Below are 287413 nucleotides of genomic sequence, written 5' to 3'. Positions count from 1 at the left end.
GAGGCACTGCTGAAAAATGAGCAAGTATGCACGGTCATATTTTTGAATGAATAAACATTAGGGAAACCTTCTGAGACACCATATCACACATGCCTTTCCTAGTTTTCCTGTTTCCCAAAACTGCACAACTATTGCAAACTTTTTGTTTAGAATTTATCTTATTTGAAAAACACATTTACAAGTATTTCATAATCAAACCTGCATTTTTATGTATTATGAGGCGGATATTTACTCTCATTTAAAATCTGTTTTGGTCTTCACCAACTCGAGGGAGATATCTGTCTATTTAGTAAATAAAAGTCCCACTACGTTCACCAGCTAGTTGCTAACTTTTTCTGTCAGCAGTGTGGTGCTTGACAGGTAGTATGGAGTGCTTTTAGAGCTTTTTTGATGAAAACAGCTGCCTGCTTCTTCGAGAGGCAAGGTTGATGAGAGCGATGAGAATGAACCAAAACGGTAAAGTTTTGCTTTTGCTTTTGTTAAGACCAACTACAGAGCTGGGCGATAGTTCACAGTGGGTTCTTCACTTCAAGCAACACCTTTCATATATATATTTGTCATGTGATCCATAGTTAATATAAAAATATTGATTATTAGATATGCCCGATACTAAAGATCTGTGTCAGAGAGAGATCCACACATATTTGAATGGATCGGTATCAGCTAAAATGAAGCCATAATAATTGTATCTTTCTTTACTGTACTCTACTGTTGCTACACTGCTCTCCTGTACAGCTGTCTCTAGACAGCCACGCCTTTACAGTGCAGTAATTTGCTCGCACATCAGTGAAAAGTGTGTGAATGTTATGGTACTTGTCTGCACCAGCGTCAGTAACTCTGAGTACTGACACCCACTTTGGCAAAATAACATTATACAAATAATGAAGTTAATTATGATGAATTCTCATAAGCAAAGAGCAGCATACAAAACAAACAAGTAGCAGCTACAATTGCGAGTGGTCTGAGTGTTTTTGTAGTCCCTACAACTCCAACAAAGTGTTTTGTGTTCCCTCCAGCTGAGTCTCGTCCGTTTCAGGAGGTGCATTGTTCCAGTTAAACTTTCATTAGTGTTAATATCTTGAGCTTATCAATGCAATAGCTTGGAATCAGGAACGAGCATGCCATGCAAATAAGGTGTGCCACTACCAATGTAAAGTGCATAAAGTATTGTGAAGATGTTGCACTGTAAGTTCAACCATTAAACTCAAGTATGGAAATTGCTTTTGATCATTCTTTTTGGAGGTGTCAACATGGTGACTAGAAAGTGATGGGGAAAACAGGAATATCTTTACAAACTACAAAAACAACACAAAGTAAGCCCTCGAAATGCCAATAACTACCTCTCAAACAGTATAAAGTAGGGATGCAAAACTAAACCATAAGAAAACAAAACGAATCATAAAAAAAAAAGAACCATTCAATACACAAAAGTTGAGCTGTAATTTTTCGGTTGTTAGGTTGTGTGCATGCAGGATTCTCCCTTCCCTTTCCTCTAACAGAAGCTAAGAGGCAAGAACACAATGTGGAGATCAGTGGGGAGATAGCATGTTCGAGGATGCACCATCATCTTTGAAGTTAGGTTTAAATAGGCTGAGTAACAATTTTGCTTTTGAAAAAAAAAGTATTGATTTAGTGTATTATAAAATCACTGGAAGAAAGAAAAATGTAATTATTGCAAATGATAAAATCTAGAGAGAACATTGGTAATTATTGTTTTTCTTCTCTCTAATGTGCAAAATAACCCGAACTGGAACTGAAAACAAAACCATGACCCAAAACCACATTACAAACCAAACTGTGGGCTTGTTGAACCACTTCACCCCTAGTATGGAGGCAGCAGGTCTACTTATAGATTGTTTTTTATCCCAAGGGTGTTACTGTGTGATACTGTGTCCACAGTTATAGCTCATGTTAGCTGGTTGGGAGTCTTTAGAGGTGTGTGTTGACAGAGAAATATTTTCTAATTAATGCATGAGTTATCTTAATTATGACCTCATTAGCACACCTGATTATGTTTAATATATCATGGTGATTATAGCGGGACATGCTGTTTTGCTTATCAAGGCAGTGGGAGAGCTAAGAAAGAGACAGAAAGCCGGGGACACAGAGGACAAGGCTCTGCAGGGTTTTTTATCCCATGCTAGCAGGGTTAACAGTGTGCAGTGTGCAGAGTCCATTCGCTTCACTCAAATTAAACTAGAATTAAGGCCTTACGGTCATATGCCTCTTCCAACCAGTCAAAGTTGGAGTTTACATCCATGTCTGTCCAAACTCATATAATACATGTAGTGAAGACTTGGATGGAATTTAATAAAAGGAATTAAGTGTATTTTGGGGTAAAATGGAAGTCATTTCTATTGACATTTATGATTCCAGTAAGTCATTTCCTGTGAGAAACATAATGTCTTCACTTAGAGACTCTTTTTACAGAGGAGTTCAGAGGACTGATGGAAAGCTTCATTACATAATGCAACAACAATCACCGAAAGCTCAAAATCTGCAAAACCAGTGAGCTTGTGTGGGTTACCAGAGGAACAGCAGGCCCGCTGCCCTGGTAGTCATCCAGGGAGAGGAAGGGAGGAGTTGTAGGCTCAAAGAAGGACCTAGGGGTCCATAACAATAAAATAAAAAATAAAAAAATGAACTGGACCCACAACACTATAGCCCTCCTCAGGAAGGGGCAGAGCAGACTGTTATTCATGAGGAGACTCAGATCCTTCGGTGTGTGGAACGGGCTCTTGCCAATCTTCTATCAGTCTGTAGTAGCCAGTGCTTTGTTCTTCACAGTGGTGTGCTGGGGGGGGGGTGGCATCAAGGCTTGAAGGTCGGTACTCTCTTTACAAGCTGTTAAGGAAGGCCAGCTAGGTGATCAGGCTAGAACAGGACAGTGTGGACATAGAGGCAGAGCAACACAATCAAAGCCATCTCGGAGAGCCCTTCTTGCCCCTCAACATCAACGAACTGACGCAGACTGGCAGCTCATTGCACAGAGAAGGATGCAGCATGAGATCAAAGCCAGGGAGTTGTTTATCTGAGTAGAGGGTCTAAGGATAGACGCTGTTTGTACAGATTGTGTTTTTTTGATTTGCGATGCAGGGATATAGAAATAAAATTGATCGGACTTGCCTTTATTAAGCATTGTTGCTCTTGTTCTGTTGTTTATTTCTATTAGTCTGTAAGTTTATAGAGATAAACAAAAAACAGACAGATTCCTTTTTTATTTATTTGCATAATAAAACAAAGCCGCAGAAGCACACAAAAAAATCATAAGAAAAGAAGCAAGTTGTTCAAGTGAGATTTTGAAAAAAGACCCTAGAGGCCTGTTTCTTCACGGTGAAGGATGCCAACAAGAATCTATGTGTTTGTGTGCAAAAAGATATTATTTAATGTGGGACCTCTTTAAATGACAATACATTGCTTTAAACAGCAAAGAGAACACGTGAGCTTTTCAAGACACCAGTCTGTTCCTTCCAAAGCTTTTGCAAATCCCTGTTGGAAATTAGTTTTATAAATGTGACAATGCTACAGTTAAGGTTTGGCTATGTTTAGGCACAAAAACAACTTGGTCAGGTTGTTTTTCCCGGGAGGAAAGTCGCATTGTAACTTACCTATTATGCACCCTGAAGGAAATAAAAGGGGGGGAATAATCACTGAGAACTGAATGGTCATCCCATAATGTTATTGTCTGACAGGTAAGCTTTCCACATCACATTTTAAGAATAATCTATTTAACAGAGCGAAGCGCTAATGCAGTATTATACAGTGTTCACTCTGAAAGGTTCAGTCCCACCCCTTAACTACCTATTGATCTTATCTGTGCAATTTACCATTGCCTCCCTTACCTCCAGGAGGAAAAGCAATACAGCCTCATCGTACACACAGACACACAACAACACGCAGACATTTACACACATGTACATATACACTCACTGTGGGTGTGATAACGGGGGAAGTGTGTGTGTGTGTGTGTGTGTGTGTGTGTGTGTGTGTGTGTGTGTGTGTGTGTGTGTGTGTGTGTGTGTGTGTGTGTGTGTGTGTGTGTGTGTGTGTCTGTGTGTGTGTGTGTGTGTGTGTGTGTGTGTGTGTGTGTGTGTGTGTGTGTTTGGGGGGAGGGGGGTCACACTCGAATACATGACTAATAGACTGTTGACATAGATAAATGACTTTTTAAGTAACAGAAAATTGCTCTGTATTCCATTGGCTGAACAGTAGTTTCCTCTCTTCTCTCTATCGGTCTTCCGCCTTTCCTTCCCTTGTCCTCCACTCATTCGTTCTCCACACTCACGCCCTCTTTGCCCTCTATACCTTTGCACCACTGAGTCCCTTCTCCTCTGACAGTTCTCTAATTCGTGCCCCAATATTCTCCCCTGGGGGTTTTTTTCAACCCGTTTCCAAAGCAACAAGTAGCAAAGGTTTTTTTTTTGTTTTCTTGTTCTTCTTTTTACATGTGAAGGAGGACACAGAGAGGATCCGGGAGTGCACAATAGTGGAATTATGCAAATTAATCTACCTAGTGACAATGGATTAGAGCACGCTCTCTCACAGCTGACAGAACGGGTTTAGAATGAGCTCTGAGAGTCACTTTAAATGATTCTAGTCTCACAAATCAGATTCACATTCACACTAAGATTTCTGTGTCCACCTTTTGCCTTTCTCCAGCCTGGGTGTTTGAATAGCTGCTGTATCTGTATGGCATGCAAATAGACCTGACATCTCAATACATTGTAATACATGCAACAGTTAAAAGAAAGCAGACAGAACATTTGCATGGAATAAGAAGTCGTTATCATCACATGTTGATGTATCTGCAACAGAGACATCTCCATATGCACGTTTATATGTGTGAAGGTGTGACAAATTTGGTTTTGATGAGTGGATACAACCTGTTTTTCACACAACACACACACCTGTGCTACTCCCACGTGTTACTACTGTTTCAAACATTTACACCTTATTCTATGTATGACATCTAGATAGTATTAAGATACATATTTTTTTCATACCACGTGGAATCATCCTTGCATTTTAAATATATAGACTTGTCAATCTGACACCCTTTTTTCAAAGCTAATTCAAAAGTGTTACTCTTTGTTATCAAAATGACACGCTCTGCAGAATCAATAACAATTCCAGCAATTATTCTTTTATTTCGAAATATGTCTTTGTCAAAAACACGCCACAGAGCCCTGCTACCAATTTTCGATCAAGTTGCTAATCACACATAGTGTTGTGTCTGTTTAATTGCAACATGTATTCCAGGTGATATGTAAAAATTATGTTAGCGTTTTCATTAAAGCATGAACATTGGTACACTTACTCACCCATAACGGAATTATGTTTTTTGCATCATATCTCCTGAACCAAACATGATAACACAGAGTAGGTGATGTCTACCCCTATGTTTCCATGGTCAAGGATTACAACGATACAATTAGACAACATCATAGACTGTTCAGGTGAATAGTCAATGGTGAATGAAGTGCTGTGAGAAGGAAATTAAAGTATCTTAGAACCTAGGCAAGACTTTATAATGCTACTTTATATACTGTATTACAGAAGTCTGGATATACAGGGCTGTTTCTTGCTATTTGCTGACTATGCGGTTGCATAGGGCCCCCATAGCTCAAGGGGGCCTCCATTTCCCCCTCTTTTTATTAATTTACTTTTAGAAATTAAAATGTGTAAGCTGCTCGGGTCAAATTGAGATGTTGATTGAATTTGAATCAATCAGAAAGATGCATTAACAAGTTAAATGCACGCATCTGGACCACCTGAGAGGGTATGGAAACAAAATAGGAGGTGTGGTAATGAACAAAGCAAAAAGGCTGCAATACACAAAACACTCCTTTGTTGTTCAGTTAAACACCATTAAACAAAAGCATACAGGCAAAAGTAAAATAGCCTGAGTGTTGACTTTTGTTCCTCTGTGCTGTGGATACACTCAAAAGATCAATTTTCCCTATGTAACTAAGTTCTTTTGTTTGATCTTACTGACTTGTTGTTGGATACACTCAAACTGAAGTGTCCTGTGCATGTTCATGCTCTCCTGTCGTTTTTTGTGCAGAACATGCATGCACGTTCACTTTTTTGTGTATTTGTATCTTGTGAGGAGCTTTGAAGCGTTTTTTTTGTGTGTGTCATGACGCAGCGCATGCTGCATGCCTTGAGGTGTATATGCTCATGGAATATAAAAACAAACAAGATTAGTGCCCTTTCTTATGTGATGAATTTTCCCCTTAGGATTATTAAAGTATTTCTGATTCTGATTCTGATGAAGCAATTTTTTCATGCACGTACGGAGGGAGACTGCTGCTTTGTTGACTGAAAAATAGAGATACATGGGCTCTGATACTACAGAGAGAGTGTGTGTGTGTGTGTGTGTGTGTGTGTGTGTGTGTATGTGTGTGTGTGTGTGTGTGTGTGTGTGTGTGTGTGTGTGTGTGTGTGTGTGTGTGTGTGTGTGTGTGTGTGTGTGTGTGTGTGTGTGTGTGTGTGTGTGTGTGTGTGTGTGTGTGTGTAAGAGAATGAGGAAGAAAGGGGAATAAGTCGAAGCTATAGGAGGAAGGGAGGGACTCAGCGCTTGTACTTTGCACTGCATCTGGCTATAAGGATACCACCCCCCACGATGATGGTCTAAAGGGGATCAGATTTCATAACAGCCTAATAACAACCTCCAAGGGGTCCCTGCAAGAGCTGCCATCATTTTTACCTTGACAATCCAGCCCCTGTCAACAGCCATCAACCCCTCCACCGACTGATATTGACAATAAAACAGGAGGCAGGATCAGCGGGTTAGTGTGAATGTGTGCACATGTGCATGTAAGTTTGCGTGTTGGTGAAAAGGTCCAACAGTTGGCACTCGTTTCAGTCCCACCACCCAGAGAAGAGCTTGTTGTGCACCTGGTAGGTATAGTATACTCTCACACTGCGGGATAAAGACCGATTTCAAGAAAGCATGGAGAGGAATACAAAGAGGCAGGCTCGCAGAAAGAAAAATGCATAATGATCCCCGTTGTCACAGCCATGACTTTTGGACAGCTATGGTTACTCGCAGTGTGCTGCAGAGGAGATGGAGAATTGTAAGCCTTGTCATGCATCATAAATGAAATACCATATGGGATGTAGCTCTCACATGCAGAGGAGAATAGGAAATTTGTGCACCCCATAAAGAAGAATGTATTGCCTTTTATGAGGCAGCGAAGGACATATTGTGTGGCAGGCCTCATAAACATTCACATGTTTCTCTTATGAGTTTTTCTGGAATTTGAGGGAAGGCTGTACAGAATGAGAAAAGAGGATTAAGAGGCAGATAAGCAAAGACACTATTTACATTGAAATGCCTATACTTCCTTGAGAAGGGAGAGGATGAGGAGAAGAAGTCAAAAAATGGAAATAGATGAGATTGAGATGATGTGATCTGGGATCTGAATGTGAATGGAAAAGAGGTTGAAGGTGCAGGCAAAAATAATCATTTATAGGATATTTATGCTGATAGATACAACATCAGCATGCATACAATTTCACTCACCCCTGCCCCAGAAGGGCTCTTCAGTGGCAATCTCATAGCTGCCCTTTTTTCCCCTTCTAATATTTGCCGCAGAGGTATCAAACAAAAAGTGGCTCTTGCGAGTATGGAGGAGATTTCATCTTGCTGTCTCTGGTGGAATTGTTAAAGCAGACAGTGTCTATAGATCTTTGGGGGGGTCACAGCATTCAGAAACCTCCATTTGTTGGTGCGCTCATCCCCTTGGTAACAATAAAGGACAATCGGTGTGTGTGAATCAGCTTGTGGCAAGGATCTGGACCCCTGCTCCTCAGGGTGAAGACCCTATCATCATCTTTGCTTGCTGCACAGCTCAGTTGAGGCAGCAGCAAAGCTTAAGACATCATGCCCAGATTTGGCAGTGCTTACTTTCAGTATATATGGCTATTTCTTTGTCCTCTCCCTGTGACTTAGCCACATCGGCAGTGAGACTGATCAATAGATCACACCAACAAGAAGCCTTGAGGCCAATTAGGACAGGCAAGTTGGTGTCAGGCTGAGCCTTGTCTGCCCACAGGAACAATGGATAAGGTATAAAAAAAATTAAAAGTAGATAGATATTACTGCATGTGTGCGTGTGCATGTGTTCTCTGGACTTACTGATTTACGTTAAATGATCATCAGCCCATCCAAGAGACATTCTAGCACATCTTAAGCTCTTGACCGCTCCCCATTTTCAGTAAATGCCTCCTTCACTATTGGGTGTGCTCCAACATACCAAACAGAGCAGAGAGATGTGATGAAGGGCAGCTGATAAAATGTCATTGTCCTGCTTCCATGCACAATACTTTAGCGCCCTCTGTTGGTGTGTTAGATTACAACATGTTTTTAAAATATACATATCACATTATTAGACTTTTTCATGCATCACAGTTGATGCAAATTATCTAATGTGCATATTTTTTAACCAGCACATGAGAGAAAACAATTGCCCTGGACCTTACAGTAGCATATACGTTTACTTTGCCCTCGCCTTTAGCAAAAAATGACTCCTAGTCTGCACAATTTTGAAATACAATTTATCTGTGTCCGATACCTATCTTGGAATAATCATTAAGGTGAATTAATTAAGTTTTATGTGGTGAAAGGGCGAGGTGTGTTGAGGGTTCATAGAGGGTGTGATACAATCCAATTAATTCAGTATTGGTTTGCAAAAGACTTCTGGCCAAACGATAACTGGAAACCTCTCTCTCTCTCTCTCTCTCTCTCTCTCTCTCTCTCTCTCTCTCTCTCTCTCTCTCTCTCTCTCTCTCTCTCTCTCTCTCTCTCTCTCTCTCTCTCTCTCTCTCTCTCTCTCACACACACACACACACACACACACACTCACACACAAAAACCCTCCTTCACTTTCTCTATGACAATCAAGTTAATTAAAGTCGTTGAACAATCAGGTACTCAGAGTAAAGACAGAATTAGTCACCCTCAGGCTGAGCACTTTAAATCTTAATCAGACATACACTAATTAAACTTCATTTCAGCAATATAGGTTGAAAAAAGTATTAGTATTTTGTATTCGATCCTTGAGTATGAGGTAGTACGCACTTCTCACACCAATGTGCTTGTGATTCTTGTATGTTTGCATGCAGTATGGTTGGTTAAAGTAATTGTGTTATTGACTGTGTCGTGTATACACAAGAGCCCAGCCCTTGTTTACTTATAAGGACGCCCAAACGGAATCTGCGATTCAGATGAGAGATTTCAGATTGTAAACCAAAACAATCTTTGTAAGCTTAAATGAATATTGTCCATAACATTTAAAGGGGGGAAAAAAACCTTCAGTTAAATTTTGCAGATTTGTGTAAACATCTACAAGATGTTTTAAATGTAACGTATTCCAAAAAAGCCACCTTGACATAATTTACTTCACAAACTTGTATTAGTTTGTGAGGACTTAGGCTAAGTTGTGAGGTATACTGCGACACCAGATGGCAAAAGTAAGCTAAAAAAAACGAAATCTGCCAAGAGAAATTAGGCTTCTAGCTTGTTTGTCAAAGCTTGACTAACCAGTTGTGTCATAACAAATCCTGCTCTGGGCGAAAAAGACTTTGGAGCTGCTGCTTTGGCATCTCAACTGCTATGCATGTCAGTTCAAGCCAGGAAGAGCAATCCAGACATTCCCAACCTGAGGGACTCCAAACTAGGAATTCAGTTCATGAATACAGACCCAAGGCTCCACTATGAAACTCACTCATTTGTTCCATTTTTCCACGGACTGAAAAAGTTGGACTATGGATGCCAGAAGCTGTCGCAAGAATGAGAATTTTTCTACCTCTTAATGCTTTCATGAACTACCCACTTCACTCAGAAAATTGGGAGCAGCAGAACTGGCATGGTGAAAAGGTTTGTAAAAGGAAGTGATAGAAATGTACAGCTCCATCAGTCAGAAATAAATTCACCTTGTATGTGACCTCACTTCCTGGAGGGTGTCCGTCCTACAACAGACATTGCCTGTGGTTATCAGGTGCCTTCCCTCCCCGCTCTTATCAGGGTTGTAAAGCTTTACGGCATTGAAGTCCAGGGGGTATAAGCTTCACCACACCTTAGATGCATGGTCTCTTTTGTTTTCTGGATACTTTAAAAGCAGTGATTCGAAATGAGTCAAAATAAAGATCAGGACTGACATTTGGAACTTGATCAGGTAAGTTTCATCACTAACATTTCTACCACATCAGTCTTTATCACTATATAAGTACAAGTGCATTTACCTTCTTATGGGTGCTTAGAGCATACTTACAGTTTTATGGTTTACGATAATGTAGTATTTTTTTGCGTATGCTGATCAAAGGTTGTGCCATCAAAGTTAAGCATTCTCAAAACTAGAAGTCTGTCTGTAACTGTTTTTTCTTTTTGGTTTGTCAGACTGTCTCTGAGTCCATTAGGCGTGTGCAGGCAAGAACACAAAGAGAAATACGTTGCCAGCAGGGAAAGCGACTGCAAGGTAATCATTGACGGAGAAAAACTGTGGACATTTCTGCTCGGCCAGCACTCCGAAAGGGCGGACTGCATACCCATGCATGAATGTCAGGATATCATCTTAAAACAATTCACTTACTGTAAATGCCTGTCAATCAACACTCTGACAAAGAATTAAGTGAATTTCTGTTATTGCCATGTAAGCACTCTCAATCTCAATGACTTTCATTCCACACGTGGTACTTTCCATTTAGCTGGAGATGTGTTTATTACATGAACAAACAAATATGTCACACCATCAAGTTAAACTGAGTGTACTGAATCAACACAGAGGGTCCAAATCAGTGGGTTTTTGCTTTAGAGCTCCCCTCACTGGTAACAGAAAGCACCTTTGTCTGCTCAGGCAGGGTATACAGTGAGGAGGCATACACAAACACACACACACACACACACACACACACACATACCTCCACTGCAATTGACTACCCTATTGTTTCTCATTCTTCACAGGTCAAAAGGGATTTTCTGTGAAAGCTGCACGTCCGACCACACAGTAATCATGTATAAGCCAACAAAAGGTGAGTTACCCGCAGATAATGCTCCTCCTGCTCCTCCTGCTCAAATAAGCTCCATTTTCACTTTCAGTTTCACTTCGGTAATGAATATTATCATCCACTGAATGTAAATGCTTATAATGTCTGCATCAGGGACGTGTATGTCCCCGGCCTCTGTCTCTTTAACTGTCTGAATTCATTAGAAATATTATCATCACTATATCAGTGGCAAGGCAGATTTATTTGTACTTTTGTCTAGAATTTGTGGTTTAACATAATTAATTTGTTGTTAGTTTGACTCTTATAGCACTTAGTGTTTTCTTCTGGAAATGTACGCGCTCATTAACACTCACTGTCGGCTGTGAACATTTCCCTCTAATGAGCTGACCTTGTCATGTTACTGCAAGTGCCGTTTAAGTTTAGTACAGAATTACTGAGCTGAAATAAGAAAAACCTGTTTGCCTTTAATAAAGAACATCCCAGTAATTATTAGTCATTTGAGCATGTCTACTGGAAATCCAGTTCTCAGTGATTCTTTGAATGGCTGTGTGAAATATCCTTCAACTTTAGGTCGCTTGTTACATTTTTGCCCGCATAAAACTATCAGCTAAGTTAAGATGAGTATAAAATAAAATGTAAAATGAGTTATCCATGGTGTTTTTGTAAAACTTCATCTCCTTTCAGATGATATCCACGCATATGCGCTGTCTAAGACCCTGACAAAGGTTTCGTCACCTGCAACTGTAGGACTCTACTCTTCATGTCAGAATCGGATTAACATGATCCTCAAACAAATGGAAGGTATGTATACTCTATCCGCCTGCATGTGATCTCTTTAATAAACCACTTAAAGCACAGTCACTGTGTTTACAGCCTGTGAGAAGAAACTAGGATGTTATATGGTCGTGAAAATTCATATATTTGCACTAAACATAAAAACAAACAACTTCCAATAATCTGCATGCTTACTGACACTCTCTGTTTTCAGTGTTCACTCCACAATATACACTGTAAACGTGACTGGTGAAACAATGGTCTGTAACTGCACATGCTAAAAAAAAAATCTATGGCAGCTCAATATCTACAACATCACAAATGTCACTAACTTGGCCGCTGCAGAAAATCACGGACTTCTTGGCATATGAATGAGCTGTGCATCCCCTCAGAGATTCTTCCTGCTTCACAACTGACTGACTGAAAAGTGGATGTTGTATTTCCAGTCTACAGGCATCTGTAGAGGGGCATAATACTTCTTAATACTGTGAGCATTCAAAAATAATTAGGACCCCTTCACTTTTTTCACATTCAGACCCTTAAAGGAGCTTTACTTGATATTGAGAACATCAGTATAGCAGCAAACAAGGATTTGCTATTTGAAAAGATATAGTGGAGAAATGGCTTCCTGAGTAGCCTGTGTGTTGTAATCTTTTCTTTTTCTCTGAGAAGAATACATCGTTGAACAAGAGACGCGCACACAAAAAAATCACAACCTATCAGGAGACATCAGAATTCAACAAATTTGTACACACCTGGTAAAGGAAATAGGTGAGGGCAAACATGAAAATACAGGTTTTCATTTATAGAGAAGTGACATTGAACAGACTGAATGGAGCATGTGCAGCTCTAGTGGAGGACTCCAATAAAAAAGAGAAGCGTAAGGTTGTTTCTTTGTGTTACCCAGAGGGTCTTGGTCTTGCAGTATAGGGTTGCTGTAATGATTTTTTTTATTATTATTATTATTAGCTTGTATTGCACAAGGCCGATAAGACTTGATGTTCACGGATCATTGTACAAACAATAATAAAGCTTTGAAATGTTGCAAGACAGATTAAAAAAAAACTTTTGTTATTCACTGATTCCATATTAGATTTTCTTGTTATGCTTCTTCCCTTAACTTGAACAATTGAAAAAAATACTCTGGAACATGTTTTAGGTTCATCAAGGCTAGGGCATTTTCTAAGGGCATTAAGTGAGAGCCAAACAGGTCAAATTCCCCACCGTACTGCTATAACATTCTCCAATATTCTAGTAACCATCCACTTTACATCCAAGACACAACATTTTTACCTGTCTTGATGCCTCCCTGTCTTTATTTTACCAAAACCGGCTGAATGTAAATATCATCAATGTTTTGTTTTGTCTCTTCAGTGTACATGGAGCGAGAAACTTCAAGGATTGAGCAGGAATATGAAGGAAGATACAGGCCACGCTCAGTTGCACCTTCATTTAGTGGCTTTCTAGCACTGATTGGCCGAATGCTCTTCTACAGGCCCATTTGGACTGAGGAGAACCAGCAGCACCATAACATCCGATTTGTTTATGTAAATTTTAGTGCCTGGCATTTTGCAGGTAGTGACCTGCTTTGGGCCGGGCTAGCCATACGGCTGTTTCACACCATGCAGATGAACTTCGGGAAATTACAGATTGTACTCTACCGTTGCGCTCAACATGATGAAGAAGAGGAAGTCAAGCAGAAGGTTTGTGAATTCTCTTCACTTTTCTCAATTATTAAACAAAGAGTCTACAGCTATGCTAGTGTCTCTATATAGCTGTACCTGGCTGTAGCTATGCTTTGAACTTAAGGCATAACATTCCCCCAATGACAATGTTTACATGTGTTGTTGTACTCACCTTACTGAACGCAAGTCTGCACCTCTCAGTCCACAATCAGCTCAAGGTTCAACTTCTGTGCTTGTCCATTCTCAAAGTGTTATATATCCAGTCCAAAGTGGTGACCCAAATAACAAACTGGCAACTGACTTTGCCAGCTCTATGAAAAGGTGGCTTAAAACAAGGCATAACTTGCTTCTTGTTTGCTCTGTTTTGTTGTTTATTTCAGAGAGTGGAGGATGGTCCTAACCATTGGAGGTCTAAAAAGGTTTGCTGCTGCCCTCTGTGGTTTCTCGTCCTGTCCATTATTGTGGTACCAATAATCGTCCTGGTATGCGTGTTAACTATTGACCTACCCAAACCTGAAGTGATACAAGGCGGGGCGGTGAATGGAACAAACAGCAAGATGGGTATGCTGGAGGGCCTGTTCATCGCTTCCTTAGGAGTCCCTGCAGCAAGCGCATTGAGGTTTGCCTTTATGATGGGAAAGAACCTCATCTTCAGTCAGGATCTGAACATCAAGAAGGGCATGGACAATAATCGGGTCAGCAACCAGATGGGCTTCATGAACGAAGTGAGGAAGGAAATGTGGTTTCTTTCTCAATTCATCCAGTTCATGGAAGTGTTTGAGAAGAGGAGGATCCGAGTGGTATTGAAAATCACCAACCTGGACCGTTGCTCCCCAAAGAAAATTGTTGCAGTGTTGGATGCCATCAACATTCTGCTTTCAGATGAGGAAAGTCCATATATTTCCATACTGGCTGTCAACCCAGCTGTTCTTGTGGAGAAAGTGAACTTTGCAGATGGCTGTTTCAGCATAGAGGACAGAGCTTATGCGCTGTTGAACCGCATCGTGACTCTGGCTTTCACCGTACCGCCACTTTGCGATGATTCAAAGCGCAGTTTATTTTACAACCTTATTAGTAATTCAAAAAACTCGGAGGACATTGGCGTGAGTGAAGATGCACGTAGAACTGGGGGGCTCGAAAAGACTTCTTCCTCAATCTCAGTGGAGATTGCATTTGGAAAAGGAGAGTCATATCCACTGATGGATAAAACTTCAGCAGCACTGGATGTAAAGGAGGAGGAAGTAGAGACGTTGGTCAGGAGCATGCTGACCAGCAATAAAAGGAATCTAAACAAGTACATGTTAGAGGATATCATGTCTATGAGGAGGGCGATCAATTCCATTCGAGTTACTGTGATAATAATGAAGGCCTTGAAGAAAGAGCTTCCTCAAGCAGAATACGTTGCAGCATGGGTGGTCTTGGCCAATCAGTGGCCCTGTCGTCTTAGCTGGATCATCCAGTGTGTGGAAGACGCCCAGCAGAGAGCTGATATTGATCGTAGCAATGTGGCCAACACTGATGATTCAAAGACCTTGTGGAAAGTCTTTAGCGAATCCAGGGCAGAGCTGTATGTGATGAGTGCACAGATCAAGGACCTCCTCGAGCAGGATGGAGATCCTGAAATGTTTGAAAGATTTCTCACAGTAGATTTCCAATTCACCGTAAAAGACTTGAAGACATTTGAAGAGGTGACAGTGAACCTGGATCATTCGATTGGGAAGGAGCTGGCTCACATAAGAGGGACATCCAGGCTAAAGGATACTGGTTGGATGAGGAATCTGGCTCCTCTGCCAATCACAACTATCCTCAATATGGATACAGATGGTGTATGTAAAGAGGTGGGAAACTTCATTCTAATCTTTACGATTTCAGTCCTGGTTGATTGGCAACACCTAGTGATACTAGAAAGTGCAGATTGACCTCTTGCGCAAGCAGCTACTTTATCAAAAATACAACAAAAGAACAAGTGGTACATCTGTTTAAAGTGCAAATTTATCTTTATTTAATGATGTCAGTCGAGAATTGGCCTTTTTCCATCATGCCATGAGCAAGCACAATCTGATTTTCACATGGCACGAGTAGTTTGATGTGTGCAGCCAGTAGCCTACAGCTCATGATGGCTGCACGTTGTTCCATCACTCCCTGCACTCTTTAAAACTGCTCTGCTATCAAAACATGCAGTAAATAGGCATTTGTACAGCATTTCTAATGACCCATTAATGTCAGTGCTATCCTTTGTGACAAATACATTGCATTTCCTTTTACTGCTTCACAATTAAATCTTTCCCATGTGTCACCAGTTGAATGCTTTTAATGTGTAGCCGCAGAAGATAGAAATGTCCGGTTACAGTTATACAGCTGCAGATGCAGAGTTAGATGAGCGAGCAGTAAACAGTGAGGCTGTTATCACTTAGAATAGTAATGCTGAATTGCATGCCACATAATTTCCTGTACAGTAAATACCTTGTGCGTAGGTAGTGTTATTTAATCTTAATCGAGCACAGGAATGGTGGGCTCTCAAAGAAAATTACTCTAGAAAAAGGTATATACTGAATGTAAATACATTGAATCACTTTTTCAGAAAAATGTCGACCATAAATAGTGTATGAAAAACAAGGTTTCATGTGCCTTTGTTACTGAAAAAAATATTGTAATTAGTGTTTATTCACACCACACAATGGTGCAAACGCAAACTAGAGCAAATGCGGAGCAGTGTATTGACTGAGGAGTGTGACTTCACTAATGCAGTGCTAAAAAGGACATATAATGAGACCAAACAAAAAAGAGAGGTTAGACGTGTACTTAGCTCTGTGATCAACACATCTTAACCAAAGAATATGAAGGCACACTGCTTTGCAAAAATTAAAAAGCCTTCAATAAATGGTCTTAGCTCTTACTTGTTTAATTACCGGTCTGATTCAGGGAATGTAAAAACAAGTGACAGCTCACAGGTATATGAAAGCTGCGAGGCAATTAGGATCAGTTGCCAGGCTATCAGGGTGGCACTGGATAATTGCACACAGGTGCAGTCAAGAAAGTAACTGTGTACATAATTAGGTCAATTATAACAAGACACCAATATATTTAAGGTTAGAAAATAAATAGATAAGTAATCCTGAACATCAAATATTTGCAAACATACATAACCTGACAAAAATGACATAACTGTTTGGATGTTTAGATCAATTCAGTCATATCTGGGAGAATTAGGAACTAAAATCATATTACTCCTCTGTGTTTATAATGCTTAAATATTCTTCTTTTTCCTAGTTGGAGAGGATGGGATTCTCCAGTACGTACATTGATATCGTGAGAAGCAATAACCTCAGCGGTTCAGCTCTGATCTTTGGAGATGCAGATGACCTAAAAGAACTTCTAGGTATGACCTTTGGTGAATGGGCAACTTTTAGACTCCACTTCCTAGGTTTACCAGCCAATCTTCAATCACAGTACAAGAACATGGCAGTGACACCTTCTCATCCTAAGAACCAGGTGTTGGGATTCCCCCTGCATGCTTCCCATCAGTACTCATCTAATCTCAGTCTGGCTCACAGCTAAATCCAATCTGTGTCCAGTAAGAAAACGATATCCCTGAAATTATGATCTGCACGTGTAACAGTTATTAACAGTCTGTACAGTAACAATGCATAACTTGTGCAGTGTTTGGGAGTTTATTTAAGTGTGATAAAACTGCATGTTCTTTGTTTAGCTAGGAGTGTGACAGCATTGATAGCTGTAGTTTTACCTAGAAGTACAATCATGTATAAATGAACCACAGTTGACATGATTGTACATTTGTGTTTTTCATGGATCATATTTGCCTATATCTGAAAGGTATTTTTCACAATATATACTTGTCATGTCACAGGAGGAAAAGCATATTTATGATGACTGAATATAATTTAGTAGCTTCGGGTTTCGAGTCCCTGTATTGTGCATGTTGGCTCACTGTCACTCTGTAATGGCTTCACTGTGACACTTTCATAAATGGAGCCCTTGTTTATGTCACTAATAACACCTGTACTTTTCCTGCTATGACAAGTCAGTATGTCTGCCGTGAAAAGGCCTATTATGAGACAACACTGTTGTTTTCACTGTCACTGTTATAGAAGGTGGAAAACAGAAAAGGATCAGGAGGGTAAAAAAGCTGTGAAACATGACACACATATACTTGTTTTTAAATTGATTTCCCACACTATTAAAATATATAATTACAGATTATATTATTGACCTCATTGTTTTGTAAAATAAACGCAAGATGATCTTTTTCAGTCTTCCTTTTACTCTATCACACAAAAGTGTGCATGTCACATAAAGATATGCACCTTTGGGGTGTATTTCATCCAGGATTCAGGTTTTAGTCCACTGAGGGCTAACAGGAGGCTCCTTCATGAACAAAATTGCAACTTTATCGAAGGTTCTAGGGTATTTTTTGTTGCATTTATTGTTATAGGTTTTCACTGTAACATTATTCTGGAATGAGTGAATGTTTATAACAAGGTGTGTGTTCTTAAATCTTAACTCGAAGTAACATAATATTAACTGGAAGTTTAGGTTGTGGAAATTCCTTTGATGCAGAGGCAAGGTAGCACTGCATCCATTTCAGAGTTTGAACAGGCTTTAACGGTATACTTAGAATTTCATTAATGAAATTCACTGTTTGATAAGTATTATTAATACTGTATGTGCTGCAGTAATGCCCCATTTCATTCAACAAAATAAATGTTAACTCTTACAAAATAAATGTATATGCAAGTGTCCCATATTAAAAAATGCTCATCTAATTTGTGTTGTTCTTGAGCAGCACATCTCACTTTTTCTAAAAACATCAGCCAGTTTACAAACAGCCCCAGCAGCATGCTGACTCAATGATATTTTCTACATCAAAGTGTTCTCATGTGAAATAATCAGCTGACGCTTCATTTGAATTCCTTTGAACCATTTCCCCTTGGAAAGTTGAAACGGTAATTTGGCTAAAAATATGAGGCTAACCAACTTGAGGCATTTACAGTACAAACAATAACATTTTACTACCGTACATACTGAAAGTATACACTACATCCTGAAGGTCTTAACAGGTTATTTCAAAAGATGATTTTGTAGTCTTATCACAATAGCACCCTCTGACCTCAAATTTCCTGCCAACTCACTGTGGATGTTTCAAAACATTGGGATGTCTAAAGTCATGGAGTTCATTTCCAGGCTGATGATAAAAAAAAAAATGACAGAAGGCACCACGTCATCACTATTTGATATTTATTATATCAACCATTTCCAGTGGATTCATTAAAAATGAATGGTTTGTATCTGAGCCCTGTTCCCAGTGATTTCATTTTTCTTGAAACGTCATTTATTTTTTCATGTTAGCAGGAGGAGACATCAGTACAATATCCTAAATAACATAGTGTTTGCTTTGCAATGATTCCAACTGAGGTATGAAAGCTTAAATGGCGAAAAGGCTGGTAAAATTCTGCTTTCAGTGGACCCTTTGTCTTATTAAGACAGATATACTAAGGCATAACTGTATTATAACTGCATATTTAGTCACATTTGAAAACTTTAAGACGCATGGTTCGTATATTCAAGGCACACGTGTAATTCAATATAATGTCAAATAATTATTTCAAATGAAAGAACATTTTTGACATAAACACCACGTCTATGAGGGAAAAACTAATTTGGACAATTTGGGAATGTTTAAAATTAATAAAATGTTTAAAAAAAAAACAAGCAAAGGCAAGAAAAACAGACATGTGCTAACAGGCACCTTTATGTTAACACCACAGTGATATACATTTATATTTTTAAATGGATATTGATGTACTGGTATAATGCTGGGTCCTTGTGATGCTGCAGATCACCTGGATATCTGACCATCACAGACAATTTACGAACACTTCCAGGTTGTCTGGCCAGAAGCAGCTCACTTGCGTGCTAAGGACTCAGCCAGCTTCTTGAGCCTTTTCTTCAGCTCCAGAGGAAACTTCTCATAACACTTTTTACAAACAGGTTTCATGTCAAACTCCACAAACTTGTTTCTGCAAAGAAGGAAAGAAAGACAATATCAATATTCAATCTAATGACTTGTCTCTCACCAACATTAACCTTTTCGATTTCCCTTACAGCTGCAATATGTTTTATCTAAATATCATCACCGCAGGGTAATAATTTGAAGTCAGAATCTCCTCATTTTAAATAATAATTATGTTACAGCCATACTTTTAGGAGATAACATTCAATCTCCTGATCTGGAATTATCTTGGAAACTGTTGAAACTATCATTCTGCTTTAACCTTAAGGGCAAGGTAGTAATAATTTATTTAATTCAAAAAATAAATAAATAAAGCTCAATGGAAGCTTGAGTTTCTCATAAGTCAAGCTGGAACAATTATTTGACTAAGTGATTAGTCGAGAAGATTAATTGTTTAACTCTATTTTCAAGCACAAATGCCAAGATCACAGTGGTCCTGAGAGCTCAACGTACTGCAACTTAAGAAAACATGCAAGTAGCCAAAACACAAGCAAACAGAGAAAACATCTGCACAAATTTGACAGAATATCGTTGGGTTCTAGACTGTTTATTGAACAAAAAACAAATTTGAAGAAGTCACCTTGGTCTCAATCAAGCAGGTTAATTGCAAACAAAAATAACTGTTAGTTGCAGCAGACATCAATTGAGCCAAACTTGCAACAACTGCAGGGTGTTTTTTTTCTTTAAATAAATGAAGAAATAACGATATCATGCCATACTGTCAAACAAGGAACACCACCGAAAGAGAGGAAGGCAGAGATAGCACCAACCAACGGACGGAGTGGTGAGTTGTAAAGAATAACACTACAGACAGACAGCAGGTTTTTTCTTGCGGTCTTTGGCATCACGCTCACGTCGGGCCAGGCGGCGTTTCAGCTCCTCCGGCATGCTCTCATAGCAGTGTCTGCACACCGGCTTCAAGTCAATTTCAACAAACTTATCTCTGAGTTACCACAGAAGTGAAGGGGAAGCATGTAAGAGGAAAAATTGGATGAAAAAGGGGAAAATGAGCCAAACAGGGAAGAGTTGTAGTAAGGGAGTGAAATAGGCAACGACAAGTGTTAAGACTGACACTAAAGTGGGTGTTTAGTAGGAGTGGGAAAACAACAATCAGCTGATAATATTGTACTATGCATGATTATAATCATAGTACATCATACATCACTTACTTGAGAGTGAGCTTTGTGTTGCAGGTGGAGCATGAGAAACAACTGACACACCAGGCCTTGTTGAGGGCAGACACCACTAAGGGGGTCACGGGAGAATAAAGGAAATTATGAACTGTTCTATGATCAAGCAACATTTTATGAAAGGTTCTACACTGAATATATGCTTTATTATTAGCTCTATTGATACTCACCATCTCCTTCAATCACACGGTTGCAGTGATAGCACACATCACCAAAGAGCTTGATAACAGAGAAATAAGGAGATTAGGTTTTTATACAGCAAACATCGCTAACATTATGATGTCTGCCATCCTCCATTGCTGTTAGTTTACTTTACTTTTGTTTCTTACCTGGTTATAATGAGTCTCACAGTACGCCAATCCCTTCCTCTCATAATGCCGATGACCGAGGAAAGGCTTCTCACATTTGGCACACACAAAATGCTGTAAACAAAAACAAATGTTGTTGAGGGAGAGGGGGGGAACTCCTAATGAAGGCATGTGAAACTAACTAGAGGAGCAGGTGCCAACACAACATAAATATTACATGAATATCTGACTGTGAAGGGTTTTTAAAAGTTATAGACTTGACCTATGGAGACTTATTACTGTTTTAATGCGTTAGTGATGTTTTTGTTTTGAATCAAATTTTGCCCCCAGTGCTGTGAAGAAACCACTGTAGTTTCTACATTGTTCCCCCAGTGTTTTAAAACAATTCTACTGTTCTAATGCCTGCCAGAAAAAAAGTTCATGAAGTAGTTAGATACAAAATTAATTTCAGCTAATGACTGTCTTTAGCATGAAATTGACTGCAAGACACTATTGATAGTCTTGAGCTTTGTGAACAGTATGAAATTCAGCAGCCTCCAGACAGAGGAACACACAACTTAATCTCGCCTCAGGAGAAATTATCTTTTTTAAAAGTACTCACATTTCTCCTACTGCCTCAAATTAGCTCATTAACAGTGGTTTGGCACTAAAGAGGTTTAATGAATTTATATGCATGATTAATGGTAATTAAATGTGAAATTCATTATATGCTTTCATTCTGCTTCTGCGTGAAGGCATTACATGTAATATCAACTACAAAAAGGTGGTCAGCATGACATTTGTTCACTATTATAAACCTCAGTCAGAAGTCTTTTTGCAGCTTATTCATATTAGTTCAGCTTGTAATGTGCAGAACAATTTTACAGAAACACTTGTCCTCAATTTACGTTTTGTGTGAATAAATGCCATGTGATTTTGAGACTTACTCTTAATTATTGAATTGGTTTTTGTTTTTAAAAGGCCCATTTTGTGTACTTCTCTATTGAAATTTGGACCCATGAAGTTGGCAACTCAATGGTATAAGTTAAACTTTCCTGTCGCTACATTTTTCCTCACAAATACCAAATGATGAACGCAGTAAATCTGGTGATGATTTTTTTCTTAAGAAAACTCCGGAAGGCCTAGCTCTCTTTGGAGGAGAAAACACCTAAAGTAAACTGGAATATCTCAAAACAACAACATGCTATATATTACTTTTAAAATACATAGTCTCATTCTTGTTGCCTAACCTCCACATGCCACTGCTTGCCCATGGCATTGACAACACGCCCTTCAATGGGTCTCCTACATGCACCACAGATTGGTACACCCATCTTATCGTGGCAAGGCAAACAGAAGAGCTCTCCCTTCAGTTCCCTGGCTTCGGCTGTCAATTCCTTCCTGTGGACAGAGAAACACATTAAAGAGAGAGGAACACAGGCTTTGAACCCACTGTAATAGATCATTTTTCATGAGGTCCTGAAATATATTCTGAAGCGTGTGCATCTGCGGTGGGGTGAAGTGCATAGACTGACCCACAGTTGTTGCAGTTGAAGTGGTCTGGGTGATAGGGGTCATTCTTAAAGATCAGTGGCTGCTCTTCAATAATGGCATGGCACTTCTGGCAGATATACTTGCCCAGACCACGAGCTTTCTCACGGTTATGGCACGGACGGCATAGGTGCCTGAGGTAAATGGAGGAGAACTTTTATGGGCGTCAAGAAATTATAATGTTTTGACAGACTGTCAAAGCTGCTCAAAATTCCATTATTGTTAGAAAAGTTGATAGTCAGTAGCTTGACATGTGTGTAACCAACTGTTTTACAGGCTGTCACAGCATTATATTAAGACTGTAATAAGATGGGATGCTTACCTGCCAGCATTTTTGACAAACCCCACGTCTGCAAGAACAGCCTGGCAAATGTCACAGCAGAAGCAGTCAGGGTGCCAACTATTGTTCATGGCCTTAATAACACGACCAATGATGAACTCCCCTGAGGGAAACCCATGAGTGAGAGATCAGTTTGAGGCAAGTCCACATTTGACTTTTCATATGTGTTAAGACTCGATGCTATTTTTCCAGGTACTGTACAGTAGTTCCTAATGAGCACCCCATTATGGAGTCCTGGTGCTACTACAATGCACTGCAGTGCACTACAGTGCATCCTATAGTGTTCTCAAAGTAACACTTTAATGTTGAATGCATTTTAATTGTCCATTTAATTTAATTGGAGCATGTCTGTCTCTCCCAGGACACAGTCAAGCAGTATTTTAATTAAGCTTACGTAGCACTAAAATGCATCTTGGGTAATCTAAACACAAGAGGGCAGTTCTAAACAAAAATATAAACTTAAAGATCAGTAAGGAAACATTGGGATCAAGCTCTCAAACTACATATGAAGGTCAGGGATGTTTACATCCATATATGTACCGCAGTACAATGGTTTCCAAACTGTGTCGGGGTAAATGATGAGGGCTGCATGCTTTGGTATACACTGCTTGGTAAGCAAGGAGCAGTTTGTGAAAGGTCTGTCAAATAAACATTGAGCAGAAAACAATCTAAAAGCAAAAGGGGAACAACATAAAGGATTTGGGAACTACTGACGTGTATGAACACAGTGACGACATTAAATGAATGTTTAATTAACTGTGTTTATGTCATGGCAAACCTCCAACACATGCACATACTGATACACATACAAACAACTAGTCAAGCCATATTGTTCAGTGCAAATGTATTTTTTTTTCTGTCCATCTTCAGTCCCCACAATTTAAATCAAATGTGAGCAGGGAAGTCAGGTTTTCAAAAATAATCACTTAAGGCCCGCCTGTGCATTTGGGTCCATTTCAACTAAATTTAGAATACGGAATACTACATCTGGACAGGCCCTAAAAATGAATGAGCCCCTATAACACTCACCACACTGATGACAGCAAGGAGCAAAGAGCATCTGGAAGTCATGTTCACAATATTTTCTTCCTTCAAACTGTGAAGAGAAGAGAAACATTCAAAAGATTCTTCATATAAAAGAGTACCAGACAATTCATAACCACACATGCAGCACATGAAGTACGGCTCATTGTTGGGTTTATTCGTGAAATGATTGACTGTGATTATTTGAGTGCACTACCTCATAGAAGAGTCCCTCTGGGAACTGCTGGAAACACTGGGCACACACAAAGCACTGCTCATGGTACAGCTCTCCATTACTGTTGACAATCTTCTCAGTCGGAGCAAAGCCGCTCTTACATCTCTCACAGGCCGCACTGGCCAGGGCATTAGCAATGCTGATGCATGAGACAAGAAAAGACACATTAGAACATTACTTCCCCAGAGTGAAATGTTGGGCTGACAAATAACTGGGATGCAAGGCTGCTAGTGTTTATCATTTCCCACATAACACCAACTGCTGTGCTTGTTTCAGCAGCTGTCACCATGGATAGTAGGAAATAATATGTGAATCAGTCAGGGGAATTCACTAACACTGTTATTCACTGCAATCGCATAATTTGGTAAAGGAATAGAGGTACTAAACCTAGAGCTGACATGCAGCTTCCTCTCTCTCTTTCTAGCTTTCTCTCACACGGATATATTTTTTTCACAAACCAGTTTTCTGTCAGTAGTTCAGTCAACTTCAAAGTTTACAGACACTTGTTTAAAATGGCTTTTGTCTCAAGTTTGTAATTTAGTTTTTTTAAATCTTTTTAAATGTATTTCCATTGGTATTTATTTTTTGCTTGTTCATATTACAGTTTTGGTCTTATTTTAACAATTTTATAATGTGAACAACTTTGTGCCTGTCTGTAAAAGGTGCTGTATCATTAAACGTATTAATATTATAAATGTAGCCCAAGCGAACGTAATTAACTGCAATGTTAGTTTATAATTTCCACCAGTAATGGCATGGCATGGTGTCTTTAAAACACAATCGCTCATGGTCACCTGAACATTAGGGTTACAACAAAAAAACATTGAACTGCTAATGGTAACTAAGTTAGCCCCAATGTGGGTAAGAATCATTTATATATATATATATATTTTTTTTTTTATTTTTTTTTATTAGGGACATTGCACACAACACACAACAACCAAGCTTTAAGTCAGCCAGTGGCTAGTTTACATCTGTAGTCCCCGGCCAGATATTCAAAAGGCAACCTAAAATTGCAGAGATTGAATGCATGTATAGAAAAAAGAAAAAAAAATGAAACAAAAAAAAACATAGAAAAAACGAACGGACAGACAAGAGTCAAATTGATAATAAATAAACACCCAGCAGTACATACATAAGACATTATACCCTGTGGACGTTATAAAGTTATGCAGCAGATTAAAACAGGACAAACAAACCTACATATAACACATTTAAAGCAGCATAAAGCACAAACACGCAGCCCCAATCAATAAGAAGTACACTTAAATTTCACCAAACATTAGTTAACTAGCTATAACGTAGCAACAGTGGGTGAACCAACTTTTAAAGGTTACCCTGAACAATGTATTGATAATTACATTTTTAATGGTGCCTTAAAAAGGGGTTCATCTATTCTAGCGTAGCGGTTATTCACGTTGGTAAGCTAATATAACGTCAGCTTTAGCTCGCTGGCTAAAGTTGTATGTGTGCTAACATTAGCTACCAAAGCTAATGAAACAGCTATGGTCTTACCTGCCCGTCATTCCAGCCACCGCCAGCATCACCTCCTAGCACGAAAGTTTTTAGAAAGGCTAATAAAACTGGCAATTGTTGATGTGCTAATTAATTCACACAAAGTTTGGGAGGTGAAAGCAGAGGCGTCTTCGTGCGCCGCGTCGTACCCTCCCTGCAGAGGCTTCCGCTCAGGCCACACACTTAGGGGAGTGTCCATGACAACAAGCTGCCCTGATCAGTACGGATTGTTAATAGCCTTGATGTACTAGATTTAATAATTTCTATTTTTGAATACTAAAATATATCAAAACGTTTAAAACATTTTATTAAATTAAATAAATATGCAATAATATATATATATATATATATATATATATATATATATTTGATAGAATTTATTTTGAGAATTAAATTGTACTTTGTAAGATACTTGTCAAGTTAAAAAAAAAAAATTGGTTGAATTTGTAAAAAAGAAAACAATAATAAAGATATTAAAAGAGGAAGCTGTGAAATTACTAACAAGGAATTAGGTAGAAGGGGTGGGATTAAATTAAATGTTTTCAGAAATGTCAAAAAAGAAAGAAAAAAAAGAAAAATGTAGTATTTGTTATTCGTGTATCTCTATGCTTTTTATTTGTGTCAAATTATTATTTTCTGTATGACCCTTTCTTTTTTCTTTTTCACATGTTTAAAATAAGATTTAAATCAAATGAAGCAGGACAAAAATCTCAGGTGGGCATATACCTAAAATATAGCTTATACTGTATACATGAGTACATAGGCTACCATTTAAAAATCAATGTTCCTTATTTATTAGTCATCCATTCATCCAGACTGCTGATGGATTAAAACGGACCTTTTTACCAAAAGAACACATTTCTGATATGTGCATTTAAATCTAGTCTAGTCTTAAAATCACATATGCTAGATACATATTCTTATGTTTTTGTTGTTGTTTTTGTTGTAGATCAATACAGACTCTAGACTACAAACCAAATATTACATAATGTTTTTATTAATTGTGAAAGATATTTTTATTTAAATGTCTGCCCAATATGTAAACACACACGTGTATTATCATATACCGTATAGTATATGTATGTTTACGTATAGCCATATATCAGACTTTCATATGGGTGGCCGTGTCAGTCAGTTATTATAGCTTAAAAACTGTTTTCATTATGAATAATGTTGACACCTTAAGTTCCAACTTTAGCTTAAATTTAAGTTACAACTTGAGATCTTTGGCTACTTATCATTATTTATGGAGGTTAAATTGATTCATACACATCTCTCTCACACACAAACACACACACCCCCCCCCACACACACACACACACACAAACACACACGCACACACACACACACACACACACACTCAATCTGTCTCTCAAGAACACACATACCGGTACATACACAATTGTTTTGCTGTTAATTTAGAGGCCTCCAACAGTCAAAGGTATGACTTGTCAAAGTAACAGGTATGTCAAACATGCACAATTTCGTCACACTCACTGCCCCGACAAGCCTAATTTAGTGAAGTAATTGCCTGATATAGTGCATCACATGAATGTTACATTCCTGTAAACCCAATATCAAGACTAGGGAGATGTCAGTCAAGGCCGATCATTATTAAGAGGTCTAATTAATCAAAACAAGTGTAGGGGATAAACTGCTCAGGATACAGTATAAATGAGCCAAAGTCATGCCTCTTTTCCACCTAGCATCTTAACCACTTACCTTTGCTGACAAAACTACTAAACTCCCACTATTTCCTTCAAAATTTCAATTAACATTCATATATAGTTTCTAAAACCGAATTAATATTTTGACATTAAATACAAGAATGTTCCTCTGAGCATTTCTGTACACACAAGCTGGATATCTGACGATCTACATAAATCGTACAAAACTGCATTTCAAATCATGGAGGAACAATGTGGCTGTATTTAAGAGATACTAGCCATCTGACTTATCAGCTCTTAACCAAAGTGCCACCCACACTTTTCCATTTTCAAGAAACATCACTTATCGTTATAATGTTGGTAGAGCAGGAGACAGCACTCAAGTTATGTCTTCTATCTGATTTCCCCTATTGAAGCTATTATTTGAATGTGTCCTCTCTTCCTTGTGCTTATTTTTATGTCCTTGTGTTTACTGTCGTTTATATACATTATTTGGAAGCACTCGGCTTGGAGGTGAGTGCAGTATAAACAACATTTACATGGTATTGTATTAGACTCTATTCTTTTTCTTTGTAATGATCCAATTGTCTCACAGGGATGTTTGAAGTTTAATTTAACCCTTGTGACTGGTTTCAAATTAAAATGAAATGGCTCACAGTTTATCCCGTGTAGGGGTGTATTTTTCTACTTAGTAACATCAGTAATAATATACATATAATATTTTCCACTGTAAACACAAAGCATCTGTACAGATATTTGGCAGTGTTTCATTAAAACAAATGTACAACTATGTCCCATTGAGGACAGAGGATAATAGTTCTGCAGGGGGCACACAAATGAGTTAGAAATTATAGAGAAAAATAAAGAATCTCAAGAAAAACATAACTTTCATAACAAAGGATCCGACAAAAGCAACCTCACTCTTACCAAGTCTAGAAAAAACATTGATGAATCGTTGATTGTGAATAGTTTTTATATCCTCAAACAAAACTGTACCTCGGCAGCAATTCAAACAAACATGTAAATCATTACATTTTCACAGTTTTATATTTGTAAATTTTATCAGGGCATCGCTCACACAATGAGATGATTTAAAGGCAAATACTCAAACATTATGTCCACTTAACAACAATAATTAAGGGTTAACTGTTAACGAAAATAGTGAGGGTGTGCAGACATAATATATTTATATTATATTTATTCATTATATTACTTGACTGTTTTACTGAATGCTATAAATACAAAACTTCTTAGAACAGATCAAACAGATCAAACTCAGCTCAGCTGTCTTCAGACCTGTATTGTCTTAAAAAAACAAAAAAAAGATAATTGTGCAACACAAGCATGTGCAAGTGGTTTGGTTTGTCCCTTAAGCTTACAAGAATGATTTGTGTGTGTCATCTGGCAACGATCAAATAATCCCACTTGCCAATTTAATTTCCTGGAACTAATATATTTGTACCCCGCCTCACGCCCGATGTCGGCTGGGATCGGCTCCAGCCCCCCGCGACCCCGATAGGGACAAGCGGTTGAAGATGAGTGAGTGAGTAATATATTTGTGAGAATAGAAAGCAACACCATAAAAAGCATGCTAATTAACAAGGCAACTCATAGAACTGACAGATTTATTAACAACTACCAAAATTTACAATCATTTGGCTGCAAAATCGGTTAATGTCATGCCATAATGACATTGCAATTCATCTTGATAAACTTGGATACTTAATTAGAGTAAAAGTACATTGTAGGAGTCAGTAAATGTACAGAAATATGTCTGCAATTAAAATACCACCCTCCCATTTGGTTTGCAAAATAATTTTTTTTATATAATTTCAATTTGGTCAGACCAGCAAAAACATAGCTAGTGTACATTAAAAATATGTTTGAACATCTCTTTCTCTCTCTATCTATGTATAAAATATGGTGTATGCAGACTAAGATAATTATGACTTGAGTCACTGAAGAGCAGAGTGCAATCTTCACGAATAGCTGTCCTTAGAAACAGGGAGATGGAACTTGATTTAGCTATGTGCATATCAAATCAGAAAAGCACTCTATTTTTCTAAATGAGATACAGTAACTCAGAAACAGTCAAATACATTCAATACAGTCACAACAATAGATGACACATGGAGAACAAGACCAAACAAAAAGAAAATATGTACTGAATTTAACATTTAATGCTTAAGTGCCATGGCCTACCTGGCCATAGTCTTGTGATCAACCATCCAGTCTATAACAAGCTTCACATTTAGGGTGACTTTCCCTTCATGACGAAATGTTCTGTATGGCGTACGTGGTAATCATCCCAATCTAATGTGTGTACTGTAAACTTTTCCATCACATGTAAAGATTGTTAACTACCACACTGCCTATTTTCAAAGACAATTGGCTTTCAGTGTAGTGATGACAACGTTGTACGTATCTCTATCGGTTACTTTACCAAAATTAAACCTAAGTCTTAAAGACCTTAAAATGATTTGCACTTATGGCCAGTTATATGACAAAATGTTTATGTATCTGCTTGCGTATAATGCAGTTAAGACAGGCTGTGTACATGAACCCTCACAATTTTCTGTTCATTCCCAATAATTCCCAGATAGTCCTGTTAATACCCACAGAAAACCAATTGCAGGGTGTTATACCTCAAGAAAGAGCTCAGAGAACAAGGTGCTAAATGCTATGAGTGACAACAATACATATACACTTAAAATTGTATGCAAATAACCACATGGCATAGTTGAAAACAACATTTCATAACATCAAAATTCAAAGTGATGTAATTTCTTCATGTACTCAGGGAGAAAAACACAGACTCAGACATACGGTGTCTGGGAAAGGGCCAGGAGAAAGATGAGGGGCATCTCCAAAAAACATAGTCCTCAGAGATAAACAAACATGGACACTTAAATCTCCCTGAGATCTACCAGGTAGGCATCATGTCTGGGAACCAGACGCGACCCAAATGCTTTGACACCTCCCAGTGGATATCATCCAGCCCATAGCGGTGATCTGGAACCAGAACCTCCTCCATGATGGATAGCTGTGTCAGTCTGTCTCCACACATCTTGACAAACTCCACAAAGGCGCTGCAGGACACTTCGCACTCTCCCAAGCCTATGGCTGACAGCTGCGTGCAGCGTTGGGCAATGCGGATCAACTCCTCATCAAGCGGCCGCAGCCCATTGGCACAAACGGCCAGCTCGACCAGACGCGGGCAGTGGAGCCCGACACGGCCCAGCACATCTTTACTGACGGAGCGGCCAAAGTATAGATGCGTAACCGGAATTTCATCGCGGAAGAAAGGGCTGAACTCGTCCTCATAGAGGAAGAAGTACATGACCAGATTTAATTTAGGAGAGTGGCACACCATGGCGTCCCAGCTGCTCTTCTTAATGGTGTGGAACTGTTGGCCTGGGTTCTCGCTTACCACGTCAATGCGAAGGTGCTCGAGGTGAACGTGCTTCTCGGAGGAGAGGGCGATGAGAAGTTCATCACTCAGCAAATGGTAGTTGAGCGCCAGTTCTCTCAGGCCATGGCAATGATCAGCCACACACAGGATGCCTGGGATAAAGAAAAAAATGTAATTAGGAGACTACAGTTCTATATAGCCTGTTAAAGGCTGAGCACGGAAAAAAATGAAGCAATGCCGGCCAACGCTGTTCTATCTGCCCATAGTTTCCCCTTCCATCTATATTTATGTATTCCAAGTCAATTCTGCCCAATTAACACCTTGACTACCTTACTTCGGCCATCCCCTCTCAAATTGGTATCCTTCTGTTAAAAACATCACAGGGGGGAGCCGGTGTTCCAGAGATGTAAAAAAGTGGTAGACCAATGTCGCTACGTCATCTATAAATGTCGCTGATCAATCGAAATTTGAACAATGTTTAGTCAGTCATTACTAATCATTACCATCCATAACAGCCATCATTATTTCATATTGTCAGTACCTGCAGGTGAAACGTGAGGACAACTGCTCATTTTCAAAAGTTTGAGGGTGTCACTGTTATTGGCCACCAGGACTTTCAGGGAGGGGTCATCTACAGGTGTGTCATCGATCTTCAGGGAGGACAAGGATTTGGAGTTGACAAAGACCACCGTCAGCGCTGAGATGAAGTGAGACTGAACGAAAGAAAGACAACAGAAGCACTTGGTCATGCCTTTATCCTTGGTAGCTCTTGGGGATGCGCGATATCGCCATGTCATCGGTATCGGCCGAGAGTGGCTTTAAAATTACACATCTGTATCGGCTATCAAGATTTTTGTAACTTCTTCTTCTGAAGGACCGCACGGTTGTTGCCAACTTGGCCTTTGTTTGTGGTGTGATCGATTTACCTACAGTCTTGTATTTTAGGTTAATTTAAATAATAAAGGTTGATGATTGATCATGTAATCATTTGTATTATTAGAAAAACAAAACTTTTAAAGTCTGGATAGTCTGGAAGTGTTTTGCCTAGAGAATGCATACATTTTGAAAATATAACTAGGGTACCATTTTACGTCTGAAATTGGCTAGTGGGCCATTACAGTAAGAGCAGGCATAATGATATGTTAATTCATCTACATGATAGAGTTGATGTTCTCTGCAATTAGGTAGGGAAAAAATAAGTGCATATCAATATTGTGCATCCCTAGTAGCTTGAAATGCTAGTTTTATTTTATTTAACATGCAGACGTAGCCAGCAACTGCCATCTTGTTCCAATATACATTTATACATTCATAATTGTCTACCATATCAGCCTTGTCTGGGTGTACATCTTTGTGCATGTGCTTGTAAACCATAACATACAAAACTCCACACTCAAGTCCATTATCTTGCTGAGGCATACCTTGGGCAGCTCCATGAAGCTGGGCCTGGCTGCAGAGATGAGCCCCAATGTTTTCAAAGAACAGTTCACAAGCTGTGAGAGGATGTCACATGCTGCCTCTGCAGACTCTCTGCTGCTATCCACCTGATGGCACAGAGAGAGGAATAAAAACCCCAGAGACGCTTTAACTTGAAGAGAACATGAGAATGTACTCTACTACACACATTCTCTTCATCATTTTAACCACAATAAACCATCACCAGTCCATACCTTAAAGCTGACATACTGCAGGTGATTGGAGTGCCTTTTGATTATCTGTTTGATGAGCTCTGGGTGTGTGGCCTTCAGGTAGGAGCTGGCTGGCTGATTCAACTCAAACTCAAAGCACCGCCACAGCTCTGGCATGTGAAAAGCCTGGTTCCAGCCCCGACACACCTGTAGGGACATAAATGTTTTTTTATTTGTTTTTTATTTAAGATTAAGGAGCATTCCTGAGTTATCCAAAACAGACTTTTTTCTCATCTTTATAAAAAAATAACACAGACTCTTGAAATAAGCATTATTTTCCACAATAGGGTTTGTGGACAAAAGTGCTTTTTTGTATCTCTAGCCAAGACAAAGTATGACTCACAGGAGAGATCAGAAACCATTAGTTTACCCTGAGGCAATCGGCCTTCACCCTGGCACAAATGTCAGGAGTACAAGACTAGTTGGGATAGAAAAACACCAGGTGTGAGAGTTTGTTTGTTTATCACGCTGATTTTTCTTTGGGGAACCCACTTGAGGGCAGTGGAAACAAGCTATGTCTGTTTGCTGTTTGGTGATGAGCAGGCAGTGTACACCTCTCTCCCGTGTTAAAAATCAACTTCATGAGAGTGGTGAGAGTGAACCACGACACTAAAGTTGCATGGCGGGACAGTTAAACACCGATCTGAATACTGCTATAAAGCTTTGTACAACCGTGAGGAGCTGCAGATTATGTGTGTCCATCACTACAAGTGGGACCTTTCACACTGCTGCACTGTTTTCTTGTTGTCATTTGATACATTATTGTTACAAAATTATTAATTATAGCTGCTTTAGCAATAATTAAAAGCATGAATAATTCTATGATTAAGTTAGAAGTACACTTTATAATGATAATCTAATGTTCTGAACTCTTAATCTTACATATTTTGTATCAATAATTTCACGGTCGGTGCATCTGTTAAATCTGGTGTCATGTAGTCACTTAGCGTTTGATATCAATAATTCAGTAGGAAGTACTGAGACTAACTAAAGCAGTAAGACGTATTAACGAAGCATCTGTGTAAATCCTAACTATCCACACAAACATACAGAAAGAGAAAAGTCACAAGACCTGTCATGAGAATCTGCCTCCACAAATGCTTCACTCAGCTGAGAGTATGAAATGAAGTAAAGAGGTGACTAAAAATAAAAATATATCATGGGGACCTGAGAAGCATACGCCCTATCCAGGAGAGGCAGGTACTGGAAGATTTGGAGCAGGATCTCCTGAGGCATAAACCCCCAGTGGGCTCCCTCTTCCTCCAAATCTTTCTCCCTCCTCTGCTTGCGTGAACGTTTAAGAGTCTGCTGAGAGCCGCTGCTGGTGCCACCTCCGTCCTCCTGTTCATTTCCTTTCAGACCTCGTTTCATCCTGGGTAAACAGAAGAACAGAATCCAGATGCCGGGTCGGGTAAATCGCTAAATGATTAATTCCAGAGTACAAGTTGCAAATGAGGGTTACTGATTGATTTCAACATTACCATACATGGAAAATTGATATAAGATGGCCCTCTGATTATTGTGGTGTTTGTTATATATGTAGATGCAAGACCAGGGTCTAAAAATAAGCTTTTTCCTCTTACATGCCACTGTGGCAGGCCACTGAGCATTTCTACCAAACACTAAATGTTATTTTTTTGTCTGCCACTTTTGAAAGTTATTGAAGAACGCTTCAGAATTGTAAACATTGCGGCAGTGGTACCAGACAGTAGAAATATTGAATACATCATGTAACCGTTATCGCAGACTATTTTTAAATAAGGAATTGCTTTTTTAAAGATAAAATTTTTTCATATGAGGAAAACCTATCTTCCATGGGGTTATCTGACATGAATCTGACAACAATTACCCTGCATATGGCAGGTGGCAGGTACTAATTTCATTCCTTGGCCAAGACCGACCTGACACTAGTGACTAACGAGCTAAATTGTACAACATTAATATATTTCCTGTCTAAACGAGGGTTCTTTAAGATTGTTTAGGCCAAAGACCCCTTAGCTGAAAAAGATGAAGCAGGGGCCCCTACTACAAATAATGCATTTAAATTGAGTTGCATATGAAATTGGGTCTAACAGCTGGGGCTCCCTAAAGCCTATACACACAGCTTTATATGGTGCATTCAATACTAAGATTTTACAATGATGCTTAATAACATACTCATATAGTTATACATAATATGTTAATGTTCATTTGGAAGGCACATTGAGTCCTACAGCTCAGTTGTATCTGTGTATGGCTACCTTAGAGGCTACCTGACCTGTAAGCCAGTAGTAAGTCTATCATCAAAGTTGTGTAAATGTATTTATTATTTTTTCACAAATGTATCTTTTGCCAATAATATGCACATTTTCATTTAGGGGGACCTGCAGTAACTCTGAGGACCCCCTGTTGAAAATCTCTGGTCTTATGAGAACGAAAACATTGTAAACAACTACACGCCCCCCTCTGCCTCAAACAACATCACCACGGCCCAACAGCCTGCAAACATAAGCTAAAAGTTGGCTTAATCTGTCTTTTGTTGCACATTAACATCGAGATATTGTTTATATTAAACGTTAATGACGAGACGGCTGTTTAGTTTTATGTTACAGAACACAAACAAGTCAAACCAACCGAGAGAGTTAGCCTAAATGTTAGCCGAACCGACGGTTGCATCTTGCTAACTAATTTTAGCAGTTGAATTTAATAGAAAGTTTTAAAAAAAATAATAAAGTCTATAGTTAAACACATAGGCTACTAGCTTCTCAGCAGTTGTCCTCTTACCTGGCTTTCACCTCCGTCGGGTGTTTGACTGAAAAAAGGCGATCACTTTAACGTCAAACACATTGGACCATAGGACAGCACGGTGTGTCCGGGAGCTTAACGTTAAAAAGCAACAATTTTTTCAAAAGTTGTTTTGTTTTTCCGTTGCCTGACCTAATTTAGCTCCACAACTCTGCTTCAGTAGTTTGCCTGTCAGCTAAAGATGGGGTTTGTGTTGCTGCGTCGGTCTGCAGTTATAGGGAGCCGCCGACAGGGGGAGTCATTTCACTCAGCCGGAGGTTTTCATGCATGTTTTATGATGGAGGTTTTCTTTATTGCAGCCGCTATCTTGCATTGTGTGGAGGCCTAAACATGACGTAAGTCTCAATAAATAAATGCATAAATGAATACAGGAATACATTAATAAATGAAAGAAACACATGAATAAATGGGACCTCCTAGACTCATTAACATGTGGACACAAATACAGGAATAAATAATTGTAGTATTATTAGTAGTATTAGTAATAGTAATATTAATATCATTAATTTCTGTATTTATTCATTTATTTATACATTTAATCAATGCATTTATTTATTTATACATTTATTTCTGTATACATTTATTTATGCATCATTTATTGAGACTTAAGTCATGTTTAGTCCTCCATAGCATTGCGGCTACCCTCTGGAACAAGCCAGTTCACATTTGTTTACATAAGGTGCTTCCCCTAGATAGATAGATAGATTTGGTTGTCATTGCATGTTATATGAAACTTTGTAATAGCAATCCCGTTTTCCAGCATTAAAAAGATAAAAATGAATAGGATATTAAATATATACACAGGCACCAGTGCACACACGTGCAAGACCAAGCAGATATCACCTATATTCATGTCAACATACACATATGTACCCATAAAGATTCCTGCAGCCTGTTTAGTGTCCCACTTTCATTCTGGTCAAATTTGCCTGTTCCCTTTTTATCTCCTGCTCCCAGTAATGTTGCCAGTCCTGGTTTATTTCCCTTGATTCGTCGATCTTCCATTACTTTCAGGCATGGCAGTTAATGCTGCTCTTCCTGCTGGCATTTCACTTCCAAAGGTTTTTATGTTTGTCTCCTTCTGAAACTGCCTTTCATCGCTATCACTTTGACCATAATTGCGTTATTTATTTATTTTTGGAGAGCTAAGGTATAAGTCCCTAAAGCATGCTACTTTTATCATTCTTGCTTGGCTGAAACAGCTGTTTTCTGTCCATATTCAACTAGACAGAGGCTAGTAACTCGCCCTCTTCAAGGTAGACAGTGCACTTGTCAGCCAGTCATTATAGACGGTTCATTTCATTGGTATTTCTGAAAAGCTTCGGTGCATAGAAGTTAAATCACCCTTTATAAAAATTTGATTTCTAGTTGTTAGTGTAAAACTGAAAGCACATGGGAAAGGCTGACAGGGCTTTGGCTCTTTATAAACTGATAAAATTAATTTCTTACCTTATAAATCAAACAAAAGTATTTTAAAACAGGCATTATTAACCAGCTTGCAGTTTTCTTCTTATCCTTTATTGGCACATTGCTACACCTAATGGTATAATATTATATAATATAATATATTTATAGTTATCAGGTGTTCTCCCGCCTTTAGTCTGAGAGTTATACTTTGTTTCCTGTCATAAAAACATACACATTTCCATTACTGCCATTTGAATCATGTTCCTCCATATGCTGGTGTTGAAGGGCCTCCTCTATTTAGCGATGTGTACAATATCACATAATACAAAAAATACAGGCAGCTGCTCACTATAGGACTGCTGTACAGCATCACAAGTGATCATTAACTCCACAGGGTACAATATCCAAAGGTTTTTTTAGGTTTTTTGTCTCATCTTCCTTTCTTATCTCTCTCTCTCTCTCTCTCTGTCTCTTTTCCACGCACGCACACTTGTTGACACAGCTTGATAGGTTAGAAAGAGTGTGATCTGATATAACTGTGTACACAGTGTAAGGGACAGAGTTGCGTAAATATCACAAAACTAGTCTATGTACCACTTGTTCAAATATTACAGAACAAATATTAATGTATAAAGAGTCCCATGGCATTTAGCCTGTAAAAAGAAGTTACCATTGACAAGCAGGTGAGTTTGCTCTATCCTTCTGGTGTTTCATGGGGACTTCAGTAGAGCAGTGATCCCTATCCATCTTTTCCAACATGCTGCTGTTGCTGCGTTGGTTTTGGCCTGTCCTTTTTCTACATCTATCGAGCCTCAGAGGGGTGGAGGCCCAGTTTCCACGTCCCTGTACAATACCAGAGGCTCTGCAGACCCGCATGTGTTGCCCCCTCTGGAATGGCTCTCCTTGTGGGTTTAGCTCTGGGAGAGGAGTCTGTGCACCACATCCTGCAAGAGACCTCCCAAAACCAGTGGATTTCAGGGTGAGCTGGCCTCGCGCCTTCTATGATTCAGTGTGTACGTGCTGGGGAAACTATGATGGATTTGACTGTGGTGAGTGCCTCCCGGGCTGGAGAGGACCTCAGTGTCTGCAAAGGCACCACTTGGAGAGGAAAGAGATAACAGATTTAAATGATTCTGAGAGGAAGGCCTTTTTCTCAAGCTTGCACCAGGCGAAACAGAGCCCCAGCAGCCGGTATATGATCCTTACAAGCAATGACACAACAGTGGACGGGAACTATGCATTTCACAACACAAGTGTCTATGATCTGTATGTATGGATGCATTACTATTCAGCTAAGAGCTACACTGGTTCTGAAAATAATGCTGCACACCGGGGCCCTGCTTTTATCTTCTGGCACCGAGTGTTTCTACTATTTATTGAGAGAGAAATCAGGGAGCTCACTGGGAACCAAGATTTTTACATCCCATATTGGGACTGGACCAGAACTGACCACTGCAACATCTGCACCAACCAGTATTTTGGAGCAGTTGGCCAAGATGGTCGTATTGACAGTGCTTCCCTGTTCTCAAAGTGGCAGGTGAGATATTCTTCTCATTCTTTTCCAAACGCCCGTGCTTTGTCTCCTTCTAACTCTTGTCATCCTCTTTCTTTTCTCCACAGACCATATGCCCATTTCAGGAAAGTCTCGGCATAATCTGCATCCACTCTGATGCGTCCGATCCTGCACGTCTGATCCGCAATCCTGGAAAGGATCCAATGTACAAAACACTGCCAACCGCTGAGGATGTTGAAGACACAATGGCAACTTCACTTTTTGACACCCCTCCATTCAACACAACATCTAGGGAAAGCTTCAGGAACAACCTTGAAGGTATATTTAATTACCCAATACGGAGGCGGTTCTAGAATCTGTTGCGATCATAGGCAAAAATTCACAGGGGGCCCCTTGAACCAGTGTTCATCACCATTATATCATAAATATATTTTAAAAATGCACATTTAAGTTATTTCAAAGTGCGTTATTTTCAAATAAATATTAAAAATGTTCTCAAACCTATTTCAAACATATTAATATGAAGAACAATAGAAAACAGAATAAAACCAGAACAATGAAAACATAGGTGGGGCCCCCTTAGACAGGTCAGATTTTCCTACTATCATTGCAAACTTTGCATATTGTCACTTCTGTAGTTTAAAATTTGTCATTCGGGGCCCCCCTAGTGGCCAGGGTGCCCCAATCAGTTGCTTGCATGGCCTGCTGGCATGCAGTGCCACTGCTAATATGTACCTTATATGTCTTATTTGGAATCTCAGCCACCAGAATTTCAACCAGCTGTAAAAAAAAATAATAAAAAAAAGGAAGATTTAAAATAAGCGAAAATAGGGCCAGGAAACTATGGTAACATGTGTTCATCTGTTCTCCCAGGTTTCGAGATCCCCAAAGATTTCCGACATCTAAATGCCTCTATGCACAACCTGGTCCACAGATACCTCAACGGCACCATGTCTTTGGTGCCCACTGCTGCCAATGACCCCATATTCATGCTACATCACAGCTTCATAGACAAGTAGGTCATGTCATTTTAAACCTTGATTAAAATTCTCATTAAAGAATAGATTCACATTTTTTTTAAAGTTTAAAGTTGATCTAAAACAGTAGTGGCATGCCTGCGTGTTACCCACAAAAATATCCCTTCATAAACACATTTTACTTAAGTAATCGGGGAGAAAATCCTTGCTCTTTGCAAAAAAAAACACATTATAAAGTTCAGCTGAAGGTGACAAATACTGTGGGTATTTTCCAATGTTGCAATGTCTTTGTATGTGATTTCCTCTTGTTGCACATTTTGTATCCTTGGTGAGCTATGGCAGAAGGACAGTAATTCTAATAAAAAAAATAATGATGATAATTATCACTAATTAATGTCACTAGGGAAGAAATCGACTTGATTTTGTCCAACTTGGACTGCTAAAGCCTCAGGGTTGAACTTTGTAATGTATTTTAACACAAAACGAGGACTGTGGATTTTGTCCCCCATTACACTTACATTGAAATCTCTTCATGGGACATAATATAAAATAGAAAAATGTGCAATAGAATATATAAATATATATATAAGAAATACATAAAAATATATGTGTTTTTAACGGAGAAGAGCTGTACAGTTTTGTGCAGGGAGGCATTTCTTCACAGCCAGCATGTACAGGAGGAATGATTGTGAGACAACAAAAAGTGAACTTATTCTTTGATCGACAAGTCAAAAACAATTTTGGGTGTCCACCTCAAAATCACAGTGCTATTTAGTTCACTACCTTCTGTTTATTAATAACAATGGTTTATTCTATACTATCCTCTGTGCTGTGTAAATGGGTGTCAGGCTTCTCGAGAGGTGGTTGCAGGACCACGGTAATGCGACCTACCCTGACAGTGACCAGGTCCATCCAGCGCAGAGAGCACAGGCCTACATGGCCCCCTTCTTCCCTCTACGCTTCAACAACTACTACTGGGGCAGGGACACCCACAGCCTGGGTTACAGCTACAAGGAACACAGCCTCCTTCGCTCTGGAGCCGGGAACAGCGTAGCCAGACATACTGAAGGTAGTGAGGATTTTAGAACCAATGTACCATGTACTATCTATCATGGGGCTGGACGTTAAAAACATATCCCTCATTATTAGGGTTTCTAGAAGAATCTACAGCCAGTGGGGTCCAGTGGCAGTGGCCTGTTCTGGGGGTATTTAGTGTTGTATTGCTCTGTGTCAGTGTTGGAGCCGCTATTAAATACAAAGGTAAGAATTATTTTTAATTCATTTGTGTTATTTGAGAAAGATTGTGATGACGCTATACATTATAGAGAGGTATATATTTGTCTAATCACATTTTATCTATTAAGACAAAATATGGAAAACACAAGACAGTGAGACAGAAGTGAAACAGGCAGAGGTGAGCAAACACATTTTAACATTATAACTATTTCACATTTCTCACACCGGTGGAGATTAAACAAATTATGACTTACTCAAATGCCTTTGTCTTTGAATGCAGTTTGACTGCAGGTCCAACTCTCTGTATGCAGTCTGGATTAAAGAAAGGAACAGGAATATTGACAAAACATCAGAAGCTGATGTTGCCTCTTGTGCGGCTCATTCACAAGATGCATCAGAGAGCATGGAGTCAGCGGTAAATATGGAAATACACCTTTAGATCCCTTAAAGGGATGGAGAACAATTCAGATGCACAGATAAAGCAAAGCCTGAAGACAGCGATTCTATATCAGCACATCATCAGACTCAGATGAGCTGGTGTTGTATATTTTGTTATTAATCTGGTGATTTATTTTATTGATTATTCAGTCAGTTGTTCAGAAATTACACTCAGTTGCCAGAGGGCTGCAAGATCAAATATAAATGTTTATTATAAAAAACAGAACATGTACATTAAATTAATTGTATCTATCTGCTGATAGACAACTCTTTTTCCATTGGAAACATCAAGATGACACTGCATTTTCACAAGAAATACATATCACAATAAAGTTGCAGAACCTAATTTATCACAACACACGCTGTCTCTGTCAAACCTGAGACAGAATATGAGAAAAAAAGACAAATTATATTTTATTGATACAAATGCCCTGCTGTTAATACATTTGACTATGGGAACTTTAACAAAGTCTATTGCATTACTTATTGTAATCGTAACAAAGTTTATTGTCTGAATTTTTCATACATTTCAGTCATTTCAAGCTGTTAAACTATTATTGATATAACTGTATTTCCAAGGGGTTTGAGAAAACAGTGTTCTTGTGCACACATGTACTTTCAAAGTGTCCAATAGAGTTTTCTTGTGAACAAACAAAGAATTTGTTTACAGTGTGTTCATTTAATTAGCTAGACATAATGTGTGTATACTTGAGGTCCAACATGTTTAATGCGCTTTTCTTCCACAGAAAAACATTTGCGAAACAATTTTTCTTCAAATTTTTAAACCTGTTACATGCATGTTTAGCTTGCAGTCTTCTTCTTCAGCGTCCAACAGTACCGTCAGATTTGTGTGATTCTTCTTGTGTTAACTCCTACTTGAAATTCAAGGCCATTTTTTTGTGAGTTAATTGACCAGACGTGGTTGATGCCAAATCATCATGATCATAAGGCTGCACAGCGGAGGAATTTAAATTCCGTGGTAGAGGAGATCATATTTTGGAACATTTTGAGGATCTATGGGACTCTGGACAATCATCTTCCCACGCATGGCTCCTCTGTATATGACCTCAATCAGATCCTTGAAATCCTGTTTGGTTTTGAAGCTGCCAACAAACTTGGTGTGATCTGGGGAGCTGAGAAAGAAAACAAGGTCAATCAGACTCTTTTTTTCTCAGGTGGATTGGTCAATGTGGTACACGTGCAAAGCCAGCTCTCAAATAAAAATATTCGTTGCTTGCTTTTGGGTATTGGACTTTGGACGTTTGGCCGGAAGGAACTGTAATGGCCTTTTTAAACCATTACAACATTTTATAGACCATATAATAGTTAATTACTTGTAGAGCTGTATCAATTGCTCAATTAACATTGATAATATTTATTTATAGAGCACCTTTCATTTAAGAAAATGCAGCTCAAAATGCTTTACGTCAAAAACATAAAAATGAGAAGACAACCATGAAGAACAGCGCATATAAAAGTAAAATAATAAATAAACAAAGGAACTGAAGTGACGAACAACCAATAGTAGAAGCATACAATTATTGAGCAAATCATTTAATAAAATGCCATAAAAGGAATAAAATGTATATAAAATGGTGGGATTGGGTGTTTAAGACATGCTGTGCAATGTGCAACATGCAATGTTTAAAAATGGCTAGGTCAAAAATGTGTTTTTAACAGCTTTTTAAAAATGAATCGATTAGTCAATCAACAGAAGATTACTCTGCAACTATTTTGATAATCGATTAACAATTTAAGTAATTTTCTAAGCAAAAATGCAACTAATTAAAAGCATCTTTATAGAGATTGAATAACTAATAACTTTGAAGGTGTCAATGAGCTCTAAAAAATTGGGATGATTGATTATTTTTGTCATTCTTTGACGACCAAACGAAAATAATCAGCATGTAAACTGATGAAGAAACATTTGGAAAATCGGAGCTATCATAAGACAATTACAACCTCAGTAACCATGGTTTCCTCACCCATAATCCACTTTCATGTGTTGTCCGTTGAAGAAGAAAACAGTGGAGGGGATGTAACTAATGTCAAAGTATCTTGTGTAGATAGGAGCTTTATCCACATCAACGATGTAAACGGACGCCATGTTGCTCAGGTCATGGGCGGTTTTTGACAGCTGTGATGGACAGAAATGGACAATTTAGCAAAGGTAAAATTGATAAATATTTGCATTAACGTTAATGATACCGACTTACAATCTCATCGAGCTGCAGACAAACCGAGTCTTCGTCTCTCCCAAACCTCAAGACTACCACTTTTTCTGCTACACATTTGATCACTTCGTCTATGTCCTTTTTGCAATTTAATTTGGGCAAAAACAAACTCATTTTCGAGGCTAAAAAGGCTAGCTTCCGTTATTGTGCTAACAGGAGGAAATTGCGTCATTATCGCAGTACGACACTTAAAAAAATCCGCCTAGAAACTACATATTGACTGTTTTTTTTGTTTTTTTGTTTTGTTTATTTATTGAAAATGGATTAATTTAAAATCATGTCAATAAAGCTCCTCAACATAGATACAAGGTACACTGGATAAAAAGGATAACTTAAGTTATGTAAATAAATAGATTAAAAAAAATTAACAAATGAAAGCGAATAGAAAACAATAATAAGTGAAAATAAATAAATACCACTAATAATAATAAATCTAAATACTTTTGTAGTTGCTAGGGGTACGAATTTAACGTTAGTGTAAAAATTATTGTGTGGTTATTCATATTTATATCGTCATGGAGAGGAGTCAAAGCTAAAAATAAATAATAATAAATAAATAAAATTGCATTGGTTTAAATATGTTGTTATGGACATTTTATAGCAGAAAAAACTTCTAGGACCAGACAAGCTGTGGTGTTGCATGTCGTGGCGTTTCACTACGACCCATTTCAGTGTGACACCGTTCAAACAACGTGACCTTCTTATGGATCAGTATGGACCCTCTCCTAATATTTGACGAGCAAGTAAATACAACTTCAGGGATGTTAAGGAGATAAATGCGGATGTCACTTGTTACGGTGAAAAACACGGAGAGAACCGCCTCGACGACACTTTTTGTTTCGTTTAAGTTGCATTGACAGTCCTGCAGTGGCCGTCTACGTTTTCCTCGTTTTAGTATTTAAGACGCAGCTGCAGTTTGATATATTTTATCGCATTATGTCACGGCTCCTCGCTAACCAGGGTTTGTACGAACTCTGGAAATTCACTCATTTTGTGACATCCAGTGTTACCAAGAGGAAAGTCGTGCGTTTTCTCCCGGTCCGCAGCGCGGGTCATCACCGACCACACGTCCCTACTCGTCACTTAAATACGGGGTTCCAAGTGTGGAAAGACGCCCTCCAGCCAGCACAGGATAAACCCGAGGATATACAGACCCTGGATCTGGACAAATGGAAATCTGTAATGAGAGCCCAAGCAGCATCAGAAGAGAAACAACAAGTAAATGATGAAGAGGAAGCAAGTGATGATGATGATGACGATGGTGATGATGACGAAAGCCTCAAAGCACCAGTTGGGGATTTAAAGGACAGTTCTTCACTGGAGGCAACTCGGGATCTGGTTGCAATGTGGCGGCTAGCTGGGAGGTCTGTACCTGAAGAGATGACGGATGAACAGCTTCAGGCACTGGCGGAGCTCACCACCAAGTCCTCCAGGAAAAAGTACCTGAAGTTCCTGTCCATCAAGGAGGGCCACAGAATGGCCCGTAAGAGGAAGCAGCAGCAGAAGAAGGCAGAGAGGGAAGCCTCGATGGAGCAGAAAGGAGGACAGGGAAGTGATGCAGAGGAAGAGAGAGGGCCTGAGCTTAAAAACACATTGGTCGGCCAGTTGTGGAGCCGCACCATGGACAAGCACTTTGCCTGGAACTGTGCCCAGGCCATGCAGTTCGGTCAGCCACTGGTGTTTGACATGAGCTATGAGTCCAACATGACCAGGCAGGAGTTGAAGAACGCAGTGTCCCAGTTGTTGGAGGTGGAAGGGTTTAACAGGCGTGCCACTGAGCCCTTCCACCTTCACTTTTGCAACCTGCAGGCAGACGGGGCATTCCAGAAGGAGCTGATCCAACGGTACGGGGAAGAGAGCTGGGAACGCCTGTTCATCACTGGCTCTGACAAACGGCATGTGGATCTGTTCCCCCGCGAACAGCTCGTGTACCTCACTGCGGACTCCCCCAATGTCCTCCGCACGTTTGACCACTCCAAGGTCTACATCATCGGAGCTCTTGTGGACAAGAGCATCCAATCAGGCTTGTCGTTGGCCAACGCCAAGCGTCTCAATCTGGCCACAGCCCGTCTACCGCTGGATGAGTACCTCCACTGGGAGATGGGAGGCAAAAATTTGACTCTGGACCAGATGATGCGCATCATGCTCACTATCAAGGAGACAGGGAAATGGGAGGAGGCGTTGAAGTCGGTGCCTCAGAGGAAGTATGATGGCTTCCATAAACAGATACAGAACATGATCACCAATAAAAGAGTCACAAATCATGGACAAAGACAGAATGGCAACATGCCAATAAAATCTGGAGAAACAAATAGTGATTGGACATTTAAAACTGAGGGCCAACGTCTTTACAGGTCCCATAATGAGCCTGGTTTCAGTGGTAGAGACAGAGTTGCTGGACTGCCCAGTGACAGAGAAAACAAAACAGCCGCCGCTAGAGTACGGACATCATTTAAGAGCAACATGGAGAGAAGAAAAGATCCAGGCAAAGGCAAGATGTGGTGGGATAAGGAGTGAAGTCAACTAAAATGTAACTTGGGATAATAAGGACATGTCTGTTTACATGCTTTATCTGAGGAAATGTCTAAACTGGTGGTGAATAAAATGTTGTATTAAGTCACTGGTGTTTCCAATACAGGGTTATAAACATTTTAAAAAATAAGGTAGAAACTACTGGTTTTTATTTTGGTCTGACATAGTAAACGAAGCTGTATAAATATTTTTTTTAACATCAATGCCAACTTTTCCATACAGATAAACCAAATCACACAGATGGTTTTAGAAAATTGCAGAAAGGCATGTACAATAGATTACTCATTGTTTCATAATATCTTCAAAAAAAATAAATAAGGAATTGCAAAAATCATCACCCAAAATGACATGATTCAATGAAAATAAATCAAATTTCAAATGTTAATTGGATTTTTTTTTTTTATATATATCTGTTTTCTTTGTAACACCACAAAAGTCAAACTCTTTGCAAATAACTGGACCTGTGTGTTTGTACAATAATAGTCTATTATAGTACTGTCAAGTCACTTACAAAATGTTCATTGTATATTATTACACCTCTGCAGCATGCATTACAGAAAATATAGTAATACAATGTTTTTTTTAAAAAAATATGATAGCACCAACATACCAAGGAATTGGGCGTCTGCACTTATTTTTGTTATTGTACAGGTACAGTGCATGTGTGACTGTGCAATTAGCTCATAAGCCATTTGTTGAATTGGCGTTTCCACAACCGGCTGCCCTGTCAAGCCCCAGGCTCACACGTATGCATTACAGTCTGAACACTGACGTATTATCATTGTTAAATATCCCTCACTACACCATGTTACACAGACTCATCTTGACCAGCAATAAATAACACTTTCCATAATTTAAACTCGGGTGCAATGGCTCTGAAATGCATTTTCATCACTTTCACATCATGATACCTGAACAAACGACTTATTTTCTAATTTTTCAAGTTAAAGAGAGCAAAATAAACAGCAGGTTCATAAAATAATATAATTTAAAAAAACATCTGAAATTGTGAAAATCCAACAATCAATGCGTCAATGGAAAGCAAAGGACCCATACTGATACAGAAAAAGGTCTAGTGGAGCAGCAAACTTTTGGTGACAGAAGATGTCACTTAACACAAAGCAGCAATATCCGCCAGAGTACACTCAAGTTCAGACCTACATCATTTGCTGCATTGTTGTCAGGTGGGGACCTAGAGCTGCTCTCTGACCCCTACAGCACCAGGATATCTCCAGTGCAGCGCTCACAACAGTTAAAAGTAATGTTCTCATAGCGGGTGTATGGGTGAAACCTGCCGATGCTCTTCTTACTGCTGAGAAAGTTTGAGGGGGTGGAGTCACCGAGCGGGGGGTCTGACTTGTTTTCTGAACAGGAAATTGGATCCAAAATCTTCAGTACCTAAGATTGAAAACGTAAAACATTTGTGAAGTTCTTGATTTCACGACAAATGGTAGAAAACGATCCAATTTGTACAAGGATGTGGTGCTTGTACCTTCTCCGCCATCTTCTCAGCGGGAGTGCTGCAAAGCTGCTCAGCTGTTGCACTGCTGCCCTTCGTCACGCTGCTGCTCTTGGCGTTGCCCAGCAGGTGGGAGTTGATGGCGTCTGCTAGCTTGTGATTGGCTGCTGCCATCTCTCCTGTGCTGAGGGGCTGTGCACTGGGGTAGTACGTCTGCTGTCTGCCCCACTGCAGGGACACCAGGAGCTGCTCCAGAGATCTGAGAACAGAAAAGTGAGCAACGTCAGCAGATCAACATCTGTGCTAACAAAATATTGCAGGTGCACAAACTTTTGAAGGGCCTTTACCTTTGGCCCTTCAATTGTACCGGACTGGCAGCCAACGACCACTGGCATACACACTCTAGTATCAGTGGCTCAGCTGTGAATTTTGAACCTTTTGAACCTTCAAAGTGTTTTTTTGAATATATATTTGACTTGGCTAAAATGTAATGTTCACACAGCTGTGTCTGAATGGACCAGTCCCAGCCTGGTCAGATGTGTACATGAACTGATGAAGCCTCTTGGATGAGAGGTGAAACGTCTTCCTAGACAAACAACCAGTCCAGTTGTTTTTGACTGAAAATGCTTTGAGGATAACGACGACCTGGACGAATGAAAACATTCACAGGCTGTCTGAATGTTTTGTACCAAAGCTCAGAAAATTTAAATATATGTCACGATATGAGATTGTGTTATCACAATCATTGTCAGAGGAAATATCACATTTTCACGATTATTAAATCAGGCAATCTATTATTTGACACTATGGAAGGAAAAAGGCACAAAAAACACACATAAAACATGTCAGCCTCCTTCATACTGTAAATAGAGGGATCCACACATATTCATAGAACTGGAGTTCCATAAATGGTAACTGATATATATCCCTGCAAGATTAAGAAATTAAACAGTAACATGTGGTGACTATGGCCAAATTGAAACTGTTTTGCTCTAGCTTAGTAGCGTTACATATGTCAGTTTAGTTGGGTTTTTTTTACCTTGACTTGAGCATAAAGGGGTGGTCTATTATCTCAAAGATGTTGGAACATATTTAAAGTGTGGGACCCTTTGTAGTCACCTTTAGACGGTGCACACTGCAAATTGGATATGATCTTCTACAACTGTAGATATCCAAAATGCTTCCACACTACCAATTTAAGGCGCCGTTTTGGCAGATATAAGGCTGAAAGGTCAGAGTGTCACGATGACTAACACACAAAAACAAACCAGTGTGCACACACATTTGTTAGGTGACCCAAGAGAGGACGTTTCACTTAATTGTGTAATTATCTATATACTGTATGTTACCTGTGAGTGAGCACCATGTCGTTGGAGAACTCCTCTCTCTCTAACAGCAGGTCCTGAATTGCTCCTTGTGCCTCTCTGGTCTGTCTCTGCAGAGCTGCTCTGGCATTCGTCAGCTCCTCTGCCATGACTCTGAGGAGAAACATTGATGCAAGTGTTTATTCAACATGATAATATTAATTAATGATGTTGATGTCATCTCTTATTGATCCTTGTACAAGAAGAATCTTGTTTAATTTGATTTGTCCTCCTCATCAATGTTGAAATGTCCTTGACAGATGCATAAAAGTATGAGAGGAGAAAAGCTGCTAGTGCCCTGAAATAAGACGCCCCGATCCCTTTGCTTTTAATGCCCAACCTTTTCTATTTTTAACAGAATTATTGTGGCCAGTACATACCTGCTGGCCAGAAACTTGCTCCTCCAAACGTCACACTGGATACTCATTCGCTCCAGCTGCTCTGCCGTGTGGGCCAGACACCGGCCTAGAGTCTCATTCTCCAGAATCAGCTGGTTCTTCTCCCGTGACAGACGCTCAAAGTGGTACTGAAGGTCATCACCCAACGACGCCACCAGCAGTTTCTTCAGTTCACGGTTTACCTGGCACACGGAATTATAAAAAGTTACTTATGTAAATCATAAATAAGTCACAGAGTGTGGTCTTTACCTACTCTGTAAAGTGTCCTGAGCCAACTTTTGTTATGATTTGGCAATGTAAATAAAATTGAATTGAATTAAAATTACCAAATTCCATTTATAGCTGAAGACGTGCATGAGGAAATAAGCTTTTTCCTTTATATTCATTTAAAAGCACTGCATTAGTGAGAAATTTGAATAAAAAAATACAGCGGTCTCATTTACAGTCAATCCACTCAAAGGGGCAATAAGGAATACACGGTATTAACTATTAGGAGTTATCTGGACAAAATTATAAATTTGAGAAATTTTACACGACACATTGAAATACACTGATAATGTTACAGATCATTGTACTGTTCCACCTATCCATACTTCTGGCTTTTTTATACAAAAGCAATAAACTTGTGCAAAGCCTAGTACATATTATATGTATCTTAACGTATTTCTGATTCTGATTCTGACTAATAAATAAAATAAATCTGCTTCATTTGGGGCCTTACCTCTGTCTGCACACGGAGCTGATTGGAAAGGCCTTCCTTGTCCTGCAGCAGCCTTCGTTCAGAGTTTTGCAACTTCACCAGCTGTCCTCTCCAGTCCTCCACCACTGGCAGCGGGGGAGAGCCCTGCTCCCCAGACAGTTGACCAGCTTCACCTTTGCCCTCAGCAGGTCCTGTACGGGTGCGCCGGCTAATAGCAGCACGGGGGACAATGATCCTCACAGCCTCCACCTCTGTGCAGGACTCTCGACTCACCTTGCCCAGGTGGAGCACTCCGAGAGGCTCAGGGGCTGCAGGGGGAGCAGGATGGGTAGATTTGGGGCTATGATTTGGGCTAGCCACCTTCAGGAGAGGAACTGCAGATGGACCTGGAGGTAGTGTATCTGTGTTTACCTCCAGGATGGCTTGCGGTTTTTCAGTTTCCATGCCATCGCCAGCGCCTCGGATAGGCACACGGGCAGAACCTGGAGAAATAAATGAAGCCATGTTTACACTTTGAACTTAAACTAGTCCTGAGTCAGATGCTGGCTGCTCTAAATACAGGTGTGGACGTTCCGATAACACACTGTGTGTACTGCAAATCAAAACTTCAAGGTGTCAAAAAGATGCCACGGTATAGCCAACACAATCCCTCTCTGGCAGCATTAACAGTTGGGAGTTGAACTTTTCGGTACCCGCCAAAATGTGTCTATTGTACCAAGCGCTAAAAAAAAATATTTTGTTTACCCTTTGATCAGGTAAGTCAAAAATGGTCTACACATGTTCCAGGTTTAGACCATTTTATCCATGCAACTTATAGCACAGCTGTTTGTTAAACATTGGAGAAGTTTGGCTTCTTTTGTTACACGAAAAATAGGATTTGTTTATGATCATTTGACAAAACTATGGTTTTGGTATTGGCAGAGAAACATTGGCAAACCAAAGCATTTAAATACCAGCCACAGCTGTTTGGATGAGGGCAGTTGTTATTTTTCTGTCTTTAGCAGCAGTAATAAAATCTGAATACACAAGTGATGCTTTATGTTCAAGGTATTCTTTTGCATTTGTAATGATACACAATCTGAATGGGTCAGGCCAACCATGTAAGCTGAATAAGAAGGAAACAGTTCCCTTACCTTACCTTAATTCAAATTACGTGTAATGTGGCTGCTAAGAGACAGAGTGAAAACATAATATGCATAAACAATAAATACCTCTCACAGCAGCAGCAGTCATGGTGGAGTCGGCGTTAGTTGAGAAGGAAGTCTGTAATTCAGTTGAAACCCAGGTGACTCTATGACAGTAAACAAAAGGGAAAGTAGTGTTGTTAACATATATAGCTTTAAGTGTTTTGTGATAGCGATCAAAGCCGGCCGCTGGACAAAGGTCAGGGTTAACAGACTGTGTTTAAGTAGCTAACTTTGCTAGTGAGCTCACTGGCTAAAGTTAGCGGTTTGCCGAGCAGCGTTGACGGAAAGGAGCAGTTAATTTACGTTAAAGTGACTTATATCAAAATAGCTGCTGGTTACCATATACTGTATTTGCTACACGGCCTGTAGCTATTCGGACAAACTGTTAGATAACATACCGGGTAACAATGGAGCCAGGAAACCTCCTCGATTAATTCGGTGTTAGCGGCCGAAAGCTGTTTATTTTCTCACCGGACCGGACACAGTTGGCCGCTGACGAGTCATCAGGGTGTAATTCGCCCTGTGTTAAATAGTTCAGGCAACACTTCCTGCCAAGTAACACGCCATTTTTTCAAAATAAAGCCACGGGGAGTTCACTATTCAGCACTGGGCGCGTTTTGATTCATAACGTCGTTAGTCTAACCTTCACCCGTATAGACTCTGTAACATGGGCATTTTGTCGAAGCAGCAGCGTTAGACAAGCACGCCTGACAGGCTGAATCCAGGGAATATTTACCTCCTCAGAGTGGCCCGTCCGCCGCATGGTCCCGTCCCCTCCACCGGCCTGTTACTGTGTTGTTCTTACAGCAGCAGCTAACTGAGAAACTGTGAGGTGGAAACTATTGAACATGTTTTTGTAGATTGTTTTCATGTTACTTCTTTTAGGTTTGATACACAGAATAACCTGTATAAAATGTACCAACAAGAAAGATGGATTTATTACTAATTTTCAACAATCCTGCTATGAAAACAAAAACAAAACAAACAGTGGATTGTCAACTTACTAATTCTGCAGGGAAAATGTCATAACTATAAAACTAAATTCCCCAAATCTTGGCCAAATTTGATTCCCTTCAAAATTGAATTTCGTAATTCGCGTCAATCCAAATTATTAATAATAAGAAATTTACTTATACCGCTGATATATTACAAGGTTGTTTTTTAAAGAAATGTAACAATATAGCCCACTTTTTAATTTAATTTCTTTGTATGTATTTAGTCTTGCTTTAATTATTGTTTTATTCTACGCCTTTTTATTTTATTGTGTATCTAAGTACTCTTGCGTATGTTAAGTCTAATAATGAAGGATAATTGACTGCCTTATAAATCTTTTCTTTGTCGAGTACGATGCCAAATTGTTCTACTGTGTTTGAACTATATTTGTGAAAATATGCAAATAAAGTTTAAAAAAACAAATTCTCAACAATCCCAATTATTCGGCGAATGACACAGTATTTATTTGATCATTGTCATTGTATATATTATATATATATTGAATGTTTTTAAATAAAGATCAGCTGGTGGTGTAACGTCTGAATATGACACGACCCGGAACCTTCATGCGTTAGTCATTATTGGTCTACGGACAAAAAATAGTGTTACAACAAATGTTGAAAAGTGCCGTCGTAGTGCAGTCCCTTCTTCGGTAATTTCGGAGTTAATATGAGGAAATTATAACATTAGTAAAGCGAAGATAATTCTTCGGTTTTTGGTTTTCTCAGAAACGTTTAATTTGTAGTTATCATGGGAGTGCACGGACTCTGGAGGCTGCTGGAGAGCACAGGGAAACCCACCAACCCCGAGACTCTGGAGGGAAAGATCCTTGCTGTTGGTATCCTGGTTTTTGTTGTGATCAGATACATACATCTGTTTTTTATCTCCCGTAGAAGGTCCCGTCAGTTTTCCTTCATGCCTTTATTTGTCATATGCACAAACAATTACAGCAGCAGTCGCTGGTAACGACATTATTGAGTCTCGGGCTCCATTAACAATGCAACATAAAAGGGAAAGGTATATGAGAAACACAAGTGAAGAGAGCCTGTGAATGTTCTCATTTGTCCAGGTCATCGTTGTCCCTAAAGCAATTTCAGTCAAAAGCAACTGGACAAATAACCAAGTCCAGTTGCTTTTGACTGAAATTGCTTTGGGGACAAGTATAGAGAGCAACCTGAGACCTAAAATAGAAAAAAAAAGTAGTGTAAAGACATACACCAGATTAAAACTTAAGTAAAGAGAAAGGTGAATGAATTTAAAGAAATAATAAAAAACAAAATAGAATACTGGACATGAAATAATATTAGAAAAAAAAATATAATACTTATAACAACAAATTACATAGAATACTGGACATGAAATAATTAAAATAAAATAAAAATATAACAATAATAATAATAACTGTAAATTACATAGAAATTTGGACATGAAATAATTAAATAAAAATAGAAGACATGCACGTGTTGGGTTAATTGATGACTCTAAAATTGCCTGTGGGTGTGAATGTTTGTCTGTCTCTGTTTGTCTGTATGTGCCCTGCGATAGACTGGCGTCCTGTCCAGGGTGTACCCCGCCTCACGCCCGATGTCAGCTGGGATCGGCTCCAGCCCCCTGCAACCCCGACTGGGACAAGCGGCTGAAGATGAATGAATGATGATTAAAATATAATACATATAATAATAATAATAATAATAACAACTGTAAATCAAATAGGATGCTTGACATGAAATAATTAAAATAAAATAACAATATAATAATTATTTTGATAATACTAATAACTAAATTAAATAGAATACTGTACACGGAATATCAAAATATGAAATAAGAATATTTATACGCAATATGTAAGGATGTAAATGAGTCATGAGTGGTTACGTTATAAAAAGATGCAGCATAAACTGGTGTAAAATGTAAACAGACATTATTATGTTAACTGTTATAAAGTGGCATAGTGATGAGATAAGTAGCTCAGGAGTTCAGCTTGTTGCTGGGGGTGATGGGGGTCTTTAATCGTCCGGTTGGTCTTCTTCCTGCACCGCAAAGTGGTGTATAGGTCCTCCATGGATGGCAGCTCCGTCCTAGTGATGTTCTGGGCAGATGTATTGATGTAACTGACTGTCCTCTGTCAAAGCCACAGCATTAACCTTAACCAGACACCTCCAGACATCAGCATATGGCTGAACCAGGCAGTGAAGGGGGTGAGGGACCGTGAAGGCAACAGTGTCCAGAACGCCCACCTCCTCACTCTCTTCAACCGTATCTGTAAGCTGCTCTTCTTCCGCATCAAGCCAGTCTTTGTGTTTGATGGGGATGCACCACTGCTGAAGAAACAGACTCTGGTACGTGCAGTGCTTTACTGAAGAACCACATTTAGCTGTCTGTGTAAATTATTTTAGATCTTCTTCTAAATGGATGGGATTCTCACTTATTACTCTGTGGTCTGACACGGCTGTGGCTCTCCTGCAGGCTCTGAGGAGGCAGAGGAAAGAGGAGTTGAGCCGGGAGTCCAAACAGACCAATGAGAAACTCCTCAAGACGTTCCTGAAGAGACAAGCTATCAAAGCTGCACTTGGAGACCGCAGGTAAGAGACAGGGGCGGTGTGAAGGTGGAGGCATGGTAAAAGGAAACACAGCTGTTTCTCTTCTCTCGCCCTCTCTTCTCAGCCACTGTCTGAATAAATTATTTATTTAAAAATAACTGAATGATGAAAACGGTCTACTCTCCTTTTTATCTTTTCACAGTACGGAGACTCTTCCCAGCCTCTCCACTGTACGGAGAGATGAGGTGGACGACATGTATGTTCTACCAGCCCTGCCAGCTGCAGAGGAGAAGGACAAAAGCAGGTCAGAGGCCTGGGAAAGTTTACTATTCACCGCTAGTTTAAGGCTGCAATTAAAAGTTAGTCATTTTTGGATTAATCTTCCGATTATTCTCTAATAATTAATCAAGCGATCAATCGTTTGGTCAAAAAAAATATCAGAAAATAGTGAAAATTGTCCATTTCAGTTGCTCAAAGTCGATGATGATGTCTTTAAATGTTTGTTTTGTCAGTCCACCACCCAAAGATATTCAGTTTAATATTATATAAAACAGGATGTAGGCTGAAGACGACATTTCCTGCCATTATGGCATTGAAGCAATTACTTTAACAAATAATACTGGTATCATCATTTTTTTATGTTTCACTCTTGCAGTTCAGAGGAGGAGGAAGAGAAAGAGTCGGAGGAGATGGATGACGGTTATCACATGTATCAGGTAAAATTATTGCGTCCACAAGTGCATCAAATTCTGTAGCATCACCACCCACCAAAAGATATAGCTTTAAACGGTTGTGTTTGAGCGAATATTGATGGTATTTTGGTTTGGTTGTTGTTTGGAACCTTGTCTGGTTTTGGCTGTGTTACAATGAAGTGTTTTCGCTGAGTGAGAATAACAGTGAAGGCCTCTGTTTGGTCATCATATTTTCTTGTTTGTTTTATAAAACTCAAATTGTCATGTCCATGTCCGTTGGTAGGCTATCCCCCAGCCTTTCTTTGTAAGAACGCCCTGATTGGTCATTGAAATTTGAATCCAGATTTCTCACTGTGTCTCAGGGAGAATTGTATGAAGACCCCAACTCAGTGGATATCAACTCAGAGGAATTTGCCAGCCTGCCTCCAGAAATGAAACATGAGATACTCAAAGACATGAAAGAGTTCTCAAAAAGACGCCGGACGATGTACCAAAAACCCCCAGAGGTACTCTGACTGACACACACACACACACACACACACACACACACACACACACACACACACACACACACACACACACACACACACACACACACACACACACACACACACACTGACACACACACACACACACACACAGTCACAAACACACACAGTCACCCAAGTCCTTCTCTTCAACACGGACTCCTCTTAACTTTCTCTCAGCGTTCAGGAGACTTTTCACAGTACCAACTGGCCGGTCTGCTGCAGAGGAACCATCTGAACCAGCGACTGCACGGTGTGGAGAAAGAGATGAGCCAGCGAAGCGCCGGCAGCGCTCCACAGCTCTACCAACAGGATGGGGACAAGCAGAGTCACAGCGTAGAGTCAAACCGACTGGTTTCAGAAGACTATTCCCACTATATCCTAATTAAAGGTGAGGGCAGGTATGATCCTTTTTTGCTTACTCAAAGGACAGGTTTCCTGTATTTTATAGGAAAAGTTTCAGTTGTCAGATTGATAATAGAGTTTTCTAATCGGTCACAACAAACTGCTCACAACTGTATTATTACACAGCAGGGCTGGACAATTAATCACATTTTATTTTCAATGACGATTTTGGCTTCCAACAATTATGAAAACAATATCATCAAGAACGATTATTGTGCTGCATCCACTTATAAATAAATCACACCCCTGAGTCGCTGAGTTACTGACGGAAATATCTTGAATATAATTGACCATATATATATATCATTTATTTTTGATGTATTATTTTTATATATTGAATATATGTTTAGTAGTTTTCAGTAGCTTGTGGAAGTGCACTAACGTTACAACATAGTTGATCTTCTTTATTTTCTATCCAATTTATTTTTATTTATTATTTTTACATTATTTATTCAACTATATTTTCATATATTATTTATTTATTTAGCTAGTGCATTGTTACATTATTGTTTTTAATAGTTTTTCCAGTTTAATTATATTTCAATTTCCAGAAAATCCACTTTTCTTTTCAATAAATGACAAAATGTTTCCAAAGTTAGTGATAACTCCTGTTAAATAATAGTGTTCTCAATATTGACCAAAATAACTCATTATGATTCACAGTGTGATAGATGACTCATCTCATGAGTATTTTAAATCTCTGCAAAAAATATATAAATCTGCAGCTTACTGGAACGTAGAAAATGCATCTATAACCTTCTGATGTGTTTAAGACGGGGGTTGTTGTAAAGTAAATTATATGAGGAACGGGCCTTTAACAAGGTTCCAGTGGAAAAAGAGACTGTATGATTTAGATCTAGATCTAAACTTCCAAACCACTCTACTTTTCCAACACAGGCTCCAAAAAGGCCGAGACCGCCCCAGAGAGCCGACCTGCAGTTGCAGCCTGGTCCGGGAGCTCCCTGACAGGCTGCAGAAAACAAGCAGCAGACAGACCTGAGCCCCTGTGGCGCCCTGTTTGTGAGGAAGAGTCAGAAGTGCAGGGTCCCTCCTCACAAGACTCCGAACCCTCTGTCTCAAATCTGTCTAAGGGAGACAATTCGCCACCCTCGCCTCGTACACTCAAGGCGATCCAGGCTGCAATGAACGACAGCTCAGACGAGGAGAAGGTGGGTCAGGATAAAAAGGATGTTAGTATGTCCCCACGTACCTTGCTGGCAATCCAACAAGCTCTAGGTGATGATGAAGACGGAGCTGCTGAACACGGGACTCTCGCCAGCAGCTCAATCAACAAACAGGCGAACATTCATTATCCTGCGCCACAAGTGGTCATTAGCAGCTCAGAGGACGAGAAAGAACCCGATGACGTGAACTCTTTGCCTCATGAGAAATCACACTTTAAGGGGAACCCAACAGGCCAAAGTTTACACATAAAAGACGGTTTGTTTCTTAGTAGTTCTGAAGACGAGGCGGAGGACATGATTGGTCAGAGAAATAAAGTGCTTCGCTTTGCTGCGCATCAACAACCTCACGAGACAGAGATGAAGTCAGAAGAGGAGACAAAGAAAGCACAGCTGACAGAGGATATGTATCTGTCCTCTACAGGAAGTAGAGGACAGATAGGGAAACAAGAAGAGCTGAAGGGAAGAGGATCAGAGCATGGATGGATCACAGGGTCACAGGGGGCTGTTTCTTCCAGTCTAAACACACCCATAAATCTCTCTGCTCAGCTGTGTGAAAAACCTCTCAGTGCAGAGACTGAAATCCATCCTGCGCTGTTAACGCAGAGGAGTAACAAGGTGATGGAAGCTCTAGAGAAGACAAATGGAGACGATGTGAAGTCGGAGGGCAGTGAGGAGAGCGAGTCAGAAGGTGCCATAAAAAGTCAGGATAAAGTGTAACTCCGGCGCAAAATCATCCCATGGTCTTTTTCGGCACTTACACACATCAAATAAGCCATCGAGAAAGTTTTTTTCTTGTGTATAAGGCATTAAGGCATTCAAACAGCCTTTTTAACCACTAATACTGCTCACAATAACACCAAATATCTGCAACATTAACGAAGCATCAATGGGTTCCTTCCTTTTGGATTGCATGCTTTGGTAATCGACTTGAATGGACTTTACTACGAGAGGAGCTGGTACTGGGGCCAGTGTTCTAGTCTCGTTAATAGTTCTCGTGGCTTATTTGATGTATGTAAGTGCCGAAAAAGACCATGGTATGATTTTGCGCCGGAATTATACTTTTAAACCACATTCATTTACAGCTTCTTTAACCAGCAGATATTAACAAAGGTGCTATTTTTGTGTTTCCCAGAGAGCTTCATTGAGGTGTCGGAAGAATTTAAAGAGGAGGATGCAGATAATTCACCTGTAATGATTGGAGAGAAAGAATCTCCAGATGAGGTCCGTGAACATGAGACCAAGCAGGAAGGAAAACCGGAGGAAGGTTTGACAGAGGCTCCGGCTGCTGCACTGATATTAGAGGAAGACGAAGACAAGAAGGGACAGACTGAAAAGGACGAGTTAAAGGAAGGAACAGAGCCAGGATCCAGTTCAACTCCAGCAATAAATGAATGGGAACACTTTGATGTGGTAAGCAGTAAGCTGTCAGTTTAGAGATGCAGCATTTTGACTTAAATGCTAATAACTATGTTACAGAATACAGAAGCTACCCTTAAGATAAGACAGCGATCCACCATATTATTATGACTCTCCATTCACTGTACGTATGGAGTCATATGAGTGCCATAAAAACGAGTAAATCTGTAAAATAAGAAGAAAATAAATGTGGAAAATATAATGAGAAATTAAAAAAAGAATAAATAAGTAAAACAATGGGTAAAACTAAAATTACATATTAAAAAAAATATATATAAATATAGACATGTGAAAAATATAATCATTTGTATGCATATATACATATGTTAATATAAATATGTGACTAAATGTACAGAAATTAACAAATACATAAGAAAATAAATGATACTAATTATTATATAGAGATTATATATTTCTTAAATATATTTATTCTTTAATTTATTCATTTTCCTTATTCGTCTACAGATTTCATCTTTTATGACTCTATTCAGCAGTTTCATGTGTATGATAGGGTGACACAGTGGCTGTGTGTGTTGTGCTGCAGGATGAGCTGGAGGCTCTGGAGAGCTCTCTGCAGGTGGAGCAGAGCAGTCTGCGGGAGCTGAAACAGCAGCAGGAGAGGATGGCGAACACAGTCACTGGACAGATGTACCTGGAGAGCCAGGTGAGCCAAAGACGCTGTGACACCGTCAAATCAGCACATACAAACACATTGAAACCACACACACACTCTACCCTCACACCTTATAAGAAGAATTATGATTGTAAGAATAGTTCAAGTTCAAACAACATAAGAACTCAAAAACAATTTGCACCGGAGGGAAAAGGGAAAGGGGGGGGGGGTCCAACAGCGGCACTAGCAGACCCCGCCAGTCGCACTGGGGGGTGAAAGTGGCGAAGGTGTGGAATGGGGGTTAGAGTGTGTGTTACATATGTGCATGAGTGTAATTGTCCATTGATACGTGTGTGTACATAAGCCTGGAGAGTTGCTTTATCACGATAACATAGCAAATTGCAGGGAGACGTCCTTGATCAGATCCAAGACAGAGTTAACAGTCAACAGGTGTCCGTGAAGGAAGGAAGGGAGGGAGAAATAGTAATGCAGAGCGTCTCACTGCAGCGATCTCCTGGGGGAGTTGTTCCAGCAGCGGCCTTGGAATGCAGATTAGATTATGATTGTTTGGGTTAGGGCGAGTAGTCGCATTTCAATAGACAAGACTTACTCTCTGTGTCCTTTCTGGTCTTCAAATCGATCCATTCGCCTTTGCAAAGCGGAAAGCTTCTCCAAGATGTTATCCATGTGTTAATGACCACATTCTGAGCGCTGACAACTCTATCCAAGATGTTTACCATGTTACGGTTTATTACCACAGTCAGAGTGTTGACAGCTCTGTCCAAGATGTTATTCATGTTGCGGTTCATAGCCACAATCTGAGCGCTAACAGCTCTGCTCGCTCTATCAATCATATCTGGCAGCTTCATGGGGCTTTGGACTGCTGTCACCATCTTCCAAATTTTCCAATACACCAGGTCAATGCCTAATCCAATCAGCAGATAGTTTTTATCATGGTTCTGAATGTGTACACATCCTCCTGTCCTCAACAGAAAGGCTCGCCAGACACACCTGTGAAAGTTCCGTCAGGACAGACAGGTTCCCCCGAACTTGAGTTTCTCGTCGAGAAAATTCTGTCAATTGCGTTGAGAGACCAGTTGACCAATTCATGATTTTAAATTTGGAGAGCAATGCGTAGAGAGGCTCCCTAAGTATCAGACAAGACAAGATCAGACGTGAGAAGCGAAGCAGGGAAGATAAGGGAGAGGGGAGAGAGAGAGATGAGTCCTCCTTCGTTGAGAGCAAGAGAAGGGAAAAAAAAGGGTAAAAAAATAGATACACATGCATGATAGATACCTTTCGTGTGGTGCATTTGCCAAACCTTCCCAGAGCCATGCAGTCAGTTTTACTTCACAATCTTTGCTGTAAGTTTGTGTGTTAGCGTGTGCATGCGTCATCTCACTCACATTCTTAAATGCCTCAGTCTGTCGGTATAGTCTCGCTTCCTAAAATCATCATGTCATGCCTGATCTTTTTTTAATCCCCTGGATGTTTTACTAAGGCTGCTTAGACTGCAGGTACTTCTCGGACAACTACAGAAACATACACATAATAAAAAGGTTACAGTAATAAGATCACAGCGCAAAACATATTCAAAATTCTGTCAATTGCGGAGCAAGACACGAAACATCAGCTTTGGTACCTTTTTGCGAGGAATGACTGTTTTGCCTCTTTGATACCAGGAGCTGCTGCGGCTGTTTGGCGTTCCATTCCTGGTGGCGCCAATGGAGGCTGAGGCTCAGTGTGCTGCACTCGACCGCGCCGACCACACGCACGGGACCATCACAGACGACTCAGATGTGTGGCTGTTTGGAGGGAGACACGTCTACAAGAACTTCTTCAGCCAGAACAAATATGTTGAACACTATCAGTACAGCGACCTGCAGAACCAACTGGGTCAGTGCTCGCCATCATCTATTTTAAAGGGATACATCGGCTTTTTTGAAGTGCAACTGCATTTTGTGGCGTGCTGAAATGAGAGAGTAAGGTGTTGAAATAGTGCTAGGACAACACATCACAGCGTTAATCCAATTACTTTATATTGCACATACCAGGGACAGGTGTTTGTGTTGTGATGGGCTGTCAACAAACTGAGCAGGGAGAGCACACGGATTTACTTCACTCCCCACTCTGTAGTCTAACCTCTCTCTCTCTGTCTCTGTCTCTCTGTCTGTCTGTCTGTCTGTCTGTCTGTCTGTCTGTCTGTCTGTCTGTCTGTCTGTCTGTCTGTCAGGTCTGGACAGGACTAAACTGATCAATCTGGCTTACCTGCTGGGAAGCGACTACACAGAGGGTGTGCCTGGGGTTGGATACGTGACGGGCATGGAGATACTGAATGAGTTCACAGGGCCCGGCTTGGAGCCACTCACACAGTTCAGGTGGGTATGTTTTAATGTCTGATTTAGTCCGGGATTTTCAAATGTTAGTCGATTTTTGAAATTGCCTCTTTTTTATTCACAAATTTTAACGTTTTAATTATTAAATGCTCAATACCTCCAATCTCTTTCTACTGCAACTGTCAAATACAGGACAAATACGCAAAAATAATTAATATTAAATAATAAAAATATTGTTACATTTTTCTTTATAGTTCTGCATTAATTGAGGGTTTTGAATGAATAAATGTCAACTGTACAACTTCAGCCTGTGCCAGTGTTAAAATGTCATAAAGGAACTATCCTGGTCAAAATCCTAATATAAAACAATATTATTTTGATTTTTCAATTAATTCTACAAAATATAATGTACTAGTACGTGGCTTAAAGTGTAATTCCGGCACAAAATCATCCCATGATCTTTTTCGGCACTTGCATACACCAAATAAGCCACCGAGACAGTTTTTTTCATGTAACAGCTATTAACTGAGAAATCCGGTAGATTCGCTAACAGCCGGACATGGCTAACACTGATTAACTTCGGGGAAGTACATTGAAGACATTAAAACATTAGAGACATTAAGACTCTACCGGATTTTCCGTTGATAGTTGTTACACGAGAAAAACTGTCTCGATGGCTTATTTGATGTATGTAAGTGTAGAAAAAGACCATGGGAATTACACTTTAAACGTTTCCAATGTATTTGTTATATCCCTAAAATAGGTGTTTGGGATGTTACAATTACTAGTTTTGAAGATGACATTTTTCACGTTGATTCACGTTATTGTTTCTTTCCTCTAGAGAATGGTGGTCAGAGGCTCAGGAGAAAAAGCGTCTGGCAGCTGATCCTCGAGACACGAAGGTTAAGAAGAAATTGAGGGACCTGAAACTGCATCTGGGGTTTCCTAACCCTGCGGTGGCTCAGGCTTACCTGCAACCTGCTGTGGACCAGTCAGACAGCTTCTTCAGCTGGGGACGCCCACAACTCGACATGATCAAAGAATATCCTTTCTTGCGTGATTGTATGTGCATATTCATGAAGTTACTAAGTTTCCTTAACCAATCTTTTACATTCTGTGTGAGTCGTTTTGGCTGGAGTAGTCGGAGGACGGAGGAGACTCTTCAGCCTGTGATCAAACAGCTCAACCTCCAGCAGGTAATCAGGTGTACTTGTCAACCTGCTATATGGGATTATCTGGATTTGGATTTGTTAAATGACAAATAATAAAGAAATTATTGAAAAATAAGAAGTAAAGGATCTGTTAAAATAGTTAGTTGTCACTAAAAGGAATGGATAGGTTTTAACATCCAGCTTCTGCCTTTTTAAGTGGTAGTACAAATGACAACTTGAGCAAAGAGACTTTTTTGTTTTTATTTTGGTACGAGAAATGTTTTAAGTCAATAACAAGTAAATGGGATAAAAAGGTTGATTTTTGCAACTGAAATTCCATTTTTTTACACAGAGAATAGAGTACCAAAAAAAGGTACTGTGGGTATTTGGTACTTGAGCTTGTCTGACGGGACTGCCGGTTCAGCAATAGAGGGAAATAAAACCACTTTGCAGTCTGACATCCTCAATATTTTATCTCTAACTGTTTTGGTTTAGACTCAGTTGCGGATCGACTCGTTCTTCCGCATGGAGCAACAGGAAAAGCAGGTGATCCGCAGCCAGCGACTCCGCAGAGCTGTCACCTGCTTGAAGAGAAAGGAGAGAGGAGGAGAGGAGGAGGAGGACGGCGAGGAGGAGATGCCATCCCCATCTAAATCTAAGAAAGGACAGGCAGCAAACAAGAGTGTGAAGGAAGGAGGAGAGAAAGAAGAGGAGAGGTCTGCAGCAGGAGGAGGGTTCCTGGGGTCGGAGGTGATGGTTGAATCTCCTCTTACATCTGTGAAGGATGTGAGCAGCACCAGCCGGGAGTCCCTCTCAGAAAAGGCCGCCCCTCAGTCCACTAAGACTGTACCTCAGAGGGCCAGGAGGAGCAGCAGCAGCTCTGGTGAGGACAGCGATGCTGGCAGTGAGGTTGCTATGGTTACAGCCCGATCTGTGTTCGAAGGTAGCCGACGAGGCCGCGGAGCGAAAAGTACGAGAGGGAGAGGAAGCACGAGAGGAAGGGGAAGGGGAAGGGGGAAGAAGTCGTGAGGAAGAAAAAAAAAAAGAACTTCAAGCATTAACATAAACATGAATTGTCCAAGTCCGAATAATATTTTTCATATTTATAAGGTAAATGGATCATGAACTGTATTTCTGTGTCATAGATTCTGTAAAATAAAAATGTATAGATTTGTAAACTTTTGACGTGACAGAATGTATTTATTTGTTTATCTCTGAAGGTTTATCTGGAGGAATGACAATATTTTGCATAACATTTTTGAGGTACATTTTTTTGGAAGTATTTCTACAGATATTTGTTGTGCTAATTTGTGAACTGTGAGACTGAGACAGGTGCAAGTCTTCAGCGCCACATAATCCCTTAAATGTCTTTCAGGCAGTATTTCTGTCGCCTTCTGTAGGCACACACACACACACACCCATAACCCTCCTCCCTCTGCCTTTGGACATTTAGGCTTTTACACATTGAAAAAAATATAGTACGCCTGAAGAAATACATAACATTTCTATCCTTGCACCAAGTTCTATTTTAACTTGTGAGACAGATTCAGTCTGTTTAATTTGTTTATGACACTATTTGAAACATTTCCCCACCTGTTCTCCCAGCTCCAGTCTAACAGCGGGACTGAGCAGCTGCTGCTGTCCATCAGTCATACTGCATTAGAGAAGGGTTAAAGCATGCCCAGAGAGAGTTTGAAATGTGGGCTGGAGTTGAAGGGGTTGGACAAGAAGTTGAGAGCCACTTTTTTTATGTAACCTAAAACCACAGAAGGTGACAGCTAACAGCCCGCTAAAGATCTGGATCCAGATTGACCCAAATCCAAAGGACTTCAACTGGAACCACAAAACCGAGAACGGCAATTGGCTGTAGATTTTCTGTTTTGGGCGTTTTTGCCCTCCTGCTTGGACTCCTTCAAGCATGGAGACCCAACAGTCCAAGGCCATGAAGGACGACTCCAAAACCAAAGAAGAAGGTGAGAATTTGGAGCCAATGCACAACAAAAAAGTAAAGATTTTTCGTTCTACTTGTAGTGGCATTAACTATAAATAGGATAACGATGACCTGGACGAATGAGAACATTCACAGGCCTATAAATAGGAACAAGGTCACAGTTGAAAGTATTTTTCTTTTGTGAGAAAGACTTGGACTGTTATGTCTTAAACATTTCAGAGATAAGATACTTGCAAAGTTAAATCCCATAACCCAAGAAGACATGGCTGTGTTAAACTTTTTATTCCATATATAAATCTGAGCACGCTCACCATTTGCAGTGTTGCCCCGTGGGCTCCCCTTACCCATTGTCTAAACCAGTGTTGCATAACTGAAGTTGTGAGTCAGACGCTCTGAGTAACCGTTGGCACTGACACATTGGCATGATGTTAGAAAAACAAACACAGCGGGATCAGAGAGGCATTATGAAATGTGATTCATTTATAGCACAGAGAATCAAGCGTTACATGTGACGTGATGCGAAAGAAGAACAACATGATCACTCATTTGCTGCATTTAAGGCTGGAATATTTCCGTGCTACATTAGGTGATGTGCAGTGGTGGCAAAATGTAATCTGCATTGATGTGGTGCCCTTCTACCTGATTTGACTAAGCGCTTGACAGTTTGCCTCTCATTCCCCCATTCACACACATATTCATACACAGATGGTGGGGGAGGTGCCATGCAAGGTGCCTGCCCATCAAGAGCAGCAAAATAAAAATGAAAGAACAGTATCAGCACAGTAACCCTGCAGTGTGATGTTGAGAGTTTTCTGTCTGAGATTTTCTTCCAACTCATTTTGGGCTTGCTTCTAACCATTGTGGTTTTATTTGGTGTTCAAATATCCATCTATGATATTATACTTCCATTTCTCTACATCAGAGGTTTTTTGCTCATCTTGATAAATGTACTTTAAAACAAATCAATATGTGTTTCCGGTTTCAATGTCCCTGTTAACATGGATAACCCAAAGCCCTCACTGTGAACAGTTTTTAAAGGAACTATTGTAGTTGTTTTTTTTTTAAGGAGATGGGGTCGGGGGGGCATGCAGCAAAGGTCCACAGGTCAGAGTCAAACCAGCGGTGGCTGCCTCGAGGACCTTCAGCCTCTTTAAAGCAAATTACGCTATTGAGTGTCTTTCAGTCAGCTGGTCTTTCCGTCGCCATGTCTAGCAATTTTGTTTCACCAGCAATTAAGTCAGCAACTTCTGTAAATCTTAACTTGAGTTACTGTTGTTGGTACTCGAGTTGTTAGAGCATTAAACACCTTAAAGTTACATAATGTGGCAAGAAATCTTAAAAAATGTAATCTACCAAACATGAAAAACAGCAGTGGCACAACGAAAAGACTGTAACTTCACTGCAAACACTTAAAACGTCAAAAAGGATGATCTCTGACAAGAGCAGGAAAAAAACAACAATATTATTATCTTTAACAAAGCTAATACTTTCTTCAGGCTACTCAAATGTATTATACAGTGTTTCTGTTTGTTGTAATGACCATTTTTCACTGCAGAGATTTTGACTTGTCACGGCAGGAAAAATAACAGGTGCAATTAATAGCATTAATTACAGCTCCATACCCTAAATGTACCAGTAAAAGATGCCAATCAGCCAGTGTGATTAATTACACCAGTGCACCTCCTATGACGTCAAAATATCTATTTTGTGTTATTTTGCAATCTCCTCCCCCACCATACAGTATAAAACGTTGTAAGCTCTATAAACCCTGTTTTATTCCACCTGTCTCTCCTGTAGATACCAAAGGAAGTGCTGCTGTCGACGCTGAGCTAGCCAAAGCCATAATGGCTCGTTGTTTCCACCCCTCTGTCATGGGCCCTGAGCCCTGGGAGGGATACGTCTTTTCTGATCTGGAGATCCGTATCAAAGAGTCCACAGACCTCTATGGAGCTGTACTCTGGCCCTCGGTATGCTAAACGTATACCCAAATATTTTTGCTGCTGTAGTATCCTTCATTTGAGCCCTGCTAGTCAACTATAAACTTGTATCTCCCAACAGGCGATGGTGTTGTGTCATTTCTTAGAGACCAACCGAGACACACACAACCTGACAGACACAAATGTGATTGAACTGGGTGCTGGAACTGGGCTCGTCTCCATCGTGTCCAGCCTGTTGGGTATGGAAACAACTCTATCATTCAGTTCAATTGGTTTCCTCTCTTTTGCTGTTTGTATCTCATGTCCTTTAACGCTCAGCTGCACTGTCTCTCTGCAGGAGCTAAGGTGACCTCCACTGACCTGCCAGAAGTGTTGGGGAACCTCCAGTACAACGTCACGCGCAACACCAGGGACCGATGCAAGTACACTCCTCTGGTAGGTTTTCTATACAGATTTCATACGGCCATTTTCACTTTTTTCACTTTTTTTCCAGTTCGTTTGTTTTTTAAATTGCCAAGCATTGATGAATACTGAAGCCACTCTTGAAAACTCTTGATACAGGGTCATACATAACCAACATTCATCTTGGCCAAACATTAAAATCTCACCTCCAAAACTCACTCAAACATGACTTAAAATAAACAAAAATAAGGCAACAATTCTCACTCAGAAAGCATACACTGTCACTCACAACACACTGACCTAAAATTCTATCTAACCTATATCTTTGCATTTAGTAATTGACTTTTTTTTTTTTTTTAAAGAAGGTTGAAACAAAGTACAAGACTGTGTGAAGAGTTTTCACAATGCAGTCAGGAAAATAAATTGTAATACTGTATAAATGAAGTCTAAATCATCTCTGTTTCTAGGTCACAGAGCTCATCTGGGGTCATGAGGTGAAGCGGCGTTTCCCGCGTACCACACATTGTTTCGACTACATCCTGGCAGCTGACGTGGTGTACTCCCATCCTTACCTGGAGGAGCTGATGGACACCTTTGACCACCTGTGCCAGGAAAACACACAGATCCTGTGGGCCATGCGCTTTCGCCTGGCCCCAGAGAACAGCTTTGTTGACCTTTTTCGGCAGCGTTTCGAGGTGGAGGAGCTTTATGACCTCCCCAGTCTGAGTATCAAACTGTACCGAGCCTGGAGGAAGGTCAAGAGGACTAAGGGAGAGGATGCTGCCTGATCTATTAACACAATATAGATGTATGCTCTGTGTGTGTGTGTGTGTGTGTGTGTGTGTGTGTGTGTGTGTGTGTGTGTGTGTGTGTGTGTGTGTGTGTGTGTGTGTGTGTGTGTGTGTGTGTGTGTGTGTGTGTGTGTGTGTGTGTTGTGTGTGTGTGTGTGTGTGTGTGTGTGTGTGTGTGTGTGTGTGTGTGTGTGTGTGTGTGTGTGTGTGTGTGTGTGTGTGTGTGTGTGTGTGTGTGACTGCAGAATTAGGTAAAATGTGGGAATGTTTTACTTATTCTGTAGTGTCAAGTTTTTTCATGGATCTCATGTCCAAATGTCTTAATGTCTCTTCCACATTGAAGGGGTAGTTCTGATGTTTTGACATGGGTTATATGAGGTATTTATTTCAGTGTATTACCTACAGTAGATGGCAGGCGACATGCCCCCTGTGGAGGAGGGCAGCCGCTAAAAGTATTTTACACACCTAAAAAAATAAATTTTAGTACACACTATATTTTTGAATATTTTCTCCATTGTTATTGTATGACTTTGGCGTTTTAAAGGGAGAGGATTTAACATATCTAACAAACTAAATAAATGATCGATGCAGCCGTAGACCAGCAACTTCCCTGTTCTAAGAGATAAAATTTTTGTTTTTGTCAAGGGTGTCTGGTGGCTTTGACGGGAGCATAGATGACGGCTTCTGTTTCCTTTAGGTAAGGTAAAGTGGTCAAAAATGTTCTAAATACAACGTACACTTAAACTAATATTATTTTTTTTTTAAGGTGGGCTTTTTTAAGGTGGCCTACTTTTCCAAACTGGGGGCATGCCAACCTTCAATAATACACTGACTGTTATAAGAACCTCATATAACCCCACTTCAACCAAAAAAATATCAGAACTGTCCCTTTAAGACTTTATGATGTCTGTTTGTTATTTCAGAATACACACATCAAGTTGTGATCCATGTTTTTACACATTGTATTATATTATTAACAGTATTTACTGGTATATTTATACAATAGAAACATTTACATATAATGCAATACTATTTATTAATACTACAACAAAATGTGTCCATTGAATTCCATCTGACACGGTGTAAACAAGGGTTGAACAATCTTTTTCTGATCTTGCAGTTGATCTTTAATAAACTGACAAAGTGGCCATTTTGGATTTATCACCTTGATATTCCAAATGCTTTTTGTTTAGAGTCACACACCTCTGCAGGATCACATCACATCTTAACTGGTTGTTATCCATCAACAGTGCATTCTCACACTTCAGGTTTTGGCTGATGTTATTCTGGTCCAGTCAGTTTACACAGCACAGACAATGTGGGTCAACATGGGTCTGTTTTTTCCAGAGGATTTCTGATGACCTTGTGAATATTATTTAGGAGGTCTGCTGTTGTGTGACTTCACATGGAGAGTATGATCCGGTTTTGTCACTGTTAGAAGTGCCAGTTTCAACAAGGACAAGAGAAGCAGATACTTATTTAGCTTTAAAGTACAACTTAGGCTGGTGAAAGGTTAGCAGATCCGACAATATAGAAAACCTATACCTGACAAGTGAATTCCGAGATGTCCTGAGAGGGACACGGTACTGAGGATACACCCTAACAATACAGCCTATCCTCTGACACCACCCTTAGGCCAAACTTCACATTTTTGCCCCACAAGTGAACTTGTCTTGTAACAGGGGCCGCTTGTAGAGATGAATCTACAGCTTACTGTCCGGTTTAAACTGTTTTGCATCACTTTCACCGCTCTCATAGCTTTGTTTTCAGCTAAAACAGCAGCCAAAGACAGACAGGCGCAATTAGCAACTATCTGGTGAACATAGTGAAGCATTTAACAGCTAAAGGGCAGTTATTTCCCTCTGGAGTTGGTGGAGACGAAAATCTGAGCTAGAAGAAGAGTAAATATGGAACTCACAAGAACCAGGCGGACACAAAACCGACTCCAAATGAATGATAATGTTGCTCTGTAACTGCTGGATGTTTAAATAAGCTCCACCATATCAACTTACAAGATGATGACATGTCAATGTTGGGTTGACAGCTTGTTCCCACTGCCCCTGAGTGGCCAGAAAAAGATGATTTATTATATTATTGCAGGTTTAACATGACAGGTCTGATGTTACTGCTAAAAATTCTTAAAATATTTTGTTATTATTTTACTTTATTTTACTTATAGATAAAGTTTAACTCCACTATAGGAAAATACATGCGTGAAAAGCCCAATAATAATTATAGTATAAGAACTTCCCTGTTCACAATATATAGGCCCTACGGCAGTTTTCCATTTCATGTCCTTATATGTCCTTGTGTTATTGGTGAAATTTGAAATCGGGGTCTTCAGTGGTTGTTTTTATGTCATTGTTGTCAACGGCCATGTGTCTCTAACCTGACTCTAGCCAGATGAATTGCGTTTTACCTTGCTTCCGTCTAGCGCCACTCCTCCATTTGGGATCGCTCCATCGGAGAGGGATTTGGGGACCAGTGGAAAATGACTGAGCCAATCAGGACCACCGAGCGGGATTTTTTTGGAACTGATTTAATTCAGACAACAATGGCGAATTGCATCAAAGAAGTTTCCTGTGCGCAAAGTTTTTTTTATCTGCAAATTTTCCCTACACAGTTGACATCAACATAATTTACCGACAATGCGCATATTGCACTGCTGCTATATCAAAGAAGTCAGCTATTCTGTTTCGGTTTGCCCTACGTCGCTCTCATCAGCACTTGGGTTGGTTTCGATGTGAGTGGTCGAAGTAGCACGTCAATAAAGATGACGGACAAGTGGTTTATCCAATCATTTGCAAAGATTTTTGATAGGGCCCAGCCTTCTTAAACACCTCTCTTATGGAGCGATCCCAGATAGATGAGTGAGCTAGGCTGAGCTAGGCTGAGCTAGGCAGGTTAATGTGTCTCACTCACTGAGAAAAATTTTCCCCAAGGGGACAAGTAAATTATCTATCTATCTATCTATCTATCTATCTATCTATCTATCTATCTATTGACTAAATGCACATAACACATCCAAAAAAATGTAATAACTTTGCAAAGTTTATTTCATTATTACACGGCTTCGTCGTGCAGTAAAATGAGTCACACACAAGCTTAGCATGTTTTGGATACTCACCAGTTAGCTTGATTATCTTGGAAGGGGTGCCCTGAAGTCACCTTCTATTAATGTGACCTATTAAATCTGATATCTAGTTCATGATTCTAACATTGTCCATCCTGTCATTCCTTGTCTCTTTGCCCGTGTGATGGATGTGTGTTTGGCTGCAGGAACACAAGCTGGATTAAGAGAGGCTATCTAAAGTGGAAGCAGTAAAGCACCATGTGTCATTATCAAGACAATCTCGTATAACAGCTGTATACTTTATCACTCTTTCAGCCGCCTCTTGACTATAAACAAGCTTTCACTGACGGGTGAGGCTGAGATTCTGCTTGCCATCTGGCTTACAAACTCTTTATCCATTATCCAAATAAGGCTGCTCCACATCGACAACACACAGTTGAGCAATGACCTTACCACCACACACTCCCCATATACATGGCAAAGGATCCGTTTTGAGATGTCGGTGGATTTAATTTAACGATACCTGAAACTGGGAAGTGATACTTCTTGGCCGAAGCCTGTTAAAATGTAACTGAGGGGGGTCTAATTGGGGTTTATATTACAGGAGTCCCCTTCTTTTCTCAGGGGTGTTGATGCATGGGTGCTGTTGCATGCCATCCTGATTCTGTTACCGCCCATATCTGCTAAAGCAACTGAGGTCGTTGTAGAAATAAAATTTAAAAAAGCAATTAAAGCATGGACATGTTCCAGACTACGTCCTTACTTTTACTTACTATTATCATCATGGTCTGTTAAAAGTGTTGCAAAAGAAGTGACGCCAACTTAACGCAAATCAGATTAGTTTACAAAGCTTTTTGGTTTTAAATGTTTTGGTGACATGTTTTTAAGCAGTGAGGAAAGTAACTACTGTAAATATATTTACTACTTTTCTTCTTAGCAGATTTGGATTATTAATACAAAACACCAACTATCAATAATGGGATATTATTGTTATATTAATATTAAGCAATTGAAATGAGCTTCACCTTTACCAGCTGCAACATTAAAATCATGTACACATTAATGCATTTGATTCAAATACTTTTATACTCAAATAAGATTTTGAATGCAGAAACTTAGTATTTCTACGCTGTAGTATTGCTACTTTACTTTTACTGAAGTAAATGATCTGAGTACCTCTCCCACCGCCGCATTCAAGGTGCTTGCAAGCCAGACACAAATCATGTCTTGGTCTGGTTTTCCTGTTTCTATTTGTATACTAGAACGGATGCATTACCAGTGCAACATGCAATATGTGTCCAAATATTTTTCTCATTCTGTCCCTCTTTATGGCTCCTTCACTGACTCATCTCTGTGGGGTGTATGTGTGTGTTTGTTTACGTGCACTCTGATCTTATATCTTGCTTGTGTTCATTTCTCCTGACCAAGGCTCTAAAAATACCCTCATGCCCTTGTGATGAAGATGGGTGTAACCAATAGGATGCTGAGTCTATAACCTCAGAGTCAGAGGTCTCCAGATGCACTCTGACTGCTCCTGAGATCCTTCACAGGGAAATAAAGCTGAAGCAGGCAGGTAAAAGGTCACAGGTAAGGTGGTTTTCACTTTTTTTACACAAGCTATGTGAAAAGTACGGTCACAGAGAACTTTTTAACAAGAATGTGGGTGTAGTATAATAGGGCTTGGAAAAGTGTCTCCCATGAGGTCTGACTGACAATAAGCTTTAAAAAGTGACTTTCTACATCCTCATATGCTCAGTTTAGGCTAGTCTCGAGGGACCACATTTTGCCGTGATTAGACAGACACACACAGAGACTCACAGGGTGAAAACTATGTCTCTCTATACAGGATTTTAATGGATACTTTGTCCCCGTACTTTGTGGAGGGAAACAATTATATGAGAAGCAGAGAAGACACCGAGGAGGAGGAGCAGGAGGAGAAGGAAGAAGAGGAGGAGAAGGAGCAGGAGGAGGAAGAGGAAGAAGAGGAGGAGGAGGAAGATCGAGATGAAGAAGATAAAGAGGAGGAAAAAGGTCAGATGAACTATGCGGTTAAAAGCAGGAAGTTGAACATTTCCAAACCCCAGAGATCTGAGCCTGACTTTTGTGTCATTCAGACGAGTCAGCCGTCCAGAAGCAACAAAGACCGGCCTGGGTGCCGTGTTTCTTCTACAGAGAAGACAAAGAGGTGTATTGTTACGCCGGGAAGGAGATCGCCATTCATGGGGCTCTTGACTCCTATGCAGGCATGATATGGCCGGCGGTGAGTAGCACCTCATTCACCACAATAGTGGTGTACCTGTGTGCATCATTATTCTTGTCAATATTGTACTGCATATGCATTACTGTATATGCATCACATGTGACAGTGTTTGTGTCAGTTCTGGATTATGGGGAGGGCATGTATTGACATACTGCTGTCTCCCCTCTGAGGCCCTTAGATAACATAATAACTAGGGCAACTGATTCATCTAGAAATACCTTGTTGGTTAATTTGCCATTTTAGATCTGATCTTTGCTGTTCTGACTTTCTGGCCCATATTTGCTTCAGGAGCCCCGACCAAGAACTGATCTAGGAAAAACGTTTATGTTTCCCTGTAACTCGAAGTCATCTTGATTTCCCCTCAGGCTCTGGCTCTCTGTCACCATCTGGACACTCATCGTGAACAGTTGAGTCTCGTGGACAAGGCGGTCCTGGAGATAGGGGCTGGAACTGGCCTCGTTTCTGTTGTAGCAGCGCTCCTCGGTAAGAAGCTCAAAGTTTAACTTTATTTGCCATTTGAATGGTAACAGAAGTCTGTAAAACAAGAAACAAAGGTGGGGTCGGGGAGTAATGGGTCGTTAAAACACAGAGAACATCTGGGTCACACACTGAAGAGAGGAAAAAAGAGTTAAAGGTCCAATTTTGTCTTTTGTGAATATATTATATATATTATATATATTATATTCAGAAGCTGTGCCTTTAAACGAGCGGTCAGGACTTCTGTACGGATGATTATCTGGATGATCGGCTAGTGTACTCACTGCTACTGTATATTCAGACAGTAGGCCAGGTGAAGCACTATAAACTCAGATGGGCTGTGCACAGAGTATCTTACTCCAGCCTGAAAGAGAAGAAACCATGAACTCACTTTCCTCAGGTGCCTGGGTGACAGCCACAGACCTTCCAGAGGTCCTGAACAACCTGAGAGTCAACCTGAACAGGAACACCAGGGGCCACTGCAGATACACACCCCAAGTAGCCGCTCTATCCTGGGGTGAAAACCTGGAGCGCACCTACCCTACGTCCGTCTACCGGTACGACTATGTGCTGGCTGCTGATGTGGTCTACCATCATGACTTCCTGGACGAGCTCCTGGTCACCATGAAGCACTTCTGCAAACCAGGAACAACTTTGATCTGGGCCAACAAGGTGAGGTTTGAGACCGATCTGACTTTCACTGAGAACTTCAAAAAGGCTTTCAACACAAGTCTGCTGGCTGAAGACGGAGAGATGAAGATCTTCATGGCAACGTGTAGAGAAAAAGAGGAAGAAGGTGATCTGCCGAGAGAGGAGGAAGGAAAGAGGGAGGAGGTTGAGGAAGAGGAGGAGAGGGCAAAGACGGAGGAGGAGGTTAAACCAAGTTGTACATCATCAGCCACTGAGGAAAAAGTTACAGGTGAGTCATCTACAGTACAGTATCAAACGTGTTGGATTTTCACAAGAGTTAGGTACAAAGTCCTGTTTCCTATTGTTTAAAGGGCCAGTTCACCCAAGTTACAAAAAGAAAAAAACATTTACCCACTTGTCTCCGCCATGAAGATTAAAAATTGATTCAGGAAAGACAGTAATGTTGTTTTTTACCCATGCAAGTGGCGTGGTTCTATGGATTCCCTCGTCTCAAAGTCAGTGGGGTTTTTTTAATGGGTTTTTGGTTAGACTCCCTAAATCAGGTCTGTTGTTAACACAGGCTTATGTTTTGAGAATTGAATGTTTGTTCTGCGATATAAAATACATCAGTAAATACCCCAGCTTGTGCGTGACTTAAAAACTTGCTAACAAGCGGCTAAATGAAACTACAAACGTCAACACGCCATCCAAGCACAATCAGGGTGGGGTAGTTTGTTTATGTAACGTTAGCTTTTTACTTTTGGAGACTGCATTTACACTTCAAAAATCCAACTTATGTTTGCCACAGATCTTATTTTATGGAATAATCTAAAACCCAACCCAGGACGATGCAAAATTCAGGGTCAGAAAAAAAATGCTGGTGATAGATTTTGTAGGTGTGATCTAAATTTCCTGTTTATCACTTAAGAAAAAAAAGCTTTGGTAGGCGAAACATTTTTATCAGGATCATTTTTCTAAGATGCAATACTCATTTTGGCCATAGGAGGCTGAGGTCCACCACTTCCCCTGGTGTGTTGTCAATGTTGCCAACTCATAAAACATGTACCCTGTGTTCAGAGTGTCTGGAGAAATTTAAATTAATCTGGAAGTAAACATGAATGCTTTTAGTCCTATTGAAAGCATGGGATAGTGGTGTACTTCAGCCACCTGTGGTCAAAATGAGTATTACAACAACAAACGAAATAAACTATCCTGACAAAAGCATTTTTTTCACCTGTTCTTGTCATGAAAACAGGAAATTTCTTTCCCCTGATATTTAGATCAGACTTAACCATCTGCACGGTTAGATATCACTAAGTTATCACAGCAGGTGAGGGAATGCATTTAGGGGAGCAACCTTTTGATCAAATATTTTTCTAGGTTATGATTTAAAAAAAAATGTTTTGCCATAAATGCAAATACAAATTATGTGAAGTGCTGTCTTGAGGTTTGGCAGTTTACTCTCAAGTAAACAAACAGGTTTGAGACTTTCTGGCACGATTAGCGGCAAGAACATTTGAGACGTGAGATGTGAGAGACATGTCTCACATCTTGTCTCCAAAACGTGGCAAGGCCAAATCTGTTACAAACTGCCAGTGAAACCAGAGGCCTTTAATGGTGCAGAGTATCTTAACTTATAAGGAAGAGAAGCTACTGACTCATTTGACTCAATTTGGCTTTGTGTCTTCACAGTGTATATTTTTGTCTTTATTGCTTTTGATTCTGAAACTCTGTTAAAGTTTTGATCCGTCCACTCTTCACAGGACAGATGTTCTTCAAAACAGCTGAACAGCAGGACAGAATACCAGCCCGGGCTCCCAGCCTCTACAGCAGGCTTGGTAAAGATGTCTACCACTACGCCGGCCATGACATTGTCATACATGAGTCCATAGACTCATATGGAGCCATGATGTGGCCAGCAGTAAGTACTCCTGAAAACACTGGATGAATACAGCTTTACAGTAAAGTTTACTGATCTGCAACTCTTTGTCCTGCAGGCACTGGCTCTGTGCTCCTTCCTGGATAACAACAGGGAGAGGGTGGACCTGTGGGGAAAGGAGGTGCTAGAGCTGGGAGCAGGAACTGGACTGGTAACCATTGTGGCCAGTCTGCTGGGTGAGCGGTCTATACAATTTGAGTCACACAACAAAATGAGCACAAACACAAACTGTATTTGAACTATTTTTCTACCTTGTATCTCATTACAACAAATAAAGGTGCATCCAAAAAAATCTACAAAATCTAACCACTCATACGATAATTTAACAATAAAATATTTTTAACTTTTAGCTGGTATAGCTGCAGGGAATTTAGCGTAATTTAAATTTTTGCATTTATTTCTTACATTTCACTAACAAGGACCACTCCATATACAGTATTTATACCCATGAGTTACTTGGAAATGACAGGAAGGGTTGAATGGAGAGTTGAACGGGTATTGATGAGGAGCCTGGAAGCAGAAAATAAATTAGGGCCGTGTGTGGTCTTACTCCAGTGATAATAACTTAATAACGATCATTTTTAAAATATAAAAATCATCTAGCAAACTCACTTGAAAAAAGCAATTCTATCACAGTAATATTTATGTTTTGACAAATGCATTGAGTTTGTAATTTCTTGTCCGTGTATTTAAAAGTCAAGGATTTCAGAAGTAGCTAACAAACCCATTTGTGTCATCTAAAAATTAAACGACAATAAATCATCAATGGTTTCTTGCAATTTTTTTTTTTAAAGTTGCTGTTCAATAGCCTATTTAGGATGTATGTGGATGATTATCCCACCAGAGCTTAGACAAAACAAATCAAGGTCACCAATATGGTCATTTTATTGTTATTGTTGCTATGGTGATGACAGGAGTCCTGTTCTGTGCATCCTCAGGAGCTGAGGTCACTGCAACAGACTTACCTGAGTTGTTGGGTAACCTCCAGGCCAACGTGACGAGGAACACCAGGGTCCACTGCAGATACACACCCAAAGTAGCCGCTCTGTCCTGGGGCGAAAACCTGGAGCGCCTCTACCCTACGTCCGTCTACCAGTACGACTACGTGCTGGCTGCTGATGTGGTCTACCATCATGACTTCCTGGACGAGCTCCTGGTCACCATGAAGCACTTCTGCAAACCAGGAACGACTATGATCTGGGCCAACAAGGTGAGGTTTGAGACCGATCTGACTTTCACTGAGAACTTCAAAAAGGCTTTTGACACAAGTCTGCTGGCTGAAGACGGAGAGATGAAGATCTTCATGGCAACGTGTAGAGAGTGACAGACATGGATGGGTTATTCAATGGCCCCTTCAAGCAAGAGCTTCTGTTTACAGTGTTACTTTTTAGCTTTACCATGTTTTGTTTATTTTTTCCAATATAATACAACGCAACACATTTTATATTTAAGCTATTTTAATTAGTGAAGGTATTTACAAGCGGTTGAAGATGGATGGATGGATTTAAATTAGTTTTAAAGGAGAATATTATGCTCATTTTCAGTATATATACATATTTGTATTTTGTGTTTCTATTATTAACATGTTTACATGCTTTAATGTTCAAAAAACACATTTGTCTCAAAACAGTAAGTCTGAATATACCCGTATTCACCCTCACTGAAGCCAAGAATTGTCTATAACCGCAATTGCTACCTATATATAGTATATTTGACATCACAGCTGTACAGAGGTCCAGATGCCTCATTTAAAGGCAGTTTCTGAACATGAGCTGTGTGCTTTTCTCTGTGGACTGAGCATTTTAATACTTTTATAGTATTTATATAACCCCTTGACCTGCTTTATAATTAAAAAAATAAAAAAGACATAGAAATCTCACTTTTTAAAATTTGGGATCTTTGGGTTTCCTATCATCTGCACATGCTATGGCTTTAATTGATAAAGACAATAACTATTACTTGCAGCCCCTTCTTTTTTTTTTTAGATGTCCCATCATTGTTGGTATGTGAATTGCAATGTTCTTAAAATCTTGTTTAATACAGTTTAAAAAGAAAAGACTAAAAACACTTTACCTATTACCAACAAAAAACACTACTTACTTTGTCAGTTCTGGACAAACTTTCGCCGTACTATTTCAAAAGCAGAGTGCAATGAAAAGAGTAAAAGCGCCCACCTACAAAAAAAACACACTGCCAAATTAAAACCCATTTTTCTCCATGTTGTCTTATGTACAAGTGATGACCAGAGCACACTCAAAATTCTTCCAAATCATTTTTATTCAGTGTCGTTTTCCTTGTTTGTGACTTAATTCCACGTGACAACAGTGTGACAGTAGCTCGGGTCTTTCCCATGTCATCGAGGAAGAATGGGTATAAAATAACACTAAGAGCATATAACCTTATCTCATAACATTCTGTAAAATATTGGCCTTTACTAGATTTTATGACTACAAATATAAACACTCAACATCCAAAAGAAAGCATTTCTGAAGTATTTCCTGACATCAGCAGAGTGACAGCGACGAGTGTTCTGTGACAGAAATGGACGGAACAGTCCCGAGATGAAAGTTAAGGCCGTTTTCGGGGAGACTGTTATTGGCAACGGGTACTGTTGACAGCTAAGCCCCTGAACATAAAATCTGCCTGAACAAAACCCCAAACACACAAAGACAAGAAAAAAAGGATGAAGAAGCAAGAGGAAACAGAAAACACAAAAAGTAAAGAGGATAAATTCTGTCAAACGAAACTCCAGTAAAGCTCTGCACACTTGGAGAGGCCTGTGCTGAGGCCGCTGCAGAAAGTGCAGAGTAGTCACAGCTAAAAACAGAAACACAAGGTATCCTTGCCCCTGGGTCAACCTGGGTTGTGACCAATGATTTGCTGTGTATGTACAGTCACCCCAGAAAAGATTGTTTACTCCCATGAGGATGCAAGTCTGCCTCAGCTTGAAAGCAGCTGCTGTTACATTTATGAAACTTCCACTTCAGAGAGGACTTAAAATTAATTAAGAGCCATTATACTGTACGTCGTAGGCTAGTGGTTCTCAGACTGAGTGGTTTGAGGGTGAATCTATTTCCTTCTTTTCAATATTGTTATGTCCAATTTGATCATTATCACGCTACTTTAAACCAACTCAACGTGGGACAATCGTTCTTTGGTTCAACTTTGAAACCACTACAGACTGTGACAGGAAATAACACTTCGTTTTACAGGTTGACAAATGCAAAAACGATTGAGATCCACAAATATAATAGATAAAAAAAGTGGATATGTGGTTGGTATCTTTAGCATTGTCCTCTTTTGCACTGGCACTGTGAAAACAAACAGCTCCGTGTCCTCATTTGTTACGAATCAAGAGAGTTAAAAAAGGGCTGTGCCAGTGTTTTTGCACATTTCAGCTGAATAAAAAAGAATGTGAACCTGACCATTTAAAAATGCGTGCAGTGCAGATTTTTTTTTGACAGATGGATGCTTTTTTCCCTACCATTCTATGAAATCATTGTTTTTCCATTCATTTCCATCTAATCAATTGTTAGATGGAGTTGAAGTTGACAAGTTTAAAAATGAAAAAAAAACAAAACACTGGCATGGCCCTTTAACGTATGTGAAGAAAAGCGAAAAATGCATGCATAACCCCCTATAGTTGGCTCATCATTTCAGTTCTGTACAGATAAAATGTTCATGTACACAAAAATGATCACATGTAACATGTAAAGCCACACACACACACTCGTGAAAATAACAACAGTGGATTTCTGCCGGAACATTTTTTGGGATTAAAAACCTTTCAAATTGAAACAAACTAAAAATATGCTTTCAAATAAAACTATTGTTTTTCCTTACATCCTAGAAGACATGCATATACGCAAAATACATCAATTAGAATAATATTTGTATTATATACCTATTGCATCTTAATATCTATGTGTGTATGTACATTATTTTATGACACTGTGTACAAACGCAACATTTTGAATGCTGCACAGAAATGTCTAATACTGAACATTTTACAATGAAATCTGAAAATCCTTCAGCTACCCACGTCTGCATCTGTTATGTAAGTGAGGTCGGTTAAGGTGGTTTCTCAAATGTGCTGCTCAGGTAACTGCGGTATGAAGCTGGTGGCCGACACCTCTGGAGGTTAGCTTAAGCAGAGAAAGTGAGTTTTGTGGTTTCCTATTACCTGACAAGTCACTGACGACCTGCATGCAGTCCACTGACACGTCACGCTACAGATAAGAGCTTTTAAAGCCACATCTGACGCCAAAAAGCTGATGGGTGAAATGGCTGCAAGCATGTGAGTATTGGATGACACCACTGATTCTGCAGCACTGCTTCTTCATCCCATCAGAAAAAAAGGTAAGGTACGTGTTGAAAGGCACCTAAATAATGTTTTGTGCTCTATGTACACGAGACAAAAGACTTTTATCTCTATCCACCCAGCCCGGCAGGAACAATCAGAACCAAAGAATAAAGACAACAAGTTATGTCTCCCTTTTAATTCAGGGATCAGGCAGACTCTGTGTGCCCCCATGTGTCCGAACATCGTGCAGCAGCAGCAGCAAGTCCTTCGGTCTTCTCTCTGAAGTATCGTAACGGTGAGAAAGTTTTTTTTTGTTTTGTTTTTGTTTTGAAGACTTGAGATGCATCCCTGGAGTGCACACAGGCCATTATACAGTATTTACGTATTTAGAATGAGGTTATCTATGTGATATGGAGTCCGGACAGCTGAGAATGAGTGAGGATGTGAAAGCCGCTAAATGTGTCGATGACACCAAAATAAAGGACAGCACCTGACTTAAAAAGCACTGTGCACAACAAGCTGTGGCAAAGTTTAGAGAGAAAAATTTAACTAAACTATTTGTTGTTTTTCCGTAATTTCAAATGAACAGTCGTGCCACACAATCACACTGTCCTTCATTTTGGTGCCTGTCTACATGTAGATGATACCCAGATGCATAGACGACGTGACCCTGAGGAGGGACATGATATTGACGTTACCATGTAACGGACCATACATCGCCATGCTGCTCATGCATGCGGGTCTGTGCTTAGAATGGTGTGTATTCTGCTGGGTACATGACAGGGAGCCAGTTCTCACTAAAGGTGGCGCAGTGTGTCCATCCGAGGTGTCGCATAAGCTGGAAAACAAAACAACAAAAAAACAGGAAATGATTACATGCAAAACAAAGCAGACATTCAGCTAACATTTGTCCAATCACAAATGAGAGTATACAGCCAAAAAATATCTAGTATATCTTAATATGTTTATGAGATATCAGCAGTCCCTGCTCTCATACCTGGATGCAGTTCTTCATGTTGTCTTTGCTGGGCTTCTCCTCCACCATCTTTGAGGCGTATTTTAGAGCCCGGCCGTACATCTTGTTCACGAGAGCGTGTTTGTATGAAAACATCAGCACCTGAGCCGTGGCAGAGGAGAAATACATTTGCTTCACATTTATTGAATTTATAAAAAGTAGCTAGGGTAATGGTGACATACAGTACATCCACCCCAAAAGAAACCAGAGGAAAGCACCCTGTTTTAGATAGGACCTTAAGAAAGTGCGGCCCTTATGACTGACTATTCAATGTTACTGAATTGGGGACAAAATCACAGGTAAGGGGATGAGAACAAATGATAATTCTGTTGATATTCTTTATTCTATAATTATCAGGAAATCCCAGGAAAAAATCAAAACCAGCAATTAACTGATGGTAACAAGTGTAGTCATATCTTAGTCCTCGAGTCAATGAGCCACGCTGTTGCACTTGGTGACATGTTACTATGAACATTGGCACCGTAGCATATTTTGAGTCAATCCAACACTGTCCTGTTGCTGTAAATACATACTACTGAAACAAATGTGTATGGATCGGGGGGTGAAAATAGTCCCAGACAAATCCAATATTTGCTACTGTTCCATTCTAACTAATGTTCGCTTAAAACTACAGTGCGGAGCTGTTGTCAATATTTCGCAGTTTTTGAAAATGGAACTTAAACTGTTATGTTTTATTTACACGTGTTTCTGCAGCCGAAACCATGAGTCTGGTGCCACTGACAGAGTATGAAAGACAGAAAGGATTAAAATGGGTCAAATATCTCTTTAACTGTCTTCCATTACAATGGACGAACGCCTTTGGCCTTTTCTTCATTTTCTAAAAACATTTTGCTCACCTTGGAGTCAGTTAGCTCCGCCCACTTCTGCACCTCCCAAAAGGTTTCCGTCAGCGATTTAACCACACTGGGCACGGTGTCGTCAGAACTGCTGGCTGCCTGCTCCTCAGCCTCCTCCGTTTCTGCTGCCGTTTGTCCCGTGGAGACAGCACCGGCGCCATCCTGTGGCGCAGGGGGCAGCAGGAGCTGGTCGGCCAGAGCACTGCCCTTCCTACACAGAGCGTCCAGCAGAGATGACTTCTGCTTCTCCATGTCACTGAAACACAGATGTTAAAGACAGGTCAGAATTAAGGCCCTCGAGGGTTTCCCACTGTATTTTATAGCAGAGATGAAACAAAGACACCCCCTCAGCTGATGTCTTAAAATCATCAATTCACTTGTATGAAATTGAAAGTGAAGCTTAAGGGGGAAAAAAACACAAATGCCATATTTTTAGAGTGAGACTGTTTACCTTCTGCTGAACAGTGGCCTTAAGGGACTATTACTGGACGGTTTTAAATGCTCCTGAGTGCACTAAATTGATTAAGGATATGTCTATTGGTTATGAATTCAACCTTTCCTCTGAGAGAATGAGAATGGGTCATTACTTCTTTCAAAAAGCTACACAGTGCGCTTCAATGAGTGAAGTTATTGTATTGAAATCACACTACCTCGGCTGAATGGTTGCTAGGGAGAAATCCTGCTACTGTATCTGCGAGTTTATGTTCTGCTGTAATACTGTAATTTACTTTTTGTGTGGAAAAAGCTGCAGTAGTTAAAAAAAATAAAAAAAGACTTTGATGCAGAGTGACTTTCTCCTATAGCCTGAAAACAGAGCCAAGAGGGGCTGCAGAAGCCTAATTTTCTCTCAGAATGCTTAAATTACAATATGATGGACGATTCTTGTGGCTTTTATGCACAATAACGCCATAAACAAATCGCCTGCCGCAGCTTTAACCCACTTTCTCTCCTGCTCTTCTTTGCTTCTTTACCATCAAATTAGTTTGCTTCTAACACTGTTCTACATTTCTACTATTAATACTATTGTAACCAAGCAAAAGTGAACTGACAGGATGTGATAAAGCCCTTTTCACGGTGTAACACATTCACATTCTCTTCAGGATCACTGTTGTGGCCAATGACAGTTTTTGTTTTGTCTTTTGCTTTTTGTTCCTTTCTTCTACTTCCAGAATAATAACATATAGATTCTAAAAATCTAAACCATTTTCATTTTCCTTCTTTCTTCTCAATCCTTGTGTTGTGTTTCAACTAAGAGGTCTTCCCTTGTAATGTACACACTACGTGTGTGTGTGCGTGTGACACATACGTCTTGATAGAGGCAGCATCAGGCCGGGGGTCTGTTTTCATGGTGAGGTAAACAGCCAAAGCCGTCTGGTCGATGTGGGAGATGACTATGTCGGCTGCGGATACCACCTCCCTTAGACGTTTTACGCGCTCCTGAACACACACACAGGGAGGAGAAATGACTGTGAGTGGAGATGATTGCATAGTTTTTCCCTTTCTATTTTAAGCTTTTCTCTTCCGGGTTCAGTGTGTGCCTATACCTTTTCAGAGTCCAGCTGGTGCAGTCTTTGCACGTGCAGTGGGAGGTAATCTCGGTAGTTCTCCCTCAATTCATCATAGATGGAGCTGGAGTCCAACCTGAACGACAAAAAAAGAAAACACGACCGATGTTTAAAGTGAGAATTAAAAGAATAAAGGGAAAAAGTAAAGTGTTGCTGATCAAAACAGAAGAGGTACTGTGCACACTTTGTCATCCACTGAATCTTTAAGTCTCTCATAGCTTCTTCAAACTCCTCCTTCACGTCTTTCTCTTTGTCTCCTTCCTTGTCCTTCTCCTTGCCTCCGTTCTTTGTTTTGTTGGGAGCAGGAATTAAGTGGTAGATGACAGGAACTATATCCTGTAGGAACACACAAAAAAATAGTTTAGTCAAAAAAGAATAACAGATACATTCAATAAAATCCATCCACCTCTTTTACTGCTATGAATCAGAATCCCATATTCTCACCCTCTTCCTACCAATGCCATTCCCTATGACTCCAAACCCCTTCTTTTAAATCAGTTAAGAAAATTGTTTTTAACACCCAGTGATACAAACTTAAAATAGTCATTTGATGTTGATATTTATAGAGGTATTAGTAATTTTACTGACCACCAGAAAACTCGAACAACTTTCTCTTTAAATAAGCCTCTTAAGACAGCAGTAATGACATGCTTAGACACGATTCATTAACAAATATCAACTCCCAATTTTAGATAAGGAATAAGCCCTCTCCTGATGGTAGAAGAGCAGTGAACGCTCTGTTGTACAGTGTTTCTAGCACATCCAGTACCTTTTTAAACTTTCCTTGTCGTTTTGCAGAGGCCTGCCCCTGGTGGTCAGAATAACAAACAGTGAGGAGGAGACAACAAAAACACACCAAATAGGATTCTCTTTCTTCATGTTTTTCTTCACATCTTTCATCCTCACTCACAGTCTAATCCACCTACCTGTCACAATTAAAATACATGGCAAACAGTTGTGTAATCCTTGTTGCTAACAAGCTCAGATTTCTATCTTGTGCTCACATCTAACAAATATAACAGACTCCTACGTCTGCTCCGCCACGAGGATTAAACACTGCATCTTCACTCAGAATTGGAAACTACAGTAAAACATCATGTGGGTTCACAGGGAATCTTTGACCTGAAGAAAGTAAAATGACTGTTTATGAGACTCAAACAATAAACAGATCTTCAGCAATGAAATGTGAAAAAATATGAAAAACACTTAAAATCATTTTTAAAATGGGTTTGACAGGAAGATCTTTGCACCGGAGTCAGGCAAGTTCAGCCAAAGCCACATAAAAGCTGTTGAAACGTGTTCAGACGCGTGCGATGATGAAACGACCCCTTAACGGTGCAGAGGAGCACCTGCAGTCCATAGAGATAATGACAATAAGCTCCAGAAATAAATCCCTCTGATGTCGTCATTAGGGCTGGGTATCAGACATCAACAATTTTTCTTGGTACCGAGCAAAAATGTGTCTGTAGCACAAAGAATAGAAAGCTGGTCAGATTCATCATCTCATTCACCAATTCTTGAAAAAAAGCTGCTTGTGTTTAGACGTTTTAGAAGTGTTACATGTACATGTATTGGTGCCTAAACCGAGGCCTCATACATGGACTAGCATTGAAAAACGGAGGTTAAAACTCAGCCCTAGTGAATCTGAAGCTAATCATTTTTGACAGATTTGTTGTTTTGTTTATCATCCAAAATAATAGTGTTCCTAATTTTCAAGTCCAGAAACTGCTGACTGGCTGGCAGATTGAAGAGTCATTTTTGACATAATCATGTTAGTGACTAAAAATATTCTTACTAATCTGTAATCTGATGGACCAATACAGAGCCAGATCCAGTGTGTTGAAATCTGACCGCATCAAATTGTGTTTTTGGACTGACCACTGACAAAGGCAAAAGAGAAATGTTTTAAATGAAAGGCATGCAGTAACCAAAAGGAAATTGACCAATTTAAGAGGCAACAGATTAGACTGCTTAAAAAAATTTAAAATAAAAACTTTAAAAGGAGAAGCAACAAGCATTATAACACTGGTTTGATGCTCAGGAAAAATCATTCATCACTATTAATCAGGTCAATCTAGGCTTGGCACACTGCTGTCAATCATAAATAAATGTCCTGCAGTGTAGCTTGTTTGGTGTCCAAACGACTATGTGTAAAATTCGCTAGTTAAAGGCGATTCTAAGGATTACACTGGTTATTCTTACTTGGATAACCGAAGCCCCTTTCACACATGCACTGCAAACCTGAAATTATCTACTATCACTTTCATAGCCTTGCGTGATCAGACACCTGCCTACATTAAAGAGCTGCTGCAGCCTCTGAGGTCCTCTGACCAGGGTTTGTTGTTGTTCCTCGCTCCAGTTTTAAAACAAAAGGACACCATGCTTATGTGGTTGTAGCGCCTAAATTATGGATCTTTCGCCCATTTGACTTGTTTAGTCTATTTATTTATTTTTACTGTGTTCATCTTGATCTTGTCTGCATTTCATGTCTGTCGCTTTGTATTTTACTTACTATTTTGCCTTGTGTTATGAATCACTTTGTGATTATTATTGTTATTATTATTATGACTCGGTTGTTTATGACCCAATTAAGAACTGGCTCCATCAGCGCGCTGTGACCTGTGTCATGTCCGTCATGTCCTACCTCTCTTATGCTCTACAAAATGACACCAGTCACAAAGCAAGAACACACATTAAATGAGATCATGAATTAATCTGTTGCCTCAGTGCATGCTGGAATGGTTCTCAACACAATAACATGATCAGCACTCAGCCAATCATATGAATGCTGCTCATGATTTCGCTCATTTTGCCTTTATTTTAGAATGAGTCCACTGGCCCCAAAGATAACTTCATCAACCATTTACTAATCAATCCCCAAACTGCAACGAGCTAGTTAAGCATGATATCTGCTTGTAACACAGAATTAGTGAAGCTAAACAAGGCCCTGGAGGATAGAGGCTAACAACAAATAAGACCACTCACTGCTTTCTTGCCATACTCGCTCTTGGGAACAACCAGAGAGCCTGAAAGATAGCATCCTGGACTCGTCCCCTTTGGGATCCTGAAAAAAAAGTTAGAAAGAGAAGAAAGAAAGACAGAGAATAAAGACAGGAACGATACGAAAACTTTGATCATGATAATATCGAATCTGAGCGGCTCTAGGTAGTAGGTATGGTATCTGCTGTTCTGTAATCAGGCACCACTCAAGTTCAGCTGACCTATGTAAGCTCATACAGCCCAAATAAAAAGTCCCTGACCAAATTGACTCACTTGTCGTCTGGCAGGGGTGTAACGTAGTAGGGCTGTGTGGCACCCGGGCATAAGGTGACTGAGTTTGCCTTCTTCTTGGCCATGAGGGCAGCACGGTGTGACTCATAGACATCTAGACTGAGTGTGGTGGACAGACGGTGAGAAACCACAAAAGGCAGGTCCTTAAGGCGCTCCAGCTCGCTGGACTGCTCGTGGCGGACCTGAAGACGCACAGTGTAGTCCCCCTTTTCCAGCTTCAGAGAATACTGGAGACATAAAACAGACAGAGGGGGGATGTGTTAGCTCATGGTATGAACACCAGCAGCTTATCCTTTCTTATCCACAATCTTACCTCTTGGAAAAATCTACCGACTACAGATATAAGTGAACATCTTGCAAAGTAAAAACATTCATTATCAGCGTACCTGGTGTGGGTAGGCGTCCCCTGATCCCAGTAGTCTCTTGTTCTGATCAAACAGCATCCAGAGCTGACTGTCAAACTCAGACTCGTACAGCAGCTCACACAGCATGGGGCAGCTGGGGGTGACCTCTCCGCTCTTAGGCTGAAGACAAAGCAAAAGAAGATTAAAGACACATGGAAAATGAAAAATAATGAGAATTTTTTCTCTTGCAAAAAGCCCTGATATAATATACATTTATTCAAACATTTTTATTAATAAAATAAATACAGTATATATGAACAAAAAACAATAACCGTGCAAAATTGTATAAATATTAATTCATATTTCATGTTCAAAAAGGAGGAGAACGCACTGTGCTATCTAATCATCAATACATTAATGACATAATAAAACCACCCTGTGCACCTGCGTCCATCCCCACAACTAAACCACTACGTTCCTCCTTTTTATATCTAATCAACATCACTACCCATAAATAAAAAACAGAAAAAAAAGAAAACCAATTACAACAATTTCCCCATCAGTGTGATGATGTTGGCAGTACCTGGTGAAAGCTGTAGCTGAGAACAATCTCATAGAGTTGTCTGTTGTTGGGAAGTACGTCCCTCAATCCCAGGGCTTTTATCTTTGAATTTAAGGGCCTAGAACAACAACAACATGGATAAAACAATGAAGTGCACTGATGTGGAACAACGTGTGTGTGTTTGTAAGTGTGAAGTTACCTGAGAGGCTGAACCCAAGATTTGAGGGTGATAGTGGGGGACACCTCCTCGTATCTCAGAGGCGACGACACATCGAAGCTTGTCACTCCCTCTGAGGCATGCTGAGCAGAGACAAATGACAGTTACAAACAAGGAACTACTGGGTGTCTGGGTCGAAGCCTTCTTGTCAATCAGTAACACGAAAATGTTTTTTCCCCAGGGAATAATCAAATTATTGAAGTTCCCATGGTATACATGAAAGGGGGTTGAATGGGAAATTACAGGGGTAACTCGACCTCCAGTACAGTAGGCGGCGCTCCGCCAACATACAGCTGGTCGGAATACAGCTTTTTATTTCAGTTTCCCTTTGTCAAAATCACTAGCAAGGGGGAAAATGGCTGAATTTTGGACAGAATTAAAACAGAAACGGGTCTTCTTGGTAGTGATGTTACCTGCCATGTTTTTTTCACATTGTTTTCGCCGACGTTGCTTCCTGATTTATTCTTTTGTCGGGTCAAAAGCCTACACCATGGAGTGGGGACGAGGAGTTAGAATCAATGGGGCATGCGTTGACGCAAAACCCCATTATACTCCGGTTAAGCTGTTTACATGCATGAATATCCCGGTTACTAAAGGAGTTATCTAGGTCTGTTGACCGAGGTATGAGAACTCTGATTTAACCCTGGGTATGGTGTTTACATGGTGATTGAGAAACCAGAGTATGCCCTTTACCCGAGTATAATCTGTTTTTTAAACAGCAGGTAAACGCACTGAGTGTTGTTCATCTGTAAGTCTGTTCTCTTCTTACTATGTGCAGCGGCGAAGGGGAAGTGTTGAGTCCATGGAACGAGATGCTGTAGTCCACTGTGACGTCACCCAGGCTCGCCCACCAGCGTGCAATGCACAACTCTACTATCCTTCCTGACTGTAAAGGAGACAAGAAACATGCAGAAATTAGTTCAGTTAATGTATGCATCTACAAAATGAAGTGACTTCCATTACAGGCAATTGTGGAGCTTTTTTTTCAGCTAACTCCAGTACATATATATATAGCAATTTACCTTATCCCAGTCAAATAAATGTAAATTATAAATGAAATATACATACCAGCACAGGGAAAGCCTCAGTTAGTGAGCCTCTTTCCAACAGTGAGGAGAACTTGTAGAATTCATTAGCTCTGTACGCTTTCTGTTTGACCAGGTGCACCGCATGGAGAACAAACTTTGACGACACGTCTCCCGAATGAGAGGTCAGTGTGATCTCTACAGGAGGGAGGGACGGGGGCGGGGGCGGGGACAGAGCGGTGAGAAACAGCAGAAGAAGTAGTAGAGAAGATGATGTAGATGATGACAATAAAAAAAGTGCTTAAAGATTAAAAAGCCACATTTTGTTTATGCACATCTATCTCTGTTTAGAAAACACTTTTCTAGTCACATCAAATGTGGGTTACTTGATATCGCTGATAGAATTACAGTTTTTCCCTCATGCTATATAGGACTGGTTTCCAACAATACATCAATGTGACACCAAGGCAGGTGGAGCATGTGAGGGATGACCTTTACTGACACAGAGGGATACATTTTTTTAAAACACAGGAAATAAGGTGGAGTTTCTGCCTGTAAAGCTTAGGGTTGAACAACTTAAAAGCAAATATATTTTCATTACATTCATGTAAGCTGCCATGTGTAGATAGTGAGGCAAGAATGTCTTTTTTATACACTGGAATTATATAACGGAATAGCCTTCCACTTAATATTAAAATGAAAACGACAAAAAGGGATTTTAAACAAAAAGTTAGGGTCTATTTGTGGAATAAAGTGGATTATTTGGAAAAGGAGACAAGACTGGGGCCTGGATAATTTATTGCATTGTAGCTGAAGGGATTTTATTTGGTATTTTGATGTGTGGTTGTTGCTGTTTAACCCTTGGAAGGGCTGTATGTGTTTGCATGTTGTGTCCTTTTTCATCAGGGAGCATGTTGGAAAAAGGTGTTCATTGCTTTCACATGTTATCCCTTAGATCATTTTTTTGTCTTTCTATATCCATAAACTGTACTTAAATTAGGGTTGGGCGAAAGGATAATATAAATCATCAAAACTTTATAAAAAATATGTATCATATATATCTTTTTATAATGTGTCTATCAAGGGAGTTGAAAAAACAGCAGCCGTTACAGCAATATTATGTCATTTGGACATTTTGTCTGTTAAAGATCCTTGCAAATATCACACCATGATCCATTTGGTATATTTTTCAATGAAAATGAGAAAAATTACACTGAAATGATCATTCCCTCCAATAATGTGAATTACAGTGATTATTTTGACTTATATATTACATGGACTTGCAAATGCGATATTTGATATTTTTTCTAAATCGTTTAGCCCTAATTTGGACGAAGCTTTACGTTCTGATCCTTGCACGTTATGTTCATTTTGCACTTAAGTCTTTGCTTTATGTCATTACTTATTAAATCAAATGAACAAAATGACACTGACCTGCCCACGAGGCTCCCTGAGGAACAGTGATGAAGTGGCGTCTGATCTGGCCGGGTCTAAAGTGGACGTCTGTGAAACACACCTCCTGATTACGACTATCTGTCACTCTGTCAGATGAAAGAGGGAGAGAGCTGTCAGACACACAAGCGTACACACACCTCCTCCTAGTTTATTTACATAACGTATTTCATACCACAGGCGTAGACTCAATGTGCCTGTCTAAAAGAGTGACAAAAATATAATTCAATATGATGTAAGAGCTTACTTGGCAGGGATAATAACTGTGATTGGGACTCTGAAAAGGGGGCCACAGCTAGGTGCTGATGTATCATACCCACACACCTAAGAAACAAAAAGCACATGTTCAAAGGGATCATTAATGGAGAAACTCCATCTTTTTGTCTTACTCTTTCCTGTCCATACCTCTGTGTAGTGCACTCCCTCTCTCAGTCCCACAGGATCGATGCGGACATTCACGTGACGACACTGGTTCATCAGCTCCAGATGGGAGGGGCACTGGACCCATGGGGCGGCACACGTAAGCGCCAAGTGTAGCTGCAAGGAGATTCGCTCAGAGTTTCCTTTGGTGGATATTGAAGAAGAAAAAGACAGGTGGTGTTAAAGATGAAAACACTCCACACTAAATTTTAAATGTTGTAAATGTGATGATTGCAAGTATGCACAGTACCTGTGTTCTCAGGGAAGATGGGTTCAATTCCTACTCCGTGATCTGAGGGTGCAAGAATATAGGCTGGGTCCCTGAGGTAGATGCCTCTCTGTGCTCCCACACTTACTGAGAAGCCTAGGTGGCTTGTGGGTAAAGAAGCGTGTTGAGTGAGGTAGTCTAATGCCTTGTCCACCTGCGAGGAAGAAAGGGAGTAGATTACTGGAGGGCACACAGAAACATGTTATGTAATAGCAAAATACCTAATATAAAGATGAAAGAACATGCAGTTACAATAGACAGAAAAGGAAATGTATCCCCTACAGCAGCTATCGTCAAATTACCTGGATTATTCCGTGGCCCTGTGCAAACACCTCGATGTCATCGACCTTCAGAGCTGTGTGCTCCAGCGCTCTCCTCACCGCAGGAACAGAGGGTCGAATCCCGCTCTGTTTTAGTCCTTTAATCACAAAAAACCATACACTAGCATCAGGTTTGCATTCAATCACGCTTCCATACATGCAATATATATTCACACATCTTATTATCGGTCTGTCAACCTGGACGCACCTGATAGGATAAGTGCGATGCCTCCACAGGCATTAGGGGATGACATGGATGTGCCGTTCATCAGCTGGGTACCACGAAGAGTCCAGTTGGGAACAGATGCGATGGCTCCGCCAGGCGCACTGATACTGACACCAAGGGCCCCGTCTATGCTGGGGCCCCTGGACGACCAGGTGTACTGGTTGGGAGGCAGCTTCTCCCTCAGGGAATACTCTGCCACCATCATGTCTGGAGTCACATACGCGCCAACTCCTATGGAGAGAAGGGAGCAGGACATAAGGCGACATGTAAAGAAAATAAATATTAGGAATACACAATGTTTTTTTTTCCATCATTGCCTTTGACATTTCTTATAACTTTAGGATTCTTGGCCATTTGTGTTTCTACTGTGAATAAAAAAACCTATACAGCCATCTTGACCAACACAATTACACCAGGGGTCCTTAACCAGAGATCTTCATGAGGGGGTCTGGGACCCCTAGGAGGTTCTCAGAGTTCCTCCATGGGGTCCTACAAATTATTGTTTTTTTTCTTATATACATTAATGAATCCAACATATTATTAGAAAAGATAAATCAGTCCATTTGTGAAATTAAAAAAACAAACATTTAGTTTAAACAACACTGATGAAAGGCTTTTGCTTGGTTCTGTGTGAATTAACAAAGCTGGTGCAACCTTCATTACAGCGCTATTGTGGAATCTCTGGGATGTCATTGGTGTACGTACCTATGACACTGCTGGTGGTTCCTCCTGGACAGCCGACCGTGGAGAGACAAGGGCCGTTGTTTCCAGCACTTGAAACAAATATCACATTGTGCTTCTGCACAGCTTCTGTGATCACCTCACAAATCCTCCTGAAAAACAGATAAACATAAATCATTGACCAGTTGCAAGATTAAAAAAACCTGTACAATCACACTACCTGTTGCAATACGTACCCAGTATTGGGCCAGTGGGTGGCTTCCCCATAGCTATAGTTCACCAGGTCACACTTGTAGTTGATGACTTCAATCATCTTTGAGTGACAAGAGAGAAAAAAAATTCAAGGGTGGAAAAACAAAAAGAAAAAGGTAGGCAAACTTCTAATCTATATTTATCTGAGAAATATACCGCGCGGATGAGGCCTGTGCCTGTTTCCATGGTGCTAAGGCGGGTGTCTCCTATCTTCAGAGCCAGGATTTGGGCGCCTGGGGCCACACCGTTGCGCTCAGGTTCCTCTGGGAAGTAACCTGCTGCAATGCTTGCCACGTGTGTCCCATGAGCCCCTTTAAAAGCACACGAGCAAGTTAGACTGGAGAATACACTGTGAACTCTGACACATTATGCAGCCTTAACTGGTGAATCTGCTGTAACTGACTGTTATGTTAATAGACTGAATTATATGGAGGCTTCTTTTTAGAGGAGATGGATTACATGCTTTGGGATACCTCACCTCCACTGGTGACAATGCAGAGTGTGTTTCCCTCATCATAAATATTGACAGAGTAGTTAAGCATCTCTGCGTTTCCTAACGTGGCATACTCTTGCGTCTCTCTGTAGGAGCTCAGCACATTGCACTGGGACAGCTCTCCACTCTCTGAAGTGTCGACTACAGCCCTAAAGATAACAAACAGACAATGTGAAGGTTAAATACACTATTGGTTATCAGTAAAAGATAGGGATGAGGAAAGGTAAAAAGAAAAATAATAATAATGTAGCAAGAGGAGTTTGCATAGCTTGCCTCCATGTGACGCCATCGTGCCAGAGCACACAGTCATATACAGGACCAGGATCACTGTACTTCTTTTCTAGTGATGCCAGCAGCTCTGACTGACTCTGCAGCTCCTCTTTCTGCAACTTCTCCATCTAAAGAGAGGGGAAGACAGGGAAAAGGATGCATGCGAGAGCGACAACAGAGAGAAATCAGATTAGGAAAAACACAACATTACTGTGACCAGCAACGTCACGCAAGCACTGATGAGTTCACAAAGAACTCAAGTTTGTAGGTCTGACCTGTGAGGGTGTCGGGTGAGAGAGGTCAAACTCCTCTGTCTTGCGAGAGACCTCAGCCAGTGCTGCTCGGTGTGGTGGGTCCCACATCTTCTCCTTTCGCTCTTTCTAGTAAACAATAACAACAAAAGTAACTTAAAGACATCCACAGACGACGGCAAGCCAATAGATTTTCATTCATTCTATTTTCAGGAGTCTGACAATATACTTTCTTGTTTTACTACTCTGGAATAAATATAAACTAAGTAGTAATACTGCAATAGAGAGAGGCTACCAGAATGGAAAGAACATACAACCACACCTAAGCTAAGCATCTAACCCTACCTGAAGCCCTATGCGGATGGGATTAGTTTTACATGCAGACGTGAGGTAAAATAGTCTTACCTCAGGATGTCTGTAATATAAATGGTCAATTCGCACGGGATTAAGAAATCCCTGTACCCTACCAGAGGTGGGAGGGGTTTTGTGATTTACGCACTACCCCAACTCCCTGTCGCTATGTGTGTGCTACGTAGCTTCCTGATAACACAAAATTAAGTAAACACGAAACTAAAGGACAGACTCAATTATCCCAAAAAGTGTTAAGAGTGCCTCTTCAAGCGCCTCCATGCTTATAAAAATGTGGAAACCACATATTAACAGGATATGACGGAATATCTACATACATTTTATAGAAGGTCATATTTGGACATGATTAGTATTATCGGAGGTATTTTTTCTGGACTGTTTCACAGAAGAGGGGGAAAAAAAAGAAAAGAGGGAAATAGAAAGACATTCTCCTGAATAATTACTGACATGGCGTATTCAGATGCATTAAAACCCCTGGAAAAAATGACCTTACCCGGTATTCCCACGTAAAACTAATCTTGTCCGAATAGGGCTTTAGCTTGTGTTTGAGTTATCCGTCCATGTGAACGTGTCACCAGACCAATAAACTCTGTATACAACCAGAGTTGCAAAAATCAAACCCATGACAAACCTAGCACAGCAAAAATGGCATGTCTTCCTACCTGTATTCTTTCTTTGAGAGCCTTAGGGAAGAACTCATAGCCATTTTTAACTCCGATGCGGTATTTCCCTGATGGATTGACCCAGGCAGGAGGAATCTGGATAACATAAAAAGACACTTTGTGAGACAAATGTGAAGAAAAAAAAACATTAGTTGGTCTTATGGTCTCGTCAAGTTAGTGGTGGAAAAATTCAATATATTTTTGATCAAGTACCTCGAGTAAGGGTAAATAATAGACAAGCTAGAAAATACTCATACGCTCATAAAATGACATCACTCACGTGTAATTTAGCCTTCAAAACCAGGAAAAGACACTTATGTCTTATTACGATATCTAGTCATCTAAGTCACCCTTAGTCAAGTATAGTTCATTTATCAAAAATAAGCCATAGAGAATCGCCATGAGAGGATTTCAAATGTAAGACAATATTTGCGATGGAATATATCTATATATGTAAATATATATACAGATTAATTGTGTGGCAGCTGTTAACTGTTTTAATTTGCCTCTGGGTGTCTACTGACCTTAAGTATTCTACCAGAGAGGCCAGTGATTGTCCCATCTTTAGGTTCTGCCACCGTGGCCATGTTCACGTCACCGCTGCCTGTTGTATCGATGATGTCGACGATCTTTGGCTTCCCCTCAGTTGTGACCTAAAGAAGCAGTAATAAAGACAGCATTGTTAATCAATTAAGAAATTCAGGCCGAAAGGAATGCATCGTTCACACTGTAACTTATCCTGATCAGGGAGCAATGAGCACATTTTTAATACATAATTTAATTAACGGTCCCTACATCTTTTCTAAAGTCAAATTGAAGCACTTTTCCTGCATTTAAAAGTGCATTTTCATGCTTTCACAGCACCTTACAGTTATGTATGTGTATACAGTATCAACAGTATATTTATTATACTTGTTCATCACATTAAATTATAGGTTTTGTGCTATAAACAACAAAAATTATGTTTCGTGACAGCTTTCTGCAGAGGGGTGGCAAATGAAAGGAAACCAGCGTTTCGTTTACGTTAATCGTAAAAAAAATAAGTCATTTTTAATGCAATAATGTCAGAAAATGCTGTTTTCAGTCTTTTAGTTATGCAGATCTTCTTTTCTCTGTGTTATATCATATATGCCATCCCGTGTAACATAGATGTCAAGCAGTTTAAAGCACTTTATTCAAACTCCAAGCACTTTTCAAACCTTGAAAACACAGATTCAAGTGTTTTCAAGGGTTTCCAGTACCCGAACGAAGCCTGTTTATTGAATGTAATAATACATCCTACATAGTGAACACAGTTTTCATGCCGTGCAGCAGCAGTGCATTCATTACTTTGCGCACACACACTGAAGGGGTCAGATTCAAATTCTGCCCTTTTGAGCACAGCTGAAGCTGACATGTGGTTTAAAAGAAACCTTTTTTATTTATTTATTTGTTGTGGTGTGCCAATTGACCTCGACACCAGACTTAACGGTATGGAAACTGACCTGTGTAACTACTGTGGCTACCTGAGCTAGACTTCACTGTGACTTGGCAGTAAACATGTAGTTACGGCTCACTAAACAACAACTAACCGATCATCACGTTGTGTTTTGCTTCTACAGTTACAGATCTGGTCGCAACAGTCAAACCACATGAAACCAAATGACAGGACAAAGTGTAATTGCTGAGACGGTTAAAGGAAAAATGAACAAATCCAGCATTTAGCTGCCATGCTAACATGCTAGCAAGTAGATATGCCAACTAGTGTACTTGTAAGTTAGTCTTTAAAGTCAATGTTGTCAATTTGACAGTAGGAGGAAACACTTGATATAAGTAACTTTGTGTTGGTTTGGTTGTCATAAAAGCTACGAGGCTAGTTGTCATAGTAACTGTGTAATGTAGCGGTTGGTGTATGCTAACTGTACTTGTGAATGAATCGGGCCTTTAGCCTCTGCTAGCTCGCACCAGCTAGCTCGAAGCCGGTCAGATGTACCTGCATGCCGGGGGCCCCGGGGTCCACGCCGGTGTCGAGGATAGCGATGAGCACTCCTCGGCCATCGTATTCGGGGAACCTGGTGAGGTAAGACGTAGCGCCGGTTTCTTTCTTGGGGAGCAGCCCGTGGAAGGGGAACGGTTCCTCGGTAGAATGAGCAGCCATGATCAAAAAGAGAGCGACAATGACAACAAAGCAGCAGAAATGGGGGAGAGACCAACACGGTGAGACAGACGGGGAGGGGAGAGGCTGGTTAAAGGGGCAGTGACAGCCACTTCTCTCTGTATCTTTTATTCAGCAGGATTTTTAACATCGTGTTATACTGTTTGAGCTACCATTTACCTGATATAAAATCACGCTATTTTGCCGATTATACCTGTATATCACTCAAGGCTGCCTTATCTAGCAGGCAAAGTAGGGGGAAAAACAACCAAGCCCTGTTTTCTAGGTCCGAGATCAGTGACCCCAAGGGGTCCTCAGAGTTACTGCAGGGGCCCCCAGAGTGTTTGTAATCCTGTCAACGTTTTTTTTTTGTTTCAAAATATGTCTGAAAATATACATTAACCCGATATTTACATTTACAGACATTCATATTTACATAACCTTGATGATAGGCTTACTGCCTTTTAGGTACGGTAGCCTCAAATGTAGCCATGCAGAGATACAACTGAGCTGAAGGATTCAATGTGCCTTCCAAACGTATGTTTCACATTCAAATATGATGTATAAATACATGAATATGTTAATAAGAATCATTGTAAAATCTTAGTATTGTTTGCACCATAGAAAGCTGTGTGTATAGGCTTTAGGCCGCCCTAGCTGTTAGACCCAATTTAATATGCAACCTACTTTAATACAATATTTGTAGAAGGGGGTCCCTGCTTCGTCTCTTTTTCAGCTAAGAAGTACTTGGCCCAAAAAACGTCAAAGACACCCTGATCTAGGTTAACTGGATCCCAGAAGACCCCAAGTTCACCATGTGCCAGTTTGGACTAAATTTATTTAATTTTGATATAAACACACACAACACTGTGTATAATCCAAGCTTTCTGCCTTGTGTCAATGTGTAACCAGGGGCCACTAATAGTATTTTACTTTGCCCTGGGGGATGAGTGTAGCTTCCACAATTTGCATGGCTTTTTATCAATAACTATTGCATGAGTTGTCTGCTGTCTTCAAAAACAAAATAGCTAGTTACTGTAGAAGCTTGGAGAATCATCCGGAGATGTAATGAGCAGTGTTTGAGTTCAGTAAATCTGAGTTAGCCTGGGGGTCGGGAGGCTCACTTTTTAACCTTAAAATAAGTCAGTCTTTAATTATATGAAACTGTTTTAGTTGCATGAGACCCATCTAACGGCAAAAATAAAGAAGGCAGAAACCTACAGACGAGTCTAAATCTATCTTTCTGACTGTTGCCTTCATCCTCAAACTCTTGTAGTCACTGGCTCGTAAGTGCACACTAGGCGGTGCTATAACACTGATAGTAACAGTGGCCTTGTGTCATTACTTTAGTTACACTTCGCTTTAAAGGTCTGACTAACCTGAAGTAATTCATTGCTCAGTTTAGCGTTGTTGCTATTACGATTAAAAATAAATTGGATTTTGTTTCATATTTAGGGACTTCATAATGGACATTGATGTCTAAAGATTTACCTTACCGAAAGCATGACTTCATGCAAACATCCCTAGTTGTACCAATCAAAATGCACTATATAGTCACACTGTACCTAACATTTGATTCTATTGAGTAAAATCTCATATGCTCTTTTTTCTGTGCATTTTAGTGTTCTGGATAATAACATATCACCATCAACGATTTAAGACCATTCTTAACCTCTTGTGCTCAAAACCCTTTAATCTATCTGGACAATAAAGTGAGCAAACTTTAACAAGGACATTTTCTTATAGTGTGAGGTAAACATTTATCAAACAGTGATGTAATTTTGTTTGTTTGAGAATTGGTGCAATTTCTTATAGTTCAGCTCTGTCCCTGCTCTGCTTAGTACATACACATGTTGCTACATGTTTGCTTTCTATTTTCTTTCCATTTTTGATCTACAGATCACTTCTTACCTCTGACTGGATATAATAGAAAAATATAAACAGATAAAATGTAAACACACAAACATGGCATTTACAATGAGAGACAGTGGCAGATGAACAAAAGGTTTTTTTTTGTTACATGTTTGGATCACTGGTTTAGCTGAAAGGATGGACAAAGGGCAATTTGCATATCTGCATGTGTTGCTCGTTAGTTTTCTGTAACCACATTATTATTATAAAACATGATTTCTGCTCATTGTATGTTTATTTACTACAGATGCAGTGTTGAGAATGGAGGAATGTGGAAGTAAAAATAACAAATCTAACCTACATAGAGGCTCTGCTTATGTGAGTTGGTATATTAAAGATTTTATCGATGTTCTTTCCACATTGCAAATCACATGCGTTCTTATATGGTTTGATTCATGTACTATTCATAGATATTTTATGTTTGTATTTTTCCATAATACCAGGATTAACTTTGCACATGTCAATCACCATCTGTCCAACTCAGTACTCTCTGTCCCTTTCACATTTACCATATCCATACACATTGTACACTGTACAATGTGTATGGATGTGTGTGTGCTTGTACTACAAATAAAAAGAACATGCCACAGACGAGATGGTTAGTTGTAAGTGTGCAGTTATTTTAAGTGTGACAACGCCCTCATACGCTGCTTTAGTGGTTGGCCTGTGCATAATAAAACAACAGTGAGCATCCTTTCACTAATCTGCTTAGAGTCAGCATCTGCCTTCTCTTTCTCTTTCTGTCATTCGCTCTGCATTGTCACTCATACACAAACAAACATATAGAAACACTTGCACAGACACTGTTTGACGCCACGTTTATACTTTGACACATATTTTGATATCCATTTTTTATTTTTCTTTGCTTGAGATAAGTTGGACTTCCAAACCTCTAGGGCCTTTTTCTGTTTCTCTGTTTTGTACCATTAACACTCATACACACATACAGTTACACACACAGGCTTGTGGCTTACCACAGGGTGTAGCCACTTTAGCTAAACTGAAATAAACGCGCGTCATAAATGTCTATAAAGCATTATTTCCCTATGTGATGTTGTACATGCAGCCACAAAAACGGTATTCTCCTCCATTTTTTGCTTGCAGATAGGATACTACTTTGGTTGGTATTTCATGATAGTGACAACCCTTGACTCTTGCATTGTCCTTTTATATCACAGTGATTTGACTGGAGTTACATCTGCTTATGCAAATTTCTAATCGAGACCAGAGTCAGTTTACCTGCTGGTCTGAAGCGACTATAAATGAAGTAAGAGCCCAAAATTCTTCCACACTAGCAGCACAAACATGCAGCTGACAGGATGTGGCCAACATAAAGGACCTACATTATTGCTGTTTTGGGCCCTGTGCGAAGTTATTTATACAACATGGGTAATACCATGGTTATTATCTATAGAAGTAGCCACAGAGTTCTAAAGGAGATATGCAAAGGCACACACAAACCGTGTTAACCGTGTGACTGATAAGCACGTAAAGGCACAATATACACATTCAGTCAGTAATGGAAAAAGTACAACTCTCAAGTAGCAGTCAAATACAAGTAAACTGCATATATTCATGTAAAATATTCTCATCAAAATATATTTAAATGGTCAGAAGTAAAAGTGCTATTGGATTAGACTGTAATTATTGATGCATCAATGTGGAAATGTCACTTTATGTCACAAATGTTGCAGCTGGTTAAAGCAGGGCTAATTTGATGTATTTGTTATTTATGTTTTGTATCAATAATCTGCACTGATGGAGGTACCAATGCAACAATGTTAATCACTTCCCCACCTAAGTACAGAAGTATTATCAGTCAAATTTGCGAAAGTTTCAAAAGTAAAAGTAGGACAATGGTCCTCGTGAGTGTGATACAATTTATATGATATTTATACTGATGCATCAATGTGTAATCAGAATTTTACTGCTGTAGCTGGTGGAAGTGGTAGTCATTTTAGGTATTATGTGTAGAGTTAGGTAGTTTAGTCTAGTGGATCCCGACCTACAAAAGGTCACAAAATAAATCTTTTGGTTTGTGAGATGATTAATGGGAGAGAAAATCATTTTGCCTCTAATTTTATCTCTTTAGACCTCAGTCATTTAAATGAAACCATGGGAGAAGAGGGGAACTGCTAACAACTCAAAGACATCTGAGAAGTGACAGGAGGCCCTAACCAGTACAAATCAGTACAGTTTATGAAGTTTGTTACTTTCCACCACTGATGATCTGAATCTGCAAAGTAACTAGAAACTGAAGCTGTTAAACAATGTAGTGGTGTAAAAAGTGCAATAATTCCTGGAGTAGACGTATAACAAGCATAGAATCGAACTGTACTGAATGTACGTAATTACTTTCCACTATGACATTCAGTTAGCTTTAGTGCATGGCAGGGTTGTTGTTGTTGTGTCAAGATTGTCACGGTAGCAATGAGAGAAATAGCCTAATTAGATTTAGAGCTGTTCTAAAGGAGTCACAGCTAATCCCAACACTTCAGCTGGCAGCAGAAGCACTGCAGCTAACCGTTGTTCCTGATAGAGAGACTGTCCGACTGTTTTTTTTAGTCCCACATCTCTGCTGCGTCGGGCTCAGCCAGCTGGGTTTGTAGAGCGCTCCAGACCAGAGTCAGGCTATTTTGAGGAATGTGGTCATAGTGATCTCAGAGGCGTCTCCCAATAGGCTCAAGTGTGGGCTGATGATGATGATCCTGTGTCTTTCACCTGAATGGATGTTAAACCCTTACCAGACGTCCCTCCCACAGAGCAGGCCAGCACATTGTTCATTCTTTCATCTGTTAGATTTGGCTCAAGGTCAGTGTTGACCTTATGTATATTTTAATGACATCTCTGAGACACAGTTCCAAACTCATAATCCTGAAGGTATTTGACCCTTCAAGAAGTATGTATTGACCATCAAATTTAAATGACAGGTGATTCTTCTCTTGAGTAAGTGGAGGTTTGCACACTTGAGGTGCCATCTTGAACATAATAAATCGGAATTGTTGGTGTACACTATCTGTTTAGGGAGGAAATTTAAAATACCACACCATTAAATACTCAATAATGACAGGTTGGTGCCTGAGTTTGAGTGGTGAGGGACTTTTTTCTTTTGTTGTACTTTTCACTGTAAGGCCATATTGTAAAAAAACGAAATCCCCAGAGTCGACCCAAATTAACATTTTGCTGTTTGAAACATAATGGTCACTTCAGGATCTAGAGACCAAAGCTGATGTCTGTTGACTCTCCCTGTGAAAGACTTAAATGTCATTGGGATGCACTTCTTAAATCCTATTATTGTATGCCATGACGTGAATTTGGCAGTGTCCATACTGTACAGTAGTTGAAAAGGGAGTGAAGCTAATCCTTAGTCGTTTACAGCCTATAAAGCTCAGATCAGGGGAACCGCATTAGATCATTTGACCCACAAAAATCAGGGGAGATCCAGTAGAGTCATGCTGCTGCATGTGGGTGAGTGAACAGAAGATGCACTGCCAAATCTCAGAAAGGAAAGGTACAAATAAAATGCTGATGCCGATTATGGTAATCTAAATTTGCCAGCAGCGACAATTATGTACTTTTAAATCTTTCAATACTATGGGGGGATAGAACGGCACTTATCAGAAGATCGAGCGGTTCGATCCCCGGCTCATCCAGCCTGCGTATCGCAGTGTCTTTGGGGGAGACACTGAACCTCAAATTGCTCCTGAAGGCTGTGCCATCGGTGTGTGAATGTGCATCTGAATGATTAGATTAGATCCTGATCAGCAGCCATCAGAGTTTTAATGTGTGAGTAAAAGTGCTTTGAGTACTCGGAAGACTGGAGAGTCCATTTACACCTACCATGAGCTAGTTCTTGTCAAATCAGAGTCTAGCCATCCTCATGAAGTTGTAGCCTGTATGAGAAGTGATTTACACCAAAGAGCAGCAGGCACGTTGTGGCCATGTATGAGGGGTGATCAATGCCTAAAAGGAGCAGAATGAGAAGAAGCAGTGTCATCCACAAACACTATTTCTGCTACTTTTAAGGGGATTTCAAATATTTCAACATGACAACATCAATACATGTCTGACATGCTGCTCTCCACAATCAATCAAATATTTACGTGGTCGGGAGGCGCATTAATGTGTTTCAAGCGAGAACAAATTCTTTGTAAACACAGATCAGCATGTCAAAGGAGTCACAGGTCTCTGTTACTGACTGGCTGTGTGTATTATCTGGCCGCACTACGCTGCTAAAAGTTAAACTATTCTCAACTTTCCGTTTGGCTGCACTTTGCCGCAGACAGCAGCAAGCCAAGACTGCATGACAGCTAGACATTCATACACATTGCATCTTTTTGTGTGAAATGATCCCAAACTTATACTCTGCCTTTTCTGGATGTAATGGTGTGCATCTGCAAAAACGCTCCGTGTGGAACAATGATCCCTGCACTGAGTGGGCTGCATAACGCGCGATATAGGAATAAAATGAATCATCGAGGCAGAGATTTGCCTCGATTCATTTATGTAATCGAGTAACTCGAGTAATGTTGCGTTCACACCTAACGCAAATGACGCGAATACAATCGCTTTAGATGCTTGTTTCACGTCGCTTGCTCACATTTGTCACATTTTTTATCATCGCTTCATTCACATCTATTGCATGTAGCAGCCAGGGCGGCTAGCTAACTGAAGCTAACTCCCGGCTCAGCCTACTCTGCTGTTGTGCTAAATGGAAAGTTATGCTAGTGCTACAGGGATCTGAATGCTCTTAAAAGAACAGAAATGAGCTCTTAGAGGAAGTGTGTTGTGTTATAGTGAGATCAGGCTGCTGAACGGTCTCCGGTGGATCAGATCATCTTCACTCTGCACTGACGGCTTTCTGAACCCCGAAACTGCTCTGGGCACTTCTCATGGGGCAGCCCTCTCACTCTCACACTGACATCTCTCCATTAATGCATGTTTATAGGACCAGTTTATGCATGTTTGCATATTTGAGGCCTGTGTGTGTGTTCAACACAACATCAAAAAAAAAAGAGTGAAAAGTTAATTTCGTCCTTCCCTTCGCGGGACTAATAAAGGCATGCTTCCTTTTTTTCTTTCTTTCTTTTTTTCTTTCTTCTTCTGGGTTTCTGGCAGAATAGATGCCTAAAGGCACGTTGCTGCCATCCACAGTTCATAGTTATATCCATTATCTTATCCACAGGAACAGACTGGTTTCCCCCAAGGACTGCAACCATAAGGCGTGTTTCCATTAGCCCTATAGAGTGGCCTCCCGGAAAGTTTCAGTGCCCGCCCTCTGAAATGGCCGTTCACTCGCCGTGTTTCCATTACAAAAAAAATTCAGAGAGGGATTTACTAGACTCTGGAGGTGACGTATTACTCTGAATAGGTTTCGCCGGTGATCGGCTGATCAGTGATACAGCAGCACGTTCTTTCTCAAGAGAAATACAGAATGGTTGTCGTTTGATTTAAGTTGGCTCGTATGATTCACAACGTCAACTTATGTACATGTAGCATGGAAGAAAACACACTTAAAGATGTGTGTGTGTGTGCACGTGTGTGTGCGTGTGTGTGTGTGTGTGTGTGTGTGTGTGCGTGCAAGTGCATTTATGCGTGAATGAGAGAGAGAGGTATGGAGCATGCAGCAACCACAGGTCGGAAATTCAATCCAGAATCTGTGCACAGATCATTTCCTGCGCTGCGTTCTACTACACCACTGGATAAAAGTGTCTACTCTACTTCGTCGTGTTGTGGTGGCGTCTGTAGGTCAAACGGCCTCCTGAGCGACTCACATGCAAATAAGGGGCGTTTTTGGCGAGATAGACCCGCCTCATTCAGGGTCGTCGACCATAGTGGAAACACACCTATAGTGGCTTTGGTGAGCGCAGTGAGCTCCTGGATGTCTCACGGAGAACTTTGATGATGCTAACCGCAATCTCATCGCCTGAAAGTTCAATGTTTTAAACTTTATTTGTGATTCTTCATTTGCTCCGCATCTTGATGTGCCAGATGTTCCATTTGCACCGCCTTCGCCTGAATCACATGTCATCATGCGATTTACATTGATTTTCAATATGTTGTTGCATCTATCGCGTTTGGTTTGAACGCTGCTTAAGTGTTTCAGCCGTACAACCAGGCTATTAGTACTGCACACTCACCACCATGGCTAATGTCATCAATAAAGGCAAGATGACAATACTAATAATTATTATTATTATAACAAATATATGTCTGTGACTGTGAGAGTGGGCGGGACCCTGCTGTTTCCTCAGTGACACCACTTCCTCTCCTCCTTCTGTAGTGGCGTGGATCACCTTCCATACTGCTCCATACCCATGTGTGGGCGGTGTTGTATGGGGCCACACCTCCACTGGCGCTGCTGCTGCTGCTGCTGCGGGACTGAAGCTGGATCTGCCCGCTTGTTCTCAACCAGCACAGCAGAAGCAGTGATAGGGACCGGAGTATGATCGCTGTCCGGAGCGCATAGATGTGCAAAACCCCTGGATTATCCGTGCGCTGCTGGAGAGGCCAGAACCGACCACCGTGGAGGACTGTCTTTATCTAGTCGTCAAAAGGGAAAGAGCCACGGGGAAAGCATGGCGGTAGAAGAGGAAGGTCTCCGGGTTTTCCAGAGCGTTAAAATAAAAATAGGTAAGAAGAAAAATCCCTACCCCCAGTCTGAGCGCCTCAATGGATGGCTCCATGTTAACGGGCCAAGCAGGCAGTGAGGGCTGGAGACTGGAGGGGGGGGACAGATCTGTCTTGTTCCTGCTGTTATTGTAATTCAAATCACACGTTTTCCTCTGAGCGCTGAAAACCGCAAACTGTAAAAATGCAAAAACGGGGGGAGAAAATCGAGAGATTCAAAGCCTTGTGGGAATTTGGCAGCTGGCATAAGAATCCAAATCATGTTTGAGGTTCACTTCACATATGGAGAACTGCTGCTGGCTGATATTAAACAGGCTACGCGACATTAAGGCTCCACAGCTGCACATATCCAGATGCTTTTAGACACTTCAGGATAAATAAACCCTTATTACACCTTAGCTACAGACACCCTTTCATGTTATTGTACCCCCCCCCCCCCCCGGCCTCCCCCGCTCCATGCTTCATGCTTAACGGTCTAGCTATTGATTGTTAGCACAGATTTCTATTTTTAGATATCTAGCTGCTCTCCATTGAGTACCCTTGGTTTGTAGGAGGCATGTGGTGCATGCATATCTTGTGAATGGAGCCATGAGGAGTCTGAGTACAGTTTGCGATGGAGGATTTGGTGGAGAGGGCTGTGTTTTTATAAAAGTCAGATTGGTTAAAAAAAAAAAAAAGTGAAAACTGGTAATTATATAATTGAAATTACCTAATCACATTTGGCTGAATGCTTACAATATACAGTATAATAATAATAATAATAATAATAATCATGGTAATAATGGTAATAATAATAATACAAATGGTAATAATAATAAAAATAATGGGACTACATGGTAATAGAATAGTTATATTAAAACAGGTAATTAAGATTACTTTAAGTTAAGTTTTGACTTGGACAGTATTTCAATTAGAGTTACAACTCATTTTCATCATTGACTAATCTGAACATTATTTTGAACATATAATTTAAATTTAAAGTGACATCAAAACAACGAAAACTGCAGCTCTTCGTATCTGAGAAGCTAAAATTAGTTCATTTGTGGCAATTTTTACCTGGAAAAAGTATTAAAACGACACATTGATGATCACAATGCATTGTCTGTCAATCGACTAATCCATTGTACGACCATTTGTTATCGCTGTAATTATAGTAAATGTTATAGTTTTTTTGTGAGGGGAAGACGTCTAAGATGCTGCAGGCTGTTCTTTCTTTTTGCCTTTTTAATTTCAAAGCAAACAATCATTTCCTCTGTTTGCTCTCAACTGTTATCTGTGGTCAACATGGGACGTTTGGAAGCGTCTGCTGTAGTTCTCACCGACATCTGGCGGGCCATTCATCCTGGCTGTGATGTCCCGTTTGTTTTGACTTCAAACATGCGACAGGAGGGATGAGCAGAGAAAAACAAAATGACAACAAACACACATACAAGCTGCGGGCGGGTCTTATGCCAGACAACATCAGACCAAAACACTTTTTTCCCACTTGAGCGAAGTTAGGCTGGGTTTTAAAGGTCCTTATCTGCTGTTAAAATTGTCTGGAAACAGCTGGAGGGAGAAAACCCCTGACTGGAGTTTATCAAGTAGTTCAGCCCCAGTGAGATGATTTGCTCAGACCTGCAGCTCCAGGGAGAGTTGTAATGTTAAATGACAAAGGCCTTGTTAGATTGCTGCTCTTTCTGAATGAATGTTCAGTCATCCAGCAGCGTTGAGTTCCTGTGAATGAAAAACTGAATGACTGGAGGACCACAAGATACAACCCGGCTTACTGATCACGACAGCACAGTGCAGTGGAAGTACTCAGAGCCTTTAAAAGCGGCAATACCACACAATAACATTCTCTGTTACAAGTAAAACTCCAGTTTTTAAAACGTTACTTAGTAAACGTTTAGAAGTATCATGACCAAAATGTACATAAAGTATGAAAAGTCAAAATACATTATGCATTAATGTGTAAGTAGCATTTTATTGTTGTATGTATACTGTATTGGTCAAGGCCGATTCAATTATCAACTTATGTTTAATGTAAAATCTTATTTTGTATAATAACTACAGCACTGTAATTGTTTAAAGACACTGTACTTAATATTCAGAACATTAATATAGCAGCAAAAAACGAAAAAGTAATAGAGTTACTTTCCCTCTGTATGTGTTGTAATTTCTAGTTTCTCTGTTGTTTTTTGTGACAGTCAGGCTGGCATGGATGTTAGTTCATGTGGCTGTGAAAAGAAAAAAGTTGTTATTTCACATATTGGGGTGAGAGCTGTGTGGAAGCAATCCCAACCTTTATTTTCAGTATTTCAGTTAAAGCACCTTTTGAGGAAGTTTTTTGAGTCATTTTTTTAAGCAAAAATGCCAGAATAAATAACGGTTTCAGCCTCTCAAATATGAAGATTTAAAATTTTCTTGGGGTAAAAAAGCATTTGTAGACATGAGCCTGTACTCAGAGAAACATGGATGGCCATGTTTCACTATTATCTGACATTTTATAGACAAAACGATTAATCGAATAAATAATGGGCGGATTTATTGCTAATGAAAGCAATCATTAGTTGCAACGGTATTAACAAGTAACTTACAGCTATCAATAGATATAAGTAGGTTATAAGTACCCGAGTAAATGTAGACTTTGGTACATTCCTTCATTACCGGAATGACATTGTATTATCAGGAAAACATTTTTACAAGCTTTATAAATATGTCGTGACTTGTTCACAGTTTGACGTAGAATATTTATGTTGTCGTCACTTCCAAGCCAGGACTCTTGAGTTTCCTCAGTACAGTGTTGACAGTAGAGTTTAAACTGTCTAGTTACCTAGCAGCAGTCATGCTCACTGTCAGTTTGATCCCCACGGCGCTCTGCTCGTGATAATGTCTATGTAACCCTTGCATCACGTTGTTTTCATTAAAGTCTTGTCCTTTGGCATGAGACTGAGGTTGGCTGATTACTCAGAGCTAAAAATCTGCCACAAATTTGTAGAAGAAAGAGAGAGAGAGAGGACATATTATTGTCTGCTCTACCAGGTGATGACTCTCCTCAGTTTCCTGGAGTAACACACGAGTTTCGGAAACCGAACGGAGCTACTGGGCCCAAGTCCGTTCTGTCTGGCGAGCACAGGAAACAGGAAACTACCCCCAATTCACTTCCTGATTAGCTGGAATAGACTACAAAAGAATTGTGTTTTTTCCTGCATGGCAACAAGCTAATGCAAAGCAGATGCAGGGAGACAGAACAAGGGACAGAGGTGGTGTCTCACATACAGGAGCAGGCTGTGCTTTATCTGTCAGCGCTCAGAGAGATGGGGGATTCTCAGTGGCACAGCGGAAGTTGGGACTTTGCACTAATAAACAAAAACACTTCGGTGACTTCTCTGTCACTGCTAAAAAGCACAGTCTGACAAACTCGGATGGATTTAGAACACCGGACAACTAATAACACACTTTATACCAAAACTCCTGTCTGAATACACCTGTATCCGCCCGCTGTATGAAATGCTCTGTTTTAGGGCTGGCCTTTTTAACGGCGCACTCATACTGTCCATCCGTACCGTGCCCCAGCACGTTTCAAGGCTAAAGTCTAGTTCGTTGTACCAGTGTGAGTGCAACCGTACCGCGCCTAGAAGCAGTATGCTTGCCTTCCACGGCCCGTTTGGGAGAGGTGGGCTTTTGTAAAGCAGGTTTGCACATGTACGAGCACTTGGTGCGCACGTGTAAGAGCAGGAGCACGAGGCCTACGGCGGTTCTGACGTAATTTTATGTGCGCTTGTTCGGACTTGTTCACGTTGGTGTGATGCCGAGATTGTTTACTGCAGATTTGGTCAGATGAAAATATTCAAAAACAGTCAGAAAAAACGAAATCTCCAATGGGTGATAACATTCAATTGAGAAGCATTCAAGCCGAGGCACACTTGGTCCATATGATCCGGCCGTGCTTTAGCATGATTGTCCCCTCCTCCCTTTTCCCCCCGTGGCCCAGGCCTGTTTATTCTGATTTAGTTTTGTCTGACTTTTTTTGAACACTGCTGTGAACACTCCACCTCTGCATCAAACCACCGCGAACCGTTCGGCAGCATCTTTTTAAATGTCCGCCATGGAGAACAGACGTATATCAAGACCGCCGCCAAAGCGAGCCTGGGCGTGGTACAGATGTACTCATACTGGTCAAACGAACAAGACTTTCTGATTTTGCTGTACGTTTGCAATTTTCTATTTAATCCCAAGTTAACGGTGAACGTCCTTCCAGAGTTCAGTGTGTGCCTGGTGCCAGGTGATGTAGCGGAGGATATAAATTAGTGGAATTATCCTGAGAGTAGATCATGGCATCAGTTCTCCTCTTAAGCTCCTCAGCCTGCACAGCCGAGGCTTTATAATGTTACCGCAGCACCGTGTTGTAACAGTACAAGTCAGGACTCCACAGCAACAGTTGCCAGGTTGCCCATAGGCAGCCATTTTGGGAAAATGGCAACCAATTCTTGCCCTCTGGTTGTCACAGTTTTTTACATATAAAAAATAGGGACAGCAAAATGTTCACCCAAAAATAAACTTGAACCGGAACCAGACAAGTGCATGCAACAATGCTGCACATGTACTGGTGAAGGAGTTTAAGTTGTTTGACTGTAGGTCATAAGTCCGACTAATAATCGAATGGGAAAATTTAGTCTACATCCAAGAACCCAATTAACCTCAACTAAAAACAAAAAACTATTTTTGGGACAAATTTGTGTTTTTTGGCTGAAATACATTTGCATATTATCTCAATTAGTAATTATTGAAGTGACTTAAATGTCCACCATATTATTAGTTTCGTCAACCAAAGGCCTGAAAAGCACTATTAAAAGTTAGTGTTGAGCCCTGCAAGTGTACATCTGGATGTGACACAAGTGTGAGTGGAACACAGTGGAAGAAACACTAGATTACATATTGTGTTGAGGAGATAAAGTGTTGGTGGTCGAGGAAACAGGAGTGGGCGGCTGAATTCAGGCATCTCAGGCTGGATGACTTGGACCGGGGTGAGCCCCCCTCTTTCTCTTGACAGCCGGCCAACAGAGGTTCCCAAACTTCTCCCAGACTGAATAGGAGACATGGAGTGACGGGGAGAGGGAGGGGAAGAATGTTTTGTGTGTGGAGGCAAAAAAAGCATCATATGAGGCTTTAACTGCATTATAAGAAGTTGTGTGTGGAAGTGGCTTTCCATACCACTCCTAATATCTATGTACATACAGGTGTTTATGTGGCAAGTTCTCCATTTTATCCTAGAGGGCCAGGTCTTTGGGAAGTCGTTTGCTGTAAACATGTGTGTTGACGGTTTAGACCCAGGCCATGTTGCGGTCCAGGCAGCTTCAGGCTGGTGGAATAATCCGGGTTGGGTACAGTAGCTCTCCTTGCACTCCTCAATGTGCCCTCAACGAAAACACAGTACCAGGAATAGTGGGGTAAGTAACACAGTAGGCCCAGCATGCAGGGTCAGCAGGGGTAAATAAAGGGCTGCGCTCAGAGTGGCGCTCCAACAGGTCGTCTTGAAGTCGACTCGATTCCTCCCTCCTGCAATGACCTCTACCTGCTGACAATGACATAAACATGAAAACAGTTACCATGCTGCTCAGTAGAAAGAGGAACCCTTTAGTGTCAAGAGGTGTCAGAAGCAAAGTTACAATATCGCTTCTATGTTGTGAAAAAGCAAAATTGCTTCAACAAAAAGTGGTTACAAACATCCGTAGCAAATGACTCCACACACACGCTGATTAAATCAGGTTTTGCAACAGTATTACTCTCCTCTGGCAACACAAGCAATGTCAGCTTGCCACATTCAGGGACTTGCAGCCAATCCCCTCTCCCTTTCCTGTGCTTGCAAAAGATATCATATCTTCTCACCATTGTGTGTGCCAAGCCTGTTTGTGAGTGCATGCAGGAGAGATTTGCCCTCATTTGACATCTTTAGTTGTTTTAGAAGTCAGAAAAACAAACGGGGTATTCTGATAATTATGTTAATGAACAAGGAAGCCATGGGGAGTGGTTAAACTGACCGGTATGTACAGGCCATGTAAAGCTGTGAAACCAGCTCCTTGCAACTCTACCATGACACCACACTGGTCTGAAAGATTACTCTCACATACCGAAGGACCATAACAGGTTTCTTACACCGATTTCTTACATGTGAGCAGATTTCCTCCACGGTGTAACTTCACTCCATGTGCCCTTTTGTGTGCGTGTTTGTGTATTTTTGTTTTACTCAAGTTTTCCATTGAGACTAACGAATCTGTTTGAACATTAGCTCTAGGACACGCTAGATGGAGAGCGAGTTTGATCAGTAACTGAACACAGAGACTGTGGTGTGCAGCACAGCCAGACTTTAACTGTAAACCCCCTTTAAAATCTTTTTTTTTCTTTCATGCTGTTCGTCCTCATGCTGCTTAACAATTTCAGCACAGCTGGTGGACAATTTGGGACAAGCAGCATTGCATGTAAACGTAGTACAGTCAGCAGTAGGTACTTCTGCTGCAGAGACTAGCTTATAAACCAAACCAGATGATAAAGAGCAATATAACTATTGACAATGAGTTGCTGACTCACCAGTGTAAGAAATATATTTTATGCTGACTAAATTAGATCACACCCATATAACAGTATTATTATAAATTGCACAAAATACGTCAGGATAAATTTGGAGGAAATGTATTTTAAATGATGCACACATAATAAGTACCATTTAATGTTATGGATCTAGCCATAAAAGATATGCCCCTTGTATAAAAAATGGACGTAGCCTCTTCCCGTGTCCGTTCTCTCAACTTGATCCAATCGTACTCGACTATGGGAGTCGCCATCATGTCAGACTCATTTTCTCTTACCAAAAAAGGGCAGTGATATGACGTAGTGTGTGTTTGTGTGTGTGTGTGTGTGTGTGTGGGGGGGGGGGGGGGCGTCCATATTGCTGATGTATACCTCCGAGGTGAAGTGAGGGCCAGCGGCTAGCTGTCTCTCAAAAGGCAGCGCCCCTAATTATTCATACACTTTAACCTCCAATAAGAAAAAAATAGCCTGGTACAAAAAAATTCACCCATGTTGTCATGAAGATATGACCTTAACATACGGACTAGAATGTTTTTTGTACCAAGCCTTAAACAGGTTTAATTGTGCTTTGAAAATGGCCTGTTTAACATTGGGGTCAATGAGAAACTGCTCTATTATGAAACCTTCCCCTAGTCGCCACTCCGCGAACTGCAATTTTTTGCACTTCCGTATTGGCTCAACCAGGAAATCACTGTGGTGGGGGCTTGGCTTGAATGTGTTGCTCAATGACGTAAATGTAGCTTTAAATATGAAACAAGCAGATTCATATATTGATTAGTCTACCCAAACATGCAGGGAGACAGTGTCCTTTGTATCAAACATACATCCCATGTAGCCTTTAAAAGTTTATAGTTTTATTTATTACTGTGTCCTGCACTTGTCCTCTACAGAGCTCTGAGCTCTGTCATTGTCAGGAACATTTTTGGACGGGGGAGAAGTGGATCATGCTGCAGTTGTGAAACGATGCAAAGCTGTCCACAGGGACTGAACCTTTGGAGTTTGATACTGAAAAAATACAGGTGGAAATCATTGGTGAAACCAAGGAGATTAACAGGTTTAGTTTCAAGAAGAGCGAGAGTGGGTTCAAAGTGGTAAATATGGCTGCCTGTCGGAGATGCTGTTGCTTATTTTCCTTTCAATGGTGTCATCTTTATTCTCCAAGTTGGGTCGCTTAACTCAGTGATCATCTTGGAATATTGCAGTTGATTCACAAAAACAAATGTTTTCTGCCATTATCACATTGGGCATTACACAACCTGTAATGCAACTGTGGTCACTACGCCTTAACTGCCTAAAAGAAGTCTCATTGTATAGAAGTCATTGAAAAAAAGGCTCTAATTGATGACTTGATTAATTACCTCAGTCAACATTTTCCTGATGAGTTTATGGTATCATTCACTTGTTTCTTCAATACAAAGTGATGTATATTCAGTAAATGATGTTCCCATTTAGAGTGAAAATAGAAGATAAAGCAGGTTATGCTTAAGGGTGTGGCTGCCTTGTGATTGACAAGCCACTACCACGGCCTGAGGTTCTGAGTCACATCCACAGATGCCTCACTCCTGGCTTCAAAACAAGTAAAATAGGGACGGACAAAATGCCAAACTTGAGGCTTCAAAATGGTTTTGCAAAAACCAATGGGGGATATGACGGCTGCGTTCACTTCTTTTATACTGTCTGCTCACAGCCCAGCACTGTTTCTGGGTCCTTAGGCAGCAGAGGCCTAACAAAAGACACTATCGAGTTGCATGGTGGGAAGTGTAGGATTCAGGGTTTGGGAGTTTGGCCCACATTAGCGACTTAAAGTCACATTTCCTTGTTTGTTTAACCGTTCTTGTTTTCTTCTGTCTCTCAAAAGTGCCCCCATTTTATGAAACTACGATACTGTATCACAGGAGAAACCCTTTAGTATTTCTACACATTTTATAGAGTACATACATTATAGAGTAAATGAGTAAGAAATGAACTTATCATGAAACTAAATCTAATAAATCTATATTTTACTGTAGGATCAAAGCCTCTGCTGTGAATATCCACAGTAGGCCCCTGTGTGAGAATCTAAGTTTTGTTTCGGTTCTTGTTTTGAATCTCTAGTCGGGACTATCAAAGGAACTGAATATCAACTGAGGGAAAATAAATTGTCATCTACAAGTTTCAGTCCTTCTCTCCATTCTCACGCTGTGTCTCTCTCTGTCTTACACACACACACACACACACACACACACACGCACGCACACACACACACACACACACACACACACACACACACACACACACACACACACACACACACACGCGCACACACACTCAGGGGTAACTGGGTTGTTAACTGCTTTTAAACTGCATCTTGGATTCAGTTGGAATTCCTTTCTCCTCATCTCATTTCCTGTTGTAGCTTTCTCCAAAGCTAACCGCTTTCCAGTTTTCTATCTGACTGACTTCTCTCTCTCTCTCTCTCTCTCTCTCTCTCTCTCTGTGCGCATGCGTGAGTGTGAGCGGAGCGAGTGAGCTGGAGTGATTGACGGTGGTGAGTGGTTTTCTCAAAACTTTTCTATAATTGTTTGTTTGTTTGTTTTGCATGTTTTAGTGTAGTTTGTGAACCTTGTTCCAGTCGGTGTGTGTGTGTGTGTGTGACACCGGGCATCATGCCCGGTGTCGGAGTAGATGAGGTGGGGCTGCAGAAACTGACGAGGCGACATGCGGTCAAACTTTTGCCGGCTGTCGCCTGTACAGTTGAGGATGCAGCCTACGCCATCGGAGAGCTTGTGGGGTTTATAAGTGTAAAAGCTGCCTCACGGATGAACAGCGCTATAGTCATCTTTCTGGATGATGTGGCAAAGGCGGAGAAAGTGGTGGAGAGCGGCGTGGTGATCCATGACACCTTCACGCCGGTGTTTCCTCTGGCTAACCCGGTGAGGAGGATCATGATCTCCAACACGCCACCTTTCATTAAAAACGAGGATTTAAATACAGAACTGTCCCGCTACGGACGAGTCATCTCCCCAATAAAGATGATGATGTTGGGAGGTAAAACCCGACCGGAAATGAAACACGTTGTGTGTTACCGGCGGCAGACCTTCATGGTGCTCAAAGATGGAGTTAAAGACCTCAACCTGTCTTTGAGTTTCAAGGTGGAAGGATTTAATTATATCGTTTTCGTCACATCTGAAACGATGAAGTGTTTTTCTTGTGGGGCCGAGGGGCACTTGGCTCGAGCCTGCCCTGAGGATAAGGAGGCTGCCGGTGGCACTGCGGGGCCGAGCGCCGGTGCATCACCCCGGCGTGCGGGGGCCAAAGGCCCCCGCCCCTGGGGATCCGGGGCTTCGGCCTCTGGTGGACCTGGCGCTTTGGCCTCCGCTGAGCCGGCAGCTGATGCGTCAGCTGGTGGCGAGAGTGGTTCGGGTGAGACGGGCACAGGTGAGACGGGCTCACCTGACGCGCTGCAGCCGGCGGCTGAGTTAGACTCGGCCGGTGTGCAGCGATCTGACGAGACGGCAGAACAGAGTGAACGGGAGGAGATGGAGCAGGAACAGGCTGTTTGCCCAGAGGAAAATATTACTGCTACAAAGAGCACAGTCACACCTGCTAATAAAAATAAACAGGAAAAGAAAAAGAAGGATAAAGAACATAATGTGAATGCAGACGAGGTGGTGAATGAGGTGATGGAGGAGGACATGGATGAGGATAAAAGATCAGGAAAAAGGAAAATCAGTGAGTGTAGGGAGGAGGAGGAGGATGATGAGGATGAGGAGGAGGTGGAGGTGGAGGAAGATAGTGGGGATGAAGCGGGTGAAGAATGGGATATGACTCCATCTCAGGAGGTTCACACCACCACCTATTCATTGAGAGAAATAAAAAAGTTCCTAAAAGACACAAAAGGGAAAGTAGCTGTGCAGGTGAAGAATTTCTTCCCCGACCTGAAGGGCTTCATTGTGTCTGTGTCACGCCTTAAAAAGATGGAAGACTCCTTTGAAACGAAGGAAGTCTACAGACTGAACAAGTTTGTCACAAAAGCCAGGGTGAAGCTCGCTGAACTTAATGATGACTCACTTTAAAATGTCTTATCACACCTTTGTGGCTGTTTTCTTATTTATTTTTTTTCATATCATTATGACTAATATAAATATTGGTTCTTTAAATATTAACGGTGCCAGAAGTGTTGTGAAGAGAGCTTCTCTTTATAAACTTATTGATTTTAAGAAACTGGACGTAGTTTTTATTCAAGAAACCCATAGTGATGATGAAAACAAGAGAGACTGGAAGAAGGAGTGGCCTGGCCAGGTTTTTCTCAGCCACAAATCTTTTAATAGTGCTGGAGTCGGTGTGCTTTTTAACAAAGCTTTTAACCCTCACTCCGTCGAGGTGCAGGATGTTTTATCAGGTCACATTTTGAAGGTCAGAGCACAGTTTGAGAATGTCATAATGGTTTTTATATGTGTTTATGCCCCTGTTTTTAGCAAAGATAGAATGAGTTTTTTAGACATTCTATCTGATGCCATTAGCGGCTGCAGCACTGAAGAGTATTTATTTCTGGGAGGTGATTTTAATTGCACAGAGCATCCTAATACAGACAGGAATCACCTAGAGCCTCACCCTGCTTCATGTGCTCGGCTTCAGCGTCTCAGTGAAGCTCACGAGCTGCAGGACGTATGGAGAGGGTTTCATAGAAATATCCGGCAGTATACATGGAGCCACAGTCGTGAGAATGTTTTATCGATGGCTCGACTTGATCGGTTTTATTGCTTTAAACATCATTTTAGCATTTTTAAATCAAGTCATATTATACCGGTCGGCTTTACAGACCATTCTCTGGTTCAGTGTTCTTTTTTTATCTCAAATGTTAAGATAACCAGTGCGTATTGGCATTTTAACACAGCTCTTTTATTAGATAATGCTTTTAGAGAGGGTCTTAATTATTTATGGGTTTTACACAAGGGCAAGAAGTCCAGTTTTATTTCTTTACAGCAGTGGTGGGATATTGGCAAAGTCCAAATCCAACAATTTTGTAAACAATATACTCGCAATGTCACTAAGTACATCACCAGGTCTCTTCAGGACCTAGAGACTGAGGTGGTACAGCTGCAGGGTTTGGCAGACTGTACAGGAGAACAAGGGCATTTTGAAGCCCTTAAAAGGAAAAAGGCTGCTTTAGCCAACCTGCTGGGCATTACAGCACAGGGGGCGCTGGTCCGGTCTCGTTTTTTGAATGCCTCGCAAATGGATGCTCCATCCCGGTTCTTCTTCAGCCTGGAGAGGAAAAATGGCCAGAAGAAGATCATCCACTCGCTACGTGCTGAAGATGGTTCTTCATACACGACAGGCCCAGAGATCCGGAGGTATGCCACACATTTCTATAAAAAACTGTATTCAAATGAGTTTGTGGATAACCCAGACCTGGGTGGACAGTTTTTTAATAACCTGCCTCAGGTGGAGGCTGCCTCAAACACAACACTGGACTCTGAGCTGACTGTTGATGAGCTCCACACAGCCCTCATGAGTCTGGCCAATGAGAAGGCTCCTGGCATTGATGGGCTCCCCGTGGAGTTCTACAAGTCTTTTTGGCCGGTTATCGGCGAAGACATGTTGGAGGTTTTCCAGGATAGTCTGAACCGGGGACAACTACCACTGAGCTGCAAGAGAGCTATTATTACTCTGCTCCCTAAAAAAGGAGACCTGCAGCTTTTAAAGAACTGGAGACCGGTTTCATTGCTGTGTGGGGACTACAAGATATTGTCCAAAGCCCTGGCCCTGAGGCTGAGGGAGGTCGTCAGTGAGGTCATCCATGTGGACCAGACATACTGTGTGCCCGGCAGGTCCATAAGTGATAATATCACTTTAATCAGGCATGTTTTGGACGTCTCTAGCTCATTAGGCGTGGACACTGGTCTGATTTCCGTAGACCAGGAAAAAGCTTTTGACCGGGTTGAACACCAGTATCTGTGGCAGGCGCTGGCTGCTTTTGGGTTCAGCCCAGGTTTCATAGCTAAGATCCAGGTACTGTACCGTGACATTGCGAGCATACTGAAGGTTAACGGTGGCCTGGCTGCTCCTTTTAATGTGGAGAGGGGGGTTCGGCAGGGATGCTCCATATCAGGGATGCTTTATTCCCTTGCCATAGAGCCTCTGCTCCACAAATTAAGAAAGGAGCTCAATGGTGTTGTTTTTAATGGATGTCCTGCTGTTTTTAAACTGTCTGCCTATGCTGATGATGTCATTTTAATGGTGAACACACAAAAAGACATTGACATCATAAAAACTAATGTTGGACTGTTTAATGAGATGTCATCAGCAAAAGTAAACTGGAGTAAGAGCGATGCAGTGATGGTAAGTGACAAGCCCACAACTAAGCTGGTTTTACCAGGGGGACTGACGTGGAAGACAGGGGGCATAAAATACCTTGGGGTGTTCTTAGGCGATGAGACTGTTTTAAATAAGAACTGGGACAATGTGCTGGAGAAGATTGAAGGTCGGCTCAGGAGGTGGAGCTGGCTGCTACCGAGCATGTCCTATAGAGGAAGGGCACTCATTATCAACAACCTGGTGTCCTCCTCCCTTTGGCACAGACTGGCCTGTGTGGACCCTCCCCCTAACCTGCTGTCAAAAATACAGGCATTGTTAGTTAATTTTTTCTGGGACAAACTTCACTGGATCCCTCAAGCTGTCCTCTACCTTCCTAAGGATGAGGGAGGGCAAGGACTTGTCCACCTGGCCAGCAGGGGAGCTGCTTTCCGGCTACAGTTCTTTCAGCGACTGCTGTACGGCCCCAAGGACCTGGTCTGGAGACCGTTGGCCCACATGGTTCTGCAGCGGTTCGCTGGACTGGGTTTAAAAGACTCTCTATTCCTCATGGACCTCAGCACTGCAGACCTTCGCACATTGCCACCTTTCTACCGGGGAGCCTTCACTGTGTGGAAGCTGATGGCGAAGGAGAAAAGTACGGTCTCCCTTCACTGGCTGCTTCAGGAGCCTGTGGTCTTTGGAGGACAGCTCAGCGCCCCTTTCTGGGCGGGAACAGCTCTTAGGGACATCTTCTGTAAGGCCAGGGTCATGACTCTGGGGTCTGTTGTTCACCTGACTGGAGCTGAGCTGCAGGATGCAGCCGTCCTGGCAGCTGGTGTGGGGATCCGGTCTGTGAGGAGCATTGGCAGACTTTTGGAGCATTGGAGAGGCTGCCTGAATGGACATCAACGTCTTCTACTGAGCCGGCACTCCCAAGGTTTTATTGCCCCCTGCACTGACGATCCGTTTCCCTCCATTACTGTTCGTCCGGTTTTTAAAGACTACATTGGTTGTTTTTTAAACTCACAGCACTGCACTTTAAGCCTACAGGAGGCCACTGGCAAAGCCTTGTACAGAGTCATGGTGACATGTCTAAATGGAAAGACTCTGAACCGAGTGGACACTCCATGGAGGGGTCACCTGCAGTTGGGAGATGAGGTGACACCCGCCTGGAGGAGTCTCTATAAAGGTCCTCTGACTAAAAAAGTGGCAGACCTACAGTGGAGGGTGCTACATGGCATTGTAGCAGTTAACTCCTTCCTGTCGATCATCTCCCCAGGGCACACTGACCGGTGTGTGTTCTGTGGTGAAAGGGAGACAGTTTTTCACTGTTACAGTGAGTGTACACGTCTCACTCCTCTTTTCACTCTCCTGAAGAGTCTCTTCAGAGCAGCTGGAGAAGAATTCTCTGTTCAGGTTTTTATCTTGGGTTTTAAGTACAGAAAGGCAGCAGAGAGCAAGTGTAAACTTTTAAATTTCTTACTGGGACAGGCCAAGATGGCAGTACATGTGAGCAGGAAGAGGAAAGAGGAGAACATGGTAGATGTTGAGGTGAGTTTGTTGTTCTGTCGGATGGTGAAGGCCAGGGTCCACATAGATTTTAAATACTACAGTCAGATGCAGGACATGGATCAGTTCACCAAGACCTGGACTCACTCCAACACACTGTGTTCAGTTACTGACAAAGCTCTGGTCTTCTCTCACCATCTCATCTAATGCATCTCTCTAACCCGTCTGCACGGGCTAAGCTGTGTATGTTTTATTGGTTTTAGTTTGAATTTTAATGTTTTTTAAAGGATGTGCTGTTTGATATGTGCTTTTTGATCAAAATGTGTATTCTTAATAGTTAAAATAAAGGTACTATAAAAATCAAAAATCTCTCTCTCTCTCTCTCTCTCTCTCTCTCTCTCTCTCTCTCTCTCTCTCTCTCTCTCTCTCTCTCTCTCTCTTTCTGCAGTCTTCCTCCTCTCTCCCCCTTGATTGACTACACTGCTTGTATTTTTCTCACTAACAACCCCCCCCCCTTTCTTTCCCTTACAGGCCTGTTTCCCAGGCCTGCTAGTCATGCTCACAGCCACTGAAAGCATTCACGCCTGTGTATCCTCGAATGTGCTCATGTCCGAGAAGATTAGAATAACGAGCGGAGCAGCGCATCTGTAACTGTACACACGAGTGTGGTCGACTGAAACTAGTAAACAGAGGAGGAAGAGGAACAAAGCTACGCATTCACCACGTCCATTACATTGCTTCAGTCTCTTGTGCTTCCTCATTTCTTCCGAGTTCGCCTCACTTTCCTCACTTTCCTCTGCAGAAATGAGGTGAGGGAGTCTGCCTTTTTTGATGTTTCGTTACGCTTCCTCTCACTCTCACCCTCTTTTGGGTGTTCCTGTCATCTTTATTTCTCTGCGGCTCTGCTCAACAACGCCCCTGTGTTTTGCGTGCACAATACCACAGCCCTCACACACGTGCCACGAGCGTCTTAGTTTGCACTACATAATTTTGCTGAGATACTAGGCCATGATATACTCCAAGGGCAGCTGCAGTGATGCCTGATGAAAAGAGAAAGCTGCTGTTGTTGTTTTTTTATTTTCTGCTTATTTTTAATCCTGAGGAGAGATAACGCACCCCCTCTGGAGAAAGTAAAAGAGAGATAGAGATGAAAACAGGGGAAGCAACAAAAAGAGGAAAGTGAAATCAGTTAAAAGCTAATTTTGAAAAGTAAAACGAAAGCCACAGTGCAACATAAGCCCTACATAGATGAAAAGCAAAAATAGAGGGGAAGGGTGGGTTAAACAAAATTGAAAGAAGAAAGCACATGGACCAGGATGAAAAGAAAGTAATAGAGAAAGACAGAAATGCCGAGAGTGCATTACACACTCGTGTTTTTATAATAAAGTCTTTAACATGTTGAACAGCAGGTTACTGGAGAGTCTTATCCTTTCTCTTGTAACCGCCTCACTCTCCATCAAACATAAACACATACATATGCAAAACTTCTATACTCCACTCTCACTGTTGTGGTAAACTTCCCTCAAACCAACATACTGCTGCTGTTTATCAACTCATCCAGAAAGACAACCGTCCAGCACTTCCTCCTCCCCTAAACAGGAAGCCGCAAAATGTCACTCTGTATCTGTAACCGTGGTAAGGACTGGGCTGATGCTGCTGAAGGGACCTTACTGGTGCTTTTGCATCTTTTGTTCTTTTGGTCAGTTGTTTTGATGTGCATAATAGGTTTTTTAAGGATCCCTTCAGTTTGCTGATTTAAGTATTGTGACATGTATTTAGTGTGACATTTTACAGTTGACAATCAATCTTCCAACTGCTCACTGGGGGACAATCTATGTAATGTACTGCCGTTTTGTCATGGCCCTCGGCATCTGGCACCGGGCTTTCAGCTCTAAACCCTTCTGTGGTGATATGGACACAGAGCAAAACAGCAACCGGGAGCATCATGCCGTAAACCTGCAGGGCTAACCAGGGCATTGACAAGTGATCCCACAGGGTCCTGACATAACGGCAGTATAGACAAGTTGGGATGAGAACGGGTTGCGATACATCTGGATTGAGATCAAATTAGCCAATAAGATTGCATTAGTTGTTCTGTAATTCTCAGATGTTGCACTTGGATGCACTCACTCAGAGACCTTTTCGCTCGCATTACTATACATCAATTTTAAAAAGATTGAAGAAGCAAAAATGTTCATTGTTATGGATAACTTATCCCAAACATGTTTGAAACCTCTGCAACATGAGGTTCCTTATTGGCATGATTTGAAACACCTGGCTGTCAGAAAAAAACGCCAAAAAATGCATTCATCATTCTAAAAACTTTTTGGAGAAAGTTCAGCGCTAAAAAATACACTTTTTGGGGTTAAACATGCACCAAAACATGCTAAAACACTTGTACTTGGACTATGTGTTATATGAACTGTATGTTTTCCTCTCTGCAGAAGCTCTGTTTTTGGCACAGAGATTTGGTCTTAGCGAGTTAAGTCATTAAACACACACACACACGCACAAAGAGCTGAGAAAACTGTGGTAATCCCATGACGTGTTGGTTACTAGAATGACTTGGATGGTGCAATCCAATCAAGGGACCCCACAGGTCATGAATGAAAGCGTGAAAACAGAGAATGGAGGGAATTCAAGAGCAGGAGAGGTGAATGAGGAGTATGACAAGAGGGAGATAAAATAAATGTAGGGGTATAAACGAGAGAGAATCGGAGGAGACGGGGAGATGTAATAACAATGGGAAGTAAAGGGATAAAGACAGAGATAAGAGAGACTTGCGTCATCGCTCACACATAAACACAGACAGAGTCGGATTCTGTAACAACAAATGGAAGCAGTGGAGCGTGTGCCGTGTTTTACAGCTCAGGTGTCTCTTGAGTTTGTGAATGAATGTTTTTATTGTGATTTGTTGTGTAATGATCCACATACTGCATGAATGAGCCTCCAGAGAAGTAGTCATAACACTGTGTTATGTTTCAAACCCCACAGAGACACTAAATCACCTTTGTTTGCCCTTAGCATGGTTTTATATTTATCGTCTATGTAGAATTATGCACCAAAGGTAGAGAGCTACCAGACAGGCTCGCTTTCGTTACTGGCCATTTGTCCGTCTTATTGCATGTTGAAATCATGTACAAAAGACTTTCTAGTTACACAGGCACATTGTGTTGAAGAGCTATAAGATGTGCCTGGCATTTTTGCCTTAAAGACCAAAACAAACAGTGCTTTAAGCTGCCAGTACGATTAATCAGATGGTCGAACTGCTTTGGGTTTTAACTTCCCAAAACCCACAATCTGACACCGACTTACCTTACTACAAAAATGTAAATCTTAAAGGTCCCACGTTATGCTTGTGCTTGTATTTTGGGTTACTATTAGAACGTGTTAACATGCCTCAATGTTCAAAAAACACAATATTTCTCTCATTCTGTCTGAATATACCTGTATTCACCCTCTGTCTGAAACGCTCTGTTTAAGTACCTGTCTCATTAAGCTCTTGGTGTCTCTGCACTGTCATTGCAGCTGGGCAATGACTGTAACGGCACTGTAGCAGCACTTTCTCCCTATATGTGGTATATTTGTGACATCACAACCCTACAGAAGTCCTGACGGCTCGTTTAAAGGCACAGTTTCTGAATACGGGCTGTGGGCTTTTCTCTGTGGATTAAGGGTTTTGTTACCTTCACAGTATTTATATAGAAACTCAACCTTTTTATAAAAAAAGAAGACATGGAAATCGCACATTGGATCTTTAAAATAAAATGTGTCATAAATATATAGGGACGTTTAATTTTTAAAAGTAGCTAACTAATAATTGCTAAATTGCCTTTCAGCAAATATTACTCAAACAGGAGTAAGTAGGGCATTTTTGGGGGGACTATATCCAAGGAACATTTTACCCGGTGAAATGGAATTGGTCATTCATGTGTTTTTGTTTGTATATTAAGACATATCCTTTAAATAGTGTAATTTTAGTGCAGATTGCTTAGGTGATTGGAATCATGGCTGCATTGGGTAAATACATCACAGGTTTTATCCAAACAGTGTAATAACATGTCAGTGAGGGCTTCATGATTAATGTGATTACGCGCCTCATTCTTCCTCCTCCTGCTTTTCATTGTTGCAACACCAGCTATTAAACTGGTTCTGTGATAAGATGCAGTTCTTGTCAAATAGTTGACATGAGGTGGTGTAGTGTTCCCATTCAGAGTTAATTGGAGGTGGCAGAAAAAAACAAGAGCAAGATGACAATACTGTGACAATTAATTTTTTTTTTTTTCTTGAGAAACACTTTTTAAGACCTCCCAAATTAAGATTAAATGGACCTCGCTTGATTTTACGTTATAATTTCTTCAGCAACAAAAAATTGGTTGGTTGCCTATAGCATACATTTTCAAAAAGTGCAACTGGCATGGCTCTGTCTGATCTGGGCAAAAATGGCAGTGCAGCTCATGTTTTGAAACCTGCAGACAATCTGGCTGATCAGGACCTCACGCTGTCATTGTGAGGAACACAGAAACAGCGCAAGATCTGCCATGCCATTTGGCTCAATGACGGCAGCAGATTCTCATGCAGATAATGGAGAATTATTAGAGCAAACAATGACAAAGTTGCACATGTAACTAAAGACTACAGTGTCCTGTGGGTCCTCAGGATGAAGAGACGTGAACAAAGTACTGACGACTAACAGAGATCCATGGCTTTATAAAGGAGATTACTGCTGATGTATTGCTCCTGAGGGACCGGAGCATCACCTGTGTGCTTTGTGCGTGTGTGTCTTCGTCTCTGTGGGTGGTTGGACCACATTCTTGTGAAAGGGAGTGCTATCTGTCACATATGTTTGATGAACAGATTGTGCTTCAGCAGGATTCAGGAAATGTCCTACGCAGATTCTTTCATTCACAGATCTGACGGCACACATGCACAACACACATGTGTTATTTGTTATGATTACTGTGTCTGTTTTAGAGAGCATGGCTTAATATTTGTGTGTCCGGTGTAAAAGTAGTCACACTGACAGAGTTAAGCACATTATACGTGCGGTCAGATTATTCAAAGCTAAAACAGGTGTGAACTTACATAATGCTATTTCTTTTTAAACTTTGCCTGCTTTCAGTGTTCTTAAATAAGTAATCACTAACAGCACTGCGCCTGAATAAACACATTGTTACTCTACAACAAAATCATAACTAAATAATAAATAACTGCTCACTCTCTCCTCCCTTTTCTTTTGTGCAGGAGAGGCGAAAAACATCCCTCCGTACCCGGGGCCAAACAGGATGAGGGACTGCTACTGCACCGTCAACCTGGACCAAGAAGAGGTCTTCAGGACCAAGATCATCGAGAAGTCACTTTGGTACGTTGAGGGCTTCTTCAACATTTTTGTCTGTCATCCTTTCGGTCTGTATACAGGAAAGTAGGCCCACGAAAGTCACACCTTTTTCTCATCAGTCAAAACTTAAGGTCACATACTGTAACTCCCTGCCTTTATGAATAGGACTATTTAAGATTTAATCCACCAGGCTAGAGATGATGTTATAAGTCAAAAGCCTAAAGAACAGATCACCTTTTAAACTCAAACACTTTGCAGGCACCACATATTGTAGCACAGTAGTATGTAAACATGATGGATGGCCCAGTCGATTGTGATTAACTTACACTTTGATAACACGGACCAGAGCTTTCACATTTAGGAGGAAACAAGTGAAAATAAACTTCCTGCACACTGAGTTGACTAATTGGATTACATTTATTTAAGGATCCTGTGTTTGTTGGATTGTTCATAAATGCAGTCAGGGCTCTTTCTGCCTGCCTATCCATCCATCCACCCCTCTGTGTGTCATCATGTCTGCTGAGTAACAGAAAAAGTCAGTAATGGTTAGCAGCGGCCCTGAGGGCTCAGCTCACGAGATTCTTATTGCCGTAATTGATCTATGGCCGTTGTTTGTATGAAGCAGAGAGTGGCAGTTGATACCTTCCAGCCGATGGTCACAAACAGGCCTATTGTTGGAGGCCTCATGACTCGCGGCAAAGTATAAATGCATGTGATCTTTATTTAATATCTGCCTAAAGGACAAACTCAATCATTTTGGACAAAAAGAAAGATGAAAGAATTTTGTCTGTGGTAATTGCTTTGAGGCTTAATTAAACCGACTGTTTGTCGTTTTTCGACCGACACACAAATAGTCAGACAACACGAAAAATATTATGGTTTGAGACAGGGATAGTTTCCAGATTAACCAATCAATCAATCAGTCAGTTAATGGATATTTAAGAGGTTGATCACACAACTTACTCGCACGTGATTTTAACTCTTTAACAGTTCATCTCCTTATTATACAAAAATGTATTTTTTATTGTTTATTCTAGACATTTTTCAAAATCCACCTCTTCTTTTCCACAGGAGATTTTGCTTTCTCGACTCAATTCCCTCTTTATTTATTTAGAGTATTATCACATCGCCCTGTGTCTCCTTTCACTTCTAGTCCGTTCTATGGGGAGGACTTTTACTGCGAGATCCCACGTAGCTTCAGACACCTCTCCTTCTACATCTTCGACAGGGACGTCTTCAGGAGGGACTCCAGTATCGGTGAGTAAACAGCTGCTCCATCTTTTGTAAACTCCCCTCATATCCCGAACGCAACTTGGAAAGTGAATCGAGACTTTCTCATTTGACGGTGAGTGTTTGGATGGAGAAATAACCCTCATGGTACAGACTGTACTGATATTTTACAGCAGCTAAAACAACGCGTCGGGTGGCTTTTAGGAAACAGCAGTAGCACTCTGTTGGGATAGAAAACAGCAACTTTCTTTTCCAGACTGTACATATAATATATATATTGTAGCCACAGAGCGCTTTCAAGACAAACCAAATAATCGCAACTCAAATTTCAAGTGGCATTCAAAGAGCATTTAAATGTGAATACCACAGACTTGATATCAAATTTCAGCCTGAACCTTCTAATTTCACACAATAAAAGAAATTGTCCATAAAAAAATTCAAAATTCAATAAAATGCTCACTCAACCCTATCGACAGAAAATACCAGTCATTTCGATATTAAATACATGAAGACTTTATTGATCCCTTCGGGATGACTCCCGCAAGGAAACTGAATTTCCAGCAGCTTACAAAAACACAAGGAATGAATTAATCAAGAAGAATTATTAAGAATATGCTGTTTTTCTTTATTATTACTGTACTGCACTTTTTACTATTTTCTAACGTTTTATAGATTAACTATTACATCTTTTTAATTGAAACTGAAAAGAACTATCAACACAAAAATTCTAGCAAAAACCATTTTAGTTTTCACAGCAGCTAAATAGTGTGCTGCTAAGTAAAAACACTGTTAAATATTAATGTTTAATGTAATTAAACATTTATAACATTTTTAAATAGTATAAATGTTTTATATCTTAAAGTATTTAACAGTTAAATATTAAAATGAGCTGGGGTCACAGGTATGAGTTTGTCAGTTACAGATCACAGCTTATATCACTCAGTCAGTCAGACCTGGGGATCAGAACAACCATGGACACAATTACGCACAAGATGTTTTAATAATTGAGTTTTTAGACATGAGACACAGATTTTGTTACCTTCAGAGAGAGCCACGCAGCTGTTTCCTCTCTTTATGCTAAGCTAACAGGTTGCTGGCTGTAGCTTCATATTTAACAGACAGACAAAGGGATGGGAATGGGAAAAGATTTTATTGATACCATCTATTATGGATACTGCTTATCAGTCCCATTCCTTATTTATTCCCTTACTGATTCCTATACATTGTCCCGCCCATGGCGCTGATTGGCTAATTGGCTCATCTGTATTTTTAACCAAGAAACCGCAGTTTCATATCACAATGCTATACAAAACAGACAACTCCACAAAAGAGTGGATTCAATATGTTACCGGTTCTCAAGTGGAACCAGTTCTCAATTCTCACCCCTTAACAGACACAAGAGTGGTGTCGATCTTCTCATCTAAATCTCGGCAAGAAAGCCAATAATCATCTTTCACAAAATGTTGTATTATTCCTTTTAGGGCACTTTAACAAGTAGCCCTTATAGTGGCACCTTTGACACTAAAAGGTGTGTGTGTCTGCTTGTGTGAGGGCGGATGTTTTTGTCAGTGTCTTTGGGTGTGTCACTGTTGGTGGGCTTGTATCTGTGTGTGTGTGTGTGTGTGTGTGTGTGTGTGTGTGTGTGTGTGTGTGTGTGTGTGTGTGACCACAAACTGAAAACATATTTCACAGGGTGTGATTTGTATCATCACCAGCTCCCGTTTGTGTGTGTGTTGTTAGTTTCAGGGTAGAAATGACAGGTCATTTCCAGGTCACACACACCACACTTTAAGTATTTCTGCACCAGGTGTCAACATGCATGTCAAGGAGAGATGTGGCTTATGGATTGACAGCATGTGAGCAGGTGTGTGGGTGTTCGGTGAGTGTTTGTTGAAGCTGGCATCTGAACAAGTAGGTCTTTTTAAGCTCATGTGTGTGTGTGTGTGTGTGTGTGTGTGTGTGTGTGTGTGTGTGTGTGTGTGTGTGTGTGTGTGTGTGTGTGTGTGTGTGTGTGTGTGTGTGTGTGTGTGTGTGTGTGTGTGTGTGTGTGTGTGTGTGTGTGTGTGTGTGTGTGTGTGTGTGTGTGTGTGTGTGGGTGTGCATGCGTGTGCGTGTGCGTGTGCGTAGGCAAGGTTGCAGTGAAGAAAGAGGACCTGCAGAAATATCACGGCAAAGACACCTGGTTCCAGCTACAACCTGTCAGCGCTGACTCAGAAGTGCAGGTCAGTACAGAGTGAACACGCACACACACACACACACACACACACACACACACACACACACACACACACACACACACAGACACACACTTAAAAATACTTTGAAAAATAAAAGCACTCTCTTGATCTTGTCTTCTTCTTTCGTAGATCCTCCAGTTGTTTTGTTTCTCAGCTTCTCAACAAAAAACCACATGACACTTACAGGGCTGGGTACTTCTTGGTATTAACCAAATAGTGTCTGGTCGATACTGAAAGCTGGCATTGGATGCTCGGATCAGTTTGATTCTCTGATCTTTGATGTTTTTTGTAAAACAGCTTGCGTTTAGACGTAATTTAGCTAAAGACTTAAAAAAATGTCATATTTTCCCCAGTGACTGCACTGATTCCATTAGAACGACAACATTTTACCCCGAACGATGTTATGTTACCATGAACGAAACTCAACACTTCTTCCAGAATTTTTACATTAAAATTCCTGTAGCTTAGAAGACAAATATGCATACAATTATAGCCAAAGTGGACTAGCTCTCTGATTTCCATTTAGCCCATCTGATCTCTCTTGGATTTTACTCCTCTTTTCAATTCAATTTAATTAAGTTTTATTTATAGTGCCAATCATACCAAAAGTTATCTCAAGACACTTTACATACAGAGTAGGTAGAGACCACACTCTACTTATTTATGATTTACAGAGACCTAATAATTCCCCTAATTATTATCGATTATTATTATAACTAATAAACAGTATTAATCCAGACATTTTTAGCACACAGTGGCAACGAAAACCTTCCCTTAACACCCAGGAACTTCGAACAGTCCCAGCTCTATGGAGGACGGCCATCTGTCTTGACTAGTTTGGGAGGAAAAAAGGGGGAGAGACAAACGCAAAGGCAGACAGACAGACACAAAGACAGGCAGACAGTCACAGAAACAGACAGTAACTATGATAATATCTATAGTAATGTGAATATGACTGCAGCCACAACCTTCAGGAAGGCTATTTCACAAGCTGCCAGTGCAGGCTGCAGGGTGCACAGTGGCATGACATCTCCCCAAAAGTGAAGCCAAAACATGCCGATCTCCCCCTTGTGGATGGCTGTTTGTTTAGTAAGCGCTTGATTGGATATGCAGCGGACGTCTTTATGAGTGGAGCAGCCATTTAATTGTGTTCATTTCATCATGTTCTTTTAATTGTGGGAGGCCAAAATCTTGATCTTGATTAATATTTGATTAATTGTGCAGCCCTACTCTGTTGTACTGATGCGATTTATGCTGTAGTGATCACTTGTGGCCACAATTCAGTAAAAATTACATAAACTTGCTTTAAAATTAGAGCAGTTTGGCTTCTTTATTAAAAGAAAAGAGGAATTTTGTAGAAAACATTACATTCCTTAAATAAAGAAAAATGTTGATTATTTTGAAATGACCCCCAGCGTTACCCCTTACCCCGCATACCATATATGCATTGGTGTGTGATAGTGTGTATGCATGTTAATGTTTGAAGCGGGGCAGAACACAAACAAACACAGCATGTGTGCACCAGAAACATCGGCGCCTGCAGGGTCAAAGTCACCTGGCCCTCCATGTATACTGGAGATCCCATCCGTTCACCTCTATCACAGCTCAGTTTTGATCAGCAGGTGAAAGATTGAACACAGCATTTGATCAGAATCACTATATTTTCCACATTCTCATTTGTCATGAATGAATGACAGCTGGTTGTGATAGAGAGAGAAAAAAGAGCATGTGTTTGGGTCATGGGTTGTGGTTTAGATTTGCTGTTGAGGATAATAACAGGAAATCAATGAATGTATTACGGAGGTCAAATTAGTTCAAAGCAGATCATTCCCAATATTCCTGGAGGGAATGTTAAGTCCTGACTGAAATGTTCACTTTTGATCTCAATGTTTGCTCTTTATGGTGCGTTCCAACATGGCTGCTCTGAGCATAAACAGTAGTGAAAGCTGTGGTAATATACTGTTCATTAGCATTTGTGTTTCATTTAATCAGTCGTACACACAGTAACGTCCATCTTCTGTCCGTGGACACGTGCTATGATGTTTGTACGTGCAAAATACCACATAATGCGTTATTATTATTATTGCTCACAATGGCTAACCCAGCTAGTGACCCCCACCCCACCCCATAAATTTGATTTTTTTTTTCTCTGACTTTCTATTGGAATGCAGTCAACTCAGGTGTCATTCCAAGTGAATCAAATGCATATCCAGACATTAGTCAAAACATCCAAAAACTCAAATGCTAGAGTGTGTTGATCACTGAGAAAAACTGACATGTGAGCGGAGTAAAGTCTTGCAAAATTCTGGTTCAGATCTGGTTCACGCAGTTTTTTTAAATGCAGACCTTATAGTTGTGTAATCTGTGCCATCCTCTGGATCAAAAAGCAGTGGATATACATTTTTTTATTCGGGTTCGGGCCAAATACTGCTGCTTTCTATCAGAAGTGGGGTCAGGCTTGGACAGAAAAAATGCGTGTTCATGTATGTAGGCAGGATAATTTAGGGCCATATCATTACCCTACTCTCTTTGGTTATTCTCAGTAAGTTATAAACAAGCTAAGAAAAGGACAGAGAACATTTGCTTTTTTTGTTACATATTTGCTGCCATTGACTCATCTGTTTTTCCTGAAATCTTCGAGTTTTGAAACCGATGCATTTTTCCTCACTTGTCCTGCATTCTTACTTAACACATGTGCAACATTTTCTACTATTCAGTATTCAGCAGTCTCACTCACCCACACGCATGGTTACACACACGCATGCACACGCACACACCCAGCACATAGTACTGCACACACACATACACACATACACACATACACACATACACACACACACATAAAGTCAAAGACACAGTGAACAGTAACATCTGCAGACAGATGGGTGTGTGTAGCCCTGGAGCAGCGATCTGAAACAGAGACACATTCATCCGTGGAGCCGGGGAGAGGAAGGATGTGTGAGAGAATGAGAGAAAAGAGAGAAAGCGAGGGAGATGGATCAAATGAAGTAGGAAGATAGAGTGTCTCTCTTCTCTTTTCAATAGAGGACACATTGTTTGGCCTGTGCGCACATGTGTAAGTGCGTGTGTTTGTTCCCTCTGCTTGAATCAGCCATAAAGTGCGACGCCTGTGAGTTTGCATACTGATGCTGCTAATTAATGGAGCTTTTCTAGACAGCTGCACCACTACACTGTCATTATGTCATTAATCCAATCACCTCAGAGGGAAAATAACTTAAGCGTGACGTTAAGGCTCACAGCTTTTTGCATAGTGTCTCTCGTTGGTGGAGGAACACCACTTTGTTCACGTTTGTGTACTTTTCGTTTTGTTCAGAGATTTATCAGAGAAGAACTATTGTTTACATTGTAATTTTGGCTCGTGCATACGGTCTATGAATCAGGTCTTTTCTGAAAAACTTTTCCAACCATTTCCAGCCTTATACAGATATAGACTGATACTGATGATGATGATTTTACAGTACTGGGATAGTTCATAAATGGGCTCTAACAGCCGGGGCCACACATCTCACCTTAGTAGCGTGTGCGTAGCCAAACCTGTTGCTTTTTTTCTTTTTCTTTTTTACTTTTTTGGACGCCAAGGTTAACAGGTTGGAACACGGCCACACAGCCCGCCGGAGCACTCGGGTCTGCAGCATGCTGGCAGAACATCTACATATTCAAGGTGTCGCCTTTACTGAGACACGCAGGCAGTTTGCATAAAAAAGAAACACTGAATGGTCTTTTGACATATTGACATCATAACATGACATTAGCAAAAGGTTGATATTTGTGCAACACTACCTGCTTCCGTTTCGTTTCTGTGGACAGAATCTTGAAAAATGAAACACTATTATTTACGGTCTTTATCAAAGGCAAAATTCAATGTAGAAAAGCAGGCAGCAACAACTGCGTGTGTGGATGCAAGCTGCAGCAGTTTCAGCGAGCCAGCATTTATGCACTGCTCATGCAAGATATGTTGCTTGGCCGTAAGAGTGAAGCAGCTGGACTGTTTCCAATGTAAAGCAGGGATCTTCTATCGTATGTTTTCATATAAATTGAAGGATTACATATTTTGACCTATGTTTATACCCAATTACCGGTAATTAATTTATAGTGAGAGATTACACCAAGCCAGTTAAAAGGTGACATTTTTTTAGATTGGATTAAGTTGCATGTTGTTGTCAGATTTAGCAAAAGCCATCTCTATTTCACATACACACAAAACACAATGATGCATGCATGGTTTCACTGACACTGGGCACCACTGGCTTGTGTGGTAGGCGCCTGTAATGTACAGAAGCAAGAGTGTGCATAAGTTTGGACATTTCAATTGAAAAGCGCTTGTATAAAAAGTGTCTGTGTGGTGTCTTCTGCAGGGAAAAGTGCACCTGGAGCTGCGCCTGAGTGAAGTCATCACAGACAACGGAGTCATCAACCACAAACTAGCCACACGGTGAGTCTTCACACACACACGCAGTATTCATACAAAATGATACTACACCTCATGTTTTTATTTGACATGTGGAGTTGATGATCAGTTTATGTAAAGAGAAGAAGAAAAAAAATCCTTATCCCATCCTGTACTCACAAAGTTCTGTAAACAAGGATTTCACAGCATTATGAACTGAAATTTCTGGATATTTATATTATTAAATCTGTTATGGATTACCATAATATTTTTGTACAGACATTCATGGTCCCCAGAGAGTGTACCGTGCTGTTTTTGGTAATCCCCTGCGTTTAGCACCACCCTCAGGTCAAAATGATACTTATTTGCTCTTTGCGTGCACTGGATGTGGATGGGTGTTGCTGTAAAATTTCCATCAAGCTGTGTACACGCATGTGGTTTGTGTCCACCTGTTTTTGATACATTTAGCTGTGTTGTACATAATGCTTAAGAACAAACTCTGGAAACATCTCCCCTTGTTCACTCAATTAGTATTTCTAGTAAGTGCGAACGCATCAGACGCAGAGAATCACCGGTTGTGTGCTGCATGAGTGAAAGAGAAACTCCGGATTCTCCTGACATTGTGATGATGATGAGTCGTACAAATGCAATTTGCATTGTCGAATCATTAGCAGGAAGTAGTTGTGATACAATGAAGGCCACATTTTTGTTCCATTGTGCGATTTTTTGAGGACTTCTAAGGTGCATGGCTTGTTGTCCAGCAACAGCTTTTGTCAGGTAGTGAGATGCATCGGGGTTAGAGCGTTCTGTTTATTATAAATCCCTTTTTTGAATGTTTCGCTAAATACGTTGTGGATTTTATGAAGTCATAAATCTGCCATTACTACAGTGTTTCAATGTTTCAATGCGGAAAATGTGGTTGTACATGCATGTAATGTATGAACTTCAGTGTTTGCAGGGGATCAATGCTATGCTTATGGTCTGGATGATGAGCCAGTATGGCTCTGTTCCCAGAGCACATTGTGGGTAAGGAGCTTAGAGCAGGAGGTCATCTAGTCAGATTTCTCTAGGAAGACATTTTACGAGAGAGACAGAGAGAAGCTGCGTCCATTCAGCTCTACAGATCAACTAACCAATTGAAGAAATCTTCTTTAGGCCAGAGGAAATGTTATTCATATTTATACAGCACGTTCCATACATTTGGCCACAGGTAATATGTACATAAGAATGCAATAAATAAAATATGTAAAGTTTAACAGCAGTGAAAAAAGAGAAAAATAACTATACAAAAATGAAACTTCTAACCCACAACATAGTTACTACTTATTTTAAAGACAAAAAACAGCATATGCTCATGTTATAAAATATGATGCATTGTTATAGATTAAACCACCCAATAGTATATAATGTTAAAAGCCCAACCTCCAGTAACTACTGTGATAGTTATTGGGGGTACTACTTACACATTAATGCATCAGTTATAATAACAAAATAATATCATGTATAAAAAATATATCACTCTCAGTTGTCATTTTTATCATTTTATTTTGGTAAGTTTTATTTCCCTGTGACGCCTCCATTACCCACAATGCCACTTGACAAACAACAGTTCAGTCTGAAATCTGAGTGTGATATTCTATTAGCGGCTGGTGTAGCCTCAAGCAGAGATGAGGAGCAGCTACAGAGGCAACACTTCTTTGTAACTCCACCTCCAGATTTCTTTCATTTTCAAACTTGTAGTCTCCAGCCTCAACTGACGCTGACTCAAGTGACATCACAAGTGACATCACATGTGTCAATTTATCAGATTTTGCCCAGCTCCCACTGGACCCACAAAAACTTTCAGCCAAGATCCCACTACAGTAATTTTAAAGTCATCAGTTTGCTGCACTGTTCAAACTACACAATTTGGAGTCTTGAAGTTGTGGTTTTCACTCTACTAGCAATGACCGGTGACAAGGAGTCGCTAACTACAAGATCTTTTACCAGGAAGAATCCGCCATGTGTGTGTCTTGTCTCCAAACTGGGCCGCTTGCTCTGATATCTAATATCATTGCGGATGGGTTCACAGTTGAAAATTGACATTCAAGGGTGCCTTACGCGCCAATATCATACATGTGACTACGCAGCCGGCAGCAGTGGCTTCTCCTTTGGTCAGTAGCTAAGCTTCATCTCACTGATCGTTGGTCCCCGGGGCAGCAGGGACTGTCTGCGGCGGCACATACAGTAAAGTTTAAATTGTTACAGGCGCCCCCCTCCCCCTGGTCTCCCCTCTGCTCACTTGTTGCCCTCTTACTGGCTCTTTGGTTTGGTCTTTTGGTTGGCTCCAGACATATGGCCTGCTAGATCTGGAATGTGTCTGTGAGGCACCAGCGAGCCGCTCGAAAAGTTCACACATCACGCCTCAGCACAGAACCCCCCCCCCCCCCCCCCCCCCCGATTTATCTCTGATCTGAGGCTTTTGTCGGGGTGCTCCAAAAGCTGTCGGGGAGCTCTAAAAGCTGCCGGCCAGCGTAAAATCAGGACTAAAGTCAGGCAGTGGGCACTTGGCATTATACAACATTTTTCACATATGCAGTAACATCCCCAACATCTGTAAACAAAGTTTGACTTATTGATACACTTAATACTCAAGTTCCTGTTCTGATTTCATTTAATATTCCGTTTCCCTCACTTGTCCACCCGTCTGTGACACAGGCTCATAATCACATCCGCTTTAGTGTGTGTGGTTCTGGCACTATGATGTAATTCATTTCCCTCGTTTTTGAGTCAGATTGTTTTTGACAGGTTACGTGGGCTCAGAAAAAGAAGCACATCCACCTAATGTGAGTAACGTAGACTAAAACAAATAAGTCTGCTTCACCACCGCTGTCAGAGCTCACAGTGGTGATGAGAGAGAGTGAGGGGAGGGGGCTAGATAGTAGGCCAAGCAGGGGTTATATAAACAAGCTTATTGGACAGGAAGCGCTCTGGCATTAGTGATGCTTAACCCAGCCCTCTCCTTATTCCTTATTAGGAACCTGTGTGTGTGTGTGTGTGTGTGTGTGTGTGTGTGTGTGTGTGTGTGTGTGTGTGTGTGTGTGTGTGTGTGTGTGCGTGCGTGCGTGCGTGCGTGCGTGCGTGCGTGCGTGCGTGCGTGTGCGTGCGTGTGCGTGCGTGGGGTGTGTGTACATGTTACATGTGTAGTCAGTTCAGTTGTGGTCAGCGTTGCGATTCGCTGTGTAATTCATCATGCAGTGTGAGCATTGGTGCGTCACAATGACACACACAGGAAGTGATTCGTCCTGCAGGGTGTCCTGTCCTGTTTGGGTGCTAATCCCCTTAGGGCATGATGTCATCAGACAGAGAGAGAGAGAGAGAGAGATAGCTTTGCTTTCTGTATGTCGACTTTGTATTATATGCACAATTTGAATACACTTATGTCGATAAGTATGAATACAATATAGTATGAATTAGCATATTCAAAACAAACATTCAACATTCAATCAAAAGAAATCTGTATTAAAGGTGTGGTATTCTGGTGAAACAAAACGTAGATATCTTTCTGTTTGTACTTTATTTTTACAGTGGATAAAACAGCACACTTAAAATGACCTTGCATCATTATGTACATACATTTTACAGTTATTTATTGTCTCCATTTTAAACATTTTAGCAGGTTGCACTATCTTGGAATGATAAAATGTACTCAAATTATATCTATAACAAAGTTGAAGTAAAAAAGTATGTTTTTTTCTGCATGTGGTTTTAATAGATTTTTTCTATATCACTATGTACAAATCTTAAAATGCATGGATGTATACGATGTGATTTGCGGGGGGAAATTAATTTCTTCAGAACAAAAAATAATATTTTGCTGCCTTTTTTCTTCCTTAGTTGGTCAGAGATGCTTGAGTCCGTCCAGTAGGAAGCACATTTGAGGATTAAGTCCAGCCTGAGCTTTGTTTCCTTTATCTCCTTTGTCCTCAGTCTGATCCCTATGTCACAGAGTCAGGAGTCTGAAGTTTCCTCTGCTTTTTATTTTATTTTCTCTTCTCAAGTGGCCTTTGTGCTGTGTTTGTAGTTGCTGGATCACACAGGATTTAAAATTGGCACAACTCTTCGCCAGCAGCTCAATTGGAATTACTTTCATCCATCTATGTTCATCTGTCCCCCTCTCTCTTTCTACCCTTCTTACATTCATACAGACACACCTAACATTTTACACCAGGGGCCATTTTCACAGGCTGAGAAAACTTACTAGTGAGAGGTCCCAGCGTAGGAGTGAGCTACAGTATGAATGGACCAGATGTTTTATGTCTGTGAAAGGGGGAGTGGTTGACTGGATTGCTTGATATGATGCTTTCTTTAGATGTAATTTTCTGTCTCTTACAGTCACTCAAACACTAATGCAGATCATAACAAGCATGCTCATGTTTTGATAACTGACGCCAGAGATAAAAGTTTATTTTGAATTTAAAAAAAAGATGATGTGGCTAGATGATGCTAATTGTTTTAATCTCATTGTAGCTGTGTTTTCACTTGATGACGTAACATTTTTCACGGCACACATTTTGACATGTCATAGCAGGAAAAGTGGAAGTGATAACATGATTAATAACATGAACCATAGCTGCAACCATTTAGGTAATGGTCAGTTTCAGGGTCTTGGTAAAGTGTATGCTGGCTCACTGGCTCTGCTTAAAGCGTAATTCTGGCGTAAAATCATCCCAGGGTCCTTTTCAGCAAATACAGTCATTAGATAAGCCATCGAGACTATTTTTTTTCTTGTCACCAACAGCCAGCCGTGGCTAACACTGATTAGCCCGGGGCAGCACGATGAACGCATTTAACCACTAATACTGCTCCAAATAACACCAATTTATTAAAAGAGTGTTTTGAAAGACTTACCTATGACATTATTCTTCAAGCACCCCTTCTTTGGGTTCATTGGGTCAGAAGCTCTTCTGGTATTATGAAGTCATCCTTTTCAAAATGTTTGCTGCAGACGCGGTAATCCCTCCGCCTAAGCGTATCGATTGACGTCTCAATGTTCGGTCATGAAAAGTGTCTGGGTTGTAAGCTTTCATATTTGTTTCGCAGCTTGGAAAGATACAAACATGAACGCCGGATTTTCACTTTAATGGAACAGAGCCATCTTTAATGTTATAAGTAATACCTGGCTGGTGAGTGGGTATGGCTCCATGTGTGCATCCTTACAAAAGCATGATGAGAGTTATCTTGATTGATCATCACTGCAGAAAAGTGTGTACCTCTTCACTAGGACGGAGGTTTTTTTAAGTTATTTACAGCTTTGTGTTGCTGAGAACTTCACTTTAGAGCTCACAATTCAAACTACAATTGTTTTAAGTGAAGTTAAAGAGCGCCATAAAGCCACTTAAAGGTGCAGAAAGCCTCAAAAGCAGACTGATAGAATCACACCTTTAGAGTTGTCATCCCAGTGAAATAAACTCTTAGGTCTCCACAAACTCCAGAGAGGGATTTCTGTGTCTTAAGCTGCTAGACGATCATATTTCTTTCTGCTGTCTCTTGCTGGACAGGTCATAGGTTCAACGCATGTTCTTGTTTACTGGAAATAGCTTCCTGTTGTTTCCCACTGTATATGAGGGTTGATGAAAGCAGTGAGACTAATGCTGCCTGCGAGGGCAGAGGTGTGATCGAGTGTGAATTCCCAGTGGAGTGTTTCACGTTAGTCATTAGAGTATGGGATAATATAAAACTTAATAAAGCTTTTAGAATCCTCCAAGAGTTTTTCAAGAGGGTTTGGTGTGGCACCTGGCATTTAGCATTTGGAGATCTTTTTATTGTGTTTCTTGTTTCTATGCTGCCCCCCAAATAAAATATATTTGCATAATGAGGATACTGGAAAATCACCTTGTGAAAAGCTTTTATCTATATTAGATTGTAAAACTTTTCTGTTTCACCACTTCACTTTTAGTACCATCATCCCTGATATTTGGGCCTTTTGGGCAAGATAGTAAAAAGAGCATTGGATGACATCACACAGTGCTGAGGGGGCTTTAAGATTAGCATCACGTTAATAAGTGTCACGTGCGTGTGTGTGTGTGTGTGTGTGTGTGTGTGTGTGTGTGTTTGTGTGTGTGTGTTTGTTTGTTTGTTTGTTTGTGTGTGTGTGTGTGTGTGTTAGTGTGTGCGTGTGTTTGTGTGTGTGTGTGTGTGTGTGTGTGTGTGTGTGTGTGTGTGTGTGTGTGTGTGTGTGTGTGTGTGTGTGTGTGTCTTTGCCTGTACAGCATGAATGTGTGCTCATTCATTAGTGTTTTTGTGCATGTGTTTCTACAGAGTGTTGGAGTGCCAAGGTCTTCCAATCGTCAATGGGCAATGTGATCCCTACGCTGCAGTCTCCTTACTAGGACCTTCAAGGTCAGATCTCTCCCACGATTGGACATGATTTCACCCGTCACCATATACCACTTTGTTTATGACATGTTAAACTAACAAGGTTTTTATCTGCTTTTGCCTCTCTGTTTCTTGTAGGTCGGAAGCCAAGAAGACCAAAGTGAAAAGGAAAACCAACAATCCACAGTTTGACGAGGTTTTCTATTTTGAGGTAAATATTGTTTTTATATATACACACATACGCACGCACACACACAAACACACTCAAAAACTCCCTTTTATACCATGTAATTGTTGAAATTTATTTGATAAAAGTTCAGGACAAGTAACCAAGGTAACTGGAAACACATACATGTTTGCAGTTTTTTTTTTTCTGAATGTCTTTTGAAAAACATGTTGCGGTTCACATTTATTTATTCTTGAGTTTATATATATACATATTTTTCATGCACTCAAACTCCCTTTCACACTGCCCCTGTTAACCCTTGCCCGCCAGCCGCTCTGCTCTGACATTTTTGTGTCACTCCTCCCTCTGGCCTCTCCGCTGCAGCACTAGTAGACAGCAGGACAAGAGTATGATTGATTCAGACAAACCACCAAACAATCTGGCCCATTGATTTCTATCTGACAAGACCGTCTCATTTATTCCCGACCACCACATTAACAGGACTCATACCCTGTGGAGCTTTTTGCCTGCAGCCCCTCTCTGAGGCCCACGTCCACACGCAAACACAGGCCATCTATCATGTGTCTGTCATGTGGTTGGGATTTTTTTTTTTTTTTAATTGTTTTGGATTTTATTATCTTGTTCCTCTAAACTTTCATGGACCCTGCCACATTCTGATCTCTCTAATGGCCCCCCCATTTGGATCCAAATCTGCCAGATAGTGAGCCTAGAGTTTGATTTACGTGTTTTCAGCCTAACTAAAAATAAAACTGCTACTTTCAATAAAATAAAGTGTCTTTTCCAGTATGTAGATGAATCTGCAACTTACCAGCGTCTACATGGTTTATGCCAAATATTCCTCTGTTTCCATTTCAAGGTGACGCGGCCGTTGAGCTACACGAAACGGCAGTTTGATGTTGAAGAAGAGGATGTTGACAAGCTGACACTGAGGTGAGCCAGTAACTGTCTCAAGGGGCTTTTTGAAGAGAGTGTGTCAGTATCAGCTCTGAACTTAAAGCTTTTCCTGTGTTTGAACTGTACCCTGTGGTTTGTGTTCAGGGTGGATCTGTGGAACGCCAGCAACCTGAAGTTCGGGGATGAGTTCCTGGGAGGTGTGCGAGTTCCTCTGCGGGTGTTAGGTCAGGCAGGGGTCCACGACGCATGGTGAGAGAGCCATCATGTGCATGTCATCTCCTTTCACACACACTGTCAATCAACTTTGGGTCTGGAAAAATCCTATCTTCCTATTAAAGAAGCTGTTCATAAACCCATGGAACAGGAAAGGACGTTCAGCTGGGTGCCAAGCGGGTGTTATTGTTACACAGACTTAACAACATTGGTGTAATTTTTAATTTAGCACAGGGTCTATGCCATCCTCAGTTATGATTCCTTACTTAGGAAATTCTTATTCTTTGTTATTTTTATAATCCTATCCGTAGATAAGGTACCTTTTTTTCGCCAAATGCAGTTAGGAAACATGTTACTGTAATGTCAAAAAAACCCTTAACTTCATCCTAAACTGAGATAACCAATTCAATTCAATTCAATTCAAAAAACGTTATTTGTCCCCGGGGGGGCAATTCAGGGCAGCAAATAACGACAGTGCAACTATACAAAACATTTTAACCTAACACAAGAATAAAGTGTAAGAGAAGAATAAGTGTCAGGATGTTAGTGTGTTAGTACAGGTTAGAATAAGTGTCAGGATGTTAGTGTGTTAGTACAGGTTAGATACAGAGAACATCGTCGGCGTGAGATGTAGAAAGACATAGGATTTCAGATTCAGGAAGTTCCTGTAATGAGGCCCCTGCTTTATAACACATACTGTTCTGCACCCTGCTAGGGCTGAGTGGGTTTGACTTCATAATCATTGTACATTGACATTCTGAATACGTGTTGCCACAGCAACAGCAGAGCCATAGCAACAAGTATAAACACTGACAGCATAACTTGTTTAAAGTTTTTATTATATCACGGTAGTTTTCGCTGAACATGAAAGCTCTTTTACAACATTGCTGACCTAACAGAGTCAATATTTAGTTTTTTATTTCTTTTGGAAAACACAGAATAATGGGCTGCTTTGAAAATCCGAACCAAGAGGATAAAAATTGTGTTGTCAGTGTAAAGTAATAAAGAGTGTAATAATCATCCCCTTACATTTAATGAAAATATATTCAGCAATTCAGTTTTCTAGATTTTGATGAGATTGTTAAACCATAATTTTTTTGTTCCACAACAAGCTGTACTATATGTGTATTCACTCTTTTAAGCCCAGTTTTGGTCTCCACCACCTCTTGAGGGAAATATCTGGTGGGAGTGAGAGCAAACCAAAACAATAAAGTTGCTAAAAGCTCATTTAAAAGAATTTTGAGATAACTGTTTTCACTTCAAGTTTCATCATGGTCTGATCTAATATGTTCAATGTTTTTTCTTCTTCAGGTACTTTCTTCAGCCCAGAGAGAACGGAGGGAAGTCGGTGAAGGTAGAAGAGCTTGGTTCTCTGCGTCTGAACATCGTTTACACCGAGGACCACGTCTTCCCCTCCGAACACTACACTCCCCTCAGAGACCTACTGCTGTACTCTGCTAATGTAGAGGTACATGTATGTATACTCTATTTGGTGTCCTGTAGCATCTTGTGTTGTTAACCGCTTTACAAAATTCTAAATGTTTATTCCTTGCACCTGTCTGTTCAGCCTGTGTCGGCGTCCACAGCACACATTCTGGGGGAGGTGTGTCGAGAGAAACAAGAAGCCGCCATTCCCCTCGTGCGTCTGTTTCTTCACTACGGCAAGATCGTGCCTTTCATCAGCGCCATCGCTCATGCTGAAGTCAACCGCACACAGTGAGTGTCCCGTCGCATCTTTTCCCTGAATCCACAGCTCAACAACTAAAACCTGACAGTCCAGCTGTTTCATGAATCCATCTCCCATTTGGTTGACATCCTATAAAGAGTATTTATCTCAGGAGAAGAGGACGCATCAGAAGTTAAGAAAGAAAAATGACTTTGTTTTATATTTGGCAGATATAAACTGTAGCTTGATCTTTGTTAGCAATAATAAAAGTACATTTCTTCAACATAAACCATCAGCGTGTTGTATATTTAGGATTTTGAGTGAGTTTCACTAATAAATCAGTGCAGATTTATTCTTTAATCTTATTAATTAAAGTGTATGGGAAAAATCGACTAGCTTAGCATTTTTGATTTGACTGTGACAATATGGGCACTCACAGTAATGTAATTAATTATGGTTATAGAATAACTCTCAAAAACCATGTTGTTCATTAAGCTGACGTTTTGATTTATTCGCAAAATAACACACCCTGTCTCTCTGCGTAGGGATCCAAACACCATTTTCCGGGGAAACTCACTGACTTCCAAGTGTATTGATGAGACCATGAAGCTGGCAGGAATGCACTATCTGCAAGTCACACTTAAACCCATCATAGACGAGGTATGTCACTGAGGCACTGTTGACACACAAGTGGACAGCCGAAACACATCGGTGTTCATCCCTGTTCAGCCCATGCGTCTATAATGCGTCTCTAGTTGACCATTTGTGTTCAGATTACTGCCTACGTCACTTCTGCTAGAAGGTCAAAGGGGCCTGGACACAGTTATTACATCCACACCCTCACCAATCACGTTAGTGGACTGGAGATATCGCTCAGCAAAATCCAACACATCTTCTTCCATTAGACAAAACCATGTCCTATTAAGCTTTTGTCAGGGACGTATCAGAACATGTTTACACTAAAAATCTGGTCAAATGTGTTCCAGACGACCGGTGTTGTGTGTGGTGGTTTGAGTGATCACAATGCGTTTTGGTGGTCGTTTACACTTGTATATAGCGCTGTCGACCTGTGATTCGATCATCCATGAAGCAAATTACAACAAAGTGTGTGAGATACTTACGTGTTTGTTTGTTTATTTGTTTATTTTATTTGATTTCATTCATGTCACATTTATTTCCCTGCAGCACCTCTAAGAATGTTTTTGCTTAATCAGTTATTGACTGATATTTCAATAATTCTGTAAATCTTCACAGATCTGCACAGAACACAAATCCTGTGAAATCGACCCGGTCAAGCTCAAAGACTCGGAAAATCTGGAGACAAACAGGGTAAGAAGAAGAGTTATGTGTGCGTGTGCGTGTGCCTGTGCGTGTGCCTGTGCTTGTGCGCGTGTGTGTGTTATCTGAAATATCTGCCCTGCCTCCCCTCTCCAGGAAAACCTCCGTCAGTATGTGGACCGCATCTTCAACGTAATCACGTCCTCCGGCGTCCGCTGTCCCACCGTCATGTGTGATATCTTCTTCTCTTTGAGAGAGTCCGCCGCCACCCGTTTCCAAGGTAACCCCCGTCTTCTTGAATGACTTACAATTGATGGAAGAAAGAAGGCATGCTGCCAATAAGGAACAGGAAATAGGCAATAAAGAACAGGATGTGCAGGATGTCCAAGGACACTTTCTTCTTTCTCTGCTGAAAACACTTCAGCCTCCCACACACTCATTATTATTGTTGTGTGTGGAGTCTTTGCACCCTGTGACACAGACTGTGCTGCCTCCTGTTGGCCATCACGGGGCACTGCATTTACAGCACGAACAAGCTGTCATGATAAAAAAATATGTAGTTAGTTATCAGTTAAAGTGAAACTCATTGAATAAATCCACTCTTCTTCCTCCTGACTGTATATGTGATGTCTTAGATGTAATTCAATTAATCATTGTTTTATTTCTTTTTTTTGTTTCTGTTCTCTAGTTGACCAAGATGTTCGATACACAGCAGTGAGCAGTTTCATTTTCCTGCGTTTCTTCGCTCCAGCCATCCTCTCCCCCAACCTGTTCCATCTGCGACCGCACCATCCGGTGAGTTTAATCTTTAAAACAAATATGTACAACATACAGTGTACATATACACATACTGTTTTTCTCTGCAAATAAGTGCCACTGGTCCTTGAGTCCTTGGCCTTAACACCGTTAAGGACCCCTGTTTTAGACCTTGGAAGCTTTCGATTAGATTATTTCATTTTCCTTAGCAGACTTTGATTTTTTAGAAATGTTGAATTCATTTTTAGATAATCCTTTTTATCTTGTCTGTTAAAATCTTAAGCTGTGAAACATGACATCTCAAGTTTTAAAGTGTAAGGATTTGGTACATTATTAAATGATGCAAATAATGTTCAGAGCTAAAAACAAAATCGCTGCCAGACTGTGCACAAGGGTTTTTGTGCAAATATGATTAAAGAGATGTTAACAAAAAACCTGAAATGATTCATTGCTATTGTTGGGGTTAAATTATGGAACAATGCTTACATAGATTAAAAAATGTGTAACTCACTGTTGGTTTTCAAAAGAGCGGTTCATAAAGCTATTTTACAGGGGAGTTACAGAGGGTTACAACTGTGAATGATTGTTTTATTTTATCATTATCTTTATTTCTCGAGCGTAGCTTAAAGAAAAGAATGAAGGATAGGCAGATATAAGCACTATGCTTCTGCCTTTTTCAGTCCTAAAAATCTTATTCTTAATTATTTTATTTTTTTGGTTTATACCATGTAGACCAGGTGTCTCAAACTAATCCAGTAAAGGGCCACTGTGGCTGCAGGTTTTCATTCCAACCATGCAAGAACACACCTGGAATGAAACCTGCAGCCCCAGTGGCCCTGGATCAGTTTGAGACACCTGTTCTAGACTGTTTTGTGTACTAGCTATTGTATTGCATACACTGTTTGTGCTTATTGTATTTTGTGCAATGACTTAATACAAATAATACTATTTATAATACTACTACTTTATGTTTAAATGTCCACGTCAAGGGCTTCGTTGTGCCTGTAGGCATAAAAGCTGAAGCTTGGAAACTTTTTTTTCATATGCCCCCACCTGGTCCAGGTTAAGACTGCATATGAGATATTACTTAAACAGCGCTTTTCCGATGTGGTCAAGTGTGAAAGTTGCTTTCTCAAGATTTAATTAACTTAATTTCATTTCTTTATGTCTCTCTAGGATCCCACCACCTCTCGAACCCTCACCCTTATCTCTAAGACGATCCAGACCCTTGGAAGTCTCGCCAAGTCTAAATCTGTACGTTTCTCTCATGAAAGTGTATCTTTCTATTTCCTGTAACTAAACTAGACTTCATTTGCATTTCAGTCTGAAGAAGTTAAATTTAAACATGTTAATCCTCCTCTCTCTGTTACTCTCTCAACATTTTTACTTTTATTCCTTTCAAGGCCAATTTCAAAGAGACTTACATGGCTGCATTTTACGACTACTTCAATGAGCAGAAATATGCTGATGCTGTGAAGAATGTGAGTGTTCGACTTCTTTTCCCTGTTCCATGTAATAAATCTCGGCCAGTTTGTGGACCAATATTCTCTTTGTCTTGTATGCAAGATGAAGATAACTCAAATAAATTGGTAATGAAAGAGTGGAGGCATTTATAAAGGGATGTCAAAGCTTGTTTTTTTACAGTTGGAAAAAATGTAGTCACTTGTATGTCGTGTTCAGGGGAACAAAAATGACCACCACAATAAATATGTTAATATATGACATATTTTATTTCCATCAATAGTTCCTGGACCTGATCTCCACCTCTGGCAAATGGGATCAGAAGAGTATTGAAACACCAATCATGCTCAAAGAGGGGTAAGGAGCCGACTTATTGTTAAACTGATATTCATGGAGAGAAAAGTCTATAAACAGTTCTGTCAACACCACTGCTATGAAGTCCCACGTATCTGATATTACATTTATGTTGAGAATTAACGGAACGGTAAATTGAGATTTTGCAATTGTGGTAAAACTGTCTTATGTACGCTTGCTGTCTTATCTGCTGATTAAGCAGCTTCAATGTTTGTCTTTTTACCACCTTTTTAAGGTTATTAGGGCACTTGTTTCTAGCTTTAGACAGTTGAGTTAACTATAAAGGCTCACCTGTCCAGACTCAAAGAAATGACTTAAAGGAATAGTTCAACATTTTGGGAAATGGGTTCTCTTTTTGGCGGAGAGTTATTAGATGAGAAGATTGATGCTCACGTGTCTGTATGTAAATATGACGCCACAGCGAGCAGTCGGTTAGCAAAACTCCACTAATTACACACAGTATTTATTGTATGTATTGTAACAAATGCGATACAACTTGTTAATTAGTGAACTTTAAAAGGCGCTGACAGCTGGATTTTTTTTCCACTTCGACAGAGTTTCCAGTCTTTATGCCATGGATTGTATAAAATATGAATGTAAAATCAGTAACGCCACCTATAGGTTTCTTAAAAGAGGTTGTGATGCTCCGGCCCTCGCCGTGTTGACAGTGCCTGGGGCGTGAATGGAGCTGAGGCGGACCGAATAAAGCCTACAGTCTATGCTCGGTGCCCTTGACGGCACCCACCTGTCAATCAAAGCGGCCACGCCCTTAATTATTTATAACTCTCTAAGCCTAAATATAGTTTAAACAAGTGAGTTGTAAAAAAAAAAATCACTCCTTGTACAGTTGTCATGAATAGTGAAATTAGCTATAGAGAAATAAACTTGACTTTAACATGTTTATTAATATTTATTAACATTGATGAAACATGTTTATTTCTGCTGTAAAATAGGACATTTTAACATGGGGGTCTATGGGGATTGACTCACTTTTGGAGCCAGCCTCAAGTGGCCATTCCAGGAACTACTACCGTGTTTGCTTAATTTTTCATCTCCAGAGGTTGCCGGTTGCTTTTTGTCTAACTAAGTGGTGTCTTATCCAACTCTCTGCCAGAAAGCAAATAACTGTGTTTCAAAAAAATTGTCAAACTAGTCCTTTAAGTTGTCACTACAGTAAAGGCTGTAAACTGAGCCCTCTCTAACAACACATGGGCTGTTGTTTTGATGATATATCTAATGAGGCTGTAAAGGAAAGGAGATTTTCCAGTTGACAGTAGTTGTGCCAGCGCCTAGCTCATCAACTACCCCACCCTCTTTTGTTTCTGCTACCGGGCGTAGGAGTGTAAAACTCACTATAAAGAGGGTTGATGGGAAGGGGTCAAAAGGCACGAAGGGCAGGTAAGAGCTTCTCTATATAAGGCTTTGCCCCTGTGATCCCCTATGTGTGCACTGTAACCCCCACCAAACCGAGCCATTTTCTCTCCCACCAACATCATGCGCTACTGTAGATGCTGCTGCACTTTACTTTATATCTGGTCTATATATAAGCAACCTCTCCGTTACACTGTCTGACGCTGTGTGATGGATTTGATTCTCTCTGCATTTACATGGCAGTAGATTGGTGCGTACACTGACTGTAACGGTATAAAGTAAAGTGTTCACCTTTATGCCTTTAAGCCCTCACTAGTGCTGATAGCTCTCCTCGATCCTCGCCATGCCAGACGTGCTCGGTGTGACAGTCACAGCAGGGGTTGGTTAATGTACAAACATCTCTGGGATCTCATATTTGCCCGAATCCTGACCCTTTATACCGTTTTGTCAAGACTGTGACCATATCCCTACCATACACATTAGAGTTTCCAGCACAGCTTCCAGGCGTCATGGCAGATGTGAAAACCAGCACGTTCTTGGCTCAGTAGTGTGAAAAGAGTACAAGCCTTCCTGTCGGAGAGTAGTAACTTCGGTGTCTATAACTCTGGTGCTTCATATTCCATTTATGCTATGGCCCTCAAACTCTTAAAAAAAAAAAGACATCCTGGTGTTTACTTTCCCTTTAAGGACCATACCGGTGGTTTTGTGTGTTTAACCCATTAACAACAAATAGTGTAAGACATTTTCCAAAGCATACCTTCATTTTTTTTGTTAGATTGATTTCAAGTTACAGCCACTTAAACAGGTTCCATTTATTTCATTACAGGGTGAGAATTAACATACAGAGATTGGAAACTTCCTTGAGATACATAATCCATCACAGTGGACTCATGCACGTGTTTAATTATTTAGTGATAAATAAGTTTAGAGCTGAAAAGCACAGAGTTCATGAGCTTTTGGATGTTGTCAGATAATCGATCCCAGGATTTCAAAAGTGAGCAAATATGAACATCATCGCTAAAAGATTAATGTGAATTTCTTGTAGGGCTGCAACTTACACTTGTTTTTATAATGGATGAATCTGCTGATTATTGTTAATCAAATAAGCATTTGATCTATAAAATTATAGAAAATGGTGACACAGCCGAGTTTCCCAGAGTCCAATGTGACGTCTTTAGATTCAGATTACTTTGTTGTTCCTTAGATTGGCATTGGCATATAAGACAACATCACAACATTGCACAACAATTGTGCATCTAAAATCTTAAAGAGACCAGGTGGCAGTAATAAAAATGATGTGTTGATTGTTCTTTCACTGGCATGTGACAGTCCAAAACACAAGAAATTAAAAAAAAAAAAAAAATCTGTTTATAGTGATAAAAAACACATAAAAGCAGCCAATACTCACATTGGAAAAGCAGAAAACAGATTTCTTTTGGCAATGGTCCTTCAAAATGATTAATACATGACCAAATTACTTGCATATAAAAGAAATTAACAACTAAATGATTAATTACAATTTGTTTCAGCTCTAATTTCTTGCACAACATGAGGCTCAGAGGGTCGGGGCCTGTCTACGAATGCATTCCCAGTGATAATACAACCCTGATGTAAAAATAAACATGACGTGAATTGTTCAGTAGGATGGATGAGCTATCTCAGGTTTCAAGTGTCTGTCATTATGTACTGAAACAAAATGGAAACCAGTGGCTCAGTCTCAAATCCTGTGTTATGATTTGGCAAAAGCCAAGTAGTGGTTTATACACAATTTGGAGCTAATGGGGTAAAATATGCAAAAACACAGGTACCTTTGATCTGCTGACCCATCTCGGTTCTGACTCATAGACTGTTAAATCTATGAGTGCTGTACTGAAGTTTATTGACATGTACGGCAGCGATGAATACAAGGAACTGCAAGCATGTGAACGGAATGATGAATGTAGACTATTGACTGCAACCAGAATGAAATGGTGGTTTTCTGTTGTTTCATACAAAGTCGTTTATACTCTTATATATTTTAGCAGTTTAATTTAAGGGATGCATTGTGATATATTTCAACTGTGAAACATGAGCTCGTCTGTCAAGGCTTTCAGTGGTATTTCTCTCACCCGTTTGTCCTCAGATTTATGATAAAGAGGGCGCAAGGGAGAAACCGGTTTGGAATGAAGAACTTCAAGAAGAGGTGGTTTCGCCTCACCAATCACGAGTTCACGTATCACAAAACCAAAGGTGGGTTCAAAGGTTCCTCAGGATCTTCTTACAGTTGCACTGTTTCCTCGTCTGTTTATGTTGTTGTGCGCTGCTTGTGTAACAACCGACAGGACGGAGAGGATCTGCTGAATGTAGATTTAGTCTGAACACGATGTGCGTTCAGCACATGTGGTGGAGATTAAGTTACTGAGGAGGAAATACATGTGTGCTATGTCCAAACAAAGCTCTGTCTAAAAAACATACACACAAGCTGTTTCAAAATTCCATATTACAAAACACATTTTTTGACAAAATCAAGTAAACTCAAATGAGTCAGTAGACAGACTCAAACACTTTTTAATTAATTTGTTTTATTGTGCTGTTTATGGACAATGTGTTGTTCCACAATGTGATGCACAAAGAACTAACATCCATTTTTATTAACTCAAGTGAATAAGTGTAACTATCATTTTATACATTTCTCCCATCTTTGACTTTTTCTTTTTTTGTTTCTCTTCATGTCTGCTTTTTCCTTTTATGTCCAGGTGAGGGCGCTCTGTGCAGCATTCCCATAGAGAACATCCTGGCTGTAGAGAGGTTAGAGGAGGAGTCTTTCAAGATGAAAAATGTAAGGAGCTCACACAGCCATGAACTCTTTGGAGCCTTGAGCATTTGTACCATATCCCTCCTCCAAGCATTTCAATTCTTCCCTAACTTGCTGTTCCTTTTTCCCCTCCTCCAGATGTTCCAGGTTATTCAGCCGGAACGGGCGCTCTACATCCAGGCTAACAACTGCGTCGAGGCGCGAGACTGGATTGACATCCTGACCAAAGTCAGCCAGTGCAACCGCAAACGCCTAAGCACCTACCATCCTTCAGCCTACCTCAACGGCCACTGGCTCTGCTGCAAACTCTTAGCAGATGCAGCCCCCGGGTGCACGCCCTGCACTGGGTACATTAAGTTGTTAAAAACCTATCCAGCATCATGTTTCCTTTCCTTTGTTTCCCCCCTCTCATTCACTTGTATGCGTCTTTTTTCAGTGGTCTACCAGCAAACATCCAGCTGGACGTGGATGGAGACAGAGAAACTGAGAGGATTTATTCCCTGTTCAGCACATACATGACCAAACTGATCAAGATGCAAGGTCAGAGGCTGACAAGACTGTTTTCAAGAGTTTGTGAGCATGCAGGTGTTTGAATCACATTTTCTCATTGTGTCTCACTCTGCTGCCTTTCTGTCTTCCCCTGCAGAGGCCTGCGGCAGTAAGTCGGTGTACGACGGTCCTGAACAGGAGGAGTATTCCAGCTTTGTCATCGATGACCCCCAGGAGACCTACAAAACCCTGAAACTGATCGTTTCAGCTGTGCAGACCTTGGAGCAGCAGCACACCAAGTACAAACGTGACAAGTTCAAGAAGACAAAGATAGGCAGCCAGTATGTGGTTTGTTATTTATTTTCGCCAGTAGCTCACACTATGTTTTGTTAGAAACAACATGCAACGTGGGTTGAGAACTGCAGGAAAAATGTTAGGTTGGCATCATATCGAAGGGGCCAGAAGGTGGTGCAGTCGTTCAGTCCACAACTGCATCGTATTAATTGAACATGTACAAAGAATGTTGGAGATAAATATGTAGCACTTTTAAAGGTCCTGTATACCTGTAGTCACCCTCTGTCTGAAACGCTCCATTTCATTAAGACCCCCCTGAAAAAGCTCAGTCTACTCCACGTCTCTGCACCATCATTGCAGCCAGCCAATTTCTGTAACAGCACTGTAGCAGCGCTTTCTACCTGTTTTTAGTATAATTGTGACATCACAACCGTACAAAAGTCCTGACAGTTAGTTTAAAGGAACAGTTTCTGAATACAGGCTGTGTGCATTGCTCTGTGGATTGAGCGACTTGATGTTTTCACAGTATTTATATAATAGCTCGACCTGCTTTATAATCAAAATGGACATGGGCATTTCACTTTTTACAATATGGAACCTTTAACATTTCAAATAACATAATATTGGCATCATAATGTTGGCTCTGCTTTTGTTATTTATGTTCTATTTTTAGCTCCAAAAACCACTCTGTGTCCTCCAGCCAACAAACGAACACCATCTTTCTCTTTGTTTCCTCAGGGAGCACCCGATTGGGGACAAGAGTTTTCAATGCTACATCCGCCAGCAGTCCGAGAGCTCCACCTACTCCATCTAGCCCCGTGTACTGTTTCTATGATGCCCAGAACCAGCATATTTGCTTAACTGCAAAAAACATCTCATAAAATGCTCCATGTCTTCATTTCCTTCAAACAAGATTTTAAAAAAGTCATTAAGGTGACATAGTTCCACTTATTTCCAATGCAATGTATTAATGCTTCTAAAGGAATATATCACTTTTTTAAAAGACTTTTCTGGAAGCAAGTGACGCTGTTTTGGAAACAAGTATCACCTGACTTCTTTAGCTTTAAGGAAAATAAGACTTTAAGAGTCTATACCGGACTGAACGAGCTGTGTAGATGGACCGTTTTTTGCAGTGTCTCAACATCATGCATCACTCCAAATTTGGACCTCAGATCAGCACGAAAAATAGAGGAACACTTGTGGAGGAAAGGAGGGATACGAATGAAGAGATAATCATACCATACATCTATTTGGGTCTCCTGTCTGTGATGTGACGAGAGAACAAACAAACGTTTTCACTGGACAGTTTTGACAGTGATCACCACGCACTTTAATCGCCTCCAAATCTATGGATGAACAAGCCTCGCAGCACACTTTCAAAAAGCTTATTTTATCAGTTTGATTTGTATTTTGGTTATTTTAATGGTTGACATGTTGAAATGTTCCGTTGTATTTCACTCCGAAGAAAGGAAGGACTGTAATTGTTCCCTCTTTGGTTAGTGTTGTCCCCATGTTTTTTTTTGTTTTGTTTTTTTTGTCCCCAACCTCCTCAGGAAGGCTGTGAAGGTCGAGGGCACACAAGAAGGGATTGTTGGGACCAAGCACAGCCGAGAGCAGCTTGATTTTATCAGTCATATCTATGAATTTCACCCCTTATTTTTAATCCTCATCATCAACCTGCTAACACGTGTATAGATTCAAGTTCTCCATATTTCATTTGAAGCCTTGTTCTGTTGTGGTTGGACAGCATGCCCCTGTGTGACCAGTACTTGGGTTAAAGCAGGGTTCACTTACTGAGTCAGACAAACCCATGGATGCCTTTTTTGTATCTTCATGGTTGTTAAGTTGCAGCTCTTTTAAGTAAGACAAAATACGCTGGATGTCCATCTAAGAACACAGAAATTAGATAATGTCCAACTTCAGAACCTGAAATAATAATGTGCTTACAATACACAACAAGTGGCCACTTTATTAGGTACACTGATACACTCTATTATAATTCAACTATACCATAAATTCAGCCTTTATTCATGGAAATCAGATAGTTTTTGTTGGGGATAGGAAAAATGAATATGAATATGTTTATTACTTAGGTCAAAGTTAAAGGTGTTCTGAACTACTAATTTTTGAGTTTCAAAATATTTGTTCTTATTTACATAAAGTCCATGAGTTGGGCAGAATATGAGAAACACCTCTAAATAAAATAAAGTCCAGAACAACAACATCACTAACTATTACTTCATTATAATAAACATATAAGATAATTAATACCTCTATGCCAGAGTCAAAAGAACTTGTATATATTAGGAATCATAGAAATAGACAGTCGTATTGGATTTCATTAGACAGTACAGGTGTACATAATAAAGAGGCCACAGAGTATATATAATGTGCATAAAGGATTAATGAACATATTTTGTGAATAATGAAATTACCATGAATAACCACATGCTGAACCTAGAGGGGCCCTTTATTTTAACATGCACACACATCCATGGTGGATAAATATTCAGGTTCATATGAATGGAAAACAGTGTATTTTGCTTCTTTTAAGCGGTGCCGATATTTGTTCCCGACGTCCATTAGTTGATCCTCAGCTTGACTAAAATCACCATTCAACACACAATTAAACTGCATGCAGACATAATAAAGGCACGTTTGTTTCACTGTAGTAGAATAAGTGGTTAAAGCCAAACTATCCCTTCAACTATCACAAAGCAGAAACTACGTGTTAGCACAGCTCATTGATGAGGGCGGTTTTTAGCTTAACTTCTAATTAAATGATGTACTAACATTTTAACCAGTCTTGTCTCAAGTTATGATTGTAAAATGGATAATGTGTTACTGGTTGTGTTGCCCTGTTGGCTGCCGAATTTTTTTTTTCATCTTGTGAGTTAGCTCTGTCTTACTTTGAAAAAGCTGCGCCCTGTAGTTTTAAAAACCTATTTATATGCATTCCTTTGAGAAACTGCCTGCTGTGAATCTTATCGCTCAGCACCCCAGAATACGTTGAAGGTACAAGATTTATTGTTGTTAACTAGTTGTGTTATTCTACTCTTCCCAAAGGCAAATGCTCTTATTGGCATCCCTTTTTCATCAGCACTCACTCTCGCCAAAACCAGTGCATGTGAAGTATAGCTGAAGTCACAGCGACGGTAGCCACCACAGTCACTTCTGAGGGACCAGGTGACTACAAACCACGGCAAATTTTGTATTTTCCAAAACTAAGTACTCGGTTATGTAGCCTCACGGGGTTCCCGTGATCACAGGATCCCAAACAGTGCCAGTCATCACTTTTATAAAATTCTCTTTTTGAAAAACAAACAAAAAAAAAATCATTGTTTAGATATGTTTTTTATATATCAAAACCTATACTGTTTTAAAAACAGACGAGTAATTATTCCAATGACATGTTTTTCTTTGTCGAATGTTGATCTATGAACTGTAAGGAAGGTTCTCGACAGTTTGACTCTGTTTTCTATCGTTGTCTTGTCATACATAAATCTCGCCGTGTATCTGAATCGAATGACTGAGGTGTGTGTGTGTTTGCGTGTTTGTGTGTGTGTGTGTGTGTGTGTGTGTGTGTATTTCGTGAGTGCATTTGTCACTATGTGCATGAGTGACTGACATGATGGGTTGTATTGCCAATTGACTTACCCCAGTGTTACAGGTTAGGAAAGGCAGAGTCCCACTTGTTAAAAAAGAGAAAATCACTGCCTGTACTTCTACTAAAGACTGTAGTAGGAGTGTGGAAACACTGTTACTGTACTCTGGCCTGATATGGTGTATCTCCTCTTTCCTCTTGTATAGAACCACTGTTCCATTTCAAGGAACCTTTGCCAATATATTCTCCCACTCATTTTATGTATGAAACACGTTAATAACATTGATGAAACATGAAGAGAGCAGCGTTGCTGTAACCTCTGAACTTTGGTGAGTGTTTGTTTCCACCAGTTACTAACTCTCCTCAGGTTTATGAAACTCAGCACTTTGGTTTGTTTGGGGGCCAAAAGCGAGAAGACTCGAAATTACATAAAAACCACAAACAGCTTTGTCTCTCATCCCCAAATTGGTAATCATATTTATTGTAATTTTTCAGTAAAACCTTCCCAGAAACATCGGCTGAGTTAGCGGGGTTAACAGCAGTTACAGTAACAGTAACTCCTCCACCCTGAAGCCCACAAAGGAATGACTTATGCAATAATGGTGTTTTAGCATGCAATAATAGTAACAACCCCTCAATAAGCCCAATCAAATTATCACACATTATCAACGCACATCTGCTGACCTTTTGCAGTAAAATTCCTCCTTGGATAAATAATACTATAAAGGGAGAACAGTGTATTTTGTATAAATATTTCAAAAGTATTAAAATAAGCCTGTTATATGTGTACATAAAACAGTTGAATGAATGGTGAAAATGTGATGTGTTTTTTTCCTGAATAACTAAATGAAACCAATATTAATGCAAATGTGGTGTTTGTCTCATTTGTTGTGTTCCTCTAAACTTTATACTCACATTAGGAGCTTCATTTTGTTTGATAAAGACACTTTATCAAAATAAGTCAACTGAAGGACTCAGGAAGATATTTGTTGAGCTGTGGTACATATACATTTACACGTTCTTTACACGTCGTTTCTTTGGGTCTAAGTTTTGCATTTTATGAATCAGCTATTTGATTACATTCAGGAGAAGCACAGGTTTAATTAGTTAAAAAAGTATATACACATCCCTGGTATGGCTTATTGGGACAAATGGAACAGAGCTTTAATTGTTATTATTACTTCCACCTGTGCTTTTCTTTCAATGAAAAGTCCAACATCTGCAATCAATTTAAGATAAACGAATTTAGATGATGTCAAGCTATTTCCCGCTGGTCAGTTGGCTTTGTTATTTACTGTCATCTGATTTTTGCCCAAACAACTTCAAATGAATATCACATTGCATTGCCAAAAACAAGTGCAAGTGTCTGTTCAAATCCCTGTCCTACGTTGTCTTGCAGTTACTGCATGTTATACTGGATATTAATAACTTTCTTTGCTTAGAGACATGCTGTAACAAGGCGGATAAAACCTTCAGATGGGGTTTAGAAGAAGAAGAAGAAGAAGAAGAAGAATTACTTTTATTTATCTGCAAGGGAAATTAAATTTTTTCACTCTGTTATTATTATACAGGTTACACACACACAGGCCTGAAATACACACATGCACAAACAGGACCTATATACATGCAATTAATGGAGAGATGTCAGAGCAAGGGGGCTGCCAATGGCTCAGCGCCCCGAGCAATTTGGGGATGGTTCACACAGGGACTCGAACCGGCGACCCTCCAGTCATAGCTCCACGTTTAAGTTGTTAAAAATGTGAGTGCAAAGTAGCAATACCACAGTAATGTGCTAGTAGTAGTAGTAGCACCACCCAGCAGTATATAAAACATATACTGTATATACTTAATATACTGCTAGGTAGCTTGTGAATTCCCCTCCTGGATTTCAGTCAAGTCTTATTGATGTATCATCATTTATTTGTTGATTATGTTGTACTTCTCTGACTCTGGAAAGGTTTACTTGTAACCAGTGGTGGGCATCAAATTATAGCCTACTTAAAGTATGCATAAAAAAAAGTACAAAATATTGTGTTACGGGATATTATGCATTAATGTGTAGATCACTATGGTTGCAGCTGGTAAAGGTGGGGCTTATTTAAATTAGAATTAAATTGAGAAGATTAACCTATAATATATCACCATTTATTATTTGCTTTATGTATATGTATATGTATATTGTTTTAATAGCTAGTAACTAAAGCTATCAAATAATATCAATATAATATCGTTTCTGAAATAGATTTGAAGTAACAAACAGGGTTATTCTTCTGACATGAACACACCCCAAGAAAAGATGGCTGTTGGTTGTATGCCTGGCCTGTTAGTTAATATATTGTTATGTTACTTTTACTTAGTTTTGTGAATATAGGGATGCAACACATCTTGCCTTTATGCAGAGGCACCGCTTGACAACAGGCAAGGCAGGCAACTGCCTGGGGCCCCCCGAGGGCTGACAATGTGCAAAGTTTTGATTGGAAATGGCGGTAGGAGACCTGACCTCCCTAAGGGGACCCCACCTGACACCACCCAAGTTTTTAGTGTTCTGTTTTTTCCCCCAGTTTTTTATGTTCTTCATATTAATACAAGATAAGATAATTGTTTATTAGTCCCACAGTGGGGAAATTTACAGTGTTAGCAGAAGAGGATAGTGTAAATAACAAAAGCATCAATTACAGATGAAAAATATAAAATGTAATAATAATCTATATGCACTGTAAAAAACAAAAACAAATTTACAGTTAAAATTAGCTAAAAACTGTAAAAGAAAAAGAAAAAAAATAGAGGGGCAAGTTAACCTGACCCTGCCAGATGGATTGATTCGCATGATTCTCATTTGCTCTGCATATCCATCTGGGACCTTTCGGTTAGAGATGTTTTGGGAAGAGGCGGAAATACTGGTTGCCAATTGGATAAATCATCACCACCTATGTTGGTGAAAGATAGGCCAGATCAACCAATCAGATCAATGAAGCGTATGACGTGATAACAGAGTGTTGAGGCAAGGTAAACAACATGTCAGTAAAGGATATTTGCCATTTGTGTAACGTGAATTTACGGATAAAAGGCACAATTTCAAGTGTCCTATTCCTTTTCCAACATAAGGGTCCAAGAGGAAAAAGCGTCTGTGAGTGGTTTGCTCGATAGCTGCACTTATCTCATCCGTGGAAGCCACCGTTGGTTACACTGAACAGTCACTTCTCATTCTGTCCCACTTTAAGCCGCCTCAAAACCAACGCTGATTGGTTCGGTCGCTTGGGCAATCTTCTCCAAATTTTCACTGCCGCAAGTTACCAGACTGACCTTCACATAAAATAAAATGGAGCTCGCAAGATCAGGCTGGTCTCACGATGCTGGGGGCAAGTGACAGTAAAACACAAAAAGTGATAAACAAACAGACTGGTCAGCAGTGAACTAACTTTGAAAATACCTAAAATGTGCACTTTTGAGGTGAAAAAAAAATTGCATTTCTCATTTTACAACATAATGTTGTTGCCCCCCCCCCCCCTCCGAAATTTCCCCTCGGGCCCAAACAGACTCTAGAACCGCCTCTGTCTCTAGGCTGAGCACGACCTGCTACAAAGAGTCCTGTTATCTGCTTGAGTTGAACTGTTTCAATCACTCAAAGCAGCAACATGCATGTCAGCAACATCAACCTACGTGTGTGTGTGTGTGTGTGCGCGTGTGTGTGTGTGTGCGTGCGTGCGTGTGTGTGTGTGTGTGTGTGTGTGTGTGTCAGCAGCGCTCCCTAGCTGCCTCTGCTCATACTTTATATTCCCCTGTGTATCTGCTCTCCTGCAGCCTGCTCCACTCCCCCCCTCTCTCTCTCTCCCTCTCTCTCTCTCTCTCCTTCTCTCTCTCTCCCCCTCTCTCTCTCCACGAAAACACTTTCGGGAAGAATAAGTTTTTTTCCTGTGCTCAGCAGCTACTCTTGTTACTCAGAGCCAAACCGTGGCCTAGCAGGAAGAACAGCATCGACTATGTGGAGAAAGAAACGGGCACTTGGGGAATCCTTGGCGTGCCTCGTATTTCTCGTGACGCTCGTCGACGCTTATCGATGTAAGTATTCAAGAGTTTGGGTCTTGTTTGGTTTTCATTTTGAACCCTACGTAGTAAAGCAATTCACGGAATAACCTGTTGGAGTAGAAAGCAGCTTTCAGCCTGGATGTGACCAGCTGGGAACGCTTTCAAGGCTAACTTTTTAAGGAAGCAGACAAAAAACATTGTGTGGGGGGTCATGACTCCTTTTCTGCAATGTGAAACAATGCTTGGACAACATGAGCCGCTTGTTACAACTAGAGGTCACTTCTGGGAAATAACGGTTTCGCAATGACCTTTTTTTTGTTCTTGTTCAAAGCCAATTCACAGAAGAGTAATTAAGTTGTCCACAGTCACGTCAGCCATCTGTCAATGAGGACTTGGATTCCTGCTGGGCTCAGTCATGTGTTCATATAATGTAGCTGCACATGCCTGGTTGTATTAATCACACATGTGAGAGTCTATCACTGCACAGTAAAACAGGTTTGTTCAGTTTGGGATTGCAAAAACATGCAGATAAACACTGACAATGAAAAGATAGTTGTTGTTTTTTTGTTTTTTTTATTTAAATGAGTGTGTTGTTTGTATTTCTCTCTCCTTTAGTCCTGAGCCAGAGCACAGCCTCCCAGTTCCTGAGCAGGCACAAGAGAGCCAACTCTCTGTTTGAGGAGAGCAAGAAAGGAAACCTGGAGAGGGAGTGCATCGAGGAGCTGTGCAACAAGGAGGAGGCCAGGGAGGTGTTTGAGAACCAGCCAGAGACGGTAAGAAGAGCAGGGACGCCCTGATCCCACTGTTTAGCTGTGTCCTGAGATGAAAAATAGACAAAGATAACAAATTCAGAGATGGATTAAGCGGTGAATATGAAAGAAAATACAAGCAATAGATCGAACTAAACAAGACTGCAACAAATTATTATTTTCAATTCAATGAACCGTATTTATCCATTAGAAAGTTAATTTGTGCAGAACATCAGTGCATTTACAGTTCACATATATTCAACAACTGATCACAGTATAACATTCACACACACACACATGCACACACACACACACACACATCACACAGCCTTAGAAGAATGTTTAAATATAAATAAATATTGATGAATTCGCTGATTATGTATTTCATTTATAAAATGCTAATAGCTTAAGTGTTCAGATGTCTTCCAAAACCTGAAAATGTTCCATTTATGACTAAAGATACGCAAATAGTCACATTTTATATATATTTTTTGCTCAAAAACATAACCATTAATATCGATATTGGATCATTTATAGATTCATCGGCTCAACATTTCAGCTATGGATCAGACGCTATATCTCTGAAATATTGCATTTCCTTTCAGTATCATTTAGAAAACTTAAAACATGCAGTGCTGATTTATGTTACAACATGGACGTTTCTGTTTGGAGCAGAGCATTTATTCAGAGCACAGCTGGCTGTAATCTCTCTCCTTGCTTTTGTCTTTCTTTCCTCATTGTCAAATGTGAGTTTTTAATCTCCCGGGTAATCTCTTACCTCTTGTTGTTGTTTCTTGCAGGAATACTTTTACCCCAGATATGTTGGTAAGTTTACAGAATGTATTGTGTCTGTTGTTGTTAATATCAGACCTTTTCTAGCCTGTTCTGATAAAGAAAACTCTTTGTTGCAGCGTGTCTGGGTTCACACCGTGTCGGCATCGGCAACCCGAACTCGGACGCCATCCCGTCGGACCTTCGCACCTGTGTGACGGGTAAGGGGCTTCTAATGCATTTTTTATGTCAGTTAGTCTATAAGGCTAATAAAGTCTTTTTATTGGGGTTTTCAAATTAAACACACAATTGAAAATACTACAGGAGTGGAAACAGAATTTCTAATACAAATACATAGAAAATATAATTCAACAAAACAACAAAAATACTGTAAGAAATGAGTTGTTACATATGTTTAGAAAAAACAAATAAAACTCAAGTAGGGTTGGCAAACAGGTTTGCAAGATATTTTTAAAAGGTAAAATTATCCATTTTTACTTTAAAAAGATTAAAGAGAGAAAAAAATAACTAAAAAGAGAAAGATGGGAGAAAAATAAATAAAATACTGGGGGGATTCAGAAGCATGTCAGATCAACCAAATTTTTGCCACCTCCATTTAAGCCTCCCCTGGTCGGGGAAGCAGTTGGTTCATGGTTCTGAACCCTAGAACACCATTGCCGGGTGGTTTTCACCCAAGAAAATACATTTACGGGATTTTCATGATGCTGCGTTTAACTGAGTGTCATGGGTCTCTGGTTAGCTTCAGCATTTGATATCTTTGATGGTATGGGTGTTACCAAAACACACTTTTTGTGTGAGATGCTTTTGTCAACGCTTTCATGAACATTGTGTGTGTGCGTGTGTGTTTGTGTGTGTGTGTTGCATGACAGAGATCAGTGACCAGTGCACACCATCTCCATGCTACAGGGAGGGTTCAAAGCGCTGCGTGGACGGACAGGCCTCCTTCACTTGTGAGTGTAAACCCGGCTGGAAGGGACCACGCTGTGAGGACGGTGAGTTCTGATACATCATGTGATTTTTTTAAATGAATTTGTTCAGCTTTTAAAAAGACACATAGCTCTGTGCTTTTCATCTGACCTCCTATATCAATGTTTAGGACTTAAAATTCAAAGTTAGAATTCAAGTGATGAATTTAACCTTTTGGAAATCATTGACCTAGCTGCTGATAAATGTCGCTATGTGATGTGTTGACTGGGCAGACATCGACGAGTGTTCAGATCCTGAATTTCCAGCGGGATGTAACCAAAAATGTTACAACTTACCCGGTAGTTTCAACTGCATGTGTGAAGATGGCTACTTCATCAATGATAAAGTCAACTGCGTGGGTAAGACTCCACTCATTTAAGTAAACTGCATGTAAGTGTGTGTGTGTGTGTGTGTGTGTGTGTGTGTGTGTGTGTGTGTGTGTGTGTGTGTGTGTGTGTGTGTGTGTGTGTGTGTGTGTGTGTGTGTGTGTGTGTGTGTGTGTGTGTGTGTGTGTGTGTGTGTGTGTGTGTGTGTTGTTTGCTCTTATAACACATATATGAACACATCCAGATGTTTTACTGTCCCTATGGAAGGAGGACATGTAGTGCTACTAAGCAGCTGAGCAAACACACGTTTATACGTTTATATTATTCTTGTGGTGAATATTTTTGATAACTAGCTTTTTATTTATTCATATGGACGGTGGAACTACATAAGAAAAACCCTGTTGTCCAGCTGTAGTCCTCAGGTCCTGAACCATTTGTTATTTCTAAAGCTGACCCGAGTTGACCTCTATTGGAACAGAATGTGAAAAGCCTTTGAAAGGAAGGTCCACCGTGGACAGACCACCATTCTCACATCTCTGAGCTGAATTACTTTGTAGATGCTCGTTGTCTCATTCCCACATGTTTCTATCTCTCCTTTTTTGTGTGGGCAGTTCACTCAGTGTTTATCTTTGAGTGTGTTAAGGCTCGTTGAGGACAAAGTCTTCACAAACATGGACTGGAGTCAGTTTGGTCAATTTGCTTTGTTCCTTTTCTGATAGAAGAGAGCAACCCTACGTCACCTAAAAGGCCGCGCCCCCTCTCCGGTGAAAACAAAGGAGAAGACCTACAGGCGCTAATACAAAAAACAGGAGTGAATACTCTATAAAAACAAATCGGATTATATTTGAGGAAATACCATACAGTCTATGGGAAATACAAGTTATATTTCCATATTTATTGATAGAATGATGGCAGAAAGATGCAGTGAGTGTGTGTGTGTGTGTGTGTGTGTGTGAGAGAGAGAAAGACGGTACACTTTCACCCTCATTTAACCTGAGGTGGACAAAGCCTTAGCTGTTTGTTTTGTTTCACAGAGCCTACAAAAACGACAGCATATTAACGACTTTGGCTCGAATACGTATTGCTTGTACTTCATCACCCCTCTGAGATTTAGTTTTTTCTGACTGTTTTTGAATATTCTCATCAGACCACCACGAACTGTTCGACAGCATCTTTTTAAATGTCCGTTGCATATAAATAGACATCAGGACCGCCGTCAGCGCTCATGCTCGTACATGTGCATCCATGCTTTACAGAAGCCCACCTCTCTCAACCGGGCTGCAGCCGGTAAGCGTGCTGTGCCTGGTCGAGGAACAGTTGTACTCAGAAAGGTCAAACGGAACTAGACTTTAGCTGTCATTTGTTCTTGGGCACAGTACGAAAGGATAGGGTGAGTCATCCTAAAAACTTGAGAAATGGAAGTATATGAGATTTGTGGTTATCTGTAATTTCATATTTATTCAGTTCACCGATATACCTAAATTACATTTGCTGTTAACTCCATATAGTTTATTTGCTATATTCGTTTTTGTTTTTTTTAATCATGACTTGTGCAAATTCTCACAAGACCATTTTCCCATTGTCACTCTTTATTTTCCAGATATCAATGAATGTCTGTTGTACCCCAGTATCTGTAAAGAACCGGCTAAATGTGTCAACACGCCGGGCATGTTTGAGTGCCAGTGTCCCCCGGGTTTCAAATATAACTTCACTTCCAAGACCTGCAATGGTGAGACTTTAATTTGTTGTTTCTGTCTTACGACCAAGAGTCACACAGTCTGACGAGTGACAGGTCTGATTACATTCAACATATTTTGTTCGTTTGAATCCCGCTGATGGTACACATTTTGTAATCACACACCTTCAATTACATAAAAAGCTACCATAGACATTGAAGCTACCTGTCATTTGTTTTCTTTTCCTGTCTTTGCAGATATAGATGAGTGTGAGTTGAGTGTGTGCGACGGGATTTGTATAAACACAGTTGGCAGCTATACGTGCCACTGTGATGGTCGCCAGGGACTTCGTCTGGCGGATGGTGAGCGTTACTGTGAAAGCATCCCAGTTTGTGTGGAACTGCATGACTACAGACACCCCGAGATGCTTTACCTGGGGGAGCAGTTTGTAGGCCTTCCTGTCATCTATCTGCGCTTCCGTCTGCCAGAGAACACAAAGTGAGGGTCTCAAACATACACAACTGTAGTGTACTTATTCCCTTAAAGTATCATAACTGTATTTTGTTTGTGAATGAAATCTATCAATGCCTGGAAAAGTGATTGGGCTAAAACATTGGTTGCGATAGAGATGAAACGGTATGATGATTTCATATCACGATTATAGTGAACAAAATGATCACTGTTTTTAGCAGTATTGTTTAAATACGGTGAAAATGTTACGCGAAACACACCTTGTTTTATATTGAATACTACGAATAAAATTAGCAGCAGTTTTTGTTTGCATAAACATTAAAATAATAGCAGCTGCCTCTTGCAGATATTTTCTTTTTACATGTAGTTGACCATTTTCAATCAGGTTTCCCTCAGCATTCTTATAAAAAAACAAGATACGATCACACTTCAGACTTCTTAGAACGCTAATAAATCTCCGGAGGGCTGTCTTCTGCCATGTTTTTGTTGATGCAAAACAAACCCACGTTGCTGCGTCTGGGAGACTGTCGCTAACTTCGGTTAAAGCATATACAGTATTTACTGAGAGTGTTTCAAAGTGCGGTAAACAGAAAAGGTTTTAATGATAATTCAAATTTGAAACTTACACAAACCGTCAATGTTTTATCATTAAACTGGTAACAGTTTCGTCCCTAGGTTGCAGTTACTGTGATACAATTGCTTTTATGTAATTTATTAAAAAAATACTCATATTTCTGTACTTTTTCTGGCTGTTAGGTTTGCAGCAGAGTTTGACTTCCGTACATTTGACCCAGAGGGAGTTGTGCTGTACGCAGAGTCCTCGCAGGACTCGTGGTTCATGTTGGGGTTAAGAGGCGGTCGTATTGAAGTCCAGTTCAAAAACCAGCACACATTCAAGGTCACCAGCGGAGGAAAAGCCATCAATGATGGCCAGTGGCACGTGGTAAGAATGAGCTGTCGTCTAGTTATTCCCTACACATACTCAACTTGTTCTGCTACAGTGGAATCTAAAGTGCTGAATTGATGGAGTTGTGTTGTGTGTAACTGTGTGCTCTGATGCTAAACTGTGTCTAGCCATAGTACTGTAAGTTATGATGATAATGATACTATATGTGAAACATGCAGATCTCTGTGGATGAACTGGAGAGCAGCATCAGCGTGAAGATCAGCAAGGAGGCCGTGATGAGCATCAACAGCCCTGACAGTCTCTTTACTTCGGTTAATGGCAAACTGGAGACCAAAGTGTACATCGCCGGTCTGCCCAACCGCACTGACAATGTCATCAAACCTGTAAGCATGTTGTCTGAACGCACACACGCGTGAGGAATCACCCGACAAACACTTAATTTTCCCCACCCATGACCACATGTAATCGAATCACCTAAATAACATAGTGAAATGAATATCTTAGGGTTTACAGTGGACCAGCTCCAAGCCAGTGTTGTACTGAGTGTGTGTCTCCATCGATCCATTAGATCAACCCTCGACTTGACGGCTGCATCCGGGGCTGGAACCTGATGAACCAGGGAGCATCCGGAGTAAAAGAGGTCATCCAGGAGAAGAAGAGTAAACATTGCTTTGTGTATGTGGAACGAGGGTCCTTCTTCTCTGGGGCAGGACTGGCACAATTCAACATTGACTACAGTGAGTAAGTTAAGTTATACTTTATTAATCTCTTTGGGAAAAGTTTGGCATCTGTATTTGATCCATCCTAAATATTTTTTTTTAGAATTGAGCGTCCACAGCACAGTGCTGTAGGAACAAATGTAGTTCTGAGCATGGTGCCTTGGTTTAAAGGAAGTGAGAAGAATATAGGCAGTGAGAATTTTGTGGGGGAGGGGTGTAAAGCAACTGGAGGAAAAAAAAAAACAAAGTTAAAACATACAGTTCAACACAGAAACGCCCAAGTTGGTGAGTTTAAAAACAAAGACCTATTATGTAGTAATATAAAGCAGCACAGGGTGAGAGTTTAAATAAAGTGCTTGAAACTGTTTGAAATGTGTGTTATATGGGATGATATATGAAAAGTGAAAAGTGACTTTTGACGATTAACAGATTATCAAAATAGTTGTTTTTTATATTTCTATCTATTATTCAAGTTAGTTGTCTTTTATTCGTCGTCCTTCTGTAGAAAGCTGTTTCAAAACATTGGTTGTAATAGGCCAATAACATCTAATTTAAAGTGATGAACAAGTGCAATAATAAGTGAACGGAACAGTGAGTATATACAGAGTGTATATAAATTAGTAGTTTACCACAGCTGTAAGGTGCTGGAAAAGCACCTGTGTATGTTCATATATTTCATATCATGACAAAACCTTTCAAGGCCCAGACTTTCTTTTTCATACCCTGTGATTCTGAATTTTCAAAGATATTCGCAGGAGTTGAGAAAACCTAGACACATGAGATCCTAAATGTCCAACCTGACAAAAGAAATGTATTTTTGTTTCTCTGTGTGTGTGTGTAACTAGGTGATTCAGGGAGCTGGAATGTGGCTATAAAGATGAATATACGTCCGTCCAGCAGCACAGGTGTCATCTTTGCTCTTGTCCACAACAACACAGTCCCACTATCGGTCGTTGTGGTAACACAGGGAGAAGAAGAGGCTGTGAGTTAATTCACACTTTAGTTGGAAATAAGCAAATATGTATCTCAGCATGTACGAGCATAAACACACATGATTAAACTTTGCCATGTTATTGCTCTCCATGCTCCAGAACCTGCAGGTGTTGTTGGATGGAGTCTCTGTAGCAACGCTAGACACACTGATGTTGTGTTACCCGGACCGGCTGACAGTGCAGCTCAATGTGACTCCTACAGAAATCCGAATCTCAGCCAACGCCTCCACTGTTACCTACATGAACTCTGATGCCCTGCAGGAGGCACTGACGCACCTCAACAGCACCATGCAGAGCCCCATCAGTACATACATTGGTGGGATACCAGGTTAGTCAAAGTAGTCAGTAACTGTACAAAAGTAACTGATTATGAGCATGATTTATTATTAGCTATACTTTATGTGGTCACTGTTAAAGCTGAAGTCGGTCATTTTCTGTAAAAAAAAAATCGTTTTTTTTCATAAGTGCTGAAACTGTCACTATATCCTGACAGCACAATGAGACTGAAACAGATATAGAGTGGAAAAAGTAATTTCACTCATCCTCTCTCTGTCTGCTCATAATCGTATCTGCCAGATACCACTGCACCCGACCATCAGCCAATCAGAGCTGAGGAGTCTGACTCTGATCAAATATGAGTCAATATTCTTCATAAATTGTTACAAGAAACACATATTAGTGTACCGTTTAGCTGTAAAATGAGAAAGTTTGTCCAGCTGGTCGGATGGTGGGCGGAGCTTGGTTCTGGCGACTTGGACACAATCTTTCTCATTTTATAGCTAAAAGTACGATAAAATATGTTTCTTAAAACACTTTATGCAAGAAAAAGACAATACAGTAACAGAATATTGCTATGTATCTGATCAGCACGGCCTAGTTTCACAGTGTGATCGGGGTTCAGAGCAGTAATTCACAGATTATCTGTTTCATTGTGCTGTCAGGATATAGAGACATGCTGTGTCCCAAGTCACGCACTTCCACCCTCATACTGGCTTTTTGGAGGGTGTAAGTGTGTTCACGCCAGAAGTTGGTAAAATGCAGTGTACTGCATTTATCCGGTCGCACATGCAAAAACGGGCAAAACCGTTGAGTGTGGATCGATGGACACTCAACACCCTCAATCGCGCCATTTTGTCTACGTAGTGGAAGAAGCGGGACTTAATTCAAACTGGAAAATGCAACAACAGAGCAATGACGTGGCAACAACTACGGTGAACACTGATTCACTTAATAAATGTAAAAAGAGGATCGCAAGGATTTTGGACACAGCAACAGTTTCAGCAAATATGAAAAAAAAAACATATTTTTTGTAGAAAGTTACCAAATTCAGCTTTAAAAGGCCAATGTGGCTTCCTGGTTATGATAATTTCAGTATGAATACCAACCAGTCCTCATCTATTTAATAAGAAAGCTTTCTCAGAGATCTCCTAATGCCGGAAAAGAAGTTCAAATCAAAACTAAATGGATTGCTGTCGTACTCACAGTAAAAATGCTGACATGCTGATGTTTAGCAGGTATTATGGTTTATCACTGTCACAGTTTAGGCAAGGCAAGGCAAGGCAACTTTATTTGTATAGCACTTTTCATACACAAGGCACTCAAAGTGCTTCACAGCACAACATGTCATGAATTAAATTGCATTACAGAAAGACAAAGAGAATAAAGGAGGACAACATTTGCTAATCTGAACTAAACACAACTGAGGATGATGGGAATGTCCTTAGTTTTGCAGGATTCTGGTCCTGCATCAAAATATTGAACAACTTACATTTTTGACCAAATGATTGCGCTATATTAAAAGGTAAGGGATCAAAGTGATGAGATTGCATCCCGAGGGGGACATGAATGCCTGTACCAAATTGCATGGCAGTGGTTGTGGAGATGTTTAACTTAAACGCAAATGTCAACCTCATGGTAGAGCTAGAGGAAAGCCACAGGATCACCAAAATCATTAGGAGACATTTTTTGTGGGAACCATGAATATCCATGAATGACCATCAGACTGATATTGTAATCCCTGGAGCCAAATGCTGTCACCACTTTTTTCTTCAGATTTGTTGTTAAATGTATGACTAATAAATGAATTCAGCTTGTGGGCTGGATTATTGGAATTTACCTCATTAGACTGCATTAGCGGTCTTAACTGAAATCAGATCTTAACAACTCAGTTATGCCTCATCTCCGTCCAGTGTTAATATACCTCTCACCTCTCTTTTTCTTGTTAATGTGATTGTGTTATTTTGTAGTTTTTGGTAGCAAAAACAGACTATATCTACCACCATTTTTCGATATTGTCACTCTCACTGACAGCCCTCTCACTCTCTCTCTCTCTCTTTCAGACGACGTCCCGTTACCTGCCACCCCTGTGACGGCCTTTTACCACGGCTGCATGGACATCACTGTCAACGGCCAGCAGCTGGACTTCGACAAGGCTCTCAGCAAACATAACAGTATTAGGTCCCATTCCTGTCCTCCTGTGTCTGGCCCCGAGAGTCAACCTGACGCACCGCACCCACACAGAAAGTGACCTTAATTAATCACATTAAAGAGGCCTCACATTCGGCAGTGGCTCTTGGGATATTGTGAAAAAAGAGATGTAGAAGAGGAGAGGAATGGAAGAGAAGAAGGGGACGAGAAAGAAGTGGCACAAAGAGGAAACAGAGATAGAGAGTTATTTGTTGACTTTCTCTGATGGGTTCATTTTAAGACTTGTCTTGTGCTTTTCATCCATGCAGTATTATTGTTAGGGAGTATTTTTTTAGTGAGCCACAACAAAAGCTGGCTCGCCACTGAGGTAGTCTGAAGCTGAATGGCTGGATGACGTAGTTGTAGCAGTTTGTTGCAATGAATTAAATGCTTTCCAAGAAACATTTGCAAAGAGCTGAGCTCTGTAGCACGCATACCATGTCTTGAGCAAGAGAAGGGTTATGTTTGTGTAGAAAAATAAACAAATGGTCACTGTTGACCAGGCTTTGAGACCACCTGCATCTTTTTCCCTGTTGTCGAATCATGGTCCTATCTCTACTTTCTCTTCAGTTCTGGTCTTGTGGAGGCAAACGTTGTAACTGTGGTTGTGGCGGTGAAAACCAGAGGAGAAAGCTGAGCCTCCAGGCTTTCCATCCAATTCTGTTGCCCTTTCCTGTTTGAATCCTTATCTCTTATTAGGGTTCTGCCTTCCTGAGGTCTTGTATTGGTTTAGTAACACTTAGAGACATGGTTTACCATTGTATCTTTCCCAGAATCCACCTTGGTCATTGTGTCATTATGGTCGGTCTTACAAGACTGCAACTTTCTGTTGTCATCTTCAGGGCTCACCTGGTTGGTCCATGTTCAGTATTCGCCTTGTATATAAAACAAGCCAACTGTAATATATAACTTAAATTTAGTTGTTCAATGTTGTTTGTTTTATATTTGTTTTAATAAAAGTGGTCAAAGCAACCTGATATTGTTGCATTTCAAGATTGCATCTATCTGCCCTCTTGCTACAGCCAGTGTGTGGCCGTCTTTCCAAAGTCCTTGGTCACACAACAAACTTGTATAGCTATTGTTTACAAAACACAGCTCGACCCTGCTGTGTTATTGTGATTCCTCCTGAATTCTGCATGGATGGAAACACTGCACCATCGTGCTCATCTGTCACCATTATTACATTAAACTTGGCTGTTAGTAGCATCACAACCATCAGGAGATCACTGCATTGTTTGTTTAAGGGTTATGATATTTTTGTTTATTATAACACTCCTCAATTTAGTGAATAGGGCTGTTCATAAATAAGTCAATTTCAGACGTTGGGTTCATATTTAAAAAGACAACGTACATCAATGTAGCCTGCAAAACATTGTTTTGTTGTTTCTGTAAACTTTGTTTTTTTAAAGTTAGATGAAAACAATCTTTAACAATAATGCAACATTTCAGGCACATCACACTCTCATCAGTACTAATTTAAGATTTAATCTGGATTTTTCACTGTGTGATGTGGAGCACAAATCTATCCGATGCAATTTTTTTGTGACACCCTGAATAATAAAACAGAGTAGTTCAACGCGTGGCTGTCTATCGGCCCAGTTAGAAATGGGAATAGAGAGGAAAAGCATCTCAATCACCAAAACTTACTGTACTTGTTAAGGAACTAAAGAACGACAGATACCCCCCCCCCCCCCCCCCCCCAAATAGATATCCCGTCACAAGATTTAGGGAAAACTTAACAGAAAAAAAGTATGAAAATAAACTGCCCTGACAGGTTGTTTTTTTTAATTGTGTAATAACCGCATTAAAGATCTCTCAGATCACTTACTTATTGCAGGCTAGTACTTATTTACTTAAGTAGTACCACAATTTAAAAACACTCCAGTTCAAGAAAACATCCTGCATTCAAAATGATACATAAGTTAACGTAGGCCTGTGGCCCAATCGTTGAAAAACGCGTGCTAAAGTGCCCCCTGGAGCCAAAACACGTGCTAAAGTTTTCTAAAGGACCCAAAACGCATGCTTAAGTGCCCTTCAGTGGCAAGGACGCTGTATATGTGCCCTTTTATTTCCTTTTTGTCCCTGCCCTTTTAAAAAGTCTGTGCATGCCACTGTGATCTACCAAAGAAATTTCCCAAACTGAAAGGACTTTTTAAGGTTGCGGACTCTTCTGTTCTAGCAGGTTTTATTCTGATAAAGCATGATTAATGATGGGGGGGCACACAAACAGTAACCTAGGGACCCCTGACCACCTTAGTCCGCCCCTGGTTACAAGGGCCGATTAAACCATGAGAACGCCAATGTAAATTGCACTTAATCGTCTGGAAAACAGTAGTTTGATTGCGTACCACTGAGTTTTTTTTTTACAACTTGCGTGATAACGGGCACACACACACGCGCACACACACGCGCACACACGCACGCATACATACATACACACACACACACACACACACACACACAGAGGGGAGGGTGGCATCGTTAAACTCCTGTCTGCACTTCAGAGCTACTCCCCCTCCTGAAGCAGCATTCGTGCTGCTGCTGATTTCTCCGCAGAGTGGGGACTAGAGTCCGGCCAGAGAGGGCTCAACTACCAGAGAGGAGGGTTACAAAATAAAGTACAAACCGCAATGATGGAAGAGCTGAACCGCGGAGACAAGAGGACGGTCGCTTAAGAAGGATATGTAGGAGAAACCCACGACAGTTTAGGTCACAACGCTCCGCGGCAGTGATTTCACATCAGAGCCGTTAACAGACCAACGGTCGGAAATACCTGAATACCTGCAGTGTGTTTCGCTCTAACGTTAGCCTCGGCTCGGTGACATTGAGACATTAAGAAACAAGAGAGGGGGGTTTGAGAGGATAACTAGACGGGACAGGAGAAAGTTTCTCAAGCTTTGGCGCAGACACGGCGGTTAAACAATGCGGTTGACCCCGACAAAGTCCCTTTCATCGGCAGCCCTGCTAGTCATCATGCTGGTTGTCCGCTGGTCCGACAGCAGTAAGTAAACAATCACATGCTAGGTGGCTAAGCTAACTCGCTAAAGTCCGCTTTGACATTTGTGTGATGATTAACGTCATTAACGGTGCTTTGATGTTTCGCAACCTTTCTGAAATGTTTTTGGGAGCCAAAATAGTGCTTATAAATGCTGTGTTGACTCCTGTTGTCCTTGCACGTTAAGTTAATTGATGTATTTTTGGGGGGTATCATTTTTTTTTTGTTTTAGTTTCGTTGTCTCCCCAAGAGGCGAACCAGTTTCTCAGCAGACACAGGAGAGCAAATCAAGTTTTCGAGGAGACGAAGCAAGGGCACTTGGAGAGGGAGTGTGTGGAGGAAAAGTGCACCAAAGAGGAGGCCAGAGAAGTGTTTGAAAACGACCCGGAGACGGTGAGTACATTATATGTATTATGACACCTCCAAACCACCCAAAAGTTGGGGTTTCCAGTCCACGGTTGCATGCAGCAACCAAAACACAACCATGACACCACACCTTCTTCTTCCCCATCGAGGTGCTGCAGTTCTAAAAAGAAAACTCAATGAGGTCAGTCAACTAATCAAAACAGAAATACCAGTTCAAACTGAGCAAAAGGTGTAGTTTTTCGTTATAATACACAAAGCTGCAGGGTCTGTTGTTTACACCATCATGTTCATATTGACTGTAAATTGATGGCTGTAATGCAACAGTAGACTAATGATTCATTGTCTGTGCCACTGGTGTTCATGCTCCAATAAGTCCTGAGTGCTGATAGCTGTCAGTGCACATAATATTCCCATGTCAAGGACATGGTATGTTCTCTTCTTTTTTGTTTTGTTTCAGTGACAGACATTGAGTCATCGTGACTAAGCTTTAGTTTATGAAACACAGTTTTAGAGAAGACACCCTCCCTTTCCTACTTGTATGCAGCGCACACAAACACACACAGTCCCTTGTGTGTCTTCCTTTTTGGCTTAAATATATTCAGACTTGTAAAAACGTAGACCTATCTACTGGAAATCTGCTTGGCTTAGGTTCCTGTCAAATATGGGAAACTCCATCTCTGCTCGCACTATCTATATCGCCATATGTCTACACATGTCTGTTCTTAAAAATCCCTACTTACAAATGCAAGTGAATGGTGCAAACACACTCATAGTTCTGATTGGTCTCTTTGGGAGCTGATTAGCTGTTTTCTTAAACATGGGGTGAGACGTGTTTCATTCAACACAGTAATGCACATTGCTGCTCTAATCTGCAATACATGCAATACACCCTCCCTCTTTTCTATTCAATGTTTACCAACAAACAAAATCCATCACACTGTGTGTATTCAGAAATATTTACTGCAGATTAGCCTTTCCATCCATGTGAATACATAAGCCTATTGAATATGTTCTTTATATACTGGATATGCCAACAAGCCCCAGTGATATAAATTACACAACGTGTCAGAAAACGTGCAACATGGGCTATAAGACATTTAAGTAATTTGACAAACACCTGCATATGGTGTGTTACTCATTAAGCTTAGTTATGACGTGGGCCATATACAGTGCACTCTTTCACTTGCATTGTTGTCGGCTTGATTTGTTAGAGATTTAACTTTATCTGTTTGTTGGTGATGCGGTGTTGATGCTGAGTTGTAGCGGTGAATGAGGCAATCAATGACTCAGAGATTACTTGTAAGATTAGCCAGCAAGTGGACAGACATGGAGGCTGAGGGAGGGAGGATTAAAGTGAAGTTTAGATGGGTTCAGAGGAAAAGGTGATGTCAGGTGACATTCCTTCTAGTTGAGTCTGAATCAGCTGGACACACATCACCCTGAGAATAGCATTTGTGCCTGTAGTTTTCGACCATGCCGTGACACAAAGCTGCAGTCTCATTCATGGCTGCATTATTCATTCTGAAAGTGCCCATCTCTGACTCTGCATTTTTTTTCTTCTGCTGCAGCTTTCTGACTCTGCAGAGAGAGGGTGTTCCTGGATACTTACGATTATCTTAGGCTACACACGCGATCATGCCAAGTTTCTCACTCCCTCTCACTTGTTATGTGAAATAAAGGGTGTCCCTCATGAGAGAGACTCTAATGTTAGGATCAAGTTGAGTAGTAACCCCAAACTAGTTCTGAGACCACTCCACATCTTAAATGTGACTGACTTTTGCAAATCATTTGTTGCAGCAAATTACAGGTATAACCGGGCTTTCAATTGTCTAATATGTTCATAGCTTTAGCTGACTTGATAACTGATTCTTACAAGAAGACTTTTCACCTCAGCCTGCTGCATCGGGCTCCTACTGCAGCATAAGCTCTCTAGAGTCTCTGTGCTTCCAGAGCAAGTCTTTCCATTGGTAGATCATTCCCAAATTTTGACCTACATGTGGAGGAGTACTGCAGCCAGGAGGTGGGAGGAATGCTGCAACTATCAGGAATGCAGAGAATTCTCAGGAAGCTTTTGGCAAAGGGCCACACCCATTAGAGAGAGTACACACAGATAACAGAGCAATCATATTTTAATGCCTCTGGACATTAACAACACAAACACACACACATGCCAATGTCACATATAATGATTGTTTATGAGTCCCTTTTCACTCCCATGAGCAGGAGCAGAGATCAGGCATGAAATGAAACCAAATCCTAGATTATGTTATTAACGCAACCCCCACTACTTATCATAAGCATTTATTTAGATTACCTTGTTCTGTTTAGATTGTTGTTTATACGCCTACATAACTTTATCCCTCTATCTTTTTCCATCTCTTCTCCCTGATTTAGGACTACTTCTATCCCAAGTATTTAGGTAAGAGTCTACATCTCTACTCCTAACAGCCGGCTTGACTGATTATATGTTTGTAATCCTTTTGCTTTCATTTTTGTTTCTGTTTAGCCTGTGTGGAAAAGTTTGGTGATGCTGAAAAGAAGAAGCAGGATCTAATTACATGTGTCCACAGTAAGTTTCATGCTCTCTTATCTGTCTAAAGGCGTACTTTTAAAGCTTGATGGCAGGACAGTGGACAGGTTGATAGAATTGTTTTTTTCCCTCAGCCTTACTTTCTGTCTTTCTTTCACTGTGTAAGCATTATTATATCCAGAGAGGCATCTACTTGTAGTGTGAGGTTGGGCTGCACTGCAGTAACACTGCTCTGCATCACACACAGAAAAAAAGGTGCTGAAGATGAAAAGGTGCTGAATTTCCTTGGCAACTCCGCAATGATTGTTGCAGCGTGACCTGACTGATCCTGTGCCTTAGCGTGTGCTATATGTGCGTGAGTCGAGGTTTGTGTGAGTAATATTGCAGCACTTTGCTACAGTGATGCTGCAGATTGGTGAATAAGTGACACACCCCTTTAGTCGTCACATACTCACTCATTAGTGCTGGGTGACTGCACCAACATCTTCGTGACTAGGGAAGGAGGAGTGACGTGGGGAGGACAAATCTGACGTGAGCGGAGCACAGGATTTCTGCTGCATCAGGATACAAGAGAGACCAACCTGGCTCTACAGCTATTGGCTGAAGAACCTGGGGGGTTGTCATGACTCAGCTGCAGCATCATGACACTGCAACTCACCACCTCTCTCTCTCATCCTCTCCTGCCTCAGTGTAGACTAGTGGTGCGTGGTATACCAGTATCCAAGCAGATCATGACATTCTATATTTCAGACATGGGGTTTTATAAACATGGTATGTTATGGAACAATACGATTTCTGCTTCATATTTGCATATACCAAAAATACAGCAGACAGTGTTTATGATCCCACTCATTTAACATTTGTAAGATCTTGATGAATTGAACAAAAGCTGGGATCGTCACTTTGTCATTATTTATTCTCACAGTCTATGGTCCACCTCATTTGTTGGGAGTCTCTACTGGCGATCAGAATCTGTCTCACAGCTGGAGCACATAATTTGATTGAGTTGTGATCTGATTTTGCCACTATCGTATATGCAGAACCCATGTGTAGTTTAGAGATATATTGTTATAGTGAGTCCGCTGTCAATGTGCATTTGCCAAAGCTCTGAAAATGTGAAATATTAATATTAACTTCAATCACTTGAAACACTGGATGTTTTAATCATCAAATTAAGTCATTTTTATGCACTGTATTGGACATTATTCAGTGAAAAAGGTGTGCCTTTGTGTTTCACATGTGAATTTATCTCTCTCCTGTTCCCTTAATTTTTCTCCACACACTTTCCTTTTCTCTCTCTGAACCCTGCTAACATGCCCAGACTTGTCGAGCAGTCAAACTCCACTGCTGGGAAAGAGAAAGTGCACAGGAAGAGAAAAGATTCTCGCATGTGCTCACTTACACAAGCTTGGAGTGAAACAGAGTTCAAGTGAAAATATTTAATAGAACTATTAAAGAACAGAAAGGGTTTAATTTCCATTTGATCTTGTTTTTTTGTGACCTAGAGGACAGGTATGCTGGGAAGGACAGAATTAGGGCATCTCCAACAGGAGGGCTTAGCCAGCATTAGGCTATTTATATTGAACTCCTGATATGCAGAACATTAGATGCCCTTCCTCTGTCTGGTATCAATTTACAGTTACGTTCACTGTATGCAGACTCAATCATAACACTTCCTTCTGTGTCTGTCTCTATTTGTTTTTCTGTCACTTGAAGATATTCCAGACCAGTGCTCTCCTTCTCCCTGTAATGCCAGAGGTACGGTGCGCTGCGAGGACAAAAAGGGCGACTTCCTATGTCATTGTTTCACAGGCTGGGCAGGAGCCAGATGTGAGAAAGGTACTGTCATCGCTATGGAAATATATAGTTGGACACAGTGTGCCAGAGCTCAGCAGAGGTTGAATTTTTGCACCATCACTCTGTCATATCCAGCGTCACTGGTTAGATGTCACAGCCTCTGTGACCTTGATTCTTTCAGCCAACTCCTTTCCCGTACACTGATAAAAAGATCTGAATTCCCACTCTCATTTGTCATATAACTGTCAAATATTTTCATAGTTTCTCATCATGTTTATTTGAATGTTGTTTTTTATTTTGACCTCGCAAAACTCTACTTCTAGTGTTTGTTTCACTTTTATCTTACAATTGCAGCTGTTGTTGTTGAAAGGCCTCTTTAATATCCAACTGTTGCTGCTACTGCTGTTATTAATGAAGTGTGAATGGTGCGTCACATCAATATGAACTGCATATACGGGAACCCACAACGGGAATCTATTCACTCATTAGAGGTCAAAGCTAGTTACTGTGTATAGCTGTGCGGGGAGCATTGCATTGAAAGTTAGAGCAAGGATTCCACTCTTACAAGGGAAATGTAACAGATAATAAACGTATAAGCAGGAACTGGAAAACACACATAATACACAAACACTGTGAGGAAGAGGGAAACATGTTGATTTATGGCACAGCCACCATTCCGCACATTTCCACTGTGACTCATCCTGCCACCTTAGTGTGAGAGGAAACCAAAAGAGATTCAGTTTGACTCGGACCGAGCCTTTTCCACTTGACGACCGCACTCCTCCTAAACACTCCGCTGCAACACTCAGCCACAATGACATAGTATGTAAGTTATTTGTGAGGCGTTTAACAAAGTTCATAGGACATTAAATTTAGTTTTTTAAACTGTATCACACTTCATGCTGTGCACTCGTTTTCAAAATTCCATTATTATTATTATTATTATTATTATTATGTTATTAGTATTATCCTGACCCTGAGTAACTATGGGAAATCTAAACACAAGCCATACAGCCTAATGCTGTCATGATGATGTTTTTCCTGCGTTCACGTTGACTGTACCACCATCCTGCTTTGCTACTTTGCAGATGTTGACGAGTGCAGCAAGAAAAATGGATTGTGTGACCATGAGTGCAACAACACTATGGGCAGTTACCGCTGCTCCTGCCACCAAGGCTACATGTTGGTAGGACGCCACATTTGTAAGGGTAAGCCCATCGTCTGACAACTGGAATCCGATCAATACTGTAGCTATTCAGTCTGTACGATACAAACCATAAAAAATATAATTTCTGTTGTATAAAATAAAAAATGTTGTATATCATAGGATTTTGACTATGAAAGCTTTTGCGCTAGAGGTCCATTTAGTAATCTAATTGCAGTATTGTATTGTGACATCATTTTCATTGTAAGTCCATAAATATTTTAGTTAATAAATAAGGTGGAACCACATTGACCTCACAGACCCTTTGCCAGGTCCAACTTAACAAACTCATGTTGTGCAAACTAAAGTCAAGTTAAAGACATCTTGACATTTCTTTTTGATTTACTGTATGTACTGTATATACAATACAATGTTGAAAAACAGTTTATAGTTTATAGTTTTAGAGACCAATAATATGGTTATCATTTTTAGTCACCTTCAATTTTGAGTAATTAAGATAATAATTATATATCAGCCATATAATTCAAAATTTGACCAAAAATTTACAATTGATTTTTGTTAAGGTTTATTGGGTTCTTTGTCAGTTGACTCAATTTGCACATTCGGTTGTGATGTTGAAGGGTTAGTTGGATTTTTCAACCTACAGTCAAACAACTTAATATGCTCTGTGGTTCTATGTCAGGTGACTGTGCGCTGGCAAATAAACGCACCAGTATTGTTGTTGCATGCACTGGTCTGGTTCTGACTGCAAGATTGATATTTTAGAATCATGTTTACTTTCAAGTCCTTGAGGTCATTTTGAACCCTCAAGTGGTTAACCGGTCAGATTTACTAGCATCTGTTTTGTGGCTGAAGAATCCACTTTAGGTGTCTGGTGTCATTTCCTGACGCATTTTATTCCTGACACTAATGAGCAAACGTACAAAAAACCTCCTCAGATCATGTCCTTGCAAGGAGTTGACTTTATCATCTTCCTGATTCTGTTGAATTTCCACCAGACTCTGACCTGTTCAACTGACTACATTTTATGTCTTTCAGATGTGGATGAGTGTGAGGACCCAGGTGTGTGTGGAACAGCAAGGTGTGAAAATAAGCAGGGCAGCTATGATTGCCTGTGTGATATCGGCTATGCCTACGACAATGAAACCAAGAGCTGTATTGGTAAGTGTGTATACACAAAGACACACATCTTTCATGAGAACAACTTCAGCCGCAGCAGGACTTGATGCAGCTGTGGGGTCAGGAAAGGAATGCGAAGTCATTTAGAGAAATTCTGTATAAGTAGGCAACAGGTCATCTCCTCTATGCCTTAGAAATAAGTTAATTTTAGGGGGGAGATACACCGACTGACCCTGTGAGCACTAAGACATGACATATTACAGGTTCGAGAAGCACCACCTGAAGCACATCAAATCATGCTTTAGACATGCAGTGACTTGACACCACGACAGCTATCTGTACAATCACGGCAGCATCAACAAGCGTAATCTTCAAGTAGCCTTGGGCCTCAAGAAACAAGTTTAATCTGTTTTCTGAAGAAGCATTAGCTCACTGCTCGACATACACTGTTATACCCAAGAAAAGAAACGATGGCCTAGGCCAAAAACATGCTGTCTTGGTATTTGGTAAGATAACATAATAAGATAAATAACCACAACTTCAGGTCTTTTGGTAAAAACATTGAATAAGAATTCACAGACTTAAACCAGAGTCATTTATCACTTGTGTGCCCTGTTTTTCTCTGCAATGGAAACTAGACTTTTCATAACCTCAGTGTCCCTCCTCTGAGAATTTACGTTTATTATAGCCAACCTTCTCACGGCCATGTAAGGTTGTATATGGAGCAGGGAGATACCACCCAGCCAACGTCAAAGACCACTTGACACAAGTGTTGTTTGCATTCCCTGATATGTTGACAGGAAAGACATGATCTTTTTTTAAAGCTTGATGTTTTTACAGATCCTTGAAAGTTTCGACTAATTCCTCCACAGATGGTAATCTGATAACCCCATGAACTCTCTGAACCCTTTATACCTCACTCATGACTTTCATCTCTCCTTCTCTTCTACCTCTCTAACCTGCTCTGTCACTCGTCAGATGTGGATGAGTGTGAGGCAGGGGTGTGCGCAGAGGAGTGTCTGAACACTCCAGGGAGTTTCCGTTGCTTCTGTGATGGTCGTCAGGGCATGAAGCTGGGCCTGGACCTCAGGAGCTGTAAGGTGAAATACAAATATTACCCAGCAAATGTATAACCCTCAGATTTGTTCGTAATGTAAACTATAAACTACATTCTTGATCCGTTAACCTATGAGTCAACTTTTAAATACACAAACAGTTCTCATGAAGTAGCAGCGTGCCTTATCTCTAGTTTTATGTTTGTGTTTTCACAGCCTATAACTCCCTGTATGTCACCGTCTCTGAAGAGGAACTCTCGCTCTCTCTACCTGGGCCGCATGTTCAGCGGCATGCCAGTGGTGAGGCTGCGTTTCCGTCGGAGGATTCAAACTGGGTGAGAAAGATTAAAAGGTTTTGATGCACATGTCTATATCTATACATTTATAGTTACAGTAAGTATAGAAATAGATAAATGATTAAAATATCAAGTCTTCCAGTCTCTTGGTTGTTACTGGACACACTGTTTTAGTTTCACTTATAGATGTTTTACAAGAAATGAGCCAAAGCATAATTTAAGATGTGGGCCTTAATCAAATACTGTTTGAAATTCTTGTTCATATTTTTTAATTGGCATGTTTGCAATAAAATTATACATACAGCACGTTGAACAGTCCTCAGTTTGACGTCTGAAAGTCGTTTTTTTTTACTATACATAGTCATGTCTAATATTAGCTGGGAAAATGCCACCCATTTAGTTTTAGTGCCAAGCAGATATCACATTATTTTTAGTCACTTAAAGGGATTTTTCTTGTTGTCCTTTCTTCCTATTTTTTCCTATATTTCTTAGTTATTCTTTGTCATACTAACATGTGTGCTGCTCCCCGCCTCCCAGCTTCTCTGCAGAGTTTGATTTCCGCACCTACGACCCTGAGGGGGTGATCTTCTTCGCCGGAGGACATCTGAACAGCTCCTGGATTGTGCTGGCAATGCACCACGGGAAGCTGGAGCTGCAGCTGAAGTATGGCACAGTCAGCAGGGTCACCAGCAGTGGACCTATCGTCAGTGACGGCCAGTGGAGAAAGGTTGGTTTTTGTAATCAACTGTCATACGCTGTCTACATTAGCTTCATTAGCTAATTGAAATCTAATCTTCAAATGTCTTGTTTTCCTGTCAGATCTCGGTGGAGGAGCAGGGGCGGAGTCTAGTGATTAAGATTGACAGGGAGGCTGTCATGAAGATTGCAGTGAACGGTGATCTGTTTACGCTAAAGAAGGGCATGCACGAACTCAACCTCACCGTGGGGGGAGTCCCTTTCAAAGAGGACGGCCTCGTCAATCAGGTATTTATTTGTATGGGCTTGTGTGTTTTCCTGAATATGTCCCTAAGAGAAATGTTCTTTACTTATTTCTCAACCGGTGTGATTATCACGCAGGTGAACCCCCGCCTGGACGGCTGTATGAAGGACTGGAGGTGGTTAACGGGCGAAGACACGTCCATACAAGAAACAATTCGGTCCAACGACAACATGCAGTGTTTCAGCAACGAGGATCCTGGAGCGTATTACCCCGGCACCGGCTTCGCCCTCTTCAACATCAGCTATGGTGCGGTGTGCGCATGTGCGGGATTGTTATGCATACCTGAACCTAATGGCTTCTTCCTGAGAGTATTTAGTCAATGTTTAATTTGTTTGTGTAAATGTTAGTTGGCTCCCGTCATCTCCTACTCTTTTGTCAACAATTTACTTCATCTTTGTTTCTCCATAAAGTTCATGCCCTTCTTTTCTCTCATTTCCTGTTATCACTTCAGAATCACAGAATCTGAGCGTACAGTTGTCCCTGCGTCCAACGTCTGCGATCGGAGTGCTATTTGCACTCGTTTACCAGGACAGGGTCCCTCTCTCCATCGCTTTGGCCGATTATCATCCCGGCACTGATGAATGGCGAGATGTGAGTACTTTAAACCTTTGTATGTTTATAAAAAAAAAAATTGTTTCTGTATTTGATCTCAAAACTGACCTTCTGTGCCTCTTCAGTTTATTCTGGTATCTGTAGGTGATGTCATCGTTAACCACTCTCCTGCCCCATTTTGTGACGGTGAGAGTCACGAAATCCAGGTGACAATCTCAGGAAACCAAACCCTGCTGCTGGTCGATGGACAGCCAGGACGTAGTGAAGACACCGAAATTCCTACTGATGTCCTCTCACAGTCCACCACCTTTATAGGAGGCCTTCCTGGTGAGGACACATTTACATTTATATACACATTAAGATAGAGATGCACCTTAAGCTGCCAGACATTATTTTATACTCAGATGTAAATAAAGGATTCATTATTGGCGCAAAAATCAAAGTGAGACATTTTTTCTTTTCAGTATGTAAGGAGCGTATCATTTGACAAACACATGCACATTATTATTGAATAAATGTGCATTTTACTTCCCTTCCGTTAAGAAAAATGTTTGGTTTAGAACATGTTTCGAGTCAAAAGCAGTGTATTCCACATGTAGATTTTTAAATTGCAAAGCCTCACCAGCCTCTTTACATGTACTATGTCAACAATTAATGATCTTACCCAGTGAATGATGAGAAGAGGTGATACAGTACCATTTGAGTTGCTTGTATTGTACAGTATATACCAAACTATAAAAATGCTTCATAGTTGTCACTTTTGCAGTGACTAATTCATACTTTGATGAAAATTGCACTGTACTTGATAAAAGCTTTTAAATGTTTATGAATGTGTTTGCTGAGTTCGACTGATTAAACATGCTGACTGATACTGTTTGCCCACTCACAATCAGGTCTCCGGGCTCCCACACAGTCCATCTTGTTATCGGCTGTATCACATGTTGTTGTTTCTTCCCTCAGATGTTCCTCTGGTGTCCACGTTGGTATCGGCGCCCTACAGTGGCTGTATGGAGGTCAGTGTTAATGGACAGCCTCTGGACTTGGACCAGGCCATCCACAAACACAACGACATTCGCTCACACTCCTGCCCTCTGCTGGACTCTCACCAGTGACCAGTGCACTAGTCTGCCAAAACTGATTCATATGATGTTCATTGAGGCAATGGGGATTATTTCCAATATATTTATAAAAGCTTTGACCCGTCGGGAGATGTTTTAAATTGGAATGTAAAAAAAGAAAAGGCTGGACCCGGTGTCGTGGTTCAGCTGGAGCCTTAGCCCAGGATCACCCTGTCCTTTTACTGTGATGACACTGCTGCCCAGAGGCATTTGCAGGGATTTTCACAGTATTCTCAGTATAATGACTCAGTAAGTCAGCCAGTGAGCAATACCCCCTGTACTAGGCAGAATATATGGGAATAAATGCTGCACAACATTGCCTCAAAAACTGCCCATAAGCCCACAAGAACACGCAGGGCCTTATCTAGATCAATGTCCAATGGTTGGTCTTGGGTCAGACTACTACGCCTGGCATCCTGTGCTTAAATGCAGATCTGACTGGAACTTTGTAGGCAGAGTGACTCTTTGCTGCAGCTACTCCAGTTGATAGAGCTGTGGTCGACTACATCCAGTTCACCTAAGGCCCGCACTTAAAGTAAGCAAGTGCTCATGTAGAATCTGATTAAATGAAAAAAAAATGGGGACCAGCTAAAAAGTCCTTACTCATCTACCCTACTAAAATGTGTGAACAGGTGCTCAGATCTTTGAGTGTTTGGTGCATAATGACTTTAGGGGTTGATTTGGGACTAAATCAATCTTATTTGCTCCTAGCGACATGACTCCCCTCCGTCACCAGAGCAGGGGTGGGATTGTATTAGGCACAACTTTGTGTTCAGTAGAAAACCTTGCATATTGTTGCAGGGAGCAATGGACTGCGTGTGAAGCCATTTTCTTTATTTCCTCTCGATTATAGCTGCACTCCATATCTGCCTGCAACCTTAAAAATCAACCATGTGCCTAGAAAGAACAAACAACCCAAACTTCACAACAGCTTCCCTCCAAACAGGTGAACCATTTCACAAAGGTGCAGTACTGTAACAAACAAACAGAGCTAATGCTTAATGAAATGTTGTACTGTACATTGTAGTTAATACACTATGCATTACCACCTGTGCATTTTGGAGTATTACAGTCTTTTAAAGAACTGACTGACACCCTGATTCTCAATAATCTTCAAACACGTCGTCACAAAGGCCCCCTCTTTCCCTCAGAATCACCCACTCACGTTCAATACCTGCCATATACCGATCTGAGGATGATAGATTAGCCTCAGAAGCACAGGGAGACAGGAAGGGGCCCTCTCCATGAAGGAGAGAGTGAGCACTGCATCGAAGGCACCACACAAGCTACTGAGAGTAAAAAAAGAGCGCTGTAATATACTGAATATGTAAATAATGTGACTGTACAATGCTTTATCGAAGACAGAAAACAAAAACACTACCTTATGCTCACTGAGGTTTTCTTCACATTTAGTTGATCCAAAGTCAGACAGTAATCTGAGTCTCTAAACTTCAATTGCTTCCTAAAAATAGTTTGACCAACAAGTACACAATTATTTTGTTATTATTGAAAGCAATTGCCATGGATCAGGGCATCTTGAATCTTTAGAGACTTTTTTTTTTTTATTGATTTTAGAGGTGCTGAGCAAATTAAAACAATAAAAACAAAGAATGTCAGGAGCATTGTGACTGAGAATGCGAAAAGGGCTCCAGTGTTATTTTACTTCCTTCTGTAATGTATAAATTTCTAGTTTTCTGATGAATGAATGCCAGAATATAGAGCTTGAGTTATTGTTGTTGTTTTTTTTTTATCATGTGTTGTATATGGTACTTTTCTTTAGTTTTCATTTTTCACTTTAACTGCCAGTATGTGTACAATGCTGAGAGGAGTCTGCCTTTTGAGTTTTAACTTCCCTCAACAGTGAAAATCCTATTTAAAAACAAAAATAAAAACAGTTGTATGTATGAACATCATAGAGTAAAAATTGTATTTTCAAAACAACACATTTGTTTGCTGTGTCGTTACTTTAAGATAATGCTCCATGTGTGACATGTTATGTTCTAAACTCAAGGGTTACCTAATCTTCAAGCTTTTTCCAATACAATTTTTGACTGAATTGAGTTGAGCAAATCATTTTATTTCAAAAACACTGCTGGTGACTTAAAAGCTACTTTAAAGTGTGAGATTTTAAAGGTCCCATATTCTGCTCATTTTCAGGTTCATACTTGTATTTTGGATTTCTATTTGAACATGGTTACATGCTTTAATGTTCAAAAAACACATTATTTTTCTCATATTGTTTGTATGAATATACCTGTATTCACCATCTGTCTGAATCGCTCCGTTTTAGCACCTGTCTCTTTAAGACTCTGATGGGTCAATGTTTCTGGGTCTTTCAGATCTGCGCTGTCATTGCAGCCGGGGAATGACTATAACGCCACTTTCTACATATTTAGTATAGCTGTGACATCACAACCCTACACAAGTCCTGACGGCTCGTTAAAAGAAACAGTTTCTGAATACGGGCTGTGTGCATTTCATTGTTGATTAAGCGTTTTGATATTTTCTATTATATTTTAAAAGGCACCTCGACCTGCTTCATAATAAAAAAGATACCTCGCTTTTGACAATATGGGACCTTCTAAGAAAAAACACATTTTGGAAAATAGAACATATACTTATTCACTTTCTTGCCAAGACGTGAGAAGGTTGATAGCACTCATGTCTTGGTCAATCTTCTCACAACTCTCAGCAAGCAAATAATCTTATTTTTCACTATGTTGAACACCTCCTTTAATGAAGCCCTTACTCCACATGTATTTGTATGCATCATTAGTGAATATAGGCTTATTTCTTAAAGGTGCCTCTTTAATACATAATGTATTTTATAGCAGCTTCAGAATCCCATCCCACAGCAGTTAACATGCATCATCAATAATATATACAGTGTATTGACTTTAAAGTGCACATTGAATGATTCACACTAACATAATTGAATAACATCAACATCTGTTTCACCTGTTCACATTTCAAGAAAGCCCTTTTTAATTGCTCATACAGTCGTTTAGTATAGTGAGACAAAACACACAAAGACCTGTAATCCTATCTACACAAGTTATACAACTACTGTATAAGATCACAGTCAACTGTACTTCTATACACACATTCACATGTAATATGTAGCATCTGAAGGTCAGCTTTAGGTCTAAAGAAACGGTTTGACATTTTGGTAATACTTGCTTTCTTGATGAGAGTGAGACGAGCAACTGTGGCCAAGAAATAACAACGCAATTGTTTTTGTACAGATTAAACTAACTGGATATAACATAATGCCTGAATTTGAAGTAGAGTGAGACCTCTTCTTAAAGCTCTCCGTCTCCTCTCTCTCTGAAATGACCAAAGTCTCCTGTCACAGGCTAGAAGTGTAATTCCAGCGCAAAATCATCCCATGGTCTTTTTCGGCAATTACATACATCAAAAAAGCCATCAAGGCAGTTTTTTCGTGTAAATGAACTATTAACGGAGAAATCCGGTAGAGTTTCTAATAGTCGGCTAACACTGATTAGCTTGGGGCAGTATGGTCAAGGCATTGAAAAGGCTTTTTTAACCACTAATACTGCTCAAAATAACACCAAACCTCTGCAGTAGCATAAGAAGAGTCCTTACACAGAAAACAAGCATCAATGAGTTTCCTCCTTTTGGATTGCATTTGATAATCGACTTGAATGGACTTTGCTACGAAAGGAGCTGGTACCGGGGCCAGTAGGTGCGCTTTCAAAACACTCTTTTAATAAACTCCGGGTTCGCTAACTACGTTGTTGGTGCTTCGTTTTGGTGTTATTTTGAGCAGTAGTAGTGGTTAAAAAAAGCCGTTTTAATGTCATCCCCGTACTGCCCCGAGCTAATCAGTGTTAGCCACATCCAACTGTTAGCGCCTCTCCCAGATTTCTCCGTTAATAGTTGTGAGACGTAAAAAACTGTGTCGTGGCTTATTTGATGTATGTAAGTGCCAAAAAAGACCTTGGGCTGATGTTGCGCTGAAATTACACTTTTGCCTGAAAACCGGGGGCTTTTCAGGCAAAAGAGGAGGTTTAGAAGTCAAGTTTTCTCTCTGCTGAAAGATTATTATGGATTTTTTTGTCAAACATTTTAACCAATATGATTTAGGGGGGCTGTTAGGTTATATTTCCCAAACAGTCTCCTTTAATGAGTTCACATGAAATAACTTAATCATGTCTATATATTCACACTACATAGCTACAAATCTGTCTCTCCTCAGTGCAAACACATGAAATGTAGCATTTCCATCAGTACAGAGTAGATGTGAAGCTCACTGAGCGCTCTCCGTCTAAGATCACCTACGAAAAGTCTTGTGTTACATTCAGTCCGACCACATCAAGATATTTTTTCTCCAGCAAGCTCCAGATGTTTGTCTCAGGGCTCAGCAGGCGTAAGGAGGCGGTTTCTCAAAGGCGCTGTAGGCGGGTCCGTAGAGGACGGGAGCGTTGGGCATCATGTAGCCTCCTGGTTCCTGGGTCGCTCCCTGGGGCTGTGGCCCGGTGGGAGCCTGAGGGGGCTGCTGGCTCTGGTTCTCCTCAGACTGGCTGGCTCCGGTTCTCCTCTGGTTCTCCTCAGGGATCATCTGGGGAGTAGCGGGTGGCTGATAGCCGCCGTTATGCTGTGGGAGGGGTGAAGAGACAGGGATTGGTAGGTTGCATCGGTATGTGGAAGTAGAGCCAAGGATACCTAAATTCATTTCTGACATTTTTATGTGAGGTGTGGTTTTTTATTCTCTCTGTACAGTTTGGTTCTGTGGTAGCAGCCACAGAAACATCAGCACAGATTAGTCATAATCAATAAATCTGAGGCAAATTTCAGACAAAGCCTTCATGGTATAAATAAAACAATACATCTGCTGATTTAAAATGATTGGCTTGTTTAAGAATTACACCAATTCATAAAGCATCAATCACACAGTATTAATTTTGCAGGTTCTTAGATGAACATCACGAAAATAATGTCACTATGACAAATTCTAATGTGATCAAAAGTTATTCAAAAGTAAAAACTGTGCAAGAATACTATGATGTGAATTAAAAATATTAATTAATGGTTCTTTTTTTGTGTTGGTGTGCGCTCCTACCTGCATGGGTGTTGGATAGTTGGGGTAGGCGGGCAGAGACTGTCCTGAAGGGCAGAAGCCGGCGTAGGTGAGCATGTGCTGGTTGGGGTTGTACAGGATGTGGGGTGGCGGTGTGGGGCTGGGAGCCAGCGGAAGTGGAGGAGGCTTTTGCTGCAGGAAACAGTAAAAAAAAAAGGCTACGGATGAGATGGGAAATCATCAAATGAAGCATGAGGGCGAATGTGAGCGTGCAGCAGTTACACATGAAACACACACTTCATTATAAACTGTAAGAGTTAATGAAGTACGATTGCTGCCTAATGTCCTGCAGCAACAATAATCATAAAATCAGAACCATTAAGATGAATAAAATGGGATCAAAGATTTTGAAACAGATTACCGGACTCACAAATGTACTGAGGGAGGCAGTGAAACAAAGACGGCACACACAAATCAGTATTGCATTTTTAACAGATCTTTGGGAAAGTAACAGACTATATCAAAAACTTCCAGGTAATGCATCATTTTTAACAGTTTAATCTCGTGAATTTTGGTAATTCAGGAAATACAGAGATTAGTGTCAGGCAAAGCGATCTTGGCACAATTCCACTTTCTGTGACAAATAAAACCTTTTATAGCTTTGAAACAAGCTCCAGTGGAGAGGTCATTGAGTTGCTGTTAAAATTACGTACAGGATGTATCAGGATCCTGTGGTTTACACACACGAAACAGATGTCAGGGATTGTACTGTATGTGGCCTGCAGGCAATAAGGAAAGATAATGTAATAAAAATCCTTTGTCAACGTCTTGTCAGAGATCTAATATTGCAAGCTTTTTAAGTTCACACAGGACTCAGACTGCCTTTAAATTGTCTTCCTTTTAATTGCCTTTGTCCTAAACTCTAAAGAGACTGTTTTTTACTTGCACTCATGCACTCCCCTTTTTTCTTTTTTGGACTCACCACATCCTTGTACGCTCCAAGCAGGGCAGAGGCGACGATGCCCAGGAACAAGCCGGACACGTTGAGCACCACTGAGGCCCACAGAAGACGGTGCAGGTGGATCACATCCCAGCAGCTGCTGACCCCGGTGAACTGGTAGTACTGTGTGTGGTAATGTGGGCTGGAAGAGGAGGAGAGCAGGGGTAAGGATGACCTGGACCCATTGACCTCTGGTTTTGTATTTTAATAATTGTTGCCATAAATCACAAGGTCTCTATACTTCATATTCAGAGGCTTTTGGACCTTTTGACTTGTCATAGCGGGAAAAGCACTGACGGCCCTGTTCCATTAAAGTCAGCAATGTCAGTGAGCCAGGTAAAAACTGCGGTTGAGCGCTTGTATTCACTTTATGACTTTTATAAACCTTCCAGGCTAATAATAATCCAAGTAATGTATGTTGCAACCAGGGAGGGACTATGCGGAGAGCTCTTTCTCTTTGGTGTTTGTTCAAGGGCTCATGGAAAACTATCTACATGCCAGATTTGAAAGTTGGCTACAGAATAGGAACCATTTTAATGCCAGAAAGGGCCAAAATCACATGATCCAAGAGGGATATTTTCCCACAGCAGAGCCTGTAAATGCAGCCAGCTCTGAAATCTAGGCTGTTGTTTTCACACTGCTCCCTACTGTATTATTACACTACTATAAACACGTTCAGGGTGATGGGCATCCCTTGCAGTGATGTAAAAGTACATGCAAATTAAAGTGAATGGGTTAAAACATGCAAACCCAGCTCATAAGGTGCATACACACACACACACACACACACACACACACACAGGACTCACCTCTCACAGTTGTACATGTAGCAGCAGTAGCAGGTGTTGCTCCTCAGCTTCATCTTGCAAGTTTTGTCAAATGAACGGCACGTCACCTGCAGCGTCAAAGGTTTGATGTGTTAAAGGTAGGTAAAGTAGGCTACAGTTAAAGTACCCCTCAAATGAAAATGTGTTTTTCTTGTGTTTACATCCTCCCAAATGTCTAACATTGACTATAGAGATTTGTATCTGAGTAAAGTTTATCACTAGAGAGGTGTTTTCAAATTTCAGACGTCTGTGCCCTTCTCTGAAATTTGAGTTTAACGTATCCCGAGCAAACTTTTGTGTCACTTAGCCCAAAAACCAACCGCTGTCTGATCTGGGAAACACTATTCGACGGGGGAACAACTTAGACACAACACCGGCAAAGAAACCTGGAACCTCCAGCACAGAGTGGATCGTCAGTACAGAGAGAAAACACACTGCCATCATAGCTGTCAGACAGATGCAAGCTAACAAGCTAGCAAACAACAGCTACTGATAAAAAGATGCTAACTTCATTTACCATCTGAAACATCTGCTAGTCGCCAAAACTATAGCTGCATATCGCCATTCGCAGGGCTCCGTGTCTGAAGCCGACTCAAACATGTAGGCCTATGGCTGAATTTCCCAGATGTTTGTCTTGATTCGCGCCGGTATTTCAACCTCAATGAGGGAGAAAGAGTAGATGTGCTTCCAGCCCCTTCTCTGACTGTTTTTTAACTTTCTATGGGAAAACCCCTTTAATCAAAATGTGAATTATAGCAGAGTAGTTTTCACACACTTGTCAGGAGTGTGTATGTAAGCATTTTTTTTTTTTTCATAATGAAAACAAGTAACAGTTTGCTGTGTCTACATGTCAACATATATTATCCAGAACTTCTATTTGCTTATAATTTGATGGAAAGTAAACTAGATGCAGTTGTTGCTTTCAGTGTAGTAACATGATCAGACCACTAGATGTCACTACTGTATTATACACCAAAAGGCTGCAAGAACACCAAATACAACCTTGAAATGGACCTAAAATGCATTTCATTCACACCAAAGCAGTGTGCTGGAGGAGGAAGGTGAATGGAAACATTTTGAATTATGTATTAAGATTGTTTTTCTAATTGAGAAATGACTTGGTATGTTTATACAGCATAGATAATGGCATGTGATAAATGAAGTGTGTATAGGAATTACCTCAGAATAGTAGCTGTCGTAGGCGTAGCCTGCTCCGCTGGCGTAAAAGTCACACATGTCTTGCTGCAAGGGCCTGATGTCCTGTGTGTTACAAAGAGTCTATTTATTAGCCACAATTATATGAAAACACACAAACTGATATACTGTAGGATATATATTGACTTGCCATACACACAACAGTGTTTGGAATGTTTTTCCATCCCTTTTTTAGACTAAATCTTCATAGTTCAAGGACTTCAATGATGCACCTGCACCCTCTTTTGTGTAATTCTGTCCATTCTCCTGTTTCTGTGTCACTGCAGCAGTGAAGGTTTACAACAACTGCCGTCCACTGTCCCGGACCATAAACACTACAGCATTAAATCTCACTGGGATTTATATAATGTGAAATGTAATATAATCATTTTTCATTGTCCAAAGCTTGAAGATGCAATAAGTATGACTTTTACTGTCCCGTGAGCACAAAATAAATATATCTGCAGAGGGTTTGATAGCAGCGTTGATCAATATAGGTGAATCCGTGCCAGCTTTCTCTGGTCCATTCTCATTAAGATGCTCATTAAAATTCATTAGGCTGATGTGACAAACAGAGAACAATCTAAGATATCCAGTGAGGAAGCATCCTATTAACATCCGTATATACTCATACTCATATGTTGTTGTTTTTTTACTTAATTGTAAGTTTATTATCTTATTATTATTGTTATCTTATAATCTTCAAATTACTGTTTTTAACCATTAAATGACAATTCATCCATTTGGGTTGAGCATGTTTTTAAAGCACAAAAAGATAAAAAATAAATAAATCATGTTTATGGAATTAGGTCAGCATATATATATGCTGTATATATATATGTGTGTGTGTGTGTGTGTGTGTGTGTGTGTGTGTGTGTGTGTGTGTGTGTGTGTGTGTGTGTGTGTGTGTGTGTGTTTAATGGAAATACATTAAATGCATCATTAATAATGAATGATCAGAAGTTTTTTGTTTAAAAACAAGAGCATAGAAACACAAAGTTTAGGGAAAAGTTTCAGGGATGCACAGCTAAGACTTCCTCTTCCGAGCGGTGTGTTTACAGTCCGATATCAGCTTGAGCCGCGAAATTGGAGTTGAGAGACCGACCGCTTTCTCTACCCAAATTTTGTCCCATTGGCCACAGATTCTACATTCATATGCAGAATCTGTTTTTTGAAATAATGTCTGGAGTGACTTTTTTCGTTACTAACTTCCTGAAGGAGGTGAACTGAAAGGTCATACTATTTAAAGACACAGCGATATCTAGTGGATTTCTTTAGCATAACACATGTAGAGATGAGATCAATTTTCAATAAGATTAAGTTATTCAAAATGTTGAGCACATTGTGAGCGTTAAAGGGTTAAAGAAAGGTGGGTACTGTTTGGACACATTTAATCAGCCCTGTTGTGCTGAATGATTCCCCAGCAGCTCTCTGCAGGTCAGGCTGAGATTAGTCGGTCTGGTCTGACCTGTCTGCTCTGGTGCTGGTGCTGACAATTCTGTCTGATTGCATCTGTAAAGTTCCTGAACTCACTGATGTCTCTGTGTGTCTTAAAGTGAAGTTCCGGTGTAAAATCATCCTTTTCCAACTCTTTTTAGGCAAATACACTCATCAAATAAGCCATCGAGACAATTCTTTTTGTGTAACTATTAACGGAGAAATCCCGGACGGTCGCTAACAGCCAAATGCGGGTAACATTGATTAGCTTGGGGCAGTACGGTGAAGGCATTAAAATGGCTTTTTTAATCACTAATACTACTCAAAATAACACCAAACCTCTGCAGTAGCATGATAAGAGTCCTTACACATAAAACGAAGCATCAATGCACTCCTTCCTTTTGGATTGCATTTAGTAATCGACTTGAATGGACTTTACTACGAGAGCAGCTGCTACCGGGGCCATTAGGTGAGTCTTTCAAAACACTCTTTAAATAAACTCTGTGTTCACTAACTACGTTGCTGGTGCTTTGTTTTATGTGTAGGGACTCTTCTCATGCTTCTTCCAGTTTGGTGTTATCATGAGCAGTATTAGTGGTTAAAAAAGCCGCTTTAATGCCTTCACCGTGCTGCCCCAAGCTAATCAGTGTTAGCCGCATTCAGCTGTTAGCAACTGTTAGCACCTCTCCGGGATTTCTCCGTTAATAGTTGTTACACAAAAAAAATTGTCTCGATGGTTTATTTGATGAGTGTATTTTCCGAAAAAAACCCTGGGGTGATTCTATGCCGGAAAGTCACTTTAAGGTGCATTTCTGTCGATCTTAGCATGTGTGAATGTGTGTTTGAAGGTTTGACAAAAGACAAAGGATGAATCATTTTGTATTTCTTTCTTCCTTCTCAGTGCAGTCGTGTAAATACACTTACAATGAACTCTGAAGCAATGATCCCGTCCACAATGGCACAGAAGAAAGATGCGATGACTCCGAGGCTGATGAAAACGATCGACGCCACAAGCTTAAAGAGATGTTACAGAGACCAGGGGTAAACATAAATGTATATTTTTGTATTTAAATATTTTTAAAAAGTGTCTTATTCATGGTGCGTTCCATTTTTCTCGGATGTCGGAAGTCGGAGCTAGGAATGACGTCACACCCGAGTTATCAGCATTTCATTTCATTCAAACTACCAGGCTACGGTTAGCCGTTGTTAGCACGATCTGCTTTGTAGTTCGTATATACACATGAAAAATGTAAATTACACCATGACAGCATTTCTAACAATACTATGTATACGGCTGACTAACACTAAAAAGTGTTAATAAGAGGATTATTACAGGAGCTTCTTTACTGTTTACAACTGGGGTAGCCATCTTTAAATGTCAACTTGGGGTTGTGTGGATCGTCCGACTTTCCGAGTTGGAAATCCGACTTCCGAGTACAACTGGAACAAACCATTATTCCTGTGTATTAATTCATATGTCAGAATTTGTATAAATGCAAAGTCTGCATGTTATCATAAGCTTAACACACACACACACACACACACACACACACACACACACACACACACACACACACACACACACACACACACACACACACACTAATGCCAAAGCTTTCTGCATGTGTGTGTCCTGATTGGTCAGACGCTGCAGACGATAAAGGAAATGGACGGCTTCTTGCTCTGCCAACACAGTGGTGCTTTGTGGGAAATTTATGGGCACAGAGGCGACGTACAGGACAGAAGGGCGGCCTTTTGTACCAGCAAGGTCAATCTAATTCTCCCAATCTAACACACACGCACACGCATACACACACACACACACACACACACACACACACACACACACACACACACACACACACACACACACACACACACACACACACTCAGAAATCCACATTGTTGCGTATCTCACACAATTCTGTAAAGTAAGCCTGAGAATCTGTTCACCGATCAATAACCTCAAATATATGTCACACACCTGTTCTTCCATATAACTTTTACTGTAGGACAAAGTACTTTTCTGATATTACACACACACACACACACACAGCAGACCCAGCTGGCTGATCACAGATGTCTGATCATGAACTTTATCACTGAACATCGTTTACTGTCTGTTCAATCGCTCCTCCAGGGATCTGAAGCAGGAGATTAAACACACACTTTTTTTAATCATCTAAAATCGTACTTAGGATTGTGTCCCAAAACTCATAAGAGTAAAAATGGTAGTGTAAATTTAGTGTTAATCTAACGATCCTGTATTGACATTAAGTGACCTGCATTAGTTGATATCTTTCATTACAAAGTTGCAATCAAACAAATTAACGAAAAAACAAATGACACGGTGAAAATTGATATTTTTTGTGTCCCCCTATGGGTCTGAGGCCTCAGGGAGGTGAGGCAGTGACTAAATAGTTGTGACACATATACAGGAAGTTACTATGAGTTTCACCATAAAACGCTGTATTTGGTTATTGGTTCTGTAAATTGAGGCTAATCAGAAATAAAAATGCCTGTTCAAAATCATGCTGTAAATGTCCAAAACATAAACTGATCAGGTTTACTTGGCACTGAATTAAATCATCATTCAAAGTGTTACATAGGAAATGTCTAATGTCTTTTACCTGTGAGAATGACAAAAAAAACCCATAGTGAAACGGATATTTAAACAAGGAAATTTAAAAAATGAATTTCCCTGAACAAAGTGAAATAAGAGGCGAGCTGAGAAAATCATCTTTTTTTTTCTGGCTGGGTTTTATCTGCCACTGGCCCAGACTCTCCACTTCATTAGCGGTTTAAATGACTCTGCTTTTATGGGCTGCAAGTGGGAGATGAGGCCAGCAGCAGAGACAATAGAGCCTGACAACTGCATTACTTCACATTACCTTAGCACCAGCTGCCAGCACATAAAACACCTCAACACACACTCTGTCGCCCAACCCCGAACCTCCCCTGACACAACTGAAGCAGAGAGAAAAATCAAATCCTGTAAAAGATTAAAGACTCAGACGCACTGAAGATCGTTTTCTGCTCTCAGGAGACGAGTCAGTGAGGAAATGTGAAAAAGACTACTCAAGTATTGTACTTTACTTGATTATTTTCATTTTATACGGTTTTATAGTCCAGCCACGCTTCAGAGAGAAATACTGTCCTTTTTATTCCACTACATTTATGTGACAGCGAGGTTTATAAGTTACTATTCAAATTTGAAAAAATAATTTAAAAAAATTCAATGCACCTGGAGAGACCAGTTACAACTGTGCTGATACAACTTACATCAGCAGGATTCAGGAGTATTTTTCTGTTAGTGAAGAATTTTTACATAAGAGTATTGGTACTTTTACTGAAAATTGTACAATTTAATTGCCTTTTAAGTTACTATCTATCAAATAGTGAGTTAAAACAATGGTGAGTGATCATATGACCCACTAATGAAAGCACTTCTATTTGCTGCTTTGCCCAGTGTTTGTGGCGACATTCCCGCAAAATTCAAATGCAGCGCTCTGTTAGTGACGCATTTTACGTCAGTCTTCCATCTTCTGAGTCAGACTTGTGGTAAAATATGGAGAATGCTACAAAATGTATGCCCTCTCTAAAGTACGAGAATGATGTCCTACCATCATGTGTTTACTGCACATATTTCAGATTATAAATACTAAAAGTGGTAAATGTGGTGTAGCGGTTGGCACTGTCGCCTCACAGCGAGAAGATTCCAGGTTCGCATCCCAGCTGGGGCCCTTCTGTGTGGAGTTTGCATGTTCTCCCCGTGTCTGCGTGGGTTTTCTCCGGGTTCTCCGGTTTCCTCCCACAAACCAAAAGACATGCACGTGTTCGGTTCATTGATGACTCTAAAATTGCCCGTAGGTGTGAATGGTTGTCTGTCTCTGTACATCTCTATGTGCCCTGCGATAGACTGACGTCCTTTCCAGGGTGTAACCTGCCTCACGCCCAAAGTCAGCTGGGATAGGCTCCAGCCCCCTGCGACCCTGACAGGGACAAGCGGTTTAAGATGAAGGAATGGAAAAGTTTCTTGTTTCCTAGCAAAAGATATACAGACACAGATTTTTTAGACTTCGGCCAGCTCCCCCAACCCGCGCCCATTTCGACTGCCCTTTCTTTGCTGAACTACATCATACAAGGCTCACTCTCATGTGTCTAACTGCCGCAGGACCATTTCATTACTGCTGACTGACAACAGAGGATCAACAGACAGAGAAAGAAGACCCGTCAACGTCCAGTCCAAAGAAAAAGAAAAAAAAACTAATCAAAGTAAAGAAGGGCAAATAATCAAGAGGCATAGAGGCCGCAAACCTGACTGATTGAGGGTTTTGAAAGGAGAAGCAGTTACAGAGTTAAAGAGGCCGCAAGAAACAATGTATCTCAAATCATAAAAATGATAAATCTAAACCTGCAATAACATATTTTTTGTGGCCACCTGGGGGCAGCAGAAACAAGTTGTGAACACGACACAGACATATCACCCCCTTTAAGGATGATATGGCTGCAAACTGTTGCCTAATTCATCATAAATCCAGCGTTTACAAAGCAACATCATCGTTAACTTAAGTCGCGTTTGTGTCCACTTGATGAATGTGAGTCCAACACTCACTCTTTTTATACATGAAGCCACTTTAAGTATTTCTCTCTGGTTCTCAGACAATAAAAGACAAAAGACACACGTGATGTAAGTTTTAGAGAAAAAGATACGTCAGCGACGAAGAGATAAAGACACAAAGCAGGACGTTTATCGCTTCAGTGTAGATACCTATCAGGTTATATAACCAAAGTCGCTGACCGCTGCAAGGTCTTTTCCCCCCTGCTCAGTGGTCCAGTGACCAATCACGACCACAGCTGGACACATTGATAATAAGAACTTGTTGGGTAAAATACGGCCCTTTACAGGTTTACCCTTCTGCTCCCTGCAAGGTGACTGAAAGGACGGCAGTGTGTGAGATACAGGCAGTAACTACGGAACAAAGAACATGAGCCACATGAAGCGTTTAGTCATAAAGAAATCTCAGCGCAGTGGAGCCTGTTTTAGGAGCAGCATGAGTGTAGATAGAGGGGAGTTTACAGACAAAACTTAATGCTGCACAATCCTTTAAACATTTTGGAGATGAAAGGCGACGATATTCAAGTTATTAAGATTTTAAAAAGCTTTATCCTGGAAATGTCAATGCAGCACAGATGTGTGCTACGCGTCTCTGTTGCATAAAAAGACTTGGAACATTTGTGATCTCTAAAATCTGATGATAAAGTTCCCACCATGCAAAAAGACACAAATAAATGGTGGTTTTCATTGTTCCTGTGCTAATGCTGCTGTCTATAATTTCTTTTAATCATATTTTATGTACACTGGAGATCAAAGTTAGAGAACAAATTATAAGTACTGTAATTGTCTCCCTGTCAACCGGAAAATTTCATGCAAAACAATGCCCTCTTTCACCCTGCAAAAGAGGTTCAGCTGTTCCTTGAAGCTAAAAATATTGAAATAATGAAATGGTCAGCCCAGACTCCAGATCTAAACCCCAAAGAGAATCTCTGGAAAATCCTTGATGACAAAGTAATGTCTAAGAAACCCACTACAGTTACCGCAAGGAAGAGATTGAAGAAGAATGGACCAAGATCAAACCAGAGCAGTGTGAGGGACTAGTGATGTCCTGTGGGGGCAGATGTGCTGAAGTCATTCAAAACAAGGGCCTCTACTTTTCCTATTTATTTTTGAACCCTATAGCCCGAAGAAAACAATGTTTAAATCTTCTCTTCTGACACAATGGTTACTGTTCTCTAATTTTGCTCAATGTTTTTTTTCACAAAGTAAATGTTTTGTTGAAGTGCCTTGGTTAATAGTACAGCAGTGGTATAGCCACAACATAAACAATAACTATTTCAGAATAAATCAAGTATAAATACTTTGTTCTCTAATTTTGATCTAGAGTGTACATTTTTATGTTTTATTTTATCACAATTTATATCCAGATTTTAATCTTATATCTATGTTTTTATTTTTGTGGTGCATTTGTTTATCATACCCGTAAAGCATTTTGAACTGCACTATCCTGTATTAAAGGTCCTATACAAATGCATTTCAAGAGCTCCACTGATGCAGACCACTTTAACAGAAAGTGGGGGATTTCATTTCATTTCTTTAATCAAACCTGTAAATGTGACAGCGGTTTATAAACTTCTCTGACTGTTTAAAAGTTCAAAACAACATCAAACCCTCCACCTGCTGCACCATGAGGTACGAGGAGCAAAGGCCTGTGGGATCCAGGAAGTAAGAGAAGAGCTCTCAGATGTCGGTATAGTTGTTCTTTAATGAGCGACCTCGCTCTGCCAGCCGGCTCTCGTGTTACGGGGCTGAGTCTCGGACACAGGATGGGAAGGAGACACCTGTGCGAGAGGGACATCGTGCCACATGTGCCTCATAACAGAGACACCGTAGACTGACGCTAGTGTGGCAGCGATCTCACCATGCAAGTTTAAAGCACAGATCTGGGAGTGAGGCAGACAGATACAGCAGGAAGTAAATGTCTTTGTCCATGTCTTTCCCTCTCACATTTACAGCTGAACAGTGAAACAACAGCAAGGCCCCAAAAGGAGTGTACCCACAAGAATCATGATGTTACAAACACACCCTCAATCCCTCCACATGGGTGCAGAAGGGGGTCTGTGCAGACCGGATAATACGGTACACTGTAGCGTAACGTAAGACAGCAACACCCTGGACACCACATGAAAAATTCACAACACATTCTGATGTACCACAGTCACGGTGAAAGGTTTACATCTCTCTCATGCCAAGACAATATTTATATGTGATGTAATAAGCCTTGTAAAGAGTCTGTAAATGTCTCTAAAATGTCTGTAAAGTCATTTTAAAGAGTTCTGTGTCTGTGTCTGAGGGAGAGAGAAAACCTGATGACTCAAACGTGTATTTTAACTGACATGTTATGAGTTTACAATGAGAAAAATGTTTTTTATGTCTAAATTGGAAATAGAGTCACACCATAATACAGAAAAAAGATCTGATCATTATATTTCATTGTAAAGTGTTGAAGTGGAGTGAAGACAGGCTAAAATCCTATTTTTTCATTGTTCTAGGTAGTTTTTATTCAGGTTTTACGTAATGTATCTTCAAATAGTATTTATGACAAAGTACAGGACACTTTGCTTGATAATATAATGTATTACACAGATACTGTTCATGCATATTGATGCATGTAAAGTCCTTGGGATGCATGCATGCACAGATTTAGTGGAATGGCCCTTTTCCGAGAGAGAGGCGGTATGTTAAAGGATTTTTAACTAAATCTATCACCAAATCTATGATAGATAATCTATCACCAAATTAATAGTTTGCACATCTATGATAGATAATGAATTACTAGTTTGTCATGGTATCATTTTTATACAAATCACTCATATCCTCCATAATTTGAGGCCCAAAACTGCATAACTCCGGTTATTGGGGATTTCTGCACTTAGCCTCATTCTTTATTGTGACATGATAAATTAAACAAAGAAATAATGATGTGAATCATTAAGAAACTTTGAAGAGAATAATGTACTCTCATCAGCTTTGCACAATTAGACGTGTGCAACATAAAAATAAGGACAAATTCAGACTTGAAAGAAACATGGACTCTTCGTTTCTTAAAGTCTCTGTGTCACTGGTCTCCTCTTAAATCTTGCAGTGACTCATTTAGTCTCTTGCTAGGTTTCATGTCCTGCGAATGTGATACTGACTAAATTACTTAAATGACAGAGGAACAGTTACAGCTTCTGCCACATTGGCTCTTGAGTAGCATTTGGATTTCTTGGCATCTTGGCTGTTGCCTCGAATGACGCTGATTGGACGTCAGTTTGTGAAGATTTAGTTCCTCTTTGATTCTGTTTTATTTCTTTTAGAGGAGTCTGAAGTTCTCAAACTGGGGTTTCTAATTTAGTTTTGTATTGGTAAATTGAATTGGTATGTATTTACCATAGATTAGGATTATAAAAAAAGATAATTTTATAAGAGTCAATAGACAGGTCTTTGGTCAACCTATGAGTGTCTCTGCTCTGTTGTACCGAGAGGCCCTTTGATGATATTATCCCTCTAACCCTAACCCTGTGTGAAGTAAAGGGGCCCTGTCAGCAACTGACCAATACTAATGCAATTCCCCCTCTTGTCATAGAAATCCAGAGCCAATCACATTCACTTCCCTCGACCACAAATCCCGTCACGTATCTGACCCGGGCACAAGTACCAAGAACACATTACAACCGCCATCGGGTAATCAGATTTGCTTCTTGCTCATAATAGAGCAGTTTCCCATAAACAGTTTAGTGAATTTGCAAAGTCTGTAACATAATCCTCTCATTTATGGTGTGTATATATATATGTCCAGTTTTCCAGGAACAATGCCTCACTTTTAGAAGTGAGGCATTTATGAAACTAGAACAGCTGACAAAAGAGAAGACTACACACAACTCAAGCTGTAGCCATAAATAATATTTCAATAAAAGGGCCAACATTTACATGCATTTCCTAGCTCATTGATCATTTGCTAAATCATATTTTGGCCACTTGGTTGCAGCAGAACAAACTGTTAACACAACACCACAATCTACTTTCCTTCCAGCTCTGTTTGGTTGTCTGGCCACTGGTGTTTAGCTGCTAAATGCTACACTTTGTTCTTCTTGGTGTGTTTTGTGCTGGGAACTTAAGGGTCAAAGTATAGTTAAGGGTCTAAATGAAGTCCATAAAGGTTTTAAATGGAGAAATCATTAAACTATGACTTAAAATGTGTGGCAACAACGACATGAGAGTCGGAGGAACAGACTCACCATGGGTCTGCGGTTTTCCACCAGGTGGATGCCAACAATCCCCAGGAATGCTCCAAAACTCAGCTGGAGGTACAAAGAGATCAGAGTTCATACATAAATGTTTTTCTCAGTGTCAGGACAAAGAAATGTAAGGGTTAGAGGGGAGGTGACGGTCACTCACGCCGATGCCGGCGTAAAAACCAGCAACAGGCACGTTGTCGGTGCGAGTGGCAGAGATCAGACCCACGGTCATCACCACCAGAGACAGAATCAGCAGGGACACTGTCGACCACAGAGCCGCTTTCCTCCGCCGCAAGTAGCGATCTGAGGATGGATGACAGAAGGATCTTTATCATTTTCATCAATTACAACCTAATTCTGACCATAAAATCCAAACCTCTAACCTCCTTTTTAGTCAAGACAACATGAACATATTGAAATAATTTCACCATTTCTCTAATTTTGCTTAAAACCATTCAGATTATTTACTTAAGTAAAAGTTCCACAATCCCAATATTTACTATCAACAAACTGTATTCAAATGATTGGATGAAAAAGCATTCAAAATATTCACAACTGTTGTGCGGTTTGATTTACTGTATAACAAGGCATCGTTTTTTTATATTCTTATTATAGGTTTTGTCATCAACAGCGTGCAGGATTTTGGTAATTTCACAGCCATAGTTTCTTTTGTGCACCGCTCAATAAGGTTGTATAGTGTGCAAGAACTTTGTGCTAATAATTATAAAAACAAATGTAAATCCTAATCAGCAAAGTAACCAGCAGTGGAAGAAGAACTCAAATATTTTACTTAGAGTAGAAATACTATAGTCTGAATTAAAAATGTTACTAATGCAAAAGTACTATCAATAAAACATTTTTTAATGTATCAAGAGTAAATAAATCATTATGCAGAATGCAGAGTTATAGAATATTATATTCTGTTTGATCACTAACACATAAATGTCATTTCAATGTAGCAATTTTTCAATGTCCAGCCGATTTGAGATACTTTATATACCGTTAGTATTGTATCATATTTTAACATTTCTTTAATGTAAAAGTAACTATAAAATATAAATAAATGTAGCAGAGTAAAAAGTACAATATTTCCCTCAAATGTGACAGAGTATAAGTATAAAGTGAAAATAATCAAGTAAAGTAAAAGTACTTCAAAATTTTGCTTGAGTAAATGCACTTAGATGCATTCTATCACTCACTATTGATCAGATGAATATAAAAATAATAATATATATACTGATATTCAGTACACCTCAGGAATATGTTACAGTAGTATACTAGAATAAATATTTTCCTGTGCAGATGGGTTGTGGAAAAACAAAATGAATTAGTTTAAATAATGTGTTCTTTGGAGGACTTTTTGCACATAAACCTGCATTTAATTAAAGCACAATAGAAGAAAAAGATACTTAATGTGTTTTAAATAAGGTCTTAATGCCATTAAAGATGCTGCTGTGGCTTGCAGCTTCATTCAGGTTAGAAGACCTCAGTCAGGATGAAACTTGACGTAATTGTACCTGCTGGATCCAGTGTTTCTGTTATTGTCGTCTGAGGTGTCTGCTGGGTTTCAGGCTGCTGCATTTTGACTCAGTCCGGATGAATTATCTCAAAAAAGGAGATCAGGAGGCTGAAGCGACGCTTTGAGTGTCTTGTTGTGTCCCTGTTGATTCAAAACAGAGTCCTCATCCTGCACAAGCAACAAGATGCGAGTAAGATGCTTCTTCTTCTGATTAAAACATGTTCATGATGAATAAGAGTGTGATTTCAATTTCACAGCTGATTCTGAGCGCAGACAATTCAACTTTTCCTGAAGCCTGAGAGAGAAAGAGAGAGATAGAGAGAGAGAGAGAAAGAGAGAAAGAGAGAAAGAGAGAGACCAATCAGCTCTTCGTATTCACCTCACCTCTAATAAATTATTAAATGATCTATGTTACACTAGTTTAATGTAGCTTTAATACAGGATCCGTGTTGAAAGTACTAAAGTGTGTCTAAAGTCTATACTATATAATAAAAAGGTGGGTAACGTTAGTTGTTTTTTGGTGTTTTAATGTCTACAGGCTGTAATCTGTCATGATGCTGCAGCATTAATGTAATGTAAGTTTACAGCGCCCTCCATCGGCCAACACTTGAAAAAAACAAGCCACATACCCTCTTATCCTGATATTCAATGTCTTTTAAATACAAATAATATATCAATTCAACATCAAGATGTTTCATTTTGTTACAAAAACTGGTGTTTGTAATGGTATGAATTAAGTCCAATCCATATCTTTGGGAGTGAAATGTTTTAAGATAAAAAAAAAAAGAAATATTATAATGTCACCCTTACAATAAAATAAAAGTGTTTTTTCAACTGAATGATGCCCTTAGTTTGTATTATTCCATTTAAAATAAAGATGCATGCGTTGTGTACAGGAATGCACTGATGTCACATTAGTGGTGATTCAATATACTTTATGTAATGCACATTTATTGTAAAGCTGAAACTGATCAACTAGTTGATCTACAGAAAATTAACCAACTATTTTGCTCATTGATGAATACGTTTTTAAGCAAAACTGTTAAACACTCCCTGGTTTCAGCCTCTTAGTTGTGAGTATTTCATGATTTTCTTTGTCTTTTCTGATGATAAACTGAATATATTTAGGGTTTGGAGAGTAGGTCGGACAAAAAAAAAAAAAACAAGTGATCTAATGACATCGTTTTGGATTTTTTAGAAAATTGCAGACACACAACTGGTATCAGATACTGACAAACCACCACACCGCCATCACCACCCTGAACAATCTGGTGAGAAGAATGCACTGCTGTTGTATATTTCTCTGTTTGGTGTATTTGTTTTACTGTGTGTTACTTGTTAAATGTTAAATGACACTGTGACAATACAGTATGATTCTGATCATCTAGTTCATTGAGAAAAGTAATCTGAGGAATAATTGCTAAAAGTTATTTGCAATCCTGACGGAGGAACTCTTTAAATGCATAAGCCATATCTGTTCAAGGCTAGCACAGATGCAGTTCTTTAGTTATTGTTCAAAGATACATTTTATTGGATTATTAGCTATAAAGAAGGTGTGTGTGTGTGTGTGTGTGTGTGTGTGTGTGTGCGTGTGTACTGCCACATAGGCAACAGAGATTATTTAAATATGTTCTGAAATCTTTCATTTCATTGTAAGTGTTGTCTGCTTGTATCTGGGATGAAGCTCACACATATGTCACACATAAAACATGCAAATTTTAATGCCAAAATATTTATTTCAATTCAATAAAACATCTCTGCATCAATGGATAAAAGTTTATATACACTTCTGAAGCTGCAAAACAAGTTTGCAGAAGCAAAAAGAAAACAAGATGTTTTTAAACATAACACTGAAATAATGTTAGGATAAGTCAAACATGTGCAGCAATAAATAAAAACCATGTCATATAAACACAACATGGTGTTAGGGATAAAAGATAAATATAAAAAATAGACAATAAGTGCAGGTAATACTGTAAGTATCTCATCTAGAGACATGTCTCACTATCACTAAACTGTACTGGAGTCTTGTACAAAACGTGTTTAAGAAAGAAACTGTTCTTGTAAAATCATCCAGATGTGTTGCCGTGGTGCTCTGTGGTCGTCGTAGCCTCTTAAGACACCGTGCAAGTGGAGGATTTTGGCCGCTGCTCCAGTATGGATTCACGTCGCAGGTCGTTGGGCAAAGCGCCGTCGGCTCCCCAGACCGTGAGCTCGCCGTAGATCCCCATCTCGATCATCTCCTCCTGCCACGGGATGGAGATGTTCCCCGAGGCGAACTCGTCAAAAAATTCATTGTCCTTGTCATCTAGCTGCACGCCTTTAACCGTGGAGAAGGCCCCGACGTCGTCAATGTTCTTGGCGTAAACTGTCTTTGAGTCTGGCACGAAAGGGGGCGTGAGGATCCCTGAGGAGACACAAGTGTTTCAGGGACATTTGACTTGTTGAACTTTATTTATTTTCAACTCTATCAACTGTGAAGTAAAAAGCAACTGGAGAAGTCTCTTTATTCAACCCTGAGCTCATCAGGGTGAAAACACACTACAAGCTGGATTATGTCAATTATACAATTTCTAACAAATGTCACATAAACAGCAAAAACTAAACACAAAGAGCCACAAAACAGACTTAAAGAAATAAGAATCATATTCAAAGCCCCGCAAAACTTAAATATGTCTCTATAAATAGTCATGAGTTTAAGTTATTAAGTTATTTTATATTTAATCAGGGCTGCATCGTGATTGGTTCACAGAAATACGTGACGTCACGTTTTCAGCTGGGTGCAGCTAACTTCAAACCAGTGAAAAGAGAAAAAAACACAAACTATATTATATATTATATATATGTATGTATCTTGTGGAAAAGCTTAAACTGTTCAAACTTGTTCATGAAGGACGTCACTGCTCAAAGTAGAAGCTGATTGAGAAAATGTGCTTTCAGGGCCTTTAATAACTTAACAAAAATATTGAAAACTGCCCAAAAAAGAGCGTAAAGGACTATAAAACTCTCCTCTATGAAATAACGATATAATCTCGCTATTTTTAGATGCCCGTTGGTTAAATAAATGGACTTTTCCTGTAAGTTTTTAAGTGTTTTTTTAATTTTTTGAGATTAGTCTTTAGACTTGTGAAGTGGCGAGAACACGTCTTTCCTACGATTGAAATTAGATTAATCATAAAATTTGGAAAAACTGGAATTGAGGAGTTTTCCCATGAAATAACCACGAGAATGAGGATTAAATGCATGTTTGAACTGTAACAGTGCAAAAATATTAAGATACTTAAAATATAAGTAAATAAACAGACCTGGCAGAGACTGGTAATGACGGTGAAATTATATGAAAACAGACCTGCGTTGAGTTTCCTCCAGTTGATCTCACTGAAGAAGGCGTGTGCCCTGATCTCGTCACATGATCCGTTCTTGAAGCCGAGCCTCTTGTGGACCTCTTTGAACAGCAGACCCTCACAGATGGACCGGGCGCGCTCACTGAACTTCTCCGGATACATTACTGTATCATTCAGAATCCGCTTCTTCACCACCTTATTCTCCACCTCGACACAGCACAAAGAACAGGAGGGACTCAGTTGCACCGCCCTTTAAAAACATTTGTTCACCCTTTTCTTCTTTAAGGTCTTTGAATGCACCAGAAAGTGTGGCTTTAACCACTTCTTCTTATTTAATATCAATCTGCAGGTGTACTCAGGGAATTAATGTTTAAGTACAGTATATGCATAGTTATCTGCATATGCTGCACAATACCACTTTAAATTCTCTATAAAGTAAATATATACTTTGACGCACATAAATTCATCAGTTAAATGCATTTGTGGTACAAAGTACAATTTCGAGGTACTTGTACTTGAGTATTTAAATTTTTTGCTTTTTAGAGGCAAATATTGTCCTTTCTATTCCATTAATTTGACAAATAATGTTACTTTTCAGATTTTACAAACAAAATATATAATCTTTACAGAATATCATGTAGTGCTATAGACTAAACTAACAGTATGAAATGGGTTAGTTAGTAGTGCCCATAAGTACTTTAAGTACATCTTACTGATACTTTTGTACTTTTACATAAGTCAAAGTCTGAACTAGGACTTTTAATTGTAACAAAGAACGTTTACAGTGATGCATTACTACTGTAAATTTAAAGAAACACTTCACCATGTTTTTCTCACATGCCTCCACGGTGAACGCAGAATCCAAAAACGTCTTCGTTCACTGCGGATGCATGAGAGAAAAACCCATTTTTCTCCAAGAAATCAAGGTAACACAAAGCGAGTAAGTGATATGGTCATTTTGAGGGTAAAGTATTACTTTAAGTAAGAAATGTGAGTATTTCTTCCCCCACTGGTTAAATGAGGACTTCATATTTCCGAGCAATATAAGCATCAGGCCACAAGTGGGCAAAGTTGAGCTAACAAATGTTTAAGAACTGTTGCTGTATTATCACAAAGGTTAAATAAAGCTGTTTCAAACATCACAACAGAAGGATGAAAGAGCTGAGAAGTCTGTGAAGAAAGAGGCAGAGACAAAAGATCAAACAAACACATATTTAAAGCACACAGTAACACACATTTTTAAGTAACACAGTATACTAACCTTCTCTCCTCTGGTCCTGAAGGGTCCCTTGGCAGCCATGAACTCGTACAGAGTGACCCCCAAAGTGAAGTAATCCACGGAATAGTCGTACTCTTCTCCTTTCAGCAGCTCAGGAGCCATGAAACCTGCAGGAGAGAGAAAAGAGGACACAACAATTCAGTTTTAGTTACATTTGGAAAAGGATCCATTTACGAAGGCCACCCATTTCCCGATTCAATTTGATTCAGTATCATAACATTGATGCATATTATATAGCTCTGATATTTGCTCTATTCATCTCTCATTGTGCTCTATAAAGTGACGGTTTCAGTCACAGAGATAAACCTGGTTGGACTGTACCTGGAGTCCCAGCGTAACCCTTGATTTTGAACTGATCATCAGCCAGCTCCACAGCCAGACCAAGGTCAGAGATACGGACGTTACCTGTGAGAACAAACACATGCGTGTGTAATGTCAAGAGCTGAGCACGTCACAGATACCAGTGTTGAACTGCAGTGCTACGTCTCTGACTCGTTAACCTGTAGTGGCGTGATAACTCAAAGACGTCCTTGTGTTGGAAGTAAGACTCGTACTGTAGGTGTGAAGTGTGTGTGAGTGGTTCAGTGTGTTTATATAGCTTGTGTGTGTGTTTTGACCTCAGGAGGCCAAGAATTGAACGTATTTTAAAGTCAAGGTGAGGGTCTTTCATATTATTACAGTAAAGTAAGTGCAGTAAATTTAATTGTTTTAAAGGAATAGTTCAAAAGAATTATGGCTATGACTATGGCTATTTGCTTTCTTATGTTATATGAGAAGAAGTACGCCTCTTTCAAGTCTGTACGGTAAAAATGAAGCCATAAAGACAGCTAGTCTGGCTGTGTATAAAAAATAGGAAGTTTTTTTACACTTTGATTTTAGTTCAGATTAAACAAACATGTTAAATCAGTGAGCTTCTGAGGTGTGTGAGGTGGATTTTGCTATATTTGGACAGAAAGGTTTCCCCCACTTCCATTTTTTATACAGGGTCATCCCTATGTTCCCTAGGTCCAATGTTTCCCGCTCTGCCTTCACAGATTTAATTCAGCATTTTGGCTAGAGGTAACGGTTAGGTAACGGTTAGGTAACGGTTAGGTAACGGTTAGGGTGAGGGGCTAGTGTTAGGTTTAGGGGGTAGTGTTAGGGTCTACATAAGCCTATTTTCCGGGGAATTCGGCACTGATTGTGGAAAAAATAACAGACCGGGAAACATAGGACCTTTTCTGTGAACAGCAGGGAAACACCGGATGTTTTTAAAAAAAAAACATATTTTTAAAAAGGTCCTATGTTCCCCGGTCACATACAAAATGGGGAACAGGGGACCCGGGAACATGCGCTCCCTCTTTATGCTAATGTGAAGCTAAGATTACACTCTCCTGGTTTAACATACAGACATGAGAGTGGTATAAATCCTCTGGTCTAACTCAAAAGACAACAAACAAATTTCCTAAAATGTCAAAGCATTGTTTTAACGGAATATTCTAGTGGTCCAAAATCTGATGGTACGTCATAATAATTACAAGAGAAAATGGTGTCCTGATGCAAGAATTACCACTCAAACATGAATCCCGCAACTACGAGAAGTCTTCACACACAAAAAGACTTCAGACTGCATTTCCGGACCAAACACAAGAGACTACACTTTTCTTTTTTATTATACTTGAGTGTGTGACCTTGATTATCCAGCAGCACGTTCTCTGGTTTGAGGTCTCTGTAGATGATCCTCTTCTGATGGAGGTGCTCCAGGCCCTGGATGATCTGAGCAGCGTAGTAGCAGGCCCGCGGCTCGTCCATTCCCGGGTTGTTTTCATCAACGTTATAAATGTGATACCTAGTGGCACAAGACAGAGTTAATAATAATATGACCTGGCTCAGGTTTGTAAAACATGAACAAATACATACACAAAATGAATGCCAATGAATTTCTTTTATTATCTAGCCTTACAGTCAGTCGTAATGGAAAAAGGACAGAAATAAACTACTTTAAAGTCGTTTTTGGGGGCTAAATTACAAGGTATCCGATGGTGCATAGAATCGCGTACTCACCATCAGGGGGTAAGAAAATCAGAGGCATTAATTGTTAGAACCATAATTGTTTGGAACATTATTTTGCTTTGGGATCCATATATGTTTATGTTAAGAAATAAATAAAGAAATAAACACAATGTTCGGGACATTAATTCATGACATATGATAGTGAAAAAACATCAGGTAACTGACCCTTTGATCCCATTTTTTATGTTACATGACGTCACACCAAAGCCAAATAAATATGGGATTTCAATTAAACAGCATCATAATCCCTATATCAAAAAAAAATTGTTAATATTGTGCTGCAAAGTGTCTCAAGTAGTTGTGTTTGGCAGATCCTTAGAGGATGAAGAATCAAAGGGAGAGACTGAAATATTCAAAGAACATGAAGCTAAAGAATAATAAAAGATGAGATGTTGTGGTCAGTACGTCAGTGAGTGAGACTGAACGAGATCTCACCTCAGGTCTCCTCCGTTCATGATGGTCATGACCAGACACAACTCTGTTTTTGACTGGAAGGCGTACGCCAACGAGACGATGAACCTGCTGTGAACTCGAGCCAGAATATTCTTCTCCACCATCGCCCCCTACAGGACAGGAAGGGACAGCAGACATGAGTATATATTTACTGTGTTTACAGCGCTCTAGCTTTTCCTGTCCCCACGTCATTTATCAGTAGCTATTTGCCAGAGTCTAACTTAGATTTCCTCATTATCACCTCTTTCTTTTCATTTCCTCGTGTTTGAAGGACAACATTTTTTGGCTTTAGCATCCATGAAAAAGGTGTGTCATAAAACTGTAGCATGTTTCAGTGCTGATGTGAGAAGGTGTCATATGATGGAAAACATCTGACATTTGAGGGTTGGCTGCACAGCAGCATGGCAACATCCAGTCAACAAAGTAATTTTTACAAACATTTAATTGCATTTGAATGCAGCATTTAAGTCAAGTTCCATCAAGCTTCCGTTTTGCATCAAGACAAATTGTTTTTTACCATATACGCAGCTTATACGAAGCTAGTCAGCATCATTTTGACTACATTCGATCATGTATATTTACCAGCCACGATATGCGAGTCTGCGTCTGTGTCATCAAGGCAAAATGTGGTTGTGACACCTTTTGTAGTGGAAACTACCTCAGAGGCTGCTTTGAGTATCTTTTGTGGTGTTTTTGTCTTTCTGCAGCCAGATATTGTCACCACAATAACATCACAACCGTGCAAGATACAGTCATGAAACGTTACATGTGTGTATTTTAGATCAAAATGAAGGCCGATTTCTAAAATGGGTGTGATCTGAGCAAGGTGGGTGGAAGTACGGTGGTAGAAAGTTGGGAAGGGGACTTGGCCGACCACTTTACGCCTCTGGCCAGTTAAGTGTGCGTAATGCAATCACAAAACGTAACAGGTGTGTATTTAAGATCAAAATGAAAGCCGCGTTCAAAGATGGGTCTCGTCCGAGCAAGGACGCCGGACGAAGGTTGGGCCGGTGTCGTCGCTGGTGTGATCCCATCGTAAGACGGTCTCTGGTTGAAACATTTTGTTTAATCTGTCAAGGCAGTGTAAACTAATAAAAACTGGATCATTTTAGCAACAATTTGAGCTGAAGTTATAGTCATCTTACTGTTTTTGTTTATGGGGATTGAGCAGAAGATTATTGGATCCACTCCAGAGCTGCTCCATTTATAAACATGGCAGGATTGGCCCTTTATAAGGAGATCAAAATGCTCTAATGCTGAGGCACTAATCATATAAGACAAAGGTGCCTAACGTCGTCTGCAGCTCCATCTAGTTACTGGGTGTTGTTTAGAGGGGGGATTAAACAGATACTGTACATAACAATACTACAACTCATGTTTACAGATTTCTACCATGGCACAAAATGTCAATTTAATAACCAAGAGTAAAAGTCTTAGAGAAATGACTTGTCTTTCTACCTCATTGCCTTTTCTTTTCTTCAGCCTCCTCTTGTTGAGCTTCTTGCAGGCATACAGTTTCCCCGTGGCCTTCATCTGACAGGCAGACACTTCCCCAAAACCCCCTTTCCCCAATACGCGAAAATCCAAAAACCAGTCCTCTCCCATGGGCTGCATCTCCAACCACTTCCACTGCAGAAACCTTTTCAGAAACAAACTTTCCAGGAAGAAAGTGTAGGGCACTTCCTTGAGAAAGTCCATCACATTGTCAATGGTCTCCCTTAAAAGATCATCACCGGCCTCTCTGTGTTTCTCTTTGACCTTTGTGATGCTATTTTCTGGCAGGAAGGGGCAGAAATACTTGGCGCCAGGCTCCATGTACCGGGACAAGATCTTGCTCGCTTTCTTGACTCGATCTTCATCCTCAGCCATACTGTATTCCTCAATATCCTTCCACAGGTGGCAGGGGCCTTTATACTCATTATTGGAGTTTAGGAACTCCTGAAAGAGACGTTTTCCGATGGGCTGGTCCACACAGACTGTCTGGAAGCCCAGATCTAAAGTCTCCCGCAGGCCTTCACAGACTGTGATGTGAGGCAGCTTCAGGCGGGAGTGGTACTTCTTGTCTCGGTTGGATGCAGGATTGGAAGTGCCATCAACGCTCCCGCGGGCCGAGATGTAAGCAGAGTTGGCTACCACTGTCGTCAGGCCACCAATATCCATGATGACACGGCTGAAAAGTGAGGAGGAGGAGGGATGGAGGAATGTGTGTGATGCAGCAAACAGCTACAGAGGTGCAGAAGTGGAGTAAACGTCTTCTTAGTGCAGAGAAGACCGGACAGCAAAAAGAAAGTAGCAGCACAGATTATATGTGACTCATTTCCAAAAAAGAATGAGATGAAATGTGGATGTCCTCTTCAGAAAGAGAGAATAAAATTGTCAACTGAGCGTCTGCTCGCTGCAGACAGCCACAGAGAGCTCCTGAGAGTCTCTTTCACACACATGCAAGCACACATGCAGATCTACCTGACTCATCACCTTTCCCCAAAGGGATTTATCCACTCTGTAACACTTTAATGCTTTATCCTGCGCTAACCCATGTGCAAGCTATAGAAGCAGAGAAGGAAACAAAGCGAAAACAAAGACTCAGGAAACATGATAGAAAGCAAAGGCAGAAACTGAAAGCGACAAGGAGAGAGAAGGAGGAGGGATAAATGTGGCATGCACATAGTGGGCTGGTAATGACAGGAATGCAGCGAAGCAGAGAGAGAGAGCGCAAGAGAGAGAGTAAACATCACAGTAGTAAACATCATGCTGCTGGAGAGGGCTGGTTTTATACTCTTTTGGTCTTACTTTGCTGATTATCTCTCTATAACCCTAGAACAAAAAAGCCATCCAGTTATTCCTCTAATGATGCTCTTTATATTGTGAGGTAACTATAGTCTTACCTGCATACTCATTTAGTTTAGTTTAGTTTATTTCGAACATGTAAAAAATAAAAAAAACCCATGTTAATTGTACATAGAATAAAGCAAAGGTCATTCACGTTATACTGTTTTTACTAGTAATTACCTATTATTAGTATGCTAAAACACTAAAGTAAGCATGTTAGCCTTTAGCTCAAAGCACCCCTGTTTAGCTTCACAGAGCAATGGCTCTAGCTTAAATGGCCGCAGGTCTTCTTGGTTTGTGTTTATCATTGTGCACAACATGGTTTAGACGAAACATCCATAGCTGACAGTTGAATATGTCATTCTGTGATAAAGATTTATGATACAGATATGGATTAAGATCCATTTCTCTGCACACATGTACACTACTTTAGCACAGCAGTCCTTTGAGCTAAATGCTAATGTCTGCATGCTAATATTTAGCATAATGTTTACCATGTTTTACGTCTTTGTTTAGCAAGTTAACATGTGCTACAAAGTCATTCGTTTTGCAGGTGTTTGGTCATTAACCAAGTTACTGGACAAATTGAAAATTTGACCTGACGATGTTCATGACAACCATCCTTCCCAAAATCACTTCATCCTCTAGGGATCATGAATGTCTGTACTACAAAATTACATAGCAGTCCATCGGTTGTTAGTGAGATATGTCAGTCTGGACCAAAGAGGTGGACAGAACAACCGACTTGTTCGATAGAGCCATCTCGCTACGTAGATATAAAGGGTTCTTAAATTTGACGACTTGCTGCTTTTCTCAGTTTTTATGGTTATCAATTGAATATATTTTGTTTTTTGACTGTTGGTCGAACATACCAAGCAACTTGAAGATGTCGCCCTCGGCTTTGGGAACTTGTGATGGGGAATTTTCACTACTTTTTGACACTTGTGTCAGCATTGATCTGTGATTAACACAATAACATTGATGTGTCAATGCATCATTTAAATCAGAGCAAATCATACGCAGGCGTTCACCTTCACTGTTGTCCTTAGTAACCAAGCTGCCTGGCTTTTCAAGGTGATCCTTAGGTTTCTTCAAGGAGTGAAGGAAGTGGTGGCCGGAGAGGGAAGTTCACCTGTTGGCCCAACTCAGCCTCCCTACAGGCAGCATGCCCACCTTATCTCTGCCTTATAAATAGCTAATAAGAGATAACACATACATCACACTCTGGAGCGACGTCCAGGGAGTGAGTTTTGGCTTAAATTACTGTATAAGACAATTAGACAGGGGACAAAGAAAGACATTAGCACAACCCTGAAAGTGCCTAAAAATTTGTGGGGAGGGAAAGGAAGGAGAGAGAAGAAATAAATACTGCTGTTTGAATCTTACTGTAAGTGAGGGCGCGGAGGAGAGAAGTAAAAGGTAGAGTTTAGAGAAGGAAAGAAAAAGGTCTGCTGTGGATCCTTAACTGCACAGAGCTTCATCATGGCCGCCTTGAAGGAGAAGAGGACATGTGGGCAACGATGTGAAGACTTTGGCCGTTTTGTCTGGAACTCAGACAATGGGACGTTAATGGGGAGAACACCAGAGAAATGGGGTAATTATAACTTCATTAATCTCTCGTGTGCAACATTAAATAATAATATAATACAATAGCTCTGTATTAAATACAAAACTAGAAGTATAATTTATGAGGCTGTAGTTTGTAGCACTACTGAGGAAATATCCAGATATGTGCCACTTGGTGAAGGTCTGCTTGTCTCTTATATCGATCGTCTTGAATCGCTGGTGACGAATGCTAATAAACATTTAGGCAACACCTATCTCCCCAGCTACTTTGAACACAAAAGGAGAAGGCCCTTCAAGTCAAATGTGAGACTCCAAAAAATCAAACTGGGTTTTAACGGCATTACTTCGGCATTAGTTCTTCATTATCCTATGCAAAACAATTACGGTGAAACTCAGGCTTGCCCCAAATATGCTCCAACAAATATGTATCTTTTTTTTAAAGTCAGGTAAGTAAAATGTAATGACGATCTAAAACATAAAATAATGATAAAATATAAGAATTAAATATATTAAACAATAGAATACTGATAAAATATAATAATACTATGTAAAGTGTGTTTGTATCATTGTGTCCATCTGAAACAAATATCCAGTGTTTGTCCAGTATTTAAACTGAAGAACTGCAAAGATTTGTTGAAGTCCAGATTCAGATTTCTTTCAAGTCCCTCTTAAAACAATACTCAGATACACTAATGTACATGTGAAGAGTTATGAATCTGTAATTATTTTTCTTCTGCAATTTCCCAGTTTGGGATCAATAAAGTATTTATATTCTATTGTCCATACTGGGGACATGATTCACCATTTTTTCTTAGGTTTAGCTTAAACTAATGAGAATCTAACATCCAGTGGTCTTATTTTGCCAAATCAAGTGGGTATTAACCAAAGTAACAGTCTTTTTTAGAACAAAATTCCCTTTTCATGTATTAAAGCAACCCATAACTCTTTCAATGTACATACAGTAGAAGTAGCCAAGACCAATATTATTCCGTTAGAAGTGAAAGTACTTCTTTTAAAATGTTAAGTTTATAAGTATAAAATGTATAATGTACATAAAGTATATAAGGCACTCATTATGCAACAGAATGGCTTATGTCAGTGTTAGTGGATGAATATTGTCACTAAAGCCTTAAAGAGTGAGCAGCATTTCAGTGATGCAGCTGGTAGAAGTGGAGGTATTTTAAACTACCTTATATACATATATATTGGTTTATATTTTTTAAGAACTTCATATATTTTTCTGTATAAAATATAAATTAAATAGGAAATCAAATAAATGTGAACGCAGATACATTCCATCACTGCGTATGGGCATGTGAGCATTGTGTTGTAAATGATGAACCACATACAGTACATGCAACTATGTGTGTATGTGTGTGTGTTCTATAGTAAAAGACAAAAACACATCATGGGCTTACTGTTACGTGTGACATTTCCTGCCCTTTTACTATCACCACAGCGAGTGTTTGCAGCATTTGGACACGGAGAGATAAGCCTGCTGTTGTGATAAGCTTTGTTTTTTCTGTCCTTCCCCCCTCCCCTGTTTGATCTTACAATCAGATTAAATTGAGCTCATATCAACAGAGGACACCTTGACCTCTGCAAATGAATGTAGACATACACCTTTGTAACGACACTCGGCAGGCCCTCCTCTGCCGTGAGTGTATACTGTAAAAACAGGAGGGATTTTTCTCCTTTATTTTACAACATACTCTGAACAACTAGCAGAAAAAAGCTTTAAAATAAAGACTTTTACAACATCAGAGGGGAACGTAAACAAAGAGAGGTGAACCTGATTGTGTTGTTGAAAAAAAAACGCTCTTCTTTACAGTGTACATCAGTCTGTATTATGTGGCCTTCTACGTGGTGATGACGTCCCTCTTTTGTCTGGCCATCTGGACGCTCATGTACACCTTGTGTCCTTACGCCCCGGACTACCAAGACCAACTAAAATCTCCGGGTAACATAACAACAACAACAACAACAACAACAACAACAACAACAACAACAACAACAATATGATGATGACTTAACTTAAACCTCAGTTAACTAGTTCTTTGTTTGCTTCTCTGTTCAGGGGTGATGGTGTGGCCCAACACGTACGGGGAGGAAATCGTTGAAATCAACTACAACACATCAGACAAGGCCAGCTGGATGAAGATGACCAACATCCTTAATGAGTTCCTGAAGCGTTAGTAATAACTCACACCACCATGTTGGGCAGTAACCTGAATATTTAACACAAAACAAGACGTCTAAATCTTTCTTTCTGTCCCACGCATTCAGCCTACAATGACACCAAGCAGCTTGAATGTAACAACCACAACTGCACAAAGGGAAAGTACTTCATCCAGAACACCTTCTCTGCCCCTAACCACACCAAGTGGGCATGCCCCTTCACGCAAAGCATGCTGGGAGCCTGCTCAGGATTTGAGGACCCGACCTTTGGCTACAACTGCAGCATGCCTTGTGTCATTATTAAGATGAACAGAGTAGGGTTCATTCATATGTCCTTATAGATCTTTCAGAACAAAAAAGCAACATTAAAAAGCCATGACGACAGGTGAATGTTCTGTTTTGTCTCTGCAGATCATCAACTTTTTGCCAACTAATCAAACTAAAGTTCCCCTATACGTCAACTGCACTGTACTGGTGAGTAACAACTGCATGCTTCACACTGAAATTAAACGAAGGGGACAGATTTACTTTCAACATAAGGGGAGACACATATTAAGCAAAAAGGTTTTAGCATTGAAAACTTAATTTACTGCATTCAGGTGGATTTTTATTCACCAATTTATGGTTGTTCTATTATGACTTTATCCTCAAAATATTGCAGTCTTTTTTTCATATTACAATGACTTACTTCTCAAAATCTCAGACAATTGTATATTTTTTTTCAACAGTGGCCCAAATACTCCGTCATGGTTGACAGACTAGAATTTGGCCTTCTAGTTATTATTCTCGCTCAAGTTTGCGCTGTATTAGAGCAGCTTTTACTGTGTTTATTTCATCTATTGTTCCTTTTGAGGTTGCATACGGTTTATATATGATTAATTTCTGTGTCTTTGTGTTTTGTGTTGTGTTTAGGACGGACAAAACAATGTGGCCAAAATCGAGTATTTCCCTGATGGGGGAATTATGGATCTCTCTTACTTCCCTTACTACGGACGTAAGGCACAGGTGAGTGAGAATCAGTTTGTTGTTAAAAATGTTTTCTGTAAAGGAAGGGCTGGATTACCAGCCAGGCAAGGTCCCACACTCGTTGTGTCATTTGGATTGTGGTAATATGAAAAGTACAATTTCAGTTATTGTAAAGGGACCCTGTGTCACAAAATATACAGTGCATTCACCAAAATAAACTTGTTTAACCAAACTACCACAGACAAGTGGTCAATAGAGGCGACATTACCCCCAGGTTAATCTGATTAGTGTAAAAGGCAAGGCACTTCTGATTCACAACCAGTTTAACAAACAGATGTTAATGCATTCATGTTGAAAACATTTGTGTCACGTCAAGATTCTCAAGATATTAATATTTAATTTATGAATTAAAAGAATTGTTTGACATTTTGGGAAATAAGCTCACTTGCTTCTTGTTGAGTGCTGGCTCTATCCAAAGGTCATGGATGTATTAATAGAACTGGTTACGGCGCCACTGCGCAGCCTTGCAGGCCACTTTTTTCCAGTGGTCCAGAAATCCCTCTGTGGCCCAAAAAGCATTTTCCCATGATAGGCCACCATTGTAAAAAAAAAAACTGTGACCCTTTTTTGGCGTATGCCCAGGCGAGCAATTCTCACTGGATTGAACAGGCGCCATTTTCAATCAAGCATCCATTTCTAATAATATATCCCCAGTCAAGGTCAAAACGACCATTTTCAGTGACTTCCTGCAGTCTCTGCCAGTTGCTCGGCAACCTTATTGTGATGACAAGACCTGTCACTTGACTCTCCATAAAACACTGTTATTTAAAGTGGCTGGTAGGACAGGCCAGTTGTTTCCCCCTGTTTGCAGTCTTTTAGTTAACGTCTGCCAGCTTGTGGTATCAATCTTCTCATCTAACAGGAAGAAAGTTAATAAGCATATTTCCCAAAATGTTAAACTGTTCTTCCCAGTTTTATGTCATAGACAAATCAAACACATATCAGTAACCAACGGCCATCCTTTTCTTCAGCCTACTTACATCAACCCGTTGGTGGCTGTTCGGTTCAACCTGGTCGGAGAGAAGAAAGCCAAGATCCAGTGCCGAGTGGTCTCCGAGAAGATCAGCTATGAAAACTTCCACGACCCCTATGAAGGAAAAGTCATCTTTACCCTCAAAGCAGTGAAATGAGAAGCAGAAGAGAAGAAGTTCACTCATTCATTCTGATATTATACTGTAATTATGTAACATTGAACCTGTCGGGTGTCTACAGATCAATAGTGACTTTTGTTTAACAGCCTTTAAACCACCTGTATTCAACAGTAAAATGTCTGTGTGGTGTTATAAACACCATGTGTCATGTTGTGATTCATGACCGTTGTTGTCATCAGATTTTTAGATTTAACCATGATATAAAGAATAAAATCTTTAAATCCATGTATTGTTATGTAACATGATGCACACTGTCTGCATGAGTCCTCTCCTCTCTTCATACTGGAGAATGTAAAATTAAAATTTAAAACAACATTGCAGAACATGCAAACAAAGGTAGCGAATGCTAATAAAAAAACATCTTTCTAAATAAAAACTGATTCCAAGTTTTGTTTGGTCTCAAGAGTATTTGACGGAGTTTCCAGCTCGAGGTTGGGGGTGATTAGTTTTGGTGGCAGAATAAGATTTTAGATCAGAACCACTCTGTGAAAATAGTCCTGCTTTCAAACTCAACATTACTTGAGTAAAGATACAGAAGTATTATCAGCAACACTTACTTACAGTATCAAAAGTAAAAGAACTCTTTATGCAGGAAAGTGTTCCCTGTCCGAATTTGACTATATCATATATAATGTTTCTGGATTCATATTACTTTGCCTTCATTGGTGCTTCATGGGGGGACGTGGGTCACAGAGGACAACTCCAACTCAATATCTAGAGCAAGTGCATTAGTCTCCCCCAACAGTGGCGTGCACAGACTTTTTGAAGGGGAGGGGCGAAAAGGGAAAAAAAGGGCACATATAGTGCGTCCTCGCCACTGAAGAGGACACTTTAACACGCGTTTTGGCTCTTAGAGGGTTTTCAACAATTTCCACCATAAATTAATGCATAGCGTTTGACGCTCAGAATTTTCTGAGTGAGGACCCCCAGCACTTAATATGTGCCCACCCAATATCAAAAGGAAATCTGCAGCCTTGGCTGCCTGTAGATGCAGATGGTTGTGCTAATTTTTATACTGGTGTTGGGTATAATCTACAGCAATGCATCATATTATCATATGAGCGTTACCTGCAAAAAGTAAACTTTTCATGCATTTTCCAGCTGATCCAAGAGTTTTTAATTCAGTTATAATGGTAGTATAATAAAGAATTCAATAAAAGATCAATTTATCAGAAAAAATACACAGTTTTCAGTGGACAGTTAAGCGATAGTAATATGCATCAAATGGAAATATTCATGTCAAAAGAAGTACCACAAAGTTGCACTGAGCTACCCCTTTTTAGTTTACAAAAACAAAAACAAAACTATCTGTGATAAAGTTGTCGCAAAAGCAATTTACCGCTCTGTATAGTATTTCTAACTGGTTACTGTCTGCAGTATCAACGCTAATAGGATGATGATCACAAATCTGATGACTGCAGAGTTTTGGGGTTATCAGCTTACACAGTGAACACACAGACACACACACACACATACACACACACACAGTCAGTGTGTTTATTGTGGGGAGAAAATACGGTAAGGGACTCAAACAAGAAAAGCCTGGTGGGACTATGTGGAGTGTATTAAAGTACTGGAGGAGGGAGAAGGAGGTGAAAGTGAGATTTGGAAGATTACAGCTTTATGGTCGGATGGCGGGAAGTCTAGAAATTCCAGCGAGCTTGGTGATATGCCCGACGCACGGACCAGATCAAGAGCGTGACCATCGGTATGAGTCGGCCCACTGGCTTATGAGAATTATTTACAAGCTTTAATAAAGTAATAAAAATCAAAACAGGGGAGACATGGATATTGAAATCACTGAGCATTAAAAATCTATCATATCTCGGTACAATAAAACAAAAGACCAAAATAAAATCGGGATTTAATATAGGAGGTCTATAAATCAAACACATTAAACAGGCCTCTTGTTGCTTAGAAGTGAAATTGCTGAGAAATCTGTATAACAAGTACTGATAGAGGGTAAGTACCTGGTTTTCTGAGGCAGTATAAGGTTGTTGGGATTTTGTTTGTATAGGTTTTACTGCGCTTGAATACAGACCAAACCAAAGACATACTTTTGTCAGCTTTGTTTTAATAAATAAATAAATGAATGAATCCAGCAATTTATAAATTCAACATTTTTATGACAACAGCATTTCTTAATGTCTGGGAGCATCAGTCATGACCACCAACACGTGTATGTAAACTACAAAAAGTGAAGATGTGTGTCGACATACATAGCTCACACATTTACACGCTGCACATTATGAGACATAAGACGAGGACATGTACAGCAGGAGACGCCACAAAGGCTTTAGTGCAGAGCAGTGTTGAGCAGGCACATAAGTTTAACATTCAACGGTAACTAGTGCAGGATTTCCCTTTAAACGTAACATCGGTAAATATTCTGATGAGTCTTTTCCAGTTCTCGTGAGCGGCTCGCTAATATTTATATATTAATATATTATCTCCATTGCTTACTTTTTACTAATGTGTATTATATTAGAGTTTACATTTGAGGGAATGGAAAGCCTGAAAAAATGAATGCAGTCTTTTTTTTAAAAAAGAAAGAAAAAAAAGGAATTGTTGTAGTTTTCAGGTAACACTTAAAAAGAGAGTCCTCACAGCTAAATTCACAGTAGTACAATGATTACAATAAACTACAAATGCCATCTATTAGATACAGCACAAAGAAGGTTTACACATCAAGGATTTGCATCTGCAACAACATGAAATCAGTAATATAAGATGGGCAAATGTAGAAAAAATGGAGGCAATACAAAATCATACAAAAGTTTTCCCCATTAAAAAAACCCAAAACATTTTACTCGTACATGAAAAAAGGTTAACCGTTCAGATTTGGTCCCTCCCAAGGAATTATAAAAACTTGGAGCTGAAAGTGCAGAAAAACCAGATGAAGATTAAAAAAAAGAGGAATTCCATTGACTTTCATTCGTACAGTAGAGCGTGAGAGTTTCTCTTTATAACGCAGGAAAAAGTGCGTTAAACGCATCAGACCAGGGAAAATTTCAAGTACTTGTGTTTCTCCACTGAGCTGTCGAGCAGCTGGCATGTGTCATAAAATAAGAGCTTAAACTGTAAATCAGGATTTGAAAGGTCCAGGTTTCATGCTCTTGACGAGGAAAAACTGCACTGGACTGAGTCTGTTAAATCAAGAAGAGGAAGATTGGGTCCAACCTTCTCGCCGTCGGCTTTGTCGGAGCTATGCTGAAACCTTCTCGGCCTGAAGCCGGTCTTGTCATGTGACTGTTTTGCGCTCGGCCCGGGAAACCCATTTGTGTGTTGTGACTCTCCACAGCGCCGGCGCCAGCAGCAGACTGAGGGTAGTGACGCTGAGAACCAGCAGGTACACCTGAGCAGAGAGATTTTTACTGTTTCACACGTATTTTGTACTTAAAATTAAAACACACCTTCATTGTATCAATACTGAATATTATACTATATATGTGGACTATATCTTGTCTACCAGGGTCATAATATTGTATTAAATCTTACTTTTAATGGAAAACAATCAAGAATTTAAGACTGTATTCCACACTGATCCCTCACATAGGTATATGGTCGTTACATATAAAAAAGAGGAAAGTTTAAAAGGTTCAATTCAATTACAACTGGTTTCAACACACGCAGATTACTGTGGGTTTATTAGCCCTGATTTTGAGACACCCGTCTCAGAGATTTGTGCTGTTCACTTGACACAATGACAGGAACCTCAGTGGCAGATGTCTCAAAACGTGGACACATAAACCAAAACTATCTACGGGTTAGACACCTCTAGAGGTGAACAGTAATTTTAAGAGGATTCTTTCGTGCAGAGGTTCTCAATTTTTCTTACAAGTAAGAGAATATACAGCAGACCCCTTCATGTAGGTCCCTAAACATTATTTAAATTTTATACTTCTATAGTCTTAGTTATGTGAAAGAACACAAGACAAATGTATTAGAAAGATATTAGACAGGCATTAAACGTATTTGCAGATTCTAAAAATTAAAGATTTGTTAGATTAGAACGGAAATCTATGAACTATTATAGCAGGGGTCGCCAACCCTGCTCCTGGAGAGCTACTGCCTCGCATGTTTTAGGTTTGTCCCTGCTCCAACACACCTGAGTCTAATGATCTGCTCCTTATCAAGCAGGTGAAGCTTGCCAAAGGTTTGATAATCATTAGAATAAGGTGTGTTGGAGCAGGGAGAAACCTAAAACATGCAGAGCAGTAGCTCTCCAGGAGCAGGGTTAGCTACCCCTGTATTATAGATTTAAAATATTTGTCAACTATCAAGCATTTTGTAAAACACGTCATGATAATAGAAACAACGCACATAAGAATCACTGCTCTAGTGATCATCTCACCAGTCAACCCTCGTAATTGTTTTTTTCTGCAACTATAAAGCAGCCAAAAAGCTAATTCATGTTTTCATTTCAGAATTAGGCTACAACTTAATACCAATAGCATTTCTACGACACTCTTATTAAAAAAACAGAGCATATTATTCACCTTTTTTTAGCTGAACTTCCGTCTCACTGTATAATTCAGAATTGATTTTAAAGTCTTTTTGATCAGGATCAGCCTTCGAATAAACGTTTCAGTTGTTTAAAGGTTGAATATGGAGAATGAGCAGAACACCGCCATCTAGCTGGTCGGGTTGTCAGGTTCGTTGCCGAGTGTGTCAATTTTACAACAGTATTTAACGTTAGCCAGTCCTTAACTGGAAGTCTTTCTTTGAGTGGTTTGTAATCGATTAGCTGGCTAGCTCTAAATTCAAAATGATTCCTTGTTTCTGTAGCCGAAAAACAGACAACCCTGGCAACCTGCAACGCCGGCCGCTATTTGCTGGTACAATGTAAACAGAATGCGACAAAAAGTCATTGTCAAACCCTTCAAACTGTTTTTTAAATATTGAATTCAGACTAAATATTTTTTTTATGAAAAAGCAATACTTGACACAGACATTAACAGGACCAAAATAAATTTCCAGTAGTGAATATAAAAATGCACTGCGGCCACCTGAGCCCTTGTCTGTCTGAAGAGCAAAATAACGTATATACATGTTAAGTCATCACTGACCTCTCTGGAGATGATGCCAGCACGACGTGCGCGGCTGCCCAGGACGAAGGAGAACTCGCTGACCTGCGCCAGACCGGCTGAGACGATCCACCGTATGTGTCGCGAGCCTGGAGGCAAGATGGCCGACAGCACCAGTACGGCCATCATGAACTGGGGGAAAAAATGAGGAGTAAAGTGAGAGAGAGGAGGGACTGAGAGTGTGGCGAAAGGGAACTGGAGGAGAGCAAAAAGAGAGCAAAAGTGCTGTACCTTCAGAATGACGAGAGAGAGTGTCAGCACCAGCAGGATGGTGAGTTCATACAGCACGAATGTCGGGAACACGTGGAGACCTGCAGTGAGACACACACACACACACACACACACACACACACACACACACACACACACACACACACACACACACACACACACACACACACACACACACACACACACACACACACACACACACACACACACACACACACACACACACACACACACACACACACACACACACACACACACACACACACACACACACACACACACACACACACACACACACACACACACACACACACACACACACACACACACACACACACACACACACACACACACACACACACACACACACACACACACACACAGTGAGAATAAATACAACAAAGCTGAGATCTGTCTTAAACTGACATGTTGGCTCTGACCGATAGAGGCAAAGAAGATGATGGCGAGGAAATCTCTAATCGGCTCAATGCATCCCATGACCTCCGTGGTGACCATGTGGCCCTGTGTGGACAGCAAAGCTCCAGCCAGGAAACAGCCCAGCTCCATGGAAACATCCAAAAAATCTGTCACCTGCGGTAAAGAGAGAAACATCAACACAAAGAGCTTCTTCACAGCTTCTCAAAAAACTAAATATTTGTTGAGAAATGCAGGAAAAATAAGAAAAAAAGCAGAGTGCGTACCGTAAGCAGGAAAAAGACAAAAGCTGCCACCCCCAACACTAGGATCTCCTTGTTGCCTTTGCTCTCAGCATGCAGTTTCTTGTAATATGGGCCAATCAGGAATGATCTGAGTAGCAAACATAGCAGCAGCACAGCAGCCAGAGAGACCAGGACCTGGGCCAGCAGGTAAAACACGCGGAGACTTCCAAACAGGAAGCTGTGTTGTCACGTAGGGGACAACAGATTTAAATAAGTTGTGTTTTTGGTTGAGGAGAGGACACATGCGAAAAAGAAACAAAAGGCTAATTGACCTGTCCAAGTCTCCACTTTGTGCCTGGATCAGAGTCGGCATGACGGCGACGAAGAGGCCGAGCTGAACGTCTTGCATCACTAACATCCCGAGGAGAACACTGCTGTAGTCCAGATCACCTGTCTCACACAAGCATACACACATTATTGATCGTTGGGTCATAAAGAATGGTTCTAAATACATTTGTACTAGTGGGTCTATATTTTCTTTAACTAAAGTACTGAGACTAAATGCTATTTTGACAGCTATTTTTCTTCAAATCGTTTCATATTTAAGCTTACTGGATAATCACAAGAGCCTACTGAGCAACGGCATGGACTGTATAAAGCTCCTTTGTCTTAGCTATTAACAAGTCTGAATATAAGTGAAATATTCAAGCAATTTCTCTCAATATATAAATTTGCTTTTATGTTCATTTATGTGCACAGCCATACGCACATACCTTCTTTGTCCCCTCTGCTCCCCCCTGCTAGGAAGCGGGACACAAGTGGAGTGCTGGACAGGGAGAGGCAAGTGGAAATGAAGACAGTTTGGGTGGGTCGGATATGCAGGACTTGTCCCCACAACAAACCGGCCCCGACCATCAACAGACTGAGGTAGCATGACCCCTGGACTGATGTCTTCCACACCTACACAAAAGAAAAGGGTCATCAACTAACACATTTGCCCATACAAAATGTTTTCCCATTAGTGGGAGTGGCTTACTTATAATGTATGGTCTTTGATGAAAATGGATGTTATTGTACAGTTTGAATCCTCTTGTTTACCTTGCGAAGTCGCTCAGGTGAGAACTCCAATCCCACCACAAAGAGAGTGAAGAACACACCCAACTCCCCCAGAGATTCCACCTGGACCATAGACTGCAAGACACACACCGACATGAACAACTACAGTAGCAAAGACTGGTGTCGTTCTTAAAGTCTGATCTGACCGCACACGCACACGCACACACACACACACACACACACACACACACACACACACACACACACACACACACACACACACACACACACACACACACACACACACACACACACACACACACACACACACACACACACACACACACACACACACACACACACACACACACACACACACACACACACACACACACACACACACACACACACCTTGATGCTGTTGAGGCCAGAGGGACCTAGCAGGACCCCACAGACAATATATCCAAACATGGGAGGAAGACTGATCAGACTGCAAATCCAACCACAGGGCAGCGACAACATCACCACCGACACCAAGTCCTGCACAAAATATGTTTGGTTTAATTAATTTTTAAAAACCGCCCTCTTTTATGCCTCATTGAGGAGTCAAAACAAATTCATATAGAGAGATGAGCGGAAAGTATAAACTGACCTTGATGAAGTGATGGTCGGCTCTTGGCATCGTGGAGTCCCGTGGTTTGGTCAGGACATACTGGTTGTTCTGCGAGTCTATGAGCATGCTCAGTCCCAGGTCATCCTCCACTTCCTTCTGCTTGGACTTGTTCTTCCTCTTCCCTCCGCTGTCCTCATAATCCTCAACTCTCAACACCGCCTCAACATTTACTCCCTTCATCTATGAGTTTGACAGAAGGCCCTACATTATAAACGCACAACTTCAGCTTTGGAGTTGGCATCTCAAAGTGTCCAAAACATATGTAACCAAAGTGTGTGAACACTTTTTACTGACCTGTTTGTTGTTGTCAAAGGCGTGCTCCTCGATCTCCTCTTCCAGCCGGTCTGCTGCCTTCCTGACGTCCTCCAGGATCTCATCAAGCATTGACAGCGTCTTATTCTGGGCTAAAGCGCTCTTAACAGCTTCCTGCTGGTGCTTCTCAGCAGCCACAAGCTCCACATACTCCTGCTCCTCCTAAAAGGTGACAGGTGTGTAACGTTACAGACGGGTAGGAGACACATGTGGCTGCATACACATAAAGCATACAATTACACATGACGTTACTGCCTTTGACATGGATGTCGGCGATGTGGTTGACTTCAATGTCACAATATTTGTCTAACATGTTTGTACATCACAATATAACAAATTAGTCTTTAATAACTTATTTTACTAGTTTGAAATAACAGTCCACCCGAAATAATTCAGACTGATCACAAATCAACATTTTTGATAATGGATTTGTTAATTCAGTGGTTCAAATCATGCAATATTTTCTGGTTTCACCTCCTCAAATGTGAAGATTTGCTATTTTCATGTGTTTTACATTGTTTTAAATTAAATACATTTGAGTTTTACGCTGTTTCTCAAACAAAGCAAGGCATTTTCAAAGACACTTTGGGCTTCCAGAACTTGTGATGGCCATTTTTCGCAAATTTTTAAATATAATTTACAGTACTATTGTTATATATTTAACTAATTAATTTAAATAACCCTATCCACATAATCACAAATGATTACAGCAAATGTCTCAAATAAGTTTGAACTGTCGCCTCACAAAATCAGCATGCATGCCTTAGCAAAGCTGTGTTTCTATGCATGATATGAAAACATTTATAAATGTGTTACTCTGCTTCTTCTCGGAAACGCCTTCTTCTTAGTTCACTTAGACTGGAAGGGTACAACATGTATCTGCCCCTCTCTTTGGCACCCTGACGTAGTCTCCATGAAACACTTCTGACCACGACGCCCTCACCTTTATGGCTGCCTCCCTGAGGGCCTGCAGCCTCTGTCTGCTGCTCTCCTTCATGTTGACCACGTCCCTGTAGTCTCCCTGCAGCGCCCTCTGCAGGCTGTGCACGGCCTGGAACACCAGGTGCTCGCTTTCATTCAGCTCCTTCTGGAAAACCTCCAGAGTGTGAACCTGAACGCAGACCAGGAGACACCAGTCAGTCATTAAACTGCAAAATATCTGACATCCTCTTTGAAGCCCCTGTATGTTGCCTTTAGTTTGAAACAATAGAGCAGAGTAATTTACGTCTCTTCATCAGAGATTAGAAAAGACTTAATAGTTCCAGATAACATGGGTTAAAATGGGAAAAAATGGTCTTCACTCTGAGAAAAATAATCATTAGATTTGGCTTAAAATGTTCATTACTGATTTAACAAAAAGCCATTTAATTAATTTAATTAATCGATAGATCAATAACCAATCAATTTTGATTACCTGTTCATCATTTAAGTCACTAATCAAGCGCAGATGCCAAATATTCTCTTGTTCCAGCTATTCTAAAGTGAAAATTTGCATACATATTTGGGTTGGGTTTTTTGGACTGTTTTCTGACACTTTTTAAACCCCAAGATGAATTTATTAAAAAAAAACGTACTGATTAATGCGGAATGAAAATGATTGTGAGTTGCAGCTCTAATCTAACTGGGGCATCTCTTTGTGAAGCCTCAAGTATTAAATATGAACAGGTATTTTTGTTGAGCTACTGTGACAAAAGATATGTGTCAGCACACAAACAGACAAAGACACCACCCTGAAGAGTTGCAGACTGTATGTCTAACACACTATGTACTTTACCGAGGCTCTGTATGGTATTTATTCTCATTCTGATACCTGGAAGAGCTTCTCTGGTTCTGAAAGGGCCCGGTCTCGTCTAACAGCATCAGCAGCGGCTGCCAACTTCCTGACCACCACATTCTTCTGACGCAGGAGACCCACCAGCTTCTTGCAGTTGATGGTCACCCAGCTGTGGCCATGCATGGCCCCCTTGCTCCGAAAAAACTTGAGGGCATGCTGGGCCACCTGGTCCTTCTGCAGCACAGCAAGAGCCCCGGCCGTGCCAAGGCACAGTAGCCAACATACAACCTGCATCCAAACCTCCACTTCTGTCTTCACCTGAGTGTGAAGATTGATGCAGAGAAAGAGATCTAGGAATAGATAAAGAGCATGGTTGTAAAACAATGATAGACAGAAAAAAAAAAAAACATTAAAAACAGGAGAGTCTAAGGGTTGATCTGGTGATATATGAATGTTTTTCTAAGGGTCTGTGTATCAAAGGCCTGATATATTGCATGTTTGGGTTTGTGCCATAGAGCTCCGTCTTTGTCCACAAACATCGAGGGGGGAAATGGACTAACACATTGTTTGTTTTGGTCTTTCATGAGATATGTTGCTAACCAAAAAAACGCAGATAGTGACAATATTAGTCCCAAAATTTGATATAGATAATCTCTTGTTCTGTGGGCTTCTCTGTGCTCTTTTGCTTTTTACTATCTCAAGAGACAGTTTGATCTTCTGATCACAGCTGAACAGTTTAAACAACAGCTGTGCATACTCACCTGCAACCTGTCCCAGTGGGTGCTTTTAGTAGTTAATTGCACCTTTTAGTTCTGGCTTGACTAAGCTCTGACATGTTTAAATTCCAGTAGTGCTTGTTATTCTGGCTTCACTAGTGATGTTGCATTTTTTTAATCTATGCTTGGAATACAAAAGCTTAAGAACTGAGCCAATTTAAGAAACCGCTTTAACACGAACAGCGTTCCCACTCGCACCCTGACATCATGTGCTTGGTTACACATTACTGACTGAATGCATTCAACTAACACCCCAAGCTGGACCGCACCTCTGTGAGCATGAGTCAAGCTGAGCAATGTTGACTTTCCAAACTCCTCCTCTATCCGTCTTCCTTTAACTGGACTGCAGCCGCTCTGCTACTGTTGCTAGAAATCAATGGCACAGTTCAATTACTGTTAGGTGGATTAACCTAAAAACAGTGCGTCATATTTCATGAGATGCTCAGAAAAAATTTAATCTGAAAATCAGTGGTGAAGGGAGTACTCTTACTCCTTTCCTTATGTAAAGTAGTAAAACCACACTGTAAAAATACTCTGTTACAAGTAAAAGTCCTCCATTCAAAATGTTACTTAAGTAAAAGTAGAAACGCATTAGCATCAAAATGTACTTAAAGCACAAAAAGTACTCATTATGCAGACTCAATTTCAGAATATTATATTATTAGACTATAATTAGTCTAATAATAGACTATAATAGAATACGAAAACAATAGATGAATGTAAATATCACTTTTATGTTGCAGCTTATAAAGGTGGGGCTAATCTTATTTACTTTATTTATTGCTGTGTAGCTTATTCTAAAACATGTTCTTTCATTTGCGGGTAATATTTTGTATAAATAATCCTAATCTGTAAAGTAACTAGAAACTTAAGTTACCAAATAAATGTGCAATGTTTCCTCTGAAAGTGGAGTAGAAGTATAAATACTTTTACAAAGCTGTAATTAAATACAGTAATTTTTAGGTACATTTAGCAACAACTGATCTGCACTGAAGTTATAACTGGTTTTCAATTTTGGCCACTAAAGAACTGGAGGTTATTCTTTACTGATAGATGCATTTAAAATCATAAATATCAATATCTGAAAACAAAACATGCAAATGGGAAAAATATATGTCATCCCTACGATGCAAATCGACTAAATCATGGCAGCCAAGAGTAACGTCATCCAAACTTCAATGATGTTTCAGGGCGGTTAGGGAAATGAAATAGTTCAGTGTCCCAAACAAAGATTACTAAGTTCTTTACAAAAACAGATAAATAAATAAAAGTTGCAACTACCTGCGAAATGTGTGCACTTTCCTGTCTCTCTCCACTCCACGACTGAAGGAGAAGCTGAAGAAGAAGGGAACAATCATGCTGTTGTACACCACCACCACCACCGACACCCCTCCTCCTCCCCTGCCACATAGCTGAAGCCAGAGTCGGTGCACACACACAGGCGTTCACCGGTTTACGACCAACTTCATGTTTACTTCGACCTCGGTAACATTTATCCGTGCTAACAAATGGGATGCTAACGTTACTTCGGGTCAGGTAGGTACGACTGCGGTTGTTCCCTGTTGAAGTTGAACCATTTAAAAAAAAAAAATGTGTATAAAGTTCAACCTGTTTTCTATTCAGGAGTCTGTAAAGTAAAGCTGTGTTTAGCTCCTGACATTCCTCAGAGCTGTCAGACCAGCTCCAGCCAGCTGACTCCACACAAACACTCCCATGACACCAAATGCTAACTGTAGCTACAGAAGTTAGCTGCGTTAAAACCAGCGGTTTGTTCGTTTAAAGGCATGTCACCATGGGAACGATAACATAAACCGCGGCTGTAACGGAACAACTGCTGCATTGTTGTTGTTGTTGTTGTTGTTTTTAATATAATCGCGTTGATTAACTTTGATCTATTTTTTAAGATTACTTCCGAAACATCTTGACCAGCTTTGATATGTGGGAGTTGTAGTTTTTTTCTTTTTTTTTCGCTTTAGAAATCTTTATTTCAGATTAAAAACAAGCAGACAGTCAGCAAAAATACATATTAAAACAAATAAAACCAGTGTGCAAATAATACAGCCACATGTTATAGATAGAATATACACACTAGACCTATTTGTCCTTGTTTTATAACCTGTTTTCAATCTTATTTTACTCTATAGCACTATGGGATTGCTTTTAACACTGAAAACTGCTTTACAAATAAAATATATTAATATTATTATTAAATTAAATACAAAAACAAATTCAAACAAATAAACAATGACAACAATATGGGAGTTGCTTAACACTACTTTTTTCTAACTAACTGTTTTTAATGTAGTGGTATTATGATGTGACCTTTTTCTGTAAATTATTTTTTAGTAGAGTTACTTTATTATATAGGTGTATAACGCAAAGATAAATGGTGATTAATATATATTACAAATCATAATTATTATAAATACAATAAATGGTTAAATACAACTAATTATGGCGAAGGTTATGGGATTAAATTAGTTATGCTCCCTCTCACTCCTTTTCAAATATGTGATTTTTTATTTTTTTTTTGCTTTAATTATTTTTGTAATTGTTTTTCTATTTTTTATGTTGTATTTCTTTTTCTGTCTGCAATTGTATAATAGTAGACAATAAGCTTTAGTATTATTATTGTTATTGTTTTAATTTTATTCATATATTCGAAATAAATATTTAAATCAAATACATATTTTTGCCAAAACAGTTTATCAGTCTATTAATGCAGAAAGTGGGCCAAAGACAGAGGTTAGAGGTGTTTTAAAAAACACAGGGTCTGTTGAATTGCACACGGTACAGAACTACATTTCCCATGAGCCCAGTGCCCCCTACTGTAGCGCAGTTCTTTCGCGCATGCGCACAAGGGGTAATTGGATATCAAGTGGGCCAAAACAGCGTATGATAAAATGGTAGGTAAGATTAAACATGAGAAACTGGGGCAATTGTTTAGCTCCGTTAAACCCGTCCAAAAACCGGTAACGGCTGTCTCAACCGTTAAGGGGACACCCCGACACGGGAGATCGGGGTGCCCTCGGCCAAGTGTCGCATTGCCAGGGTGATGTGTGTCGGGATTATGAGGGATATCGAAGGTCAGTTGGTATTTTAAGATCGGACACCCCGCACTTGCCGCACGTACCTTTCCCTTTTTGGTAACTCCTTGCCGGTAGTTCTGCCCCGGGTCAGAAGAGAGCCCGCGGGATCAAACGTCCCCTCTTCCCGGGGAAACTTACCAAAACACTGGCCTGCCACGGTGAATTTGCTGTTTGATCATCGGGTGGGTCGGGTCTGCAGTTCTGCAAAAGACGTGCAACCCCAGATAACCGTCTTTATTATTAAATAAACACGAGGAAGTGTTTTTGTTAACTAACGGAACCTTGTGCTGGTGCATTTGGAACTGACAGTGTTTTATACTGTTAAATAGGCTGTCACACGCTTGGTATGAGTCTTTTTTTTATAATTACCATATTTTATAGTTATGGCACGTGTGATTTTAAACATGAATGTCCAGATTCAACTGTGTTTGTTTAGAGTATAAGTAGAATATCTAGTTCCCAGCCAGGAGAGTTTTAATGAAAACCAAATCCTTGCACTCTTGTTCAAATGTACAGAAAGTTTAGACTTTGTGTTTTATGTGTAAATGTTCTTGCACTCCACTTCTCTGCTTCCCATTAACCTAAGGCTGGATCAGCGTCTGTCCCAGGGGTCCAGATGATCAGGGGTCCTGAAGGCCTCTCTCTCTCTGTGTGTGTGTGTGTGTGTGTGTGTGTGTGTGTGAGAGTTTATGATGATTTGATAACTTGTTTGGTCACATGCTCTACTAAAGCACAGCATAAAACATAAACAAAACGTATTTTAACCCTAAGTCTTGTGTTAAAATTTAGCTTTAATATTCTTCATGTGACATTGTGGTTATATGGTTCATATTCTTAACAAATGTGGACAGGTATGGAAAGCAGTCTTAACATTTAATAGAATCACGCTCCTATCTGTAATTACATTTTAGATATCCGTAATAACATTTCTCCTTGTCAAATTGGATTCTTACTAAAGAATTATAATTAAACATATCCACAATGACATTCTTCCTATCTACAATTGTCATTTCAGATATCCACAACATACTTATTACTAATACTACTAATTACATAACTTTTGCCATTCATGTGTATTTGGCCTTTAAATAATTTAAATATCCACATTTACATTTTAGATATTTAGACTCAACATTCTGGATATATCTGTAATGCCATTCTTACTGGTAAAAGTGCTGTTTTACATATCTGTAATTACATGTTTACTAGTCAGAATATATTTTGGATAGTTAAAAATTACATTATGGAAATCTGAAATGTTTTTTTTTATTTGAGATATCTGAAATTAAAATGGTGACTAGTAATAATTGGATTGTAGATATCTGAAATGGTAGTTATTCGTAGTAAGAATGACATTACAGATATTTAAGATATATTAAGATAAGACATTTAACATGTAATTGTGGATATCTAGATTATTGAAAGCCCAATACACATGAATGGCAAAAATGATGTCATTAGTCGGATGTTGTGGATATCTGAAATTTTCTTTTTGACTAGGAAAGAACTGAATTACGCATATATGCGATACATATCCAGTCCAGATATTACCTGTTAAAACTGCTTGCCATAAGACAGGTACAGTAGTATTCTGATAACAGGTGGTTTCTGGGTTAAATGGGTTGGGGGTGGGGTGTGTGTGTGGTTACTCCAGCCCTGCACTGACCCGGTGTGTCCGCTTGCTTTACAGCACAAGTTGAAGTCATCGCAGAAGGACAAGGTTCGGCAGTTCATGTCCTTCACACAGGCCGGGGAGAGGACAGCCGTGTACTGCTTGACGCAGAATGACTGGAAACTAGAAGTCGCCACAGACAACTACTTCCAGAATCCAGACCTCTACTACAAAGAATCCATGAAAACCTCTGTGGACCGCAAGAGGCTGGACCAGCTCTACAATCGATACAAAGGCAAGTGTTTCAAACTTATTTTTAGTTTGCCTTGTCTGGTCTGTTTTGCTCACTCTTCCCAGCTGTCGTTGCAGACCCCCAGGATGAGAACAAGATAGGCATTGATGGGATCCAGCAGTTCTGTGACGACCTGATGCTGGACCCAGCTAGCATGAGCATACTTGTGGTGGCGTGGAAGTTCAGAGCGGCCACGCAGTGCGAGTTCAGCAGGAAAGAGTTCCTGGATGGCATGGCTGAGTTAGGGTGAGCAACACTGATACTCAAAACCTACATTTTGATGCCACTGCATTCGCCACACATCATGTTGTGATTTTAGATTGTAAGACGTTTGAAAAAGTTGTTTGTAGAACTGTTTTGTTTTGTCTGAGCACAGATATTTAATTTCAAACTGTATAGATGGTCAGAAACGTCAAACTGTTGCATTGTTCATGTGTGTGCTGTTCACCATGACTCATTATAATAGGATTGTTTTGTCTTTTTCTTAATCTCTCCTCTAGCTGTGACAGTCCTGAAAAACTCAAGGCGATCCTTCCCAGACTAGAACAGGAGCTGAAAGACACAGGGAAGTTCAAAGACTTCTATCAGTTTACCTTCAATTTTGCCAAGAACCCCGGCCAGAAAGGTTTAGGTAAGTGTAAGAACCAAAAGAAAACCTCTGAAAAGGTCCCATATTGTGAAAAGTAAGATTTTTTTAAAAAAATGTATAAAGCAGGTTGAGGTGCTGAATAAATACTGTGAAAGAATCAAAACGCTCATCCCACAGAGAAAAGCACACAGCCTGTTTTCAGAAACTGTGCCTTTAAACGAGCCGTCAGGACTTCTGTACAGTAATGATGTCACAACTACACTATACATGATGACTTGACTTGACAATAAAAGAAACGGTAAAGTCGTTAGAGGCTGCTATACCAGTAATTGCATAATTAATGCTGCACCCTTTTGTAGTGTGTTGCTGGAATGATTCGCATTAACAAACATCCGTATATATTCATGCATGTGCATAAATTTGTTCACCAGCTGGTCCATCAACAGTGACGGCAATCAGAACGCACTTTTACAAAATAACTTGCAAACCATGCAAACAACTACTACAAACTACACAACAACAACACTTCGTCGCTGATTACAGCTTCACTTATTTATGCGTCCTTGCAATACTAATATTTCCTCTGTGCCATGGTGTAAACTTAAAAATATTGTATATATTGTTCCTATTATTCTTATTTTTTACATTTCCCTGTGTTTATATTGTTAATATATTTTGTGTGTCCTTGTTTATATTGCTTGTTACAATGTATTGTTTCTTATTGATGCTTCTTTTATGTTTGCTATCAACTTTGCTGCTGTAATAAGGAAATTTCCCCTTTGTGGGACTAGTACAGAAATATATTATCTTACTCCACATACAGTACCACAGGTGAACATATTTACTTCATTCTAATAAACACAATACAAAATGCCTCCAACACTATGTATGATGCAAAGCATGTGAACATGTTCTACTAGAAACCCAAAATACAATTATGAACTTATAAATAAGCCTAATATGGAACCTTTAAATTAGAAACCTGTTGAAATCTTACTCTACTTTGTGTCCTAGACCTCGAGATGGCTGTTGCTTACTGGAATCTAGTTCTCACAGGTCGCTTCAAGTTTTTGGATCTCTGGAACTGCTTCCTGCTGGTGAGAGAGGAAGTCTTTGTTTCACCACAATAACATATATAAATACATAAATACGTTTCTAGAAATGTTGTATGTCTTTAGTTTTTTGCTTAATCTATCCATCTCATTTCATGCTGCATGTGGAGAAGTAAAGCTATTTGAAAAAATTTGAAAAGTCAAATACCACAACACAAACAACAGCCTAAAAAAATAACCATACAGTACATTCAACACATTGTCAACAACAACAACTAAGTTTCACTAAGGTAGAATTTATTTCCAGACTTTTGGATTGACTTTAAATGCACAGGGATTTCTAATATTATAATAATATAATAAACTCCCACTCCCTTCCTGTTACTGTACTGCATTCAGGAGCATCACAAGCGCTCAATTCCCAAGGACACATGGAACCTCCTCCTGGACTTTGGCAACATGATCGCAGACGACATGTCGAACTACGATGAGGAAGGTGAGGCTGTTAAGCAGGGTAAAGTGATGTGTATACAGGGCTTGTACAAAGTCTTGAGAGGTTTGAAAATGCTTCATTTTAACCGTTATGTTTTCACTGTTAGGATAGGAATATGCTTTACGTAAAATCTTTTAATATTTGAAATGAAATTATTATCCCGTCGTCATATGTTTTTTTGTCTCCCGGTGTCTCTCGCTGAGCTGACCAGGGCCAGTTTGACTGACAAGGGCGCCAAAATTAAAAGGGGGGTTTGTTTTTTCACCCTGCTCCGCGGTGTCATGAGGACAACCATCTGCTCTCAGAATGCAGCACGTCCTTTAACCCTTTCACAATTGCATTGTATATTAGAAATTTCAACGCGATAATAAAGGCTTTGAGAGCCTGGAAAAAAACAAAAATTAAAAACTATGTATACATTTCAGTGGTCTATTCCACCGTGAGAGACAAACACTTGCTGATCACATATAGTCGTTTTTCTGATAATGGATGACTGTTGGTTTATGACTGGATCAAATCTACAGTGTTTGTCACGATTGTATGTAGATTTGTTCGGATTTGTGTTTTGTGCTTATCGGGCTGTTTGCATAGCTGTTGTTTTTCCATTTAGGGGTATCTCTTGCAGCATTATTTGCGGGATGTTTATGTTTGGATGATGTGTATGTTTTGTATGCTTTGGTTAAAAAGAATGTATTGTGCTGATAGATGATGGTGGATTAACAATCAATCTATTTTGTTGTCACGTAATATCATATAAAATACAATTCTAGAGAAATGTGTAACATGCTGTAATGTTTTGGTTTATTGTAACTTAATGTGTCTGAGTAATAATAATAACAATAATACATTTTATTTATATAGTGCTTTTCAGAATACTCACTAGAAGTACAAATCACACAGCAATAATCACGTTAAAATCACATATTAAAGCGGTTCTGAAGAGGTGAGTTTTGAATTGTGTTTTGAACACGGACAGGTCGGTGCAGTCTTGGGTGTGTTTGGGGGATGGTGTTAGGGAATATTTCATTTCCCTGGACAGTTTGTGTAGTTAATGAATCAATGCCTCTCTATTAAAGTGGACAGCCATAATTACAGGACTTCTGTTAGATTACTTCTGTGTGCAGTTATCTGCCCTACACGCCAAGGCCACATTCTCTCTTTGCGCCTTCAATCTCACTCTCTGGCAGGTTGCAGACACAGCTGTAGTTAGAGGATAACGCTCACCATCACTGGGTAACTCTTTGCATTTTCGAGCTGGTGGGAATATTTATCAACATGTTTATGCACTATAGCCAATTGGATATTTACACAACTCCCCTTGCTTTCTTGGTCCACCTTTTAGTATCTGAGCTGTGTGGATGACTCTTCTGTTCTCCTTCATCAAGTATAAATAAACTCCTCCAACATAAGACATACAGGACTCTGGTACTTTGTCTTCTTTTCTGGCAACACAACAATTCCTCCCTAACAGATGGGTCATGGAAATGACTAGACATAAAAATAAAATTCATTCATTCATTTATACGCTAATTCAGTCAGTCACCTTGATTAAACCAGACCACACCAACTTGCTTTCAAGTGATCCGTATGTTAATGCGACGTGATGACCTGGTCCACTAAAGTCGTTGTAATAGATTGTATTCATTTTCTGTGTTTTTCTCTTTCCTCAGGGGCGTGGCCTGTCCTTATAGATGACTTTGTGGAGTTTGCTCGACCGATCGTGATGAATAAGCGCAACATGACATAGTGTCCGGCCTCATGCATCGAATGGAGTTTGTGTTTCTCCCAATTTTCTTCTTTTTTTTTTTGAATGAGGATTTTTATACAAATGAGCCAAAAAGAGAGTTCTTCTCAATAAGCCTGTCTGCAGCTTGTCCTTAAGATTGTTCTTCCAGCTGCATAATGATGCCTTGACTGGGGAGTGACCTGGAACACCAGTCCAGAGAGGAAGGCAGGAGGGGAGCAGACTTTGTAATTGCAATATGGAAATGATGGGCACCCTAAAACTCGTTGCTCATGGGCGAAAACACCAACGGGTGTGGCTTCGAACTGCTGCTGCGGACTTGGCTCACTAACCTGCACCCTCGGCACAGTGAGAGGGACAGTAACGGTGAACTTTTAGCACACGCAGAGGATTAAGTTATAGATGCAGTAGGATGTGGCCTCTTACGTTGTCCGTTCGAATGGAACAGTGTGTTAAAATCTGCATGTTTTGTCAGCTGGTGTGAAGCAGTGCCATGGATGTTCAGGAGGGGGTAAAAATACTTTTCATTATTTTCACAGAGATTGCGGTTGTGTGGCTCTCTAACAATCATACTGAGAGCAGAGAGAAAGTGTGCTAGATCATATGTGTGTGTGTGCGTGTGTGTGCATGTGAGTGTTTGGGGGAGGGTAAACGTATTGCCTCTTTTACAATACAATGCTGAATATTTTTATTTGGTTTTATTATAATTAGAAGTTAAGAGATTACAATTCACCTTAACTGAGCGACAGTGAAAAAGGTTCAGATCCACATTTCGTATTCACACTGAAAATTGGACAGTGCCGCATATTTTCAAGCTCAGCACCAGCAGAATCACTATTGTTACAGTTGTAAAATGCTATACCCATAGGAATAAGAATAGATTTAACTTTAGAGGAAGAAGAATGTGTATCTGAGAAAAAAGGTAATATCATTTATAAACTAAATTAATACATAAGTATTAAGGATCAAGTGCTTTTGCATTACATACTTGTTCGACTTTAGTTTTACAGTGTGTGAGCTGCTGAGAAACTGACTGACTGACTGGCACATCGACTGTTTTCTATTTTCCCGGTTGCATAAACTACCTTAAATTTCTCCCTTATGCATCATATTTCCCAAAGCTAAGGGGTTCATGTACAAGCAATGCATAAAGCCTCTTAAGTTAAATCTTGCTAAAGTGTTTAGAGTAAGACTTTCACGGTACTTACTGTCATACAGCACACATGCACTTCCGTTACCATGGCTGCGCTTCACTCTCTTCATTATCCTTTAATGTTACTTGACAGCGTTAATTACCACAAAAGCTAGTGTCTCTAAAATGATGAACAAAAAGAATATAAAAATAAACTAGAAAGAAGTTGGGAATTCGGAGAGAACACAATCTAAAGTCAATTTAACTTAATTTCTTAACTTAATGTAACTAAGATTTGTAGAGATTTTGAAGATGGACTGACGGTCAAAACTCTAACAAGTTGCACATCACTCATAGTGTCCACTGGGTGTCGCAAAAAACACGTCTTGGTATCTTCTCTTTTATCAGCATAAATTCAGCCATCTTCTTATGTTCCATAAATTATTTCACTTTTAAAAGATTGGTATGGTCCTAGCAATGCATAAAGGAATACTTAAAATACTTAAATGAGCACTACTCGAAATACTGAAAAAAGTTGGCTGAGATTCCCTCCACATGGCTCTCACATGCCTATTAAAAATAATTGGTAATGGGTGGAGAGGGTTTTTCCATTACAACATCCTAAGGAAATCCTTACGTCATTTTATTCATCTCGTTTTTGTTTCTAAAGCCCCATTAGATGAAAATTTAAGGGCAACCTTAGCCTAAGTGGTTTTGCAACCAGGAACAGGTGATTTGCCAACTCTGCAAACTGCACTGATATACTTTACACTTTTTCTGTTGTAGGTTTTATTTATCAGGAAGCTCTGTGCACAGCTACAGAGCTACTCAGTTTACTTGACTTAGGTTCACTTACAGTACATGCTAGACTTTTTAAAATGAACATCCACATCCCAGCTAAGAGTATTTTATCCGTTTGTGTGATATTGTAGTCTGTTGCTTTCACGCATTGGCGACTGTAGTGCCATGGGGACACGTTTAAGTACCATAGAAGTACCACAGAGAAAAACATGCACTTTGAGAACAATGCTTGTGCTGCCATCTAGGGGTTTCCACTGTACACGATTTAGTGTGGCTCTTTAAGTGTAATTCTCAACACTGAATGCATCCCCCTTACTCGGCTAAAGAGTGTGACACAAGGTCAGGTACCTGTAGTCCTCTCCCAATCACAGTGAGCAGCAGGCATCAGTATTTTGCCATCTAACTATGCTATCTTGTTCTGCCACCAGGTTAAAACCTGTGCCATGTGTTGAAATACAGATGGATTTAATCCCTGCATCAAATTTCTCATCCAACTGTAGGGGGGAAAATGCCTTTTTCTCCCCTGATGTTGACAAACTTCTATTCGAGTCTTCATATTTATGTAAACAGAGTTCAGTCATAAATATTGATGCACATGAAGTAGACTTTAAGAAGCTGGGTGGAGCAGGATGGGAATTTATCAATATTCTGATCCCAGATTGAATGCAGATGGGTGGCAAAGAAACCAGCTTCATCATGACTGCAAAGAAGTCACTGTAACATTGAATGTGTCATATTGTTGATTTTTGTAACTAGGCAAGTTAAATATGTGTTGGTGGAATGAAATATCCCTTATAACTGTATGTCAAAGTTGTGCACAAACCTATCATGGTCAAGACAGCAAGATGGTGTGAAAGCTTTTCCCAGTTGATTGTTGTTGACTTCATTATCTGACATTGTCTGTGGTTCAGGAGCGAGAACATTAGCTACAGTAATATGGTACATTTGGTACGTTTTTATTTGTCAAATGTGTGGTCAACTGTTTCTCATGCAGATCATTACAACAGTATTATTTTTGCCAGCAAGAAAACAGTATTTACAGAATATTATGTTTTGTCACAGAAGCATAGCATACATTGTTTTCTTTAAGAAAGTTGTCAATAAAGCATGTTGTTTTTAACAGCCTTGTAAAGGATGCACCTCTGTCTACCAGGTTAGTTCTGACAATAAGCGCTTGTTTTGTTGTCACAACCAAAGATATTGGCTTGTTTTGTGTTAAAAGTAATACCTTGATATTAATCTAATTCGGAAAGAATCAAAAGTGCAAATGCAAAATTGCTGCTAAAATATACAACTTGATCTTCAGTGTGATGACTGCATTTTTTTTTATTTAGAACTTTCTTTTGAATAATTAATTTTGATTGGATCTCATCATCTCATCTCATCTTCAACCACTTATCCGGGGTCGGGTCGCGATGGAAGCAGCTCTAGCAGGGGACCCTGAACTTCCCTTTCCCGGGCCACATTAACCAGCTCTAACTGGGGGATCCAGAGGCATTCCCAGGCCAGTGTGGAGATATAATCTCTCCACCTAGTCCTGGGTCTTCCCCGAGGCCTTCTCCCAGCTAAACGTGCCTGGAACACCTCCCTAGGGAGGCGATCAGGGGGCATCCTTACTAAATGCCCGAACCACCTCAACTGGCTCCTTTCAACGCAAAGGAGCAGCAGCTCTACTCCGAGTTCCTCACGGATGGCTGAACTTCTCACCCTATCTCTAAGGGAGACTCCAGCCACCCTCCTGAGAAAACCCATTTCGGCCGCTTGTACCCGCGACCTCCTTGTTTTCGGTCATGACCCAGCTTTCATGACCATAGGTGAGGGTAGGAACGAAGATTGACCGGTAGATCGAGAGCCTTGCCTTCCGGCTCAGCTCTCTTTTCGTCACAACGGTGTGGTAGAGCGACTGCAACACCGCCCCCTTTGCACCGAATCTCCGGCCAACCTCACGTTTCATCGTCCCCTCACTCGTGAACATGATCCCGATGTACCTGAACTCCCTTACTTAGGGTAAGGACTCATTCTCTACCTGGAGTAAGCAAACCACCAGTTTCCTGCTGAGAGCCATGGCCTCAGATTTAGAGGTGCTCATCTTCATCCCAGCCGTTTCACACTCGGCTGCGAACCGATCCAATGAGTTCTGAAGGTCACTGACGATGCCATCAGGACCACATCATCTGCAAAAAGCAGGGACGAGATCCTCAGCCCACCAAACTGCAACCCCTCCCCACCATGACTACGCCCCGATATCCTGTCCATGAAAATCACGAACAGGATTGGTGACAAAGCGCACCCCTGGCGGAGGCCAACCCCCACCGGGAACGAATCCGACTTACTGCCGAGGATCCGGACACAGCTCTCGCTTTGGGTGTACAGAGATTGGATGGCCCACAGAAGTGACGCCCTCACCCCATACCCCCGCAGCACCTCCCACAGTACCTCCCGAGGGACCCGGTCATATGCCTTCTCCAGATCCACAAAGCACATGTAGACTTGATGGACATACTCCGAGGCCCCCTCCAGGATCCTTGCGAGAGTGAAGAGCTGGTTCGTTGTTCCATGTCCAGGACAGAATCCACATTGTTCCTCTTCAATCTGAGGTTCGACTATAGGACAAACCCTCCTTTCCAGCACCTTTGAGTAGACTTTACCAGGGAGGCTGAGTAGTGTGATACCCCTGTAATTGGCACACACCCTCTGGTCCCCCTTTTTAAATAGGGGTGCTTGTGTGTTATGATACCACTAAAGGTTCTACATCTGTGTTACTTTGCTAAACTCTATGCAGAAGTTGTTTATGTCTAAAGACAGTCTAGTAGTCAGCTGGTTTTTACGTTGATATATGTAAACTAAGTAAGGAATAATGCCCGACAAGGTGTCCATTATCACAAATTAATTGGCCTCCCGGTCCATTAATTCGTGTGTGTGTGTGTGTGTGTGTGTGTGTGTGTGTGTGTGTGTGTGTGTGTGTGTGTGTGTGTGTGTGTGTGTGTGTGTGTGTGTGTGTGTGTGTGTGTGTGTGTGTGTGTGTGTGTGTGTGTGTGTGTGTGTGTGTGTGTGTGTGTGTGTGTGTGTGTGTGTGTGTGTGTGTGTGTGTGTGTGTGTGTGTGTAAAATGTCAGCTTGGTAACAGTTGTCCCTTATCAGGTTGCATTCCCGCAGTATATCGTCATCACAGGCTCCTCTGGTAATGCTTTGTCTACTGTTACTGCTAAGTATGTTTAGGGTGACGTTGACCAAAGGATACATTAAAAAATGATGGATTGGAAACGGGGTAAAAAAGGGGTAAAAATCAAGGCATTCTGTATTGAAGATGAAGATTAAAGAAACTGAGAGGGAGGGGAACTCCTGGATGCACATAACTGGGGAGGAGATTAGCTGATTTCAGGGCAGGAGGTGATTAATAAAGAAGTCTTAAATTAGTGAAGATTAGAGAGTTGAGCTTCAACAGGCTCATGGAGTCGGGATGATGCTTCATTCTTGCCCCCCTCTCATTGGGGTGGCCCCGATGTCAACGAGATCCAGCACCAGCTGCCTGACAAGCTTGCTTTCTAGCCCAGCAGCACATTAGCATCTCTTCCAGTGCGTCCAGCCCCCCATTACCACTCCACACCCAGCAGTCCAGCGTTAAGGCTTTGGGGCCATGGGGATTGCCTTTTTAGGAGACACCTGATCATAGATGACCTATCCGCCGCCCAACACAAAGAAACTGTGGCTGATAACGTGATGCTTTCATGTGTGTGTGTGTGTGTGTGTGTGTGTGTGTGTGTGTGTGTGTGTGTGTGTGTGTGTGTGTGTGTGTGTGTGTGTGTGTGTGTGTGTGTGTGTGTGTGTGTGTGTGTGTGTGTGTGTGTGTGTGTGTGTGTGTGTGTGTGTGTGTGTGTGTGTGTGTGTGTGTGTGTGTGTGTGTGTGTGTGTGTGCGCTTGTGGGCCCACCCTTGGTGCTCTGTGTTTGTGTGAGACAACTGATGAGAAACTAGACGAGAGCTCTGAGGGTGGGAAGTCGGTAGAGCAGAGTGTAGTGGGGACAGAGTTCTGGCTTAACATCAAGTGGAAGAAACTGTGAGAGGCTGTTTGACGTTCTTCAGGATGTTTTGGGGCTGTTTCCATTGTTCTGTGACCGAGAGTTCATATTGTGGCATTGTGTGACAGCTTCATTTGAGAAAACTTTTTTTTGAGCCAACGTGAGCGGAGCCCAGTATCATGGAGAAATTCAAGGCAGGCATGGTTCTGGGTGCTGTCGGTGATGCCTTGGGCTCCAGAAAGGGCCGTTGGGAAAGCTGCATCTCAGGCAAGAAGATCCAAGAGGAACTGGCCTCTCTGGGGGGACTGGGGGCCCTGAAACTGGACCCGGATAACTGGCCGTTGAGTGATGCAACGCTGATGCACATCACCACAGCAGAAGCTCTTGTAACAGGTGTGTTTAAGATTGATGTCAACGAGGATTTATGATTGTCTGAGAGGTTAGAAAGCAAAAATCGTAACAAGATTACACACTTACAGTATTTGCCTCTTCTATTCTAAAATGTTGAATATCAAATCAAAATTGACCCAAATTTTATATCTAACAAAACCTTAAGTTCAATATCTGTTTAATAATAAAGAGACAAAAACCAATATGTCCGTAAAATATCAACGCAACATCAGACCTGTCTACATATAGAAGGACCAGAATAGCTTTGTCTTCACAGTCTATGGAAGCTGCTAATCACTGACTGGCAGACCATCTCTGAATGGTAAAAACCTGTTGACATGTCATAATCCATCCTTGCAACCGGTCATGGAATACAAAATCAGTAGAAGCCTAATTACAAATCACTCAAATGCCATTTGACGTGTTGCAAGGACAGAAAGGTCCAAAATAGACTGCTTTGGAAACTCTCCCTTACCGGGACAATAGCAGGGCAGACTCCTCCATAATCTACCAGTATCATGTTTGGCTGCAGATGCGGATCAAAGTCAAAGACAGCAGTCCTGTGAAATGGTGATGACATCAATTGAGATTAGGAAGCCCTATTTAGCCACAATCCAGCATGCCTGCGCGCACACACACACACACACACACACACACACACACACACACACACACACACACACACACACACACACACACACACACACACACACACACACACACACACACACACACACACACACACACACACACACACACACACACTGGCCTAGAGGAGGTGAATGGATGTTGTGAATGTGAGTGTTTGCTTTGTCACTCTTCTTACCAGCACACAGAAATACAGTGTGTACGAGAAAATGAAATGAAAAGAAAAGAAAAGAAAAGAAACACTGCTTTAGATTCTTATCTGAAGCAGAGAATAAAGGATAACAAGAATAGCTATTTTCTCAACTTCCTCCTAACACACATTCATTAAAGAATTTGATATAGACTAACAACTTCAGATACTATAACCAGCCGCCCTCATCCTCTGTGCAACAGAATCTGAACCACAGTGCAGTCCGGAGGGTGAAAGTCCCCGTCTTTCATCTAAATCCTAGGTCTAAATTAGAGGTGATGCTTCTTTGTCTACATAGGCTGTCTCTCTCTCTCTCTCTACAGTGCACACATAAACAAATTCTAGCAGGATGGCTTTGAGCTCTGCTCATGGATCCTAGTTGACCTCATGGTGTGTGGACTCCACTCGCTCCGATGGCATGCTGGTCCTAATCTGTGGTGTGGCAGGCTGAGGCTAAACTTAGCCCACCGCAGCACCACTCATCTCGCCTTGCATGCCAATCATGAATGACTCTCAGTCGCTCTGTTTGTATGTGTGTGTGTGTGTGTGTGTCCAGATTACTGGTGTCTGGAAGATCTGTACCGGGAGCTAGTGCGTCTCTATGTCGAAGCCATGGTGTCTCTCCAGGGCAGAGCCCCTGATCCTGCCACAGTGGAGGGCTGTGTTCACCTCAAACCTCACAACTTCCTGCTCGCCTGGCATACACCCTTCAATGAAAAAGGTCATAGGATATTTTAGATATTGATTTTTTATTTTTTTATTTGCAACATTGCTACAGTATATGAATGTGTGTCTGGGTGTGTTCACGTATCCAGGGTCTGGTTTCGGGGCAGCTGCCAAGGCCATGTGTATGGGTATGAGATACTGGCAACCTGAGAGAATAGACAACCTGGTGGAGGTCAGCATTGAGATTGGCAGAATGACCCACAACCACCCCACAGGTGATGATGTTGGCAGTTTCTATTACCTATCCAAACAAATCTGATCAGTCTACAGGCTGATAATTGTGCAGCTGATAAACTGTTAAGCATCTCTAATGACATTTTACCTGTAGGAACATTAATTAAATTCAACATGTCAGTAGACACAAATGACTTGTGGTGTCACTCTTGGCTCCAGGCTTCCTCGGCTCCATGACAACGGCACTGTTTGCATCTTATGCGATCCAGGGGAAACCTCCTGTGACTTGGGGCCGCGAGCTCATGAAGGTCATCCCTCGGGCTGAGGAGTACTGCAGGAAGACCATACGACACATGGCAGGTTAGACTGTGTGTTTGTCTGCTCAATGAGGGGAACATCATTTTACAGCTTGGTTGAATAATTCAGGTTGGCTCATGCTTCTACAAAACATTCAAAAAAGGAGTATTGTTTTTTAAATTTTTATTAAGTACTATTTTGATATATGCAGCTTAGCTTCTTCCAAGTTTACCATTCATTACAAGGTACTGTAGGCGGTAAAAATTCCAAAGCTAAACCGACAAAAGAAAAACTAGAAGGAAAAAAGGAATGTAAAATATTTTTGTATGTTAATGTACATAGAGGATGTATATGATATGACAAAAAGGTATGATACTGCATACAGTTTGTTACATTGGCTGGAGCTGATCCCAGCTGACAGCGGGTATAAGACGGGCAACACCCTGGACAGGACGCCAGTCTATCGCAGGTCACATAGAGACAAACAGAGACAGACAAACATTCACACTCACATTCACACCTGCGGGCAATTTAAAGTCATCAATTAAGATAACACCTGTATGTCTTTGGACTGTGGGAGAAAACCCACACAGACACGGGGAGAACATGCAAACTCCACACAGGGCCCCAGTCGGGATTCGAATCAGTATCCCACACCAGCGTGCCGCCCACATACTGTATATGCACACACATAAATATATATACATACACATATTCGGTATATATAAATACATATATACATGGTCTCACACACAGACTGTATACTGTATATGTATACAACATGTAAACAAGTTTATGTGTGTGTGATTGTGTGTTCCTACACAGAGTATCAGGAAAACTGGTTCTACTTTGAGGCCAAGTGGCAGTTTTACCTGGAAGAAAGAGAGATAGAGAAGGACGGACAGAACAAACCTTCATTCCCTGATCGCTATGACGCTGAGGAGACAGACAAGGTACATCTCTGTCACACAGAAAAAGTACACATATAAAGAAAAGCTGACAGAACCCCTAACAGGAACGCCGTATGGCTGTTACTCCGTCTTCATCCATACAGATGTATAAGCGCTGGAGCTCGGAGGGCCTTGCGGGTCGCAGAGGTCATGACGCCCCCATGATAGCCTACGATGCCCTTCTGGCTGCAGGGAGTGACTGGGCTGAACTGTGTAAACGAGCCATGTTCCATGGAGGTGAGGACATGCAAGACATTTTAAAACGCAGACACAAAAAGCACAGCTCACTCTGTCTTCTGTGAAAATGCTCTGTTTTTTTTTGTGTTTGTTTTCAGGTGAGGGTGAAGCCACAGGCCTGATAGCAGGTTGTCTCTATGGCCTCTTGCATGGCCTGAATCAGGTTCCCGCAGGCCTCTATCAAGAATTGGACAAAAGAGAGCTTCTGGAGGAGCTGGGAGAAAAGCTTTACAAAGCAGCATCTGCAGAAAAGTGCATAGACAAGTAATGCTGCTCTTCACTGGGCTGAACCCTACTGGCTATCAGAGGAACTGCATGTGACTGCCAAACTGCTTCCATTTGTCCCACATTACCCTCTAGTCCTCCTTTTGGTAGTATCTCAATAGTGGTACCCTGTCCTCCCCTTTCCTCTCTTGGCCTCCTGTGTTTGATTTCGCTATACTGTACACGGGTCTGTATTGAACTGGAAAAGTTAGAACACCTGTCACTGTGTGAGGCATTGTTTAGGGGATTGAGCCTCAGCCTTTGTCGGTCACAAATGCTTTCCTGTGAGATCAACTCTCTGGAGCTACATCTGCAATCAGTTTGCATAAATTTCACATTCTGTTGATCACAGGGAGGAACAACTTATCTCCATGACAGAACTGTGGGGAAAAGAAAACTCTTATCAGTTTTATTTTAACTGAGAATAGTAAACTAGCCAACTTCTCCAAATGATACCGTCCTTTTCTGACTTTTTCCTTTTCTAAAGCTAACCTGTATTAACACAAAACACATGGTTATGTTGTGTCATGGAGTATCTGATTCCTCAAACAGTTGTGCAAACTTGATAAAGCCTAACTGATAGTAAGATATATCTCCACATTAAGTTTCAATAGTTTTTAATCTACATACATATTGGCTTTTTAATGCATGTTACATGGTGTAAATTTTGAAATGGTTTTGACTTTTATGCATAACATACTGAGTTAAAGTGTAATTCTGGTATAAAATCATCCCATGGTCTTTTTCGGCACTGACATACATCTAATAAGCCATCAAGTTTTTTTTGGTGTATGAAGTATTAACGGAGAAATCCGGTATAATCACTAACAGCCGGTTGCTCCTCTTGTAGTAAAGTCCATTCAAGTTGATTACCAAACTTAGGGACCCCACCAGATTTCCCCATTAATAGTTCATAAACGAAAAAAAACTGTCTCAGTGGCTTATTTGATGTGTGCAAGTGCTGAAAAAGACCATGGGGTGATTTTGCACCGGAATTACACTTTAAGGAATAGTAATCATTTGTATCTTCTACTGTGATCAATTATTTTTTTGCACTGTGATGCTCTCATCAGTTATTAATGTACTATAGTGTGAAAGCACCATTACATGGTGAATATTAATATGATATGAACATTAAAATGGACTCAGACATCATGCATGAAGAGCCTGTCTCTCTTTATCTTAACTACAGCATTTATTTTAATGAGCAGCTTGTGTCCTATCTTAATTTTCTACCAGATTTTTTTCTTGTTACTACACAATCCCCCAAACTAATCGCCTATAACAAGTTCACACTGCTGGAGCACTTCCCTTCAAGTCTGAACATTTATCTCCTCTGGGATGAATACTGGTATATCCAGTTCAAGTAGAAGTACTGTTTATTAACTAAATTATCACTGTGGTAGAAGATTATGAGTAAAATTGGAAAAAGTAGTCTTTTTGGAGATTATTGTGACTAGTTTTATAAGGTCCTGTATTTTGAAACTGGTAAGATTGTGTGGTACCATTATTCCTTTCTTTAGGGTAAATCCTGTCTATACATAAAATATCACAAGAACCTGAAAAGGCTACTCCAGAGTTTGGGTTATCGTTATCGTTATTTGGGTTATTGGATTAACTTATCCAAATATATTAAAGCCACCCAATTTATACAGTTATTTAGTTCTGTTGAAAGTCTCAGTGGAAATGTAGTTTCAAGTGCAGACTACACAACATCGACTAAAACAAATAATGCAAATTTGCCAATCACCTTTCAATTCTGCTGTCAATGTCCGTAACTATTCAGGTATGCTTAGTTGCAGATGGCTACTGGGATTAAGTTTTGCATTTCCTCTATTCTCCATAGACCAGATTCTCGGAAAACCACTATCAGCCCTGATGCCAGTATGTTGAGGAAGTTGGTTAGAGACCGCAACTGCCGTCCTGTGCTCCGAGGGATTCTGGAAAGTCTCCTGCATTACTTAATACAGAATCTGCCCAAGTGGACCGCCAGAAACACAAACACGGAGAAGCCAGGGTCAGATATTGTAGTTGGAAGACACACCTATTGGCCTGATCAGAGAGTTGAGGCCTCAAAGAAGAACACTCAACTTCAAATAAGTTCAACTGTTATTGAACTCCCTGAAAAGCATGAAGAGACCCAGAGGAAGAAGGCTGAGACCAGTTTCAAGATCTCTGAAAAACGCTGCTCAGATCCAGAAAAAGACAGATTGCCAAGCAGGTATGGAGGAAATCAAAAAGCAGGCAGCTTCATACAACGACGTCTTACCACATTCCAGCTCATCCGATCCAAATTCATACGGTCCACGCCCAAACCTCCCATCACCCACCTAAGGGGGGTAGGCACTCTACCCTCCGGCAAAGGAGTGGCAGGTAAAGTAAACCAAAACAATGAGCATGACGTTCACAACAAGGACCAGACTAGAAGAGAACATGGGCTGAAGACGGGGAACAGTGTGAAAGATATTGTAGCCAAGTTTGCCACGGCTGAGCAAAAAGAAAAGGGAGGGAACATGTTGAGGAAACAGCCGATCAAACCAAGACTCATTGGAAGAGGGGTCCTCTTATCTTCCTTGATGGAGAGGTTTGAGACCATGGCCACTGTATGTACGGTACAGGAGTTGAAATGTTCACATGAAAAGCCTTCTGGAGGAGGCAAGGCGACAAGTAGTATAAAACAGAGGGTAGCTTCTCATGACACACGACACCAACAGGCGCTGGATCAAACTGTTCACAAACAAAACAAGCAAATTAAAAGTAGACCTGTTGGACGGCAGTTGAAAGGAAATAAAACTACAAATGGGCAAGAACAAAGACCAAAACAGGAAGTAGATGTGTTAACAAAAGAAAAAAATAATTTGAAAGCAGATCAAATCAGGCAAACGGACGACCAAAGTTCAGCTCAAACCTCTGATGGCCATTGTTCATTAAACCGTATAACTTATGATTATGATGTTCAGGGTGGGAGGTCAGGAGAACTTGGTGGAATCCAGACTACAGTAGAAGAAACTAGTAGCACCAACGAGTTAAAACATGGACATCTAGAGCTGCTCTGTCTAAAATCTGTCACTGAAAGGTCGCTTCCACAGCCCTGCAGGCTTTCTCCACGGGTAGAAGCCAAAGTGAAGTGGCACGTGGCGACCATTGTGACCTGCCCTCCAGTGTGGTCCACATGTGTAGATTCCTCTCCTAAACTATACTCTGGGAAACCATCACAAAGCTCACTCTTGGAAAAGGTACCTAATATGAAGATAGAGCATCTACCACATAAAGCCCTACAATACACGCGTACAGGTGAACCTTCAACCGCAGTCACTGCAGGGAAATGCCCTTTAAAGATAAAAATTGAGGGATGTTTTTCATATACAGGCCGGGACCCAGGGGAGAACGAAGCAGTGGAAGATCTGAATAAAGCTGTAACTATTCAAAGAAGGCTGCCCAAGTACGTCATCCCATGTGTTTGCAGATCTGAACAAGATTTTGATGATGAGGCTGATTCCTTCCCTCAATCAGCACCGCACCCAGAAACAATAACTCCACAGCAGTCTGATACTTCCATGACTGTTTTTAACACTGGGTTGGCGGCAAGTGGAATGAACCTATGTCCTCCTATTAATAATACGGAGGCACAAACCCTTATAACACCAAAAAAGACACCAACAGAGGGTAAACTACATGAAAAACACAGAGAGAGAAGTGAAGAGGTGAAATCAGTGGATATAAAAGATACTTGTGTGCCGCAAAGTTTTAGACTTTCTGATGACAGCGCTGATAAGACTGCATTTGAAGACAGTGAGACATCTGCTGTAACATTACTGAATACTCAACCTGAGAGAGACAATCCAAAACAGAGACCAAAGTACACAACAATCAACTACGGGGATCCGTCAGTCAAGCAAACGTACAAACCCAAAATCATACGATTTACTGACACCTTTACTTTCTAGGTTGGTATTATTGAACAGATGGTGATGCTTGATCCCTGTTTCCGGATACAAGGAATTCAAATCATGATGTCCGTTACTCTCAATGTACTTTCATACATCAGCAACAATTCACAGTTAATACAAAGTTAGAGCTGCAAAACTGCAGTGTAAGCAACAAGTAAAAACTGGTGATTTTCATCCATAAACTAATGCATGCTAGACAAAATATAAGGGCCACAATTGCTCAGGCAAAACCCGTTGCACACACTTATCTCATGTGCATATTTATCAAAACATTGTTGATTCAAAGATTATTTAGTTATTTTTTAATAGACTTGCATTGAAAGTCATTCAGAGTATTTGCATAAACATTCATAAAAGGGCTCAACAGTAAAACGATAAGAAAAAACAAATCACTGATAGTCCACATCAGTGTTTTGTAATAGAGCAGTGATAACCTCAAAATAACCTACAACAGCTATGGCTGGCCCACACATTATCAAGGTTATTGCGAACAGCCAACTGGAGCTTTTTTTTTTAAATTTCTGTACAAAAATAAACATCTTTTCTACTTGTAACATTTTAAACATTGTCAACAAAAGCTGCATCAAGTGGAGCAAAAAGAAGTAGAAGACAAATACTGAGTAATATGATATGAATATTGGGTATTAGACGATACAGTTTCAAGGTGCATCATGATTCAAGTCAGTATAAATCTATGTTAATCCATCCATCTATTTATGCTGCTTATACGGGCCTGGCAGGGTCCAGGCGCCTCTCTCCACAGCAGTGTTTTCCAGCTCCTCCCGTGGTGTTTTCAAGCCAGATGATATCATTATCAGGCGCACACTGCTCAAGTTTAGCTGTGGGCTGTATTTTTTCCGAACAATACAACATGTAAAACTCATCTTGGATGAGAGGTGAAACGTCTTCCTAGACAAACAACCAGTCCAGTTGTTTTTGACTGAAAATTGCTTTGAGGATAACGATGACCTGGACGAATGAGAACATTCACAGGCTCATGTAAAACTCCCTTTTCTTTCTCTGTAACTATCAAGAAACAGCAGACTATTAGAATAATTCTACTGAATGTATCTTGTTTATTTTTTAAATAAACTTCTCAAAGCTATCTATAATGCGTATTCATTATTGTCACAGTGGAACGTGGTGGGTACTGCAGATTGAGCTCAACTGTATGAGTTCAATTTAAAATTTTTGCTCCGCACTGGCTGATGTGTATATTAATTACTTTGTGGGTAACTGGCCAAATAAACGTCACAAGGCCTTTTTTCATGATCTTCAATCAAATCTAAAGAGGACGCAGAGACGACTGCCCAGAACAGATGCATGGCTGTAAACAGTGATGCCAAACATGTCAGTGGTTGGGAGCTCATCCTGTTCACAGATCCAACCCCACCCACCAGCAGGATTACACTACGGCTGAAACATGACTCTGCATTTGGACTTACCACAGTATTTTCACAAGAGGATAAGAGATCGAGGCCTACATGATCCATCATCTGTCCCTCCCAAGGCTTAGCCTTATGGGCAGCAGCGGTGATGAGGAGTATGGTTTTATTGAGTGTCTATGTAGGGCAGAAACGTTCAAATCTAGTTTTAAGTAATTTGATTTGGGTTAAACTTGACTTTTCTCCAAACATTCTGTAACAAAAACATCATACAGCACAAACACACCCTGAATTATATGGTATGTTTTTGGTGTTTATGGAAATGAAAAAAATCCAAAAAGTGCCACATCAGTTTAATAAACACTGTCCTTAACTTGACCTCCTAACAAACCTTCTATCACCACGTGATTTTCCTTTTTCTAAACTAGAAACTACTACAAGGAGGTGTTCAAAGTCCCACCAGAACCAGCTTCTCTCATTACCACACAATCTAATTTCAATCTGGTGACTTGATGTAAAGTTTATGTAATTTTGATACTTTCACCTTTTTCTGTTAGTAAGCAAATTTTCCACTCCTACTTCAGGGTTCGTGCACCTTTTCTGAGTTCAAATTCAAGCACCTTTCAAGCACTTTCAAGGTCCATTTTCAAGTTTTTCCCGCACCTTATTATTTCACCTTTATTTTTTCCATTAAATTCACGTTAAAAGAGATGGTATTATGTTACAAACACCAAAAATGATTCATAATACCAGATGATAAGAAATGAAATCACATATTTCTAATCTATAGCTGTTTGTTGTGAAATAAATGTGGATACAATTTCAAGCATTTTCAAGCACTGTATCCAAAATTCAAGCACTTTTCAAACCTTGAAAAATCATTAATATTCAAGCATTTTCAAGGATCTCAAGCCCCTGCACGAACCCTTCTACTTGTGTAAGATGTTCAAGTCATTTTAATAGAGCCTACATCCATTTTAAATAATAATATTAGCTCATTTATAAAAAAGCATACGTTCATCAAATGTTTCCCTATGGATGTGAAATTATTATTATTTTTTAATTCATCCATGTATTTCATAAACCCAAGGTGCACATGTACTGTTTCTGAACACTGATCTGTTTATTTATTTATTTTTAATGTTATTGTATCATATTATGTTGTGTGTTGTTTTTGTTTTTGAGACTTGTAGGTTTTATGCTGCTGTCTTGGCCAGATCAGTGTTGATATCCTGGTTAAATAAAGGTTAATGACAATAATGAAACATTACCTGAGCTACGTGGCTGCGGTGGAGGGCGCGGCTACTTAACATGTTTGCTGCCTTCACGTGTTATTGGACATATTAACACCGTTTACTGCATATAGGGGAGAGAGATGTGTTATGTTGTAGGCTGTGTCCGTGTCAGCAGTTTGTATTTAATCGATGTGTTATATGGTAGATAATTGATTTTTTTTGCAAAATATTCTGTAATGCCTATTTTGCAAAGATTTTCATAGAGCTCGTCTAGCGCAAAGCAAGGGTTGCTAATGTGTTTAATACGAATAGAAATATACGAATGCTTGTAATACATACGTGCGTTACAGAACGTAACAAACAATAATGTCAGGCTTTTTAGAGCGTTTTACTAGCTTTAACATTCAATGTAGGCGCCCCTCTAAACCCCACTTTGTTTTCTAACCAAAGCTCCGTGAATGCGTCATTCCCATGCGCGCTCCTCCGCGGCTCTGGAGTGGGATATTCCGGGAATCACTCGAAAGCAGCATTAAGGGCTGATTGACGTGTGTGTCCAGGAGCAAACGTCACGAGTCCGAAATCTTCCGCGGAGGAGTAAAGTTAGTCCGGACGAGGAGAGTGGAGCGAAGTAACCGTGGTGTTTGGATGTTGTGGGACGGTTCGGTGCACTCAGGAGCTAGCAGCAGGTGCATGTGGATGGCGATAAAAACTCAAGGCGAAATCTAACATGCTGTAATCCCCAGGGAAACGCGGCGTGGTGTCTCTCCGCACGCAAACATGGAGTAAAAAGTTCAACAGCCAACTTAGCTCAACTGTGACTTCGACATCCATGTTTGTTAAGAACTTTTGCTTTGTTGTTTTGGAGAAAAACAACACGGTGGATACATGGTGAGACTCTGGCACATATTTGAAGGATATCACTGGAGCACAAGAGGCAATGGAGAAGAAAGTCGAGGCGAGGCGGACCCGCTCCCCGGACGGTCGAGCCAGGGACAGAGTGGACAGGTAACGTTCGGTTGACGTAAGCACAAGTAACGACCGTTGGGCTTTAACGGTTACCTCAGCCTCCTAAAACGTTTTAAACCACATTATTACCGGGGTTGGGAGGTCAAAAACACGACTTTTAAGTTCATACCGAAGTAGTTTTTTTTGTTCTCAAATTTATTGAAATTGTAGGCAGTAAAGTTAGCCAACTAACTACTTTAAACCGTTAATGTAACGTTACTCGACAACTAACGTTAGCTACTAACGCTGGTACAAAACTCAGCATATTAACATATCGCGATACCTTGTTTTTTAGGGATAAGTTTTTTAAAATATATATATATATATATTTTTTTTTTTTTTCAAAATTCAGTACATTGCATGTAGTACAGTTAAGCAAGTGGAAACATTCTTATTACATGCTTGCATATGGATACATAAGACAGACGAAAGGTTTACATTAAAGGTTAAGCAACAAACAAAACAAACAAACCAAAGGGAAATCACAAATTTATATTCGAAGTCTTTCTTTGTATCATTGCATTAAAATACCACATATATTTGTATAAACAAGGATTGTCACCGTTTTTCCTTCAGAAAAGGGGCTTCGTACACATTAGATAACCTTTATTTGTGTATAACCTTTTATTTTAAACTTTTGCTTTCTTCCTTGTCATTTTATCAAGGGATTTCGTATACGGGTTTAATGATCTCTTAAATACTAGGAAGTGAGGGAATGTTTTTTACATATCTGTTTTTATGAATAAAACCTTCCCCCAATATAATCACCACATTCACCATTTCCCCCCTTTAATAGGGATAAGCTACTGTAAAATACTTGTACTTGACCTGCTGATGTTTGCAGTTCGTCTCATTAGAAATGCAGTTGCCTTTTTCGTCATATGACATGGTGGATGGTTCAAATAAAGATATATATTATATTGTATATTTTTCAAAATGTACAAATATATAACCAATGTGAGTACAGTAAGAACAACCTTCACTCAATTGCCATGGTTATTTATTGCAGAATTAGACTTAGACTGAGACTTCTCTTTATCGATCCTTTGGGATGACTCCTGCAAGGAAATTGAGTCATTATTGTACTTGACTCTAGACAGGCAGACACACTGTATAATAGGTCTCTTTATATAGACTTTGACTGTTTTCTGCAGTGCATGGTCGATTCCAGGATTATTTAATTGGGGTGTCACAGAAGGGGGCCAATAATCAGTCTGTGGGGGCCCAGGTGGGGTCATTTGATCAGAATACAGCATTAAAAATCTGCTTAGAAAGATTGGATCGGATATAGCAACACAATGTTATTTTGCTAACTAAAACCATCACAAATTCATTATTAGTTTAACTTGTTTTAAATTGGTCATGTGACAAGGGCTTGAAATATATATATTTTTCTCGAAACAGAACAAAAATAAAGGGCAATACACTTAAACTTGCCTCAATCTTCATCAAAGAAAACTGTTGAATCCACAGTTACTAGCAAACACAAAGGTTTCCATACAATGTGTGTTTACAGCATATATACACATATCCATGAAACATATTTTCTAACAAAAGTAAACAACTGTTCATATTCTAGATGACTGGCCTGCTGATGTTTAGTTGTTCTGTTCATTAGAAATCAATTTGCCTTTTTTGTCGCATGACATGATGGTTCAAGTAAAAATATGTATGTTTTACATTAAGAACAACCTGCACTCAGTTGCCATTGTTATTTAGTACACTAGCTAAAATGAATTCAGCAGTCTCATGATAAATCCTACCTTCAAGAAGATTATAATGTTCAGCTTTTGTTGAAAGTGTTTTTGTTGTTGATTCAACTTTATGGTTATTGTATTTTGTGGTTCTATTGACTTTGAGATGTATTTTTGTTCATTATAAACAGTCTTTGTTCTGTACACCCCATTTTATATCAATGAAGGTAGACTAAATATTGAACCTGCAGTCTCCAAAATGACCATAAAGTGAAATCAGCACCAAAACAGTTACGTTGTTATCCTTCATGAAGGTGCATAATGGACCATAGTTGAACTGCACCTGGTATATTGCAGTTTATCCACCCTGTCCACATGTAAACATAATGCCAAAGCATTTAAGCTTGTAGATGTTTGGTGTCCACGCTCACCTGCAGTAGGCCTATATGTTTAAAAAGAGAGAAAGGGAGCTGTTGCACAGTTCAAACAAACAGCGATACCCAAAACAGTTGTCACAGTCACAAACTCCACACTGATGCATCTAACTTGTGCCTTTGCTTCTTGTTTTGACAACAAAGTCATTCTCAGATGAGGAACATAACGTTTGCATAACGACACCTTTATTTACACCCAGTATTTACAGAGCCACACAAGTTAGAGCCTGGGCTGTGTGTCGTATATACAGTAGTAAAGTGATTAAGTCTGTTGTGCTTGAACATGTCTAAAACAGATGTAGTAGCCTACAGTCTGTAGGTGCATTTCTACTACAGGGATGACTTTCCCCTTGTGAAAGGATTAAGCTGCAGGAAGATTATCGTGTTACCTAATAAGGCATTAGGTTGAGCCACCTACAACCACACTTTTTTCAGATACCAGATATAGGTAAATACACATGCTATAAATCAAGATAACATTAAAGGGATAGTTTGGCTATTTTAAAGTGTGGTTGTATAAGGTCCTTTTTTATAGTCTACCTACAGTAGATGATGTTTAGCACTCTGACAGTTTGACAATAACTGTTTGTATTACATTAGGTTTATGACAAAGTAAAATATAAAGCCACCATTTGAAATGTTTTATATGAAATGTTATATTCAGTCTGATTTGGAAATGTCTTTAGTCTTGCCTGAAGTACAATAAACATAGTGCACAAGAATTCTGAGGATGATTGAGATGCACTGACTTTGATGTGTTTCATTAAAGTTGTTAACAGTTTCTAACTCTGTGTTTTTTCCCAGCCTGGATCCGTATGGCTTTGAGCGCTCAAAGGACTTTGACTACGAGTCATATGAGGAGATCATGTCTGAATATCTAGTTGTGCTCACCCGACGATCCATCAAGTGGTCCAAGCTACTGAAGGGCAGAAGCAAGGTCCAGAAGAATGTAAAACGTGAGTGTGAAAACTGAACATGCCAATATCCTCACAGCGTGAGTTTACACAAACTTAACTTAAATGTCTCTCCTTCAGTAAAGCGTTATGTACGTAAGGGGATTCCCAATGAGCACCGGGCTCTGATCTGGATGGCAGCCAGCGGGGCTCAAGACCAGCTAGAGAAGAACCCAGGATACTACCAGTCCCTGCTCGTAGCCCAGCACGACCCCAAAGTGGTGGAGACCATCGGCACAGGTCAGGCCATGTGCTTTCTCAGACCGCCTTTCAGTGTCATTTCGGTGTAAAATCTTCCTGTGGTCTTTTTTCGGCATGAATATACATCAAATAAGCCATCAAGGTTCAGCACGTCTGGCTGTTAGCAACTGTCCGGGTTTTCTTTGTTAATAGGTGATCAACGAAAGAACTGTCTCGATTGTTTATTTGATGCATAGTCATGCCGAAAAGATCATGGGATGCTTTTACGGCGGAATTACACTTAAACATCCCTGACACACATCAAGCCAACCTCACAGAACCAGCTGACAGTGCATGACCGCATGTCTCCTCTCCGATTGAACCTTTATCTGACTTAGGGGTACCTGTCTCTAGAGCTCATCATGAACACACAAAACAAGTTATTATTTTCTCGACAGTTTGATTTGCATTGTCATGTGGGCTAGAATAAAATACGAGATTTCGTTTGAACATCCAGTCAGAGAATCCCTTCTCTCTGACTGCCCCTGAGGCTGATTCAGTCAGTGTGCTGATGCGACTCGACAGTTGCTGATTTATGCTGACCATAGCCAACAGTGCCAGACACACTGCAAAAGCCACAGCCTTCAGTTAGCCACACAGGACACACTGACGCCAAACAGTTTGGTGTTTCAGAGCCCTTACTCCAGTCGTTTTTTTACCATTCAGCATGACATATGTGTTGTTTTGTGAGTAAATAACTGTTCTTCAACCAGGCCGGCTACCATGTTGATGTTTCTCTGACTGAGATACTGATTGAGCATTCAAACAGAAAGTAGCAACATGTGTGAGATGTTAAAAAAAACAAAAAACAATCCAATGAGTCATCGATCCATTAGTGTGAAGGCGTATTGTATTAGTCTGTGGCTCAGGAGGCAGAGCAGTTTCGATACCCGCCTCCTCCTGTCCACATGTTGAAGTGACCTTGGACAAGACCCTGAACGCCACATTGCTCTCGATGGTTGTCCAGCATCTTTGTGTTGTAGCAGTGGTTGATAATAATATGAGCAAGGACGCTGGAAAGTTAGTACGGCGACAATCAATTTATCCTCCGAGATTGTGAGGCGACTGTATCTAAAATTATACTACAGTTGTTCTAAGTGACCTATACTCTAATAGGTCACTTAGATCAAAGTTATCTACCAGAAATGTCTTTTTGCCTGTTTAATAAGACTACACAGTACTTCCTGGGTGATGTTGCATTGAATTGGTGCAAAACTAAGTGCTGAGGTAAGTACGTTTACCTCTGCACCACCCATGTGCCCTCAGTTTAGTATTTAATAACACTGGTAATACAGTTAATACCTTTTAGCTAGCTGTACAGCACTAAATTTTGTGTCTTTTTTTTCTTTCAGACTTGAACAGAACATTTCCAGACAACGTCCAGTTTCGCAAGACATCCAACCCATGTCTGCAGAAAGCTCTTTACAATGTGCTGCTGGCCTATGGCCACCATAACCCAGCTGTGGGCTACTGTCAGGTAATATTATTGGCTAAATCCAGCCTTGAATGGATTTATTATAATAACATTCTTACACATGTGACAAAGATGTCAAAGAATGTAGTATTTCATGTTGTTTTATCATTGCTTATAGTGCTGAATAACTGAAATTTGCATTGAAGGATTAGGTTGTTGTGGATTATTATTATGGGACAAATACGGACTTATGTATTCCAATATTTATCAGCCAAAATAAATTTAGATGTAGACGTGTGTACATTTCCATGTGTGGAATAATCATCTATGGAGTGTTTTAAGATTAGTGACCACGATTATTCAGCACATGCAGTATGTGTCTAAAGAAAGGCTGTTTGTGTCAGTATAGCCCTACGTTAATAATTAGCATTTGAAAGGCAAATTTCATTCACCAGAGCATATGCAGTCTGGTTTGCAATTCAAACAGGCTCCAAGGCTGCGTTGATGTTTTCATCTCTTCGTGAAGTAGAACCCATCCATCTGTAATCACACTGAGACGACCTGTTCCAGTTTGAATGCTTTGTTTCTGTCTCCTAGTTACATGTCCAGTTTACACTTGATGCTTTATCAAAGAGCTCTAAACGATTATAAGGTTCACGTGTGACTGGAGTGTCTCTCTCTTTTGTCTTAAGGGGATGAACTTCATAGCTGGGTATCTACTTATCGTCACAAAAGATGAAGAGAAGTCCTTCTGGCTGATGGATGCACTACTCGGTAGAATTTTACCAGGTGTGTGTGTAACTTAATTTGCCATTGTTCTGGTCTCGTGACAGTTTTGTGTGTGTGTGTGTGTGTGTGTGTGTGTGTGTGTGTGTGTGCGTGTGTGTGTGTGGGGGGGTGTTCCTTTCCGTTGAGCTAAGAATAATCCTGTATGTCACATGGTCTTTATCTGTCCGTGGCTTAAGACCTACAGTACATTTTCACCCGTATCTTTCTCCCAAACAAGGAAACGTCTATATACATGATTTTTAAGATAATTGTCTTTTAAGTTACTTTCTATCAAAGAGTGAGTTAAAACAATGGTGATTTATCATATGACCCACTGGATGATTGATGTAAATAAGCCGCCATGTTAATGACACTGCTGACAGCGGTTGGTCTGTCGGCAAGATTGTAACTAACAGTTATGCTGCGTTCACTTGTTATCAGAAATCGGAAACTTCCGACTTCTGAGTCAGGCTTGTAGTAGGGGCAGAAGTGTAATAGTATCTCAAATCTTATGGAGTACAACTTTAAACTGTTTTCAATTTGTGCTGTTTTTTTATTACACAGATTTATGTGTTTATATCTGTTATGAATTAATTAAGCACAATATATAACTCACAATGATGTATTTATGTGCGTGTGGTTACAGACTACTACAGTCCAGCCATGCTGGGACTAAAGATGGACCAGGAGGTGTTAGGGGAACTGGTGAAAGTTAAAATCCCCGGAGTCTGGCAGACCATGATGGATCATAATGTCATGTGGACCCTGGTGGTCTCCCGATGGTTCATCTGTCTCTACATAGACGTCCTGCCAGTAGAGGTGACTGTAATTTGTGTGTTTTATAGTCATGTCTAGATTAGCAAAATCTCGCAAAAATTTTCCTAACCACCTATATTAACCATAACTATTTAAGTTCAATGCCTTACCTTATTCATCTCAGACTTTCCCATATCTTGGGTCATTATTAGGCGTAACACTTGCAGGCGTTCATGCCTTCAGACCCTGCTGCAGGTTAAACCTCATATTGTGCATCACTGTGCATGTGTTCACTGGTGGGATTTACTTATTTGTTGTTGTGTCTCTGCAGACAGTTCTGCGTATCTGGGATTGCCTGTTCTACGAGGGCTCTAAAATCCTATTCCGTGTCGCTCTTACACTGATCCACCACAACCAGGCTCTGATTCAAGAGGCCCAGTCACTACCGGACGTCTGCCAGAACTTCAAACAGATCACCCATGGACCATTTGTGGATGAATGCCACACCTTCATGCAGGTAAAAAAAAAAGGGAGGCAACCCATCACTTTTAGTTATTAAGAATGGCGTTCAGTGGAGGAAAGAGCAGTCCGTATAAAACAGCAGTCCCTTGTTATTAACAGGCTTTAATCCTATTATCCTGGTGTTTCTTGCCTTTCCTAGAACATCTTCACTGAACCAGGAAGTCTCTCCATGGCAACCTTGACTAAGCTGCGGGCAACATGTCGATCTCGCATCATTGCAGAAGAATCCTGAACCAAACTCGACTACCTGTTGCTCAAAATCAATACACATTCCACTGGGATGAGCACCCAAGAGCTCGTTTGCACCTTTTTCTTTTTACAGACTTAATGCCACAGTGACTACTACAGTTTGTCTTAAACAATTTCAAAAGATCATATAGCCCACATGTAAGTATATAGTGAGAATATTCTTAGCAATGTGCTGTATGAGTCGACGATTCCATTTGAAATTAACATGTAGTTTGTTTGTTAAATTATGCACTTTACGCCACAAAGTCAGAGACACTGTAGATAAAAAGCCTGGCAGCAAACTGTCAGGTCAGTTAAATAATGTGTTGCACCGGCCTGCTGTATTTCACATTGAATGCTAAATGAAGACAAAACTCCATGCTGGCACTACCTGCTGTGGTAATCGGATGTGAAGTATACTGATTGCATGACAGAAACTTATTTTGTCAAATATTTCAAAATCTGATTCATGTACTTATTGGTTGTGTTCAGGTTTTGAGCGAATGGGGTCATTCCTGACCTCAACCCATTAATTCAAGTGCACTATAATGAAACGGCCTCGGTATGATTGAAAGGGCTGCTCTCTTTTTCTAACAAAGGTGTTTCCACTTTGTTCTGTGTGTGTCTCTCAGTACTGATATCAGATTTTGTTACACTGGTCAAAAATAACCCTGGCGTTGATCCCAGCTCTGAATTTTGTGCAATGTACACCTGGTTGAACAGCTCAGAATAAACAGCCATGTTTATTTCACACAGAAAGGGTTCAATCACAAAGGTACTGTTGCAGGATACACTAAAAAAAAAAAAAAAAATCAGTGCTGGACTTTAAAGATTTTTATTAACTTTCAGTAAGATGCATAATAGAAAACGAGATCAAGCCATTTTCTATAAAAAAATAAAAGATCAAATCACTACGAGTATTAACATTTGTTTAAGTCTGGAAAAGCAAGAATGGGAAACAAATCCATGCACCTCTTCACTTGTAATGTTAAATTAGTTTTAGTTATGCAGACAGAGGCGCACTCCGTGTACGGCCGGACCACTACACGCTGTTTAAACAAAGCAGCTTACCACCTTTTCTATAATCACCATTACAAGACTGTACCTCAGTGCACTATTGGGAATACCCACTGTGGAGGAAAATGATTGGAAAAGACAAACATTGAGTGCTTTCCCTTTTCTTAGTACCGGTGGGATTATCTTATGCTCATGGTGAGCACGCAAGTGTAAGAATAACTTGAACAAACAAGTCATTGGATCTTTAGAAGAACATCTTAAGGAGCCCTCACACTTGGCCCGGTTGATCCGTGCTGTGCTTAAGCGCGATTGCCCCCCCCCTCCCTCTTCCCCCGCTGGCCAGGCCCAGACTGCACTCACTGCTTCAAAAGATCCTGGCCAAGGCACTATTGCTTCTGGCTTATACGTAATCATGTTGTAATAAGACACATGCATTGATTAATGCACTGCATCACTTTGTTTTTGAAAAGAGGTTCTGTAGACCTCTGAGTTTGTGAGTTTTGTCCGACTTCTTTCTAATATTTTCATCTGACAAAATTTGCAGTAATCATTCCACCTCTGTATCAGTCTACAGTGAACCCTTCGGCGCCATTGTTTTTGAATGTCCTTTGCCGGAAACAGTCACATATAAATAGTCGCCAGGACTCCCTTCTGTGCTCGTACATGTGCAGTCGCTCCCACCTCTCTCACACTGATCAACCTAACTAGACTTTAGCCGTGAGTCATGCAATGTACAAATGCCAAGTGTGAGCACGCCCTAAATAATACATTTGACTCTCCCTCTGCCTCTTTCATTCCGTGGGATATTTAATGATTTTTATAAATACTGTAATTACATAGCTAAAAACAACAAACAGCAGTTCAAGCAAATTCAACCAATTTCTAGAACATAATGGAACAAAAGTACATAGCTGACAGTGAACTTTCCGCAAATTCAAACTGCCTCCATCCTTGTTAGAAGACTCGGTCCTCTCGGCTTCAGCAAGATGCACCCCATCTTAAGCTAGCAGGTCTTTGGCTTCTCATTAAAGTGAAAGGAAAAAAAAATCCAGAGGTCACAAAGGATATGCAAAAACATGCACTTGCCACAGAGGAACAGCTGCTTCCATTCACTAATGCTTGTGTCCACAGTCTATTACTTGCTCACTTGCACACACTGGTTCATCTCTCCATCGCTCAGTCTGTCAGGTTTAAGTGAAATGAAGGGTCCATTTAGATGGTCTGGTATCCAGCGTGACTCCTCTTCCTGCCTATTAGATATGCAATGAGGACGATCAGCACCAGGCCTGCAAGAGCTGCTCCAACAATGATGGGGATGAGCATCTGGTCTTGGTCCATCTGACACTCCTCCGCTGGACACAGAAAGAAAAGATGAGAGGTTGATGTTATATTGCAGAATTTGAAATCTGGAAACATGTGATTTATGTTCAGTAGTTTTCTTTACATCTAAACAGCAAAACCTGACACCTCTGCAATTATAATTTATTTTGACTGACCACCTTTTAGCAGTAAATGGTTAACTGCCCTATTGAAATGCATCTTTATAGAAGGATTACTGATATGTGATTCAAATAGTTCTGGTTTTATGCTTATTAATGGCGGTTTCCCCAGTTGGAGAAACGACCGAGTTAATTAGAGTTGTGGCACATCCTGTGTCATAAAAATAGTGTGGATAAGATTGATTCAGCTAAACAAGAAATAATATTTAATAAGATGAGAAGATAGATACCAGTCTAATGTCAGTCCTGAAAATATGAAGCTACAGCAGGCAGAGCGGAGTGTTTTCAGACATTGGAGTAATATCAGTCGGTCTATCTGCGTATTCAAGCAACACGAAAAATGTTAACTTTGGTCATCAACCGCATCTATGAAATGCCAATTAAGTCTCATTATCAGCTTTTCCCATGCAGCAGAGTGCAAACACTATCGTCCTTATCAACATTAAAGTCTGAGGAAAGAGATGAAAAAAACATGGGATAAAAAGTGGATAACAGCAGGCATGTTAAAGAAAGATTTCGTACCTGTGGCAAACTGGTTGGTGGTGACTTTAAAGGGTTGCACCTGCAGTCTGAATGTGTTGAGAGAGAAGGTTGGCACCACAACCAGGGTTTGCTCTGCATTGCACATGTAAGAGCGGCCCAGCGTACTCCGCAGGTAATCAAGACTGGTGTTACTGGCTGTGAAGGGAGCTGTGGAGAGAGATGGATCATTAATGGTTGAATTAAAGGGATAGTTCTCATTTTTTGAAATGGGGTTGTATGAAGTACTTAATACGATAATCAGTGCATACAGTAGACGACGGTTAGCACGCCACTGGAGAAGCAAGCAGGTGTACCAACACTGAAGCTGCTGCAAAATGTATTTTAGTCGCCATAAAAAAGCCTCACCTCAAAAAAAACATTTTGTAAGTGTACGCTATATTTAGAATATTTTCACCGCTCTACCTTGCTGTGAGACCGCCCTTTCCTTTGGCATAACATTTTCTCAACGTATTTGTACACCTAAGCACAACTGTGCCGCACACTGCATTACTCTGCTGTGTGAGTCAGACTTTCTGAGTTTATGAAATAAACAAGTACCAAGAAAAATAAAAATGAGTCATTATGACAGCGATGACGTTCACTTTGGAGGCATTATACCTTTTCTGAGATGGAGTATACGGAAGAAAATTCTGCGGATGAAGGCGGAGAGAGAGAATGAAAAACTTCTGTGGAAAGCGCTTTCTGGATAAGGTAAAGCTGTGAAAATATTCTAAATATAGCGTACATTCAAACTGATTTTTTTTAAGTGGCTAAAATACATTTAGAGTGCTGCCACTGTCTACAGCAGTACGTTGCTTTGCTTCTGTCTCTGTACTCCTGTCTGCGTCTCCAAACTGGGGACGTGGTAACCGTCATCTACTGTAGGTGGGTAATACACTGACTATGGATCAATACCTCATACAACCCCACGTCAAAGCCAAACTACCCCTTTAAGCTGATCAGAACAAGACAAAAAGTATGCTGCTTGTGGCAGATGACATACCAGTCGCATCAGACCAATTAGCAAGCAGAGTTACTTCCCTCAGGTGGTACTTGTTGCTCGTGGAGTTCTGTGGATGAGACGGGTTTCAATAAACACTTGTATCCACACACACAAACTAGCCATGTAGCTAAATTCACAAAAGAGGAAGAAAAGTCTCACCAGAGTGAAGGTAAAGTTGAGCGTGGTGCTTCGCTCCTGTGTCAAAACCAAGGAAGCACTGCTGGCTCCACATGATCCCGATGAACTGGTCAGGTTGGGAGTCAGGTTGACTAACTCTTGGACAGTCTGGCAAAGTAGACAAAGATACATCTGGTTTATTTGTGGTTTTGTTATGCAGAATAGTATTTATCGATTATTGTACTATAAGTTGTAACTGCTTGTGAAGCGATTGTTTACCTTATTTTGAGATAGAGAGAAATAGGAGACGTTGAGCTGCAGTCCCATTTGGGCCAGGAGACATACAGTGCCGTTGCTGCTTACAGAGTAGGTGCCTCGCTCAGGTGTTCCTGGAGGGGTTGGTGCTGGAGCTGCGGTTGTTGTAATACTGGCAGTGGTAGGTGGAGGTGTAGTGCTGGCCTGATCTGCCATACATACGCTTTCTGTGACAGGAGAAATGATAAAGAAATGTGTAATCAACCATAAAGAAGCAGGTCCCAACTACAGTGAAAACCACCCAGTCGTACCTGTTGGACTCAGGTCGTTCCCTGTCATGTACGCCTCCAGCCTCATATCAGAGAAAGTGACAGCTGCTCCACCAATTCCAAAGGTGGAGGGGCTCATGCAGCGGTAGGTGGTATTGACCGTCGCTAAGATCCCAACTGAAGCCGACACGACAGTGACAACATCTAGGACAAAATGAAACATACGACAAATTACTTATAATTCTATTTGTGTTGTTTATTGTAAGCAAGGCAAGGCATCTTTTAGGCATGCGATTTATACATCGCATTTCACACCCCACACCACAAGACAACTCAATGTGCTTTACATAAAGACAAAACGTTCTTTAAAAACAGCATAAAAACAAACAAAAAAAAACACACAGTTAAAAGCAGGAGCAAAGAATAACAAAAAAGTAAAATAAAAGAAAATTGATACATTTTAAAGTTATTAAAACAGAACTCAGGTATAAACGCATGAAAAGAGAGATGTTTTTAACCTGGATTTAAAAGTGCTCACAGTTGGGGCTGATTTCAGATCTGCTGGTAGTCTGTTCCAGTTGTTTGCAGCAAAACAGCTAAATGCTGCTTCACCGTGTCTAGTTTGGACTCTGTGCTCCACTATCTGACCTGAGTCATTTAATTTCAGAGCTCTAAACTCTACTATCATGTCATTCATGTATTCTGGACGAAAACCATTCAGTGATTTGTAAACCAGTAGCAGAACTTTAAAATCTATTCTGTAGCCGACTGGGAGCCAATGTAAGGTCTTAGGAGATGGGGTGATGTGATCTGATCTCTTTATTCTGGTTAAAACTCGAGCTGCAGATGTTTGATTTTTTTTGGGGGGGGGAGTCCAGTCAGAAGACCGTTAGAGTATTGTATATTTACAAGCAAGTTTGTTTTAGCAGCTTATTAGATTCATTATTTCTGAAAAACAATCTTCTGAGGTTCTCACCGGAGCTGTTAGTATCAGGGAAGATGGAGGTGTCGCTGAGGTTGTACTGCAGCGACAGGTTAGCCACACTGTACTGACTTCCATTGGTTGAAAAGCTCAGCCCCAGTGCGTGGCCAGGTCCAAACACCGCCACCAGCCACGGTGAGCTGTCATCTGTGCCACATGAGCTGCTGCCTGTATCGACCGTGGTGGAGTCCGGCAGAGGGACCTGCACTGTTCTCTGAGGAAAGACAAAGATACGACCGGTGTTTTTTAAGGAGATACAATCAACTAAATCATTAACAATGCTTACAATACTGTCGTCACTGTTCGTACCATGGTGCTGGAGGTGTTGTACGTGATGGAGAACGATGCAGAGAGCTCAGCCTTAATGCAGGTGGAGTTCCCCTCGTTCACCTCGAGAGTAACAGCCTGAATGCAACCTTTAGAGAAGAGCATAATGATCAGGAAAAGAAAAGAAAGGATACTGCAAAAAAACCCACCTATTTTCAGCTGTCTTTCCATTTTATTCTGGACAAATGGATATTACACAAGAGGAGTGTTCATTTTTTTCTTTCATAACTAATAATTGTCATTTGGGATGTTTGTGGGATGGTAAGCAAGTATGGATCCTTTTATGAAATGTTTGTTTTGTCTTTTCAAAACTATGCTGCAAGTTATAGCCTACAACTAAACACAGACTACACAGACAAAATACAGACAATAACAGTGTTAAATAAATGTCCATTCTGTACTTTTAGTTTTTTTATCTAATTTGTTATTATTAAAAATTGTTGTATCTTATCTGATGCAAAAAAACTAACAACATGATTAGTGATAGACCGAAACATCGGCCGGCCGATATTATCGCCCGATGTTATCGCCCGATATTTGCGTATTTTACGTGTATTGGCATTGGCCGATGCAGGCTGCTGCGTTCGCAGATAGTTTTTTACGGCATTATTTACAGACGCTGAAGTTCACTTGCAGACCACGCATAGCTCCTCCCCCACTAGTAGAGTGCTGAAGCCTGCTCTTCAAGACAGCGGTAAGTTTTAACTTTCAGAGCATCTTTGAACTGTTTAATTTAGCTAAAATATTGCCGTACACTTGGAAAGTGGAAACATGGATGCCAAATGCATGCTCCATATCCGTTTTGCTTAAAACTATAGCTAAGTCTATAAAACTGCTTGCCATTGTGGCTATATGTATTCATACATATATCATAAGGGATATCATAGCGCAAATCGACAGTTCGTATTGTTCATCGGCAAAATCCATATTGGTCGAACCCTAAACATGATATCAGCATTTTATATCGGCTATCGACCATGCTCTCTAAATATCAGCTTTCATCACTGATCGGTCGACCATTTGTCAACTCATGATATTTAAAACACCCCACAATGATTAACAATAAATATCGATATGTTGTGTAGCACAAATTATTAAAGCACCCACACAGGTGTTTTCAGTTAACTAGTTGATCAGACCTCTTCTCAGGACTGTGTGGGTGTGTTTACTGTGATTGATTGACATATTCCTGAGACTCCTGATAGCTTTGTTTCACCTGTTAAGGCGGGACAAAGTTAACCTTTAGCATTCTTAGTGGTAGACGGACGGTCATGTCCTCATAAACCCCCATCAAATTCTCATCAAAGCCCCGCCCACCTTCAACCCAAGCAGAGGTCTAATCAGCCAGAGTAACTGAAAAAACCTGTGCGGGTGTTCAGGGGCTTTAATGCACAAATGACCTGATTCTGAGTTAAACTAACTTTACTATATTGTTGATAGTAGAAACACTAAGTACTCGTTATCTTGGTCTTCTGATTTTCATTTGCTTGGTTCGATAAAGGTTACAGTACAAATGATAGTAGCGATTGATGATTATGATTATAACAACAGAAGCATTGTTTTATAATGCCATGCCCTACATACACAATAAAGCAGTTCAGACAAGCCACCACCAGAGGTCTACAGACAGCTAAGAGTGAGAGAGCAAAATCAGAATCAGAAATACTTTCATAAACCCAGGGGGAAATGGTTTTTGTTTCAAACTCCAACAACAATGTTATACAGATAACACATATTTGTAAAAACAGAAACATCAAACAGTAAATGTATATATAAAATATATTTACAATAGTAATATATTGTTATGACCCCAGGTCATTATTATGGGGTGTGTGGAGCTGTAATGCTGCTCTGTCCCTCCTCTTCCTCCAAGTGTGTAAGCAGTCTGCTTTGAGTGTGTTTCAGGATGATTGATAGCAGGTTGGACATGCTGATTGGCTGGAGCCCACCTGATTGCTGCTGCCAGATTGGCCAGAGGCAGGAGAGGAGCCTTTTTAAACCACTGGCTTGCAGCGCTCTTTCTCTCCAACGATTCACCCACATCCAACTGGGACCAGTGTCTAGCTTGTAAGGATTTTGAGTTGTGCTTTGTGAAACTTAGTGTTAATTGTCTACCTGAGTCTTTTGTAACCTTGTACCATTAGTAAATTGTGTGTAGCCTAGTAGGAGGGCGATGCCTTTTCTTTAACCTTTTCCCCTGTTTAAGATTTTGTCTTTTTGTTAATACTTTTGATTTGATTTTTAGGGAAGGTAGGGAGTTGGATGATTTTTGTTTGTTGTTTTGGCCTTCTCTCCCTCTGAAGAAATAAAATGCTACCTTTTAATTTAAAGGTTTCTGTGACACTGGCCTTCTTGGGAGTAAGAAGAATGGGGAGCAGCACATCATGTTGTGTTACTGATTCCCCTAGATCAGGGGGCGTAACAATATACAGATCAAAAGTACTGTAATAATGTGGGAGTGTGTAATAAAAAATCCCACACACTCCCTGACTTTTCCCCGACCTGCTACTATAGAGCTTATTTTAGCTATATGTAACTGGCGTGTCAGGTGTGTACTTGTTAACCAACCTGGCAACTTTCACAACCCGGAAACTGCCAACTCACTGTCTCTATATTTGTGTATGATCGTGGCTGTAATTCTCAAACAGACTGCCTGCAACTAATATCTTTTTAAAAAACTCATTTTTTTACATCACAATAATGCCAAATGGGAGTTTCACCACTTGCTTCACACACTTCCCTATTTATTTATTTATTCTGCTCCATCCGACTAAAGTGATAAAGGACATTCAACTGTTTGGGACCAAAAAAAAAAACTTATCCGGGATTAATGTGTCTGACCACAGGCCACCATGGCTAGCAGGTTTCAAAATGAACTTGCCTCTATAAACTGCTAAGAAGGATTTGTGGAATTAAAAAGAAGCTCCAAATAGTAGGTGGTAGCTGGCTTGCATTGCTGGGAGACAGATTTATTTAGCATTTGGCTTGTGGGCTGTGCTTCTGGTACTAATTTCATAGCTCACTTATTACTCAGCTGACTGAGCTTTTCCCTCTTTCTTTCTCCATTTATATAATTTATTGATCCTAAAGGACAGAGCACTGTTTCAGTCTCTGTCAATCATCACACTCTTCCCTGTGCTGCCTTCCTGAAACTTGACCCTGATAACGCCTCTGTTCACCCTGTAAACACACAGCAGACGGTTTACACAACACTGCAATTTGACCGTGAGATAAAAGCGGTTGTGTACAAAGTATCAAGCTGTGTTAGCCAGTCCGCTCGGAGAAGATAACACAACAGAAAAGTATCCTGATTATGTTGTGAGAGAATGCTGGTGCAAGCGGGATTAAAAGGTCACCAGGGTCTGCAGCAGAAGACCTCAACATGTTTCAGGGTGGAAAACAAAACTAAACACCTAGTTAACTACAGTAAACCAATGATATATTTAGTATAAAGATGTAAAAACCACCGGTTATAGACATCCTTCAAACATGTGTGTGTGTGCTGATTAAACTGATCATAAACTACTCTCAGTAGGCCTCTACCCTCTTTTATTTATTTATTTTATTTCTGGCATGCCAGTTAGATAAATCATCACACATTATCTTGGTTTACAATTCTCATAACCCAAAGGGAAAAAGGCAAAAGCTTATCTAGTCCCGCCCCCGTTACCAACAGAATACATCATCTCCATCATACTATTTTTATTGTGTCCTTTGACATAAGAAAAAATAAATAAATAAAAAAGAAAAGAGTAAAATAAATCAGAGGAAAGTCAAAACAAAACTAAAGCAAAAGACAACATCCTGCTTATGCACCAGTTGACCTTTGCCTCGTACTGTGCTTTTCAGAGTCTACCCTCTACTGGGCTGTGTGCAGCATAAAGGCATCACACCAGTCACGTGAAGCTCTCAAATGACACAACAATGAGGCCAATCTGCTGGTCCACAACATCAACAAAACCGGGGTATTACATTAGAATAGAGTAGAATAAAGTCCAGGGACTTCTCCGATAACTCTGGTCTGTTTTGACACAACCACCTGAGCTCAGACGACCTTTGGACTTTCTAGGACAGGTCCATGAGAAACTTTTAAGGGCTGTCGGTCCAACATTGGACACTTGCAGGGGTATATCTTAGTTTCCACTTGTTACTGCCCTTTCCCAGGAGCCCCCTCAAGTATTACATCTAACTTATACATCCTGTGTTAATGGCTCAAGATGTAGAACTTCTCACCGGGCCTTAATACTTTGGTATTGTACTATATTTTACTCAAGTACACATTTGTTATATACATTTAGACAAGAGTTAATTGCAACTAACGATTATTTTCTCCATGAATAAATTAAGATGAATCCTTTAAAGTGTCCAAGGCAACAACTTGTATTAATATTATACTATATATTGTATTTTATTGAAGAACACACCACTAATGTTAGCCTAACGTTAACTTTTATCGTATATAACTGTTAGTTAGCATACATTTAGACAACACTTAGCTGCAACTAACGATTATTTCCATTATCGATTATCCCGCAGAATTTTTCTCGATTAATAAATTAATCAAATTAATTATTTAAGTAAAACAGTGTAAAAGGTGATCATTTCAAAGACTTTTGTCAGACCAATAGTTCACACCCACATAACATTAATATCTTATCATATGAGATAAAATGAAGGGGAAGGGGGTAATCTCAGAAAATGGAAACATGATAATTCAAATAGCTGTTAATCAAAATCGCTTTTGTCTCTATCTATCAAATCTATATAACTGTATATAAAGGGATACGATGAATCAAATTTGTTTCAACTAACGATAGTTATACGCAGAGGTGTTGCCAACAGGCAAGGCAGGCGACTGCTTGGGGTCCTAGGCCAGTAGTGGGCCCCTGAGGACTGACAAACTTTAAACTATCCGGCTGTTAGTCTGACGTAACACCCTTTCAAAATAAGATTTCTGGGTCCAAACGCTTCGTCGAAACAAAACAGACAACAGCGCCCGTACATGTGAACAAATACGATCACCTCTTTCGTCAGTTAGACACCTTTTTCATCGATAAGAAAGAGTTAAAATGACAATTACGTTGTTTTTCAAAAACTCAGATCAGTTCAAACAAGGAGAACACGGCACTGTGACGTAGAAATACGAGGCTCAGAGCGGCTTGGACCCGGAGCAGCAGTGACAATGCGCAAAGTTTGACCTCCTTAAGGGCGCCCCACCTGACTGCACACACGTTTTTATTGTTTGTTCTTCATAATATAGTTGACTATGTAGAATCTTCATTAAAAGCTATATTTAAAAAAATAATAAAACACCAACAGGGCGTTTTGAGGGGTACAGAATAAAAGTATTGTTTCTCCATTAAAGAATATATTTAGTCGGAGTTTAAATTTTTTTTGACGGGTTTGACAATGACTTTGTTTCACGTTCTGCTTACATTGTACCAGCCAATAGCGGCCGGCATTGCGTGTTGCCAGGGATGTCTGTTGTTGAGCGCAGCTACTGTAGGCTGGCACAGGGTGAAATGAGTTTACCAATCCTGCAGCTGCTTATCTGTCACAACAGCTGAGTGAGCTGAAATGGGCAAAAACCAGAGTCAATATAGGCCAAGCATTCACTCGATGGACTGAGATAAAGGAGTTAAAAAGCATTAAAACGCACACCGAAATGGCTACGTTTCTCCTTGATCGGTAAGCTAACTTTCATGTTTACTTAGCTGTAACGGTAACTGTCAGTTTAACTACTCTGCGATACTTCAAACTGACTCTCCTGTAGGCTACTGGGCCGGGTCAGACCAACCTGGCAACCCGAGTGCTTTAATTATTTTTTGTTGTTGCGACTACGATCTTGAGACAGTAGGTGGCGGTGTTCTGCTCAGTCTCCATATTCATCCTTTAATATGTTTGAATTGTAGGTTTTTTAAATGTTTATACTCATATTTTGAAAATAACTAAAATGTGCACTTTTGAAATAAAAAAAAAATACTTTTTTCTTGTTGGTGGTGTCAGATTATTTATAACATAATAATGATGAAAGGCGGTTTGTGAGGGCCCCCTGTGAATTTTTGCCTAGGGCCCCAACAGACTCTGGAACCGCCTTTGGTTATATGGGGGCACGTCTAAGAGACCGTTACCTGGTTACAATAAACACCTCAACTCACCAACGGTCAGATTTCGTGACGTCGGTCCTACTGTAGCGGACGAGGACGGCGATGAGTTAGCTTAAAAACCGCAAAAACACTCACCCAAAACTGCAAACCAGGCGATGATGAGCGCGGTCAAAGCATAAGGTGATTTCATCCTCACGGTGCAGACTTTTCTTCTTTTTCACTCCGTGTAATAGAGGGTAAAAGCCCGGGGAGAGGTGGTGCTGTGTCGCCGCGGCTGAATGCGCAGGTGGGTCTACGCAGCGAACTGCACTTGACTTCACGGACCGTTAGGAAAAAAACTGAGGCGTCACAGTTGTTGTTCCTCTTCCTGTTTTTGTTGTTGGTGGTGTTTACGTTTCTCTGCTGTCTGAATATACAGAAAATAGTCGTGAAAGCACGTAATGCTGGTAAAAATGCTCAGTGAACGCGGTTAGATGTCACAGCCACACAGTGAGTAAGCCATGTATCGTCATGTGAACTGGGTGCGTTTACAGCCACCCAGTCACGTGAGACTACCCCCACCCCACGGCTCTATTCAAGGCAGTCCTCTGCCCCATTAACAAAACCAAAATGTCACAAATAAGTAAGAGTTAACATAGTTTTAACTGTAACTGCATGGGGAAAATGTTTACTGCTTTATATGATTTAAAACATTACTATACACAGGGTTCCCACACCTTCTCAAATCAAGTCAAATACAAGCACTTCTAGGTGCATTTTCAAGCTGATCCAGCACTTTACAGCTGTGGTAAACTACTAATCTGTATATAGTACAGTACTCACTGTTCAGTAAACGTATTATTGCACTTGTTCATCACATTAAATGAAACAACCAGCATGATGTTTTGAGACAGAAGGACAGCAAATGAAATGACAAATGAAAGGGAAACTTACTCGACTAACAGATCGACAGAAATATAAAAACACTTATTTTTACAATCTGTTAATCGGCAAAAGTCATTTTTCATGCAATAATATGGGAAAATGCTGCTTTCAGTCTCTCAAATGTGGAGATCTTATTTTCTCTGTGATATATCATCTACATGCCATCCCATATAACATACATTTCAAGCAGCTTCAAGCACTTTATTCAAAATCCTAACACTTTTCAAACCTTGTAAACAATAAAATTCAAGTGTTCACAAGGATTCCCAGCACCTGTATAAACCCTGTGTACATAATGTCAGGAGGGTGTAAAAGAGACACCTAATAAGAAAAGTAGTGCACTTCCAGGAATAATATTTCAGCTCTCCTTCGGGGAACTCACACAAGTGACAAAATGTCAAAGCTCATTCATTAAAAATAATTAAATGAAGGGAGGAGGGGGAAAGAAACAAATCAAATACAAGAATACATTTTCTTTCAGTTGGTTTTTCTTCCTGACACTTTTTTACTCAATTTCATAACAAATACCAAGTATAAAATTGCAAAATAGCTGCCTGATAAAATGTGTTACTATAGGAACTCACACTTGAGCATGATTCAAATACTTGGCATTTAAAAGATGAGCATTATGGTGTATCAAATGTACTGTATGATCTGGATAACAACTTGTTGCATGCTATAAGGGAAGTATGTGATCCCCCACACACTGACTGTGCTGCAAAGCGTGTGTTGCTGGTCAGCTGACACATTCACCAATTCACGAGGGTGTGCAAAACCCTAGAAGGAACGCAGAGGCTGCTTTAATGCTGCTGCCCTGGAGTTATCAGCGCCCTGCTACATTCTCTCTCTGCATACTTCAACCACGCTTTTTTAACAAAAGACTTTCCGTTTTCTTGCCTTAACATTAGACGACAGTGTCAGACAACTCACTCTTGTTGACTCAGTTGTTTAACTAATTTCTTAATCATACAAAAGCTGTACATTCCCAACTGTGATAGTGGAAGTATTAATATTAACCCTTTCAATTTCATCTTCCAGTAACTCGATATTCAAATCCTGAATGGCTCATTTCTGTCAAAGTGAAAATAGCTGAGTGCTTTTAAAACCCAAATTGAAAATGATTATACCTCAAAATCAAGTGTATGTCAAGAGACAACAGACAACTTCCTTATGGTGTCATTTGGGGAATGAATGTTGCAAAGTGGAAAAGCACACAACAGTTTAAGTAACGTCCATGTTTTGATACTTAAACTTCACACAACATAGCTGCATACAAAAATCCTTGTTACTCACCAGCCCAAACTGCCCTTATTCCCCCTAATTAAAGTGTAATTCCTGCAACAAAAAAAAAAATCATCCCATGGTCTTTTTCGGCACTTACATATGTCAAATAAGCCAACAAGACAGTTTTGTGTATAAACTATTGACGGAGAAATCCAGGAGTCGCTAACAGTTGGACGCGGCTAAGTATGGTGAAAGCATTGAAACGGCTTTTTTAACCACTAATACTGCTCAAAATAACACCAAACCTCTGCAGTAGCATAAGAAGAGTCCTTACACATTAAACGAAGCACCAATGAGCTCCCTCCTTTTGGATTGACTTTGGTTATCGACTTGAATGGACTTTACCACGAGAGGAGCTGGTACCGGGGACAGTCGGTAAGTCTTTCAAAACACTCTTTTAATAAACTCCGGGTTCGCTAACTTCGTTGTTGGTGCTTTGTTTTAAGTGTAGGGACTCTTATCATGCTACTGCAGAGGTTTGGTGTGTGCGACTCTCCCGGATTTCTCTGTTAATAGTTGTTGCACGAAAAAAACTGTCTTGATGGCTTATTTGATGTAAGTGCAGAAAAAGACCCTGGAATGATTTTGCGCTAGAATTTCACTTTATCCTGATTTGTCTTCACACATTGTTTTTTAGATGGAATCAGATTAGACTAAAGAAGTTGTACACTGTCCACATGCCACTATTAGAAAGCTCAAGCTGACCGAGCGCAGACGTGTGTTCAAATAATTAAAAAAAAACCACTACCACTAGGTCATCTACAAATCATTCATTGAATCATTAAATATCCATTTATTCAGATTCACTTTTCTCACTCTTACATAGAATACAATCTGATCTACAAAAACGTCAGCACATGACAATGGACATTTGGACATTTTGGTCAAAACATATAAGATACCCAAAGAAATACCCAAGTGGCTTGCCTGCATGTCATTTAACTTCAAGCAATGAACCCTCCCACTGACCCAAAAATGTCTGACCCAACCCGTCCTTCTCAAGTCTCTTCTTGTCCTCAACAGCTGTTTCTCTGCCAAATCAAGCGACCAAACAATCAGGTTTACACTCAGCAGTTTATGCAGCCATTCACAAGGAGAAACAAACAAAAAAACTCAAGACAAACCAGCTATGGTAAAAAATAAGAGATTTTAGAACAACATGATGGAGAAAAAAAAATCCAAGTCCCGGGGAGGAAAAAAAAACAAAAACAGAGGAAAGTGCTAGTCATTTTCAGTTGAGTTTTGCATTAGCAGATTTGTAAGTCACATAAACCAACCATCAACAACCCAGGCCACTCCTCCAGCCCCATCCCACTAAAGATAACGCAGAGCGGGAACAGTACAGCCAAGTCTCTCTCGTCTCTCTGGAGCTCTGTGTGATCTGAATGCTGCGTCCAGGATCGTGGATGGAGGGAAGGATGGGCACCAGAAAAGAGTCGGGTGGCTGAAGGGCTGTAATGCTGTTTTTGGGGGGGGACCAGCTGTACGCTTGCTGTGAGGAAAGCATGGCAGTAACAGCGGTATCCCTTCAGGCAACATAGTGGTACTGATTAGGAGTCTCTTTGTCACGTTCCATGTAGTCTCTGTCTATGAGCGACTCGATCCGCTTCTTTAGATCCCCCGGCTGTAGAGAGTAAAGCAAGTCAGATGCGGATGAGCCTTGTGTGCGTGCGTTTGTGTTGAAAGAAAAATCCAAATTAATAATAATCACCTTTACAGGGAACTTCAGCTGGTTGAAGAGCTCTGATACAAGTAGGTTGTGACTGAGGGTCTTCCTCATCTTCATAATACGCACCACAGCTGCATCGATCTGATACTGCCGGTCTTGAAACACACGCTCTGTGGTGCTTACCTGCTCCTCTACCTGTAAGAAAAATGTGTTTACAAAGTGAAAAAGAATCATCCTTTTGCACAGGAAAACACAAAAAAACAAAACAGCAAAGCACACTGGTTGTGTGTGTGTGAAGAAAGACATTTTTACCGTTTCTTTCATCTGAATCTGGTTGATCTTGATGCGGAACAGTTTGTGTTTAAAATCATTGTTGAAATTGAAACGGTCTCCATCTTCTACGTCTTTTCCTCGAGGATTCTTGTTGAGGACGCGTGCTTTTCCGCAGGCCAGGGACTGCAGGGTACGACTGAGCTCTCCCTCCTCTGTGCAGGACAAGAGAGTGAAAGATGGTGTGATACAGCAGATCTCTCACAATAGATTAGCTGTGCTTCATGTTTAAAGACGTGTATAACCTATGCCAGTGGCAGTGCGAATCTCCTCCACGCTGAAATCCTCTCCCTCATTAAACATCAGCAGCACCAGTGTCTGGAACAGCGAGACCTGCAGTTCCTTCTTACCCTGCAGGACAAAGTCATCATTGTAAGTGCAGCTCAGATGTTTACTCAAGCCAACTTGTCTTTTCTCTATGACCCGTTAGGAGGCACCGTGCCCTTACCTCTTTAAACTCTGCCTTTAGCACAGCATGGCCCAGTGTGGGCTGCCACTGCAACTTCCTCCCACTGTGCTTCCCCAGGTAGAACAGCTTAAACACCTCCTGGAGTTTTACCATCTACCGGAACATAAAGAGATGAAATTTGTACCGACAAAGTCTGCTAAGGATCACCGTGTTGCCGTCAGTACACGAAATAATAAAATGACCTAACTAGAGACCATCTTATGATAACACCAGCCGCGATGTCAAAGGGGGCCAGGGGTGTAAAGTGGTGTGGCAATGGCCCCTTCCCCACTTCCTACCCCCCTACTTCCGCTGTCCTTGCTTGGACCACACCCATCTTTGAACTCAGCCTTCATTTTTTTCAACTACTAACCTGTAAAGTTTCGTGACTGCATCATGCATGTTTGTTGGGCCATGGGTCCTTCCCTGCTTCCGGCCCCTTGCTCGTATCACATACATTCTTTAACTCAACCTACTCTGTTTTCGCTTTGATCTCAACTAAAGTTCCATGACTGTATCTTGCATGATTGCTAGAGGTTTGCGGTGACAAAATCTGTCTGTCTCGTAAATGGGTGTCTCCAGGTGCATATTTTACAATGATCAATAACATACACACAAACACACAACAAATTCAGCATCACTGTCGCGGCTGGTAAATATTGTGCCAAAGCACAATGTGCACAAAATGCAGCACCCAAACACAACTGCTTACCTCTGGGGGCAAGTGGACCTCCATGGGTGTGTATGAAGGCCAGTAGCCCATAGTGAGGATGTTGACAGTAAGTTCTATGTTGCTTGGCTCGCTCTGGTTCTGTATATACTGAGTAGAAATATAATAACTTTTAGCATTATGCATAAAAAAATGCATTAAAATGACACAGCAAAGTGTAATGCATACACATACCGTAAACGTGGCATCAACATATTAAAGCTACATGTTTATTTGTATGTGTGTGTATGTGCACAGTGACTGACGTACCTGTTTAAACTGGATCATGATGTCTTTGGACAGTTCCATGTCCTTGAACATCCCCTCGAGCTTACTGGTAAATGCCGCTCCGCATTCTGGAAGAAGACAAAACCACATAATATCACAACTGACTTGTTCTTTAACCACCACATGTGCACTTTATTATTATTTGTAATCATCTTGCCAGTCCAAGATATAAGACTTTGGGCTCACCATGTTTGAGTTTGGATAGCATGGACTTTTCAGCGTCAACAGAAGCACTCTTGCCGACCAGCAGACGCTTAGCCAAGTCCTTCTTATAAAAAGCTTCAAACACATCTTTTCCTGCAGGGAGAAAACAGAGATCTAACGGTCTCAGCAGAGAGTAACACGCTTCATAGTGGTTTTTAACAAAATTGGACTGAGAAAGCAAACACACAGAAGTGGAACTAACCGTGTATGAAACGGAAGATTATCATAATCTTATCCAGGATTCTCTCCAGCTCCTCCTCTGTAGCCTCCTTGTTCCCTGCTCTTAACTTAGAATCCACATATTTAGCTAAAGAGGAAGCAATAATCAAGAGAGCCGTTATCACACGGTGGAACTAATTCAAAGCACATTAAAATGTTTGCATCCGAGTCACAACTGCATGTAATTTAATTGCCTGACCCACCGATAAGTTCAGCAGGTTTGTTGGGCCTCTTGTTGATAAAGGTCTCAAAGGCCTCCTTCATGGCGTTGATGAATCCCTCATTCCTTGTAAAGCAGTTCTGTGCCACATTGTCCATCTTGTCCTTGAAGTCCAGCAGGTCTTGCACCATGTCCTTGTCTTTCTCTGGAGTACATACGATCTCTCCACCGAAGGACTACAACCAGAGAGAGTTTCAACGATGTGCATTTCCCAGACACCAAAAGAGCATGGACACGTTTGTCTTGATGGTAAGGTTTTGTGTTGTCTGTCTACATATATGTTGGGTGAGTTATTTGTATACCTTTATGTAATCCCTCCAGAACTGCAGTAGTGTGGGAAGTCCTCCCTTCACCTTGCTGAAGAGCTGGTAAAGGAGGGCCAGCTCAGTCACTCGATTCCCATCCAGCAGGGTGCTCAGACCTTTTTGCATGAGCATATTAAAAAACATAAAATTCAACTGCATTTGAACAATTAAATGTTTATGACTTGAATTCATACAAGACCGCTGTAGAAAAAAAAGAGTTGATAACATCTTTTGCTTAAGTCGTGCACTATGCTCTAGTGGATTATTATTAATCATAACTATTTCACATCAGGTCACAAGGCAGATAAAGAAAATGGATTTGATTAAGAATTTAAAGCAGAAAAACGAAACACTGCATGACTTATTCAGAAGGGGGGACACTATACAATAAAGGATGTCGCGATTCTCCTTATTCATGATTTGATTAGATATTAAGGTCACAATTCAATTAAATATTAAATTTAAACTTGACTTTAAACTGACTTTTTTATTGAGTCTTGGTTTACAAAGATCCACTGATTGGTGGTTAAATGCCCTGAAAACTGTAATTTACATTTTCAAATTAAAAAATTCTTCCATAAAAATGATATGTTATAAACGCCTTTTTGTCATGTAGCACACTAAGGCCATAGAGTCAAATTGAAGTGAAATTGAGAACCCGTTTTGATCGATTTTTGATTCAGATTTTAGATTTTTGAAATTGTGATGCCCAGACTCACAATGTAACGGAAACCAAGAAGAAGCACAAAAACTACAGCCTCAAAAATCCCCAGAGTGGAATCAATTTCACAGTCAACAAAAAAATGTTCTCAATAAACTTCACAATTGTAGCCACACACAAACATGCATGCTAATGTACAGTAGAAGACTTATTAAAGACATACCTTTTTGTAGCATTGCAGTCATGTGTTCTCCTAAAAGTTGTTTCTCAACGCAGCTAATAAGTGGTTTCCTGCGAAATAATGAGAAAAGTAGGTGAGAAGATATTCAAAGTCGGTCCTTTTCTTTGAGAAAATGCCTTCAATCTCCTGAGCAGATTTTTCAGTCTTACTGTTCATCAATTATTTGTTGATCGCTAATGAACGCTGCAGTTAAAACTAAAGCTCTGGAGTTATGTGTTTAAAACTACTGGACAAAAATCATAAAGTGTTAAATTAAGCCTGAAAGTATGTTAACCCTTGAATGGTGTTCATTATTACACTATTAGATCAACATTTTTTTATAAATTGTAGAGAACAACACGGTTTTTTAAATTTGTCCAGTAAAAAAAACAAACCAACAGACTAAAAAAATAAAAAAAATCAGTAAGAAGATGTTGAGGGAGCTTAACATGAAACGATGAGAAACAGTGTATTGAATATTTAGTGAACTGGGAGGTCAATTGCCACTTTGATGCACATGGTCTATAAAACAAATAAATGCAAATACACTTATATACTCTATTTAATCTAGACATTCAAAGACGCTCCTAATGGTATTAAAACTATTAAAGAACAAATTACTGAGTGCTCTGGTCGAGGTAGCTCACGATACGATCATTTTCCTCCTCCAACCGACGAGCCACATGGTGCAGGTACTCAGGCACCTGGACACACACACACACACACACATTAATTTGCAGATGAGAAGCACATCCTTGGTATTTAGTGTATAACAGGTTACTGATGAATAAGTGATAGATTATTTGTCTCACTCACGTCTCTCTCCTGCATCATCCGCTGTCCCTCTGCTGCATACAGACGATTGGTCTCAATCAAAAATCTCTCCTCAAAGGAATCTTTGTAAACCTAAACAAAAGTTAGACAGTCAAAATGATCGCTCAGCCTGTTTTGTACTGGTGAGTTTGGTAATAAACAGGTGATGATGTACCTGTAGGTCTGACAGCATGCCCAACAGGCTCCTGATCAGACTACGGTCTACTGTTTCTCCATTTCGTTCAAGTTCTATCTGCTCCAAAATGCCATCTACTGTGCGCTTCTGAACTGCACTGTCACTCACAATGTGGGTGCGAAACAGCTCCAACCCAGTGTCCCTGCAACATATACACATCACATCAGCCTCTGAAGAGACACCTCAACAAACAATACGTTTGCATAAACTGGAACTTTACCAGATGGAGGGGAGTAGGGAGTTCTGAAGCACATAGGTACGATCCAGGAAGAGAAAGATACTTCGGATCATTATCTAAAAAGAGACAAACACAAACAGTCTTAAAGGACACTTTGTTATCAGCGAGAAGCATTGATACGCATATCTCTTAAACACCAGACTTACAGTTTGTCTGCAGTGGTCCTGCCAGCAACGATTCATTCGCTTCAGGAAGGAAAGGTTGTCCAAAGACTCTGTGAGCTCCATGTTAAGGAAAAATCTGCCATTCACTCATGTAACAAAAACAAAATTTTTATAATATTATCCTGCAGTCAGGCAGCATGTATGAACACCTTGGTTTCACTTCTTGGATTAAAAAGATTTGGGTTATCAAGCTGGACGACTAATGTTTTTGTTTTATTTATACTGAGCATGCTGAGGGTCTTATTTGAGGGAAAAAACTATGCAACAACAAAATCTATATCGTAAGTCCATAAAGCAAATTCTGTCTACCTAAAAACAGTCTAAAATAAAATGGAAGCTTTATAATTTACACACACACACACACACACACACACACACACACACACACACACACACACACACACACACACACACACACACACACACACACACACACACACACACACACACACACACACACACACACACACACACACACACACACACACACACACACACACACACACACACACACACACACCTTTGATTGAAACAGTGTGTTAAAGGACTAAAAGTTCTGAAAAGGACTAAATGAACGTGGTGTCAGGGGCTGACAAGAAGCCAAATGCAGTTTTTTTTTTTTTTTACAAAATTACGAGGTAAGATATCTACTATCGTGGAAGTCTCTCTCTCTCACACAATGCGTCATGAGTCTAAATGTAAGAACCTCTAAATATGCATCTAATTTGTCAGTAAAAACACATAACTCGCCTGATTTGGTTGTGCACAAAAAAAAGGATATTCTCTAAACTGCTGGATCTGGGCCTGCACATGATCTTCACAGACCTGTCGTAGCTTCTTGTACAGCGTGGGGGAGACTTTATACGAACAGAGGTTTTCTACCGCCTTCAAGAAAGAGACGAGCACAAAAGAAAACAGCAGAGTGAACACTTGTGACATGATTTCTTGATTCAAAGCACAAATTTATTTTAAATTATGAGCATTATAATGACATTTTTATTAGATTTAGCCATTGGTTTTCAATCATTTTAGCAATGTTTGCAAATCTACTTTTGTAATGTGGAAATGTAGTTTGCAATTCCATATGCTGATGTACTGTGTACCAATACAACAGTTACAAAGAGAACTGTTTTCACAGCTGAAATTTACAATTGGCAACTTCAAGTCTGTATGAATGGAGAGAAAAAAATTAAATTAGAATAAATCAGCAAACCTGATAGAGCTCCTCCAGATTGTACTTGATAGAAGTGCTGTTCTGGATTGCACCGACTGCATCTCGTAGCTTCAGCCACGTGTCTTCAGTATAGTTCTCGGCTAGTTTTGGCCTGTCTGTTACAGAAAAAACAGCAACAATGTTTATTAATACACATTGGAAACCACCAAACAAGTTAACAGGAAGGCATTAATACAAATGAAACAATATTAGAGTCTGGATATGAAATAGTTTGACATGTTTAACACACATCATTAGTTGCACACTTGTAAACCATCAGTCCTGATAGATTATAGTCCAGTGCCATTTTTCAAAGGCTTCATCAAATGTAGGCACAAAAAAAAATCTACAAGCAATTTCTAACTTAACTCCCACAAATAGTGGGACTTGCTTCTACTCAAGGGGGAATTGTTGGGTCTCTGTAAATCATAAATAAGTAACAGAGCGTGGTCTAGACCTACTCCATATGTAAAGTGCATTGACAAAACTTTTGTCAGGATTTGGCACTATAAATAAAATAAAATTGAATGTAATATTAGTTTTCATGACCACTGACAACCATTTAACTAGTCTACACCGACTAAAGACTGATGTACCTAAAAAACGCAAATATCGCATCGGCCGATACGATACATCGGCCGATGCGGTCTTCTGCATTCGCCGATAGTATTTTTTCGGCATTATTTACAGTCAGGCGTTCACAGGCAGCTTTGTGTTGCTGGAGACGTCTTTTTTAAGTTAAATAAATGTTCCTTTTTTTTTAAATTGAGACTCGTAACATTTGTTATCATCATTGTGTCATTTTTATGTCAATTGAGGGAGCAAAAGTAGTATCGGCTCAAAAAAATCGGCAGCCCGTATCGGTCATTGCTAGTCGATCCGTAGCCTACACCACACACTTTGGACCCAGGGGTAAGAAAGTACATATACATTTTGGGTTATAGTGCTATATTTTGAGACTGTTCACTGAGTATCCCATCTCTGGTAAACAAGCTGGGCATGTACTGTCCTGAAGAAGTTTGCACAAACAGTAAGTTGTCCTAAAGAAGCTTACGGTTTTACATTTTTCCATAAAAACTAAAATAAACTACTGTTTTTTGGAGTCTTTGTAGCCAATGAAATATGATTAATTAGTATGTGATGTATATCTGCACATGAATATATGCAATCCTCTAATTGGGCATCGTGCAGAAGTTGTAAAAGGCTTTAAAAAATCATCACGCCACATAAAATCAATGCATCAAGGTAAAAAAAACTAAATCACTCGCAGATGTAACGTGATGACAAAAACAAACCCTATTTAAACCTGACATGCACTGATCAGAGACACTTTTTTTTTAGTGATTTAAAAAGTTGCATTCATGTAATAAGTGATGTTAAATAAGGAAGGTAAAAAAAGAAAATCAGTGGCAGTTACCTTTGAAATTTTTGATCACTAATTTCTTTGAGGCGCCACTTTTGCTGGAGGCCACAGCGGAGGTCCTTGCCATCATCCCGTTGGTGTTGTGCTCCGTTATAGCGGAGAAGCTGACTCTCTTGTCCTGTCTTGTGTCCTCTGCCATTATCAGATTAGCGCTGTGGCTTAACGCTGTGTGTATGTTTCAAGTGTTTCTGCTAAAGTTACTGTTAAATTGTTTATACCTACTGTCACAAAGACTCTTGTGTTGTTGCACCGGTTGTCTTTTGGTGGACAGCACAGACAGTCAATTTAAAAAACATTTACAAACACACACTGACTAACTGCTGGGTTAATTAATCAGAATACATAACCACCGTCAGCTAAGTAAACAGATAGCTAAGCTAACACTGTGTCATCTAAAAACTGCAACACACTTTAGCTGCGTTTTCTCACCAACGTTTTTTTTTTAATTTTAGTCCATGCCGATCTTTTACTACTCACAGAACTTAATGAGTCAAATTATCGTATTTTTGAGACAGCGAACAATCGCGTAAAAGCGACATAGTTGACGCTGATATGTAACAGACCCATATTATTGGTGTCTTTCTTCACCCCCAGAGCTAACGTTAGCACAACAAAATGGCTTTTCTCAGACACTTCGGTTGGACAGGTGCATCCTGGGTGAAAAGCGGCCGAGTTGCGTTCAAGGACCGTTTGAACTTTCAGCTTCAGTTACAGTTTTGTTTTGTTTTGGGTTTTCACCCCAATTTTTTTAATTATATTTTGCAGAAAATAAAACAAGAGCAGTATAAGAGTTGTACAGTGTATCAACGCGTCTTCCTTAAAGTGAAAAAAACAGGAACAAAAACAAAAAACCCCAACATAAATCCCAACATCCCATGTCAGACTGTGGTCTGTGGTCACAGTAACCAACTAAGTAATTTAATAACATATAACCTAAGTAGATAGGTAAGGTACAATGAAACCAAATGGAGGAAAACTATAGCTAATAGTAAAATAAATAATGCCGTTTTGTTTTGTTTTTGCAGTTCCCATAACATTAAATAAAATCATCACATTAACAGGGTTCGTACAGCTGCTGGAAATCCTCAAAGTATTGTGTTTTCAAGGTTTAAAAAAATCGCTTGGATTTTGAATAAAGTGCTTGAAACTACTTGAAATTTATGTTATATGGGATGGCATAGATGATATAACACAGAGGAAAAACTCAGAAAAACAGCATTTTCTGACATTTTTCAATTAAAAATGACTTTTGACGATTAACAGATTATTAAAATAGTTGGTGATTATATTTCTGGTGATCTATTATAACTCATATAGACTTTATTTATTAAATTACAAGAGAACATGCTATATCAGGGGT

At 40.3% G+C, this 287413-nt stretch overlaps 23 protein-coding genes across 28 annotated transcripts; 13 read left to right on the top strand and 10 right to left on the bottom strand.

The window, feature by feature from the left end:
- Nucleotides 1–9612: 9612 nt before the first annotated feature.
- nkpd1 (NTPase, KAP family P-loop domain containing 1) lies at nt 9613–18239 on the top strand. 2 transcript variants are annotated; one of them, XM_083921251.1, is made up of 7 exons: nt 9613–9883; nt 10403–10481; nt 10967–11034; nt 11695–11811; nt 13159–13487; nt 13850–15307; nt 16740–18239. In XM_083921251.1, the coding sequence occupies exons 3-7, from the start codon at nt 11016–11018 to the stop codon at nt 17025–17027; spliced, it is 2211 nt and encodes a 736-aa protein (XP_083777377.1). In that variant the 5' UTR covers nt 9613–9883; nt 10403–10481; nt 10967–11015; the 3' UTR covers nt 17028–18239. The 2 variants fall into 2 exon arrangements, with proteins under 2 accessions (XP_083777377.1, XP_083777376.1); XM_083921250.1 differs by having other exon boundaries at nt 9613–10181.
- A 478-nt stretch (nt 18240–18717) lies between these two features.
- LOC310951316 (LIM and senescent cell antigen-like-containing domain protein 1) lies at nt 18718–25800 on the bottom strand. Of its 3 annotated transcripts, none has more exons than XM_083919476.1 (10): nt 25642–25800; nt 24109–24265; nt 23898–23964; nt 22851–22971; nt 22513–22662; nt 22228–22378; nt 21020–21112; nt 20861–20909; nt 20670–20745; nt 18718–19507 (listed from the first exon to the last, which is right to left on the bottom strand). In XM_083919476.1, exons 1-10 carry the CDS (start codon nt 25668–25670, stop codon nt 19393–19395), a joined length of 1008 nt encoding a protein of 335 aa, XP_083775602.1. In that variant the 5' UTR covers nt 25671–25800; the 3' UTR covers nt 18718–19392. The 3 variants fall into 3 exon arrangements, with proteins under 3 accessions (XP_083775602.1, XP_083775603.1, XP_083775601.1); XM_083919475.1 differs by lacking the exon at nt 18718–19507 and adding an exon at nt 19524–20443; XM_083919477.1 differs by lacking the exons at nt 18718–19507; nt 25642–25800 and adding an exon at nt 19517–20443 and having other exon boundaries at nt 22851–22942; nt 24109–24183.
- Nucleotides 25801–28925: 3125 nt separating this feature from the next.
- On the bottom strand, nt 28926–35377 carry LOC310948150 (F-box/LRR-repeat protein 3-like). The gene is made up of 6 exons (XM_083915178.1): nt 35172–35377; nt 33576–33780; nt 32391–32555; nt 32142–32264; nt 31262–31433; nt 28926–30872 (listed from the first exon to the last, which is right to left on the bottom strand). The coding sequence occupies exons 2-6, from the start codon at nt 33777–33779 to the stop codon at nt 30232–30234; spliced, it is 1305 nt and encodes a 434-aa protein (XP_083771304.1). The 5' UTR covers nt 33780; nt 35172–35377; the 3' UTR covers nt 28926–30231.
- A 1979-nt stretch (nt 35378–37356) lies between these two features.
- Nucleotides 37357–41643, top strand: LOC310951936 (tyrosinase-like; the record flags this gene model as incomplete). Its single annotated transcript, XM_083920422.1, has 7 exons — nt 37357–38136; nt 38220–38430; nt 38986–39127; nt 39938–40158; nt 40324–40349; nt 40606–40740; nt 41569–41643. 7 exons carry the CDS (start codon nt 37357–37359, stop codon nt 41641–41643), a joined length of 1590 nt encoding a protein of 529 aa, XP_083776548.1.
- Nucleotides 41083–43123, bottom strand: txnl4b (thioredoxin-like 4B). The gene is made up of 3 exons (XM_083913621.1): nt 42980–43123; nt 42749–42900; nt 41083–41896 (listed from the first exon to the last, which is right to left on the bottom strand). Exons 1-3 carry the CDS (start codon nt 43109–43111, stop codon nt 41731–41733), a joined length of 450 nt encoding a protein of 149 aa, XP_083769747.1. The 5' UTR covers nt 43112–43123; the 3' UTR covers nt 41083–41730.
- A 591-nt stretch (nt 43124–43714) lies between these two features.
- Nucleotides 43715–46650, top strand: trmt10c (tRNA methyltransferase 10C, mitochondrial RNase P subunit). The gene has a single exon (XM_083918685.1). It carries the CDS (start codon nt 43934–43936, stop codon nt 45512–45514), a length of 1581 nt encoding a protein of 526 aa, XP_083774811.1. The 5' UTR covers nt 43715–43933; the 3' UTR covers nt 45515–46650.
- Nucleotides 46651–46741: 91 nt separating this feature from the next.
- Nucleotides 46742–51123, bottom strand: blzf1 (basic leucine zipper nuclear factor 1; the record flags this gene model as incomplete). Its single annotated transcript, XM_083920641.1, has 7 exons — nt 51036–51123; nt 50662–50741; nt 49472–49932; nt 48733–48932; nt 48338–48466; nt 47022–47247; nt 46742–46927 (listed from the first exon to the last, which is right to left on the bottom strand). The coding sequence occupies exons 2-7, from the start codon at nt 50681–50683 to the stop codon at nt 46742–46744; spliced, it is 1224 nt and encodes a 407-aa protein (XP_083776767.1). The 5' UTR covers nt 50684–50741; nt 51036–51123.
- Nucleotides 51124–52295: 1172 nt separating this feature from the next.
- ercc5 (excision repair cross-complementation group 5) lies at nt 52296–63523 on the top strand (the record flags this gene model as incomplete). The annotated part of the gene is made up of 14 exons (XM_083920409.1): nt 52296–52468; nt 53794–53969; nt 54097–54212; nt 54373–54474; nt 54826–54886; nt 55225–55368; nt 55570–55780; nt 56692–57666; nt 58111–58388; nt 58939–59058; nt 60690–60903; nt 61241–61385; nt 62185–62539; nt 62990–63523. The coding sequence occupies exons 1-14, from the start codon at nt 52381–52383 to the stop codon at nt 63521–63523; spliced, it is 3519 nt and encodes a 1172-aa protein (XP_083776535.1). The 5' UTR covers nt 52296–52380.
- Nucleotides 63524–64316: 793 nt separating this feature from the next.
- On the top strand, nt 64317–67698 carry mettl21e (methyltransferase like 21e). The gene is made up of 5 exons (XM_083917223.1): nt 64317–64467; nt 66243–66412; nt 66504–66621; nt 66720–66817; nt 67252–67698. Exons 1-5 carry the CDS (start codon nt 64413–64415, stop codon nt 67570–67572), a joined length of 762 nt encoding a protein of 253 aa, XP_083773349.1. The 5' UTR covers nt 64317–64412; the 3' UTR covers nt 67573–67698.
- Nucleotides 67699–72187: 4489 nt separating this feature from the next.
- On the top strand, nt 72188–77833 carry mettl21ca (methyltransferase 21C, AARS1 lysine a). The gene is made up of 8 exons (XM_083930967.1): nt 72188–72235; nt 72532–72679; nt 72763–72908; nt 73274–73391; nt 73786–74304; nt 75779–75936; nt 76013–76130; nt 76893–77833. Exons 2-8 carry the CDS (start codon nt 72544–72546, stop codon nt 77276–77278), a joined length of 1581 nt encoding a protein of 526 aa, XP_083787093.1. The 5' UTR covers nt 72188–72235; nt 72532–72543; the 3' UTR covers nt 77279–77833.
- Nucleotides 77834–78213: 380 nt separating this feature from the next.
- On the bottom strand, nt 78214–96934 carry tpp2 (tripeptidyl peptidase 2; the record flags this gene model as incomplete). Of its 2 annotated transcripts, XM_083923001.1 has the most annotated exons (29): nt 78214–81095; nt 81255–81374; nt 82130–82385; nt 83436–83566; nt 83674–83770; nt 83879–84030; nt 84464–84502; nt 86680–86758; nt 86968–87212; nt 87372–87509; nt 87913–88009; nt 88091–88191; nt 88878–88994; nt 89177–89331; nt 90568–90674; nt 90833–90909; nt 90991–91148; nt 91256–91427; nt 91576–91691; nt 91802–92050; nt 92525–92652; nt 92737–92813; nt 92909–93063; nt 93231–93394; nt 93519–93643; nt 93791–93895; nt 94798–94893; nt 95322–95450; nt 96770–96934. In XM_083923001.1, the coding sequence occupies 29 exons, from the start codon at nt 96932–96934 to the stop codon at nt 81006–81008; spliced, it is 3840 nt and encodes a 1279-aa protein (XP_083779127.1). In that variant the 3' UTR covers nt 78214–81005. The 2 variants fall into 2 exon arrangements, with proteins under 2 accessions (XP_083779127.1, XP_083779128.1); XM_083923002.1 differs by lacking the exon at nt 84464–84502.
- Nucleotides 96935–105286: 8352 nt separating this feature from the next.
- Nucleotides 105287–155598, top strand: rasa3 (RAS p21 protein activator 3). 2 transcript variants are annotated; one of them, XM_083916826.1, is made up of 24 exons: nt 105287–105475; nt 125075–125192; nt 126322–126425; nt 128526–128620; nt 133012–133088; nt 139344–139424; nt 139539–139611; nt 140444–140517; nt 140626–140730; nt 142006–142162; nt 142262–142410; nt 142906–143020; nt 143615–143689; nt 143795–143918; nt 144327–144433; nt 145571–145648; nt 145798–145875; nt 146139–146212; nt 149703–149809; nt 150316–150398; nt 150513–150721; nt 150811–150914; nt 151021–151204; nt 151896–155598. In XM_083916826.1, the coding sequence occupies exons 1-24, from the start codon at nt 105421–105423 to the stop codon at nt 151969–151971; spliced, it is 2502 nt and encodes an 833-aa protein (XP_083772952.1). In that variant the 5' UTR covers nt 105287–105420; the 3' UTR covers nt 151972–155598. The 2 variants fall into 2 exon arrangements, with proteins under 2 accessions (XP_083772952.1, XP_083772951.1); XM_083916825.1 differs by having other exon boundaries at nt 142006–142168.
- Nucleotides 155599–158670: 3072 nt separating this feature from the next.
- pros1 (protein S) lies at nt 158671–169823 on the top strand. The gene is made up of 14 exons (XM_083940342.1): nt 158671–158820; nt 159403–159560; nt 160337–160361; nt 160448–160528; nt 161198–161320; nt 161528–161653; nt 163221–163349; nt 163554–163794; nt 164524–164710; nt 164893–165057; nt 165243–165411; nt 166239–166375; nt 166485–166713; nt 168725–169823. The coding sequence occupies exons 1-14, from the start codon at nt 158742–158744 to the stop codon at nt 168910–168912; spliced, it is 2037 nt and encodes a 678-aa protein (XP_083796468.1). The 5' UTR covers nt 158671–158741; the 3' UTR covers nt 168913–169823.
- A 1585-nt stretch (nt 169824–171408) lies between these two features.
- gas6 (growth arrest-specific 6) lies at nt 171409–184777 on the top strand. The gene is made up of 15 exons (XM_083933174.1): nt 171409–171852; nt 172079–172239; nt 174607–174631; nt 174719–174781; nt 176459–176581; nt 177628–177747; nt 178743–178865; nt 179802–179923; nt 180095–180213; nt 180712–180901; nt 180994–181158; nt 181252–181420; nt 181626–181765; nt 181852–182053; nt 182687–184777. The coding sequence occupies exons 1-15, from the start codon at nt 171774–171776 to the stop codon at nt 182836–182838; spliced, it is 1953 nt and encodes a 650-aa protein (XP_083789300.1). The 5' UTR covers nt 171409–171773; the 3' UTR covers nt 182839–184777.
- Nucleotides 184778–187225: 2448 nt separating this feature from the next.
- On the bottom strand, nt 187226–202762 carry tmem255b (transmembrane protein 255B; the record flags this gene model as incomplete). The annotated part of the gene is made up of 9 exons (XM_083936733.1): nt 187226–187462; nt 187928–188077; nt 188868–189027; nt 189695–189780; nt 190892–190972; nt 193268–193357; nt 201182–201244; nt 201342–201484; nt 202699–202762. 9 exons carry the CDS (start codon nt 202760–202762, stop codon nt 187226–187228), a joined length of 1074 nt encoding a protein of 357 aa, XP_083792859.1.
- A 2052-nt stretch (nt 202763–204814) lies between these two features.
- On the bottom strand, nt 204815–211988 carry grk1a (G protein-coupled receptor kinase 1 a; the record flags this gene model as incomplete). The annotated part of the gene is made up of 7 exons (XM_083917694.1): nt 204815–205107; nt 206050–206251; nt 207306–207430; nt 207645–207728; nt 208994–209151; nt 209811–209938; nt 211287–211988. The coding sequence occupies 7 exons, from the start codon at nt 211986–211988 to the stop codon at nt 204815–204817; spliced, it is 1692 nt and encodes a 563-aa protein (XP_083773820.1).
- A 2151-nt stretch (nt 211989–214139) lies between these two features.
- Nucleotides 214140–218557, top strand: LOC310953191 (potassium-transporting ATPase subunit beta-like; the record flags this gene model as incomplete). The annotated part of the gene is made up of 7 exons (XM_083922148.1): nt 214140–214251; nt 216055–216183; nt 216301–216414; nt 216510–216715; nt 216813–216875; nt 217314–217406; nt 218399–218557. The coding sequence occupies 7 exons, from the start codon at nt 214140–214142 to the stop codon at nt 218555–218557; spliced, it is 876 nt and encodes a 291-aa protein (XP_083778274.1).
- Nucleotides 218558–220647: 2090 nt separating this feature from the next.
- On the bottom strand, nt 220648–230515 carry tmco3 (transmembrane and coiled-coil domains 3). The gene is made up of 15 exons (XM_083912267.1): nt 230428–230515; nt 229416–229512; nt 228407–228720; nt 227540–227707; nt 226579–226758; nt 226264–226464; nt 226023–226151; nt 225654–225746; nt 225329–225515; nt 224888–225005; nt 224598–224793; nt 224337–224487; nt 223897–223976; nt 223648–223797; nt 220648–221933 (listed from the first exon to the last, which is right to left on the bottom strand). The coding sequence occupies exons 3-15, from the start codon at nt 228662–228664 to the stop codon at nt 221820–221822; spliced, it is 2025 nt and encodes a 674-aa protein (XP_083768393.1). The 5' UTR covers nt 228665–228720; nt 229416–229512; nt 230428–230515; the 3' UTR covers nt 220648–221819.
- A 1481-nt stretch (nt 230516–231996) lies between these two features.
- dcun1d2b (DCN1, defective in cullin neddylation 1, domain containing 2b) lies at nt 231997–241249 on the top strand (the record flags this gene model as incomplete). Its single annotated transcript, XM_083925259.1, is given in 8 exon segments — nt 231997–232009; nt 232012–232052; nt 233926–234142; nt 234217–234385; nt 234640–234770; nt 235743–235825; nt 236180–236276; nt 237944–241249. Coding segments are annotated over 8 exon segments (828 nt in total). The 3' UTR covers nt 238021–241249.
- Nucleotides 241250–243971: 2722 nt separating this feature from the next.
- On the top strand, nt 243972–248569 carry adprhl1 (ADP-ribosylhydrolase like 1). Its single transcript, XM_083930044.1, has 7 exons — nt 243972–244360; nt 245752–245916; nt 246011–246136; nt 246315–246455; nt 247218–247345; nt 247447–247579; nt 247678–248569. The coding sequence occupies exons 1-7, from the start codon at nt 244147–244149 to the stop codon at nt 247845–247847; spliced, it is 1077 nt and encodes a 358-aa protein (XP_083786170.1). The 5' UTR covers nt 243972–244146; the 3' UTR covers nt 247848–248569.
- A 6440-nt stretch (nt 248570–255009) lies between these two features.
- On the top strand, nt 255010–263144 carry grtp1a (growth hormone regulated TBC protein 1a). The gene is made up of 8 exons (XM_083931811.1): nt 255010–255418; nt 258351–258502; nt 258581–258739; nt 260092–260216; nt 260846–260942; nt 261568–261740; nt 262009–262194; nt 262339–263144. The coding sequence occupies exons 1-8, from the start codon at nt 255351–255353 to the stop codon at nt 262429–262431; spliced, it is 1053 nt and encodes a 350-aa protein (XP_083787937.1). The 5' UTR covers nt 255010–255350; the 3' UTR covers nt 262432–263144.
- Nucleotides 263145–263246: 102 nt separating this feature from the next.
- Nucleotides 263247–275020, bottom strand: lamp1a (lysosomal associated membrane protein 1a). Its single transcript, XM_083931694.1, has 9 exons — nt 274661–275020; nt 268401–268507; nt 268086–268305; nt 267152–267313; nt 266865–267067; nt 266628–266753; nt 266469–266535; nt 265466–265633; nt 263247–264796 (listed from the first exon to the last, which is right to left on the bottom strand). The coding sequence occupies exons 1-9, from the start codon at nt 274713–274715 to the stop codon at nt 264657–264659; spliced, it is 1248 nt and encodes a 415-aa protein (XP_083787820.1). The 5' UTR covers nt 274716–275020; the 3' UTR covers nt 263247–264656.
- Nucleotides 275021–277632: 2612 nt separating this feature from the next.
- cul4a (cullin 4A) lies at nt 277633–286651 on the bottom strand. Its single transcript, XM_083915418.1, has 20 exons — nt 286048–286651; nt 284631–284746; nt 284199–284302; nt 283400–283469; nt 283236–283309; nt 282995–283157; nt 282823–282912; nt 282628–282710; nt 282010–282077; nt 281123–281241; nt 280804–280996; nt 280584–280688; nt 280364–280474; nt 280160–280245; nt 279893–280000; nt 279181–279294; nt 278978–279083; nt 278715–278887; nt 278445–278597; nt 277633–278357 (listed from the first exon to the last, which is right to left on the bottom strand). Exons 1-20 carry the CDS (start codon nt 286190–286192, stop codon nt 278262–278264), a joined length of 2277 nt encoding a protein of 758 aa, XP_083771544.1. The 5' UTR covers nt 286193–286651; the 3' UTR covers nt 277633–278261.
- Between the last annotated feature and the right edge of the window lie 762 nt (nt 286652–287413).

The sequence above is a fragment of the Echiichthys vipera genome (assembly GCF_963691815.1).
Source record: "Echiichthys vipera genome assembly, chromosome: 1".
Taxonomy (NCBI): Eukaryota; Metazoa; Chordata; class Actinopteri; order Perciformes; family Trachinidae; genus Echiichthys; species Echiichthys vipera.
The sequence above is the reverse complement of the archived record's forward strand: the minus strand, read 5'-3'. Positions and strand labels throughout refer to the sequence as shown.

Excerpts from the sequence above, each read along its gene's own strand:
- gas6 (XM_083933174.1), top strand. The coding sequence starts at position 171,774 with ATGCGGTTGACCCCGACAAAGTCCCTTTCATCGGCAGCCCTGCTAGTC. Across the intron at positions 171,853-172,078 it reads TGTCCGCTGGTCCGACAGCA|TTTCGTTGTCTCCCCAAGAG; the intron begins GTAAGTAAACAA and ends TTTTTGTTTTAG. Across the intron at positions 174,632-174,718 it reads CTTCTATCCCAAGTATTTAG|CCTGTGTGGAAAAGTTTGGT; the intron begins GTAAGAGTCTAC and ends GTTTCTGTTTAG.
- mettl21ca (XM_083930967.1), top strand. The coding sequence starts at position 72,544 with ATGAGAAGCAGAGAAGACACCGAGGAGGAGGAGCAGGAGGAGAAGGAA. Across the intron at positions 72,909-73,273 it reads CAGGCATGATATGGCCGGCG|GCTCTGGCTCTCTGTCACCA; the intron begins GTGAGTAGCACC and ends ATTTCCCCTCAG. Across the intron at positions 75,937-76,012 it reads GAGCCATGATGTGGCCAGCA|GCACTGGCTCTGTGCTCCTT; the intron begins GTAAGTACTCCT and ends TTTGTCCTGCAG.
- trmt10c (XM_083918685.1), top strand. The coding sequence starts at position 43,934 with ATGTCACGGCTCCTCGCTAACCAGGGTTTGTACGAACTCTGGAAATTC.
- rasa3 (XM_083916825.1), top strand. The coding sequence starts at position 105,421 with ATGGCGGTAGAAGAGGAAGGTCTCCGGGTTTTCCAGAGCGTTAAAATA. Across the intron at positions 139,612-140,443 it reads ACGAGGTTTTCTATTTTGAG|GTGACGCGGCCGTTGAGCTA; the intron begins GTAAATATTGTT and ends TTCCATTTCAAG. Across the intron at positions 140,518-140,625 it reads GTTGACAAGCTGACACTGAG|GGTGGATCTGTGGAACGCCA; the intron begins GTGAGCCAGTAA and ends GTTTGTGTTCAG.
- txnl4b (XM_083913621.1), bottom strand. The coding sequence starts at position 43,111 with ATGAGTTTGTTTTTGCCCAAATTAAATTGCAAAAAGGACATAGACGAA. Across the intron at positions 42,901-42,979 it reads GTCTGCAGCTCGATGAGATT|CTGTCAAAAACCGCCCATGA; the intron begins GTAAGTCGGTAT and ends TGTCCATCACAG. Across the intron at positions 41,897-42,748 it reads CACATGAAAGTGGATTATGG|CTCCCCAGATCACACCAAGT; the intron begins GTGAGGAAACCA and ends TTTCTTTCTCAG.
- lamp1a (XM_083931694.1), bottom strand. The coding sequence starts at position 274,715 with ATGAAATCACCTTATGCTTTGACCGCGCTCATCATCGCCTGGTTTGCA. Across the intron at positions 268,306-268,400 it reads ACAACACCTCCAGCACCATG|AGAACAGTGCAGGTCCCTCT; the intron begins GTACGAACAGTG and ends GTCTTTCCTCAG. Across the intron at positions 264,797-265,465 it reads CACCAACCAGTTTGCCACAG|CGGAGGAGTGTCAGATGGAC; the intron begins GTACGAAATCTT and ends TTCTGTGTCCAG.
- grtp1a (XM_083931811.1), top strand. The coding sequence starts at position 255,351 with ATGGAGAAGAAAGTCGAGGCGAGGCGGACCCGCTCCCCGGACGGTCGA. Across the intron at positions 258,503-258,580 it reads GGTCCAGAAGAATGTAAAAC|TAAAGCGTTATGTACGTAAG; the intron begins GTGAGTGTGAAA and ends TCTCTCCTTCAG. Across the intron at positions 262,195-262,338 it reads AATGCCACACCTTCATGCAG|AACATCTTCACTGAACCAGG; the intron begins GTAAAAAAAAAA and ends TGCCTTTCCTAG.
- LOC310951316 (XM_083919475.1), bottom strand. The coding sequence starts at position 25,670 with ATGCTGGCGGTGGCTGGAATGACGGGCAG. Across the intron at positions 24,266-25,641 it reads GTGGCTGGAATGACGGGCAG|CATTGCTAATGCCCTGGCCA; the intron begins GTAAGACCATAG and ends CTCATGCATCAG. Across the intron at positions 21,113-22,227 it reads GCAAGCAGTGGCATGTGGAG|CATTTTGTGTGTGCCAAATG; the intron begins GTTAGGCAACAA and ends TTTTGTTTACAG.
- cul4a (XM_083915418.1), bottom strand. The coding sequence starts at position 286,192 with ATGGCAGAGGACACAAGACAGGACAAGAGAGTCAGCTTCTCCGCTATA. Across the intron at positions 282,078-282,627 it reads TACCTCGACCAGAGCACTCA|GAAACCACTTATTAGCTGCG; the intron begins GTAATTTGTTCT and ends ATTATTTCGCAG. Across the intron at positions 281,242-282,009 it reads GACTGCAATGCTACAAAAAG|GTCTGAGCACCCTGCTGGAT; the intron begins GTATGTCTTTAA and ends TCATGCAAAAAG.
- pros1 (XM_083940342.1), top strand. The coding sequence starts at position 158,742 with ATGTGGAGAAAGAAACGGGCACTTGGGGAATCCTTGGCGTGCCTCGTA. Across the intron at positions 159,561-160,336 it reads TTGAGAACCAGCCAGAGACG|GAATACTTTTACCCCAGATA; the intron begins GTAAGAAGAGCA and ends TGTTTCTTGCAG. Across the intron at positions 161,654-163,220 it reads TGATAAAGTCAACTGCGTGG|ATATCAATGAATGTCTGTTG; the intron begins GTAAGACTCCAC and ends TTTATTTTCCAG.
- mettl21e (XM_083917223.1), top strand. The coding sequence starts at position 64,413 with ATGGAGACCCAACAGTCCAAGGCCATGAAGGACGACTCCAAAACCAAA. Across the intron at positions 66,413-66,503 it reads GAGCTGTACTCTGGCCCTCG|GCGATGGTGTTGTGTCATTT; the intron begins GTATGCTAAACG and ends ATCTCCCAACAG. Across the intron at positions 66,818-67,251 it reads GATGCAAGTACACTCCTCTG|GTCACAGAGCTCATCTGGGG; the intron begins GTAGGTTTTCTA and ends CTCTGTTTCTAG.
- adprhl1 (XM_083930044.1), top strand. The coding sequence starts at position 244,147 with ATGGAGAAATTCAAGGCAGGCATGGTTCTGGGTGCTGTCGGTGATGCC. Across the intron at positions 245,917-246,010 it reads TACACCCTTCAATGAAAAAG|GGTCTGGTTTCGGGGCAGCT; the intron begins GTCATAGGATAT and ends TCACGTATCCAG. Across the intron at positions 246,456-247,217 it reads GACCATACGACACATGGCAG|AGTATCAGGAAAACTGGTTC; the intron begins GTTAGACTGTGT and ends GTTCCTACACAG.
- nkpd1 (XM_083921251.1), top strand. Across the intron at positions 13,488-13,849 it reads AAGAGGAAGTCAAGCAGAAG|AGAGTGGAGGATGGTCCTAA; the intron begins GTTTGTGAATTC and ends TGTTTATTTCAG. Across the intron at positions 15,308-16,739 it reads CAGATGGTGTATGTAAAGAG|TTGGAGAGGATGGGATTCTC; the intron begins GTGGGAAACTTC and ends TCTTTTTCCTAG.
- tmco3 (XM_083912267.1), bottom strand. The coding sequence starts at position 228,664 with ATGCAGGTTGTATGTTGGCTACTGTGCCTTGGCACGGCCGGGGCTCTT. Across the intron at positions 225,747-226,022 it reads CTGGCCTCAACAGCATCAAG|TCTATGGTCCAGGTGGAATC; the intron begins GTGTGTGTGTGT and ends TGTGTCTTGCAG. Across the intron at positions 223,798-223,896 it reads TCTCTCTCGTCATTCTGAAG|TTCATGATGGCCGTACTGGT; the intron begins GTACAGCACTTT and ends TTTTTCCCCCAG.
- LOC310948150 (XM_083915178.1), bottom strand. The coding sequence starts at position 33,779 with ATGAAACGAGGTCTGAAAGGAAATGAACAGGAGGACGGAGGTGGCACC. Across the intron at positions 32,265-32,390 it reads TGCAGTATGTCAGCTTTAAG|GTGGATAGCAGCAGAGAGTC; the intron begins GTATGGACTGGT and ends CTGTGCCATCAG. Across the intron at positions 31,434-32,141 it reads GCTTCATGGAGCTGCCCAAG|TCTCACTTCATCTCAGCGCT; the intron begins GTATGCCTCAGC and ends TCTTTCGTTCAG.